The 288,358-nt window shown below is 42.4% G+C and overlaps 2 protein-coding genes across 9 annotated transcripts; both read right to left on the reverse strand.

Moving 5' to 3' along the window:
- Positions 1 to 7,269: 7,269 nt before the first annotated feature.
- TTC23L (tetratricopeptide repeat domain 23 like) lies at positions 7,270 to 56,958 on the reverse strand. Of its 3 annotated transcripts, none has more exons than XM_046671142.1 (12): positions 56,685 to 56,958; positions 54,854 to 54,928; positions 50,483 to 50,666; positions 47,044 to 47,167; positions 36,271 to 36,427; positions 34,526 to 34,651; positions 31,638 to 31,815; positions 29,587 to 29,695; positions 17,989 to 18,116; positions 14,911 to 15,060; positions 8,854 to 8,936; positions 7,270 to 7,483 (listed from the first exon to the last, which is right to left on the reverse strand). In XM_046671142.1, the coding sequence occupies exons 2-12, from the start codon at positions 54,919 to 54,921 to the stop codon at positions 7,384 to 7,386; spliced, it is 1,407 nt and encodes a 468-aa protein (XP_046527098.1). In that variant the 5' UTR covers positions 54,922 to 54,928; positions 56,685 to 56,958; the 3' UTR covers positions 7,270 to 7,383. The 3 variants fall into 3 exon arrangements, with proteins under 3 accessions (XP_046527098.1, XP_046527099.1, XP_046527100.1); XM_046671143.1 differs by lacking the exon at positions 56,685 to 56,958 and adding an exon at positions 56,514 to 56,668; XM_046671144.1 differs by lacking the exons at positions 7,270 to 7,483; positions 14,911 to 15,060 and having other exon boundaries at positions 8,848 to 8,936.
- A 5,959-nt stretch (positions 56,959 to 62,917) lies between these two features.
- Positions 62,918 to 201,207, reverse strand: RAI14 (retinoic acid induced 14). 6 transcript variants are annotated; one of them, XM_046671276.1, is made up of 19 exons: positions 200,988 to 201,207; positions 200,162 to 200,321; positions 176,273 to 176,356; positions 116,686 to 116,816; positions 96,230 to 96,318; positions 87,016 to 87,080; positions 83,325 to 83,382; positions 82,541 to 82,611; positions 80,899 to 81,005; positions 80,094 to 80,272; positions 79,806 to 79,834; positions 78,643 to 78,729; positions 77,650 to 77,736; positions 74,457 to 74,514; positions 71,939 to 72,057; positions 69,778 to 71,313; positions 68,432 to 68,581; positions 65,444 to 65,509; positions 62,918 to 64,835 (listed from the first exon to the last, which is right to left on the reverse strand). In XM_046671276.1, exons 3-19 carry the CDS (start codon positions 176,306 to 176,308, stop codon positions 64,758 to 64,760), a joined length of 2,946 nt encoding a protein of 981 aa, XP_046527232.1. In that variant the 5' UTR covers positions 176,309 to 176,356; positions 200,162 to 200,321; positions 200,988 to 201,207; the 3' UTR covers positions 62,918 to 64,757. The 6 variants fall into 6 exon arrangements, with proteins under 6 accessions (XP_046527232.1, XP_046527231.1, XP_046527235.1 ...); XM_046671275.1 differs by lacking the exon at positions 200,162 to 200,321; XM_046671279.1 differs by lacking the exons at positions 176,273 to 176,356; positions 200,162 to 200,321.
- Positions 201,208 to 288,358: the final 87,151 nt, after the last annotated feature.

The following is a 288,358-nucleotide window of genomic DNA, read 5'->3' on the forward strand; positions in this document are numbered from 1 at the left end:
GTGGTTTTCATAGCCCCCATTGGGCTGAAAAAAAAAAGTGTTTCCACAGAAATATGAGAGACAAAATTTTATGAGCAACTTGAGAGTTTTTTATTTGCAAATCCCACTAACGACTCTGATTCATTCTCATCTAATGATGACTGTGTAAACTACAGAAAGCTATCTGGCACTTTAACTTCCTTCTCAGTAAACCAAGAGAGAGGGTGATTCCAAATTTGGAGAAGAAATCGGCACAAATTAAGTCAGTTGCCCAGGGGTCTCATAAAATCAGAGGTGGGCAAAGATCTGCCAGGGATCTCTGCTGGGACAGCACCTGGACATCAGCCTCAGCCTTCAACTCTCCCACCACAAGGTGGCAGCGTTCCGCTTGCCTCAGCTCCTCAGTCACTGAAAGGACGCTGATGTCCAGGGTGTGTATATTCTCTTCTTGGGATGTAAGGAGTTGTGTCAGACTGTCTTGTCTATGATATTATCTATGTTTCCAGGGGCTGATAAGCTCTAGCTCACTTTTAAGATGTTAGCCAGCAAAATGTTTTCCACACCAGCTTGGTGGGAGCTTTTCACAGTTACTAACCCTTAATCTTCTTTTGCGTCATGCACCAATGGCGTAACTAGAGAGTATTAAGTCACGGCCTAGCTTTCAGTAAGAATAAAAATAGCTGTTAGTTGTTATTTATCACATGATTACTATGGGGTCAGGCACCCCAATAACTACTTTATATACATTATCTCATTTATTCTCACAGCAACACTGAGAAATGGGTACTATTCTCATCCCCCATTCTACAGATGAGGGAACCAAGATTACACATAGCCAGAAAGTGGTGGTTCTGGGGTTTGAGCCCAGGCTTGTCTGTCTCCAGAACTAGAGCTCATAACCACCATGAATCATAAAGAAAAATTAGTTCACAGGGATGAAGTTGAAGGATGTGCTGAAGTCATGTTTGTATGATCAGACAAAATAGTTTGTTGGTGAGATAGTCATTGTTCATAAAGACCTTATTATATCCTGAAGTGAGGCCCAAATCTTTACCAAACTACAAAAGCATTCCTGTACCTTCACTTCAAGCATGTGCTACACTCCTTGCTTTAAATAAAAACCAAACCGTAGACAGTTTTCTCATTTGATTTAAAGATAGTGTAAGGTTTTATTTGCTAAAACTTAAATCATTGACCATTTCAAAAAGAATTCAAGTATATATAAATACAGTGGCTTTTTAAAAATTAATTTGGTCCCAACGTGCCAGTAGGGAAGTTTAATATCTTAAAAGTTCAGAGAAGTCCTTCAGGAAATGAACTTGTGTCACTGTATAACCCAGTTTGGCTTTTTCCTGAACTGATTTCTGCCACAGAGGCTTTCTCCCTCCTCCATCCCTTGGAATCAGCATTCCTTGCAGTGCCCTTTAGGAAATGCTGTCTGGTACAACAGCCATAAAGCACTTACCATTCCTTCGATACACTGCCCTCGGTCATGCCTCTATACCTTTGCATATAGTGTTCCTTCTTCCTGGAACGGCTTTTCTCCTCCATCTGGATGAACTGTTACTCACCCTTCAAAAAACAGCTCAAATGTAACCCTCTTTATGAGGTCTTCCGGCCTGCTTAGATTGTCTCTCCTTTCTGCTTTCATTGCCCTGAGACTTCAACTACAGAACTTATACTTTTCTTTATTTCTCATTTATTTATGTTTATCTCTTCCACTCTTGTTGCTTCCTTATGAGTAATGATCATGTTTTATTTGTCTGTATTCCCACTGCAGCTCTAACTGCTCCTAGTGCTTAGTAGTGCTCATCAGATGTTTCTTGAAAGAATAAATACAGATGAGGAAACTGAGGCTCAGAATGTTTAAGTGACTTAAGGTCACTTAGCTATTTCAGAGCAGAGTTGGGACTCATACACAAGGTGCCTTGCTCTTTTTGCTAAGCCTAGATAGCAGATTCGTGGCAGAAGTTCAGCTATTGCCCCACCCATACCCCACGGCAGACAATACTAATAAATCAAGCTCCACCAGACCCAAACTTTTGCTCTGGAGCTTCAAGCATCACTCTAGGAAACCACTAACAGAGTGCGCCCATGAGAGGACATATATTTGCCCTCCTTGCCTGATTCCACGCTATACCCACCTATGTATTTTTGTGAGCATAGCAGAGTTGCTGTTGATTGTAAGTGCTCCCCCCACTGCCCTGCTAAAGACAAGGTACCCTGTGCTGGTTCTTGGTGGCTCAGTAGCCTCTGTTCCCCTTCAGGGAGTCCCTAAGGTAGGGAGCCAAATCTTCCTAAACTTTCATTTCTCTATCTGCCCCAAGGCCTCCAGCTATTCCTAGAATCCTGATTTGGAAAAGCTGCTGCCCTCTTGGCACCCGGATGCTAGAGCAGATGGTGCTTCCCACCCATTCATACACCAAGGTTGGCCCAAATATTTTCCCCCCTTAATTTTGTAGAGGCACCGTTGGAATAATTACTAGTAAATGATAGGAAACGAATACCAATACAGCAGCCTGGAAACAGTCCAGCTTATGGAGCAAGAATTTCATCACTAAAGTCTTGCCCAAGACTGTTTTGGCAAACACAAAACTTACTGAGCATATCACCTATTCTCCTACCTGCTGCAGTTATCTCCAGAGATAATCACCCCGAATCCTTGATTTCCACCCTACTTTTCTGGGGCTTTGCCTCCCCAGCCCCTCAGCCCAGAGGAGGCTGTTCCATTTGTTCACATGACCAAGAGGAAAGTAGGTCACTCCTAGATTAATGGGCACTGAAGCACCCGCCCTCTTGCCCCTCCTGTAAAGAAAAGATGGTTTTCCTTGCTCCTGTTGGCTTCTACAGCTCAGGAGCCATCAAAAGTTATACCAAAATAACTCTGTGGCATGCAGCTGTCCCAGAGCTGTCTAATGAGGACAAAGATGAAGTTGATGCCCCATGCTCTCACACTTGCAATAAGTTTGGATGACTAGCTAGAGTGGTAAAAATAGCTAATATTTGTTGAGCACTTACTATAGACTAGATGCCGTGTAAGGACTTTATGTGAATAGTCTCATTTACTCTTCATTATGTTTGATATTCTAGAGACTATTCTAATCCTCATTAGAGAAAACTGAGGCTTAGGATAATTTGCCCAATGATACACAGAAAGTGGCAGAGTCTGGATTCAAACACAGGTCTATCTGACTCTAAAGTCCATGACCTTGAGTACTATATTCTTCTAACAATTAGAACTGTCCAGTAATTGAAGGGGCCACTTTGATAGGTAATGAGTGAGGCCCTGGTTTGGGAGGTATTTCATCAGGTACTGGACAAACAGTAATCTCAAAAATCTGTTCCACCAATATAGCCCACTCTGATGTCAGTGGCAATTTTCGATTTGCCAATATAATGGCTTCTTATTAGTCATCATCCTCTTCACATCACCACCAGCATTTCTAATTAGCACATACCATGTGTCAGGCATCTTCTGAGCAGTTTTACTTACATTAACTCATTTACTCACAACAACCCTATGAAGTAGGTATTATCGCCATTTTATAGATGAGGAAACTGAGAAGTAAAGTGACTTGTCCAAGGAAACATAGCTAATAAATAACAGAGCTGGGACTATAATCCAGGCATCTGGCTTTAACCCATTCTCTTAACAATACATTGTACTGTCTCTTGATATTTGATACATATGCCATACTTTTTTAAAAAATGTATCTTTTATTATCACAGATATATGGGCATACCTCAGAGATATTGGGGCTTTGGTTCCAGGTCACCACCATAAAGCAAATGTCACAATAAAGAGAGTCACACAAATGTTTTGGTTTTTCCAGTGCATATAAAAGTTATGTTTACACTATACTGTAGTCTATTAAGTGTGCAATAGCATTATGTCTAAAAAAAAAACAACATATACCTTAATTAAAAAGTACAAGCTAAAAAATACTAACCATCATCTGAGCCTTAAGTGAGTAGTAATCTTTTTGCTGGTGGAGGGTCTTGTAAAAAACTCAATATCTGCAAAGTGCAATAAAGCAAAGGGCGATAAAACAAGGTATGCCTGTAATATATATTTGTTGTTTTAAAAAAGTCATATAATATAGAAATATATAAAAGTTGAAAGTTCCCCATAGTCCTATGAACCAGAGATAACCACTGTTACCTTAACTAACTACGTATTTACATATATTTATGGGTTAGACTATTTTTAATGCTCACTAATATGTACTTTTTCATGTTTTTACCCCTATCAATATATCTGTGATATTTTCCTGTGACTCTCCAAAGCTCTACTTTATGCTTTTGAATGACCATATTATATGGTCATAAACATGGACTAGTGTTTCTACTGGTGGACATTTAAGTGTTTTCTACTGCTTTGCTATTATAAGTAAATCTTCAAGTAAGATATGTGTGTGTGTGTGTGTATGCATTTGTGCAAGTATTTCAAAAGATTCCCAGAAATGCTATTTCAGAGTCAAAGGATACATGCATTTAAACATTCTATTAACTTTGCTAAATGTCCACCAAAAAGGTGGTACCAACCAACAGTCCATCGACAGAGCAGTGAGAGGGCTGATCTCCCCACCCCTCTGACAGAACTGGGTTTGTATTACTTGTATTTTTCATTACCACAAATAGGATGGGTTAAAAATGGCATTTCATGTTTTGAATTGGTTAATTCTGTGTAAGATTGGAAATTCTGTTTTGTGTTTATTGACCGTTTGCACTTCTTTTTTGAACTCCCCTGCGTGTCTTTTATGATAGTGACATTGACTCCTTCTGCTCTGAAACTTCCTCCTCCTATGAGTTCCTTTCTGTTCTTTCCTGACTCTCCTAATTCTCTAAAGACTCTTTCTGAGTCTCCCTCCCAGTTCCTTCTCCTGCATGACCCCCAGGTAATACGATAATAATAATTACAATAATTAACATTTCACAGAGGCTTACTATGTGCCATATGTTAAGTAAAGCACTGAAAATAGAGTGCTCTTATTATTCACATTTTTTTAGATGAAGAAAGGAAAACTTAGGAAGTCACACTTTAAGTGGGAAAGCTCAAATTCGAGCCCTATCTGTTTTGATTCCAAATCACCACATATATGCTCTCCAAAATAAGTATAAGTGTCCTCCAAAGTTCTGTTCTAAGCCTTCTCATTTCACATATACATATTCTATGGGTTTCTTATCCATTCCCTTAATTTCAGAATCTATCTCCCTTAGCTTCTGGTCCATAACTATTAGCCTATTAGACATTCCCAAGTGGATGTGTTGTGGGTACCTCAGACTTAACACATCCCAAATGGAAATCATTATCTTCCTCAGACTTCCTAGGCCTCATCTCCAGCATGTTCCTATTTATGTTCCTTAAATTACAACCACTCAAGCACTTGCTTTTCCTCAGAAATATCAAGTGTCTCCATGCCACTGTGCTTTTGTTCTTGCTACTTGAAACGCCCTCCTCTAGTTTCTTTCCTACCTGCTGATATTTTACTTTCCTTTGAAGACCCAGCACCTGCCCTCAGCATGCGCAGTTCTGCACGCACGTTTCCAGCCTCACAAGTTCTTACTTGTCCTCTATGTTTACATTTCTATTAGAGCTTTACTACAGACTAACTTGTAATCTGCTCATGTGTGTCTGTTTTCCTGAGAGGACTATATCTTATATTAGTATTTCTAGTCCTTAGAAGGAGCTTGATATGTAAATGATTAAAACTGAAGTACATTTGTGATTTAAGAAAAAGACTAAACAACCTCAAAGTTTACTTCCAAATCTGAGATTGTCTGTGCCTTTTCTATACACTAAAATCTTATTTGAGGCCCTTGCAACTATCATTTAACCTTGGAATTAACTCCTGTTTCAAAGGACCAGTTCTGCTTTCACTTCTTTGCAGAGGCTTCCAAAGCCAAGAATTTGGGCTCCTGGCAATGAAAGTCCAGTGAGTGTTGTCACTGGGTTTCCGGAGGAGGTGGGGTGAAAAGCACAAGAGCACACTGGAAAACTAGCAGAGTTCCAGGACATCTGGGATGGATTATTCCAGCGAGATGCTTGAGCAAAGAGAACAATTCTTGTCCTGGTTTTTTTTTTTAGATCTGGGCTTTGGCAGCTTCTCCTGTAGCTTTGCTCAGCAGTTCTTGCAGAATGAGATACAGGCTTGTTTCAGGGAAAGAAAAACCTTTATCAATGCAACTTCTGCTACAGGAAAGTCCGTCAAAAGACATTTCTTTTCCCCTTATATGGACTTTCTTGGTCTCTTTGTCATTCACAGAGAGAATTAGTCTCCAAGCACCTAAAGAAACTCAAACTACCTGGGGTCTGAATTAGGTTATACCAATGCCTCCTAATTTCTCCTCCTCCTACGATTCTTTTCAAATCGCAGACAAGGAACAAGGAACAGTAAAAGACTGGAAGGAAAAGCAACTTCAGGCTACTGAGGAAATAGATTCACTCCAGTTCTTCCGAAGTTTCTCTTGTTAAATACAAGCTGAGGAGAACTTTAGCTCCAGCTTTGAGGAAACATCACGCATTTTTTTTCTCTGAAATTACAGGTTTTGTCCTTTCAGTTTCATTGTTACTACTTTCAAAGCACAAAATGTACTTTAGATATGTTCAGAGATTCAAATTCTCAAATATATGACATATGTTAATACTGCTTAAGAGTTATCCCTGATTTCAGATATTCTGACCTGTTGCCCTGGAAGCAAAAGGCAGCATAGTGCAGAGAAGAGGGAGAGAAGGTTGCTTTGCTGACATTTATTGAACACATACTCTGCCAGGCACTTTTCCTATGCATGTTATATACATTATTTTATTTAAAACTCACAACAACTCTATGTGGTATACTATTATCTGCATTTTAGTGATGGAGAAACCAAAGCTCACGGAGGTTAAGTGATTTGCCCAAGGTCACGCACTCGGTAACTGATGGAGGCAGCTTGAGACGACAGGGCTGACTCCAGTAACGCCTGTTCTTTACCCATTACTCTTCATACAAAATAACAATAGTTGGAGTGATCTACGGAAGTTTCTTATTTAACATTCTGACATATCTCCAGCATCTCAGAAAGATGATTATTGTTATGATTTTATTATTATGCCAACATTCACTGAGTATTTAAGACCTGCCAGGCCCTGATCTAAGTGCTGCATTATATACGATCTTTTTAATTCTCAGAAAACCTACTTTTAAGGAAGGTACTTTTATTTCATTGATGAATAAATAGAGGATGAGAGAGGTTAAGTAACTTCAACTAGGTCAGAGAGCCAAGTGTTGGAGCCTGAGTGTTCAATCCAGACAGTGTGCCTTCAGACTGTAAGCTGCACTGCCTACAAAGAGCACATTCTGGAGTCAGACCTCGGTTCAAATCCCAGCTCTGCGTCTTCCTGGGTAAATTCACTTGAACATGTCAGTCCTCAGTTTCCCCATATGTAAAATGGTGCTCTGGAGACTTACCTGCTGACCGGGTGTGTCCAAATATATTCTCAAATTCATCCAAGTCAGAATCCCTATTACATAGTGAAAGGAAGTGCATTTTTGAAATATGGTAGATCTGGGTTCAAGTCTTACTACACTTACCAGCTAGGTGAATTTAAATAAGATACCCAAACTCTGAGTCTCAGTTTCATCACCTGAACATGAGAGAGAAAAATCCTTACCTAATAGGGTTATTTATGGATCAGAAATAGTATTTGTATTTTACAATGCCAGGGAATTAGAAAGAATTCAACATTATAGTTATTATTAATATTGTTATGGTTATTGATTAAGAAAATACTTTCATTTACACCAGCAGGCAGGGGGCAGAGTTCTCCCGTATACCCTCCTAACGTGGGCATTACTGAGAGAGGCTGGAGACCCTCCTCCCCTGGATAATGACAAGGTGAGGACAGTCTTCTGTTGGGCCTACTGCAGGTGTGGCTGTGAGGTGGGTGGGGATAGGAGGGTCTGAATGTATTCTCTATGCTCATCTTGTCCCCTACCTGTCCAGCCGGGTGAGAAAGGTACCGTTTGTGAGCCAGCTCCAGTGAACTGCGATCAGGGCCCTAACTCTCACCCCATAAGGATGCCCCTCTCTGTCAGAGGGCTCTAGGGGAAAGCACATGGCCCTTAGAGTCACACTTGCTTGGGGCCAAACCTCCAAGACTAAGTGAATTTAGGCAAGTTCCTTTACAGAACACTGGCCCTTCTGTCAAATAAGAACTATCATATTGAGTATTCGTAAGGATTAAATACTTTATGAATAGGACCTAGCTCAGTGTTAGGGATTTAGTATACACTCACCAAATTTTAATCCTCTTCTTTTTTAAAAGAGAATAGTTCAAGGCTAACATCATTCTGAGATGAAAACAAACAGCAAGGATAAAGAAGGGAGCAAGTCTGCACAAAACACTCTCCTTGGCTTAAATTCTAAACATTTTTTAAAAGAATCTGAAGAGGTTCTTTTATTACTAACACTATATCCCAAAAAAAACTTGCCTTATGTTTAGGGACCTAGATTTTGAATATTTAGGAAGAAAAATAACTCATTTAATGTATTTGTTTACTTTGTATAAATGCATGTTGTACCTATCACAGGCTGTCAGCTGAGACACTGTCTTGTAGGATTTGGTTATTATGCTGAGCATGGAAAGAAATATTATAAATATTAAATATTACTGCAGCAGACCCCTATAATATTAGGTTCTGAGAGACCACCAGAAATCGACTAGTTACCTCCTATATAGGATTTGTCCAAATCCATAGTACAGGTTGGCATTTTGCCTTACTGGCAAGAATAATAGAGCTGAAGCACCCCTAAGTGAATGAATCTGGGAGAGGCCATTCTATCCACATATCCACACTGACGACCTAGTTGATGGCCAGGGCCAGAACTCACCTCTGCAATAGAGTAAGGAGGTTTTTTGTGTCTCTGCTTTTACTATGCTCACTTCCATATAAAAGGATTTGAATCATCAGACACTGTAGGTGAATTGAGAAACATAAGAGGTTAAAGAGAATCAGGTAGTAAGCACCTTAATTATAAACCAGACACAGGAGAGCAGCAGTGGAACTGAGGTGTCACAAGTTTGCATTTCAAATGCCTGCACTACATTTCCTCCTGGTTTCCCACCAAAGAGGAAAAGGAGTCTGAATTGAAGGCTCTGTACCCCTCACACTGTATGTGTATATTATACTTCACTGCACCTACCACTGCCATATGTGGCTGTGGATAACCAAAGTCACAGGGCTGAAAGCTGACAGCATCCCTATTTAAAACATGGTGCAGTAGTGGTTTCCATCAGGATTTCCCAAATAGCTGTAACCAAATGGATGGATAGAAATGAAATCTGTGTATGTGTCCCAAATTTGCCTTGCATTCTCATGCTACATCATTTTATTAGGCAGTTTTCCATTTAAAATTTTATTGCTGACCTCTCTTTCCAATCAAGATGGAATTAGAGGGACCAGATTTACCCTCCCACTTGAAACAACCAAAAAAATTAAAAATAGACAAAATATATGAAATTATCTTCAAGACACTGAACATCAGGCAACAAAGGACAGTGATTCCCTGAGAGAGAGAAAATAAGTGAGATAAACCCTATGATTGCCCCAGAGTTACTCCTTTGAGAGTGTTTCCAGGCCATGATGCAGGGAAGGGGACAATATGGAGCTCAGCAGACTCCCTGAATTGAAGCTATGGAGCTGAGGAGATTCACAGGGCAGAGTAACAGGAGGCAGCTGCACAGGAATATCTGCAGTGCATCCCCCTCAAGTATTCAGCAGAGTACTGATTAAAACATACATGTGTGAAAAGTGCCCAAGGCTGGGGAGAGAATCATCTGAAGGATGGAGGGATACAGTGCCTGGCATTTACACAGGGCCAGGTATACTGCCTGTTCCCACCAGCCAAATGAGAAAGCCTCATTGTTCATGGAGCCTTGGGTGGGGTACTCAGAAGGCTTTTGCCTCAGTAATGGGGCATAATTAGCCCTTGACTAAATGATGCTCTAGTCCCATCTAACAAATCTTAAAAGCAAGACCTAAAAGGACCAAACTGTAATTTTGGAACTGAGTTCCAGAACAAAGTTCAAGAATACTTATAAGAATACAAAAATACTCAACACCAAACAAGGTATCCAAACAAAGATTATAAAGCATGCAAAGAAGCAGAAAAGTGTGGTCCATAAAGAGAAAAATCAGTCAATCAAAACAAATCCAGAATTGACACAGATGTTAGAATTAGCAGAGAAGTATGTTAAAACTGTTATTGTAATTTTATTCCATGTGTTACAAAAGTTAAATGGGGACACAGAAAATATAGTTTTTAAAAAGACCAAAATCAAACTTCTGGAGATGAAAATCACAATGTCTGATAGGAAAAATACACTGAATGAGATTAACAGCCAGTTTGACATTGAAGAAGAAAAAATGAATGAACTTGAAGACACAGTAATAGGAACTATCCATGAGGAAAAGTCACAGGTTATCTCACTAGGTACAGAAAAAGAATTTCATAATATCAAACATCCAATTTTTAAAAATCCAACATCCATTACTGATAAAATTTTTTTAAAAACTCTCAGAAAACCAGGGGTAGAAGATAACTTTATCAAGCTGATAAAGAGTATCTATGAAAAAGCCACAGCTAACATCAAACCTAATTATAAAAGACTAAATTCTTTTCCCCTGAAATCAGGAATTAGACAAGGATGGCTGTTCTCGTCACTTCTCGTCAACATCTTACTAGCTGTTCTAGTGAGTGCAACAAGGCAAAAAAAAGAAATAAAAGGTATCCAAATTGGAATGAAAGAAGCAAAACTGTTTATTCACAGATGACACGATAATCTATGTAGAAAATACAATGGGATCTACAAAACAGCTACTAGAACTAACAAGTGAGTTTAGCAAGGTCATGGGATACAAGATCAGTATATTAATAAATAAAGTTGTATTTCTATATACTAGCAACAATCAGTCAGAAATTGAAATTCAAAAATAATACATTCAAAATAGCATTAAAATATGAAAAATTTAAGGATAAATCTAAGAAAAGATGCACAAGACCTGTCCATTGAAAAGTACAAAATATCACTGGGATAAATTAAAGAAGATCTACACAAATAGAGTGACACAATGTGTTCATGAGTGAGAAGACTCAATATGGTTAAGACGTCAATTCTCCCCAAACTAATCTATCTATTCAATGCAACATCAATCAAAATCCCAGCAAATTTTTTTGTAGAAATTGATATAGTGATTCTAAATTCCTATGGAAATGCAAAGAACCTAGAATACTCAGAACAACTTTGAAAAAGAACAAAGTCTAAGGAGTCACACAACCTGATTTCAAGACTTGTTTTAAAGATATAATAGCCAAGACAGCATAGTATTGGCATAAAGATAGACAAACAGATCAATGGAACAGAAGAGAGTCCAGAAATAAATCCACATACACACACACACAAACTTATTTTTGACAAAGGTGCACAGATAATTCAGTAGAAAAACGAATGTTTTTTTCAATAAAAATGGTTCTGGAAAAACTGGATATCCATATGCAAAAATAATAAACTAAGATCCATTCCTCGTACCATATAGGAAAACTGACTCAATGGATCATATACCTAAATATGTTTTAAACCTAAAATTACAAAAAAATCTAGAAGAAAACATAAGAGAAAAATCTTTGCGACTTGGGTTAGGCAAAGATTTCTACGATAAAACACCAAAAGCACAATCCATAAACGAACAAATTGATAAATTGGACTTAATTAAATTTTAAAACTTCTGCTCTTCAAAAGACACTGTTAATAAAATGCAAGGACAACTTACAGACTGGGAGAAAATATTTGCAAATCATATATCTGATAAAGAACTTGTATCTAGATATAAAAAGAACTTTTAACAGTCCATCATAAGAAAACAAACAACTAATAATAAATGGGCATAAGATTTAGACAGACATTTCAACAAAGAAGACACACAGATGAAAAATAAGTACATGAAAAGATATCCAAGGAAAACACAAAACCACGATGAGATACCACTAGATACCTAAAATGAAAAACACTGACCATGCTAAATATTGGTAAGGAAGTGGAGGAACTGGAATTCTCAAACCTGCTGGTGGGATTCTATAACATAACACAACTATTTTGGAAAACTTTGGCAGTTTCTTATAAAGGTAAACATAAACCTATCATATGATTTCACTCCCAAGTATTCACCCAAGACAGAAAAAAGCATGTATCCATACAAAGACTTATGCATGAACATTCATAGCAGTTTTATCTGTGATGAACCTAAACTGGAAACAGCCAAACGTCCATCATCAGGTGAATGGATAAACAAATTGTTGTGTTCATACAATGTAATACTCAGCAACAAAAAGGAATGAACCACTGATACACAATAACATGGATGAATCTCGAAATAATTATGCTGAGTGAAAGAACCATTATAACCGTGTAACTATATGATTCTACTTATATAAAATTCTAGAAAATGCAAATTTATCTATAATGACAAAAGCAGATCAGTTTTGGCCTGGGGGTAAGGTTGGGGGAGGGGATGAAATTAATTAATTACAAAGGGGCACGAGGAAACTTTTGGGGGTGACTCATGTATTCATTATCTTGATTGTGGTAATGGTTTCACAGGTGAGTAGAGATGTCAAAACTGATCAAATTGTACACTTCAAAATGTGTGTAGTTTATGCCAATAAAAATTATTCCATCACAAGATTATCACTGTTTAATGTTTGTCTTTTCTATATCTTCTCACTCCCACCCCACTACATTTAACTTTGATTCTTTTTACGTGAAACCTGAACTGACCAAGAAGAAAAGCCAAAAGTGTCACTAGGGTTATGCATGCATGACCTTCTTTATGCTGTATTCTGTCTGCCAAAGGAGTTTCCTCTCAACATCAACTTTTTCTTAAGTCTATTACTTTCTTTTTAATTCCATGAGCAGTTTCCAACCCCTAGAACGGCATCCATTCACGTAGTCTATTTCAGAAACTTCATCATCAGCATCCCATTGCTGGTGGATATCCAGCATGAGGATGGTTTTCAAACCTCGAAACAACAGCCCTACTGTCAGAATGCCTTTCTACTCCTCTGCTCCTTTCTGGGCTGGGACACTGGAGTAGGGCAATGTCTGAAGCCCCAAGGATAAAAGCTTATTACAAAGATGCAGCCCTTCCCTACCCTTGCAGTGTCCTAAATCTCTAAGTTGAATCCCTATTCCAAACGGAGGATGTAGCCATGCCATCAAATGTTCATTGCTAGATAAAATCTAGATAGGGCTCTCCTTTCATTGATTTTGAGGAAACTCTTACAATGTATATGCTGGGGTCTTTTTTCATTTCAGAAAAGCTGTGTTCAATGATCTCTTTGATTACTGTTTCTACTCCAAGTATTATAGTTCCTCTTCAGAGATACACACAATTCTTTGGCTGAATCTCTACTCTGTCATCCAAGTCAACTACTTTCTCACTGTAACCCTCCTCTCTCCTTTTCCTTTGCATTCTAGGAGAGCTTTCCAAGTTTGCCATATAAATCATTGGTTCTTAAAACTGGCAGGATACTACACCTCTAGAAGTATTAAAAATTCAGATTCTGGACACAACTCATAGGACTTCTGATTTGATGATCTGGGGTAGGGCTCAGGAATCTATTTTGTTGGCTTTATTTTTGTTTTTTTACTGACTTGCAATTCTAGATTTGGGAAATATTGCTCAACCTCACTATGACATTTTTAAGCCTCTCCTCACTATTTTCAACGTGGATTTGAGTTTTATTAGATTTGTGGTTTCCCTGAAATTCCTTCTTATTTCACTCTTAGCATTTTAATCTCATCTTTTGATCTCAGATTGTCATCCTTTCCTTTTAAAGTTTTCTCTCCTTATAAGTTTCTGATCCTATTACACAGATACTGTGCATATGTTCATGCTTCCCTTTAAAAAGCTATTCTGATCCCTATCCAGTCGTGTACTGCATAACGACCTTTCAGTCAACAACAGACCACATATAAGATTAGTACCAGATAGCCTAGGTGTGTAGTAGGCTATACCATCTAGGTTTGTGTAAGTACACTATACGATGCTCACACAATGACAAAATCGCCTAACGACACATTTCTCAGAATGAATGCCCGTTGTTAAGTGACGCATGACTGTACCTTATTTTCATAAGATTTTCTTTTTCTCTGAATCTGCAAAATGAATCCCCTTTCTCCTGTTATTTACTATTTTCATACTTATTTTCTGATTACATTTAGCTAACCTGAAATGAGATAAAATCTCTTCTTAGACCTGATATTTGCCAATGCACATGTGTGGATTGCTTTTGACTCTGTTCACTTGAAGACTGGTTGATCTTTATGAACTTTGCCTCTGATATTGAGCAAACCTGGGTTTTACGCAGAGACATCACTACCGATCTTATCAAGTCTTTAGCTGTGGTCTGTCAGGATAGTGACTGGTTGAACAACTGTTCGGGCACACCTCTTGCCACATGCTGCTACTAGGAAATAAACTTCCAGGGTTCTCTGAGCTCCCTGGAAGGGGAATCAGTACTTGGGTAAGGATGGCTATATATGGTGTTCCTGATTCCATCCAACCTTAGGTGCTTTCACAAGATTCTGCCACTGCCATACCTAGATTCCAAGATGAAAGTGTTACTCTTTTAAGATACTAGTTCAGGCATGGACACAACAAAAGTTTCTATATCATGTTCTCCCTCAGCACATCTAAGAAAGCAAAGAATTTTCAAAACAGAACACTTTAAACAAAGAAAAGAAAAAGAGAAAGAAGGAAGGAAAGAGAGAGAAGGGAAGGGAAGGGAAAACACACACACACATACGTACTGTACATACATACATCCATCACTCCTCACATTGTGCTTATAGGCCCGGGAGAAAATGTAACAAAACCAGCCAGTATTCACCTTCCTTAGCAGCTGAATTGCCTTTCTGAGCTCTCCTTTGGCAAAGCAGATCCTGCCCATATTATAAAAAGTTTCAGCCATTCTTTCACTACAGTCACCATAGCTGATGACCTGAGACTTCAATGAAGCCTTTAGGAGTCTGTAAGCTTCCTAGGGAATTAAAAAAAAAAAATCATCTTGGCAATTCTGAAAGAGCATGCTGGTGTTATTCCATGAGCTCTATGTAGGAGGCACCCTACTGCACACTGACATAACCCACCAGGATCAGTCAGTTGTGATGGGTTGCCTAAGTAATTTGTTTCTATGAGGAGTCAAGTTCCAAGATTATAATTAATAGTAATAGTTAATTCATATGTATAATAGTACTTAACTTTATGGCTACCCCATGAGACAGGAACTATTATTATACTCTTTTTATAGATGAAGGGATGGAGACTAATAAAAACTAAGGATCTGGCCCAAGATCACACAGCCTATAGTTGGCAGTGACAGGATTCAAACCAGACAGTCTGAATTCCACAGCCCTTGCTCTTTTTTTTTTTTAACTACTTTTTATTTTTAAAAACTTCAAACTTTCAGAGAAACTCAAATAGAAGAGAGAATACCCCTATTTTCACCTAGATTCACCAATGGCTATCATTTTTCCACATTTGCATTGCTGCATTCTTCTCTTTAAAAAATTATATATATCTATCACTATATTATGTAAATAATATTTTATATATACCTACATGTAAATACATAGATATATATTTTTTAGTTGAAAATAAGTTATAAAGATACTTCATCCCTAAATAATTAAGCATATATCTTCTTAGAACAAGAACATTCTCCTACATAACTACAATAACATTAGCACTCTCAATAAATTTACAATGATATAACACTACTAACTAATAAATGTTCCACATTAAAATTTCCCAATTGTCCCAATAATGTTCTTTATAACTTTTAAAAATCTAATATCCAATCAAGGATCACATATTGCATTTAGTTTTGATGATTGTTTAGTCTTTAATCCGTAACAGTCCTGCCATTTCTTTCACAATACTGACATTTTTTATTTTATTTAATTTTTTGCTGAGCAAGATTCGCCCTGAGCTAACATCTGTTGCCAATCTCCCTCTTTTGTTGCTTGAGGAAGATTAGCCCTAAGCTAACATCTGTGCCAGTCTTCCTCTGTTTTGTATGTGGGTCACTGCCATGACATGGCTGACAAGCAGTGTCAGCTCGCTTCCAGGATCCGAACCCACGTACCTGGGCCACTGAAGCGGAGTTTGCCAAATTTAACCACTATGCCGTGGGGCTGGCCCCCAACACTGACATTTGTTAAAAGTCCAGGCTGCTTGTCTTTTAGCCCAGTTCTCACTCTTAACTACTTACTATACAGCATATGATTTAGACAAAAGTTAGGGATACATTGGAAGTTATCCATAGAACAACATTGCTTATAGTGATTTGACTTCCCAATGTGCTTTCTTTAGAGGGAGTGAATCAATGGAGTTATTGCTGGCATCATCAAGAACTGCACGTCACCTTCTGCCTGTATTATCTCTGTTGACATTTATAAACAGAGCATTTCTCTGGAACTGGGTTGAACATGTAACCATCATCCTTCACATGTGGCATGTCAGAACAAACAAAGATGTCAATTGCTGCTGCTTTTCAGGAAACATTGCCAATGATTCAGGAATCTCAAGGCTCTATATTATCTTTGGGTTTTTCAGAGTACGAAAATGTGCATATAATTAGATTACTTTCCTGTTTATTTTTTCAGTGCACAAGTCTTTTGCCTCCTTGGTTAAGTTTATTCTTAAGTATTTTACTCTTTTTGATGATATTATAAATGGAAGTGTTTTCTTAATTTCCTTTTCAGATTGTTCATTGTTAGTGTACACAAATGCAACTGCTTTTTGTATGTTGATTTGGTATCCCGCAATTTGGCTGAATTTGTTCATTAGTTCTAACAGATTTAGGGGGAATCTTGTAGGGTTTTCTACATGTTCATTAGTTCTAACAGATTTTTTGGGAACATGTAGGGTTTTCTACATGTAAGATCATGTAATCTGCAAACAGAAGCAATTTTACTTCTTCCTTTCCAATTTGGATGCCTTTTCTCTCTTGTTCTGGCCTAATTGCTCTGGCTAGTACTTCCAGTACTATGTTGAATAGAAGTGGCAAGAGTAGGCACCCTTGTCTTGTTCTTGATCTCAGAGAAAAAGCTTTCAGTTTGTCACCACTAAGTCTGATGCTAGCTGTGGGTTTTTCATATACAGCCTTTATTATTCTTAGTTTGTTAAGTGTTTTTATCATGAAAAGGTATTGAATTTTTTCAAATGCTTTTTCTGCATCTTTGCAATGATCATGTGATTTTTATCCTTCATTCTGTTAATATAGTGTATCACATTGATTGTTTTTCATAAGTTGAACCATTCTTGCATCCTAGGGATAAACCCCACTCGGTCATGGTGTATGATCCTTTTAATGCACTGTTGAATTCAGTTTGCTAATATTTTATTGAGAATTTTTGCATCTATATTCATCAGGGATATTGCTTTGTAGTTTCCTTGTAGTCTTTTTCTAGCTTTGGTGTCCAGGTAATGCTGGCCTCATGAAATGAGTTTGGAACTGTTTTTTCCTCTCCAATTTTTTGGAAGAATTTGAGGAGGATTAGAGCTAATTCTTCTTTAAATATTTGGCAGAGTTCACCAGTGAAGCCATTGATCCTGAGGTGTTCTTTTTTTTTTAAAAGATTGGTACCTGAGCTAACCACTGTTGCCAATCTTCTCTTTTTTTTTTTCTGCTTTTTCTCCCCAAGTCCCCCCAGTACATAGTTGTATATTTTAGTTGTGGGTTCTTCTAGTTCTGGCATGTGGGACGCCGCCTCAGCGTGGCCTGATGATCAGTGCCATGTTTGTGCCCAGGATCCGAACCAGCAAAATGCCGGATCGCCAAAGCGGAGCACGCAAACTTAACCACTCAACCACAGGGCTGGCCCGGCCCTGAGAGCGCCAAACTTTAACCATTAGGCCAGCAGGGCTGGCTCAACAATTATGTTTTTGAATTGATCATATTTACCCGTTTTTCCCCATTTTGGACAAGCCATTTGCAAAATTCTTCAATTGTCGTCAGTGTTTCACAATCCTCTGGGCCCAATGTTGTTTGATATGCACTGATACTTTTTATAAAATATATTTCAACAGCATCTACAAAAAGAGAGAAACAATTATTGAAGGCAAGCTATTAACCTTTACAAGCGTCTAATTTCAGCTTTGGCTCAATTAATTAGACATTTTCATGCTTAAAGTCCATGCCTGTCCTCATCTCAGGTCTCATAAGGAGCCTCAAAACGTCTGAGATATGGTTTGATGTGTTCTGATTTTATTCTCTTGAGGAAATGCATAGATTTTCTGTAGGAAAAGAAAGTTTATGCCTGAACAGTCTTATCCTAAGACTCAAAATAACCACCATATTAAACTCCCAGGTGCAGTGCAAGACTATATTTTTAGCTAAATCAAAATCTGATAGAGATTGCTGTTTACTGGGGTCCGTTTGGTGTATGTGTGTTGGGGGGGGGGGCGGTGCAGAGAGTGTGAGTTTTGGTTTTAAAACTATTTCAAATATTTAGTTGTTATTGTTTAAAAATTTCCTTTTAATGTTGTCTTTTATTCCAAACATGTAATCAATCTGCAAAATGCAGAGAAGCAAAAATAAAATGAAAATTGTTATCCATACACATCACTCAGGAACAGGCACTGTTCACATTTTTTTTTTTTTACCACCGTATTAAGGTATAATTTATTCACATTCACCCATTGTCATTGTACAACTTGGTGAAGTTTTAGCAAATTCATATGTAGTTATGTAATCATGATCAAAATCCAGTTAGAACATTTCCATCATCCCCACAATGTTTCTTCATGGCTGGTTGCAGTCAATGCCTGCTCTCATCCCCCATCTTAAGCAATCTCTGATCTGCTTTCTTTCTCTCTGTATTTGACTTTTCTAGAAATTTCACATAAACGGATTCATACAATATGTTATCTTTTGAGGCTAGATTCTTTCATGTAGCATACTGTTTTGGGGGTTCATCCATATTGTTTCATGAATCAGTACTTCACTCCTTTTTATTGCTGAGGAATTTGCTATTTTATGTATATACCACATTCTGTTCACCCATTCACAAGTGATGAATATCTGTGTATGTGTATATAGTCTATTATATTCATCCACATACTTATCAGTTCCACTTCTCTTCATTCCTTTCTGTGGATTTGAGTTACCATCTGCTGTCATTTTCTTTCAGCCTAAGGGCTTCCTTTAGTATTTCTTTAGGGTAAGAATGCTACCCACAAATCCTCTCTGGTTTTGTTTATCAGGAAATGTCTTTATCTCACCTTCATTTTTGAAGGATAGTTTTGCTGGATATATTATTCTTCATTGAATTTTTATTTCAATACTTTTTGAATATATTATTCCACCACCTTCTAGCTTCCATTATTCTGATGAAAAATCAGCCATTATTCATATTGTACAGAGTTGTTTTTCCACTGCTGCTTTTAAGATTTTCTCTTTGTCATTCAGCAGTTTGATTGTGTGTCTAGCTGTGGTTCTCTTTGTGCTTACCTTCCTTGGCATTATTTCGTGATCTGCAGATTTTCATCAAATTTAGGGAGTTTGGGCCATTATTTCTTTAGATAATTTTCTGTCTCATTCTGTCTCCTCTCCTGGAGCTCCCATTACATGAGCATTGGTAGACGTGCTATTGTCCCACAGATCTCTCATGCTCTGTTCATCTTTCTTCAGTATCTCTTCTCTCTGTTCTTTGGGTTGGATCATTTCTAGTGACCTACCTTTGAGCTATTTCATTCTCTTTTCTTTTTGGCCATCTCAAATCTGATGTTGAGATCATTAATAAGCTTTTCATTCAGTTACTATATTTTACAACTCTAAAATTCCCACTTAGCTGGTTTTTAATAATAGTTTATATTTTGCTATTGAGACTTCCTATTTGCTAAGTAATTTTCAACATATTTTAATTCTTTGAACAGTTTGCTTTAATTCTTTGAACATGTTTATGATAACTGCTTTGAAGTCTTGCTAAATACAACATCTAGCCCACTTAGAGTCAATTTCTATTGACTGCTCTTTTTTTTGAGTATAAGCCATAGGTTCTTGTTTCTTTGTATTTTTGTCTCTTTTTTGTTGAAAACTCTTTTTTGTTGAAAATGTTTTAGATAATATATAGGAGCAACCACAGATTCTGATATATTTTTGTGGGGTTTGGTTTTGTTTTTTCCAGTAAATTGCCTAGACTTAAACTGTAGAATCTACATCCCCCATGGTGTTTGGATGTTAATGTCTTTGCTCTGTTGTTGTTGTTTTTAATAGACTTTATTTTATTTTGAGGAAGATTAGCCCTGAGCTAACATCCACCACCAATCCTCCTCTTTTGCTGAGGAAGATTGGCCCTGAGCTAACATCCATGCCCATCTTCCTCTACTTTATATATGGGACACCGGCCACAGCATGGCTTGATAAGTGGTGCATAGGTCCATGCCCAGGATCCAAACCAGAGAATCCCGGGCTGCCAAAGTGGAGTGCATGATCTTAACCACTATGCCACTGGGCTGGCCCCAATAGACTTTATTTTTTAAGCAGTTTTACAATCACAGCCAAATTGAGTAGAAGGTACAGAGATTTTCCATATAACCCTGACCCCATATATACACTTGTGATGGTTAATTTTATTTGTCAACTTGACTGGGCTAAGGGATGCCCAGATAGCTGGTAAAACATAATTTCTGGGTGTGTCTGTGAAGGTGTTTCTGGAAGAGATTAGCATTTGAATCAGTAGACTGAGTAAAGAATGTCTGCTCTCACTAACATGGGCAGGAATCATCCAATTTGTCCAGGGCCTGAATAGAATGAAAAAAATGGTGAAGGAATGGTGAATCCTCTCTCTCTCTTCTTGAGCTTGGAAATTCATCTTCTCCCGCCCTCAGACAATGGAGCTCCTGGTAATTGGGCCTTATGACTCCGAGACTTAACACCAGTGGCCCCCTCATCCTCCAGTTCTCAGGCCTTTGGCCTTGGACTGGGACTTACACCATTGGTTCCCCTTGTTCTCAGGCCTTGGACTCAGACTAAATTATACCACCAGCTTTCATGGTTCTTCAGCTTGCAGATGGTAGATCATGGTCCTTCCCGTCCTCCATAACCACGTGAGCCAATTTCTATAATGAATCTCCTCTTATATCTATCTATCCATGTATCCTATTGGTTATGTTTCTCCAGGGAACACTGACTAATACAGATTTTGGTACCAGGAGTGAGCTCAACACCATGGACTGCTACTTACCAAGGCCAACCTGGTAATGGCCACCTCTGAGTGCCCAATCTGCCAGCAACAGAGATAAACACTGAGCTACCAATATGGCACCATTCCCTAGGGGATCAGCCATCTACCTGGTAGCAGGTTGATTACATCGGACCACTTCCATCATGGAAGGGCAGCATTTTGTCCTTACAGGAATAGATACCTACTCTGGACACAGATTTGCCTTCCCTGCACTCAATGCTTCTGTCAAAACTACCATCCATGGACTTACAGAATGCCTTATCCACCATCAGGGTATTCCATACAGCATTGCTTCTAATCAAGGAATTCACTTTGCAGCCAAAGAAGTGTGGCAATGGGCCCATGCTTATGAAATTCACTGGTCTTACATGTTCCCCACCACCCCAAAGCAACTGGATTGATACAACAGTGGAATGGCCTCTTGAAGACTCAGTTACAGTGCCAGTTAGGTGACAGCACTTTGCATGGCTGGGTCAAGGTTCTCTCGAAGGCTGAATATACTCTGAATCAGCACCCAGTATATGGTGCTGTTTCTCCAATAGTCAGGATTCATGGGTGTAGGAATCAAGGGATGGAAATGTGAGTAGCACCACTCATTATTACCTGTAGTGACCCACTAGCAAAATTTTTGCTTTCTGTTCCCACAACACTATATTCTGCTGGCCTAGAGGTCTTAGTTCCAGATGGAGGAATAGGAGACACAACAATAATTCCATTGAACTGGAAGTTAAGACTGTCACCTGGCCACTTTGGGCTCCTCATGCCTCTGAATCAACAGACAAGGAAAGGAGTTACTGTGCTAGCAGGGGGGACTGATCCTGACTACTAAGGGGAAATTGGACTACTACTCCACAGTGGAGGTAAGGAAGAGTATGTCTAGAACATAGGTTATCCTTTAGGGCTTCTCTTAGTATTACTATGTTCTGTGATTAAGGTCAATGGAAAACTACAACCCAATCCAGTCAAGATTAGTAATGGCCCAGAACCTTCAGGAATGAAGGTTTGGGTTAGCCCACCACGTAAAGAACAATTACCAGCTGAGGTGCTTATTGAAGGCAAAGGGAATACAGAATGGGTAGTAGAAGAAGGTAGTTATAAATACCAGCTGTGACCACTTATAGAAATGAGAACTGTAACTGTCATAAGTATTTCCTTCTTATTTTGTTAGGAATACATTTGTATATGTATATACACATATTAAGCAAATATCTTTGTTTTCTTTTCTCTTTTATTCCTTTACTATGTATCATAAGATGTATTGACTTTATATCAGTATTTAATTATCATTAACTTTACATCATAGTTTTCAAGTGATAGGATATCAGAAGAGTAAACATCATTGAAGGACTTTATCTCCTCTTCTGGGGAATGGATTAGTGCATTTTCAGTTGTACCTAGGATAGTTGCTTTATATTGGGCAGAATTATGACCTTGTTATTGTCTTTACTTGGAGATTAAGTATGTTTAAGGAGATGCATATAGGTATCAAGTTGACAAGGAGAAGATTTGTGGTAGTTAATTTTGTGTCATTAATTTAGTTAATTTGTGTCAGCTTGACTGGGCTAAGGGGTGTCCAGATATCTTGTAAAACATTATTTATGAGTGTGATTGTGAGGGAGTGTCTTCAGGAGAGATTAGCATCTGAATCAGTAGACTGAATAAAGAAGATCCACCCTCAATAATGTTGGTTGGCATCATTCACTCCATTGAGGGCCCAAATAGAACCCCAAAAAAGGCAGAAGAAGAGTGAATTCCCTCTCTTCTTGAGCTGGGAAATCCATCTCCTGCCACTGGATATCACATAGTTGTTTTAAATTCCCAGTCTGATAATTCCAACATCCCTGCCATATCTGAGGATGGTTCTGATGCTTGCTCCGTCTCTTCAAACTGTGATTTTGCCTTTTAGTATGCCCTGTAATTTTTTTCTTGATACTGGACATTATGTACTGGGTAAAAGGAACTGCTCTGCACAGGCCTTAGGTAACATGGTGGTAAGGTGTTGGGGGAAGGGAAGCATTCTACAGTTCTATGATTAGGTCTCAGCCTTTAGTGAGCCTGTGCCTCTAGGCTGTGAACTTCACAAGTGCTTCTCAGTCCCCCTCTGCCTTAGTTAGGACAGGATGGAGAGGGCTTGAGTTGGGTATTTCCCTATCCCACCCCAAGAGTTAGGGTCTGGTAAAATAGTTTCTCTTGAGGACAGGCCTTGTGAAGCAGAATGCTCTGGCATATTTTAAAAAGGTTACTTTTCCCTTCTCCCTGCTGGGAGCAAGGGGGAATTTTTCTCCAATATTCACTTTGAGAACCTGGTCAAGCTCCTGGAGGTGAAACTCATGAAAGTGTGGGCCCCCACCCCTACCCCCACCCTGACTGGGTACCCTTGGAATCTTTAACTCTCAGACTTGTCCACAATGAGCTTCCAGAAATTCATCAATTACAGTTCAGATTTTCCTACCCCAGTACTGGCTCCTGTGGAGACTGGTAAATTGTGATTCTCTGTATTCTCCTGTCTCTCCAATTTTGGGGGCATCAGTTTGCCCTGTGACCTCATTTCTCTGACAGATATAAGAAGAGCTGTTGATTTCTCAGTTTGTTCAGCTTTTTACTTGTTGTTAGAATGAAGTGATGACTTCCAAGCTCTTACATGCCAGAACAGAGACCAAAAGTCTTTGCTCGGGTTTTCATGCTTCTTTTTATTTTTAGTCTGGATTTCTGGGGGTGACCCCTGTGTTTCCATAGCTTAGTGTTGACCCACTGACTTGGGAAGAGGTTGTGCTCAAATACCTTTAGATTGTCCATCTTTCATCCTCTGTTGATTGATCTGTATGTAGATTGGGGAGTGCATTCTCAGCTCTGCCACATTTCAAGTCTCCTTTGGTCATTACTTCCCACTGGACTCTCCAATCTCCCCTGCATTGTGGATGCAGTTTCCCAGTTGGCCAGGGATGTTGGGAGAGCTTATCTAGCCTTTCTATGGCTCCCTCATTTCCAGGTCCTTTGGGTTAAAATCTCTGACTGGCCTGCCACTCAGACCAACCAAAACAGCAACTTCAGGCTAGAAAATATGCAGGCTTTCCCCAGTTCATTTCCTACTGAGTTCGCCACTTTCATCTGATAAATCAATGGGTTTTTGCTCCTTTCTCCAATCTGAGTCAGCATCCTCTGCCAGCAAAGCTAATGGTTCTCCTGGCTAGCCCCATGCTGATAATATTGCTATTCTCAGGGACGGAGCTGGGGCAGTGGATGGACGGCAGTAGCCCCAGGCAAGAAGCCCAAGAAGACTCTTTACCCAAAGTCTAACAGTTTTTTGAGAATAATTTGCAATTTGCTGTCTGCTTATCTATTTCCAGTGCCCTCACATGGTTGGTTTGACCATTTTACTTAGCGTGTGTGTGTGTGTATGTGTGTGTGTGTGTGTGTGTGTGTGAAGAGGACTCACAGACCTCTTCACAAAGCCATAGTCAGAAGGCTCTACCTTTGTTTACATTCTGATGTACATTTTGGTGCAATTTTACTTACTTTGCAGTTCATTCTTCATGTTTACATATATGACTATAAACGATAGTATTTTTTGTGTCTAAAAATGCAAATTATTTTTTCCTTAATACTGTTTTTTAAATTAACCTTTTTATTTATAAAATCTAGTCCTTTTAAAGACTATAGAATTCCATCTAGTTAATATACCAAATTTCCTTTTCATTTATTGATGACATTCAGGTTGTTTCCAATTTTTTACAAACAGTGCCACAGTGAACTTTCCTTATATGTGTATCCTTTCCAATTTTACTAGATATTATCAAATTGGTGTCCAAATTTCATATCAGTTTACACTGTCACTCTCACCAGCTATGAATAAGCAGACCTGTTTACCCACAATCTGGCAAACGCTAGATATTTTCACATTTTCAAAATTTTCATATAGATGAGTGAAAACTTATCTCACTGTAGTTTTAAAATATATATAGTTTCAAGATGTGTGACCTTCTGCCAAATTGCCCTTCAGAGAGTTTGTATCAAATTGCTTTCATCAATCCTACATGTTATCATTTTTTAAAATTTTGACAATTTGATAGGAGAAAACTGGTATCTTTGCTGTTTTATATTTCTTGGTTATTACTATGATTGAAACTTTTTTCCATATGATTTGGCCATTTGTATTCTCTATGCCATGCTTGGTTGTTTTTTTTGGCCTATTTTTCTATTGAAAAGTAAATGTAAATTTTAGCTCTTACGTTTAGGACAATGATCCATTTCGAGTTAATGTTTGTATACGGTATGGCAGTGCATTATTATTATTATTTCTTTGGCACATAGACACCATTTGTTCCAATTCCATTGGTTGAAAAGACTATTCTTTTCACATTGAATTGCTTTTGTACCTTTGTCAAAAATTCATTGTCAGGGGCCAGCCCGGTGGCACAGTGGTTAAGTTCGCACGTTCTGCTTTGGCGGCCTGGGGTTCGCCAGTTCGGATCCCGGGTGCGGACATGGCACTGCTTGGCAAGCCGTGTTGTGGTAGGTGTCCCACATATAAAGTAGAGGAAGATGGGCACGGATGTGAGCTCAGGGCCAGTCTTCCTCAGCCCAAAGAGGAGGATTGGCAGCAGTTAGCTCAGGGCTAATCTTCCTCAAAAAAAAAAATTCATTGGCCATATTTATATGGGTCTATTTCTGGACTCTCTATTGTGTTCCAATGATTCTGTTCTCTGTCTGTCCCTTCACCAACACCAAACTCTCTTGATTACTGTTGCTTTATAGTAAATCTTAAAATCAAGTAGTATGATTTCTCCAACTGTGCTATTTTTCAAAATTGTTTTAGCTATTCTAGTTTTTTTTGCTTTTCCATATAAACTTTAGAGTCAGCTTGCCTATATTTACAAGAATTCCTACTGGGATTTTGATGTAATTGTGTTAAATCCATGGATTGATTTTGGAAGAACTGACATCTTTATTATATTGAGGCTTCCAATCCATGAACACAGTATGTCTCCATTTATTTGGTCATCTCTGATGGCTTTGATCAGGGTTTTGTAGTTTTCAGAACACAGACCCTGTACATATGTTGTTAGATTTACACCTAAGTGTTTCATTTGGGACGAGGGGACTATTGTAAGTGGTATTTTTAAAAATTTCAGTTTCCAGTTGTGCATTGCTAACATATAGAAATATGCCTAGTTTTTGTGTGTTGACCTTGTATCCTGTGACCTTGCTAAGCTTAAACTCACTCAGTAGTTCTAGAGGTTTGTGGATTCCTTGGGGTTTTCTACAGAGACAGTCGTGTTGTCTGCAAATAGGGACCATTTTATTTCTTCTAACCTATGTGTCTTTTTCTCGCCTATTGCACCGACTAGGATTTCTAGTGCTATGGTGAATAAGAGAGTGAGAGTGAAAATCTTGCCCTGTTGTTGATCTTAAGAGGCAAGCATTCAGTCTTTCACCATTAAGCACGATGTTAGCTGTAGGGTTTTTGTTCACGCCTTTTGTCAAATTGAGGAAGCTCCCCGTCCATCATGAATGTATGTTGAATTTTGTCACATGCTTTTTTTCCATCAATTGATTAGATTATATGCTTTTCATCTTCGGATTGTTAATACGGTAGAGCACATTGATTCAGGTTTGAATACCGAATCAGCTTGACATCCTTTTTTCCCCTTAGCTTTATTGAGGTATACTTAATATACAAAAAAAATCATATTTGATGTATCCATTTTGATGAATTTGGACGTATACATATACTCATGATACCATCACCACAATCAAAGTAGTAACATATTTGTCACCTCCAAAGGATTTCTGGTGTCCCTTTGCTTTTTTTTTTTTTTTGGCAAGAGCACTTAACATGGTATCTACTCTCTTAACAGGTTTCTAAGTACACAATACTGTAATGTTTTGACTTTTTCACATCAGTTTTAGGGACAGTAAAATGTTTCAAGGTCACGTCTCTCTTTTTTTTCCCTTCTCCCTAAAACCCCTAGTCCATAGTTGTATATTCTAGTTGTGAGTGCTTCCGGTTGTGCTACGTGGGACACCACCTCAGCATGGCCTGATGAGCAGTGCCATGTCTGCACTCAGGATCCGAACCAGTGACACCCTGGGCCACTGAAGCAGAGCGCATGAACTTAACCACTCAGCCACGGGGCCAGCCCCAGCTCATGTCTCATTGTGGTTTTTTTTTTTAAATTGAGATCACGTTGGTTTATAATTTTACATAAATTTCAATTGTACATCATTATATTTTGACTTCTGTATAGACTGCATTGTGTTCACCACCAAAAATCTTGTTGCCCCAACCCGACATTCTCAAGAAAAAAACCCTCACTTGATCATGGTGTATTATTCTTTTTACATATTGCTATATATTTTGTTGGAGATTTTTTTATGTCTATGCACATGAAAGGTATTGGTCTATAGTTGTTTTGTTGTTTTGTTTTTTCTTGCAATGTCTTTGCCTGGTCAGGGTAATACTGGCCTCGTAAAATGAGTTGGGAAGTATTCTTTCCTCTTCAATTTCCTGGAAAAGATTATGTAGGATGGGTGTTGTTCCTTCTTAAAATGTTAAGTAGAATTACCCAGTGAAATCATCTGGGTTTGGAGATTTCTTTCTTAGAAGGTTAACTAAAAATTCTTTTTTTTAATACTTAGGATCTATTCAGGTTATCTGTTCATCTTTTGAGTTGTTTTTAATTTTACTTATGGTATTTTGTGGCAGCCACAAGTTTTAGATCTTTTTATAATTAAACCTATCAATCTCTTCTTTTCTGGTATATCTTTGTGTACTCAAAGAGTTCTTCTTTCTCCAGTTTTTAATTTTAGTACTTTCTATTCCCGTACTATGTTCTCTTTGGGGTAATTTATACTGTTCAGTTTTGATGTAAAAAAATGTTAATCCATTTGGAATTTGGTGAATGACAGGAGGTGAGGATCCAGATTCTTTTTAAGTTAAAAAATTAGTATGCAAGAAAAGAATAAGGCAGCTTGGGAATCTCCCAACTCAATAATCATAAACTTTTTCTCGCTTAAAAATATTTCCAGGGGATTGGCCGCATGACTGAGAGGTTAAAGTTCCACGCCATCTGCTTCAGCAGCCTGGGGTTCGCAGGTTCGGAGCCCAGGTGCAGACCTACTCCATTCGTCAGCCATGCTGTGGAGGCGTCCCACATACAACGTAGAGGAAGGATGGCACAGATGTTAGCTCAGGGGGAATCTTCGTCACACACACACAAAATTTACATATTCACAAATAGATTATATTTCTTAATAACTATGAAGACTACTTAAAAAACAACCAATATATAGATGGAGTACAAATACTGTGAGTATACATGAGGAAATTTTTTAAAGGAGCAGGATAATTAACTAGAAAACACAGAATAAAGAAGTGTTTTCAATGAACATTTATGCTAAAGAAAACAATAATTAAAATATCAAAATAGCTTTGAAAACTAAAAATGAATATTTATTCAATGACATGGGGAAATACAAGAATGGAAAAAAGTAGGATGCAAAACTTTCTCTACAACTCTTTCTCTCTCTCTCACTCTTTCTCACATATGACTGGAAAATAATGTATACCAAAATGGATTACTTTTATAAGCAGAGAAAAATCAACATTTTAAAAATATTTAAATTACATCTTCACAAATCCCAAATTCCTCCCGATGGGCCATTGAATTCCTTAGTGTCCATTAGTCTGATCAAGCCAGCTGAGCATGGGATACTGTCCTCCTTCACCAGTTCCTTGGTGTCTTTCCCAAATCCCCACTTGCAAAAGGACGACCTTCCCTGAGAAAGAACTACTGTTGAAGGATGAATTCATCACTTGGCTTTCCTCTAGACCCCAAGTACCTCACTTCTGAAAAGAGGTCAAGAAAATTCTAGCTGCTACAAACATTCCCTCTTATAAGCCAGAGGAAAAGTGTCAAGGAGACTGAGAGTGGAGGAGGATGAGAGGAGGAGCCAGCATTTTTCTCTTTTATCACTGGATTTCCTCATCAACAGATACATCACAGGCCACATTCATAGCGTGTATAATCTCCACTCTTTATGCAGGTGAATTTTGCTGAGACTCTAAGAGAATAAAGGAAATAGAAATCAGAAGCTCTTATTGGTTTTGATGTTCCAACTAATTTGGGAGGCTACTGTGCCTAAATTCATATGTAAATCCTTTTGTACAAAATGGTGTCTGGCCTTATCTTTCCATCACAGGCATGAACAGCTAATTATAATTTGTCTATATTGATAGATAGACCAATCCCCAGTGTTCTTCCCTCCCATGACTGGGAAATAATGATAAGTGCAAGGCCACCTCTTCCACCTACCCCTGTGTTGGATCTCTCCAGACATGGCATAAGCCTTGGCTAGTAATGCGCTCGCCTCTGCGGTTTGGGGGCTGACTTCAGTGAACAAAGAAACACAGATAGAATGGGCCTGGAATAGAGAAAAATCACAAGGTAAGTACTCAAATGATGGTGTTTCACTGTGGATTTTCTAGTAGTTTTCATGGAATTGCTAGTTGATTGCGAGCTGATATATATCTAATCGTGGAGTTACAGGAGAGATGAATTTGAGTTCTGGCTCTGCTACTTCCTAGCTGTGAGTCTTGAGCAAGTAATTTCACCTTCATATGTAGAAAGAATATATTGTTCCCATTGATTAGGGTTTGGGAAAGAGTAAATGAGATGATGCATGCAAAGCACTGGGCTTAGTACCCATCATATGGTAAGTTCTCAATAATGTTAGCTATTATTATTTTTTATTAGGTTTCATGGCAAAAATAAAATCATAACTTTAGCTCAGCCTCTCAAAGTATCAAAGGAAGTCTAATAAATCTTGGATCCTAGAGCCATACTGCCTGAGTTCCTGTCCTTGCTCAGCGACTTACTGTGACATAAGGCAAGCCACTGACCTCTTCAAATACAAAACAGGGATGACAAAAGTAGTATTTGTCACAGACGGCTGTTGTAAAGATTAAATGAATTAATAGATGTAAAGTATTTAGAATACCACCTGGAATATAGTAAGCATCAGAGGAGTGTAGATTTTACTATTGTTATTATTTGTATTAAAATGGAAGGAGTAACACTTTGGAAAGAGAAAGAAGAGAGAAGACATCCAGTCCACACCCACCAGCAAGAAAAGAACCACCTGTGCTTCATATTTCACAGGTCAAACACGGTGAGGTCTTTCAAGAAGCTCCAGAGATCATCAGCCAGACTCTGGAGCTAAGACACAGGGCAGAGTTGTTATGAGTACAGGTCTGAGGTCGAGTTTTCTGAGTTTGATCAAATCCCTGCTCCCCCACGGGTTAGCTACACAACTTCAGCTGAATTCGCTGTAACTCTCTGGGCTTCAGTTTCCTCATCCTTAAAATGAGATAAAGTAATAATGGTGCCAACTTCCTAGGGTTGTTGCATAGATTATATGAATTAATATATCCTCAAGGGCACACAGTAGAAGTGCTCCATAAATTTGAACTATTGTTTTTCATTGTTGTTGGGAAACACTGATTATTTGCTGTTTTATCCATTTTGATCTGACCACTGCTTTAAAAATGTCTTGGACACAAATGCCAGATTGGCTTTCTCTGTAAGCAGTGGGCTCCCTGCATTCCCTAACATCTCTCCGTTGCATGATGTGAGTAACCTGGATTTTCGGATTGTCTGCAATGCCTTTTCTCCAGTATCAGTTTTCACAGATACTGCTGGATTACATTGCCCCTTTTCTATGATACAGGAAATCCAATATTTGATCCACTTTTGGCTATGGGAGATATGTGAAGCCACAAGCAGGGTTCTCATTTGAAGAGAGAAAAGGTGAATTTAAGTAGCAGTTTCAAGAGAACTTTCAAGGGCACTGTTTTCATTATGGCAGACTCAACATTCCTTCTTATGTTTTGGTTTCCCCTGGACATTTGTCAAATTAGTTACCTCCAAGTGAAATACTCTTTGTTAGTTTAACCTTAGACTTGCAAATACAACCAGCTAGACTAGCTTAAAGGACAAATGACAACATTACACGAAAACATCACGATTTTTCACTTAAAAAGCCTTTGAGTTTGCTGAAGACTTCAGTTCAGCTGCCGCTGTGGCTTTTTTCCTTGGAGTAGACTCACTCAGCTGCCTCTTCCTAGCACCCACAGAGATGAGGGGAAGCCTGGGAGGGGAAATGCTGTCCTCCAATCAGGTCGCACAGCAGATACACCTGCCCTGAGTCAGGGTTCTCTGTCCAGGTTATTTAAGGTTGAGGAAGGGCTCTTGCGTGGATGTGGAGAGAAATCAATCCCACCCCTTGTTCTTCTAAGAAGCCCAAGTTTCCCTGGGTCTGGGGCCAAACAAGGCTATCCTGGTGGGGTTCCAGTCAACCCACCAACCTGTTGCAAGTACTGGATGGCCTGGTCGTGGTTCCTCCGCAGCTGCTCCATCTGAGCAATTTCCTGGTACAGACTGACCAGATCCAACGTCCTATCCCCCTTAGCAGCAATAACGTTGCCAATTGCCTTTTCAAAGTATGCCAGAGCTAGGTTCAACCTATGGATGGCCAAGGAAGCTCTACAAGAAAAGGGACAAAGACGGAAAGTCACAGAGAGGCCACTTACTTTGCAGACACAAAAGGAACTGATTCTAAGAACTAAAGAATTTGGCCTTCACAGACCAATCATCTGAGTGGTTGGCTCAAAATCCAGCCTTGCTGTAAACAAATTCCTACCAAGCTGCATTTTACCTACCAGATTCCATGGACTACCATTCATCAAACGCATTAATATATCATGCTACCGTCTAATTTTATAAAAAAGCAAATGGAAAAAATGGCTTCCCGCATCATTTACCCATAAACATAGACTTTCTAAAATGAAAATCAAACTTTAGCACCTCTGGCTCCCTCTCTTTCAGGCCAAAGCAAAGTTTTGCTTTGTTTTGTTTGACTTATTTTTGTTTATTCCTCCTCAGTTAAAAATGACAGAGGATAGAGAAAACAATGTAAAGATTCCCCTAAAAGGAGGTTAAATAAATTATGGCACATCATACAATACTTCAGACATTAAAAATTATGTTTTCTTTTTAGACTAACTACATGGGGAGAAATTCAAAATGTCCTAAGTTAGAAAAAAGTTATAAAATCGTACTTAAAATATGATCCTGACATACATAGATAAACAGGTAGATAGATATAACTAAAATGTTCAGAGCAATTATGTGTGGGTGGTGATATTACAATTTCATTTTCTTCTTCATATCTATCTGTATTTTCAAATTTTCCAAAACAAAATGGGGAATATAATTTTTTTAAATGATAATAAAACAGTATTTCCTTAAGGTTTATCTTTCTAGAGATAGCAAGACACAAAGAGAAGGAGACGGGTAGTTCAAAGCTGGTGCCCACAGTTATTAGCTGTATGGTCAAACTCCAGGCACTCATATTTCCTTCCAAGTAAAACAAGGTTAAGAGTACCTAAGTTACAAGGTTGTTGTGAAGATTAGATCAAAAATTATATGTAAAAACGCCTAACATATAGTAGATACACAATCAACATGACTTCCGCCTCATCCCTTGCCCCCATCTTTGTATTCCCAAGTTGAATGAAAAATATATGTGTATGTATAAAATTATTTTATATAAGGCATTCTGCAACAGTTACAATTTATTTTAAGATGGAAGTTTTATCCTTCCTTTAAAGATTAGGATTAATGATCAAAAGAGCACTGGCATGTTATCTGATAATTCTTTACAAAAAAATTGTTTTGATCAATCAGACCACTATTTCCCTCGACCACAAGAACAGAAGTTATAGAATGATAATGCCCCTCATCAAGAGCTTGTAGGGAGACATTAGCCAAGCTGTCTCGCCTGAACAACCTTGCCTTATTTTCCCCACCTTTAAAATGGGAAAAGGGATTTGCCGTTCTAGATATTTGGTCAATATCAAACACAACTCAGTGTGGTATAGGCAATGAGCTATGGATTCAGATGATCCAGTTGACCACGTGATCCAGTGACAATGCTGGCTCTTCTACCTGTTAGCTCTGTCACCTAGATTCACTTAATCTTTCTGTGCCTTAATTTTCTTATCTGTAAAATGAAAATAAAAATACCTACCTCATAGTCCTGTGGTAGAGGACTGAATGAAATAAATTATGTAAAGCACTTAGAGCAGCGTCTAGGGTGTAGTTATTCTTAGTAAACTTGCCAACACTTAGAACAGCGCATGCACAATAAATATTGTACTCAATAAATATTGTGGAATAAATGAATGAAATGTGCATTAGAATTTATTATGAAAAAGGAACAAGGCTATCTTTCCTATAAGGCACAAAAACCTTTGCCACTACCCCATGTGACAGCAGTAAACATTCCCTAGACTCTAATTTATGGCCCTGTGGACTTAATAGTCTGATTTAGCTCTGGACATTCGGACATCTCCCCAACATTTCCCAATGACTTCTAGACTCATCTTGTTTAGAGGATGCAGGCATGACTCATGTATTTCACTTACTTACCACTCAGTCATCTGCCCTCCTGTACCGAATGCTTAGAGTTTTGGAAACAGATTGTTTTCAAGGACATGAAGATATTTGAAAAATCTAGGGAACAGTAAACTTTTTATTATTCTCTTTTTCTTGTGATAATCTGATGGGCCCACTCTCATATCTAAATATTCTGATTCTCAGAGGATCCCTAACTCAACAGCAAAACAGTTCAGGCTTGTTCAGGCTTGAACAAATTCCATGAACTTTGTTTCTATACAGAAGAGAACTTTCCTTAAAATGCACGTGTTGTGCATAGCTTTCATGGGCCTCCAACAAATTATCTTCATTAAGTGTTCCTTCCTCATCTTTTAAGATGTCATACTTAATGACAAAAGTAGGTGGCAATTCGGAAAAAAAGGTAATTTTAGAATAAGTGTGAGAGGCAGTGTCAGGATGGGCTAAGAGTCTGTGGGGTCAGATCAAAGATCCAACTCTTAAAGCTCGTCACCTTGGACAGTCTGTTTCACCTCAGTCCGTCTCCTTGCCCTCTCTCTAATGACATAATAATTGCACCAACTACCCCAGTGGTGGCTGTGAGGGTTAGATGGACACTGCTCATCAAGCTCGGACCATGGTGTATGTATTTGGTAAATACAAGCCTCTTTTATTATCATTTGAGGCTCTGAGAGTTTTGCTCTGAATATTTTCCTCCCTTTATAGAGACAGTACAGAATAATCATGTGATTCCAGGCCTCAGTCATAAAGCCTAGGCTTCTCTAAGCTCAGATCTTACCTGCCCAAAGCAATTGTTAGGTCTTTCTCTGAGACTTGTAATCCACAAACGCCTCTCCGATATAATTCTTTCAGCTCCATCATGTTTCTCTCTGCCTTCTGCAGGTTGAAATAGGCCTCTCTGCCAGTGAAACAGTCAAGGAAAATGCCAGGCACACAAAGTGCCCCCACTGCCCAGGGACCACAGTTAATAAGCAAACAAAAGGCCCCTTGGGGGACCAGCCCCATGGCTGAGTGGTTGGGTTTGCGCGCTCTGCTTTGGCGGCCCAGGGTTTTGACAGTTTGAATCCTGGGCATGGACATGGCGCCGCTCATCAAGCCATGCTGAGGCGGCATCCTATGTGCCACAACTAGAGGGACCCACAACTAAAAATACACAACTATGTACCGGGGGGCTTTGGAGAGAAAAAGGAAAAATAAAATCTTTAAAAAGAAAAAAAAAAAAGGGTCCCTTGGGAAAACAAAGGCATATTTGAAAATGGGCACTTCACTATGCTCTCTATTTTCCGTATGTATATGTCATCAAGGGAGAATTCTTTAGAAAAGGAACAGGGCCTTGGGTTTCCTGTGGTGGGTGCCTGAAGCCAGGGCTGGGGTGGGTAGTGAGCATTTGGAGGAATGAACAGAAACCGTCAATTACACTAGATTTCCTTTAGCAGCATCCACTGTGTGACAACAGTTACTCATTTTTCCCAAATTGCTTCCTGTGAATGGTAAAAGAGAGGAATTAATTTTGCTGAAAGGGACTTTCTGGGTCATTTAGAAAGTCCAAGCAAAGCAGGTTTTTGGCGAGAGGCAAATAGCAGGAAAGAAAATCCCCTTAATTCCCAAATATCCTTCTATTTCCCACATTTTCAATAACCCCCTGTTAAGGGCATAACAGAGGAAGGCCACATATCAGATTCTGCAAGTTGAGTATCAAGACCAACAAAGTAGAGAGGGGGTCGTGTAGAGAGGAGAGGCTGGGGACACACGGGCTCAAAGTAGGCTCATGATTACTCATAAGCATGAAATACCCTTCACAGTTTTCACATGGGGATGGCACCCAAAAGGCTGTCAACATCACAAGCTTTTTGAGGAGAGGCCTATATAAAAGTTCCCCTCTGGGGATGCAGAGAACTATTTCTTTTGTTTATTTTGGTTGGCCTCCAGCTTCATGGGCAGTATTCTTAATAGCATTTCCGAAAAACTAAAATGATCAGGAGTCCATTAAATCAGAGGTTTTTGGCTACATGTTACAATCACCTGGGGCGCTTTGAAAACTCTCAGATGCACCCCAGACCCACTAAATCAAAACCTCTAGGGGGACCCAAACAGCAGTAATTCTTAAAGCTCCCCAGGGGATTACAACGTGCAGCCTGGTTTGACAAACAGTGCCTTAAATCACCACCCATTCTCCTCCTTCTACACCACCACCACCACTACCACCCATGTCCTCATTGCTAATACTGATTTTCTTGAGCACTCAATGAAGAGCAGGACAAACTCCAAAGACTTTCAACGGGCTGAGGGATATATCCCCAGTGAGATCCCTCCCATGGCTCCACTCAGAGCTTATATGAATAGACAACAGGAGGAGCATTCATACCGTACTAGATGGAGATAAGAGGCTGGTGGAGGGCCTGGATGTTGGAATAGAGCTACAAGGCCTTGGTTCCATCTCCCACCCTCCTGTGCGAGAGGATCCATCTGGCACGTGTGGCACTTGGCCCTGACCACCAGACCCAGCTGGGAAGAGAAGGATATTGGTTCTGCAGGAGCCAGGCCACCCCCAGGGTGTAGTAGAGCATGACCAGAGCTTCCAGGATTTCCTTTCTTTCCTTGTCTGAGGTCGTTTTTCCCTTCCAGGTCAGCAGTGTGTTCTTGGCAGACTCAGCATGTTTCTTGGCCTGAGCTGGGAGGCCTGGGGGGTTTCAGGGTAGGTGGCAAGAAGAAAAACATTAAAAAGGTGTGTTCAGTCAAAGATATTCCTGAGAGGGGAGAGGTGGGCAGTGTGGTTGTTGTATGGTCTATAGTATTGGTTCCCAAAACTGGTGGGGCATCAGAGTTATCTGGAATGCTTGTAAAGAATACAGAGTCCTGGGGCTGGCCTTGTGGCATAGTGGTTAAGTTGACACATTTCACTTTGGTGGCCTGGGGTTCATGGGTTCAGATCACAGGTGCAGACCTATGCACTGCTCGTCAAGCCATGCTGTGGTGGCATCCCAAATACAAAATAGAGGAAGATTGGCACAGATGTTAGCACAGGGACAATCTTCCTCAAGCAAAATGAGGAAGATTGGCAATAGATGTTAGCTCAGGGCCAGTCTTCCTCACCAAAAAAAAAAAAGAAAGAAAAAAGAATACAGTTTCCTGGGCCCTAAGACCTACTGAGTAGAGTCTCTAGAGGAATGGGGTCCAGGAATCTATATTTTTAATTAACTCCATAAGTGCATCTTATGTAGCCACCCTGGTGTTAGTCTGTGGACCTCTGTTTGGAAATCACTGATGGAGAGAGGAGTGGAAGCTGAGGATCCCATTCCCAATTCTGCTGCTAATGCCACGTGACCTCTTCAACCCACAAAGCTTCTCCATCATCCTCCAAATGCAGAATGACAACAATAATTATAGAAGCTGCCCCTTTACCAAACACATGGAGATGGGCCAGGAACAAACTAGGTTATGCCACAGAGTGCTATGCTTTGAGCTTTCTGGCAGAGGCATTCTATAAATAAAAGGACCTATAAATACAATTACTTCCATCTGGGGATTTTTCCAACCCAGGATGAAGCTGGTGATATTAATTGGTCACACACAGACACGCACAAAGAATCAAATTTCTAAACACAGTGAGGCTCCTCACCAAGAACCTAGATAGGACCTGGTGTGTCTCCCCTTGTCTTCTAATTAAAGGCTAGTGCTCCAGGGCACGCACTTGAACTGCTGTTCATTCAGTTAACAGAGGCAGACTTGGGAAGATTCAGTTACAGAACTATTTCCTCATCTTCCAGCCTGGCTCACGTCGAGTGATCCCTGATGGGAAAGGGGAAGCCCTGGAGAAAAGAGAAAGGCCAGCAGAAAACATTATCCTAGTCCTCCACTCTGACGAAGACAGTCATGGCCGGCGTTCACTTTCAGCTCTCCTCTCTGAAGCATCTAGGGTCTGGGGAACACATTCGCCCCTGCCCAGTAGGCCCGCTGTGCCTCTCATTCTCACTTCACATTCCCAGTCCTCAGCGTGCTGTCCCTTTGGCCCCGAGAGCCTGGTTTCACAGTGTGCGTGTAGTCAACAGCATTGGGATGGTTTGAAAGGACTTGCAATTGATGCCTGCAGCCCTCCTATGGGCCAGATGTGCAGGACCTCCTCCGTGAGTTGCAACAATGAGAACAAAGCTTCTCTGGAAGAGCCCTAACAGTGAGCCTAAAGCTGAGAAGTCTTTGCAGAGCACTCAGAAGATGCCTGTTCTATAGGTTTCAACCGAAGAGAAAAATGGACTCTGTGGTGGGCTGTGTCTTAAGTTACCAGATAACAGTGGTCCTCAAACTGCACTGTGCACCGTAAGCACCCTGTTAAAATGCAGATTCCTGGGCCTTACTGCCAGTAGTTATGGTTCACAAGTTCTAAGGTGAGAACCAGGGATTCACATTTATAACAACCATCCTAGGAGATACTGACACAGGCGATCTGAGGACCACACTTGGAGAAACACTGAGTTAATAAAATCTTTATAGAGGAAGTGGGACTCATCTCCTTTTTGAAGAGTAGGTAGGATTTTGACTGATGAAGAATGAGAAGAGGTTTCTACTTGGAGTAAGCAGCCTGAGGCCAAAAAGAAAGAATAAGCCAGTGTGTGTGTGTATTTGTGCATGCACACACGGATGGGGTGGATGTGGGGGCATGTAGGAGTGTCAGAGAAGGCAGAAAGTTGACCAGTCTGACCGAAGGGGAGGTTTAAATTTAAAAACATATAAGGCGTGAATTGGACAGGTAACGTGGAGTCTTGGATGCCAAGATGAGGAGGCTGGATTTGATCTGTTAGTAACAGGGAATCTTTCTGTGTATTGAAGAAGATAGCGGCAACAGAAAACTGTTGGGGACATCAGACCAAGACACTAAAGTAGGAAACTGAGAGAGTCTTTCTATCAAACAGGTTCTTTTCCACAGCCAGGTGAGCCCTTGGGCATGTGTCAATAAGGAATGCAGGAGCCAAATTTAGAAGCTCTCCTGGGTTTGTAGGAAGGAGAAAAGTGAAACTGGATGAGCTATTGAAAACCACCCCCAAGTCAGCACAATACTCCTTCTGGGCTCCTGAACAGAAAACAAATAAGACAGCTGCTCCGAGGCTTTGCCAGTCTGCGCCTTCCCGCCCCAGAGTGCCCAGCGCTGGTCGTGAAATCTCCCGAGGACTGCTTTTCTTCTAAGCTCAGCAGCTGATTAATTATAGAGTTCCTTGTCTCCACTTGACCATGCTCCACACTGTGGTCCTTCTGATGAAAAAGCTGAGCTGGTGACCAACGGGGCTTAAGCAAACTGAACTAGGATCCTGATTTAAAACAGCCCATTAAACTTTAAGCCCTAAAGGGGAAAATCACTCCTTTCACCCTCCCAGAATCCACTCGGGTCTCCACAGTGGGGTGCGTGTACCCCTACAGGTGTGCAAGATGCCACAAGGGTGGAGGGGAGAAACCAAAACTCCTCTGCTACGTTTTCATCTTATCTTTTTTGTTTTCTACTTTGATGAATATTTATAACATTACATAATATATTAGTACCATTGTATGTAATTTATAATAAACACACATATACAGAGAGTGTTTGCTCAAATTTTTTCTAGTAATAAGGGAGCTAATTCTCAAGAGTTTGGAAACCACTGCTTCAGACAAATATTTTCCAACCTTTTCAAGTATGAAAAAACTCTTTTTTTATGTTTACAAAAAAATCTCACTTGGTGATATTTTTATAGCATTTCCTACATGAGAAAATTCATGATGACAAAAGTACCATGAATCAGCATCAGTAAAACTTTGAAATGAATAGGCTTTTTATTAATTTCAAGAACACCTTCTTTTATGTAAAAATAACACTCTGCATATATGTATATGTATAAGACGTATTTTCTCTCTCTGGGGAGGACGCTCACAGATTCATGCTCTCATTCCCTAACTCCAAGCCCCATCTCCTCAATTCCAATATCCGCTCTGAGATGGAATCATTTTCCTTTACTTGCCCTCCCAAGCCAAGGACACCACCCCTCTCCCTGCACCAAGAGTGCAGTAATTACAGAAGTAAAAGTCAGCATGGCAGCAAGATCTGCTCCTGGCATCGAATTCAGAAATTACAAGGACATATTGATGAACTGGAAAAGAGGTCCAGAGATTGTCCACTAGACAGGTCAATCGCTTGCTTTCGTTTGGGATGAGACTCCACCACTGACGTCTGTTACTATGACTCAGGCCAGAGAGAATCTGCTCAGAGCTACCCAGTCTGGGGAGGTTGCTGTTGTCACCTTACATCATCATCTGTATTTAAGTTAGCGTGGCTCAGTGATTAAGAGAGCAGGGTCTAGAGGCAGCCTTCCCAGGGACAGATCCTGGCTTAGCCACTTCCTACTATCCATGTGGCCTTGAACAAGTTACTCAATCTATCTGTGCCTAAGTTTATTGACCTATAAAATGGTAAAGAAAATACCTTCTACCTTGTAGGGTTGTTGCAAGGATTAATTTAATTAATTCATGAAAAAGGATTAAATAGTGCCTGGCACATAAGAATGAAATGAGTTTGAATAAATATTAGCCATTATTTATTATTACCAGGGTCCGTTCCTCTTAAGCAGTTTATTATTTGTCCTTTGGACACTTTTCATAGAGCTGCTTATAGAATCTTTATAAAAGGCTGCATTCTCAAATGCGAGCTCCCTTCAGTCAGGTACTAGGCTGCCTGCAGGTCAGATCACCTGGCTTTTATCATTCCCTGTTGTTCCTGGACCAGTTTTGTTTTGTTTTGTTTTTTACCAACTAGGCAGAGAAGGTAGCGCTCAAGACTTACGCTTCTTTTTCTGCAGTTTGCAACAATTATAATAGAGCCCCAGATACCTGGAAGGTTTCCAGTAAGAACAGGCTATTTGTTTATTATTAATAATTAATTAATAATCAATTAATTGCTTCATTGATAAGCAAAATATCAGGACACTGCTTGTCCACGTTACTGTATTCTCCTTCCTGAACTCTTGAAAACAGTTCACCACTAGGTGACCCACCACGCTGTTCTCTGATGCCCTTTTCTCAGCCGCTGAAACACTAGGCCCATTAGGATTACCACCAGGTCAGCTGGCAAGGGACTTCCACTTCCACTGTGCCTCACTCTATTTCACCAACCAACAGCCTTTTATACTCTCTGCTTTGCAAAGACCCCTCACTGTCCCATGTTATTGAGTCCTGAACCCCATTCCATCAACTGCTCCATCTTTTAAAACCTGAATACTCTCTCTAACGGGCTCCTTTCTCACTGCCTAAAATCTTCCTGGGTCTCCTTCTAAAATGATCTTCACGGGATTTTTCCGCCTTCTCTAGTTACCTCCTACTTTCCCTCATTCTTTTCAATATGTAGTATGTAGCATACATAGCCTAGTCTGCTGGCCCTGGTTTCTTCCCCTCATCCCTGGGATCTGACTTCTGCTCCACCCATTCTGTGGAAGATGTTCTCGTGAGGCCCCCAAAGACCTCCTACTAAATAAATCCAGTCACATTTCTCAGTCCCCATCTTGCAGCAGCCTCAGACACCCTTGGTGACTTGGCTTCTCCTCCTGGCTCCCAAAGCACTAAACCAACCTGGTTTTCCTTTATAAACCTTCTCTAACTGGTTCTTTGCTAACTCTTTACGAGGATCCTTTATTCCTTCCACTAATGTGTCCATTCTCCAAGGGTGTGTCCTTCAGTTTCTTCCTTTTCTCCTCTCTTTCTCTCTCTGAAGTTTTATCAACTCCTATAACTTCAACTTTGGCCTCTATGCTTATAATTTTCCGTTTCCCCTCCCTAGTTCTGGTCTCAAACATTCCTCCATGTTTATGATCCTCCTTCTCTCCTCCCAAGTTCTGGTCCCAAATTTCCAGCATCAAGTAAAAATGTAATAGTGGATTCCTCTATTGCAATTCAAAATCAATACATCAAAAATTGAACTCACCATTCCTCTCCCTCCATCCACTTCCCTTTCTGACCTATTTATCTCTGTAAACAGCACCTTCAGGGGCCTGAAACTTCATGGTCATCTGTGGGTCTCAATTTTCCTCAACCCCAAATGGAACACCAATTCTTCCTTCACAGTCTCCTTTTTTTAATGATAATTTTTGAATAAGTGATACATTTCCGTGGTTTAAAAGTTAAAATTATATAAAAAAGTAAATCTTGAGAGTTCTCACATCCAACCCTGTTCACAGCAAGCACCCTCTAAGTAACTTGTTTTTGTTTCTTTCTTGCGTATCCTTCAGTGTTTCTTTACGTAAATATAAGCATACGTTCTCATATCTCTCCCTCTCTCTGCCACACAGAACCAGCATACTGCATTGTGCATCCTCCTTTGCCTAATAATGTATCCAGGAGCTCTTTCTCTGGTAGTATACAGAGCTTCCTCATGCGCTTTTAAAAGGAGCATATATCCCATCATGTGTATTGGTCCTCTGGCAGTGGGTACACATAGTTTCCAACCTTCTACCTTCATAAACAATGCTGCAAAGAATAATCTCATCCATATGGTATTTTCTAAGTGTGTATTTAGGAAAGAGTCCCAGAAGTGGGATTTCTGGTTTAAAAGGTAAATGCATCTGCCCTTCATAGACTCTTAAATCCTTACCCTCTCACTCACTCCCCCTGTCACCAGCCTGGTTTTACACCTAGATGACTGAGATGGCTTCCATTCTAGCTATCAGTGCTGGATTGACCTGTCCAAAAGCACGCTTTGATTTATTCATCCCCCTGCTGGAAAATCTCCAGTAGTCCTCCTGGCCTACCAAATAAATTACAAATTCCTTAGTCTGTATTTAAAACCCACCACGGTCTGCCCGACGTCCCCTCCTTTCCAGGTTCACCTTCCCGTCCTGACCTCACCTGGACAGGGCTGTGACTGCTCTCTAAGCACCTACGCTTTCCTACCTCCAGGCCTTTGCCCAGGCCTTGTTCTTCATCAGAAATGCCCACCTCTTCTTCTGCCTACCCAAACCCCACTCATTTTTTAAGGGCTTTCTTAAATGGCACCTCCTCCTCAATCTATCACTTGCCACCCTCAGCCGGAAATGATTTCACCCAACTTCCCCAACATCCTGTACTTAAGTCAATGACATGGCATTTGCCTTTTGGCGCCTTCTATCGTAGTTACGTCTGTCTGGAGCTCACCTTTCGCATGAGGTTGTACATTCTTTCAAAGCAAAGACTGTGCCTTCTGTACCTTAGATTTCCCAAAGTGCTCATCACGGGATTTCGCACACACGAGTCCCTCACTAAATACTCACTAGTAGATGGTTTATTGAGAGAAATCAGCCTTTTGGCTTGACCCCCCTTCCCCAAGCCTGGAAAAGGCTCACAGGGAAATGAGGCAAGCAGGGCTGATGGCTATAAAACACGCACGTGTGCAGTGAGGCATGAACGCAGATGCAGACACCCCGCCCACATGGAAGGCTGGCTCATAAATTCTGTCCATTTTAGAGCAGTTGTAGGATTAATGACAACAAAATTAAGTGGAACTCAGCAAGCCCTCCATCCCTCTTGAAGGTTTGCTATTTTTCAAGCTGTTTTAGTCCATGGACCACAAACTTTAAAAAAAGTTACAGCAAAGGGACTTGGTAAGGACTACAACTGAAATAAGAGGCACTGGGCTCTTCTCAAGAAAAGGTCAAGATCATAATCTATTCTAGAAAAACTCCAGACTAGGCTTCAGAAAGTGTGGGTTCAAGGCTGAGTCCTCTTATATTATGTGGGTACTTCATCTAATCAGGAAGCTGTTTTTCCCATCTAGAAAAAACAAACACATAAAAAAACCTTCCTTTACAGGAAAACTATTTTTGTTAGTTTTTTGAGGAAGATCAGCCCTGAGCTAACATCTAGCAGCCAATCCTCCTCTTTTTGCTGAGGAAGACTGGCCCTGAGCTCACATCCATGCCCATCTTCCTCTACTTCATATGCGGGACACCTGCCACAGCATGGCGTGCCAAGCGGTGCCACGTCTGCACCCGGGATCCGAACCGGTGGACCCCAGGCCCCCGAAGCAGAACATGCGCACTTAACCACTGCACCACCAGGCCGGCTCCTACAGGAAAACTTTTTTCCCCTCCAACCTACTATCCAAATGTGGTTCTCCATTCACGTGGCAGGAAGAACTGTGAATCAGGGAAAAAACGATGGTGTTCCCACCATCTTTTGCGATATGACCTGTTTACCTACCTTGACTCAGCCTGGAAGCTAACTGGGAAAGTAAAACTCAGTCAGTTTGTGGCTATTCATGGAAACGGTTAATTTCAGAAGATGAGGGCCAACCTCCTTCCACAGATGTACCATAGTTATCTCCCCAAAGGGAGGTAGCATCTGGCCTGCTCCAGGTTCAGACAAATGTCCCCCTCAAACGCTTCTGGTACCTTCCGCTCTGGTTCAAGCTGCCATCATCTCAAGTCTGAATTTCAGCAAAAGTCTCCTAGACAGTGTTCCTGAATCTGGGCTCTCCCAGGGCCAAGGAGTGTACTTGTCCATACCAAACCAAGTGCCAATGACTTGCCAATTGCCGATTCCATGGGTCTCTCTTCAGCCTTCACCTCACTTCTACATTTGACCTCTCTTCTACCATTTGAAACTGTTGTAAGCACACTGTAATTCTTTTTGAGACCCTTTCTCCTCCCTTGGCTTCCATGACATGGACCCTCCTGATTCTTCTATTTCCTTTCCTGGCTCTGCTTCCGCTACCCATTCCTAATGCCCTCATACTGCAATCTGTCATCTGCCCTCTTTCCCTCTTTTTCCACATACTTTTTCTGATCAAGCTCATCCACTCCTACAGCCTCAACTTGCTCCTATGTGCTAATCCCTCCAAAACTGATATCTTTCCCAAGCTCTAGATCCACTTCTCAACTGTTTACTGAACATCTCTCCATGGATGTTCCACAGGTACCTCACCTCGGCCGTGATCCAGCCTGTCTGAAACCCAACTCAGCAGCTTCTTCCCCCTTCCCCTATCAACCTGTGCTTCCTCTTTAGTTCTCTATTTCAGCTAATTGTCCAGGTCATGCCCTATTCAACTTCAGCTCTTTCCTCAGCTTCTGACCCCATATGTAACTGTCCGCTAAATGTCACCAGTCCCACATACTATTTCTTCTGCATTCCGATTGCCATGGCCAATGCCTTCATTGACTCTCAGCTGGGCAGGATAATGGCCTTCTTCTTTGTTTTCTCTATCAGTTCAACCCATCCTCCAGAGTTTCTCACTCCACAATATAAGTTTGATTATGTCACCACCTCACTTAAAACCTTTTAATAACTTCCCAAACTCCTTAATACCTGGGCCCAAATTAACTTTCCAGTCCCATTACTAGTCATGACCTGTCTGTCCTAAGATGTCTTCTGTTCTTCCCTCTTAGGTCCAGAGAGAAACTACAATGTTCTGTATAAGGAGTTTCATAGAGAATGCCCTCACCTCACCTCCCACTCCTCAGATCAACACATATGGAAGGCCAACTTTGTGCTCTCTACCTCTCTCCTCAAAATCTCCATAGTAAATCTGTACTCATCCTTCAAAGGCAAGACAAATGTCACCTTCTCTCTGTAGCCTTCCTTGACCTCCTGTCCCAGTGGCAGAACCACTGATTTCCCTCATTTGTGTCCCCCAGAATTTTGTTCCTGCCTTTATTATGGTGCCTATCATAAGACCCCTGTATGCTCCCAGAAGGCAGGAACCACTAGTAGTCATTTATGTATCCCCAGTGCCTAGTACGGTGCCACCAGGCTTATAACAGAAACTCTGTAAGTGTTAAAGTAGCACGTTGCTAAATTTGCCTCTTATCATGAAGGCGGCAAGTTTCTGAGGAGATCAGCCTGACTGGAGTAGAGAGATCCCACATGAGAGATGACGTAGCTCCGTTAGGGGAAGAGTTTGTTTTGCTGAGGGCCTTCCTATGTCCCTTGAACATCACAGACAGGTGGCTGCCTGCTCTGCTGGTAAGGAAGGACTCCCGCCTCTACTTAGCCATGTCACGTCAGCCTTCTCTCAGAACACAACAGATGTGGCCTTAAGTCCTGAAAGGGCCTCCCTGTGACCTCACTGTGACTCACAGCATCACTGTCCCCAATGTCAACCACTCATAGTGTTGCCACATCAACAGTCCACAAATCTAAAGTTACATTCAAAACAAGCTCAAAAGGGCCCAAGGAGCCCTAAGAAGGAATATACTTAAGTTCTAAGCTTAATAAGTGAGGATTGAATTCAATTTTAACTTTTTCAAAAGTTCTGATTTCTGATATCTAGACTCATTATGACCCAGGTACATTGGTTCCCTTCCCCCATAGCCCTCAAATCTCCTAAGCCCTTAAATCATTTCTCTCGTACTGTAAGTTAGGCCCCGCCTCAGGACTCAGGTCCAAGGGGCACTTAAAAAAGCCCCAGGCCAGTGGCTTAGTTCTATCAAGCAGCAACTTGGCTGATCCATACTGTGTACCAGGGACCGTGCCAGGTCAAAGGAGACCTTGTCTCTGCCCTTAGAGAGCTTCTACTTCAGAGGCAGAGGCATTAAAACAAAGCCCCTGTGAGTCTAATAAGTACAATGAGTTCCATGGTAGAAGTGTATGCAGTCCATGCAGGCGTACATGGTTGGATGATGGCCAGAGAGCCTTGAGGTGGCTGTGTCTTTGGTTCCAGAAATGTGTTGTTGCCTCCTTCAGTCTGTCAACAAACATTTATTGAGCCTCTACTGCCAAGTTCCTGCCCTTGTGGAACTTACACTTGGGTTTCAGTTTTAGCAAATGGATTCCTATCTTCTTCTGTACCAGAGTACCTTCCAGAAGCACCAGTTCTCTAGAATGAGAGCTCTGCCTTTCCCTCAGCCAGACCTTCCCGGAACTTGAGTTCTGATCTTGGAATTCAAGTCATATTACTGAGTCTGCCTCCCCAGTGCTGAGTGTACATACCTGTCCATCTTCCCCGTTTTGGCCTGTAGCTGGAACCTCTGATACTGTCCTGTGCCCACCGCGCCTCAGTGTTCTCATCTGTAAACTATGGATAACAATAGTATCTCCCTCCAAGGGATATTATGAGGACTAAATGAGACTAGCTTGGCAAATGCTACGTACTTAATAAATTAACTATCATGACCATGGTTATCATCTTTACTTCTAAGATCCCTGCCACACTGCCTGCCTCATCAATGGACCTTCCCTCCTCTTGACGAGGTGTGAGTTGGGGACAGGAAGAGCCCTCCCCCCAGTCATCCCCACCCCCACCATGGTTGTGCGTGGGCTCAGTTTGGCCGTCACAGGCTGGCCCACCCAGACCCAGCCGGGGAAACTGAGTACCTCTCAGTGTCAGATAGCCATAAGCCAGGCAGGCCAAAGCCTGTGCACATTTCCAGTGTTCTTCCCCAAAAATAATCCGAGAAAGGATAGCGCAGCGAATCAGCTCCTTGTTTGCTTGGGTATTCTGCAGAGAGCAAAGAAGTCATTATGCTTTTTGGAAAGGAGTGAAAGTTCCCGCCCACGCTCTTAGCACTGGAAGGTGGGACTGAATTCACCTGTCACCTTTTTCTCTTCTCTTTCCCTCCATCCCACATCTAATCCATCAAGTCCTGTTGGCTCCACTTTTTCCTAAGTCCTAAAACTAAGCTCTTCTCCTCATTTCTGCCATGACTACCTAGTTCAAGCCATGCTCATCTCTCACCTGGCTGACCACCAGCCCGTCCTGGGCTGTTCCACTCCTGCCTCCCATGGTCTACTTTCTACATCATGGCCAGGTGACTTCTTTTAACCTTGTATTGTGAAAAACTTTAATGATATACACAAATAGAGTGGAGAACAACTCACTCAACTTCATCAGGTATCTCCTCCTGCTCTATCTTTTTCACATCTATGCTCCTCATCCACCTACCCTCTCCCTCTATTATTTTGAAGCAAATCAAGATATTAAGTCATTTCCTATTTCATAAGTATTTCCAAAAGATATGAACTTAGAAATATAATCACAAAATTATCTCACTAAAATATTAACAATAATTCCTTAATATCAAATATCTAGTCTTATAAATCTAAAAGTCACCTTATAAATCTAATATTTCTTTTACAGTTTGACTGTCCCTACATTGACATGTCTCCTGAGTCTCTTTTCATCTACAGGTTCCACCTCCATCTCTGATTCTTTTTATTGCAAGTCATTTGTTGAAGAACTGGGTCATTTGGTCTAAAGTGTTTCCCAAAGATGTAAAGTTTGTTGATTGCATGCTTATGGTGTCATTCGATATGTCCCTCCATTCTGCTGACTGCCTAATTCTATCATTCCTTCTGCATATGTTAGCTGGAATAATTCTACAAAGAGAAATCTCCACTCATCTACTTTCTGGCTACCAAGAGTAAAGTTCAGATCAGAAGGACAGGATACGTGATTTATTCTCTTTATTTATCAGCTTGCAAAATAATGAGTTTGTTCACTAGCATCCACCAATGGTGACCAAATAGCTTGTTTTTTATTTTATTATAATAATATTATAATATTTTTATATTATTATATTTTATTATTATATTTATTATGGATTTTTTAAACATATTTGATGTTCCTGAAGATAGCAAACTAATTTCTAAATCAGTGTTTCTGCTCCCACCATTCCCTCTGCTGGGGACACTTTTCTATGTCGTTCAGTCTCTCGTTTCATTTTCATTTTGTTCGCCTCAGAGAGGCCTTGCCTGCCCACTCACCCCATCACTGTCTATGGATTTACCTGTTTTATTTTTTTCTTCCTGACACTTACCTCTCTCTGATATAACACTATTATTTTTTTGTTTGCTTGTCTATTATCTGTCTCCCCAAATAGAAGATAAGTTCCTCGAGGACAGAAGTTTGTCCCTCACGGTCACTACTGTATGCCCAGTGCACAGAGAATATACTCACTCAACACTTGCTGCATGATCCTCTCTCTATTAGCAAGGATAAGGATGGGGTGAGGAGAGAGCCCCCTGCCCCTGTAGAACTGAGGGGCAGAGCTCTCTAAGAAATCACGGAATTGCACCTTCAAGTTAAAGATTTCAGCGACTTTACAAACACAGTCACCTATTAGCTGCACTAATTGACAAAGTCAGGCATTTATTTCCTGGTGAGGTGAAAACAGCACTTCAAGGACTCAGAAGACCCTGGAGTTTCCCTGGTTCTGATGTTTACCGATTGTGATGTGTTTGTTAGGCAAGATCACCCCGAGGCCCAGCTTCCTTTTCTACTTGGAAACCTATACCACCTACCTCATGGGGTTATTGTCAGGAAAATGAGTCAGCATCCAAGTGATCCAGCTTTGTTAAGAGCTATCTAAATGTAACCCACTACAGTAAGACACAGGTACGGGAGTCCACCGACTGCTCCCTCCTGACCCAGCTCCTCCCTAGCCCATTGCTTCACCTGCTCCCAGCTCACATACACGCATGCAAACACTGTCAGACGGACATTGCTCTCGTGCTTTGAAAACATCCATTCAGTCAGAATTTTTGCGAGTTCTCCATGGGCTGACCACAGTAAATACTAAGTTCTATTTTGAGGAAAAGCGTGATAGCATGAAAAGCCACTGGGATGGGAGTCCAAACCCTTGAGGTCTGTCCTGCACCGGACATTCTGTATTCATCCATCCCCAGACTCTGCCCTGGAGAAACCGAGACAAGCAATACGGGCTCTGGAGGCCAGCCCTGCCCTGCTGCAGCTGCTGCCCATCCTCCTGCCCATCAGGGCTGTGAGCACCAGCTGGGCTAGACTGAACCCCTAAATCTAAATCTTTGTCATGATTCACACTGGTCAAGGAGTTGTCAGGCCTTCAAAGCCCACACCTGCACTCCATGGCAGATGCTACTTGTCTGTGTCTAGAGGTGACTGTGAAATACCAATGAGCCCAGGCTAGGATGACTGTCCTTTGCAAGTTCTCTGGGTGATGGACAGAGGTAAATTTACAGATCTATCCTTCTAGGGGGGTGTCAGCTTCTATCATCCGCCTCTGAGGTGCCTCTCAGCCTTTCCTGAGACTCTGCAGACCTTTTTTTCACACATGTCCTTTAAGTTCATTTTTTCCTTGGCCAGGAATGGCCACAAAGTCAGTGTGTGAACTCCCCTGTGGATAAATGATGCTCTGGGAGCAGGCCAGTGCCTGCGTTCTAATAATGAGGGTCACTGTCATCCTATCTCAGGTTCCTGGATTTTGACTCTCGCTAAATATTTGCTCTGAGCTCCTAGTTCCCAAGTCCTTGCCTCGCTCTTAGAAACGTCCACCTGGCCTCTCCGACCTCTGCTGCTACCTCCCGTCTCTGGGGTTTGGGTTTGCTTATGATTCCACTGGGACCACTAGCACCTTTCCCAGATCCTTGCCAGGCCTGAGCCTAGACCTCTGCCCCGCTACCCTTGTTCTCAGCCTCCTGCCTCACTATCCTGGCCTTCTTGTTACCCCACAGATATCATCCTGAAACCTTTCAGGAGAAATCAAAACAATGTTTTTTAATTAAAGGTAATCAAACAGCAACAGGAAGAACCAAATATTAATTTTAGTTTAAAGCTCGGGGCACAAATATTCCAAGGAGGAATGCACAGCAGCCCAGGTGTGGAACCCAAAGCGAGGCTGGCTACCCAACTATGCTCTGCTTCGTTCTCCCCCACTTACAAAGAAATAAGATACCCTCCTCTGCTTCGTGTGCTCCACTGTGCAGTTAAGTCAGAGCTTCTGTAATCATGGACATACTATTAAATGGAAGGTAACGCCTAGCAAGTTTTTTGTTTTACCATTTTTCCTTTAATCAGCTGAGCGATTTTCTTCTGCGACTGGGCCAGTTTCTCTTTGGGAAGAGACATGCAGTCTGTGGTCTTCTCCTCCTTGGCTTTAGTGTCTTCTTCACTCTCTCCAGACCCAGTCGCCGGATACAACTCATCCGTCTGCTGGTGTGCTAGGATCCTGGTTTGCTGTGAGCTGTGGATACCAGAGAGGGACATGGAGTCATATCTCAAACAAGGTAAAACTGAAGGATAGAGCCCTCCCAACTGGGGACTAGAGGTATGCTTTCTAACATAAACTGGAAGGAATAAAGGTGATAAACTCATGTCACCCTCAAAGCCCAGCACAGAGACAGCAATGTAGGGGTTCAAATGAAACAGATTTGGTAAACCACCGACCTACATCAGAGTTGTAGTTCTGCTGCTTACTAACCATATGACACTAAGCAAGTTAGGACTTAATTTACTTCTCTGTAAAGGGAGGTCAATATGCATACATATCTGATGAGGTTATTGGATTAAATGAGATAATATGCATACGTCATGTATCATAGTGCCTGTTCTTTAGTAAGTGCTCTTTTAACCTTAGCTATTATTATTTTTAATAGCTCCATGACTCAGTTTCTTCATTTACAAAATGAGAGTGTTGTATTGGAAGATTTCAAAGATCCTTCATGTTCTAAAATTCTGATCCAAACCAGGAAAGAAAATGGATACAATGAAATAATGGAAAGGGAACTAACAGTTTGAGGCTAGACCTCACCTGTCCTCTTTCATATTTCTTAAAAGCTTCAACATGTAGTGGCCAACTAACTATAGACGATGTGGGCCCAGCAAGGAGAGAGGAGGGAACCTCACGCTGGGTCAGGAGCAGATTCAGAGGAGAAATGGCCTTCTCAGTTGCGTTAGAAGTAAACGTGTTGAGAAAGAACTGAGTAGGTTGAAAATATGCCCCCTTTCCCTCACCTGCCTCTCTCTCTCACACACACACAATGTACATCTCTGACTTCAACGCTGAACATAATTATGAATGGGTAATTAGAATGGTAAAGATAAAAGTCAAAGAGTTAATCTCACGTTACAAAAGAGATAAGTATATCCTAACATCACCAGAAAAATCAATAAAGTGATCCAGAAGAAACAGAATTCTGAGATCTTGAGAACAAGAACCATTTATAATTAATTATAAATAAGTCCCCCAAAGGAATCACCTTTATATTTGCAATAGTTTTTAAAAGTTCAACCATTGCATAGTTTGTTTTTTTTTTAAAGATTTTATTTTTCCTTTTTCTCTCCAAAGCCTCCTGGTACACAGTTGTATATTTTTAGTTGTGGGTCCTTCTAGTTGTAGTATGTGGGATGCCGCCTCAGCATGGCTTGATGAGCAGTGCCATGTCTGCGCCCAGGATCTGAACTGGCAAAACCCTGGGCCGCTGAAGCAGAGCGCATGAACTTAACCACTGGGCCATGAGGCCAGCCCCCTTGCATAGTTTTTAATACAAAATTTATCTTCCTTTCCCACTGATTAGATAAGTAATGAATGTTCACTGTACAAAAAAAAGGAGGGGACGGCGGCCAGCCCCATGGTGTAATGAAGTTTGGCGTGCTCCACTTCGGTGACATGGGTTCGTGGGTTCTGATCCTGGGTACAGACCTACACCACTTGTCAGCAATGCTGTGGCGGCAACCCACATACAAAATAAGAGGAAGACTGGCATGGATGTTAGCTCAAGGCTAATCTTCCTCAAGCAAAAAAACGAGGACGATTGGCAATAGATGTTAGCTCAGGGCAAATCTTCCTCAAGCAAAAGAAAAAAGGGAAGATTCAGAAAGGAAAATAAATGTCAAGTATAATTTTTTATGCCAGGTTTGAAAAATGACATGTTAATATCCATACAGAGTCCTGTTCTCAATAACCTATCCAGAAGCATGTGGGCAAACCAGGTCATGTGGATAGGAGAGCAACGTTTCTTCAGGATCGTCTACTGCCCACATCAGAAGTGTGCTTTCAGAAGACATGCAAACTCATTTAAAAAGCCAGGGAAGGCTAGCACTGCAATCTGATCAGAAGACGGTTGCTAAATTTGCCTCTTCCTTGCCTGGTGAATTCTGTATTCCTCCTTCAAGACCCAACTCAGATGTCACCTCAGCTAGAATTCTCGCACTAGAGTAGCAGTGGATACCCCCTCAGGGCTTGCGAAAATTTCCTCCAAACCTCTTCTATGGTGTGAATCACATTATAGTCTCATTTTCAAATTTTATTTGCTTTGTGTCTGAGTCTTCTGTGCTTTCTAGCAAGTAAACTCCAATAGGGCCAGGGCTGAGTTTCATTTGTTCCTGAAACCCTGATACCTGGCTCAGGTAAAACAAATGATGGCTTGTTACATGACGAACAAAGGAGTGAAAAAAAGAAAGTGCAAAGTCTTTAGGATGCTTCAAAAATACTGCGGGTAGGCAAAATCTGTGGCAAGAGATCATAACTGAAAAAAACGAACAGAAAGAAAATTTAGTCCCTCAATAGAAGATTTTGCTTAGGCTGCATATTTCACAGACCTGGAGCGGAAGTTAAATCTACTGGGGTCCCCGAAGAGATAGCTAATTACGGAGATTAAAAATGATTAAGTCCTAAATATTTTAAATTCAGCCTTGAATGAAATTAAGCTGAGACCAAGGCAGCAAGCTTCAGCGGCAGGGACCTCAAAGGAAGAAGAACCATCAAAGTCTTGAGAAATGACTTCACAACGTAGAACCCTGAACTAGCTTTGAACATCTTGTTATGAAACAGAAGAAAGATAAATGGAGACTATTGACCTGTCAGATATCGCAAAGGACAGTCAGAATAAAGAGAACAGGCAGGTTGAATGAGAGGCCTGCCTTGCCAGGTTTCTAACTTATTGTATATGTTGCCATCATAACTATAAATTCTGACTAGTAATATTAAATATGAATTATCTGACTATTTCCAAGACACTCTACTGTGAACTCCACATTTATAACTTCAACTTTTATAGTTATAACCCTTAACCTCAAGATTTTTTACAAGGTAGTACAGAATTAAATTATCCAGTACAGGAACCACTAGCCACATGTGGCTATTAAATACACACAATGGGGCCAGTGTGAATTGAGATGTGCTGTAAGTGTAAAATACAAACTGAATTTTGAAGACTTAGCATGAAGAAAAAATACAAAATGTTTCGTTAATTATTTTATATAACATTTGGATATATTGACATAAATATACTATTAAAATTATATTCACCCGTTTCTTTTTATGTTTTAATATGGCTACTAGAAAATTTCACATGACACATGTGGTTCGCATTTGTGGCTTGCATTATGGTCCTATTCGATAGCATTGGTACAGAGCAATGGTTCTCAACTACGGGTGAGTTTGCCCGGGGGACATTTGGCAGTGTTTGGAGACATTTTTGCTTGTCACAGTTGGAGCACTGCTACTGGCATCTAGTGGGTAGAGATCCGGGATGCTGATAAACATCCTGTGATGCACAGAACAGTGCCCTACAACAGAATTATCCAACCCAAAATGTCAAGAATGCTCAGCTTGACAAACCCTGGGATAGAGGAATGGTTAAAGAATGGACTCCAGTCAGACTCCTCCATCTGAATACCACTTATGAGCTGTGTGACTTTGGGCAAATTGCCTGATCTCTCTTTGATTCATATTTCTTATCTATAACAAAGGGTAATAACAGTGCCTCCTTCACAGGGTTGCTGAGGGAATCAAACGAGTCAATAGGTGTAAAGTGCTTAGAACAGGGCCTGGCACATAGTATTTGCTCAATAAGTATTAGCTATTATATTGTGAAATTTTTTATTTATTGTCTCTTCTTGACTTTTTATTTCATGCAACAATTTTAACTTACTCACTTTGTTATATTTAATTCCCTATGACTTCACCAATCTTGTTATAATTAACCTATCTTCATAAAAAAAATTAAAATTCCCCTTAAGTTTGGAAAAAACAATTATTTCCCATCTTGCACAAGTACAAGTGGATATTACAGCAGAATTGTTATTAAAACACATCACAGGGCCAGCTATGGTGGCCTAGTGGTTAAGTTTGGCAGCCCGGGTTCGGTTCCCAGGCATGGACCTATAGTACTGTGTTAGCGGCCATGCTGTGGCAGCCCACATACTAGAAAATAGAGGAAGATTGGCATGATGTTAGCTCAGGGTGAATCTCCCTCAGCAAAAAAAAAAAAAAAAAGCACTAACAACAAAAAAACACATCACAGAAGCTCAACCTTTTCTTCTGTGTAATATGCATGCAAAGCTCCTCACCCAGATTTGCCTTAAGTGGGAGATCCCAGTGTTTCAGGTCAGTGAGTGAGTGTAACGTCAAGTTTCCGTGGTACTTACAGATGGAAGCAGAAGTCCCAGTCGGTGTCATTGCTGACAGTTGGGATGCGGATGGGGCTGGCTTGCATCTTCTTCCTTCAAGAATGACATGTGAGGTCAGCTTTCGAAGAAAAGGCTTAGAAGGCTGTTCTATTTTCCCTCTGATAGACGCTATTAACATGAAACTGAAACTGCCCAAAGATATAACCCATCCTAATTCCACAAACCACCTATGCACACTCATGAATGGAGACCCCCGGAAAGCAGAAATTAAAGACATTTGCTAATTAAATCCCTGAATTAACTTTCTTTCCTCTAATTTGTATGCCATATTACCTCCAAAATCCCTGCCTCTTTTTCACTCCTTAAGCCAGCAGATTTACAGCTCCTGAATCATGAAACTATGGTCTCCTACTCAAGTCAGATATTGTTTTTGCAGGTAGGACAGCAAGATGGATCCAGGCAAAGCAACCAGCCCTCAATACTAAATGAAATATGGCCAATGTATTAGTTAATGCTCTTTGTCCCTAACGCCATCCTACTATTTAATAGGTGGTCCTAGTTAAGGAGCTAAAACATATGTGTCTATTTTGGTTGCTATTGTAGGGGAGGAAGACTTTTCCTCTACCTAATGTGGGTTCATCTGGCCAGAGAACGAATTAAATTCACATGAGACAGAATAGCAAGAGAAAATTAAACAAAGCTTTATGAGGACCATGGCCCAGGGCCTTTCTTCCCGAAGGAAGAAAGGGCACTGAAGAAGTGGAGTGCACAGAGTGGTTATATACCCCCAAACAGGTGCTTCACATATGATTAAAATGTCCCTCCCACAATAGTCACAAGATTGCCCTGTCGGCACAGCACTTGATGGACACGGCAGGAGGCAAGTCTATTGTCTTGAGCTGGGTGGTCACAGGTGAGAGCAGCAATCACTTCCTAGCCTAAGGAAAGATGCTTAATTCTTAAGGAAATGCCAACATTGGGAGGGGGAGTTGATCATAGGAGATTACCACACAAGTACAGTAAACAAAATGCAGATTTAAGTCCTTGCCTTTGGCATTGATTAAGACTTTCTAGAGAGAAGGTCATCCCGTTTCTTCTTCCTGGCACAGAGGGGGATATCTATACAGATGGAGCTTTCCTTTACAATGTAAATGTCTCCTAACAAAGGGCAAGCAAGTTCCACTCCTCAGAGCCTCCTTCCCTGTCCCAGTTTATCAAAAGCAATCAGCCTCAAATAATCCTCATGCCAAAGAGACATATCTTGGGGTGGACAATTCCAGTCCCTACACTATCATTAGCTGAGGGAGGAAATGGTTGAAACTCAGGGCAAAAAATTTGATTTATAATTATTTGTAAAATTCAACCCTCATAGCTATCCCTATCACTTAAAACCAAATCGAATGCATTTATCTCTTGAACATTAATACCCACCAAGTCGCTCCTCATCTCACCCTGCAGAATGTCACTCCTTCCCACCTGAGCCCTGACTAGCTCTCTCTAACTCAGGCTCCAAAACATCCACAATCCAAAACCCAGAAGGGAAGATTCACTAATTTCTCTTTCTAATCTCTACTACCAAAACTATGGCCAGGGAGAGGGGTTTCGACTTCTCAAACTCCTAAACTCTGCTCCTGTGAAGTTCCACACGGCCCTGAACGCTAATACCACACTTCGGAACCTCTCTCAAGTGCAAATCGCTTCCTTCTTTTCGGCAGTGGTTTCTGCGGAGCGTCGTAAACCCTGAACCCGACATCCCGAGCATCGTCTGAGCTTCCCAGGCTTCTTTCCTGCGGGCGGCGCCCGGCCGCAGAGGCTCTGGCCGGAGAAGCGGGAGAGGGCGGCCGCGTACCTGGCCGCGGGCAGAGAAGCCACGCCCCGGAATAGCCTCCCCGGCTCCCTCGGCCGGCAGCTCGGCTTCCTCGGGCGGCGTCAGCGCCTTGGCCTCGGCGGACCTCGTGCAGGGCGCCGCAAGGGTGTCTTGCGGAAGCGAGGCGCTCGGCGAGGTCTGCCTTTCCCGCCGCCGCCAGGGCTCTGGCTCGGGAAACAATGGGGTTGCCATGGGAACGGGACGCTGCAGGCCGAGCCCCGAGCGGCGGCGCCTGTAGCCATGGTGACGCGGAGCACTTCCGGACCTGCGGAATCCCGGGCGGCTCAGGCCAACCACGGCTCAGGCCAACCACAGCTCCCGCCGCGCCCTCTGCTTCCCGGTTCCCGCGGGCGTGACGCCCGGGGCCTGAGGCTCGTCCCCAAACTTCCCTCTGCTGCGGCGGAATCCTCCACTACTGTTCTTAAAGGGACTTCACCTCTCGGAGTTGAAAACGCAAGAAGAGGAGATAAATCCCATCAAGGGGTGGAAAAGAGCGCCGGGCTCCACGTCTCTCCCTATTTAAAGCTACGACTTAGCGGGCTGTATCTGGCGACACCCAGCGCCTTCCGCGCGCCTCTTCGCGTACCCTGCACCCCTCAGCTCCCTGTGTGTTCTGGCTCTGCGGCCAGGGAGGAAAGGCTCAGTTATAAGTATTGACAGTGCTGGCACTGTCTGTGTTTCCTCTCCCGGTGTGATGTGAGCTATGCATGGTTAGGAAAGTGGAGTGCAGGAAGGGGAGTAGCTTAAGAAATGGACCACTAGTTCTACCAATGGTTAGCAGTTCAGAGAATATTTTCGAGCGGGGTGGGCACATTTGGCAAACACCACATAGCTAAGTTGTGCAGCCCTATGTTATTTTACTACCCCTCTTCAGTGGCCCGAAATACATACAGTGGTGACGATAACTCAGATCTGACTGGAGCCAGGGCAATTGTGGCCAATACCCAAATGAACAGCACCGGCTCCGGCAGCCTCTTGTTTGAGAGTGTTATCATGAACCCTACAATGAACTGAGGGCCTGTCAAGTCAGACCTGGGATGTCCCTCTCGTTTTCAAAAAAGAGCAGGCTCGGTAGAGAAAGGAGGAAAATATTTACTAAGAACTTGAAAGCTGGTGTTTACATTTAGTGTTCTTTTCAGTTCTGAGGTTGAAGTTTAATTGCTATTGATCCAAGACTGCCAAGATAGCCTTTCTGGATTTAGGTTGGAGGAGCTATTTAAATGAGTTTGCTTAAAAATCTCTTTAGTAAAACCTGGTAGGCCTGTTAGCTCAAGGTTTAAATCTGTACCCTCAAGCTCCTAAGGCAAAACTTTAGAAAGATCCCACTCCTTTTATGCTCTGTTTTCTAAGGAAACTCTCAGAAGGAAACAATGACGAGAGCAATGAGCTTAGCTTCAAGAAGTTGAGGTTCTTGGGGCCGACTGGTGGCGCAGCGGTTAAGTGCGCACCTTCCGCTTCCACCGCCCAGGTTTGCTGGTTCGGATCCAGGGTACAGTCATGGCACCGCTTGGCAAGCCATGCTGTGGTAGGCGTCCAACATGTAAAATAAAGGAAGATGGGCACGCATGTTAGCTCAGGGCCAGGCTTCCTAAGCGAAAAGAGGAAGATTGGCAGCAGTTAGCTCAGGGCTAATCTTCCTCTAATTAATTAAAATATAAAAGTCAAGGTTCTGGTTTTGACTCTGTGTGGCCCAGGGCAAGTCACAGTCCAGAGGACCAAATTTTTTTGCCTATGCACGGACAGTATTTGTACCACTTACTTTCTAAAACCCTGTTCAGTTTCGAGATTCCATGAGGGTAAACTGCAGATTTTTGTGACTCTATGAACAATAATTAACATGTATGGTGATGAAAAGGAAGAACCAGTTTCCTGTCCTCCAACACTTATTTCCCTTACCCGTGTTAAGTTGATCATCAAGCTGAAAAGTTGTAGTTTTCTCTCATTCTAGGAGATGGCGATGAGGTTGTTTCTAAGCATGTTAAACATGGCTTCTCTTTCCTCAACACTAGCTTTTGCTGATCACTGTAAAGGGAAGTATGGGACCAGAACAGGCGCTGAAGTCCGGTTCCCAAAGCCAACACACTGCTTCCACCAACGTCTAATTAGCTCCGGCCAGAAGCATGTTGCTCTGATCTGTAAAGATTAGAAATCAAATTGAAGGAACTTTAAAGACTCTTAGCATTCCAAACCCCTGTGCTGTTTTTTCCTTCCCTCGCCATCTTAACCTGGCCTCAAAAGTAAGCTTGGTTAGAGTTGATGTGCATGAGGTTCGTTCAGACTCTGGGTTAGAATCCTCGTAATCTAGGTGGATGGTGCTTTCACGACGTGCTCACTCACATTCCCTCCCTTGATCCTGAGATTGAAGACGCCAGCATTACTGTTGCAGAAATCTCACAGAGGAAGCACGTGGAGAGGTACTTCTAGACTCTTCCAATCCAGGTCAAATGTGATTATCGCCAGATTATTCCAACTCCAGGAACTGTGAAACTTAAAAACAAGGAAAGCCAAGTAACCTTTCTCTTGGACTGTGTAATTTCTTGAAACAGATTTTCTGGCCTCTCAAGACAGGGTTATATGCCTTCATTCTGAGCTCCCACGGTATCCTGTCTACAGTGTCATCATGACACTTTCCACACTATATTGGTCCTCTCTGTTTACTTTCAAGTTCTCACTCCATGCATCTTTCCATCCACCCAGACAGAAATGCCTATTGAATACCTACTATGTGCCTGATACTGTTCTAAACATTTGGGAAGCAATGGTTGACAAGTAGATAAAGATTTTGCTCTCCTGGAGCTTCTCTTCTACTGGGTGAAGAAAAACAGAGGGCTGCTAGTAAACAATATGACATCTCTGCAAGTTAGAAAAAGGCACATGGCTTAGTGAATAGGCAGCAATGTCGTGTGAATTAGGAAAAAGTGTCTTCTCCTAGCCAGACTCGGGCCCCTGCCAAGGGTGAAAGCTTTGGGAACAGAGGACGGGCTGGATTTCAAGACTCACTCTCTCCCTCCTTCAGCTGGATGAACCACCTTACATGGAAGTGATAAATGATATGGAGAAAAATAAAGCCAAGAAAGGGATCTAGAAAGTGATGTGAACCTGTGGGGAGGCTGTGCTAGGTTATATAGTGTAGTTAAGGAGGGCCTCTGAAAAAGGTGGCATTGCGCAGAGAACTCAAGGAAATAAGGGAGCAAATCATGCAAATGTCCAGAAGAGCATTCTAAGATGCTAACAGCTAGTGCAAAGGCCCTGAGGCAGGAGCAAGTTTAATGGATTCAAGGAAGAGCAAAAGGGCAATTAAGAATGAGAGACAGGAGAATGGGTCAGTGGAAGAGCAGGGCATCAGGTCATGCAGGGCCTTATCAGCAATCTATACATGTAAATATCCATCCACCCACACACCAGTGAATATTGAATACCTACTAGGTGGCAGGCCCTGTTTGATGAGCTGTGAGTTCCTTGTGTGCAGGAGCTATGTTCACCATGGAGCCCTTAGCATTCAGCACAGTTCCTGGCATATTATCAATGTTCAGTAACATTTCATAAACTGAGTCATCTTCATGAACTTCCCGTTAGTAGAGATTCTGGCCTCTCAATGTGAATGTTTCCTACTGCTGCTGTTAACAAGTCACCGCAAACTTAGTGGCTTAAAATGACACAAATTTATCTCATAGTTCTGGAGGTCAGAAATCTGCAGTGGGCCACAGATAAGGTACCAGCAAGGCTGGTCTTTTCTAGGGGTTCTCCGGGAGAATTGTTTTTTTTCTTCTCAGTTTCTAGAGACCACCTGCATTCTGTGGTGTGTGGCCTCTTCCTCTATCTTCAGAGCCAGCAGTGTAGCATCTTTAAATCTCTGACTCTGACTCCTGCTTCCACATTCAAAGACCCTTTGGATTATATTGGACCCAGCCAGACAACCCAGGATAATCTCCTTATTTTAAGGTCAGCTGATAAGCAAACTTAATTCGATCTGCAAACTTAATTCCCCTTTGCCATAGAACAGAAAATGTTCACAGATTCTGGGGAGTAGGACGTGGACCTTTTGGGGTGGGTGGGGCATTATCCTGCCTACCAGAGTGTGTTTAACCTGACTTAAACGCATTGGTTTAAAAACATCGGGAGGTGACCCATAGGCAACACTTAGTACCTACCTCTCCTCCTGTTAAAAACTTACATTATTTGATTGTGTCCTGCTCCTTTTTCTCCTCTACACGTCCTCCATTTATGATCTGGCAGATCCAGTCACAGTTCTTGAATATCCCGTTTCTTCCCATTTTAGGGCCTGGTTTATAATGAATGTGCAGGAATGTCTCTTTTCTTCTCTTCCACTCACCTCCATCTCTTGAGGATTTACTCCTTAGGGGAGCCTTTCCATCTGCTGGAACCCACACTTACTGCTCCCTCAACCAGCTCCTACGGCCCACTTATGGCGACCATCATAGATGAGCTCTTATCCTTTGTTTCACTAATATGCCACACATCCCCATAATGCTTGACAGTGCTCTGCCCTGAGCCGGTGGACCGAAATTGCAACTCTGTGAACGCCTTGGTTTGTTGCTTTTTCCAGCTCACCCTTTGCCTTGCAGTCTGCCTTTAACTTTGCTCAAAACATCACCCCCATCTTTGCTGGATAGTGTTTCTGCTGCTGTCAGCACCCAGCATCCCACAGTTATGCCACATTGCAAAAGGCTGTGCTTCAACACGTTCTGGGAGCATTTCCCCGCCACAGCATATCATGTGTTTATCTTAAGATGGGTGGGTTTAATTATTAAAGGCTTTGGAGTCTGAAAGTTTATGCAAGGAAAACAAATTGATGACTCTTATTCAACCAATGTGAAGAAAAGGTCATTCTTGCTCACTCACTCTGATGAAGCATACAATATTCTACTCTTTTCTCTACATTCCTGTATAACACGATGGAAGCTAGTGTGAAAATGGGCAATTTGAAAACTATCCAAACAATTCTCACACATAGGCATAGACATTTAAATAGGATAGCCATGGGATCATTTTTAGGGCTATAAAATCCTGGAAGCAGATTAAATGCCCATTGATGAGGAGGGAGTTAAATATAGCACAGTCATCCTAGGAAATATGACACAGTTGAAAAGAATGAGATGCGTGTGCTGGCAGAGAACTATCTCTCTGATATTTTAAGTGGAAAAAGTATGGTCCGGAAGAGTGCATACAGTATACCTCTGTATTTAAAGGGGAAAGTAAAAAGGCCTACATGTACCTACAGACATAGAATGTCTCAGGGCATCCAAGAAACGTATTGCCTTTGGGGAGTTGAACTAAGGATTGGGGGCAAGATCAGATTATTTCATTTGTCCTCCAGTTATAGCCCAATATCTAATCATTGAGGTATGAATTTCTTTCATCCATAGACTTTGACATGTGAGGCTTTTCTTTCCATCTAAGGTGACTGGTTTGCATTTTTCTAGTTTTCATGCCCAGCTGAGTCCCCATGAAATCATCTTCTGAGCTTCTGGTTGGCCTCTGTTGACCTTCTCCTCTCACAGTGCATGCACTTGATAATTTAAAATAGCAATAACCTCATACACCATTTGCATTATTTTCAGTGATGTCTTTTGTCCTTTTTTGGGGGGGAGATGACATTAAAGTCACTGTCGTAAGTATGTGTGGTATGTCATGGCAACGAGAGCTGAAGTTGAGGCAGAATTGTGTTGTGAGTGAAGAGAGGTGGCCTTGTTATGTTGCATTATGATAAATAACATTAGCTACTTAAATAATTGCACCCATTTCATTGTCATCTGTTTTAATTATGATTTCAACCTGCAAGAATTTACCCTACATTTTTCTCAGGAATGAATTATCTTTGTAACATGATAGGAGAATGTACTTTTTTTTTTTTTAACCATGTGTATGAATTACCTTTTCAAAAAAGAAAAGAGAAAAAAATCTCATAGGCTTTTAAATAGTTAAAAAGACTACAGATCAACTGAGAGGCAATTTGAATGAAAGAACTGTGACGCAACAGCCCAAAAGTGGCTGATCCTGGGGGCAGAATTCAAGATCAACCCAGGACCTAGGAGATGGAAATGATGTGACACATCGTGTGAGAGACTGCGGGCCACTGCTGCCCGTGGAACATAATGCAGGGTGTAAAAACCATCAGGCCCAAATGCTATTGACCTGATCTTCGAAAGCCATACAGCTATGCTGATAAATGCACCAAAAATCAACAACAGAGATGCAAAATGAAACAAAACTTTATTTTTTGCAATACCTTCTGTAAATTACAAAGGCAAAATGCTAAACTACAGCATATAACTTTTCAATATTTAACCAGAGTACTTGTAATAAATATGCATCCTGAAACAAGATAAAAGGCTACACTTCGTCAGGGAGCCTACAAAATGTCTCAAGTCTTATACTCGGCAGCATTTCTGTGCGGGGCCGGCAAGGGGGTTGTTTTGTGTTTTCTTAAGAGCTGTGACAAAAAGTCCTTTCACATTTCTTTGGAGCATTTTCAAAATTGCTTAACTATGAACAACTTAAGAAAAGTAACACCAAGCATGAGGGTCATTTTCGCTTTGCTGTCGTTGGTCCTCATCCAGTACACATGAACACGTCATCCAACACAGCCAGGCGCCCTCTGAGCCCAGGCAGCCCTGTGGTACGTGGGCCCTGTTAGAGCAGGACGTCACTTTTAGCGATCTACTTTGGAGATTTCTGTATTCAGTTTGCATCCCTCAGTAAGATTGCTGTAAGGGAGGCTGCAAGCAAGTTAGAAACATTTTTAACCTGAAAGTAAAGTGAACAGAGATATCTTCCCCCAAGACCTCGGCTATGCACCATAATGTTTACCATATCAGGATTTTGAGTTTCAAAGTTGAAAAAACCAATTAGTACTAACAGTCCTTCCAGAGATAATTCATGGGTGCTGGTGGAGCTGGGACATTCAAAATATTCAACGGGTAACAAAAAGTATTTACTATATTGAGAAATGTGCTACAGTTCTGAGGACACAAAGGCAGAAAGTCTAGGGGTACTGGTGGCAGCTCATATTGAGTTTGGAATACATAACTACCCTTTGCTATAGCTGAAAACTTTGAGGAAAAAGTTGTATTTTTAAAAAGTCTTAAGCATGGTTACCTACAAAATATTTTGTTAATATAGTCTAATGTGAATTTCACTTATTTAGGGGTTTAGATATGAAAACATCTTTAAGAGCCAATAAAAATACTGTAGAGAAAAAAACACTTTTAAAAAACTGAGGTTAAGAACGATGAGGCATTTCTTTTGGCTGTAAACACCCAGTTTACTGTCCCTTGTTTGAAAAACAAATGTTTGGAATTCCTGAGCTTCGTGAATAACAGCAGGAGGCAAGTTTGCATAGAAAATTTGCAATACGAACAATTTACCTAAAAAGGACTTTTAAGGACAATTTGCTTTTGTTTTTAAGCTTCATATTTTAGTTAATGGTACTCATCAAACTGTGAGACTGACGAGCAGAGTGATGAGATACATAAGGCAGATGGGGAAAAAAGATGGAATTCGAGTTTTTAAATCCACAGGATATCATGATAAAGGGTCCTAGCATGCACCACATAGCTGGTGCCGTACTAATTTGGTTAGAAATTAAATCATGTTTTGAGATTGGAAACCAAAGGCAAAAAGAGCCCCCTGTGCTGGAAAGCATGGCCTGAGCGCAGGAGCTGAGGCAGCATTCACTGCGTGGAGGCATCAACATATCACTCAATGAGGATGAAGCCACTTGGCTGGTCAGGTACCGAGGAGGGTGCCCACCCGCCAGCACCAGGACCAGACTCCTGCGCATGGCTGATCCCAGCTCTTGGATCCGAAGGGATGACAGGGCCTTTCACGTCCGCTGCTTCAAAGTCTCTAAGCAGTTCTGAGGAGGACAGTCTTCTGGGACCAGCCCTCACAAAGAAGCCTTTGGAAAGGGAAGAAGCTAAGCTAGGTCATGGTGCATACCATGATCGAGAACAATGGCAGTGGCCGCCACCAACTCTGGATCTAACACACAGATGGACAGGAAGGGGGCAGTGTCCTGCCAAGGAATCCACTTTACTTCTTCTGAGACTGGTTTTTGCACATGGTAAGGATTTGCTTCAGTACTTTCTGGACATCTTCATCCATCTGACCCTAGGAAATTCAAACAAAAGACACTCACTAGAACCTAGGTTCAGTCCTGGCACTGTCTCCTCTAGGGAATGAGATGGCTGGCTGGGATGAAGCCCTTGGCTTTTTCCCTCTGATCTTCCAAAGGAAGATTAGCCCGATCAATTCCCACATTTCTATGAGGAATTGAGTCAAAGGGGGGCCCTGCTTCTCCTCGGGAGGATGATGAGGCTGGGTCTGCCAGAGCCCCCAGCAAAGGGTTTCTGGGGTCTCAGTGGCACAGGTGAGCCCAGCTAGCCCAACCACCAACAGTCACAGGGGCGAGACAGTGCTGCTGGCTCCGAGAATATGGGCATGCCTGGAAAATAAAGCCCGGGCTCCTCCTTCTGATGGGGGGTAGCAACCACATCCTCCTTCATTTCTCAACAAATGATGAGGCTGCTCTGGGGATCAGGGCACGGGGCTCCTGACACAGAACCCAAAGCAAAGCAAAAGGCATTTTAAAGCTTTCCAATGTAAAGGATTCTCCTCGAATTCTTGTTTGTTCTACCAGTTTATGATCTACTAGTTTTGGGGCAACCTCTGCTGCAGTATTTTAGGATACCCAGATACTTTGGGGGCTCTTACCATACCTGTACAGCATACAGAAGATGCATTCTGTAAACCGATATGACCTCCTGGTGTTGCTTCTTGCATTCCTAGGAAGAGACAGTCTGACATTGTTAAAGAGCTTAGGAGACCTTTAAAAAACAAAAACAAAACCTATAAGAAAGCTGTGGTCAAACACTACTCAAGTGATTCCCTCCACCTTATGCTAGCATATGAGGCTTTCAATATTGTAGGTTCACTGGGTTGTATGTTTCTGAACACAGTATTCTTAAGGAAAAAAAAATCTGCCCATTTCCTGTCTTGGTATGTCAACTCTAGAAGAAAATTCATGTAAAAAGTAGTTATTATAATCCCAAATTTGTTGCAAAAAAATATATGTACACATTCTTATACAAATACATGGAGACATTCACACAAAGTAAATAGTGCAAGGAAATATATCCAATGAAAAAAGTGATTGTCTCTGAGTGGTTGAATTACAGATAATTTTTATTTATAGGAAATTTTTCAGGGTTTTCTGTATTTTCCAACTTTTCTACAATCACCAAATATTTATGAATTTAATTAAAAGTATACTCTTGCAAAGAGAGTTATTGATCACCCACTATACAGACAGTGTTGTATAATCCCCAGGGAGTTCAATTATTCAGCTGTCAGTGTAGCAAGCAGCGAACACAATGCTGGCACCAATTTCAAATGGTTCCTCAGTACAGCTGTTGATGCTTCTATTTCTCCTTGTTGAACTATCATTCTAATTCTTCTCGGAGACTATGTCAAGATCTTAACTCGGCCCTGAACTCTTCCAAGAGGAGGACTTCCCTCCTACTTCATGAAGAAAATTGAGACTATCGTATACGGATCACTTCAAAAGCCCCTCAATACCCATTCTCACCTCCTTCCTCTCAGTATCACAATATGAGGTGTCTTTCCTATCAAGGACAACCTTTGCAACCTCAGTCCTTTGGAGTTCACACATTAGAAGGTGTGCTTGCTACTTCTCTCTGTGTTGCTGCCTCTCACCTTTTGGTTACCCTCACTCACTCATTTATCTTTATCTCCTGATTGCTGTCTTCCTTTCCGTCCCTGCTTCTGTCATCATTTGGTTGACTTCAATATCCAAGTAGATGAGCCACCTAACACCCTGGCCATTTGGTTCAACCTCAGCTTCAATGATTTGCTCCTCTTTCTAGCCACTCACTCTCATGGTCATTGCCCTGCCTCTGTCATTATTCTGAAATCTCAACTGAAGGGCTCCCAGCCTCTGCTATCCCACCGTCTCCTATCTTTCCAGCAAACCTGCTTTAGGCATCTGCCTCAGCTGTGATTCTTCAGTCCCATCAGATACTTAGCTACTTATTCACTTCTCTAGCAATCAGCCTACTGCAGTCCAGATTCCACCCTGCCATTCCACTGGGATTGTTCTCACCAAGGATACCAAGGGCCATCTAAATGCCACATCCCAGTCCGTGCTGCTTCCTACTCATCCCTTCGAGACTCAGCACAAGCATCACCTCCTGCAGGAAGCCTTTCAAGACTCACCCAGATTGGGTAATCACATTTCCCCTGTACACCCACAGCATGCTGGACATCTATCAACGGACACTTACCACACTGAGTAGCTGGTAAGCCATCATATTGAGCATAAATTCCATGAGGGCAAGGACTGTGTCTCATTCATTTTTATCCCATCAACACCTTGTATAGTACTGATACATAAGAGCTTATTAAATGCATGTTGAATAGCTGTAAGAATGACTATATAAACTATTGGCACTTTAAGTCGGTAATAACCATTTTTTCAGAAAAATGATCTGCATAACACAGTAAGGAGCATCTTCTCCTCCTGATTATTCCAACCGTGCTAGAGCTGGTAACACAGAGGAACTGGTATTGCTTTGTGGCCAGCAAGGCTAAGAACTGCAGAAACCTGCATTCACCAATATCAAGTCTGTACTGAAGAAATCAAAAGATCCAGGTCCTGTTTGTAAATGGAAGCTAGAGACAGTCCAGGACACATGGACCCTTGATTTCACATGGAAAATGTAACATCCCCTTGTCAACCAAAACCTTAACAGATATTGTGGTAGGCTAAGCAATGGCCCTCCAAAGATGTCCACATCCTATCCCCAGAGCCTGTGAATGTTACCTATACAGCAAAAGCGACCTTGCAGATGTGATGAAGTTAAGGATCTTAAGATGGAGAGAAAGATTATCCTGATAACATGAGTGGGCCATAAAGGCAACACAAGGGTCCTTATAAGAGGGAGGCAAGAAGGTCATAGGGGAGGAGGAGACAGAAGGACAGAACCAGAGGTCAGAGTATGTGTACTGAAGATGGAGGTAGGGGCCATGCGCCAAGGAATTTAGGGGCCTCCAAAAGCTAGCCAAGGCAAGGGAATGGATTCTCCCCTAGGGCGTCAAGAGGGAACCAGCCCTGCTGACACCTTGACCTTAGTCTAGTGAAACTGACTTTAGATTTATGATCTCCAGAACTGTGGATGATAAATTTTTGTTGTTTTAAACCAAGTTTGTGTTGATCTGTTACAATAGCCAAAGGAAACTCATACAGATATGAGCGGACTTATCTGGGTGAAATAAGGAGAAGGCAGCTTCAGATATGTCAATACGCAACTACCAGCGATCCTGGTGCCTAATAAGAAAAAGCTCTTGCCACTGCCAGAGACGGTAATGACTATCGCAAAAAAAATGGAGAAGGGGTGAAAAGTCAGAGTGGATGAGTGAACAAGAAGCTCACTCCCCTGTCCTGCCAATTCCTCCTTTCTCAGAGATACACCTGACTGACTTCATTGCAGATAACCACTGGAAATTCCACCAGTTCCTTCCTTTGCTCTCACCAAGGAAGTATGCAGTCAGTTGCTCACTGAAGTACAACACTCCTTTCGGCTGGGAATCTTTTTGTTCACTCCAACCTGCCTAACAGCTGAGTTCGTACGTGACCTGCCTCCCCCTCCATCCCCAACCAGGCCCGGGAAACAAACAAGCCCACTCACAGCCAGCTGGTTCTGGAGCTGTTTGACCTGCTGCTGCAGAGCGTCCAGCTGCTGACTCTGCCTCTTGGAGGAGCTCGCTGAGTAGGAGAGCTGCGAGAGGCTGTTCAGGGCCTCCTTCAACTTGGCGACTTCCTTCGACATCTCATTTATCTAGTGAGAAAGGAAAACTGTATCAATAGTCAACAACGTGCCTGCAGAAGCAAAATTTCAGATATTTCCAAGCCTCGACTATAGCTTTTATTAGCCTCTGGGACTTGAGACTTTGGAATAATTCCTTTATTTTTTAAAGAAAACTCATAAAGTGAAACAGATAACAATAACAACATGAGGCAAACCAACAAAGCCGTTGAAGGCCATCACATTCAAACAAGGGCCCTGGATTAAATATTGTGTTTCGGTGCATGACGATAACAGAAGATAGGACGGTGACTTCCTTCTTTTACCTTTAAGAGGAGTACTGTTGAAAAAATAAATCAGAAGCAGGGTTTCAGGTGTCTTTATTTGGAGACCGCTTTGTTTTGTTCAACATTGCTGACATGAGCAATCAGGAATAAGTTCTAGAACCCCTGATACCCCGGACATCTTACTTTAAAGTGAATGTAACTCGCCCTCCACCTCCCAACTCCCGGCCCCCATGGCTTGGAAGCTCTTTCTGAAACACTCACTACACAATAATAGAAGAGAAATAGTGCTCTAATGAACGCCATTCAGAGCATCTGTCTCAGGGCACTAGGGGTGTAGAGCAGATTCAGGCGTGGAACCATCCTCCACTTCTCTCTCTGCTTTCCTCCTTCCTCTAAAGCAATTCCAGCACCATCTCTAATTGCCTGCCCCCCACATTCCTCCCTTCCTCTCCTATTCCTCTCAGAAGGGGAGGGCCCAGGAAGACAGCTTCTGTACTGACTCAAGGGAAAGCCCATGGAGCTTCGGGAAGCAGGATCAAGTCTGGGAGTATTTGGGTTTCTGTATGATGGAGGAATCTGTCTGGATTCCAAAAGAGTTGAAGTTCAAGATGGGTCACAAATGCTTTTCAGTTTGTGGGTTCACTTCTGATCCCTGACATTTGGCAGAGCTTCTGTAAAATCATTTTTAAAGGGAAAACATGCATCACATATGTGAAAACGCTTTAGTCTAAGGGAAGTGGTAGAAGATCAGTGTTTTTAAAAAATAAATGTCCAACATACTATTCTTAATGTGGCTTTGGGGACAGATAGAGACATGTGCGGAGCTCCTGAGCGTTCACAACAGGTTACTGCTGACAAATGCTAAAAATGTTAACTATAGTAAAAGGCTGAAGGCCCCAGGGCTTACTAGCAAGAACCCAACAGCAATAGAATCTCACCGACCTTCTTATCTTTATCCTCCTCCAGTTTTGAAGAGCTCTCAGAATATCTCTTCATTTCTGCAAGCTCTTCCTGGGCATGCTGGAATTTTTGCAGAAGTTCATTTACTTCCTGCTCTTTGGATTTCAAGACAGTCTGAATATTTTCCTTTTCCCTTTTCATTTGTGAGACCTCACTTCTAACCTGGGTAACCTCTGAATGGGCCTTCTCTTTCTCCTTTACTGAATCCTTTAATTTCGATGCCAACACACTCATTTCACTTTCTAAAGACGACTGGAGCTTTTCATAGGCAGACCTGGGCACCATGGCATCCGTCATCACAGCCTTCTCGTCTAGGAGCTGTTTCTCCAGTTTTGCCACCTCCGCTTCCTTGCTGGCAAGGTGCTCTTTAAGACCGCTTATTTTTTCCTCCATCTCTTTTGCAGTAGTCCGCAGCGTGGTGATCACTTGCAAATGTTCTGTGATGGAGACAGAGTTCTCTTTTTGCGCATCGACCAGCTGTTTGAGCTGGGTCAACTCATTTAACACTTTTGAATACTGAGACTTCATTTCGGACAGTGCCTCTTCCGCCTTAGCCCTGGATACGGTCGTCACTTGCATCAGTTTCTCGTGCTCCGCTTTATGGATATATTCAGCTGTTATGTCTTCTAGAGATTTCCTCTTCCTGTAATCCTCCAGCTCGGCCTGGGCTTCTTTGTACAGCTGTGACAGCTCACTCACCTGTTTGTTGAGTTCATCTATCATCCTGTTCATGGCCTCCTTCATGTCCCCAGCCTCATCACTGGCTTCCTGTGTCATCTGACTTTTCAGTGTATCTTTTAATTTCATGATTTCTTCTTGGGCCTCTTGGTATTTCTCAAACAAAAATGCTTTCTCTTTATTCATATTCTCAATAACAGAGCAATATGAACTTTTCATTTCTTCGAACTCTTCCACAGGCTGCTGAACCACTACACCTTTCTCCCTCTCTACGAGTTTCTCCTCTAACTCTCTCACTTTCTCTTTATTTCTTTCACTTTCTTCTAACGCCTTCTGGAGATCCTGCTTTAGCACCTCTATCTCCTCCTCGGTGATGCTGAGCTCACGGAGATGCGAGTAACTATCCGCGCTCTCAGGTGAGACGAGGCCCAGTTTCATCTGCTTCTGCACACGAAGGACTTCTTTCATAGCCTCCTCGTACTTGCTCTGAGTTTCTTTAAGTTTCTGGCTGAGGTCGGAGCCGTTCTCTGAAATCTCTGCATTATTCAAGCGCATCAGTTCTGTCCTTCTGGACTGGAGCTCGGCCTGCAGCTGTTTCCTCTCGGCTTCAGAGCTCTCCAACCTCTTCTGCAAGTCTTGCAAAATCTCTTGTAGTTGCTGAATCCTGGCATCGCTGTCAACAGTGGATTTACTCGAGGAATGTGCTAAGACAGATGGAGAGGAGTTGGAGTCTGGGGGAGAGCTTTCATTAGCTTTGCCCAGGGCTGGGGCCAAGTCAGTTTGAGTGGAATGGTAAGAGTCAAAACTGAGGTCTGCTTCTGCCTCCTTGGGAATTTTGGCCTGGGAAAAAGGCAAGAAGGAAATGGCAGCAAAGGTGTGGTTAGGTGAGCAAGAATGAGAGGACAATCCAGAACTTACACAGGGGAGAGCAGCATGAGCATCCTGCTTGGGTCCTCTCGACCCATAAAAAATACGATCTGGGACATGAGAGTCGGATTAATGACTCTAAGCTTATTCTGTGCTCTGTTAAGACAGATTATTGGTGCCACTTTAAAAACACTGGAAGTGTTTTGGCTGTAAAGCCTCTGACTCAAATTTTTCTTTGTTTCTCATATTATTCCAGTCGCCAGGAGGGTTAAAGGACTTAGTGTAGCTATTTCTTCTCAAGTTCTTAAATCTGCTAAGTGATCCACTAAATGAACGGCTAATCATATATATAATTTTTCATATTATAAATATCATACTATGTATAGAATTACATATAATTTAGCAATTTACAGAAATAGAGTTAACAAATAACTCAAGAAGCAAATAATTTGGAACTATAAGATGATTAAGGCTAACTATTAAAAAAGAAGAAGAAACTTAATGTAGATGTTTAAAACAAAATATCATCTGACTAACCCTGAAAAACCCAATAGCTTGACCCTACACAATAGTCGGTGGTAGCAATCTGTTTACCTACCTGTAATTTATCTTGTAATTCCTTATTGTGTAAGGTAAGAGAGGCAACTTTTGCTTGCAAAAGGACAAGAAGATCTTGTTGGTCAGCTTCAGAACTTATATCCAATAAGCTATCAGCACCTGGAAAAGAGAAAAGCAATTTAAAATAATATTTAAAAAATTAAATGGTTATTTCTCTGACCTCTAACAGACTCACTTTCTACCCAATCAAGTTCTTCTTCCTCATCCTATGAACCGCCCCCTGCCCACCAGCAGGATAGAGGAACAATTCTTAGGTACCAAAGTTTCCTTACTGGGGTGTTCCTAGCACAGTACTAGATGCCTGGCTGCATACATGCTGATCTGAAAACTGATGGATTTGGTCATACATTTTCCATTCACTGGATTAAGTGTTATACCTTGGTTGTTTATTGTTCCTCCCACACCTAACAAGTTCCATTTCTGTGAATCCTTTTAGAAATAGCTCTGGAATCTGGTTCACTTTTTATCCCCACCACCATTACTCTAGTTCAAACTTTATCACCAAACTTGGAAACTCTGCCAACAGCTTCCTACCAAATCTCTCTCTCCTCTTCCTAGTAAAAATGTAGCCTGCACAACACTGTTTGACTAATCTTCCTAAAACACACTGTGGGAGGGTCATTTCTTTGGTTCAAGTGCTTTAATTGCTCTTTCTCCAAAAATAATTTCCAAATTCCTTTATCTGGATTAAAGCCTCTGAGATTTGGCCTCAATCTACTCTGTCAGGTTTATGACTCATGACTTCTTTCTCTAGATTTTCATTTTCCTCAGATTCAAGGTTTCCATCATACCTTCTATATTCTCAACACGGCTGACTCTTGCATTATTTATCCATACGACTGCCCTTGCAGCCTATCTCTGGCCAGATGACTTAGGCATCCTTCAAGACTTATGTCAGGCTGTGCCTCCTCCTTAAAAGCATTCACTGACCACCCTAGCATGAAATGGTTTTCTCTTCTCTGAATCCCACAGCAAACACGGTTGCTAAACCACCACTTTTTGACATCCTACTGGTTACCAAGCTGAATTAGCCCCTAAAGCAATGCTACTCAAAGTGCTCACTGAGGCACGACAGGAGCTTGCTCCAGAATTTTATTCAATGTTCCGCTTCCTTCATCCAAAAAGTCTTCCTATGAAAAACAAAAGGTCAGCTGGACAAAACAGTGCGCTTAGTGATGTAGCTGGATGACTCTCTGGTGCAAACTCCTTATTTACTGTAGACTGGCAACAGTTTACAGACCATACTCTGAATAGCACAGATCTAATGTTTTTACTGTTACGTTTTTTATTTTGTCACAGCCATTTAACGCAAAGATGAAAACATTAATCTGAACTTGGAATGATGCAAAATGACATTTCTTCATAGAAAAGCTTACTTCTGACGTCTGGTGCCTAGCCACAGCTTCATGAGTCCCCTGATAGGAAGGCTGGTGAGTTCGGAATGAACCGGGGGTTGGGGGGCGTGACTATAATTCTAAGCCATAGGAATTATTTCTAAGACACAGTGGATGGTTTTTAAAGTATCCAATCTAACAATTGTTCAGTTATGTTAACACTGCTCTCCGCCAGGAATTAGAAAATTTAATATTTCTAAATTCTGTAAGTTGAAAGCTCGAAACACATATGAAATGCATAACAGACTAAGAAACTGGATGCTGGAACAAAAAGGGGCCTTTGAAATAATCTACCCTACATTATAAATTGATTCTGAAGGTACCGTACTACATTCTTAGAGGGTAAGCCACAGGATAGACTCATCAGACAAGGAATTAAACCCTGTTTTGATGAAGACAATGTGACGTGTATGATTTCATCAACGCTCTATCTTTGCAGGTGTCTACTTAAAATCCAAAGTAGAAATGTTACATTGTGGCAGCCCTTGAGATCCTCAGTTGACTCTCCCATCAGGAAATAACCTGCAGCTCAGCTGAAAGGAGTGCTGCCTGCTGACAGCCTGCAGCCGGCGGAGCTCATCCCCAGATAATGTTTTCAAATGTGTAAAACAGAATGCACAGGCTACAGTAATTTAAGAGCTTATTTTGTAATATACCAAATAACAAGATCCGGCAGCAGGTCTAATAACTGCCATAATTTTTAGTAGAAATACTGTAAATGACATTTCAAGATATCTGCAGTAACATTAAGGTGACCTGACATTCTCCGTGAATTCTCTTGGTGTCAAAGTCACTGGTCTGCTAATACTACCGGGGGTTATTGCCTGTATTCATAACTGAAGGAAGTGCTAACATTTGGTTAGGGACAAATGAACACAGAGATACATTATTTCACACCCCAGCTCGGAGACTCCTGAAAATCCTGGGGAAGCTTCCGTGAAGCACAGAGAGCTTCAGCCTGTGCAGTATCAGCAGGCCTGGGGTGACACGCCAGGGTTCTTGACCTCCCTACACAGAGGAGCCCCCCTTGGCCTTTGCTGTCATTAAATGGACATGTAATAGAGACCGGTCAAAGGAACAAAAACAGATGCTCCTTCATCTTACCTGTAGTGCTGTCACTTAGTCTGTCTTTGTTTTCCCGTATAGAACTGATCTCAGCCTGCTGGGACACAAAAATGACTGAAAAGAATGTTCCTCAAGGTAACATTCCACAAAAGAATCAAGCAAATTTTCCTCCTTGAGTTTACATAGAACAGAGTTGGTGTTATCCTACTAGAAAAAGAGCTAGAAAATCTCAAGGAAAGAAGATGATACTTGGGGCTGGCCCCATGGCCAAGTCGTTAAAGTTCCAAGTGCTCCGCTTTGGCGGCCTGGGTTTGCAGGTTTGGATCCTGGGTGTGGACCTACTCCGCTCGCTGGCCATGCTGTGGAGGCATCCCACATACAAAAAATAGAGCACAGATGTTAGCGCAGGCTAATCTTCCTCAAGGAAAAACAGAGGAAGATTGGCAACAGATGTTAGCGCAGGGCAAATCTTCCTTGCCAAAAAAAAAAAAAAAAATTAAAATATAAGTAAATTAAAATGACAATTATTTACTAAAATATAATTTCTAAAACATTAGATGCTCCAGAGGGTACATTATCAAAATATTTTTCAGAAATTTTATCTAGTAAGTACAATACAAATATTGTTTAAGATTATAATAATTTTATGTAATAGCTACCTTAGAGGGCTATGTCGTAAAACTTGAGATGGTAAATACTACTTTCATAATTAAGTCCAAAGAAATTTTATCTATCTGGGTAATACATTGATTAAAATACATTAAAAGTACTTTCTAGCTTTATCATTTTATAAATTATCTGCTATTATCATGTTGTTATTAATATTTCTAAGAGAAATGGTAGTAAATGAGAACTGCCAGGGAAAAGTAATTTTATAAGGGAATAAAAATTTTTTATAATCTTGGATTGACAATTGATCCTCTCAAGATTTCCTCTAAACCTTTGTCCCTGAATATCTGTTAATATATTGCAAAAATTCTTATAACTTCAAAGCCAGACTCTCATTTCAAAACAAAATACACTGCCTTGCCAGAAATTACTATGTTTCATCTAGGTGAGCCACAGACCACGATAAGAGAGAATTTTTCAGCAAAGGAACTTTCGTAAAGGCCCACATGCTAAAAATAAAGTGGCTTACTTTTGGCAAGTGCTTATCTTTATGAAAAGCTTTTTTTCCACTTAAAAAATATATACTTATTTTTATTTTTTCAATTATATTAAGGTACAATGCATCCATTTAAAGTTTACAATTTGAGGAGTTTTGACAGATATAGACCCATGGAACCACCCAGCTATACAAGCATCATCAAGATACAGAATATTTCTATCACCTCGAACAGTTTCCTCAGGCGTCATCAGAGCCAGTCTTGCCCACCCCATTCTCAGGCAACCGCTACTCTCCTTTTGGCATGTTCAAGACCTTCTATAAATGGAATGTCATAGGATATTAATTTCTTTGTGTCTGGCTTCTTTGACTCAGCATGATGATTTTCAGACCCATCTATGATGCTGCTTATACAGAACTTCCTTCTTTTTTATGGCTGAGTAATATTCCATTGTATGGATATATCTCATTATCTTTATCCATTCACTTGTTGATGGACATGTGGATTGTTTCCAGTTTGGGGATATTGTAAATAAAGCTGCTATAAATATTTCTGTGTAAGTTTTTTTGAGACATATGTTTTAATTTCTCTTGGGTAAACACCTATGAGCGGATATCTAGATCATAAGTTAGGTGTATGTTTAACAAACTATCAAACGGTTTTCCACAGTAGTTGTGCCATTTTACATTCCTAGTAACAGAATATCAGAGTTCTAGTTCCTCCACATCCTCACAGACAATTGGTATTTTGAATCTTTTGAAACCTTAGCCATTCCAAATGGTGTCACTTTTTATCTTTTAACGTTTTTATTTTTGTTTCTTAAGAAATGAAAATCTTTTTTTTTTTTTTTTTTGAGGAAGATTAGCTCTGAGCTAACTGCTGCCAATCCTCCTCTTTTTGCTGAGGAAGCCTGGCCCTGAGCTAACATCCATGTGCCCATCTTCCTCTACTTTATATGGGGGATGACTACCACAGCATGGCTTGCCAAGTGGTGCCATGTCCGCACCCGGAATCCGAACCAGCAAACCCTGGGCCACCGAAGCAGAACGTGTGCACTTAACCACTTTGCCACCAGGCCGGCCCCTGAAAGCCTCTTTATAATCTATTTCTGAAAATCATAATTTCTGATATTATTCTTAGAAGATTTTAGGGTACTAACTCTAAGAACATAACTTCCTTCCCCTGCCTTGCCTTGAATAGATATTCATCCTAAGAGTTGACTAATAAAATCTGGTGAAAGTGAGAGAAACGATAGGTTGATAGAATCTTCGCAGATCAATGTGCATCCAAGTTAAAAGAAAATTTGTCTTTAGTAATTCTTATATGGGGGAAATAAATATATAATATACCACTGGAATTTCATTTTAATAATTATAAATTTTACTTTCTTTCCAAATATAATTTCCTAGTGATTGTTAGGTAAACAGATATTGAATTGAAATATGCCCCTATTCCTTAAAATACTTTCCAACCACAAATCTACAGAATCAGGCGGAATAAGACCTAATGGATTTTCTAAAATTTCTAAAATAAATACATATTACCTTTATAATCAGGAAAAACTTTAATTAAAAAAATACAATTACTTCTCAGTAAAACATCAGAGAATAACAAAAATTTCTTTCTTTTTAAATGAAGGAAATGAATTATTACTTAATGAATATAGTTTATTCATCCTACCGTTTTTCATTTTTTAAATTTTTTTGTGAGGAAGATTCACCCTGAGCTAACATCTGTTGCCAATCCTCCTCTTTTTTTTTGCTTGAGGAAGATTAGTCCTGAGCTAACAGCCGTGCCATTCTTCCTCTACTTCATATGTGGGGTGCCTCCACAGCACGGCCAGTGAGTGAAGTAGGCCTGCACCCAGGATCCAAAACTGAAAACCCCAGCTGGCGAAACAGAGTGTGCACAGCCTTAACCGCTCAGCTACGGGGCCAGCCCCTCCTCCTACTCTTCTTTGTATGGAGTCCATGCCAGGAAAAATAATCAAGAGGTGCTTCATGATGAGAAGGTTGTGAACCTATCACTGAGAAGTATATTCTGTTTCACCCAGTGTTATAGCACTTAAATCAAGTCTATTATGTATCATAAAATTCAATAGCAAAATTGAACACAAAAGGAAATACCTTGAAGGGTGCTTCTGCAAAAAATATTGATTCCTTTCCCGAAAGTGGTGTTGAAGTTATTGATCTTGGGGAAGACATATCACTCAACTAAAAAAACAAAATGAAAACCAGTGATAAAGAATGTTTCCTCAAAGTCTTTTCTTCTCCAGTGCTGAAGAATTAACCTATCTATCTAACCAATGCAAATTAAGTCAAGGGTAATCTATTTTCAAAGTAATTCAGCTACCTCAAATACTTTTTCCAAGTTTGCAGACTATAACTGAGTAACTTCACTCCTATATTTACTAGAATCAATTTCATAAATCCATGAAACGTTTATTGTAGGTTACAAATATTCTTAATGAATATGCTAACATATTTAAAATTACTCATCAGATGAGATATTCCTGTTAACTTTTTGAATATGGATTATTCTTTTTATGGCCTATGATTCTTTTAATAACAAGCCCCAGCCTGTTTTTATTGCCATTTCATAGATATCCATGCTTCCTCCACTATGCTGTAGTCACTGTAAGTTCAGATATGAAAGCTGCTTTTAATATTAGCCAAACTTAAATGTAATTAGAAAGGCAAATATATTTTAACAATGTTTTTAAAAACCAAGTAAACTTCATTTTCAACCAACTGCCTCACCAGCTATCCATTCTCCCCTGCTTTACGAGAACTGTTAATATGAAGAACTAAAAATAGATTGAGCTTATTATCTTAAGGAAAAAGCATCTGTCATAAGATTTTGAGACATTTTTCTTTGAGGCTTTCTAAAAAGATACTGTTCCATTCTTCAGTTTTGAAATAAATAAGAACCAACATTATTTCCACACTAATAATCAAAATCCTTCATACCACAAATTGAAATTTAAAACCACTGAAGACAATTGTAAATCTGCATTTAAGGGTCAGTTCTAAACCATTTCTTTTTGGCCTAAACACAAAAAGACAAAATTATGGCTTGGTTGTTGTATGCTTGCTCATTGTTGGTTTGCTCATTTTTACCTGGGTAGGACTGACAGGAGGTGGTGGAGCTTTGCGTTTTTTTGGAGTTCCACTTCTTTCTGAGCTTATTTTAGAGACTTGATCATGCTGAAAGTTATCACAGTCCAAAGAATGGAGGTGGGTTAGTTAGGTTAGTAAAGTCTGGGCAAACAGCTTCACCAAACAATGAGAAAAACCTCAACAGTTCATGCGTTTCTTACTTTATCCAGATCTGAAATCTGCTACCAACATAAAAATAAGTAATATGCATGCTCCAAGTTTTCTTCCAGCAGCCCATGCTTTAATAGCAAGAAAATAAAAAACACAAGACAAAACCAAATTAAGTTGGTGTGGAGAACTGGGAAAGTAGAGGATGAGGAGTTGTGTACCACAATTTAGAACTCAGAATACATTCATAGTCTAGCTTTCATCTTAATGCAAAGCAGTGATATTTCCCCCATCTTGGCATTACTTCCATTCCTTTTCTTAAAGAGTGTAAGTATGCGGGGGAGGGGGGAATGTCATCTCTGACAAATAAGTAACCCAGTTAGTACATAATAAATTCAGTATTGAGTATTTGCTGTGTATAACTTTTTCAAGAACCTTGATGTATAAACAAATAAAACAGCCAAACATACATCTTGTTAATAAAGTAAACAATAGCGACTATGTTTTTAGAAAAAACTCCAAAATAACAGGGCAAACTTCTCAATTTCTATCTGTGTAACACTAATGACATTTTAGAAAAGCCCCAATCAAAATAAAAAGAAAAGCTAAATCTCTTATTTTCATTAAATATGTAACATTGCCATGGATGTAGTTCTCCAATCCATGAGCTATTACATGCACTTGAAATATTACAAGTATTTAAAAGACTGTTATTCATTCTCAGAGTTTAAACCACAAACATTTTCACACCAATTGGAAATATTAGTACACTTCAGAAAAAGATGAATCTATAAGTAGCAAGTTTAAAGTTACATGCTTTAGAAAAAGGGTAAACCATTTAGTAAATATTTACCACTTTATAACAAGGAATCATTTATTCTAAAGATATTTCACTCAAGTGTTTTCAACATAGTCTTTGTCACTTTTCTAGTGGACCACAGAGTGGTTTAATCAGAACATTTTCAAATTCCCACAAGGAGAGATGAAAAAAAATCACCTCCCCCAAAGATAAATACCTGCTTTGGTTTTGTTGGTGTCTTTAAATCTATAGAAGGAAAAGTGAAAAAAAGAAAACTATAAGAATCATAATGACTCATATCCACTTTGGGTGGCAGGATTCACTCACACTCACTCACACACACACTCACCCACCCACCCCATACACAACATTTAACACTTCATTTTTCTTCAAGAATATGTTTAAAAGAATAATAAAACATATCATACTGTACAAATTCCTTTATCCTTTAGGGAAAATGGAGGGGATGAACTTAAAACAACACTGGTTATTTTCTTTCACATACCAGCATCCTGAGAGATTTTTGATAACAGAAGGCTTTGAATTCCTGCCTTTTCTGAGAGTTTGGAATAATGTAAGGCATTGTGTCCAAGAGAATCTGCAAGATTTAGGTCTGCACCCTTTTTAATTAAGGCTTCCACGATGTTAGAGCTGCCGATCTCACAAGCCAGCATGAGAGCAGTTCTAGAGAAAAAAAGAGGCACTAAATTAGTACTAACAAATGTGAAAACTCTTTCCTGGGAAATCATTTCATCTTACAAACAGGGACAAGAAGATTAAGTGCCTTTAAACCTGTACTATACTTAATCTTCTAGGGAATTCAAAATGGAATGCTATCAAGGTGAAATTAAGTAGTTTCTTTAAAAACTTCAGATTAAATCAAAACATTAAACCATATTAGGTCCAATAACACAGACATAATCTTCTGAATATGATGGAATTTAATATTGGCACAAATCTTGTCTTCTCACCTCAAGCATTTGAAAGTACCCATACATTTTATTAGGACTACTTTTAAAAAGCAACCGATATGTTTACTTTTATTCAATTTTGCATGAAAAGTCATAGGAAATGGCCCATTCACTTTAGTATTTAATAATCTCATAACTGATTCAATGATGTTCTCAGAGGTCTGGGGAAAAAATTTTAAGTGGAAACAGATCCTTGATTATCAAAAAAGGCAGAAAATAAAAAAGTAAAGAAGTTAAAACCACTTTATAACAAATGATCTAAAATACAGCTGTGATATTTTGAAAGACTCTCCAGATGTGGGTATTACTGAAATCAGATGATTTCTAATTCTACGGTACCTTCCATTTTTGTCCCGGGAATTTACATCCGCTCCATGATCCAGGAGAAAGTGGCAGACCTCACTGTGGCCATTTTGTACTGCAAGAAGCAGTGGTATATTCCCATCCTAGGAGACAAATTCAGATTAAGACTTGAACTCAGACACCAAATGCCAGAATGGCAAAGGTCTTCGTTGTTTCTACATTCATTCCTGAATTGTCCTGCTGGTCTTATATTTGACTCACCATGAGAGGCTGTGCCCCAATAGGGCTGCCATTACATCTTAGCACAACTCTTTCTGTGGAATTCCACTGACTGTTAGCTTTTCCTCAGGAGCCTCAGCCATCGGGCTGCTTGCTCCCTTGGCTATCACTCAGTCTGGTGATGATGTGAGTGAGAGTGGAACACAAAGTATGTAAAGGCTCAAGGCATGTGTACCACATCTACTGAGGGATGGTTTTGGAGAAATGCAGGACTGGTTTCATACGGCATCGGTCATTCCCACTGTCCCCTAAGCAGCTTCTTCTGAGTGAACTACAGGTATCCCACCATGCCACTACTGTCTTCTCGGAAAGCATACCCTTTCATAATCTTACTAGGTATCAAAACAGAACACAAATTAGTTTGTCTTTTACTGACACATGACTAGATAAAGAGATCGATGGAAAGAATGATTTGTTTAATGTGTTACAATATGACAACTGGCAATTCCTTTGGAACAAAAGAATACTAGAGCCCCATCTCATATACCAACTACATAAGGTGGATTAAGAATCAAAATATTACAATATAAAACAAATGAAAAAATACTAGAGGAATACAGAGGTGACTATTTCCATAATCCTAGGGTGAAGGGGCCTAGCTCAAATGACACAAACCATAAAGAGAAGCTTTTATTCTGCTCTTTCCTTGAACAAACTCTACAAATGGGGTCAACAGTAATTTTTAAGGTAGATGTATTCAAAAGGCAAAGGAAAAAAGTAAGCCATTATTTTAATATACAATTGCTGCTTAAGGATTATTAAGGCTCCTCTTAAAGTAGAATTTCAGACATTAAAACCTTATCTCTGTAAAGTTATCCTTTTTGGTTATAAAGTGCTGACATTCAGGAAGTGTGAATTTATTTACAGATTCATATGCTCACTTCACAATATCTCCATCAGGTATAAGTGTATGCTTAGCAATTCCCACATTACAGCAAGAAATTTAACCCTGGAACTAGGAGGAACAAGCATGTAAATTTATACTCACAATAGCCCAGCAAGGTTAAAACAGGCTAGAAGCGGTCTTCAAAGCTGGGAAACCCTAACCAGGAGTACCCAAGGAGGTACACACAGTGCAGGATGAAAACAATAGAACTTCCACTTAGATTTTTTAGTTTAAAAAATCAAGAAATTAAGCCTAATTAATCTTTAAGTTGATGGTAGACTACATATATATCCTTAGATACAAATACACATATAAAGAATTTGCATGGGGCAAAATGTTTTATTAACAACTTAGGGACCAAAGATGGATAATACTTAATTCCATTTTGCAGAAGAGGATGTAGGTTGAAAAGCAATAGAATTGTGCCACATACTTAGGTCTCTAAAGTCTTAAGCACACAGTGCTCGAAAAACCAGTGTTCATCTCCACCTCTAGTGGCCACCTGGTACTTACCAAATCCTTGAGGTTTATGGGGCTTTTGTGCTCACAAAGAACCTGCACAGCTTGAAGGCAGCCCTGTGCCGCTGAGGGGAGGAAAATACAATACCACAGCTGATCACAAAGCTACTCTCACAACGGGGTCATCAAACACTTCCGGGATGGAAAATGTCGTGTTCTACCCAGTTTGCACGCATTCCCTCCAGTTGCATTGGAGAGAGATGCTGTCAGGAAGGTTAAGTAAGAGGTGTTTCAAATTACTGTTTAATTTTAGTGTTATTCGGCAACTGCCTGTTGCCTTTAGGCAAACGTTTGACCCCGCTTTTCATAGGACTTACCTTCTCCAAAACTAGCACTAAAAGAAATTTGTAAATCTAATCATCCCAGAGTTCAGTTGTCAACGTTTTATCACTTGAAGCTGTGTGACAGTTAGTAAGACAAAACGAGAAATAAAATTGATTGATGTTCTTTATGATCCTCAAGTCAAAAAATCTGTACCACACATTACTGGAAATCTACAAAGGTTTATGAATATCTCCTATATAAGAACCTTAAATTAATTAAAATATAATAGCCATGACAATTTTTACTACTTGTTTGGTGGGCAATCGATGAATTCTAGATGTATTCCTTGGAAAAACTCTAGACACTTTGCAAACTGAGTAAAATAAGAATGTGTAGGAATGATGACAGATAGTAGCAGCAGGAGTAATGTGGTAAGCTTAGCGGCTTGAATAAGGAAAATGAAAAGTTAGTGTTTCTTATGGCAGGAGAAGACAAGTAAAAGAATGAAAGTTACCTGCATAATGTAAAGCTGTTTTCCCAGAGCTGTCAATACTTTCAGCGGGGCATTTAGACTACAAGACAAAAATAAACAAATACATGCAATAAAATTCAGTTCATCTTTTTCCTTCAAGGTGTGATGCGACTTATTAGGAAGAGTAGAAACATGAATAAGTCTCAGTTACCACATTCCAGGGGCCTACAGTCCCTGATGGAGAGGGAGACCCATCTCCAAGTAATCATGACACAGGCAAACTGTCACCCTTTGTTGCTTTGACGGTCCCTCCTCTCACTTACGTCGTCACTACATCACCACTGTGTCATCCCCACCAGCTAACAAACACGCTCTAGGATTTCTCAGTTTGATCCCACCTTTGATTCTCCCCTTTCACAGAGCCAACTGCTTGTTAAGAATTGCCCACACACGGTCCATCCTTCCTCACCTCCCATTCATTCCTGAACCCACTGCAGTTGGGCGTCTGCCTTCAAGACTCCACAGAGATGGCCTTAGCCAAAGTCACCAACAATCTTCATGTTTCCAATGACAACAAACACATTTATCCTCCCCTTACAACCCCTCACCTGTCATCCACTCCTCCCCCTTTCCAGTACCCCATCCTCAGCTCCCAAAGCACTGCCTGGCCCATCCTATCTTGGCTTTCCTCCCACTGCTCTGGCCACTCCTTCTCCTTTAGCCAAACATAACACTTTGGGGTTCCTCGGTGCCCTCTCTCTAAACTCTCTTCCTTGGTAATCTCACCTACACCCATAGCTTGAAATACTATCTAGAAGCTAATGACTCCCAAATGTATATCTTAACAATAATAACAAAAATATTGCATAAGTATTAACTATTATGTGCCAGACGCTGTTCAAAGAATTGTTTTCAGGCTCCTAAAACCCTAGTTAGATACTATTATTTAGCCCAATTTTCAGATGAGAAAACTCAGGTACAAAGAAGTTAATAATTTTCTCAGGTCACATTAAGTGGCAGAGCCAGGATTCGAACGCAGACAGGCTGGGCTAGAGCCTGTGTTCTTATCTGTAGACGACAGGGCTTATCTCGGAGCACCAGGCTGGATAACCCACTGCCTACTTCACATTTCCGTTCTGAGTCTCACGAGCACCTCAGATGCAGCACAGCCAGAACTTGTGCCTGCCCTCCCCAACGCCCGGCCTGATGCTCCGAGACCCCTCCCCGTCTCTGTCAACAGCACCACATCCATCTAGTCAATTAGCCAGAAACCAGAGTCGGTCATCTTTGATTTCTTCTCCTCCTCCTCCCACATCTAATTTACTATGTCCTGTCAGTTCTGTCTCCAAACACAGCCCGGGTCTACTCTCTTCTGTTTCTCCACTACCAGGACCTGGTCTAGCCAGCACCTTCTCACCTAGACAGCTACGAGAGCCTCCCAGTGGGTCTCCACAGTTCCGCCTTTTCACCCTTTAATCAATTCTCTGTACAACCAGAGTGATCTTTTAAAACTGTGAACGTCACTGTTTACTTACAAGCTCTTTTTGCAGTTCCACACTGTACGTAGAAGAATTGCAGTCTGCCCATCATGACACACGAGGCCTCTACCCTCTACCCTTCTTTCTCTTCCTCACTGCCTTTGCCCTAGGCCCACTCATTGGCTTTCTTTCTTCCATGACTAGTGCCTTTCCTACCTTAGGCCTTTTGGACTTGCTGTTCTGTCTACTTGGAATGCTTTTCCTTTGGCTCTTTTCATTGTTGAGTTCTCAGCTTAAATAGCACCTCCTCCGGGAGGCCTTCCCTGAACATCCACCTCTCCCTTCTCTCTCACGGTACACTGTTAATTTTTTCTTAGTGTTGTGCAATTTGTAACATGTATTTGTATAATTGTTTACCAGATTGCAAGCTCCACCAAGACAGGCGCTGCTCAGTTCATGCCTGACACAGTGCCCACGCCCAGGGAACACTTGCTAGAAGAAAGAGTGAGGGGAATAGTGGGTTCTCAGGGGAGGGAGAGAGTTCATTTGATTTTAAAGGCTCTCAGGAGGCTCTGTGTGCCTTGTCTTGAGGAGACAGAACTTTGAGAAGTATCTCCTGCAGACACATAGTAAGAGCAAAGGCCTAGAGAGGCCAGAGAGAGGAGAAAATGCAGAGGGTGCAGTGGTGAGGTGGCAGGAGATAACAGGGGTCCCCTCACAGAGGGCACAGGTTGCCAAGATGAGAGATGGAGAACTGATGAGAGAGACAGAGGACATGGAAGCCCCAGGTTTAAACAACTATCGCGAAAGAAGAACAGCATTCAGACAACTTGGAAGCGAAGGGAGGCAAGAACAGGCCACACTGGAGTGGAATGTCTGTGCGCCCTTCAGTGGTGAGAAGAATGGAGATCAAGTTACGACTCACCACGCTGTGGCCTAATTTTAGAACAGCACGAGGAACAGTTTAAAGGCTTCAAAGATTCCAGAGAAAAACCAATCCATTTGCATAACCAGATATAAAATTACATGAGAGGCTAGAATATCTGGTCCTTGCCCATGAGGATTTCCAGCTCATCAAGTTCATTCTTCCTTAAAATCAGAGCCAGATGCAAAGTCTGGATGGCCAAGCCAGGATGGGAATGGAGATTTAAAACACGAGTAAGTTTAAAAAATGGAGGTAAGACCAAGAGTGTGGAGGCAGGGCACTTGGGCCAGCCAACGACTGTCATTTACCCAGAGTGCCCAGTCCCAGAGGAGGCAGATAAGAAAAGTTCTATTTTCATTGGTTTCAGGAAGAAGCCTCATAATAAAAATAATAATCAGAGATGTTGATCTATTTTTCTTGAATTTCGCTTCAGACCTGTTAAGGTTAAGCATTCCCGGCATTGGCGGTAGCTTGCATCATGTAACACAAGACAAGAAGCCGTGTGATCGACAGAGCAGGACCAGTTGAAGAATGTGACCACATTTCTGTATTAGAATTGCAAAGCCAAACTAAAGCAAGACACCGGGTCGTAGCCAGTGCTCCGAAGGCCGAGACAACAGCTCGACAGAACAGACAGTACTCCAAACAGATATTTTATTGCTCTCTGCTGTTCTTGAAAACAGCCAGCTTGCATTTTGACTGGAAACAGCTGGATGTTACTGAACAGACTGCTATTGGGATTTCATTAAATATTCATCTTTAAAGATGAACGGAAGTCATCACCCGAAGTAATCATTATAAACTTCCTGGCAAGGTTATCAAACCAGGGAGTTGGCTTAAAATTATAAAGAAGAGTAAAACCAAGAACTTAAAAACCAAGAGCTAAAAGCTCATCAAGTTATATTCAAGGCAATAATGGTTGAAATTCTGCTTCTCAAGGAGAGTTGCATTCTACTAATGATTGAAAGAATACCAGGATATTGGAGAGCCTATATTGTAAGGATCTCCAACAGCCCGGAAAAAATTAAGAACTATTTGAAGGGCATACGTCCTTCTGAAAAGAAAAGGGGCTGAAGAAAGGGGAGAAAAAGGCTGGATCCAAGGAAGACACTCCAAATTTTGACTAGGATGCTCTTCCCTACCAGTGTAATTGCTATGGAAATAATCTTCTCCTTGGCTATCATTTCAATAATGAAGTGCTTCACAGGAAACCCAGCTTCTGAGATAGTGTTTAAGGAGTGTGTGAGTGTGTGTTTGTCCTTTCACAGATAAGGTTGTTTTTAAATTTTAAAAGTGACACATTTCTAATTTTAAGCTGTTGCCATTTTACCTGAAGAAGCTTCTTGATGCATTCATGGTGGCTGTTCTTGGCTGCGAGATGCAAAGCACTGTGTCCTAAATGGATTTAAAAAAGAAAATTGGAAAAAGAGGCCACACATTTTAAATCTTTCTTATCTCTGTAATGAAGTCAACTACGAGGAAACAAATTGTTCTCCAACAAAGACAGAATTGTTCTTCTTGCGAGTAAGGCCTCAACTGCTTATCTGTAAAGTTCATTGTGACACAGGTGGGGAGAACACAGAGCATCCTGCCCACTGGGTAACATTCAGGGTCCACTCCAACTGCCGTTCTCTTGGGGTACAATTAAGCTCCAGGCTAGAAGCTTGCGGTGGACTCAGGACATGCAGCTTGAAAGCTCTGCCTTCAGCTGTCAATATGGATGCCAAATACCCTGCGTCCACAACAGTCAGACCAGGCTACGACAACCACAGGCCTAGGACCCCAGTAAAGGCAGCCTGCAAGCCAGCAGAGAACACACCAAACACCCACACACCTCAGTCCCCACTGTGACCTCTCATTCCTCTCTCCTCCAAAGACACTCCAGCCATGAATGGAGATTACCTGGAGTTCTCAGATGGTCAAAGTTCTTATGGAGAAGAAGGAAAAGAGTTATAAAAACACCACCATCCTATTAAAGTAGCATTTACTTTACGTCCCCTTCATAGAACAGGACTCCAACATGAGGCTCTCTGATGTTTCTGCAGTCAAATAACATTAGGAAATCCTAATGCTATACCCAACTCCCTCCACCGCTTAATGGGCCTATACAATTCCTCTGGAAGAGGGCTTAGGGGCAGGCTTGGTATGGCTACCAGACCAGCAGGCTCCCACCCTAGGGCCTGTCCAAATTGTTCTTTGCTTAGCCTAGATTCTCTTCCTCAAAACTACCCAGCTGGCTCTCTCCCTTCTCCCGGATGCCACCGCTGAAATCCCGCCTTCCGAATAAGGCCTTTCCTGACCTCCCCATTTAAATTCCCATTCCCCCTCAACCCTTTTTATCTCTACACTCTGCTTCATTCTTCATCTTCATAGCACCAAGCACCTTCCAACACTCCCTTCCCACCGCCCCCCACTTCTCTCTCTCTCTCTCTCTCTCTCTCTAGACACACACACACACATTTACGTAGTTAATTGTTCTTCTTTCCCCACTAAAATATAAACTCAGTGAGGACAGGAATTTTTGTCTGTCTTATTCCCTGCTATATCCCTAGTGCCTACAACACTGCTAGCACACAGTAGGCCCTCAGTATATACGTGTCCATTTGAATTAGAGGGTATATTCATTACAAATGTCTGGGGAGGGGATTTGGGGGAGGCAACCAAAGTTACCACTGCCAGCCAACCCAATATACCTAGTAAACTCTTAAATCCTGCGATTCCTGAAGTATTTATCCAAGATACCCTCAATGTAACACCTGTAAACAATCCACACTTTGGAACATGCTTAAAGCTTGGTTTCTCAGCCTCAGCGCTACTGACACTTTAAGCTGTGAGGGCTTGTCTTGTGCATTGTAGCATTTTAAGCAGCATCTATGGCCTCTACCCACAAGACGTCCAGTTGGGACAGTCAGAAATGTCTCGAGACATGGCCAAATATCCCCCGAGGGGCAAAATCACCCCTCACTGAGCACCACTGGCTTAGAGGAACAATTTCTTTTATTTGGTGGTCCAGTTTCCAAATACCATTTCTCCTTTCTGACTTAGTCTTCACTCTCTTAACACTGACCGGAAATCCACTAAGTATTAGAGAATCCTATGACTAGGAATTACCCGTATTTAAAAATTAGAGGGTTTTAGGACCACAGTGAGCTGCACAAAAGCATGTACAAGGTCAAAAGGTCGGATTCTTTGTTTTCTGAGATCGGCTGTACTGAGAGGTTTTAAGGGCATGTGAAGGGGGCAGTTTTTTAGTGGGGGTGGGACGCTGAGAGGCAGGAATCCCTCCGCCCTCTCCCAACCGGATGAGCAACATTAGGAAATGAGGAAAACGAGACCCTTGGAAGTAAGAAGACAAAGATCTTTTCTTCCCCTTCCTCCTCCAACTGCATGAGACCCCTCCTCTCAGGATACACAATGCATAATAGTGTGAGTTCACTTACATTATGCATTACAGAGGCTTTGGGGGGTTAGCCTGGCCCCCAAACATCACTTACACCAGTGTTTCTAAGGACAAGCATATTCAAAGTTTTAAACAAATGCCTTACAGATGAACTTTTGGAACCTATCCTGATTGTAAGTAGAAGACTGTTTATGTCGTGTACGCGATGCATTAACTTTTGTCTACACCGTGGACAAAAGCTGTTCTACATAAACAGTGCCCACTGGAGAAAGGCACGGCTCTCCAAAGACAAGATGGCAGGGAGATTTAAACAACCCATCATAAAATAAATTACAGATTTTCATTTCATACCTGGAAGTAAGTACTGTGTTTCTAGAGAAACAAAATTCTTTTATTCCCTGGCCCGGTGATGTGTTTTCCTAATCAGGAGCACAGAAGTATTTTTCACTTAAAAATCTGAACGAGGCCTCATTCCCTGGACGACGTTACACTGACGGGAGATGCCTCTCACCACTACCATTAAAACACAATTCTCTTTCCAAATGCAAAATTTCCTGGAGGGAATATATCGTATTAGTGACAGAATGTCACTATAACGAGACAGTGCATAAGTCTGGCCCCCATTCCACTGCAGATCTGTCTGGAATATCAGGAAGCAATTTCCCTACAAGCAAGGAACAGGGCGGCCCTAATTCAAGTGCACTCCAGCAGAACTTTGCCTGTAAGTAAAAAGACCAGCGCTATTTGTAAGTCAAGAGTCATGGGCTAGTGCAGGTGGTTTCAGAAGCCTATTATTAAAGACAGACCAAGAAGTCTAAGCCATTCTAGCCACACACCACCTTCCCCCAAACTACCTCAGACCATAACCATTTATTCGGTTATTTAAGATCACTGGAGAAAACAGAGAAGAATTAACTAACATAAGAGAGGAATTTCTGATGGGACTGAAAACATACCCTTCGAGAGCACATGAAAAATTTTAAAACCAATGAAGTCATAGGATACAAAGATACGGCTAACAAATACCAGAAGACCAAAGTTTGAGAAACCATAATTTCAGATCATAATACAGAAACATTTAGAAAAACAAAGACAATTAAGTGACTCAACTAGGTAAGAAGGTTTAAAATATTTTCTTAAAAACCAGAGTTTCAGAATGCTGAATATATTTAAACAATAAAAATATACATTTATTGGGGCCAGCCTGGTGGCGCAGCAGTTAAGTGCACACATTTCACTTCCGCGGCCCAGGATTCGCCAGTTCAGATCCCAGGTGCGGACATGGCACCGCTTGGAAAGCCATGCTGTGGTAGGCGTGCCACATATAAAGTAGAGGAAGATGGGCACAGATGTTAGCTCAGGGCTAATCCTCCTCAAAAAATAAATAAATATGTTTATTTGATTCTTATGTATAATTTTAAATATATTTAAACATTATTCTTAGAAATCCTCAGCTTTACATCAAATTTTTATCCCTGAAGCACAAGTCCATTCACCTTGTTATATTCCCAGGAGAAAGACGATCAGAGCATAAAAGATTTATTTACAATAACCGTTCTTACTATTAAATAGAGATATGAAATTATCCCTTAGTCTCCCCAATACAGACTTGCATAATGTTTTATATAGAATCAAAAGATTTTTTCACGTGTGCATGTATATCCTTTGAAACATTTTCATGGGCAGGTTATGCTGATGGTTGTAAAGGGATGGCCCTTCTGACCTCCTATACATGTGAGTTAACTGCAAGTACTATCAATCATACGACCGTTTTTGGTTTTCCATTATTGAAAATTAAAATATGAGATACACTTATGGGCTATAATTTGCAGTTACATTTTAAATGGCCCATTCTCTAACGTGCCTGAGTTTCAAGATGAATATTATTTTTTGTGTTTTCGCATGGTGTCAAATTTGAGTGGGATTAGGGATATAATGGAATAGAAGGCCACCCAGAAATCAAAACAAAAGCTAACCTGCACCCAGAGACCCTAGGGAAGAGCAGGGGTTCTCAAGCTCTCCCCCTTCTGAGGACTCTGTGCATTATGGTACTGCCATACCTCACCTCCCTCTCTCCGAAGTCTCTCTTCTATGAGAAAAAAAAGTTTACTATGAAAGTCATATGTGCAAAGGGATCAGAGAAAATTTAAGATATGGAGAGTGACAGAAACTTTCCATCATCCTTCAAACTCTGTGTCTACCTCTTTCTAAAGCAAAACCTTGCCTATTTTTAACTGGAGGAATTGCTGCCCGGAATTTACCAGCTTCCCATAAAGCCGGGTGTGGCCACATGAGATCTGTCCAGTGAGACTTGACTGTGTGCCTCTTGTGGGCTCTGCTTGCCCTTCCGCTTGCTGCTGCTAGGTTGCAGACTCAGGGGGAGCCATCTTGGGCCATTAGAACAATCATGACACCCTGAAGGGTGGGGCAACAGGAGGAATCTTGGTCCCTCACGGTGCGGAGCTGAGCTCCCTTACCAATTTGGGACTTTGAACTCAGAGAGAGAAAACTCTATCTTGTTTAAGCCACCTTGTCACATTGCATGAAATGTACACACTCGCTAATACAGGGAGTCTGAAAGCTGATGCTTCAGAGAAGCATCGAAAACAAACAGAAGATTCTGTGGTCTTCAATCTTCTGTTAATGTTTCTGTTTAATCCTATCTCACACCCACGGTGCTAAATGCAGTCATCTAGGGAGTCAATGTTACTATTTGTCCAGGAGAAGTGTTCTTTCTCTAAGGAAACAGACAGAAATGTCAGTTCTTAACTCAGTGAAGAACAAGGGCAGACAAATCAATGACAGGGGCTGGACAATCACGTAGGTGCAGTCCAGAGACGGCGTGGTGAGCCTAGGAGCTGACTTTCCCGCCGACCGCTACGTGCCTGTGGTGCCGTTTGGTGACTAGGCAATTATGAAATGGAGGAAAAACCCTCAAACCAAAAACATAAGTCATGAGCTTCTGCAAGTCTTTGCGTTTTCTTTTTCTCATTTATACAATGAGAGCAGTCGGCATGATGATTGTCAAAACTTTTTTTTTTTTCCTTAAAGATGTGAAACCTTTTCAAAAGCCTCACATGTAAAAGAGAAGAAAGATGATCTGGAGGCAGTAGCAATAATTATGATAATAGAGGACCCAGATGCAGTGAGCCTCACTGTGTGCTGGGCGCTGCTAACACACCCACACTATCATCTCATCTAAGCCTCGAAGGCCATCTAAAATGATAAGATTGTGGATAGTGCATTGTAACTACACCCAAGGCATTATCTTCTGACAAGCTCCTAAGATTGTAAAGGATCCACGAAAATTCTCTGCTCAGACTTCCAAGCATTTCAAATGGAAGGACAGCGGTTAAAAAATAGACGCTAAAAACTCTTTGCTTCTCCAACTTAAATCCAGTCACCAGTTTAAAAAGAAACGGAACCAGTTTGACCATCTCATAGACTTTGTGGATACAAAGAATAAAAAGGGTCAGTGTGATATATCGTGAAAGCAAGCTTTTTCCGAAGCTGTACGGAGCAGTAGGATTTATGGTAACAGATTTTTGGACCAGTTCTCAGAGGGTGTTGGGGTTGAAGATGACTGTATCTCAGTAACAATATGGCAATTCTTAAGGTAGTTTTACTGAAAAGATACCACCTTTAAGAGCTGAGCCATTTAATTCATCCCTTAACCACCATAAAAAGTGTTTTGGACCAATGATGACTACTAAGGCCCGGTGACTAATGTCTTTGTCCTTCCCTTGGCTTCTGACACGCTTTCTTGAGAGGAGAGATAAGGGGTGGGTGTTACAGCCAACAGGAAGGACATAGGCACGGGCAGTAAAAGCCCTCACATTTATCTTGTTTGTTGTGACAGAAAAAAGTTTGAGAAGTGTTGTTCCAGATAACAGAACAGACATTTCCATACAGCTTTTTCCTTCTCTTGCTCCTGTGATCTCTTGACGTGTTCTGAAGAAATCGGGAGAAGTTAGTGCCTCATTCAGACCAAAGTGCCGACCTCATGACTGAAAATGGTAGGTGAGGGGGAAGTGACTGGCAGCTCTGAGACAGTTTTGACTCATGGAATGCCTGGACAATGTTCTGGGGCCATAAAGTGCGGTGGATTCCACCCATTTCAATCAGAGTTGGAAAAAAAACGGACTGTGGCAGTTCCCACTGACCAGCCCAGAGAAGCATCGTGGATGGGTGCGCAGTGTCCCCTCTCCTGTTGCTTCTTGGAAGGCAGTGTCATCCGGTCAGCAAGGAAGTGGGCACCGTGCTGGGAAGTCCAGGTCTCACTGCCAAACACGTCACCAGGCTCTTCAAAACTGAATGAGGGATCTGGTAGCAAACACAAACTCTACCCACACAGTGTTATATAGCCACAAAAACTACGCTGCTTAAGAGCTTTTAGTGTGGGAAATGATACTGGTAGAACAGTTAAGGAAAAAGAAAAAAGGCAGGATGTAGAGTTTATTATACAATGTGATTTCAACTATGAAAAAATATACCAGGGAAAATCTAGAAGGAAATATAGCAACATAGTAAATATTTTTTCTTGGTAGGAGTAGAAGCTTTGGTTATCTTCCTTATAGTTTTCTCTATTTCCCCAATTTTCTACAATGAGCATGTATTAGAGAAACATATTTTTCACTATAATAAAATGATAAGGGAGAAGAGATGCTTGGTTATGACGGAAATAACTAGATTCCTGTCTAAAATCTATTTCTTTTCTTTCTTTTTTTTTTTTTTTGAGGAAGATTAGCCCTGAGCTAACTGCTGCCAATCCTCCTCTTTTCACGGAGGAAGAGTGGCCCTGAGCTAACATCCATGCCCGTCTTCCTCTACTTTATATGTGGGATGCCTGCCACAGCATGTGCCAAGCAGTGCCATGTCCACACCCGAGATCTGAACCAGCAAACCCCAGGCCACCAAAGCAGAACGTGCGAACTTAACCACTGCGCCACCAGGCCAGCCCCTAAAATCTATTTCTTAATATCAAGTGCAGTGAAACAAAACTATATTTCTCCAATTTATTCATTCCAAGCTAATCCGTTTACATTATGATTTTCTTAGGAAATTCTATCTTCTTAAGAGGACACACATCTCATCAAGGGTACTTTAGCCAACCATACTGCTCTATGTGTATGTGGTATGACTGTAAAAGCACTAAAAATAAACTTTAAAAACAAAGAAAATAACTGGGTCTTGGGATTAACGACGACTTTAATTAGTGCAACATAAATTAGCATTTCCCTCAAGGTAGTCACTTAGGGAAACCATTCATTCTTCTACTGGTATTGCCATTTCTCAAAATATTTTTGGAGCTCCTTGTGGCACTACTCAAGAAAAAATTTCTGTTACTTCAATCATTCCCTATTTTTAACCAAAAATCGTTCTACCAGTTTGACGCCTCATTCACCTGATTTGACTTCAAGTGGCTGTTGCCCTGTCCTAAAAAAAAATCTATTCTCAAAGAATAAAGATTCCCAACCACTGAGAATATTAAATTTTTATTTATTTATTTTTTTTGGTGAGGAAGATTGGCCTTGAGCTAACATCTATTGCCAATCTTTCTCTTTTTTATTTCTTTTTTTTTTTTCCTCCCCAAAGGACATAGTTGTATATCCTAGTTGTAAGTCCTTCTAGTTCTTCTGTGTGGGACGCCGCCACAGCATGGCTTGATGAGCAGTGCTAGGTCTGCGCCCAGGATCTGAACCAGAGAACCCTGGGCCACCGAAGTGGGGCACGTGAACTTAACCACTACATCACCAACAGGCCCCTGAGAATATTTAAATTAAAAAAAAAAAGTGTGGGGCCAGCCCGGTGGCACAGCAGTTAAGTTCGCACGCTCCGCTTTGGCAGCGTGGGGTTCGCCAGTTTGGATCCCAGGTGTGGACTGCTTGTCCAGCCATGCTGTGGCAGGCGTGCCACATATAAAGTAGAGGAAGATGGGCACGGATGTTAGCTCAGGGCCAGTCTTCCTCAGCAAAAAGAGGAGGATTGGTAGCAGATGTTAGCTCAGGGCTAATCTTCTTCAGAAAAAGGAGAAAAAAACAGTGCTAGACTTTTTGAAAACAATTCTGAAACACAAGTTTTCCAATTATATTTTGAGTAATAAGAGCATTCTTGCAATACCTGATTGACAACCCTCCGCCCCCCCCCCCCCCCCCCAAGATGACTACTCTGAGGCGGCCAGTGTTTTTTGGGGGAGGGAAAGAGATCTGTCATGAATTAATGAAAAGCCTAGATAAAGACTACAGAGTTAGGCTGATTTCATATTCTAATCAAAACTAACAAAAGCCTATTAGGAGGCAAAGATTTTCAAGTGCACTAGAGAAATAAAAAGCCATCTGTAGTTGCTTTGGTCCATCGGTGTGGCCAGCAGGAGGAGAACCCCAGGCTGGAGATCCCTGGGGCTTCTTCCCACAGACAATGTTCATAAAAGATGAAATTACACTACCTTTTCTCTCTACTTTCCTTGTTCATCATTTGTCAACACTGGCTTCACATAAGAATCACCTGGGGAGCTTTATAAAAATACTAGCTGCTGGCAACCTCCGGACAATGGAATTTGAATCCCAGAGCATAGAGACTGAGTATATATATATATGTATGTGTGTGTATGTGTACACTGTTTATTCTTTTTTCCCCTTCTTTCCCCCTTTTCCTCTTTCCCTTCTTCCTCTCTTCCTCCCTTCCAGTTCCCAGGTAATTTCCATACACTGAAACACAGGATGGAGTGGGAACCATGGCAACTGGTCCAGATGAGGATCATGGCTTCGGTCCACAGAGCTCATCTCAGCTAGCTGACAAAATGAGCTCCTAAACAACTCACTCCATTTACCACTTCAAACCACGATTCATAAAAACAAAAACAGGGAATACTGCCCAGTCCATACACATAGTCTTAGAAAATAATATTTTTAAAAAGGGAGAATAAGAAGCATACAGTCTCCAGCTGACTAAGCACATATGAGATGAAAACACATTTGTAAAGGCACAAACGATGAGACCACGTCAGAGCCTAGTTACTGGAGGTGAGGCTATGCTCTTCTTTTGGCTCATCTGTAGACTGTAAAATTTCCACAATGAATATGCATCACCTTTTGACACCTACTCTTGTGCTGGTCTGTTGACTTAAGAAATAAAGACCACATACCGGCAGTATCTTGGGCTGTCACATCCACGCCATGTGTAACCATGACCCTGAGGCATTCCACGTGTCCTTTCGTGGCAGCAAGATGAAAACTGGAAAAAAGATAACACAACCTCCTTAAGATTTCCTCCTTAGAGTTCCTCTCTGACAACGTTTTTTGCCTCTTCATGTACACTGACTTTCTCTCACTTGAGCTCTACAACTACCCAGAGAGTGGGTATTACTATCAACCTCATTTTACAGATGAGGAAACTGAGGCTCAAAGGGGTCCGATAATTCACTCACTGATACTTTTTATTAAGTAATGGAGCAGGAGCTGGATCTTAGGTCTTCTAACCTAAATACTAGGCCTGAAAAAAGTAAGATTCAACTACATTGTCTCTTTAAGAAACAACAGTCAGAGTCCCTACAAGATTCAATTCCTAAATAAGGACTTTATCAACATTTTCTGTTGTCTAGTGCCTTCATCAAAGCTGGGTTTTTTTTTTTTTTTTTTTTTGAGGAAGACTAGCCCTGAGCTAACATACGTGCCCATCTTCCTCTACTTTATACGTGGGATGCCTACCACAGCATGGCATGCCAAGCGGTGCCATGTCTGCACCCGGGATCCGAACCGGCGCACCCTGGGCCACTTAAGCAGACCGTGCAAACTTAACCGCTGCACCACCGGGCCGGCCCCAAAGCTGTTACTTTTAAGTAATATACTCTGTAAAGAGAAACCTAAGTCAAATAATAGTCAAGGTTCTTGGACAACATCAATGTCAAATCCACAGCCGTGACGTAGCTGAATAACAATAGTTACATACAACTTTCGTTAAGTGGCTAATGTGTGCCAAGCATCTTACTACTCACTGTTATGCATTCTCTCTCTCTCCATTCTCATAACAGCCTTTTGAGGTGAGTCCCATTACTAGCTCCACAGGTGGCCAGGTGTCTACACTGCATCAGGGGCAAACAGCATTAAAGAAGGCCCACAGTTACGCTCCAGAACTCAGTGCCACTTGGGAGTCCGAACCATGCTCAGCATGTTTAGACTTGCCATTGAAAGAAGGCATAACATCCAAATGCCATGCCAATCATCCTCGCAGGTCCCAAGGGTGAAGGGCACTCCTACAGGCAGAAGGAAAGCACAGTTCCACTGGGCATTCGGGCCCAGAGGCTGAGAAGGCCAAAACCCTTGGGAAGGTCCCCACCTGGAGGGCTTCCCTCTTCTCAGTCTCCCCCTATAGTGAGAAGTTATGGAGCCCTCTGCTCCTTCCGCTGCCTCAGTTCTGTTTAGGGAATTACCTTCTCAGGATACGTGCCGTGCAGCACCTTAGTGTCTGTACCTCCGAATTAACACCTAGGCGATATGTTTTCACAGGACAGGACCTGTCACTGGGGCCCAGGTCATACCCGACTAGCAAATCTAAGAACAAAACCAATTCAAACCTAAGCCCGCTTGTCTCCACACCTCTGCTCCAGAGAACTAGGCTGAGGGAGGGTGCGCAGATCAGCGATGGGGAGACTTCAGTTCTGACTCAAAGCAGCCCTCGTCAGCTAGGAAGCTTTGGGAAGTCAGTTTCACCTCTCTGAGCCTCGATTTCCTCCACTGTATAGTTTGGGGATTGAATCAGATGATTTCCTCTGTTCCGTCCAGCTCTAACATTCTGTTATTTTAGCAGCCCTGGCTCTGATCACACTAACTCTTTCTGCATTTGTCAGCAATTTATGTGTAATGTTTCTTTACAGTCAAAATCCACTTTGTAGGTGACCTCACTTACTGTGCAACTTTGATCCTCTAGAATGACTTGGGAACACGGTGACTTGTTTCAATGGAATTCCTGATTAAATTCAGCTTAACCAAAAGAACCTCCCCAAAGCCAGTCCAATACTACCTCTGTTTTCAGCATTGTTGGGGTAGCTTAATTTCACAATAAGTGAAGTTCACTTTTACGCAGCTAATCATTTATTTTATAACTCATCTTGGTGGAAGGTTTCTAAAATTTCTCCAGCCTTAGTTACATAATTTAATTGCTCTTGAAGACTTAAGTCACCACTAAAAACCTTAACCATTGAACTATGCTTTCCAGGCTATTAATCTAAATGTCCCAGATCATTAAACCCTGATATTTATTAATATTTATCTTCTTTTCTTAATGTCTGTGCGTTTGCTTCTAAGCTGTTCACTCTGCTATCTCCTATGACCAGGGGAGAAATCAAAACTCTCTGGACAAGAGGGTAGCCACATTCTCTGCTAAGGCTAAGAGTACTAGGATGAATGATAAGCACGTATATACACACACACACACACAGCATGTGTGTAGATATAACTTTTTTTGGATATATAACTTTTGACGGAAGGATAACGTATGTAAAGAAAAGTACACGTATCACAACTGTACAGCCTGCTAAATTTTCACAAATGGAACATGCCCATTTTACTCCCATACTAATAGAGAAACAGAACGTGGCCAGAGATCCAAAAGCCCTCTTCCTATCTCTGGCTAGCACCCCACAAGCTCTCCATGTGCCCCTTCTCATTACTAACGCCCTTCCCCATATGATATTTATATTTTTTCTAGTCTGAGGCTTCTGGGATGACCTCTGGATTGTACCCTATATTTATAAGGGGTTGGAATTGCAGACACATGTGACAATGAAGCATTATTGACACCACTTCTGTACATTGATAAATGTCTGATGAATGTGATGTGCTATTCGATGACGATTTGGGAGTTGTAGGGCATTAGGATCATTATCTGGAAGGTCCATAATCATTACAAAGCAGAAGTGAGATGTTAGGAAGCTGGGCTCAATATCGAATCCTATGAAGACACTGTCTTAGACGTTGCTTTTTATTCTTTTTATATTTATTTATTTAGTTAAGATTTTATTTTTCCTTTTTCTCACAAAGCCACCCAGTACATAGTTGCATATTTTCAGTTGTGGGTCCTTCCAGCTGTGGCATGTGGGACGCTGCCTCAGCATGGTCTGTGCCCAGGATTTGAACCGGCAAAACCCTGGGCTGCCGAAGCAGAGCGCGTGAACCTAACCACTCGGCCATAGGGCCTGCCCCTATTTTTTCTTTTTTTTAGATTTTATTTTTCCTTATTCTCCCCAAAGCCCCCTGTACATAGTTGTATATATTTTCAGTTGTGGGTCCTTCTAGTTGCAGTATGTGGGACGCCGCCTCAGCATGGCCTGATGAGCGGTGCTAGGTCTGCGCCCAGGATCCGAACCTGGAAACCGTGGGCTGCCGAAGCAGAGAGCAAGAACTCAACCACTCGGCCATGGGGCCAGCCCCCAAGACATTGCTTTTTAAAATGAAATCCCTGATATCAACCTAAATCAACCCACCTTTGATGGCTGTAACATATTTTATTGAGGGATCCAGTTAATTAAGGTTTCACTGCATATGATTAAGTAAATTGTGTGTGTGTACGTTTTGCTTTGCTCTGCCTCTCACATTAGAGTTTAGATTAGAAAGTGACTTTTTCCTCTATTCTGGGAATTCTCCAACTATACTCCTACAGAATATTGCATCCTGCTGAGAAAACACGATAATGAAAGTCTTTTTCAAATTCATAATTTTCTCCTCATATATTTTACCTAAAACTTCAGCTGTCACTGGTCTTACAGATAAAACGAACAAAGTACAAACAAATATAATTAGAAATAGCTAATTATATAAGGCTCTCTGTATTTGTAATTTTACACCATATAATCTAATGTATTTTTAGCTAGTAAAATCATTCTCAGTTGATGTGATTCAATTAAATATATCATTATTTCAGGTGTCTCTCAGAGAAGACATTTCCAGATGTTTATTGTGTTCTGACATCACATAAACGTTGCTGCTCTACTTTCTAAGATACACAGGCATGGGGATAAGCATGAAAGGGAAGACTTGAGCATTTTAGCCAGAAGTTTCTGATGCATTTTCGAGACAGACAAGGAACTCTACTATATATCATCATTCCTTCTCGCTGATTGGCATTTCTGGGAAATGGGAGCAAAGCCAGGAAACACTATGTCTAAGCCTGGTCTTGGGGAATATTCGCTAATGCTGTGCATCCTCTGTTTGTCCCTCCAGATCTGCCCGCCACCTTCAACCCCTGGGCCTGTGGCCCAGGAAGCAGACCTCTAATGAACTACATCCAATGGGCTGCGTTGCCCTTTGGCTTTTGGTTGGGTTCGACCAATGGAAGACACTTACAAGAGCCAGGAGGATGAGAGAATGGAGTTCAGGGTCCTATCCCCTCCACTCCCTCCCTGCCAGGCCGTGCATTGGCAGTGGCTATCTTCCTCTATGGAGTTCACTGCTCTGCGGGCCAGCTCTCCCAAAGCGACAGCTGCAGCTCCCTCTGGATTTTGGCAACTGCTGTCTCTCCCTGCCTCCCTCTTCAGGTCAGGAGCACAGACGGATTCCCACTGTTAGCAGCCCAGGGCTACCTTCCCAACCTCACTGGTGTAATCAATCCAGTCACAAATTTGTAAATAGTTCCTTTCTTAAACTTCCATCAATTATCCTATTTGAGGGTGCTACCCGTTTCCTGTGGAGGCCTTGAATGACACCAACGTTGGGTATTTTGTGTGTGATCATCCACAGGATGAACTCTTAGGTTCCTGTGGATATTATTTGACTAAATATTTAAAAGGGCAAATGCAGGCTTTAAAAAGAAAAAGTTTCAACTCTGCATATAATTGAGTTGACTATTTAAGATACTTGGGCATTTTGGCTAAAATGATTTGAGAGAAGAATGTGCCATATGACTTTAATTGTACAGAATATGACAACCGACTTTAAGAGTCTTCTCATATAGTCTTAGGGGAAAGCAGGAACTAGTTTAAAAGATTCAAGAATACACCTCTCCAAGGATAAGAAAAACAACTGACTTTAGTAAGAGCCAGTATTCAGTCTAGAATGCCCCATAGGCAATAAAGAAAAGCTAAAATTCAGATTTTGAACTGTGGATTCGGTTTTGAAAGAATAACCAATACCCTATCCACAACACCTTTGGGCACACACAGTTGTACACGCTACAACTGTGTTCTTCAATTGGGAAAGTGTTTCTAAGTTCCACGGGCATGTCCTGTGCAATAACAAGAGTTGTTCAGTAATGAATTAGAAGTAAAAGAAGGTTTAGTAAAATCTTCAGTACCATATACTATAGTCTGTACTCTTTCTCTCTATATAGACACATATCTATATAGATACATATATAGATATTGTACATACTATATACTACTCTATACAATATATACTATATATGCTACTCTACACTATATTCTACTATTAAAAAAAGTCTGTGGGAGCCAGCCCTGATGACTTAGTGGTTAAAGTTCAGTGCTCTCACTGCTTCAGAAGCCCAAGTTCGGTTCACAGAACCACACCACTATCTGTCAATTGCCATGCTATGGCAGCAGCTCACACAGAAGACTAGAAAGGACTTACAACTACAATATACGACAATGCACTGGGGGTCCTTGGGGAGGGAAAAAAAAAGAGGAAGATTGGCAACAGATGTTAGCTCAGGACAAATCTTCTTCTGCAAAAAAAAAAAAAAAAAGGAAAGGGTGAGCATGGGGCTCACTCATGCTTTTAAAAAAAAAACACCGCTAAAAGAAAATCTGAGGGCCAGACTTCAAAAGAGAAAATATAAAAACAGGAAAGAATAACTATCAAAACATATAGTTGTTTTGGTATCTATTGATTATTAATTCCTTAAAAATATCCTATCTTTTTATCTAATAATATATCATTGCCATAGAATTTTAGTCAGGCAATCATTCTACTACCTAACTTAGGACATAGTGTCTATAACCTGAGTTTGCTAAATCAATTACCACATAAAAGAAAACCAAAATGGTCGGTGTACTGATGGAGTTTCGTCTTGTTTTCATGAAAGGTGTGCAAATACAAAAGAAATAAGGCACAAATTCAACAACGAAATGACTCTGTCAGCAACTCCCTAAGAACCCCTCGTCCTTTATGTTACAGTAGCATTTATACGTTCAATCTAGACATCTTCCATTTGAACAGCAACCAACTACCAACAAACAGAGCTGGGCCGTTCTGTTAATTCTCCTCAGAGAGAATCCTGCTGGACGACAGCAGCTGCTGTCTTCTTTCTCGTTCATCCCCCAACCCCTGTGCCTAGAAGCAGCTCTTCACCAGGAGTGGTATACATTGTACTGTAAATGCCATTGCACAGAAGGACAACACGGGAAAATTAAATTATTTCTTTTGTGTATTTAATTTGGATATCTAGTCATTTTAAGGTTTTAACTTCAGGAAATCTGGTCCTTATTCCTAATATCCATGATTTTGAAAAATTAAAACTTCCAACATAGCTTTGTTAAAGCTTAGAGGAAGGACATACACATATAATCAGATGAGGGTGCATACTGGGGAGGTAATACATGTAATCTGGAAGGGCTCAGACAAGCTGGGGGGTTCTGCACTTTGCCACTTATAAGGGTGTGATCTTAGACAAGAGCTTTCTGTATCTTGGTTTCCACATCTGTAAAATGGGCTGTGAGGAATGAATGAGTCATATGTAAAAGCAATTAGCAAAACGTGAAGCATGTAGTGAACACTCAAAACAATGCCACCAATTATTACAGCCTCACCAACACAAGGCAAGACACAGAGTCGGGGACATGTTGCACTTTTTCCCAATGTTCAGAAAAAACAGGCTAGCAGAAGTTAAATCACAACCACCATTGCTTAAGAAATGAAGAAAGAAGGAAGAGAGAAAGAAAGGAAAGAAAAGTAGGAGGCAGAAAGAGGAGAGAGAGAGAATGACAACAAGAAAGCTATGTGCATTTCCACCGAACGGAAACTCAGGAACAAAGCTGTAGACAGTCGCGGATGACAAAAAACCATCCAAGCCTGTGTCAAGCTCACACTTGAGCTGCTCACATTCTGGCACCTTTCACAGAAGTGATAATCCCCAAAGCAGGGTTTGGCAGCAGCAAGTCATTAGCATTCAAGCTCTGAATGTGAACAAGAACACAGCCAACTTTTACTAAGACGCTCCAGTGGAACGTGGGGCTTGGTTGGGTGGAAAAACGTAATTAGCCAGTGACAGAACCTGGATTCATAGATGACAGTGCATAGGCTTCCTTTCTTAGGCAGTGACTGATAAAGGGAGGCATCCTTTGTGGTGGCAGTCCAGGTGACTGATAGGTTGGGGGCCACCCCCTATCTGGATGGCAGGAGGGCATCTGCGGGGTTACCTCAGGCTCAGGGAGCAGATGGTGCCCCAGGTCAACACACGACTAATTTAAGAGCACGGTGGGTGCTCTCTAACGGCCTGTGTCCTGGATAGCTGGTAAAAGAGCACACCTCTAGATAAAGAGTTTGCAGACTTCAGGGAGGTGGGAGAAAGTCAACAGTAGGTTGATTACACCCCCACCCCCGCACCCAATATAGACCATATTCTTGACAATGTTAATTCTAGGGCATTGGAATAATCCAAGTATGGGATAGTTTTGATATTTCTATAGTTGTATATTTTTATAAGTGCTGCTACTGCAATAGCCAAATATATTCATTCACTCAGATATTCACTATCATACTAGAGTGTTTATGTGCCAGACACTGTTCTAAGCACTCAGAAAGGTGGTGAATGAAACAAAGTTGCTGCCTTCACAGACCTCAGCTTTTAGCAGGAAAACTAAAGATAAGCTAGTGCTTCTTAACTGGGGGTGATTTTGTACCACCCAGGGGACATGTGGCAATGTCTGGAGATATTTTTGATTCTTGATGGGGGCGGAGGGAGCAGAGTCTACTGACATTTAATGTGTACAGGCCAGAGATACTGCTAAACATCCTACAACGCACAAGACAGCTCCCCACAACGCACAAGCATCCATCTAGTCCACAATGTCAACAGTGCCCAGGTTCACAAACTCTGTGATTATCCATAAAACAAATGGACAATGCTGAAATACACTTCTGTTCAAACAAATTAAACAAAGACTGAGGAAACAACATGATATTTTAACCTTTTCATTGAGAGATAATTCACACACCATAAAATTTACCATTTTAAAATGTCCAATTCAGTTGTTTGTAGTATATTCCAAGTTGTGCAACCAAAATCACTATCTAATTCCAGAACATTTTCATCGACCTAAAAAAAATCCCTGTACCCATTAGCAGTCACTCCCTATTCCCATGCCCCACCAGCCCCAAACACTCATCTCCTTTCTTTCTCTGTGGATTTGCTTATTCTAGACATTTCATAAAGATGGAATCATACAATGGGTGGTCTTTTGTGTCTGGCTTCTTTCATTTGGAATGTTTTCAAGGTTCATCCATGTTGTAACATGGATCACTACTCCCTTAAAAATATTCCATTGTAGGGGGCTGGCCCCGTGGCCGAGCGGTTAAGTTGGCGCGCTCCGCTGCAGGCGGCCCAGTGTTTCGTTGGTTCGAATCCTGGGCGCGGACGTGGCACTGCTCGTCAAACCACACTGAGGCAGCGTCCCACATGCCACAACTAGAAGGACCCACAACCAAGAATATACAACTATGTACTGGGGGGCTTTGGGAGAAAAAGGAAAAAAATAATAAAATCTTTAAAAAAAAAAAAAATTCCATTGTATGACCAAATGTAATATTACATTTTATTTATCTACTCATTGGTTATGGACATTTGGGTTGTTCTCTACTTTTTGATTATTATGAATAACACCGCTAAAACATTCATGTACGAGTGTTTGTGTGGAGATGTTTTCAATTCTAGTGGGTATACACTAGGAGTGGAATCGCTGACCTATACGGTAACCATGTTGAACTCTGAGGAACCACTAAACTGTTTCCTAAAGTCGCCGTGCCATTTTACATCCCCAGCCACAACATATGAGGTTCCAATTTCCCCACATCCCCACCAAGACTTTCTATCATCTGGCAAATTTTAGTTTAAGAGATGAGAATTTTAATTACAACCTAAAATTTCCAGAGGAGAAACAATTAAGTCTTTCTTAATGAACCCTTTGAAGTAGTTATTTCAGTTAATTATCAGCTGAAATTTCCCCCTAAAGGAATATAAAAGAGTAAAATGCAAAACAAATTAGGAACATGGCTTGGCTTTTGTCTCTATCTAGGCTTTTACTTCTTATTAAAAAATGTGGCCTTCCTTTTTAAAGACAAGAAATGCCACTCAAGAGTCTCTACAGTAATAGATTTTATGAGAGATTTTGTTGGTTTGTTTTTCTCTTCCTTTGATAAGTCAAGAATTCAGTGGAGGAGGGAGGGGTATAGAAACCTTTTATCCACTCTACTAACGCCATGCTCAGTGACAGGGACACTTGTCACTGCCTAGGGATAGCAGGGCAGCTTCTCCAGATTCTAGTGTAGCTGAAGTGACAGCACTTCAATAGCCTACGTCTTGGCTGCCGGAAGAGCGGTCTGTGGACCAGGAGCCTGTTAGAAACGCAGGCTCTCAGTTCCCATCCCACATCTACTGAATGAAAAGCTGCACTTGACAAGTTCCCCGGCTGATTCACGCGCATATTAACGTTTGAGAAGCCCTGCTCTAAGTGGGGAACAAGAACCTCAAACCGTCATTTTTACCAAGGCACCCATTGTTTCGAAGTTCTTTTGAAAACATAATCCCCTTCGGCTTAAAAGCATTCTCATGGGTATGTTCAACAAAAACACAAAAAATCTATGCTGTTTTAAGTTTCATTATAATAGGGAATGTTGAGCTTTGCTTATAAAAGCTCAGATGGGCCCTTCCACAGAGATGTAACTAAAAGGCAGAAATAGAGCAGCCTGAAGATTTACATACTAAGACTTTGATCCTTTGCTGTTTATTGATATTTGGAATTTCTCTGCTTTTGTCACTTGGAAAGTTCCCAAGGTTTCTGTGCTTCAGAGTTTTGTGACTCCCCATCTCTCCCCCTCCCTATCTCCCTCTGCCCCCAAGAGAAGGTCAACCCACTGTGTCCCCAGGAACCTCAGACGGCAGCTGGATGGCAGCCTGAAGGTGCAGTGGAAGCAGCAGGAGGGGCAGAGAGAGTGGCCTAGGAGGCCAGGGTACCACGGCTGGGTTTGCCGCCTTATTGCCGTGCCATCCTGACCGAGGTACTTAACTTCAGTTCCCTCACCTCTACACCAAGTTTAAGGCAATTAAATAACAACATCATCAACAATAATAGCAGCTTATCTATTGAACCACAATGTACCAGCTACGTTTAACTATTAGATCCCCCAACAAGCCTAGGGGAAGGGTAACTATTATCCTCATTTTACGGAGGCACAGAGAAATTTAGTAACTTGCCCAGAGTCCCAGAATGACTAAGTAGAGGCTGGATACTAACCTGGGCATCCTGCCTTCAAAGTCGGCCCTTCACTCCACGCTGAGAAAGGGCAATGTTGGTTAAATCACTCTGTACACTGTGAAACGCTATATAATATAAGTTATGGGCTGTGCTGCTCTTTAAAAAACAAAATTTAAACTAAAAAAATGGAAGTACTTGGCCAAAAAGCAAACGCGGGCTTTTCACTGGGGCAGATTAGGGTTGCTAGGTGCTCTCAAAAAGACGGGAATGTACCCCAAGTGCTGCAGCAAACAGGGTCTGCAACAGGGGTTTTGTTTCCTACAAAACCACTCAGCACGTTGTGCAAACCTTCCAGAAATAAATACCTCAGGACGAGGCTGGGCTATTTCTCAAGGCTATAACCCAAAGGGAATTTGACCTGTTGCTATTCAAAAGCCCATGAGGGATGGCCTAGAAAGTTCCTTCTATCGTTCAGAGTAATAAACACAATTCTTCTGGTTTCTGAGCGCCAGCTGAGACATAGATTTGGAGGAGATATAAACTCACAAGGCTACTTTTAGAAGACTTTGATTTTTTTAGGCATATTCATTCACAGAAAATTTCACTCAAACCAAACTCTTTCTTGTCTCCTTCAATACTACACCAGCTCCTGACACCAAGAGAGCTAGCAGAATGAGGTCAAGGATGTGACAGGCTGGCTACCATGATTGGGTCTCCAATTTCTCCTCTGCCTCTGCAACTGATTTTCACCGCCCGAATCAAGCAAACCAACACCCACACAGAGAAATGAGCATCCACCAAACACTACCAGCCCTGGCCAAGCCTAGAATTTCCAGTGTCTTAGAAGGTTCTAGAAGGATAAACTGGTCCAACATCCTCATTTCATAGATGAAGACACTGAGGCTCAGAGAAGTTAGGAAATGCTTCAGGACTTGAATTCACTGGCCTGACTTTAAGAGCAATTTCTTCCGAATATAAGCCCATCTCCCTCCTTTCCTTTTAAAGTCCTTTCTTTTTTTTTTCTTTGAGGAAGATTAGCCCTGAGCTACCATCTGCCGCCAATCCTCTTTTTGCTGAGGAAGACTGGTCCTGAGCCAACATCTGTGCCCATCTTCCTCTACTTTATACGTGGGTTGCCTGCCACAGCATGGCTTTTGCCAAGCGGTGCCACGTCTGCACCCGGGATTGAAGGGACGAACCCTGGATTGCTGAGAAGCGGAACGTGCGGACTTAACTGCTGCGCCACGGGGCCGGCCCCTAAAGCCCTTTATTTCTAAGAGAGGGGCCACCACTGTCAGCGAGACTCAGGAATACTTCAAGATAAAAACCAGCTTTCCATAATCCTTGAGAGTTTCAGCATTTCCCTACCACCTAAAATCGCCTGTATTTTTATTGCATTCCTTTTATAAGACATCCTTCTGGAGAGAAAAAAAAAATATTAAATCACATTAAAACAAAGCAGGGAAATTATTTAGATTTAGTATTTAATCCAAAGTCCTTTCCATGGCTCACCAGGCTCTACATGAGGAGGTCCGGGCTCCCTCTTTGACCTCAGTTTCTAGCTCTCTCCATTCACTTGGCACATCAAGCACCCTCCCACCTCAGGGACTTTGCCTTGTTGTTCCCTCCAGCAGGAGAACAGTTCCAGAAAAGTGCATGGCTTGGTCCTTCATTCCATTCAGGGATCTGCTCAAATGAAGATGTCTGCTCTGAGAGGCCTTCCTTTCCCAGGTTTATTGAAAGTGGCCCCTGGCCCCTTCATTTTCTTCAATGCACCTGACGTTACATCAAAGAGGCATATGTTATTGTCTGTCTGCATGAGGGCGAAGACTTTGTATTGCCTATTGCAATTGTCCTAGCACAGAGAAGCAATTTTTTTTTTAGGTAATGCAAATCTTTAGTTTTGAATTTGCTTCTTAAGCGTGAAGTTTCTATTTTGAGTTTCCTTAAACTAAAGCACACCCAATAAACTAGCATAACCATTATTCTCAGGTTGTAATGTAAGCTTTTAAGAGAGAAGCTGTGTCCTTTATGGTATGTTATTATAAGCTTGATTTTGCTTCCCAACATCATATTGAACAGTGATTCTTAAAGTGTGATCCCCAGGCCAGTAACATCACTATTAACAGGAAACTTGTTAGAAATGCAAATTCTTAGGATCCTGCCCAGACCTGAGGGTGGAGTCCAGCAATGTTTTAATAAGCACCCCCAGGTGATTCTGATGCATGTTTAATTTTTCAGATCACTCACATAGTTGAAAGTAGTATGAACGAAAAGTCAGTATTCGGTTTAGGTCTCAGCTCTGCCATCCCCAAGTATGGGACAATAAAGTCACTCAAATTCACCAGCCTCAGTTTACACATCTGGTCCATATGATCACTGAAGCTCTTTTTAGCTTTAAAAGTCTATGATTCCAACCCAGCACTTATTTTGCTGCAACATCTAAATTCTAACGAGGTCACTGAGCTCAAATGAGGCTTAGCCCACACCAAATATTTCAGTGGGACAATCCTAACAATAGGATTAAAAGATCTGGATTCCCATTTCAGATTATAACCTGAAGGTAAGGAAAGCAGTACTGTCTAATAGCTTCTAGTTATGAAAGCCTTGAAAAACTAAAATTCTCCTCTGCCAGTGGGCATCAACCCTGTCAGCCCAGAGAGAAACGCCCTGGCTTTCAGCTATTGCAAAGGCAGTGCCAACAGGGACTCTGATCACTGCTTCCGGTAGGAACCACATGGCAGAAAGTTTGAGAAATGGAAACATTGGCTGCCTTTTCCTGTTAAATGTGTCAGATAGATATAATAAAAGATGACTGGCATTAAAAAAATAAAGGCTGTAAAAATAGGATTACTGTCTTTGAAAGGCCCATGATGTGCTAATACAATCAGCAGTGCTACTTCTGGGGACAGGAGGCAGGAGACACTGAGAGGAAAGACCACACTTAAGCCGAGCATCAGCTCTATTTCTTCAGGATTGTTTCGTTTCATAAATGCGGTCTGGAAATTGCACTTGGGGCATTATGAAATCTCCATAGGGCAAATGACTTGTTTCTTGTATTTATGATAGACCCTCAGACTCTAGTATCGAGAGCCTAGAGTGGGGGATTCACACTAATTCCAGAAGAGATGTCACCCACTTTGGAAATCAGAAAAGGTTTCATGAAAGAGATGGCAAATTGGGCCTTGAATGATACGCAAGACTCGGTGGGACGGGGTGGTGGTGGTGGCATTTTGGAAGATGTGAATTTCAGGGATCCAGTGGGGAGGCAAGAGAGTCTCTAAATGAGAAGCACGTGCTAAGTGATCCTGCGTGCCTCCACCCGGGAAGCGTCTGGTCGCTGTCAGCGTGAGAGCCTCTGCTCCAGGTGCCCTATCTCATGGGGTTAGACTGAGGGGAGGTCGCTGCTGTGTGGGCCGAGATCCACGCCCGTCTGCCCCTGTTCTGCTCTCTATCACAGCGAGCTCCATTTCCCAGGCTCTCCTGACCTCTGCATGCAGCGGTAGGTCCAGCCACTGGAGGGCACGGCCCACAGACAGGAGGGAGGAGCAAAGCCAGACGGCTTCCACCCTGAGCAACAATGACATATCCGAGTGTCTAAGAGCCTTCGTTCTCAACATACTAATCCAGCTTTGAAAAGAGTTTCAAAATGAAAAATCCTGTGATCCCATCAATATTTTATCAATGTACTTCTTAATTTCAAGATCTATTCTCATCAATTTGCACCACTTCTGTGGTACAAGTCTTCCTTTTGCAACAAGATCTGTTCAGCTTTAATATATAACACTATTTCCCTTTAAAAACCTTATGAATCATACTACTTTAATATAACTCACTTTAAGCCAAAAATTACCTTTCATTTTATTTTGTGCACTATATATATATATATGCACATATCTGTATGTATGTGTATGCTAGAAAAAATTTCTCCTGGACTCCCTGGGCCTTCCTCAGGCCACCTGTACCCTATGGGCTTGGGGCACCTGGGGTCTCACGTGGAGTGTCTAGCGCAGTGGTTCCCAGTTTAGACTGATCATTCAAATCACCTGTGGTGCTTTAAAACCCCCATGCCCAGACTGCACCCCACACCAATTAAATAGGAATTTCTGGGGGTGGCGCCCAGCATTTTTTCCAAAGCTGCCCAGGTAATTCTAATGGGAGCCAAGTTAACCGCTGATCTAGTTAGTGTCAAGTGGAGTCCTGAACTTGAACTGCTTTGATAAGCCCTTGAAGGGAAAGAAGCAATAGCCATGGTGTCACTGTTTGTCTTTCCCATTTGGGATGGCCTCTATTCATGCTGTTACCAACACCTACACTGTCCTCTTCCCCTGTGCCCGCCCAAATCGTCCTGATCCATTCTTCAAGGCACACCTCACATCACACCTCAGGCAGGAAGCATTTCTTAGCTACCCCAGTGTGTGATCACCCCCCCTTAAATCCTTTAGAGTTGGTATTTTACCGCTTAGCACTTAATTATTCTCCAGGACTTTTGTTGGTCTTGTCTTCTCAGCTAGATGCTGTGCATCTTGTATGCAAGAATCATATTTTCTCCTTCTTATGGATGTGCTTACAACAGAGTTTTGAACATTTTAGACTCAGGGAGTACCTGTGCCTGTCGATTAATGAAACAAACATTTGGGCCTATTTGCAAGGGATGAACAGAGGTTGTATCACCTTCAAAAATCTATGTGACCAAAAGCAGAGAGGATATGCTAAAGAGCAATTATATCCTTCAGTTTATCCCACCGTCAATATCAACAGGTCTTAGGAAAGGCAGAGCGTGATTTTGCCTGGAAGGTGATTTCGTAGGGAAGGAGGCTACAATTACACACAAAATACGTAGTGTAGTGTTTTTAGGGAAATTAGTTTCACAGCTGTATGTGAGAAGAACTGGAGAAGGCTGACGAGTGGTATGACTTGATTTCCAAGACTGAACTGCTGGTATGAAATATCTAATACATCTCAACTCTGAGAAAACGCAGGGACAAAAGTGTAGCAAGCCACCAGCCAGAGAAGTCCCTTAACACACTGATTTGCAGAACTCAAGGACTACTTTCCCTATTTTATATTTAAGCTCCACAGAGGTATCTAAAAATACTTGCACAAGTTCTTGCTTTCAAAGTGAAAAAAAATCAGGTTTCTGAAATGTGGGATATATGTACATATCCTGATATATATATATATATATATATATATATATGTGTGTGTGTGTGTGTGTGTGTGTGTGTGTATATACATATATATATATGTTAGGTCTATACACACATGCCTGGGTGGTATTTCTTCAAACACTATAGTCCCAGCAGTGATTTTATTTAGTCTGGTTGTTCCTAAGACAAACACACACAACTTTAATTAAATGCACATCCAAATATAGGGGAAACCATCTTGAAACAATTAGACCGTTCTACGGTAAGGTTTTCCGGCAATGGCAGCCTCCCACTTCCTTACCTCCACGTGGAGAGAGAACAGATGGGCTGAGGGAAGCCAAGCCTGACTCCATAAACACAGCCTGCGGCTATAACTCTGCCCTGTTCTGTTTTGTTCTCTTCTGACCCAAGACACCACCCTTCTTTTACTCTTTCCTAAATGAATTCCAGTCATACAATTGCTTTCACTTTTTTTAACCCCTCTTTGATCAGTTTGAGAGAGAGAAAATTTTCAGGCAAGGTTTCTTATCTATCCTAAAGGAAATATTCCAGTATGAAACTGAAAAGTCTCAAGAATTACCAAATCACCCATCTGGTTATTGACCTGGGGTTATGGAGGCTTCTGGAGAATGTCTGCCGACATGGCTGCCTCCACTGCCTCATTCTTGGGACTTTCTGGGTCATCTGGTTCTCTAGGTAGGAAAGGCTGAGTATTTAAATTGCTCTGGAAGCTGGGAGAGTAGAAGTGTCACATTGTGATGTTCACCAGGACAGCTCTTTTCCTCTTGAACCCCAAGTTAATTCCCTCCTAATTAATTTATCCATGAGATTTTTAACAGCAAAGAGAGAATGTTTTCTCCTTAAGAACCGTGCTCAAAATTCACTTCCCACAAATACCAACTGAATGCTTCTTCTGTGCCTGGAACAGTGGAAAAGACCAACACAACACCACCAATCATAGAATCCTTGTCCTCAGGGGGCTTACGGTGTTGTAAGGGATGCAAGTCTTTCAGAAAACAAAGATCTTTCTTAAGCCATAGAGATGTTTCTGTTGTTCTTGTTCTTTCAATGCAATAAAATACATCAAGTTCTAAATCAAGATTCCAGTATTTCAAAGAGAAGAAAAATCAAAAAAGGACTGAGGAGATGAGGGAGGAAGTCATTCTGGACTGGACATAGAAGCTGGGCCAACATCTGGACACTCCCACACGAGGGGAGGGCAGACAGCAGACAGCCTCCCCTCCAGTAGAAGGCAAGCTTGAGAGAATGTTTAGCTAAGGGTGGGGCCAGTGGGAGGACAGTGAAAGCCACCATCAGGACTCTAGGCTGTCAGGCAACCGGGAAACATTGCATATTACTGAGCAAAATGACAAAATGGGTTATCACAAAGCCTAGCTAGAAAACAGGCCTCCAGCTTGATTTTGACATGGAGGTGTATAAATTGAAGGGCGAATCCTCATGAGCAGGCACAGAATGAGGCCAAGTACTGCCAAGGACCTAACTTTCAAGCGGATGATCCAGTCTCGCCCTTTAGAGACAAATGCAAAACATTCCTTACATGCCCACAAACACACGCTGGCCCTGCAAGCTCCATGCGGCTGGTGGAGCCAAGAGGGTCAGCAGAGGTGACACACCATGTTGGTCTGTCATGAAATCAGAACCACTCCTAGGAAGTTACCAGTCCACATGCTACCAAACCAAATGCATATGGCAAGAACAGGAACTACAATGAAAAAGTCTCCATAACTTGAGAAACATTTTCAAGTGTGAGGGAGACACCTGTGTGCTCAGGCAAGAATGCTGAGATTAGACCAACGCAAATACAGCAGAGCAGGCTTCCAAAAGTAAGACAGCTGAAGCCGAGAGAACAATGCTGCTTGGGGCTCACTGTTAAAACAGAACTCTTGGCCTTGCGTTGTTACCTGACACCAAAGACATATGAGATATTTTCCAGCCCCACAGCTCTTTCCCCTCCAATTCTGAATACTAAGACCATTAGATTTGAATGAAAATACGAAGCCAGATGGATTTAATTCCACAGTGCCTTTGAAAATTAAACTCTTATAGTTATCAGTTAATAACTTTAATCATCAAAAGGAATATTCCAAGCAGAAAAATTAAATGTTAACACATGATTACTTATGGAAAATCTTGCACTGAAAAAAATCATTTCTTCCTCTTCCTTTTTCATATAGTTCCTCTAACTTTCTAGGTAATAAGTGCCATTGAAGAAAAAAATGGTGGACTTGCAAGTGCAAAGGTAGAGCTGTTAGAACGGGTTCTAGAGTTAATTCAGGGATTGCTGTATTATCCGAGCCTTAGTTTTATCATCTGCAAAACAGGGGTAGTGATTTTTGTATGATTGCTGTGTGCATTTCTACTGTTAAAAGAGAATAGAATCAAGTACTGATTCACGCTTCAAGGATGAACCTTAAAAACACTATGTTAAGTGAAAGAAGCCAGACACAAAGGGCACCATATAGTATGATTCCACTTATATAAAATATCCAAAATAGGCAAATTCACAGAGATAGAAAGCAGACTAATGGTGTCACCACTTAATGGGTACAAGGTTTCCTTTTGGGGTGATGAAAAATTTCTGGAACTAGATAATGATGGTTGCACCACATTGTGAATACACTTAATGCCACTGAAATGTAAACTTCAAAGCAGTTGAAATGATAAATTTTATGTATATTATACCACAATTAAAAACAAGAGAGAAAGAATAGAAAACAACATTCTGGCCATCTCCTCTTTACATAATAAATATCTCATCGACAAAAAGTCTAAATTTATTACTGTGGTTACAGTTGTGGCTAAGCTGCTAATCTAAATTTGCTGTCTTCTTTTCAGTGAGTACTGTCCTGGACAAAACTACCAGGAACAGTTATCTGCCCTTTCTCCGGGATGGCTATGGAAGGATGTCTTGTGCAGATACCTGCAAAGCTGAACTGGGAGGAGCAGGAGGCAGGAAAGCTGACTCTATCAAGGAAATTACAAGCTGGAGGGTAAGAGGTTTAAGAACTAAAACTTACATAAGGTTGAGTAAGCAAGTGACTCAACAAAATATTAGCCAACAACCAAAGCCCGCCTACTACCAGGAGTCCTGACTACCAAGTCAGAGTCCACCAGGACATGGCCCTGTGCCCCAGACCTGAGAGACAGGCCTCTACAAAGGTGGAAGGTCAAACCAAAACTGAGGGGGAGCTCAACCTGGGGCTTTGGCAGAGAGGACAAGCCCAGCTCTTAGAGGACGCAATACCGATCTAAACAAGAACACTTCCCTCTTCCCTTTCTGTACCAACTAGCCTGGTCCCCAGATAAAACTCAGACCCTTAGGCTATCTTGTGGCTCCCCAAACATTAGGGTTGGTGTCTTTGCTATGGGTGAAATCCAGTGGGTGCTAGGAAGAGGGTTTAATTGGCAAAATTTGCTAACATGTGATGCTCAATCTTCTCCTCACATTCTGCCTTTTATTCTCACGATCTATCCCTCCATCTAGAGTCAACCTAGTTTCTAGATGATGATTCTCTCTGCTTGAACCTACATGGGACACTTTAAAAGCTATTGAGTCCTGGGCCTCTCCACAGAACAAGTGATTCAGAACATGGGGTGGGCACTTTTTTAAAAGCTCCCCAGGTGATTCTAATGCAGGAGCTGCCAGCATTGAGGACCGCTCATCTAGGGGAGGAAGGGAAGGGAGGTGGCTTTATGAAGTGCCTACTGTGGACTGGGGACTGTGCTAGTTCCTTACGTATAGTATCTACAGCTGTAGGTGCTCCTCCTATATCCTCTTGGACTTGTTCTGGCCATGAGCATTATGGCCCCCCTGGAGGGAGAGATCATCAGCGATAGATGCCCTAGTTTCCTTACCCCTTGGGTGGGATAATCCTGAGGCATACTTTAAACCTGGGATAAGCAAACCAGTTCCATAAGAAGCCACACAGTTAGTGTGTTAGGCTCTGTGGGCCATAGAATCTTTGTCTTGACTACTCAAACCTACCATTGCAGTGCAGAAGCAGCCATGGACAATGCTAAATGAATGGATTAGGCTGCATTCCAATAAAACTTTATTCACAAAGATAAATAGTGGGCTATAGTTGCCCAACCCCTGCTCTAAGTCTAAACAGATTTCCAGAGGTCCCCAGCAGGAATGGGTTCCAGTTGTCTAAAGCAGTAACCTGCCAATAACATGCTACATGGGCTTCATTCTCTTACCATGCACTTCCTGGGATCACTGGCTATAGAAACTACTTGCACTCAAATCCTTGTCTCAGAGCCCACTTTTGGGGGCATCCAACCAAGGTCAGCATCTTGTTTTACACTCATAACCACGCTAGTGGTTGAATACTATCATCTCCATTAGACAGTGAATAAATTAAGATTTAAGGACTGCACAACTCCTAAGTGATAGAGTCCAGATTAGAAGTGTATTTAGCTCCAAAGTCAATGATCTCTCTACAATATGACAGAGTGAGGATGAATACAACAAATAAATACACAGACATACATACACAAATACTTAATCAAATACCATATGGTTTAATTATGGTGGGCAAGAGCACCACATATGGCAAATCATAAAGCAAAATTCATGCCACTCATGTAATTACTGATCTATGTTAAGGAAGGGGTTTTAAAAGAAATAATATGAATAGTAGGGTTTGAAGGTTACGGAAAAAAATCACTCTTTTATGCTGTTTCTAATCTAGGATAGAATTCATTTCCCACCTACCAGTTGGTTGCAATCCTGGTGCTGCTACTTCTCTGATGAAAGCTGTGATTATACCTGGGAACAATATAGCCGTTCCACATAAAGCCTAATGTATAATTTGGAACTTGAAGAGAAAAGAACTGCGCAGATTAAAAAATACTCTTACACATTCGAACATGGGGGGCTGGGGGACAGCAGTTTCACAAAGTCCTCTGAAAGGCACTTGTGAAGTTCCCCTACGGATCCTAAGGATTCCAGAGAACAGTTTGAGAACCCAGAACTGGCACAGTGAGAAACCAATCTTTTCAGCTTACGCGGTCTTGCCCTCGCTGTCATGTTTGGTGGCGCTGGCCCCCTTCTTGCCCAGCAGGGAAGCCACCTTCTCCGCGTCTCCATTCTCCACAGCCTGCAGCAGCCGGTCATCATTCTTGTTCCACTCATTGGTCTGTGGAGCAAAGGGGAGATGCAGAGCTGGTGAACAACGACAGTGGCCACAGTCGTACTGACCAGCAGCACCTCGGTCCTCCCCGTCGCCCACCCTCCTGTCACTCAAATCACAAACTGCCCCCAAATGGGCAACTTAGAAAATACCTTCCCCTTCACCATGGAGACACCCAAGAAGGCTGGTTTCCCAAAAGAAAACATCAACAGTTCAATGAAATAGCGGCCAGTCAGCAAACTCTGAAATAAAGTAACTGCTTTTAACTGACGTTGGGAAGATGAGGCAACTTAAAAAGACCTCATGGCCAGTTTACACATTAGCTTATTTCTAGCTAAACTTGACAGCTGACTCCTCAGAACACTGCCCTTTGACCTGGTCCACCGCTCACTGGGCCCGCGGTGTTACAGAACCAAACCGGCCAACAGCTCGGGGTTACCTCAGAGTTCATAGACACGCCATTTTTCATCTGCTTTTATTGCCACTCTTTCTGGCTTGCTTACTGGGCCCTGATTTTTGAGTTGCATATTGCTTTTAAATAGTTGTCAAAGCTACCAACTCAACAAAGTGTCACCAGAAATGAAACTTCTTCCTGATCAAGCTATAAACATCAAATAGCTTTGAGGAAAGCCTTTACACCCCTTAACGCCCAACCCCAACAATAATATAACTATGCAATACCACAGTAACAGTAAAGCTTTCATGTGCACAAAAACTAGGTTTTACTCTTAAGAAGGAAAGAAAAGATCTCTCTATAAGAGCAATGGACCTTGAGTATAAGACTATGAAGTTTCAAACAAGAAATGGCAGCAACGGGGCCGGCCCCATGGCCGAGTGGTTAAGTTCATGCACTCTGCTTCAGTGGCCCGGGGCCTCACTGGTTTGGATCCTGGGCGCAGACATGGCATCACTCATCAAGCCACGCTGAGGTGGCATGCCACATGCCACAACTAGAAGAACCTTCAGCTAGAATACACAACTATGTACCGGGGGCTTTGGGGAGAAGAAGAAGAAGAAAAAAAGAAGATCGGCAACAGATGTTAGCTCAGGTGCCAATCTTAAGGAAAAAAAAAAAGAAAGAAATGGCAGCAGTGAGCCATTGAAGGTTTTGGAGCAGAGGAGTGAGAGACTAAAATCAGTGACTGAAGAAGAGTCATTGGGAGGTTTATGAGGAGTATAGGATTACTAATGGGAGAAAAGATCCCGGGGGCACATTAAAACCCCTGGCTCACTTTGCAGGCTCAGCCTGCCCACCAGACATTCCCCAGCTAGGCCCACTTTCTGGCCCCTCCAGCTGTGGATACCAACACCCTGGGAGAGACAACAACTCCCTCCCCAAAACTTTCTACAGACAGGTCTCCAGGGCTCTCTGCTTCCTTGTGACCTCTGAAGATAAGAACCTCCTGGCATGTCATATTAAAGGCTTTGCCATAGACCACAGGGAAGTACACCAAGGAGACGCTGGAGATTTAAAAGCTAACAGGAGGGAATTTTACAGGACCACAGTCTTCCGTGGTCCCAGTGTGTTCCCAATCTCTCTGCCCTGATGGAACTGGGAAGCCCAATAGGACTCTGCCTTCTCATAGAGCAAGGGAGGGCCCAGCAGACATCCCAGCGCCCCTCCAACCCCAGCCTAGAGCCAGGGCCTTTAGAGAAAGCCACAGGCCATGGAGGAGTAACATAGGTGGACCAGTCCCATTTCTTGGGACTCCCTCTTCCCCCGTGGCCATCGCTGAGTGCAAGAACACAGGGAGGATGAGGTAGGTTGGAATGAAAATCAGAAGTTGGTCCCCTAGGCTGCACGAACTTGAAGTCCAGAAATCCAGATTGGTACTTACACGCTATACACCTTAAGTCACCCAAAGCATCTCTGTGCCTCAGTTTCCCAAGGCTTTAGACCAGAAGACCATTGTGATTCCTCTGACGCTCAAAAGGCTTAATCTATAAAATGCCCCAAACCAAACTTTGCTAGGAACTATCCTAGAGCAGTCCTGCCTGTGGTAATGGAAATGTTCTATACCTGAACTGTCCAAATCTGTAGCCACTAGGCCAGGAATTCTCGCCCAGGGGATTTTGCCCCTCAGGGGACATCTGGCAATCTCTGCAGACCATTTTTGATTGTCATGACTAGGAAATGCTAATGGCATCTAGCAGTTGGAGGCCCAAGGTGCTGCTAAGCATGCTAAAATGTACAAGCCAGCCGCCTCCCCCCAACAAAGAATGATCTGGCCCCAAATATCAATACTGCATTAGTCACCTGTGGCTACTGAGCACTGGATATGTGGCTAGTGCAACTGAGGAGCTGAATTTTTCACTTTAATGTTAGACTTCAAGTGCCAGCGGTTGGTGGCTACCATACAGAACAGTGCTGCTTTACACGACGGCTCTCTAAATATTTTTAACGTAGTAAGAATGTGTTTGGGCCAATGTCATCCACACTTCTCCTACAACAATCAATTTACCCACAAAAATGACATCAAGTTTTATCTTTAATTACAAATCAGGTTTCCTATTGGAGGAACGCAATAAATCTACTGCCCCAGGCACAGGCATTTGTTAGCAGAATGGGAAGCTTTACTTAACAACAAAATGGAGCAAACACCAAGAAACAGATTGCAGCTTATTTCCCCTAGACTGCATTTTACAAGCCAAAACAAAGCAAAAAAGGTTTATGGAAGTACATTTAGGATCACTGATTCCTACCTTCATCATTCCGATGCTACATTATTAGTGTTGTCTTTTAAAATCCTCCCCAAACTTAAACTGATCAAATTAAAACTGGATTTGGAAGATCAAAAGGATATTAAATCTCAGACAACATGACTGAAAGTACTGATGCAAAGAAAGACCACATGAAAGGATTCTCCTTCTCAGCGTCACTAAGGCATTCAACTCTCGAGTAGAGAAAAATCTGATTACAGGGGTTCCCTAAAATTAGTTACAGGTGGATCTTTAGGGAGTTCAATTTCTATAGGACACAATAAGAAAGATCCACCCTCCCCTACTCTGGGGAAGACAAGGTCAATGGCACATCCCTTGAGGTCTGAAGTTCTTTTCTCTAGAGTCTCTCCCCACTGCAGGCCAGAAGTTACTTTTCTCTCAGAGCAGATGAGGCAAAGAGAACATGGCTACCCACACACAAATATTTAATAAATTTAATTGAATTATAAATTAACTTCTTAATCCTAAACCTGTCCATGGAGCTATTCTCTACATCTTCTCCTATATAACTATTCCATCCGGTGCCATATCCTGTACCAAACATTCTGAAACCGGGGGCCAACTTGCTATAACTACACTCAGTTAGTTGTCTGTTTGCAAAAGTAGTTAGACATGCAGTACTAAAGCCCACCCTATGGACAACATCTCTGACGCTTGGGTCACCATGGCAACAGATGCTTAAGCTGTTTTTCAGTAACTCAGAGTCAACTCCTTGTTCAGTCCAGGCTGGTTAAGACCAAAAACTCATCAACTGGGCCTGCGTGAATGCCGATAGATGACCCTTTGACCTCATGGCCAAAAACTCCACCTTCAGATCATGCTAATGCCATTATTTTGGGAACATGCATCCTATGAAGAGCCATGAAGCTTGACTACACTTGCGCAGATCATCTATTACCGCACTTATCCTTACCTCCAATCATCTATTCCCACGCTTCAGACCACTCTGCCCCTTTATCCCATAAATATCCCTAATCCCCATTTTCAGGGAGGCAGATTTGAGACTTGTTCTCCCCTTTCTTCGCTTGTCTGCCTTGTGAATAAACTCTTTCTCTGCTGCAAACTCGTCATCTCGGTGATCAGCACACAGCGTGTCTGGCAAAACGCGCCGGGTTCCGTAACAATTCCATGGCCAAACACAAAATGAGACAAAATATGTGTTTAATGTATACTTTTAATGTCAGTGCTCCTGGGAATCCTGAAGTAAATTCCTCCCCCATCTCCATTCCTCTGCTCAGTGGTACCAAACTGAAATCAAGCATGAAAATGAATCTTAAAAAGTAATCTTAGTCAATCCACTGTCCAAAAGTAGAGTTGGTCAGATAAATAGGTTGTGATATAATAAAAAATATATATTTGGTCTTTGTCCCGGTTCCTAGCACTAGAGCTTCTAAAACCAATGGAATTTTCTGAGTGATAGGGGTGAGAGGAACATCTTTTGTTATTCCTTATGAGGCCCTTTCAGCCTTACCTGAGTTTACATTAATGAGATGACTGGTGGGGAGAAGCCCTTAGAGAGCTTCAGGATTTGGGCTGGTTGCCAAAGGAGCCAACCAAGTAATTAGAGGGTTAGAACTTTTAGCTCCCCACCCCCCACCTCCAGGGAGTGAGTCAATCACCAACGGCCAATGATTTAATCAAGCATGCCTGCATAATGGAACCTCCAAAACAACCCTAACCATGAGGTCTGGAGAGCTTCCAGGTTGGTGAACACATAAAGGTGCTGGGAGAGTGGAGCTAGGAAGGCACGGAAGCTTTGGGCACACACATGTCCATACCTTGCCCTGTGCATTTCTTCCACTTGGCTGTTCCTGAATTGTATCCTTTATAATAAACTGGTAATAGTAATGAAAATGCCTTCCTGATCTGTGAGCCATTCTAGCAAATTACCGAACCTGAGGGGAGGGTTGTGGGAACCCCTCGACTTTATAGCTGGTTGGTCAGAACTGCAGTTGGCCCAGGATTTGTGATTGGCATCTGAAGCAGGGGCAGTCTTGTGGGACTGAGCCTTAACCTGTGGGGTCTGACGCTAACTCCAGGTTGTGTCGGAACCGTATCAAATTATTGGACATCCAGTTAGTGTCAGGAGAGTTGGAGAATCAGTTGTTGATGTGAAGAAAAATCCCACACATTTGGTGTCAGAAGTGTTTTGTGAAAGAAGCAGATTTTAGGAGAGGTGAAGTTTGAAATTTTGCTATAACACCCCAAAGTAATTCACTCATACTCTGGAAACAGGGAAGGCCTGTGGAGACCACCATCATATCTGCAATATCCCCTCACCACCTGCCATGGAAATCCCCTCCTGTAGTTGGCATTCCCTCACAGGGCAGGCAAAGCTCTGCCTCCACACTGGGCTCCTAGTTCCCTCAGAATGGTGTTTTCAACCTATTAGTGGGTTAATCCAACATTAAAAAAAAATTAAATAGAAAAAAATTAAAAGCATCATAGATGTATGTACCATATTTAATAAGGTTAAACGCTTTACAAAACCTTTGCTTCTTATGTATGTGTGTCCTGGTGGTGATATAAAATATATTTCTTTTACTGAGGAATGACAATCAAAAACTTTGCACGCCACTGCTTTAGAAAGGTCTGTCATCCCATCCGTCTAGGGAAAGGCTTCCTTCCGAAGCCTAGCTCACACCCTGCAGGCACTTCAAAAGCCTTTCCTGGTGAGCTCGCTCTGCTTCTCTCCTCCATCATGTCTCGGGGGACCGGCCTACTCATCTCCACTGAAGCCCAGAGTCTAGACTTGATGAAATATTGCGTCCTGGCTTTTGTGTGCTCCTTTTGTCTCCCTGTCTTGAGCTCCCTCAAGGCACTGACAGCAGCCTTTATTTCTTACCCCCGTGGTGCCTAGCAATTGCTCAGTATCTGTTGCTGATTTTAGCAGGAATTTCTTCCCCTTGCTTAACCTAAATCTCTCCTGGCTTAGCAAACATTTGTTTTTTCATTTCTAAAACTCTTTCATTCTTTTGCAAACAACTATTTAATTATGTTATAGGTTTTATTTTTAATTTTACAGGCTCAATAAATCCAACTTAGCTTTTCTAAGACCCATTTCCCAACATTTTAATCATAGGTACACTTTCTCCGAATCTCTTCCCAACTAAGCAACCAAGCCTTATCAGTTCATCAGGGAGAAGCCCCTGTCTCCCAGGTGTGAAAACCACCGGGCTATTTGTTAAATATTCAGACTCCCAGGCCCTGGAGCATCTGATTCAGGTGATCTGGGGTGGGGTCCTGGACTCACTCAGGTTCAGCAAGTGCTCTCTGATTCTTACTGCAAGTTTGGGGGAATCAGAACCTATGCTAAGGCTAATCAGAGAATTTACTTGAAAGGATTTTCTTCCTCCGTGAAGCGTATTAAGGGACAGGGTGGGAGAAGGGAAGAATTCTTCACTTTTCCTTGCAGAACTAGGTATTTTGTCCCCCACAAAAGCTGAATACATATAGGCTTTCCCTAGGAGTTGCATGTGCAACCTGTGTACAAGACATATATAAAAATGTTAATGAAAGCATTGCTCATAATAGGCAAAAATGACAAATAATCATATGTCCAATAACAGAAAATGGATAAATTATAATCAAGCACCAAATTACCACATGGCAATAAAAATGAACAAACAACTACAAGCAACAATATGGATGGATGCTAACAACAATATTGGCGAAAGAAGCAAGAGGCAAGAGTACACAATAGTTTGATTGCATGTGTATAAAGATGAAGACAGGAAAAATGGATCCATATTGTTTAGGGATGTATACGCAGATGGCAAAATTATAAAGAAAAGCAAGGACAAGGTTACAAACAATCGAGGATAGTGGTTAGGGGTGAGGGTGTGGCATTTGATCAGGAAGGGACACCTGGGAGCATTCTGGGGTCTGTGTTCTATTTCATGACCTGGTTAGTGGCCCTACAGAGGTTTACTTGTTAAACGCTACATTCTTGTTTCGTGCACTTTTCTCTCTATGTGATTTATTTCACCCAGAATTTAGAAAGAAGTCTTGTGGTTCACTTTCTGGTCAAATCAATACCGCACCACGTGCCCTTGGGCCGTTTGTATTCTCACTTGCTGTTTCCTCATCTCTAAAATGCAGGCAGCCTCGTACGAAATCTGTCTCTTAGGAGGCCTACCAACCCAGGTGAGAATCTGATAAAAGTTACGATCCTTCCTCAGAATAATGCACATACACACAGAAGCTTGTGTACAATTGCAGAGGATTCTCTATCTTAAACCCAAACCCCCAGCCCATCCATAAACCCAAGTTAAGAATGCCTGATGTAGAAAAAAGAGGCAGGCTTCAAGTTTAGTGCTTTGGAGTTGAAATCCCAGCTCTACCACCTCCCATTTAGGTGGTCTCAAGCAGGTCATCAATGTCTGAGTCTCCATTTCCTTATCTGTAAAAGGCGGGGGAGGATCACACCTACTTACAAATTATCCCGAGAATTAAATGTAATGTACATGACGGGCCTGGCACATATTAGGCACTCAAAAAAGAGTGATTATCATTATGACTGAGTTACATGATCTGTACTCTTCCTTCATGATTCATGCTCTATGAATCTTTTAATATTTACAATTTAGGACCGATAGTCCACTACCCTTTCAGAGGCAGATAACGCCCTAATGCAAATTTAGATTCACAAATTTTCTACTATGCTCCTTAAAAATCACCTTTTAAAGGGCTCTAGAGAAAGCATTCACAGACACAAAATTAACCATTTTATTGAATAGGGCTCACTTTTCCAGCAGACTGTTTAAACAGACGCTATTTCAACAGAGCACATTAAGCCACATTTGCAAGTTCAGGAAGCCATATGTTACGTGCCGGAGACATGTGTAACGTGTCAGCTATGAAGGGCAGCATGTGGGAAAGGCGGACCTTACCTTCAATGTGGGCTCCAACAGTCCTGCTAATACATCACCAGTGAGATTTTCAATGGCTGGCCTGTAAGTTTCCTATTCATCAAATCATTTCCAAATGACACCCACTTGCTTTTAAGAGTTTTCCCTGCCTTTTGAAAACCCTGCCTGCCTGCCTTCCTCAAGGGTAGCAGACACCATGTCAACCGTGTGATGAACGCCAGGGCTTTGGCAACTGACAACGTCTGCCCTTGGCCAGACATGGCATCACCTTCTTTTATTTTGGTTTAATCACTGGCAACTGAAAAACCAGTGGAAACTCAGTGGTCACAGACATCTGGCTAGTGGGCAGGTTTGACTTTTGGAATCTATCAACCCAACCAAAATAATCCAGTGGCACAGAGCAATCTAAGAAGAGAAAGAGTTTCTTTGACTTTCTTTAGGAAAGATGTTAAAACCCTAACCACCACAAATTAGGAGAGCTCCCGTTGTCTGGATCTGCTGGAGCAGCCGCTGGGAGGAGTGTATTTGAGAGATTATTTTTGGAAACGCCACATTTCTCCCTCTAGTTTACGGAGAGCAGACTATTTTGCCAATATAATCAGTAAGGCTAAGATGAAAGTTAGACAAAGTAGACAGTGTTTTCCCTGGGAAGATTTCAGATTCATACCATCCAGAAAAAAGAGCACACACCTCATATTTTAAGACAGAGGACAAGACACAGGCAAGCTTCTGGACCAGATGATATTTTCCCCTGTGTACTGTACCAGACAGTACTTATTAGATGTCCATCTACTAGGGACAAAAGTAATATAGAAAATTCTATAGATGCTGCATTCATTCATTCATTCAACAAATATTTACTCAGTACCTTCTATATAGCCGGCATTCACTTATTCAACAAATATTTACTTAGTACCTTTTATACAGCCGGCATAGTCTTTATTGAATTTTCTATATAGTTGTGGAGATAAAATACAGCCAAATGAGAAATATGCCAACAATACAAAACAGGGTATTAGAGTGGTAAAGTGAGCAAAATGGTGAATTGACTCGAAGGGAGGGACAACTTTTAGCTGGCAGGCAGGGAAGCTTTTTTGACTAGATTATGAACTAGACCTTGCAATGAGTAATATTTAGATTAATGGAAAGAAGACGAGACACAATGACTGAAAAATGCAAGATGCTTTTAGTAAATAGTGAGTTGATCCAAGTGAGGCCTTACAAGACTGCCCTCCTTAGTGTCTACGGAAAACCCAGAAAATTACCAATACATCATGACATAAACATTTGACAATTCTCCCAGTTTTAACAAGCCCAGCAGTTTCATACAGACCTTTCCATTTAATGTTAGTTACTTCAGACCAATATATGATAAGCTCATCCAAAATGAGTTTCCTCTCTCCTACGTTTTTATTTCAGATTACTCACACATGTAGGTTACTGTGTCCCTGCTATTCACCCTGAAATCCACCACCCTCCCTTTAGTAGACTATGTTGGTGATTCCATATAAATGCAGAATTGTGTGTCATGGACATAATACATAAATACCTCCATTCCAAAACAGACTGGACACTCTACCCCACCCCCTTCACCAAGCTACCCTACTCATTGCCTGCCTCCCCAGTCAGCCGGACCAGTTACTTCCCCTAGTTTGGCTCTCTCGTGCTTCTCTTCCACAGCTTTTGGCACAATTGTAACTCAATAGTATTTCTAAAGTATCTTTAAAGGTCTGTCAACCTCCCACTGGACTTGGAATTCCAGGGCGTGGCCAATGGCCAGCATCTGTCTTGTTCACCACTAAACCCCTGGCCGCTCGCCTACTGCCTGCCAGATGGTAAGGGCTCAGCTCAATTCAGCGCTGCTCATTGAACAGCTTCGTTTTTCTTCCTTCTACCTTGGGAGCCACTACTGATTAACTCCTTCTCCGCTGATGCCTTTGTGTCAGGCTACAAATGTACTTAAAGTCTCCAAAATCCTACCAAATTCTCTCCTTGACTCTGTTGACCAATATTAAAACATTACTCTATATTTTAAAACCATGTCACATGACGTAAAAGCAGTCTCATGGAGAGAGAGATAAGTCTTGGAATGGGTCAAGCCAACTTTTACCCTCCAGGGAGAAAAATGGTTCTACCCAATTCAAATGGCTTCAAGCACTCATTTATTTAGTATCTCTATATATCAGGTACTGTGCAATGTCCTAGGGATAAAAAGATGTATATGACATAATCTTGGTCCTTCAGGAGTTCACAGACTTCTAAGAATAGAAACATACCCAATAATTACTTACAATATTGTTTGTTTTTTTTTTTTTTTTGAGGAAGACTAGCCCTGAGCTAACTACTGCCAATCCTCCGCTTTTTGCTGAGGAAGACCAGCCCTGAACTAACATCCATACCCATCTTCCTCTGAAAGATACAGTTTTAAGGTTTTGTTTTGTTTTGTTTTTTGTTTTTTATTTTACTTACAATATTGTTTGTTGTGCTAGGCCAGTGCTGTGAATGAAGTACGTCCTATCAAAGCCCCGAGTGGACACTTTAAAGAGTAGAAAGCTAAAGCAGTTCAACTTAAAGGAAAATGAAGGCATTCTTTAGGATGAGCAAGATTTAAGTGTGTTTATAGACTGAGGAGAGCAAAGGAGTCAGTGGAGAAAGACAGAATGAAAAATATAAGGGGGGAAGATGGCATTGAGGCTTCAACCCAGGCGGAAGGCTGATCTTTGTAAATTAGAGTCATGTTCTGCCTCTGAGAGAGTAAAGAGGGAGAGGAGGGTGAGCAGAGATGCGGTAGTAGAGAGGAAGTCAGTTTGTGTTTTATAGCTTCTGTTTTCTTAGGGAAGCAGGAGGCAAAGTACGTAAGGTCAGTGGTGGGCTAAGAAGCTTGATAAATGTTCCAATAGCTAATGTTCCCAATAGCTCCTGGGGGAAATGAGAAAGGAAACCCACTTAAAATGAGTAAAGGGGTTTTCAAGCAGCCCTGAAGGTCCAGCTGAGAGTAGGAATTATAACTCCATAAAGAAACCATTTGGTAATGTCATGTGATTTTTCACTGGAAGCACCGGGTAGGATGGGAGCAAAGGGTGGTTAGCTTGATCCATGACTGGAGACTAGAAAGACAGGTAAAGCAGAGATTTCAGGGTCAAAAGAATAGGAGATGCCAGCAAGCGGGTATTTGAAATGATCATGGGATCAGGGACGGATAAGGATAAGGTCTAGAGCATAGTCCTCTAGATCAGAGGCAGATTGTTGGATAGGTCACTTATAAAAATGTTAAGAGTTCCCAGGATAGCAGAAAGGAAAAATGGGAGTTGGGAGCCAAAATCCTGGAGAAATATCAAGCAACATACAAGTCCCAAAAAGATAATGAAGAAAGCGAGATGAGAGTGGCCCAGCATAACCAAAGAGCAGTGACTGACAACTGAGAAAGGAGTGATGACATTGTAGGGCAAGTAGGTGAAGCCCTCCTATGAAGGAGTGGCTTCTTGTGCTCTGCTGAGCTTCTACTATGTCCTAGTCCCTTCTGGGTGTCCTAAAGAACTGATTTCATTTAAGTCACCATAACCACCTGTACTGGGATGAATAGTGTCTCCACAAAATTCACGGCTTCCCTGAATTTCAGAATGTGACTTTATTTTGGAATAGGGTCTTTGCACATGTAATCAAGTTAAGATGAGGTCACACTGGATTAGAGTGGGCCCCAAGTCCAATGACTGGTGTTCTTGTAAGGAAAGAGGGAAGACACCGAAGAGACAGAGAAGAAGGCCATGTGAGACAGAGGCAGACAGTGGGGTTACGCTCCCATTAACCAAGGAATGCCAAGGATGGCTGGCAAACACCAGAAGCTATGAGAGGCAAAGAATGATTCTTCCCTAATGCCTTTGGAGGGAGTATGGTCCTGCGACACCCTGATTTTGGCTTTTGGCTGCCAAATCTGTGAGAATACAGTTCTCACAATTATATTAAGCCACACAGTTTGTGGTAATTTGTTACAATAGCCCTAGGAAATTAATACACCACCCTACGAAGTAGGTATTATTATCCTTATTTAACTGATGAGGAAACTGAGGCTCAGAACACATGAGTACCTTGTTCAAAGTTACAAGACCAGAAAATGGAAGAGTGGGGATTCAAACCCCAGACCTTCGGTGCCCTTTGCACTGCACAGTCCCGCCCCCTACATAGGCCCATCACACTGAGAAAACCAGGCTGAACACACATCTTGGTGTGGTGGGCCATGTGAGGCGGAGGGAGAGACCTCAGTCTGGTGGTAGTGAGACTGGAAACTCAGAGTTCTAAGTCCCTCTTAAATGCAGGAACCACACCTAAAGCAAACTCAATTGTCATTAGACAAAAGCATTTAAAGCCTGATTATCTACTTTACAAGCATGTTCGCAGTAAGGCCTTTGAATAGTAAGCTTAGATATACATTTATGTAAATGGGATTTGATTTACTCAAAGAAATACTCATTGCTTAAAAGGAGGTACAAGTGTAACAGTAAATAACTTAAGGCCTGAGCGAGGCTTTCCTTGCACACAGACAGATACTTGGAGACACGTCTGGCTATAATCCAAGCACACACTAAAAGTATTTTTGGCATGTATTTGAGCATAATAAGCAGCTACAACCCCTGAGCTTTGCTCTTTACCCAAGTGGCACAATAGAGGTTTCACATGAAATATCCAGACAAAATGATTTCATCCACAAAGTCTTAAGTCAAATGCTTAAGTGCACTTTAAGCATCTAAATGGTCAGAGTGGAGGATCAGGGTGGTCTCTTATTCTGATCATGCTTGGGCATCATGCCCAGGCATCATGCCCTTTATAGATGTTAAATGATTACCCAGGGACAAAATGATACCTAAAGAAATTTACAAGCAAAGGAAACAGTCCTTGAAGACATAAAGTCTATGTGAGATCTGATTGCTCTGTATTTTCTACTACACCACTCCTTCCTGCACCCAAACCTACACCACACACACACACACACAAACACACCCTCTTCTGGAACCAGTTAATTCAACAGGTGAAAGCTAGGATCTTCAATGGGGTAGGGGTCGACCCCAGGCCCAGGGCATCTCAATTGCCTATGACTTGTTTTCTTGTTTGAGGACTAAAAGAACATTTGAGGACCACAAGGTTAGGGTAGGAGGTCAAGGCAGCTCCCCATATTTGACGTCCCCTAACCCTAGCCAAGTATAAGTCATTAGCGACTACAGTCGGTTGAATGGTGTCCCCCAATCATTCACGTCCACCTGGAACCTTAGAATGTGACTTTAACTGGAAACAGGATCTTAAGACGAAATTATCCTGGACTTAGGATGAGCCCCAAATCCAACAACTGGTATCCTTATAAGAAGTGAGAACAGAGATGGGGGAAGAAATCAGCATGAAGATAGAGGCAGAGATTAGAGTGATGTGTCTACAAGCCTGGAATCACTGGCAGCCACCAGCAGTTATGAAAGAGGAATGGGACAGCTTCTCCTTCAGAAACTCCAGAATGAACCAACCCTGCTTATGCCTTGACTTTGGACTTCTGGCCTCCTACTCTGTGAGAGAGAAATTTCTGTTGTTTTACGCCACCCAGTTTGTGGTAGCCCTCGGAATCTAATCCAGTGACACGTGGAAAGAGGGTTGCTCAACCAGCACAGAATGCCACACACACACACACCAGCCCATACTCCATCCCCACTGACTGCAGGTCGACAGCAAACTTCTGCAGGAACCACAGATGACACTGATTTGTTTCTTGCTTGTTCACAGACAGTCACCAGGCAGTGTCTTGGGCACAGACACTGAAATGGTGAACCTGGCATAAGGTGGCTGTGTCTAGCATTTATCTCAAGGCTGGTGGGACTGCCAAACTTTTAAAAATTTAATTCTCTATGTTTTTCAAATTTTTTTAAAGGAAAAAAAAATTATGCTAAAAAAATCAAGTGACTGTTGAACATAGTGTTTCTCAAAGAGCATGGCTACACGGCTGCCCGTTAGAATCACCTAAGTCTTTCTGAAAAAATACAGATGCTAAATTTTAAACATTCTGTATGCGATTCTATTGTCAGCCAGAATTATTCTTCCCCTGACAACAATGAAGATGGCAAGTTAGCCTGAAATTAACCACATTTGTATCTGTTAAAACGCTGAACTAGACAAGAGGGTGAATCTCAGCATCCATGCCTTTTGGCACATAAAGATGGAAGCAGCAGCAGCAGCAGCCCATCAAGACGCCCGTCAGAGAGAAGAGTCTGAACCAAGCTCACTGCACCTTCCTTCAGAGAAGCCCCTCATCTTGATGTCCCTACCTTGGTTAGTGGTGCAGTCACCCAAGACAGAGACCCCAGCTCTGTTCCTCTCCCGCCACGTCCCCAGCCAATTACTCACCAACGACTGTCTATCAATGCTGCCTCCCCAGTTCCTTCCTTCGGCCAATGTCTTTGTTTAATCCAGTTTAGTTCAACAAACACCTTTATGGTCCTTACTTTTGCCAGGCATCATGCTAGACCCTTTAGATGGGGTCTTCCTCTTTGCTAAGTTCCTGGGGCACAGTGACAGGTATAGATACTTAGAGAACCAGGGAAGAGGTTCTGGCACAGATAACTGTTTATCTGGGACATTTTGATAGCCTCTTAACTGGGCTTTCCACTTCCAGCTTCCCCCTTCCTTCCTCCAGGCCACCTTCCATGGTGGTTAATATTCTTGCCTACTGTTCTGGCTCACTTTCCTATACAAAATCATCCATGGCTATCTATGGCCAAGAGATCTCATACTCTTTAGCACCTGTCCACACACACAACTGAAGGCTTTTCTTAATCCAGTTTTAAACCTTAAATTCCACTCTGCTCTCCCTCTGGTCCAAGCCCCCCGCCCCACCCCCACCCCATCCGGAGCTTGGCTCCAAGATCCAAGTTATTCTTTCCTCTTCCTCATTGTAACTACTCAAGTAACTTTCCCATTTCTCATTTTTATCTTGTCATCTCTCTGCCAACAAGGCACAAAGTTGTTCCCTGCCTTCCATTTTAACAAATTTTTACACTAGCATTCGAATTAAATGGTTTTCCCATTTCACATCTTCTTACAGAGAGACAACATAGTGTAGGGCTAAGAGCTTGGATTCTGGGTTCCAAATCCTTGCTCTACAACTCACTAGCTGTGTGACCCGGAAAAGTCATTTAATTTTGTATGTCTCAGTTTCCTCATTTGTAAAACAGGAGATAACAGCACATTTAAAAATATTTGACTTCCCAAACAGATTGCACTTGATGGTAGAAACCTTCCTATCCTTCCATAGTGACCCTCCTACCATAGATAACTTGATATTTTCTAACAAATCAATACATTAAAAATAAGTTTTCTCCAGGGCCAGCCCAGTGGCATAGTGGTTAAGTTCACGTGCTCCACTTTGGTGGCCCAGGGTTCACAGGTTCGGATTCTGGGCACAGACCTACACACTGTTCATCAAGCCATGCTGTGGCAGTGTCCCACACATAAAATAGAGGAAGACTGGCACAGATGTTAGCTCAGGGCCAATCTTCTTCACAAAAAACCCCCAAAAAACAAAAACAAAAAAACCACCTTTCTCCAGCTTGGAAGAAACATTCCAGTATTCCAACTCATCACTACCATTCCAAATGTCCATCTACGCTACAACTGAATTTGGAAGCCTCAAAAAAACCGGAAAGTGACTTAAATATCAAAATACTACATACATATAACCACAATGTTTAATGTTATCAGAGGTTAATTTTAAATAGTCTAAATTTTTAATATATTTGAGGAAAGAGATACCACTGATTTATTTATAACAAATCTCTTATCATTCTCTAGAAAGGGCATATCTATTATAGCCTTTCCACACTCCAATAATAGCAAACCCAAAATAAACTCCAATATCCACCCACAAGGGAAAAAATCTGGTTCCAAGAAATTATTTCTGCCTGACATCTAAAGGCAGAGGGGCAGCGTTTTTAAGAGCACAAGACAGGGGCCATGATCTTTATCAGTCTGATCTTTCTGAGGCTTCCCATGAGCCTGCGCACAGATAGCCCTTTTGCAGTCCTCTCCTCAGTCCCCAACAAAAGCCCAAGAAGGCTTAACCCTGTAACTGCACATTTCTTAACAAAAGAACAGAGACACTGGCAGATATGGAGAACTTTGGAAAACTCATCGAGGATCCCATATGTGAGGCCTCATTCATTATCCTTTTAGAGCCCACAAGGGATTCCAAAAAATGTTGTCTTAGAGTTTTATGATTCTGCTAGACACCGAGTGCCAAGTAAACACACAGAAAAATCACCAAAAGGGGTAAAATTCTAGTCAAGCAATGTTGGAACTCTAATGTGTGGTCTTGGGCTATGGATTTTGACCTTAATCTAATATAGATGTCAGGAATCTGCAGACTGAACACATACACTGCAAATGAATGAGTCTATTTATTGTTAAAATGGTGAAATAATAACAAAAACACGGATGCTTTTGAAATTCTGAAACTCCGTTTTCCAGGGCATGCTACACACAAGTTATTATCTCGTAGAGACAATTTATACTCAAAGTCACTTGATGTACAGCTAGTGGTGTCCCACAGACTGTAAGTTCAAGGGCAGGGGCTATGGCTTTTACATCTGTACCCAGGCACCTGGAACAAGGGCTGACACATGACCAGTGATGAATAAGTGTTTGTTAAGTGAACAAATGTTTGCCTGAGTAAAAGATTCAGCAAAGTGCTGGGCTTTTTTAAAGATAATGTTGCTCCTAAAAATCCCAAGATAGTCTTTCCTCTTCTCCTCTGCAACTATTTGAATATTATTATCCCAACATTCTCATCTTGACACCTCCCTGCGCTATTTGGGCATCAACTGACTCCTTCTGTCTATTCTAACAAATGCAAACTCTTTACATGATCAGGTCCGCAATCTCATTCCCTCTTATTGAAACACAGTATAATAGAGTGCTTTAAAGTGTGGACTCAGAAGCCAGACTGCCTGGGTTCAGAGCCCAGTTCCACCACTCTGACCTTGGGCAAGTTACTCACCTCCTGTGCGCCTCAATTGTAAAATAAGAGATAATGAGAGTAACCTCTACCGTAGAGTTGTAAGAATTAAATGAATCAAATATTTGCAAAACATTTAGAGCAGTGTCTGCACATAGTAAGCATTCGGTACATGTTAACTAACATGGTTATTATGCACACTCTTAAGGGAATGCCTATTCTGTTATTTTGAATGACGGTTCTTTTCCTCTAGGATTGACTGATGTTCACATTCACAATACAATCCCTTGGCCAAACCCAGATTTACTGACTTGCTATAGCATAGATGAGATACACCATAGACTATGTGCAAGTCCAGAAGCTCCAGCTGCAACCATACTCTAAGCTAAGCTACTAAAGTGATTTGGACCGCAGGAGAATTCATCAATGTCTTAAACATCTTGAACGATTTATCACTGTCCCATTCAAATGAAATGCAAAATATAAAATTACAGGAAAACTTGGATCTGCATAAGAAACTATGGAAAGATGATATCCACAAGTCAGAAACTTCAGGGAATTTCTTACAGTTTTAGGTCAGATGGGACAAGTTTGAAGAAAGGCCAGTTGGACCAACGACGATGTCAAGCTGCCCTCTTGACTGCCAGGAAAATGCCCGAAACAGATCCCAACAAAACTCCTTTCATGGTGCCTAATTCAGACGGATAAAGGGTGATGGTCAGTGTGGGTCACGTCCACCTGGCTCCCACTCGATGTCACCATGAAGTGTACCACATGTCAAGAGGACACTGAAAAAACACGGAAGACCAATAATACAGGCATGTGTGGCCAGTGCCTATGGAAGTAGACTGTGCCTGGACAAGAAGGGGGCACTGCCCCAAGGAATTCCAGGCTGTCACTGACACCAAATTCTGGCATAGACAGGAGCTTCTTGCTATATTAGGCCTTCCGGCTGCTGGACTTCTGAAATGGCAAAGTGCAGGAAAACAACTATAGATTTCCCTTCTTCTTTTTTGGGGGGGCTGGGGGGGGGCTGAAATATTTGAACAGGAATTTTATAATATCTGATAGAACCCACCTCTTTCCTCAATTCCAGATAAGCATAGCCCTCCCTCTATAAATATCAGCTGACAGAAACAGCACAGGTCCTAAGAAAAGCTTCAGCAGTCCAAAGAAGAGAATTTCTTTGAGGAATCAGAGCACATTTGTTCCTATGAAACAGAATTACCCTTTAAGAAACAAGAGAAGTTTCTTAATGTGTGCTTTCAACTAGATTCAGGAGAAAAATATGTCTATGAAACTGCTCTATAGAACAATCTGGAATCAAAGCAGACAGCATGGAGACACCAAATTTAAAACGTGCTGGAAACAGTGAAGAGCAGACTGAGGAATCTAGGGAATTTGGAGTTAAAGACAAGTTTAACTCAAAGGAAAAGAAAAAAAAAACCAGTAAAACGGAAAGGAACAAAAAGAATCCAGACAATATAATTTATGATGTAGGAATCTAAGCAAAATTAAAAAATAAAACTATCCTGAGCTTAAAAAACGTTTGTCTATAAAATTAAATGACTCTCCAAGAAGTAGCTAGAATTAGTGAGAGGGGAAGGCAGAGAAGAAGTGACCAGTATCTTGAGACATATTTTGCTGAAATTTTTGAAATTTGAAGGATAAATTAAACTCTGTTGGTATCCAGGTACGAAACAGGTTATTTTCAAAGGCTCCCCAAATCGGGCAAGGTCAGATTTCTCCAAAACGGTCAACCCCAGAAGACAGTGGACCATCACCAACAGAGTTTTGAGAGGAATCAGGCATCATGCAGTAATTCTATCTGAAAAATAGTCCTTCAGGTGCACAGAAAACAGAAACGTTCTCAGACACGCAGAGACTGAGAAGGCGCTTACCTAAATGCTTCTTTACAAACTTTCAAAGGCATGGCCAAGAAATGAATCAAACTAAGAGCCCCTAAATCTAGAAATTTTGGTTAATATAGATGTTGTATGGCAAAAGAAGGAAAATTGTCATTAATATGGCTATAAACCAATGAAGATGTAAAATAAACTTGGAACTTGAAAACAAGGATGCAGTGTTGACGGCCATCACTCTGTACTAAACAGTTAGACTTGATTCGAAATTTAAGACACCATATTTTCCTCCAAAACACCATCCTTGCATAAAGAGCATCCTGCTGGAAGGTGGTGATCTTCTTGGAATGTATGACAGGTACTAACTCAGATAACCCCATGATCCCCATAGGATTTTTGAAAATCAAACCATTCTCAAGATCTGCTTCCAAAGTTTTATGCTAGTATGACTTTCCTTAAGTTGTCAAAAATCCTTCAAGCTCAGCTTAAATGCCACCCCTTTACTGCCAGCGCATCGTGTACCATATTAGAATTATTTGTGTGCTTATCTCACTTATCTCTGAATCGTTCTATTTAATACCCTGATTGTACCAATTACAGTATCCAGAACATAAAAGGGATTCTACAGATTTTAGACAATAAAGTAAAATGTGGCAAACATTAAAAAGATCATTCTTTTAGCAAAAGTTTTTCATGTAACACTAAGGAATTTTTGTGCCTTCTCTCACTATCATCTCAATTTATTCAAACCCACATTGTACACAGACTTTTATGAAAATGCTTCAATTTAACCTGAATTCCAATCTACTTAATCAAAAGCCTTTCCAAAATGTGTCCATAACTATAGAATTTTAGGTCGAGTTGGCACAAAAAATACTTGCATTTTTCTCGTACACTAGTATACATATTTCAGCTCTGCCCCTTCCTTCACAAAAGGTTAAAAACCACCTAGCTCGGGAGCTGTTGGGAAGATTAAACAAGATAATGCATGAAAACCACACAGGAATGTGCCTTGCATATGTGAAGTGCCGAGTAAATGTTGGCTATGATACAGACCAGCTGTATCACGTACCTTGCATTGTGTGATGCCTCGGGACGCCACAGGAAATGAGCCCTATGGCCAGGTTTCTACCCCTCAGGGCCTACAGGCTGATATTCAACTCGTATCCTCGAAGAGATGCAGACCTCTGGTACCACCATTTCCCTGCATGCTATACTCCATCCTGATTTATTAAGCTCTGGGCACTTAAATAATCCCTGTAGAATTAATTTTCCTAAAACACTTCAGTGATTCCAATAAATTACAAAATAGTCAGGATATAAGACAAATAGCCTTTGGAGGCTCTTTCTAAAGTTCACATTTTCTAGTCTTCAAAATGAAGGCTACAATATGATTTTTAAAGTTACTTGGAAGATTTATATTGTAATAAAGGCATTTTTCCAAATTACCACATGCATTTACAAATGCCAAATGATATTCAGGATATCCAGTTGTTGAAATATAAGCCAGATTGTGGGATGAAGTCATAGTTATTAGGCCAAGTAAGAGAAAAAACTGACTAAAAGCCTTAATGTTCAGAGATTATGAGAAACGTAAAAAATATTCAGTAATTGAGGATGTAGGACACACAGAAGACAAAAGAGTTATACAAGTAAATACTCTAGCTTTTCATTAAGTTAACAGTATAATTCTTTAAAAATATATTTACATAAGAAAACAAGATTCATTGTACAAAAGTTCAAAAACTACAGAGAATTAAAAAGACTAAAATTAATAGAATCACTTTCAATCCTATCATTCAAGAAGAATAATAACCCTGTTAATTCTTTTGTACCAGTTCCTATTTTTTCTATGCATAAAGCGAATATTTTCTTTTCTACCTGCTATCCTCACCAGGTAATATACGCTAAACATTTTCCCATATCAAGAAAGAGCTACATCCAAAGTTCTTACTGCTAAAATGGTAATGAACATCTAGGTGGCTGCCAGGTTTTCACGATCAGAAACAGCTCTGCCTTGAACATCTCTGAACATCATGTCCGTATAGCACAGTGTGCTTTCAGGAATAAATGAGATACGGTACAAGTGCTGCTGGAATCTTCCCAGTCTGCCAGTTAATGCTTCAATTCATAAGTTTACAATATTTTTAACCTTTCAGACCCCTAGTGACATCACTCAACATAAATGCTTTTCCTTCTACCAAAACACCTTTGGCGCCTAGAGTCTATGATGGAATATCAGTATGATTTTTCCTTTTGCATCAGCATTAGAGACAAAGCCCACTGCCAAGGACAGAAAACTACTAAGTGACTCAACTTCTAAAAAAAACTGGGGTTGGGGGCTGGCCTGGTGGTGCAGCAGTTAAGTTCACACGTTCCCCTTCGATGGCCTGGGGTTATCTGGTTTGGATTCCAGGTGTGGACATGGCACTAATTGGCAAGCCATGCTGTGGTAGGCATCTCACATATAAACTAGAGGAAGATGGGCACAGATATTAGCTCAGGGCCAGTCTTCCTCAGGAAAATGAGGAGGATTGGCGGCAGATGTCAGAGCTCAGGGCTAATCTTCCTCAAAACAAACAAACAAACAAACAAACAAAAAATCCTTCCTCCAGAAGTTACTAAAAGGTAACACAGCCAGCCCTGTTAATATTAGCTTCTTAGTCTCTACCAGAATACTGAGGAGAAGGGAGAGTAAGAGTCCCTTAAGGAGAGGGCGTGCTCAAGCTTCCAGGTACCCCACCTCACTCCCTGCCCCCCACCAAGTGGTGGGCATACAACAGAATCACGCAGAGATTGGGGGTGCCTGCAAGAAAGAAAAACCAACTTCCCTTTCACTGGTTGCCAATCTACTTAGGCAGTGGATTGGCTGATTTCCCTGTGTCCTTCTGAGCAGGAGAGAACTGAAGAGAAGGGGCTCCGGGGGGGAAAAGGAGGGAGGCAGCACCAAGGAAGCAGCTGACACACCCACAGTTTGGAGAGGCAAGGACCAGTGAGTTTCCTGGGACTCAAATGGACACCATGGAATGAAGCCTGACTTGAGCCATCTTGCTCGTACCCTAACCAAGATGGCTGCCCCAGGGTAAGAGGACCCCGGCAGTGAGGGGCGTTAGAAAAAGTCTAGCTGGAGGCAGACCCCCTGAATCAGGGAGCTGAGACCTGGGATGTACACTGAGCCAGCTGTTGGCCAGAGAAACAGCCTTGACCAGCCAGAAAAGGACAGCACCTGCACCCAGCTAAGCGTAGACATGTCCACCTTCCCTGCTCACCTCCATGCTTCCTCTGTCCCCAACCTCTGGGGGGGCCAGATCCCAAATGAGCACAGGGCAGAAGGAGTGACAGGGCAGAAGGAGTGACAGGGCAGAATATCCCAGGTCTCCCTCAATTCAAGTCCTTTGAGACAGATTCAAGCTGCACTGGAGGAAAGAGAGATTTAAATCAAGTTTGAGATGGATTTTTCAAACTGGATTCATCTCTGGAAGCTTATGGAAGTTGACTGGTGTGAAGGGACAGGAAAGGAAGATCCTGTTTGGTGTGGTTGAAGGCAACGACTGAAGAGAGATAAAGACCCTTTCAAAATTACCCCTATAACATCGGGACAGTTCAATAGAACAATACATCCTGAATATGGTTAAATACACGTGTTCAATAGGGGCATTGCAGCACTGACCTAGACCTGGGCTCAGATCCTGGCTGGGCCTATTCATTCCTTCATTTACTCATTCAGCAGATATTTACTGAGCCCTTCTGTGCACCAGACAGAGCTCTGAAGACCAACAAAGGCCCTGGGCTGTGGAAGGTTAAATTCCGGAGCATGTGTGATTCCGGGGAACTTCCTTAAACTTCCTGGGCCTCGGATTCCTTCGAGAATCTTGTTCTCATGTATCCTCCCTAATTAAGAATCCTGGAAATTAAGTATAATAAAATAACCTGGGAACTGAGATGAACAGCTTGTGTTTCAGAAACACAAGCCACATGGAGGCTTCTAAACATAGAGAAGTTACTCCAGGCTCTCAGAATAGAGCAGGGGCAAGTGGCTGCGAGAGGAAGGCGGTAATGGTTTGCTTTGTGTGTCAATTACAGCCTCATTATCATTGTTTCTAGATAGAAGGGGGGAAAATCCTCTAAGTATCAAAAAAAAATCTATATTAGTGACTTTAAATATCAAGCAGGATGAATATTTTAAAAATTAAGGTAAGTGCTAGTCCTTTGTAAGGTAAGAGAGACTCAGAGGAACTGTCTTGGTAAAATTAGTGAGGGTAATTCAACACACCCAATACTACTGCTATATCAATATACACTATCAAATCCATGGGCCACATTTTTCCGGTACTTGTAGAGAGTAAGGCCCTCCCGGGCCCTGGTCCATGGACTGCAGCTCAGTATCAGTGCAGAGTAGAAATGCCACACGCCTCAAACACCACCTTCCCTGGCAGCAGGGAAGCCCCAGTGAGCTGACCTCAAGGCCACAGCCCTCTTGGGCAATCTCTAGAAGGCTGCTGTCCCTGAACACAGCCATGCTGGACCTGTGCCTCTGCTTTTTCTTACTAAGCCATCTCCAGAGGTCACTCCACTTCAGGCCCTGTGATTCTTGCCTTGCCATGGCTTTAGGAGACGGAAAGCAGACAGCAGGAGGGGAAGGCCATCGCTTCCCCCTCCCTCCACCTTCGCTCCCTTAGGACAACATGCCACCCTGGCCATGTCTGGACTTCCCGAGGGTCAGGACATTCGTCACTCGGGTTAATCCTCAACTTCCCTGCTTTGAATCTGTGTGAACTTCCCCCCGCTGCTGCAGTCTCAGCATTTTCAACTGTCTTCTATCAAAACAGGAGCTGAGATGGCAAAGTTTACCAAAAAACTTGACCAGAGGATCAGCCTCTTAACTAGTTGTGTCCTTAAGTTATTCTTTCCCAAACTATTTATAAGAAGCCACTTGCTATTTCTTTTTTTTTTCTTTCCTTTTTCTTTTTGCTTCTGCAAAAGGGAAGCACTTAGGTAGCTGAGGGCCAAGAAACTGGAAAATGGAAAAGCGATATGTAAGACAACTCTGCCAACAGCCTCCACGTGTCCAGGTCCGAAAATGCAAAACCCCCCACAGGTCAAAAGTACTAAAGCTATTCTCTTGCTTATTCTAAAATAAATAAGTAAATGTATAAATATACAAATTAATAAATGTCTTATAGATGAGTTTATCTAGGGTATATAAGTGCAAAAGAATTTCCCATTTACTTAAAATATAAACACCCAAGATGTACTTTGTTAAATAAAGTATCTCCGTTCTAGGTAAAGATAAATAATGTAGTTTAAATATATGTATGTGAGCATATTTTCTCAATTCACAACATTGCACATTTTTATCTGTTTATCTTAAGGTTTTAAAAACAAAATATAACCACATAACAGAAAATTATAAAAAGAGAGACAAGAGGAACATCCACACCCATAATTTGATACTCTGCTAAAAACAAAGTTCAACATTTAGCTTTCATTCCTTTTAGTCAATCTTCCTTAGTGTCTCTTTTCTAGCACAACTGACTTTTGTCTTGCTGTCTGTCACTCTAATATATTAAAAGCAACCTTATAGGGCAATAAATTGTTATTTTATAGGATACACAAAATTCCATAAATTATTTTTAAAAACTTAATTAGCACTCCTCTGTTGTTCAGTATTTAGGTTATTTTCAGAATGTGATACAAAGAACACAGACAGAAACATATCTGCACATACAGTTTTCAAAAATATCTTAGATAAAATTGCTTTCCATACAGAAGACCAGCAAAGTATGAGGGTACTGGGTATCATCATTGTAGAAAATATTTACAATGACACAACAATGGGCAAAACTTGATAATTGTTTTATTATGGAAATATTTAAACATATCCAAGAGTAAAGAAGATAACTTAGCATCTTCTTCGATGACTGTCAACTGGCCTCTGTCTCATTTCTGTTATACTCCCATTGTAAATACTTCCCTCGCCAGATCATCGGAAGTAAACCCCAGACTACAGAGCATAGCATCAATAAATATTTCAGTATGTGTCTTGAAACGATAAGAACTCATTTTTTAAAAACACAACCACAATACCATATCGCATCTTAAAAAAAAATCACACTAATGCCTTCAATACAGCAAATATCCAGTCAGTATCCAAATTTTCCCAATTGTCTCATAAATTTTTCCTGGTTTGTTGCAATCAGGATACAAATAAAGGTCCTTACATTGTAAATGGCAGTTCCATCTCTTCAGCCTCCTTAATCCATAGGGCCCCTCCCTTCCCACTCGTCTTTTTCTTTAATTTACTTGAAGAAATAAGGTTAATTGTCCTATAGAGTTTAAATCCACTGCATCTCATAAAGACATTTAACATGTTCCTCTATCTACTTACTTCCTATAAATTGGTAGTAGGATCTAAAGGCTTGATCAGATTCAAGTTCAATTTTTTTGGCAACAATAAGTACTTCATAGGAGGTGCTGTGTAACTCCACCAGAAGGTACAAAAGGTCTGGTTGCCTTTTTTTTTTAAGTAGGGTCTTTGGGTTCAAAATTAATTTTTTTCTCTTTTTTTTTGGTGAGGAAGATTGGCCTAAAGCCAACATCTGTTGCCGATCCTCCTCTTTTTGCTTGAGTTAGATTGTCTCTGAGCTAAAATCCGCACCAGCCTTCCTCTATTTTGTATGTGGGACGCTGCTACAGTACGGCTTGATGAGCAGTGTGTAGGTCTGTGCCCAGGATACGAACCTGCAAACCCAAAGCCGCCGAAGCAGAGCATGCAAAGTTAACCACTACACAACCAGGCCAGCCTTGAGTTTAATATTTTTAACATTTTATTATAAAAAATGCCAAGAGTTTTATTATAAAAAAAATTCAAACAAGAGGAGAGAAAAGAATATAATGAATCGCCATGTATCCATCACCCAGCTTTAACAAATGTCAACTCACTTCCTTCACATTTCATCCATGCCCTCATTCACTTCTCTCTTCCTAACCTAGACTATTTTGAAGCACATCCCAGACATCATATAATTTCATCTCTCACTATTTCAGTGTATATCTCTAAGAGACAGGGATTTTTTTTTAATAGCATTATAACGTCTAAGACTTTTAAGAATAATTCCTTAATATCATCAAATCTCTGATTAGTATTCATATTTCCTCAATTGTAGTGTAAGATATTTTTGGAATTTGATTTTAATTTGCAGTGTCTGATTAATGGTGAGGGAGAACATGTTCAGTTTCTGGCAGTGAATTATCTTCTGGTGTCCTCTGCTTGTTTTGAATTGAGTTGATGGGCTGACAATAATAAAGACTGATGACCACTTTTGCTACAAATATTTTCTCAGTCCGTTATCTGCCTGATGGGAGGTGTACCGAGGCAGTCTGCCCTCATGTCTATGTACTACCTGGGGAATGTAAGCTTTCTAATTCAAATGCACTTTGTGATTCCTTCTACTGCTTCTAAGCTCAGAATGCCTTCCTTCCTTCAAAGATACAATAAGTATTCAGTCCTGGTTTTTTCTAGTTTCTCTAACTAATCTGCATTAAGTACATTCAGGTCTTACATACTTAGAAAGCTATTTGGGTTGCATAAACCTCAGAATTTATTTCCATGACCCCTAAGTCACAGACATTGAAAGAAAACCAAGTGTTTCTAATAGTGGTCTATTTCTAACTGATTTGAATCCTTTTGCAGACTACCCATAAATATAGTTCCCCTTGCTCTCAAGAAAAATTCCAGTCCCTTCTAGAGAAAGGGGGCCCTGTCCCCTGGTTTAAAGCACTCTAAATAATGAGGATGTTAATTAGTTCTATGCAAGAGTGAAACGTAGGGATTAATTTAAATCACAATAAAGTTGGTGGTGGGGGGTTGAATGGTTTCTTCTTTAACAGTTACCAACACATTTTAAATAGACCCAGGCCCTTTTAAAAGGCGGGCATTTATGCTGCACAACCTTGGTTACCTAGGAGACCCCACCTCTCCATTCCACCAGAGCCTGTCACCTCAGAAAAGCGGCTTCAGTTTAATAGACGGCTACTTTTCTAAGCCTCAATCAAATGGACAGTAGGAGTAACAGAAGAAAAGTAAAATTCAAATATTACCTCAGCTACAGCCCTAGTATTTTTTTTAAGCAGGAATTCCCACGGTAGCAAAGCAGGATTCTCGTGGAAAGTCACAAGGAAAACTATGCTACAGCTCTCATCAGTTTTCTATATTCTGCTTCAGACACCAAGGCAAAAAAGCATAGACCAAATGACTTATGAAATAAGTGTAGCAAGAGTGTTGAAATTTTGAAGCATTGTGTAAATACCAGTCCACGGTCTACATCACACTTAATGCTTGGATCATCAACAGAAATTTAGCAGTGAGTACATTATGATTGAATGTGTGGTCAACTCATTCATGGATTAAAACAAAAGGTCCGTTGACAGGATCAAATGAGGGAATACATGTAAAAGCACATCATTATTAATAATACCACCGGAAAGTTAGCTTTTATTAACTCAGCTTCTGAAATCCCACTTTTCTTATAAAGTGAGCCGAGACTACCACTTCCGCATTTCCACCACGTGATGGCTAATTTTATGTGTCAGCCCCACCAGGCCACGGTGCCCAGTGGTTTGGTGAAACACTGGTCTAGAAAAATACTGCGAAGGTATTTTTTAGATGTGATCGACACTGAAATCAGTAGACTTTGAACAAGGCAGATCATCTCCATGACGTAAGTGGGCCTCATCCAAACAGTTGAAGATCATAAAAGACAAGACTGAGATCCCCAAAAACTAAATGCTGTCTCAGATTTAGAACTACAGTATCAATTCTTCTCTGGGTCTCCAGCCTGCCCTGCAGATTTCGGACTTGCCTGCCCCACAACGGTGTGAGCCAATTCCTTAGAATATCTAGATAGGCAGGCAGGTAGGTAGACAGATAGATAGATAATGGATAGATAGACAGGCAGACAGACAGATCGATCTATCTATAGAGAGACAGATATAGATATATAAATCTATATATCTATATTCTGGTTCTGGTTCTTTGGAGAACCCTGACTAATACACATATCGCCATCACTCTATAGCTGATCTATAAAAGTTAAATTAAGTTTGTAGTTATCTGGTTGTTTCCACATTAACAAGCTTTATAAGTTTCCACTAAAATTAGAGTACATGTTGGTCTGCTAGGGCTGCCATAACAGAATACGATAGACTGGGGGCTTAAACAACGGTGAAACCTTTTCGCACAGTTCTGGAGGCTGGAAGACAAGGTCAAGGTGTAGGCAGATTTGGTTTCTCCTGAGACTTCTCTCCTTGGCTTGCAGATGGCCAGCTTCTCTCCATGTCCTCACAGTCTCTCCTCTGTGCACGGGGCTCCCCAGTGTCTCTAAATTTCTGACACCAGTTAGATTGGGTTAGGGCCCACCCTAATGGCCTCATTTTAATTTAGTCACCTGTTTAAAGGCCCTTTCTTCAAATAGGTTGACATTCCTAGGCACTGGGGGTTAGGGCTTCAACATATAAATGGGGGAAGGGGATGGCAGACAATTTAGCCCACACCATAGGGTGTATTTGGAAAAGTCTGACTTAAAACATAGGCTGCACGGCATACACGAAACTCACTTTTGGGGGGACGCACCTAAGGGATAACTTTCCTCTAGACGAGTCAAAAGTGTCCAAATATGCAAATACATTTAGACATTGGTTGGCAGAGAAAACAAGAGATGATTTTAAATAAGAGCCTCAAAGCCACGGCATCAAGGCAGACACTCTGGATTTGAGGCACTGACTTGTCACACAGACAATATTTCATGCCTTGCTCAGGTGTAGAAAGAAGCAGGGACTTACTCATTTGAGTCTTGCTGTGATTCTCCCCACAGGCTAGATGGCAATAATAGAATCAGTTGCCAAATCCCTCTTAACCCTGGGGCTGGGTATGATAGGAAATCCTTGTAAATATATATTAAAGACATAGTTTCGACCACAAGCTGTTCAGTGCCTGATCTGACAGGCAATATCTGTAGGCATCAACGGGAGACTGGAGGCCTTAGAGAAGGCCAGAGAGAGGAAAACGACAGTAGGAAGAGAAAAAAGGAAACAGAAGAGAGTTAAGAGAGGGGATGGAAGATGAAAGCGGAAAAAGCCAAGGAATAGGAAGGGAAAAGCCTGGGAAGGCAGGTCTTTGTCCCTCCTTTCTGTCATTGCACTTTCCGGAGTCCCACCTCTGACTGTTAACAAAAAAACGCCAGAACTTCACAGGCGAAAAGCATATGTACATTTCCAAAGATTTTCCACCTCTGTGATCCCTCCTGTACCCCAAACAGCCCAGTGAGACCTCATGCAAGTACTAGTATTTTATCTGACAGATTAAAAACAAACTGAAACAGTCATTACAGTGACTTGTAGAGTCTGGAAGCAACTGAACGTTCTACAGACGAACTCTACTCCACAGAAAACATAAACTACAATATTTTTTTCACCCCATCGTCCTTCCCTTAAACATTTTGGTTAATACATAATCAAGCTGTGTGATATATGCATTTTTAAAATGCTGTGTTCACTCCTTCTCTACAAAATTTCTTTTTGGCTCAATACCCTTAAGAATTTAGATTTGTTTAGCTTTAAAGATACCTCACTCGCAAACAAGCTCTGAGAGAAAAGTGATAGAAAAATGATTATTTACTAAGGAAAATGAGAGTGATTATATTAGAAGGAAGAACTCTTATCCAAGAGTAGAATTCTCCTCCAGAGGTGACCTTCCAAACATTACAACTTTTCTAGAACAGTCTAAGTGAGTTAAAAATAAACCTCAGGAAAAAATACAATTGATGAACTTTTATTAATGGGGGCATGGTAACACGGCTCTTGTCATGAAGTAAAATAAGGTTACGGCACCCGAAGAAGGAAGGAGTCAGTCCTTGGCTTCCCATGTGTGTCTTATACCTCGGAGTTTGGTTGACAACCAGACTTTTCAGTGGCATTTAGATGAAAACCCAGGCTCAAATTCAAAGCTGGAAGGTGATACTTGTCCTGGGACAGAGTTCAAAGTCCTGTATTCCAGGCCCTTCTGTTAAGGTCTTGGCTTTTGGTAAATGCACCTGCTGGTGTGCTACTGCATTACCCCAAGGAACACCAGTGCCAGAACATTCTGGGAGCTCCTCTGCCTATAAACTTATAAACTGCTCATATACTGTGGCAGATTATAGTTTCCAAAAATGGCACAGCAAGATTTCTGATCCTATATGCTCTTCCAGAACCTTGCCGCCTGCACCAAGAGGCAGAGTCTATTTCTCCTCCCCTTGAACCTGGGCAGGACTTTGTGGTATTTTCAACTAAAAGAATGTGGCAGAAGTGGTACCACGTAACTTCAGGGCTAAGTCATAAAGGGTGATGTGGTTTCTGTCTGGTTCTCTCTCAGGATGCTTTTTTGGAACCCGGCTACCACACTGTGAGGAAGTCCAGGTGACATGGAAGGGACATAAATGTTTTGGTCAAAAGCCTCAGCTAAGGTCTTAGGTGAGAGCCAGATCAACCACCAGACAATGAGTGAATGAGTCACCAGGTGATTCTCACCCCCAGCCCTTGAGTTTCCCCAGCTGAGGTCCCATATCATGGATCAGAGACAAGTTGTCCCCATTGTACTCTGCCCAGAGAATCTGTGAGTGTCATGTTTGTTTTATGCCACTAAATTTAGTAGTCATTTGTTAAAACAGCCCTAGAAGATGAGACATACATTACAGCTCAAGCTAATAGCCAGAGGCAGAAAGAATCAACTGATTAATTTTGATTTTATACATTTCTGACCTTGGGTCTGTCTTGGAAGTAGGGAAGAGTAGGCAGGAAGCAGAAACACAAACACTTAAGTGCCACCTTCCCTGTGCCAGGCACCATGTGAGGTATGAGAAGGCTTCCAAAATCCCTATGAGGTTTCAGTGCACTCTCCATTTAAAGATGATGAAGCAGAAGCACAAGAAGGTTTTGTACCCTACCCAGGATCACACAGCAAGTGGTAGAGTTGAAGTCAGATCCTATATCTACCCAAGTCTAAAATTCACAATCTTTTTACTCTCCCAGTAGAGACCAACCTGGGAGCTTTAGCCCTAGCTTGGGATGGAGGAATACAGGAAGGGTCTCAATTTGATGGGGAGCGAGAAAATTCCATTAATCCATGAGCACTAGTCATTGTGTATAATAAGCCCCCTGCCACACACACAAAACTTCAAATACAATAAATTCCATAATAATTACAATTCAAATTCATTTCATACCTTATTAATCTTGGTTTTGATTATGTATCTTCTCAACCAACAGATGATAATAGAATACCTACATTAAGTTAAAGACCCATGAATTTTCTAGAAGTGTATTAGAATAGGGTTTTCATGCTGAAAGACATTGGGAACCACCAACTATCCTCCTCGTGTGTAATTAAGATTTATGCCTGGTAAGTTGGACAAGTGTGCTGCCACACCAAAACACAAGTTGCAAATGACCAACATTCCGTCTGTGTTTATTTAATAAAGGTGGTTACCAAGGGATCGCTCTTAAATGGCGGACTCTGAGAGGCACCCTGAGCCACAATGCATTAATTTGCTAATTTTCTTCCCATTGAGCACTGGCCAGCATTCTGTCTTTAGCTAACGGTGACATAGGTGCCTTCCCACTTTCCACAAACGGCAGCAAGCGACAGGGATGGCAGGCAGAGAAGAATGAGCCTTTCTCTGTCCTCTCCTCGCCTTCCCTGGTCCGTCAGGATACCCTGCGGAGTGGGTTAGGAGGAGGTGGTGGTGGTGATAGATTGGGAAACAACTTCATTACCCATCAGGAATGTAGAGCAAGTTCACTGCCTTTCGAGAAATGGGAGCAGGCTCTGTTCAGATCTGTGCTAAAGAGCAAGAATGCTGGGACTTAATGGCCGCCTTTCAAAAGAATGACAACTTCACCAGAGTCCTTTGCTTTCACATGCACATGGGATGCTGAGTAAAATGCACAGGGCCGCCTCCAGCCTGCAACAAGTGGGCATGCCTGGGGTGGGAAGGTACACTCTCTCTTCCCAGGGCTCTTTTCTTTAGCTGCAGTAATCAGCATTCATACCCTTAAGAACCAAGGCAAGTCCTACCATGTGACCACCCCTAGGCTACTCTCGCTGCTGCTGGTAAGCTCTTAAATCACTGCATTCCACAAGGATTTTTTCTTCCCAAATGGGGGAGAGAAAGGAGGGAATTACAATATCTAAGGAAGTTGGTTTGTGCCAAAACAACTAAGAAATTCCAATTCATAAAACCAGATTTTATTAAAATTGTACAGTGATTACTTTAAAAGTCTATGTGGCTATATACCAAAACCCATAATTTCTACTTGCGAGCTGTTCAGCTCTGGTTAAATGGAGAAAGAAGAAAATGAGAAAATGTGCTTTCAAAGATCTTGAGTCCTATCATCATTAACTGTAGGCATGTGAACAATTTAAAGATATTTCTTGTGGTAACTCTTTAAAATAAACAGCCTTAAAAATGAACCACCAAGACCAGCCAGGTGGCGCAGCAGTTAGGTTTGCATGTTCCACTTCAGCGGTCCAGGGTTCCCCGGTTCAGACCCTGGGTGCAGACCTATGCACTGCTTGTCAAGCCATGCTGTGGAGGAAAACGGGCACGGATGTTAGCTCAGGGCCAGTCTTCCACAGCAAAAAGAGGAGGATTGGCAGCAGATGTTAGCTCAGGGCTAATCTTGCTAAAAAAAAAAGAGAAGTTTAATTCACAAATGAAGGAAGTGCACATCCTTCATCTTATTAAGTGCACAACTGGGATCAATCACATTCTCTCTCTCTCTCTCTCTAAATGTACAACTTGAAGATTCACACATTGGCCACTAGCAGTCAGAGAACATTTCTCCCAACCATGCAGAGGAAGTGTTTCACCCATTACAAAAAAATACATGGCTGGCACGGGAGCAGGATGAAGCTTTAGCTTGAAGGGTCCTCCATTCTTCCCCAGAACCCCACCAATCTGGCAACCATGGTTGGAAGGCAGAAGAGGACAATTCTCATGGAGAGATACAAGAAACAGAAACTGGAAAGCAGGAGGAGGAAGTGGAAGGGTGGAAGAAGTGGGAGAGAAGATATTTTAAAAATTAACCCCAAATTCATAATTAGCTAGCCACAAGACAAAAGCAATGACCTTCCTGACCTCCGCCAGTGTATTCTCTGAATGGAGACAGAACTACTGACCCAGGAGGTACACGGAAATGGCCTCAATGGAACTGGGCATATCCCAGGAACCTCTGCCTCACCTGGACTGTCATATCTCAATTCCCACTTATCTCAAAAGATGGGGGCATGCAAACCCACCCACACTTATCCTTTAAAACCTAAGCCTTTCCTATGACACAGAATATTTGCCTATTTGCCTCATCGTTTGCCACAAACAACTCCAGATGTATTTTATCAGGCATTTCCAACGTCAGAGATCCTTACAGACTTCAAATTCCTAGAGTACAGGAAATATGGTTGTTTTTCTTGCTGTCTACTGCAATTACCCAAATACTGCACACAAATACATAACTGTCTGCCAGAAAATCCTTTTTCGTAAAAGCCTCATTTCCTTTAAAGTGTCTGGCCTTATAAGGATTCTGGGAAGACTGATGATAACATCCTTAATTTATAACTGAGGTAACCGTGACTCTCTCATCCATCTCTATTCCTTCATCCAACAAAGATTTAGCGAGGACCTCTTCTGTCCTGGGCTGGGGATTCAGCAGGGAACTAGCCAAAGCCTACGTCCCCACAGGGCTGCTGCTCTAGGGGACAAAACAGGTCGTAGCCAAAGAAATACATCACAAATAAAGAAGTATTATGTCAAGGGTGATAAAAATTTAAAAAGTTGAAGTGAGGACAGGAGTGTAGGATTTTATATGGGGTGGGGGGCATCAGGGAAGACCTCTCTAGATGATATTTGAGCAGAGACTTGAAGGAAGGTACCCAGAGACGAGTTCTTAAAGGCCCTGAGGCTTAGGTGGGTTGGGGAGGGGTGGGCGTCCAGGAACTCCGAGTGAGCCTGGAGCAGAGGACTGTGAGGTCAGAGAGGGGCTGTGCACACGGGGCTTATAGACCCGATAAGGACTTTGCTTTTACTGAGTGGGATGGGAAGCCACTAAAGGACTCTGAGCACAAGAGTGCCAAAAGGATCACTCTAGCTGCCGGGGAGTAAGAGCAGAAGCAAGAAGACCAATTCTGATAAGACATGGCTGCTGCCTGGACCAAGTGGTGGCAGTCAGGACAATGACAGAAAGTCAATCTGAGGACCTATTCTGAACATAAAACTATTATGCTTTGCTGATGTGACACAGAGATTAGGGCATCTGAATTAGACAGGCTTGGAGTCAAATTCCAGTTCTGCCACCCTACTGACCTTGGTATCAAGTTTAGACTTCTCTGAGCCTGATTCTTCCGTAAAATGGGGATAATACCACCTTCACTGCAAAAGTAGAAATACTATATACAAGTGCTCATTACAATACCTGGATGCTACTTTTTAAAAAAAAATCTTCTTTCATCTTTGGTTAACCCAAATACTCCTGACCCCTAACAAAACAACATTCTTGTAGGGAGGTGTCAGGAGAATTTTCATGGTGCTAAGGTCCTGTTCTCTGACCCATCCTTTCTTTGATGGCTGGAGTTGACTTTCATCACAGGTTTATCCTCTCAGCATAGCTGCTGTTTTCAAGGTTGGGTTATTGCAGCTCTAATCTTAATAGAATCAACAAATGCTATCCACGCTCCTTATCAGAGAGATGGACACAAACAGTAAATGAAAAACAGAATCCTGGGGCTAAGAATTTCTGACAATGCCAGGAGGATATTTGGACATAGTATTTCTAATTGTATATTAAACACTCCTGCTCTTATACTCAACAAAAGAGGGTTAATTATTGTATGTTACTAGATTTTTAAACCTGGGAGTTCTTGCCTCCTTTCCTGTCCAATAATTACAGTTAGGCCAATATTTCTTTCTTATGGCAATGTATGATCAAGATCATATGACCTTGAATCCAGCAAGAAGTGAAACCGCTCAGCCCTGAAGATCAAATAGAAAATCACTCTCTGTCTTCTTGGCTGGAATGCTCAGCAGAAGATACATGAACTTAATTGTGGTTCTTTCACTTCCCCATCCCCATTAACCCAATGCCACATTTACATGGTCTCCTCTCTAAAAATTTGAAATTATTTTACAAAATCTCATTTGTGTTTAATATGACTTTTAAAAGCTATTCTAAAGAACAATGGGTTGAGGAATAGAAACTATCAAAGTAGAGGTCTAAAATGACCTTTTTTTTTTCCTTTCTTTTTTTTCCTCCATGAAGCCCCAGTACATAGCTGTATATTCTAGTTGTAAGTCCTTCTAGTTCTTCTATGTGAGCCACAGCCACAGCATGGCTACTGACAGATGAGTGGCATGGTTCCAAGCCAGAAACTGAACCTGGGCCGCCAAAGCGGGCATGCCAAACTTTAATCACTAGGCCATCAGGGCTGGCTCTAAAGTGACTTATTAATGGACACTTACAAGTGATAGAGAAATCTAGCAATAGAGGCTTTAGAGTTGAAACTTAGAAATCTACTTGAAGGATATAAACACAGTTTTAATAGAACTATAACTCATTATGCAAAAAGAAAATAAAATTCAAACAGAGCAATAGATCAGCATAGTAGGATTATCTCAGGAAATTACACCCAGAGAAGATGAAAACATCTAAAATTTCCAATTAAACAGCTCCTCAGTGAAAAGAAGAGTCAAGCCTGAGGGTCTTCCTTTTGAAAAGTTTTGTTTTTTTAACTCCAGTATTAGAAAGTATTTCTTTGCAGTATCTTTGCATATGTTTTTGTTATTTTCAAAATATAACACATTCTCACTATTATTAACAGAAACAGTAGCAGCAGCAGTAGTCCAGAGTTCATAAGCACCAAAATCCATGCATCATCTCCGTTAACTCTCCTGACGACCCACGAATCAGACACAGCTGTTAAGTCACAAAGCCAAGTTTACTGCAGAGCTAGTAGCCAAAACCCGTGAGCCCCAACTGCTATACTTCACTGCCCCTTCCTTAAGGCATGAACCACGGCCAAACCCTATTTTGCCATCTCTTACTAACCAAAGGAATCAATTGTTCCTCCTCCTGACTCTTAGTATCATTTGTCCCCATCTCCTGGAATGGAATTATCAGTTATCTTTTCTCTCTTCCTCTCTCACCTGCGCATCCAAAGAGTTTTCAAGTCTACTTCCAACATGCCACTTGAATCTACACCCTCCTTTTTGTCCATGCTTGACCTCTTTTTCCTTGGGCCCTTTATCCCTTCTCACCTCAATAACCACCTGCTTAACCCATTCTCCCTACTGCCAGACCTAATACCTTCCAAGTCACCCTACGTACAGCCCTTCCACATTCAATTTCCTAAAGTGAAGCACTCGGGCAGGTTTCTTACTCGAAAGCCTTTAATGACTCCCCAGTGCTTCAGAAATTAAGCACGATCACTTCATCCCAGGAGTCATGGACCTAAATGCCCCAAATCAGTTTTCTCCCCTTCAATTTTCCCAAAAGTCCACCTCACTACAGTGGAGTGGACCACATGGAAACACCTATGCATTCCACCTCCACAACCTCGTGAAGTCCAGAGCTGACTCTGTCAAGAATGCTGTCTCTTGGAATTCTACTCATCTTTCAAGATCCTTCCTTTACTGAGTCTTCCCTTCCACTCCCTAACCCTCCTTTGGGCATGACAGCTTTCTTCTCTGAACCTCCTCACCACTGACCTTTTCCAATTTCACTCCATGTTATCATTTCCCTCATCCTGACCTACCACCATCATCACAGGCTCTGAAAAGTCAGGGATCGGGTCCTGCTCACTTTAGCATCTTCTGGAGCACTCACTGAAGGTGCTCAGAAAATGCTTATTCAATTTATCTTAAAATCCACTCTGTAGAGATTGTACTTTCTTCTGAACCTTTAAAGCATGTATTTTACATCATTTATGCAGCAGTCGGATTCTGTCCTGAATACTAACTCTTCCACATGCAAATGTCCTGCCCCCACCCCCCAATGACAAGTGCGGATTCTCTCAAGGCAAGGACCATGTCTCCTATGTCATGGATGGATCCAGGACCTTGTATAGTAGGTACTAATTATGCATTCTTACGTATTTACATGATTTCCCTTATAAAGCTGCATTTCTCCAAGTTTGTTCTGTTCCTTAAGATGGATACCCAAAGGTTGTGTAATAAAAAATATTACCATGTGGCACTACCTCCCCGCAACAGACAACCTTTCCCTTTCTTAGATATCTACAATGAATATTAACATCTTAAAAGCACTGAGCAGTCCTGTAACAAAGAAATCTATTTATTTTGCTGAACAGTACATTTTCCAAACTTATTTGTCAACAAGCAAACTTCTTGTGTGTAATACCCGTTAATATCCAGCAGTGCCACTTGGGGAAACTGTCCTAAAGTGTCCAAAACAACATCCTATATATGACTAAGTGCTTGGTAAATAACACATATAAGACATTTTACAGTTCACAAACACTTTCAACACATTATTACAACTGAACTCCCTTAACAGACAGACTTGTAAAGTAGGAAATTAGAAAGAAGGGAAAAATCTCACTGTCTTGCTTCCTCCCACACCTCTACTTCTCAGTCAACTTTCCTTCCTTCACGTGTCCATCAACTGAAAACTCCTTGAGCCACTGTGAGACATTAAGGATACTATGTGAATCAACTCGTTCTTCCCATCAAGGGACTTGTTCCAGCCTCATGGAACTGAAAGAGTCTCCAGATATAAACTCTAAACTGTTCCCTTGACTCTTGGGGAAAAGGTGGTAGGTTTTAGGTTCAGGAAATCTACCTTGAAGTCACACAGAAATTAGGTACTTGATGAGTAATAGGACTTTAGCTTGAAGGAAACTCATGAAGTTCCAAATTTAGAGATATATCAATAAAGATTAGGTTCAACTGTCTATAAAAGGAAATGCAAAATAACAGTGGCTTAAACAAGATAGAAGTCTCTACACATTAAGAGAGTCTGAGAGTAATCAGTAGAGAGCTGACACGATAGCCCCAAAGACATTTGAGATTGGGGCTGTCTCTATCCGTTCCACCAACTTAATATATAGCCTGCATCTTTTTTTCTTTCCTGCTTTATCTCCCCAAACCCCCATGTACACAGTTGTATATCTTAGTTGCAGGTTGTTCTAGTTGTGGGATGTGGGACGCCGCCTCAACGTGGCCTGATGAGTAGTGCCATGTCCACGCCCGGGATCCGAACCCTGGGCCGCCTCAGCGGAGCGCGCGAACATAACCACTCGGCCACGGAGCCGGCCCCCTGCAGCCTCCATCTTTAACATCACCTCAGGGCCCAAAATGGCAGTTGGAATGCTAACCATCTAGTTCTCATCCCAGTCTTTTTTTTTTTTTGAAAAATAAAAAAAAAAAGATGATGATGAAATAGGCAAAAAATATGTAGTTTTCAACAGAGTGATAAGGTTCCTTTATGGACCCTTTCCCCAGTCCCCCATGTCACTTCTCATGGACTAGGACCTGGTCACAAAGCCAAACCAGCTCAAAGAAGGCTGGGAAATATGGTCTTGTAGCTGAGTACACTGCACCCCAAATTTCAAAAACAGAGTTGTATTACTAAGAAAGAATGGATACTGCGTAGTCTACTTAGCAATCTCTGCCACCAGGAAAAAGATGGTAGAATCCTACTATCTTGGAAAGCTGGTCAAAAGTCATTTAGTCCGCTGTTTCTCAAGCTCATTCACTAATAAGAATCCCCTGCACCGGGAGGGTGGCGGAGGGAGGGGAGACGGGATCCTCATTGAAATATGGATTCCCAGGCTCCACCCAGACCTAGTGAACCAGAATCTCCAGGGAGAGGAGCCGGGGATCCCTGCTTTTAACAAGCACTCTACATGATTCTTATCATCAAGCAAGTTAGGGAAACACTGAAATCTATTCTTCTACCCAACTTGGCAGCCTCAGTAAATTCCTGAGCCTTGGGGCCTCAGAGGTAGTCAATCCCCCCTGAACAGCAAGAGATCCATTCTTTCTCATACTGAGGCAACCTCTGTCGGAGAGCCTACCCCACGGGAAGAGACCAAGGGGGGCTCACCATAAAGGAATTACGAGAGTAACTATGAGTCGAGCAACTAAGTGCTTTAACCAGCCAGCTCTGTGACATGAACAAATATGATCATAGAAAAGTCCATTTCCTTATGGAAAACTTTAGAAGGATTGTCTGCTAACTTTTTCAATCTTACTTTACCAACCAGGACATAAGTTTGACAAGTGTCGAGTCTGCTCCTTAGCCCCCTTTGGTGAGTCAGGGAGCACCTCAGTAAGGTTGCCTGAAGTTGGCTGAAGGCCTTAGCCTGTGGGTGGATGGGTTTCTCTTTGAGAATTAAAGTAAAGCAACGGATGGGAAGATGGAGAGCACTCTGGAACATTTAGAAGCCGGCTGTTACGGATTTGTACTCCTGTTTCCCTGTCCACTGCAACATTTATTTCCTACCATCTTAGCAGTTCTAGAACAAAGGGGGTCCTAAGGTCAAGCTTGTGATAAATGAACTCTAGGACCAATGGGGGATTCAGATTTCATTTGCTTTCTCACCCAAGCTAAAACTGAGAAAATCTAGTGATGTTGATGGTACAGGGGGAGCCTCAATTATATAATAGTCCCCCATTATATGAGGGGGCTATGTTCCAAGACCCCCAGTAGATGCCTGAAACCACAGATAGTACTGAGCCCTAATATACCCTATGATTTTTTGTATACATTCATACCTATTATAAAATTTAATTTATAAATTAGGCTTAGTAAAAGAGTAACAACAATAATAATAAAATAGAACAATTATAGCAATATAATGTAATAAAAATTATGTGAATGTGGTCTCTCTCTCTCTCAAAATATGTTGTTGTATTGTACTCACCCTTCTTCTTGTGATGATGTGAGATGATAAAATGCCTATGTGATGAGGTGAGGTGAGGTGAGGCGAATGACGTAGGCATTGCGACATAGTCTGACTACATCAGGAGGATCATCTGCTTCTGGACCCTGGTTGACCGTGAGTAACCGAAACCTTGGAGAGTGAAAGCGTGGATAAAGGGGGACTACTGCACCAGAAACTGCTTATATCTGGCATGACCTTTCCACAGAGCAAAATGATTCCAACTTATATTTAGTTTGATGTTTCTTCATATATGAAGAATCAAACCCTCAGAATGTAATGAATAAAAGAATGAAATAAACACATTAAGGGGAATTCTTTTTCATGTATTGGTGTTACCTAATTCCAATGGACTGGTGTCCTTATAAAAAAGGAAAATTTGGACACACACAGAGGGAAGACAGCCATATGAAGACAGAAGATTGGAGTGTTGTATCTACAAGCTAAAGACTGCTGAAGATTGCCAATGAACCACCAGAAGCTAGGAAGAAGCAAGGAAGAGAGGTTTCAGAGGGAACGTGGCCCTGCCAACACCTTGATCTCAGACTCCTAGCCTCCTGAACCGTGAGACAGTAAGTTTCTGTTGTTCTAAGTCACTCAGTTGATGGTGCTTTGTGATGGCAGCCCTAGCAAATGAATACAACTGGTTAGTGAGGATGTATTTCCTCACCAAGGTCAAATTCAATGTCCCTGGTCTAAGACTGAAGTTATTTGCCTGCATAACTCAGTTGAGTGCAGAACAAAGAAACTGCAAAAGACTGCCTGAAAATCATTTAGGCCAAAAGTTGCATTTGCTTTCTCCAGGATGGTTTGAAAACCAGGTTTTTCTACTTGTTATCAATGCAGGGGTGGGGAGGGGAGGCGTAAAAATGGGGAGACTCACTCTGACGCCTCTCAGATCAGGCATATCTACAACTCTGCTTCCTTGCTACATGACCCCTTATTATCATGGATCAGTGGTTCTAAACACCTTCTGCTCAGGACAATCCCCAAGGAGCCTTAAAAACAGCCCGAGCAGGCTCCTCTCCAGAAATTTCTATTCAGTTGGTTATGGGGGAGGGTGGAGTAAGGAGCAGAAGCAGTTTTGTTTTCTTTTAAGCTCCCCAGGTAATTGTAATGTGCTGTGGGAGTAAACAACAACTCCCAAGATTATATGGGTGATGATTTTTTTTTTCAAACATCAATAGGGAGAGGGAAAAAACCTCCAAAACTCAGAAATCCTAGGAAAACCCATCCTGTGTGAAATTGACACTAAATACCCATAGATTCTGAAAGTTGACTTTAGAAACCAAAATCCCATATGAATAATCGTATTTTCACTAAATGGCTCCAGAAAGACTCTGAGGCACCTCATTTTGTCTGCGGCATAATGGTCGTTTATATTCATTCAATCCCACCCTCCATAGCTTTAATAGAAAGTAAAATTTTATCTTAGCTTAAAAAAAACAGCTACTGGAGCCGGCCCGGTGGCACAGCTGTTAAGTTCGCACATTCCGCTTTGGTGGCCTGGTGTTCACCGATTCGGATCCCGAGTGCAGACATGGCACCACTTGGCACACCATGCTGTGGTAGGCATCTCACATATAAAGTGGAGGAAGATGGGCACGGATGTTAGCTCAGGGCCAGTCTTCCTCAGCAAAAAGAGGAGGATTGGCAGAAGTTAGCTCAGGGGTAATCTTCCTCAAAAAAAAAAAAAAAAGCTACTGATATTTTCACTATTGCAACTTGGCAAAATACCCAAATATCTAAATCCAAAGATACCCACCAAGGAAATATGTTCTAAATAAATTTAAGAAAAGTTTTTCGTTTTGTTTTGGTGAAACAGCAAGGTACTTACTTGACAACTGTTTAACAGCTGATACGTGACTACAGCCAGAACTCTGCAGACTTCTTAAAAACATTTAAATTTCCTTCTGCTTAGCTGTTTTATTACTTTGAATACGGTTCTAAAGATTATACTAAATTATATCTTCAATGATATGTAGATAGAACTCAGGGGCAGCTTAGCTTTTATATCACCTAATTTCTTGACAAGATAACCTTTCCTTCCTCCACTTTAGACAAAACAAATTCATAACTACAGTAGACGTATAAGATATAAAGAGCCTTTTTCTCCCTTCCTTTCTTTCTCTCTCTCTTCCTGCCCCATCTCAATCTCTCCTCTTTTGCCATTTTTTCAAAGCTCTGATTTTCCCTTTGGAGAGAAGGTCAGAGACTCAGAGATTTCCTGTCCACAGTTCTGCTTTGTGGTTAAGGAAACAGGAAGAAAGACCTGCATATTTCAAAGGAAGGTCAGTCATTATAATCACTATATACAATAAGATCACAGTCTTTCCTCTGCGTTTGTTCTTAATTAGTAAAGATTACAAGAAATATCATGGGCAAGAGGAAGAGGAGGATGCATTCTGACCAGGTACTGGAGGGTGGGGGGACCTCAAGGCACTTCAATTAAGATGTGTATTCTTTTCTCCAGATGCCCATGGGACTTTGGACAACTTCAGCAACAATAAATGTACTGCTTTCAGACTCTCTTACAGAGGCAATGACCAGCGGACGCAGAGATGGATGGGAACAGAGGGGGTTGGAAAGAGACCTGAATGGGAACTACAGAACTTTAAAGCTTAACAAGGCTTCCGAGAGCATCTTATTTTACCCAAGTGGAAAGCCAGGGAGGTGAGCTGACTTGCAGGAGTCACACACAGAATTGGCAGAGCTAAGAGCAGTAGATGCAGCCCGCCGTTCTGTCCAGAAAATTGTCTGCCAAGTCTTGACGCCATCCAGAAGAAACAGTAAAACACTGAGCCAGCCACTTTGCCTCTCCGGCCTCATGTTTTACATACTTATCATCTCTTAATATGCTATAATTGATGGAGGGGTGAGAGCTGGAGGTCTTGATTGAGTTACTGCCTCTTGTACAGAGGATGAAAAGGTGTTCTGGAGTGGAAAGAAGATTTTTCTTCTTTCTTTGTTTTTTAAGGAAGATTAGCCCTGAGCTAACATCTGCTGCCAATCCCCCTCTTTTTGCTGAGGAAGACCAGCCCTGAGCTAACATCCGTGCCCATCCTCCTCTACTTTCTATGTGGGACGCCTACCACAGCTTGACTTGGCAAGCGGTTGCCATGTCTGCATCCGGGATCCGAACCAGCGAATCCCAGGCCACCGAAGCAGAACATGCGCACGTAACCACTGAGCCACCAGGCTGGCCCCATAAAGAAGATATTTCTCATGAAATGCAATCACAGTACAAAGTTCAAGATAAAGAACTACATGTGGCATATCCAGGGGGACACAAGCATTACTTCCGCGCCCATAAGATGGCACGGATAACCTGGCCTTCCAAGCTGAGAAAAACACTCCTGCTGTAACAGGAGCCAGCGACAGACAACCCCCAACAGATCAGGAACAAAAAGCCTGCAGCACGCTGTGATACAGCATAATCATACAGGACGCCCAGCACCGCCGCAATGACGTTCTGAAATAAAAATTTCGGCCCCAAGTCCAGAACTCCACGCCTCAAGTACCATCTTTAAAATGTCAACATAAATGTCTAAATATCAGCCTTAAATCCATTACTCAGCCTAAGATATTTTGAGTAAGAGCCCACCAAATTCGGGAAAAAACCATATAAAGGCAGAAAATAATCCTTAAGTGACATTATATTTATGTTTACCTTATCAGAAATCTTCATTGTGCTCAGTTTAATGAGTACCTTTGAATATGAGATGACATACACATTCCATGGGTCATACAAAGCCGAGGTTGCTGAAGTGGGCGATTTAACATTTCAAGGAAAAGTATGAATTATGTGAAGGTCAAGTCCCTTTTTTAAAGTATATTAGGAGGCATTACGAAAATAAGGAAGTGGTTATAAATCTGAATTCCAAGAATGGTAACTCCCTTGTATGGACAGAGAAAAACAGTGGGGCAGAACAATTACATTCCTATGCTACGAGAACACTTAAGAGAAAAAAAACACACAAGGCCAAAATCACAGCATTAAAAAATGCATTTCACTGAGATGCTCACATTGAAATTAGTATTGTTAAACCAGCAGCTACGGCTCAAATTCCCCTTAAGTTCAGAGGGCAAAAGGTAGGATACCACTTACTCAAATACAAAGGTGGTTTGCATACATCAAAAGAAAAAAGGGCAGTGGCTACAAATTGGTCCCACAAAGGTGAACTGAAGTGGGTTGCCAGCTCCCAAGCATGACGACTCAGACCTGACAGCGCTAATGTAAGAGATAACTTAGGTGACCACTTCAGTATCTTTCCACTTTCAGACATGCAGGGGTGAGGTTTGCTTTTTCATTTTTTTTTTTGTTTTCTTGTTAGGGTCTAACAGTGCTATCCAGGAAAAATATCATGAAAGCCACATTTTATACTTTTTGATAGCCACATTAAAAAAAAAACAAAGGAAACACAGGGGCCACCCCCATGGCTGAGTTGTTAAGTTTGCGTGCTCCGCTTCAGCAGCCCAGGGTTTCACCAGTTTGGATCCTGGGCGCAGACACTGCACCGCTCTCAGGCCATGCTGAGGCGGCGTCCCACATGCCACCACCAGAGGCACTCACAACTAGAAGATACAACTATGGACTGGGGGGCTTGAGGAGAAGAATAAGGAAAAAAAAAAAAGATTGACAACAGATGTTAGCTCAGATGACAATCTTTAAAAAAAAAAGTAATTTATTATCCAAAACCTTTATGAAATTCAGCTTATGGAATACAGAAATGGAAGAAATATTGTTTTTTCAAAAAACTAGATTTGATAGATGAGGTCTGTAACAGGTGATAGAATTAGAAAGTATTTGGAAAAGGGGTGTGAATATCTTCAGCATTTTTATCTTATTTAATCTTCAGAATATCCTAGGAGGGAGGTACTTTTCTAAAATTCCTATTTTACCAAATAGGAAACAAGAAGCTCAGAGTAACGGTTAGAGACAGTAAGCAAAGCACACGGAACTTGCGCTTAACTACCGCATGAAACCAACTTTTAAGAGACACTTTCTGGATTCTGTGCACAAAACAATGCCCAGCCAGTCAAGTGATTATGGACACTGATTCCCTCATAGAGTTTAAGAGAGCCAGAAAAGACAAGACACACTGACGGAAGCGTTCGTCTGTACAGCTCTCCATTTTTTTTTTTTTTTTTGATTTTCACACCTGAGCTAACAACTGTTGCCAATCTTTTTTTTTTTTTTGCTTTATCTCTCCAAATGCCCCCTGTACATAGTTGTATATCTTAGTTGTGAGTCCTTCTAGTTGTGGCATGTGGGACGCTGCCTCAACGTGGCCTGACGAGCGATGCCATGTCTGCGCCCAGGATCAGAACCGGCGAAACCCTGGGCCACCGCAGCGGAGCGCACGAACTTAACCACTCGGCCACGGGGCCAGCCCCCAGCTCTCCATTTTTATTGAAAGCGCCATATGCTACAAATCCTTCTTTCGAAGTGGACGCAACATTCTCTCTCACCAGACAAAAAATCTCTGGGGGTGGACCCTAGTAATCAGCAAAAGCTTTCCCGGTGATTATCATGCATAGTGAGGGTTGACAACTATGGAGCCAGATTAGACCTCAAACTTCAATTTGCACCAGAAAATTGCCTAGGGTAGGAGGCTGGCTGGGCCCCACTCCCAGAATTTCCAGTTAGGTGGATCTGGGGTGGGCCCAAGAATCTGCATTTCTAACAAGTTCCCAGGGACACTGATGCTAATGATCCAGGCATCACCTTTGGAGAACGACTGAACCAGAAGAAAGATAAACATAGTTAAATGAGGTAAAGAAAAGAACCACAAAAAATTCTCCTAAGAACCTTGTTTGTTAGGGCAATTGACTAGACTTGGCATTGCACCAGTGGAGGGCCGGTAGGTAACTCCTGGGATCTGAGATGTGCTGGGTGCCAAGCTTGGAGCCTTCTACTTTCAGGCCAGAAGATGCAGAAATGCAGATCCAGACCTCAGAGGCCATTTACCCAGAAGCTACCGAAGCTTAAACCTCAGGGCCCCCTCACTTGCGTGCGTCCCTGCCAGGACCTAGCAATATGCTCACATAGTATATGTTTTGTTTTATTTTCTGTAAAATTTGTAAAGTAAAATCTGGTGGTATTTTTTAAAAGAAGAACTCCCATATATCTTTGTATAAACCTCAGGCTCCACAAAACTTGGACCTGCCCCTGGAGACCGCTTATCCCGTTCATAACTTCGAGATTTTTTTCTAAGAAGAGAAAAAACACTAAAAATTTTTAAGCATCACAAGTATGTTTAGAACTTGCTTTTATCTCTTAATAATGATATACGAAGCAGCTTTCTTTAATCGATTCCTGCAACATTTTTAATGGCTTTGTAATATGCACTTAAATATACTCAGCCAATTTTTTTTTACTATAATACCTAAGTGGTTTCTAGTTTTTATATACTTAAAAGTATCACCATGGTGAATATCCTTAAAGCTAAATATTTTTCCATCCTTATTTCCTCAGTATTCCTCTAAGAAGTGTTGATATGTACCATATGCATTTGTTTTTCATTTGCTGTAATTATAATGTAATAGAATTTTGTAACTTGAATCTCTTTCCACTTAATTTATCATATGCACTTTCCCAGTTGCATAATTTTTTAAGCTTAACATTTTTAATGACTCTTGAACATTCCTCTCTATGGATGTAACATAATTTATTTGCCTAATCCTCCAAAATACGGGTTACTCTCCACTTTTCATTAATATAAATGCCACAAAAAACTCCATTTTTAGATTATTTCCTTCACATAACTTCCCTTAAGTGGGCCAAAAAAATTATACAGTGGCTAACCCGATAGTACTGTTCATAAAACAAAGCTTTGTGGTAGACAAATGAAATGCATGAGCTGGGTTCCCAATGGACCTGAAAGTGTCAGAGCCTTGAAGATAAGGAACCTTCACTACATTACACCCGGGGCCATGAACTGAGACTTGTGTCTGTCTTGAGGGCTTCCTTGACCATTCTGGAGAATTCTTCCCCAGCTAGGAGCAAGTTACCAAGAATCTTTTTGATAAACTGGCTAAATGACTCACCTATGTATAAATATTGAATAATAATAATTATTACAGCATCTTTAAATGAGATTGAAACAGCTGCCCCACCACAACCAGGACCTAAGCACTGTTTTGTTTCCAGTAATAGGCGGCCATGTTCTTAATCAATAACACTTAGGCTCTCTTGTGACCAAAGAGACACAGATGTCAGTTAGTAAACTGGGTCTAAGCGTAGGTCACCTCTGCCTGTGGAACATTGGCTAATTAGCTACACCAGGTCTAAGTTCATGACTGGTCTCATTAGTGCCATTCTCCAAACAAGCTAATGAGCTATAGATACAAAACAATTTCACAGTCTCAGTACAAAGCAAGTACGCAGGTGGGTTGTACATAACAAGCCTTTAATGACACTCGTTAACATCACATAATGCAAACAAAAGTGGCCAAGAGGACATTCAGGCTATCCTAAAGGGAACCACCCAGAAACCCCTCTGCCCTTTTGTTTCCACTCAAGATATGAGCAGAGTAGCAAATATCAACAAAGAGAGGCCAGAGGAATGAGGGGGCCATAAGGAACGATGATGAGCTGTCAGGACTTTCCTGTTGCTCTTAGTCATTCATTCATTCAACACAGCCTGGTGCCTGGAGCTGGGCTGGATGCTGCAGATAGAACGGGGACAATGATCTCATCCTACCTACCATGAGCCAGCTGCCACCTGAATCCACATGTTCACTGCGGGGGCAGGGCCCAGGTGGCTTGCCAAACACACTTGAAAAGGCAGGAATCTACAGTACCAGACTCCCACGACTGGGGGACTTATTCTCTGAATGCTCACCAGAGCTTTCAGAACTGCCCACCTCCAGCTATTCACGGGGCATGGCCAGTGCCCCAAGACCTGTCCCCGAGCCAGGGGACAACTGTGCCCCAAACCTTCACAAGCACAACTGACCTAGTCCAAGTGGCACCCTTTGTTATTTTAAAAACAGAAAGCAATACAAACATTCCTTAAGTCTCAGGTCCCAATTTGCATTTTAGGTCCTCCTCTCCAGCGCCCGAGCCCTCCCCAACCCTCCCGAAAACAGGTCTAACCACTTTTCTTTCCAGAGTCTCCACCCCACTCTTATCTCTGGCACCAAAGGCTTTCAACCCCATCACTGGGGCTCTGGCTGGAAGGCTTCACTGAAGCACATATTGGCCAAAGTTTACCCATGATTATCATCTGTCAGTTGCCACTGGAAATTGGAAAGGAGAATTTTGAAATAGAATTCCAGACCTTTCCTTGGTTGGCTGGAATCATATTTTGTATCTCTGACAGCAAATACCTGTGCACATCAGCCATCAAAGGCATTGTGAAGGTGTGGCTTCTGGAGCCAGAGTCCCCAGGCACAGGTCCTGGTTCTTACTGCACCTTTGTGATGGCAACAAGTATTATGGGTTGAATCGTGTCCTCCCATAATTCATATGTTGAAATCCTAACCGCCAGTACCTCAGATTGGGACCTTATTTAGAAACAGGCTTGTAGCACATACAATTAGTTAAGATGAAGTCATTCTAGAAAAAGATGGACCCCTAATCCAGTAGGACTGGAGTCCTTATAAAAAGGGGAAACTCAGACAGAGAGATCTAGATAGGGAGAACGCCATGCAAAGATGAAGGCAGAGGTGGGGCAGATGAACCTATAAGCCAAGAAATGAACGCCAAAGATTGCCAGCACCCACCAGAAGCAAGGAGAGGGGCACGGAGCAGAGGCTTCCTCACAGCCCTCAGACCTGCTCACCCCTCAGTCTCGGACTTCTATCCTCCGGAACTGTGAAACAATACATTTCTGTTGTTTAAGCCGCCCCATTGGTACCACTTTGTAAAGGCAGTGCTGGTAAGCTAACACAGCAAGTTATGATGTTGCCTTTTTCTCATCTGTAACACAGGGATAAGAATGGTCCTCCTCTAATAGAAAGGGACAAATACATTACGATTTGTTAAGCTGTTTAGAATAATGCCTGGCACAGAAGTGCATTTGAATGATAAATAGTCTCCACACATTCTTTTGGCATCAAATAGATTGTCACTTTTTGTTTTTTCTCTTAAGTTTCCTAACGTTTGTTCCCACCAAGCTGCTTCGTGAAAGGTATGTGCAGGAATAAGCCCACATCAGATTTCCCAGGAGATGAGGAGCACTTAGACTTGCCTGGCATGCCCAGAGCAGGGTGTGGCCTCTGTGTAGCAACAGGAATCTAGATTTCCTCCCGGCTCTTCATCCCACACCCACTCAAAGCCCCACATCCCTTCCCTTCCCACAGCAGCCACCATCCCAGCCTCAGCCCTAGTCCTGGTTAGTTTCTCAAAACCCCCGAATCATCCTACTACTGACCCAACTGCAATCATCTTTTAACCTCATTCTTCAGTGTCACCCACCCCACCACACCCGGATTTCAATGCTGTGCAGAAGTCCATCCATCCCTCTTGTCTGACTTTATTTTCTATGACTCATCCCTGTGCATCTCCCTCTTCACGTATAGTCTCCTCCCCACCTCTACTCCCGACATTCCCTCACCAGGACGGAGTTCCTGTTAACCCTCACCTACCCAGTCAAGAAGGCCCAGCCCCAACGCCACCTTTTCTGTGAAGCCCTCTCTATGCCCGTACAGTATCTATCACCTGCACTCCAGATTCCATTTTAAACGCCACCAGCCTTGGACTGCTGTAACCGCTTCATGCACATCAATCACAGTATCTCAACCAGACAGCAAACTTTTGAGACCATTCATTCATCACACACTACTGACGACCTACTAACGCTAGGCACCGTGTGAGGCGACAGGTAACAGATATCATTAGCTGGCATTTACTGAGCACTTACTGTGTGCCAGATTTTATCCTAATCCTCGTGATGAGGCTCCAAGGGAGGTGCTGGCATCCCTCTGGTTCACAGATGAGAAAACCAAAGATGAGAGAGATTATGGAACTTGGCCAATATCACATAGATAGTGAGGGATAAAACAAGACAAGATAGAAACAAGGGCTGACAAACAGTATAATGGGCCAGCTATAACCAGAATGTGGATAAAGGCATTGTCTATTTGGAAGGACGTCAATAATTATCATACATATGACATGATATATATATATATGACAATGCCATATATAAAAATATATATTTTTTATTTATATATATAAAACATATATATAAAATAACATTGATATCCTTCCAAACGGGCAATGCCTTAATCCACATCCTTTGGGTCTGTTTATATATATATATCTGAAGGCAGAGCTGTTCAATACATTCATTAATGACTTAGGTTAAACAGGCATGCCTACCAAGTTTGTGGATGACTCAACGTGAGTCTCTTATAAGACTCAGAATTTAAAATGATGCAAAAACCAGAGTAAAGCCAACCCTGGTTGGCCTACTGGTTAAATTCAGTGTGCTCCACTTTGGTGGCCCGGGTTAGGTTCCTGCGCACGGACCGACACCACTCGTCTGTCAGTAGCTATGCTGTTGTGGCGGCTCACATACAAAAAGAGGAAGATTGGCAACAGATGTTAGCGCAGGACAAATCTTCCTCAGCAAAAAAAGAAGGAAAAAAAACCCCAGAGCACTAGATTTATTGAACAAAATGAAATTTGACAAGTTCAACAAAATAAAATTTAACTGGGATAAATATAGTGTCCTGCATTTGGGTTTAAACATCCTACAGCACAAGCACATGCAAAGAAAGACAGGGCTTTGCAAGCAATAGTGGTAGAAAAGAATCAACAATAAACCCAATACGAATCAAGAGGGGAATGCAGCTACAGAAAAAATTAGTTTGATCTTAGGTTATAGTAATAAAGCTACATGTCAGGGAAGTGGAAATGCCACTATTTTAAGTTCTTTTGCAACAAATCTAATGTTTTAGTCAGAATTCTAAGTCCTGCAATTTGAGAGTCAAACTGGCATATATGTTCAAATGAAATTAACTGATATAATCAAGAAGCCTAATATTTCACAATTTCGTAAATTACATGCTGACTGAATACATGCACTTGGTATAATCTAAAACTAAATTTATAATGTATAATTGCAGGCTGACATCATTCTAAAACTTTCCTATGAAGGTGTGGGATCAGGTCATGACAGTTCTTATTTGTGTAACAATCCCAAAATGATGACTGTAAATGGTGTACTTAACACAGGCCCTGTTAATCCCACATCTTATCAAATCAGGTCACCCAACATATTTCTGAACTAGAAGGAAATGCCTGATTGATAACCTAATGTCACTGGCTGGTGACACCCAGGAGCAGTTTCCATTTCTAACATGGAAAAGGCATTTAACCTCACCTGAAACAGCACACTGCAACAAGCTTCCACCAAGAGAACAATGCAGAATTGGACAAATAGCAACCCATATTCACTTGTGAGGTAAAAGTAAACAAAACTAAAAACATTTGGCACAGCTTTGTCATCCAACTCTCAGATGAGACTCACTGTAGAAATTGCCTGTGGCTGAGGATACTCATTTCTTAGGACTGCTGCAAAAAGGACCAATAACTGAGGGGCTTAAACAACAGAACTTTATCGTCTCATAGTTTCGGAGCTGGAAGCTCAAGATCAAGGTGTCAGCAGGGTTGGCTCCTTCTGAGGGCTGTGAGGGAGAATCTGCTCCATGCCTCTCACCTCACTTCTGGTGGTTGGCTGACAATCTTTGGCATTCCTTGGTTTAATAGAGGCATCATCCAGATCTCTGCCTTCATCTTCACATGGCATTCTCCCTGTGTCTCTTCATGGTGTTTTCCCTCTGTGCATGTCTTTCTGTGTGTCCAAATTTCCCCTTCTTACAAGGATACCAGTATATTAGATTAGAGCCCACCCTAATGACCTCATTTTAACTTGATTATCTTTGTAAAGACCCTATTTCCAAATAAGGTCACATTCTGAGGTACTAGGGGTCGGAATTTCAATCTATCTTTTGTGTGGGGGAGGGGACGGCAATTCAACCCATAACTGAGTTAATCTTCTCTGGTGTCCATTCTTCCTGCCCCTTGAGATTTAGCTGGTTTCATGGGTGCCAGCTAGAGAAAATGCTTTCCCACCTCCCTGCCTCCCTTGCAGCTAGGCAGGGGCATGTGACCAAGCTCCTCCAGTCAGTTCCACGTGAGGACAATAATCTGTGCACCTTCCAGGTCACATCCTTTAAAAAGGAAGATGCTTGTGTTTCATTTTTCTGGCTCCTTAAGACTTGAATGCCAAACATGCAACATGAACAACCCCTAGACCAGTGTATCAAAAAGAATTATAATGCAAGACTTAAGTCATTTGAAAGTTTCCAGTAGCCACATTAAAATAAAAAGAAACAGGTGAAATGAATTTTAATATATTTAGTTAATCCAATATATCCAGAATATTAGCACTTCAATGTGTAATTATAAGATATTGTACGTTCTTTTTTTAGTACTAACTCTTTGAAATCTGGTGTGTATTTCACACTCACAGAACATCTTAATTTGGACTGGCCACATTTTAAGCGCTCCAGAGGCGACTGGCTACTACAATTCACAGCACAGCTCTGGATGGCTGCAGGACATCACAGAAAGATCTGGATCCCTGGGTTGATCTATGGGGCAGAGCTGTCCTGCTGGCCCTGGAAGCCTTGAAATTTCTACTTGAGAAGAAAACAACTTCTGTCTTATTTGATTTCAGGGTATTTTGTTACAACAGCTTATCCTAAATGACAATAAATATATCTATTAGGACCTCACAGAAGGACCCTGTGGCTTCTCAATTATGAAACAACCCTTCAAAGAGTGAGCAGCTTCATGAATTCACTCTGACTGCCATGAAAAAACCCTCCAAAAGCATAGACCAAGTTTGAAAAATTGCCATAGAAACATTCGCAGCAGTGGGAAATACATCTCAGAATGAACTCATCCAAGGAGAACATGCGGTTCCTCTGACTTTTTCTTGTTCTATTCCCACATTATAAATCTCTACACGTCCAAGCCAGCTAGCCCACTGGACAGCCCAGGAGGATGGAGGGAGGTAGAGACTATCAAGCATTTTCCCTCTTGAGAAAATAAAAAATGAAATCTTTTCAGGCAGTGCTTCACCAAAATGAACATATTTTTCACTAATGTGATAAAAATGAATAATTGGAGGCCCAGCTCCAGTGGCCTAGTGGTTTAATTTCAGCACATTTTACTTCGGTGGCCCAGATCGAATTCCAGGCACAGATCTACACCACTCTGTCAGCAGCCATGCTGTGCTGGTGACCCACATACTAAAAAAGAGAGGAAGATTGGCACAGATGTTAGCTCTGGGCAAATCTTCCTAAGCAACAACAAACAAACAAAAAACCTAATAACTGGATAATCAAATTGATCAGAACACACTGACTTTCCTTGTTTAAAAGGAGGTAGGGATTCAAACAAAAGGAAAGTCAAGGCTAGTCACTAACGTCATCTTTATAGACATACTGGACCTTTGGCTAATGGTGCTATCTTTTGCCATTTAAATGAAAATAATCACTTCTATACAGCAAAGATCTTTGGGTGCAAACTCAACTGAAAATCTCTACAGAATGAATTTAGAAGCAATTCCTATTTCACTCCCCAAAGAGAAGTTACATACAAGAATTTGTCAAACAAAAAACATGGAGGTCAGTGATAGTTCAAAATGATTAGGTAATTAATTCAGAATAAAGAGATAAGAGGTAATAACCCAGATGCTTCACTGCCTGTGTAAACTATCAGATTTCCCAGGTTCTGAGTTTCATATTGGTCTTCCGCTACAGCTGGAATGATATCAGGTTTAACCAAGAATTCCTGGAATTGCGGTCAGGGGTAACTAGAATGAAGCTGTGATCCTGTTAGCCAGAAAGGAGGCTCCATTTAGAAATAGACATTTTATCAGCTCCAGTGGAAGAGCAGAAGTAGCATCTGTTCTCTCTTGCTGTAAAAGTTATGTGTGAAGTGCATTTGCCTCTCAAAAAACAAACCACCCAGGATTTCCCCAGATCTTCCCCTAGCATGGGGAATGACACTAATATTGGTGAGCTTTGCCACTATGGGTAGCACTCACAATGATGCAAAATCATTGTATGGGTCTTTATGCTCAGGGCAATAGAGCAGAATTTATCTCATGCAATTTGAAGCCTTGGAATTTAGGGGTCTGAATGCCCTGTGTCAGCAAGTGTGTGCAGCAGTCGACAGTGCAAGCTCTGGTGTCAAGAATAACTAGGGTTCAGATCGCTCTGACATTCATCAAGTGTGTGACTTTGGCCAATTTACTTAACTTCCCTCAACCTTAATTTCTTCCTCTGTAAAATGCTTTTATAACAATGGTCTTTACTGGATAGAATTCTGTAAACACTACATGATAAAGAGCACATAAAGGAGTTGGTACAATGCCTGGCAGAGAGTAAGCATTCAATAAATGAGAACTCTTCCTCTTATTTCTGTTGTAGTAGGTCAGCGATCAATACATGTGGACCCTTGCTATTAATATTACACATTAGGCAGTGACATCCACCAAAAAATTGTGATACTCTGGCCTCACTCTATTGGACACTGAAAAGAGTCCAAAAGATGCAGGAACTGTGGAGCTAAGGTCTCTGAGTGAGCAGGTACGCTCAATGAGGGGGTGCCAGGGCTTTGGAGAAATGGTTCTAGGATGGAAAGGCACGGAGGTATGTTTTGGGTTGAATTGAGTACCTCCTCAAAATTGATAAGTTGAAGTCTTAAGTGCCTCAGCATACGACCTGATCCAGAGATAGGATTGCCTTTACAAAGGTAACCAAGTTAAAATGAGGCCATTTGTGTGCGCCCTAAACCAATACGACTGGTTTCCTTATAAAAAGGGGGAAATTTGAAGACAGACGTGCAGAGAGGGAGAACACCATGTGAAGATGAAGGCAGAGATCGGGGTGATGCAACTCCAAGCCAATGACTGCCAACAAACCATCAGAAGCTAGGAGACCCACGGAACAGATTCTCCTCCACAGCCCTCACAGCGAACCAATCGCGCCAACACCTTCATCTCAGACCTCCAGCTTCCAGAACTGACACTGTAAATTTCTGCTGTCTAAGCCACCCAGTTTTTGTTTACAGCAGTCCTAGGAAACTAAGACAAGGTGAACACAGGCAGCAAACAGATTTCTCACTTAGGAAGGCTGACAAGACCTGGAAAATATGTAGCAAACCTGGCTGCGTTTCTCTCCAGAAGTTTACAAGTCTCATACCTCCACCCAAAAAGGGCATCTCCGATGTATTTTAAAATTATGTCCAGGAACAAAAGAGCCTTAGTTTACAATAGATTTGGAGAAGAGTCCTTTCAACCGAGAGACTTGGATTTTAAATATTCCCATTTTTGTGTGTGGTGGGGGAGGGAGGCCTGGGCATCTGTAAAAACTTAACTATAAACGACTAAAAACGCCTTAAAAAAATACCTTGGCTGAGATACCAATTATTGATCTTCATGAGAGCTATTCTCAAGAGGCCACAAATTCAAACTCCTGTCTGAGCAGGATGTGTCTGGTTCTTCAAGATTCAGGGGGTGCATGCACTTCTTTGGCTGAAAGCTACAATTGTTAGTAGCTGCTACATAAAGAAACACCATCAATTTAATCTCTCGTGGAGCCAGCCATTTTGAATTGGCCGCTTTGATTTTTTTTATGGAATATCCGCTGCTTCTCTATTACAATGAAAACATAATTGGGAACAAATCTTTCATAAAATTTGACACACCCACAAAGTAAACTCTGAAGGGCTCAATCATGTTTGAGAGGCATTTCTCACAATTTGTTACAAAGATCTTTCAATCCCATTTCCCATCCCTCAGCCTCCACCCATTCCACTCAAGGCACTAAAAATTGGCATTTACAAAGAAATTCCAGAAGCCTGAGCATTTTATTAGCAAAGGGAAATCCCAACCTTCTTGGCCTCATTTCTCATGATGACAGCTCATTTTTCCATGTGGAACCACGTACTAGTTGCTGCAAATATTTAAAGAGGTAACGAAGCCATTTCAAACTATAGTCATAAAAGACATAAATAAAGATGATTTAGAACTCTGTGCTCATTTTATAAGCATAAAAGTTAAAGAATATCCGTTTTTAAAACTAGAATGAAAAATTTACAGTGTTCTTATTAAAAGCCTCAGAGTGATGGCAAGGGTACTCTCCAGGGCTCTTGAAGTATTACTACGTTGCATGTCAAAGGCAATTTTTTGAGACAGAGACGACCTACTGTGCTACACGGCTGGCTCCTCTGCATTACCCTCTCCTCCTCTCCCAACCATCCCTCCAAATTCTACCCCTCCTGAAGGCCTGGAAGAAGCACCATCTCTGTAAAGCTCCCCCAAATTCTCCCTCTTCCAGGGATTCATCCCTGTCTGAATATCTATAGCATTTATCATCCAGACCCCACACTTCAACAACTGGTTAGACCATCTCAAACGTCCCCTTATTATCTATAATCTATACTATTTGTATTTTGCCTTAGTTATTTCCCGCGTGTAATTTTTCTCCTCCCACCTCAGTTTATGAGCTTCTTAAAGACAAGAACCATACTTCATATTTCTTCCGTATCTTCTCTAGTACCCAACTCAAGCTCAAGGACGCCCAAAATAAAGCTATAAATTTGAACTGAAAAATGTCATCCACCATAGAAGGAAAAGTGTTTAGCTCCACAGCTGTCTTTGGCCTCTGCGGGTTATCTGCAGGGTCTCAAATATGTTCAGGGGTGAAAGCAACTAGACAATGACATTATCTAACCACAGCACACAGAACTGGGCTCATTCCCCTTTTCCACACACATAAACCTGCCTTGACTTGGTAGCCATCTGAGTCAAGTGTTCTAGAAAAGACACTCAGATTAAATCTACCCGCATGATGGTCCCGGAGTAGCAATGGGGCCTTAAGGCCAACCACGGGGGGCTCCTTTGGGCCACTCTTGTCCTTTTTCACTCCTGGGTTTTGCTCTGAACTGCCACAAACTGATCTGGCTGCAGACCTCCCAGAAACAGGCTGGCTGAAATGCGATCGCACCAACGGGTCACCTGCCTTCTCTTTATGAAAGCGCGAACATGATCTGCGGTCCCTCATCTTCCTACCCCCCAGAAACACAAAGAACCCTTTCTTCCCCCTTCTCCTTTCAGCCTCACACAAAGACAAGCAGGAAAATTTGGTGGCGGATGGTTTAGGATCATTCTTTGAGAGAGACCCCTCACTTTAAGTAAGGAAGATTTAGTATGGCTCATTTAACTGAATGTAAATAGTTTAAAACTTGTTTTTCTTGTAACAAGTGATGCATGTCTGTGCATATACACACACACAAAAATTCAAACCGAAAGGCATGCACTGAAAATCAAGCTTCCAGAAGCAGCAGCTGTTCCCAGATTATTCTGCCCTCCAGACCATAGACGCTTTCAAACCACTTTTTATCATGGGTTTCTGATTAAGAGAAAGGAGTAAATATTTACCAACTATCTCCAGGGCGCTAGGCTCTAAGATGTGTTACATACATTAGCACGTTTAACCTTCATGACAAATTTATACGGTTAATATTATCTTCCCCACTTTTCAGGTGAGAAAGCTGAGGTTCACAAAAGGTAAAAGACTTGCCCAAGGCCACAACCCTAGGTCCAAAGTCACTTTTCCAAGCAACCCCCTAGATTATACAGTTTCATAAAATCAAAGCTCCATCCAAAATTCCTCTTTCAGGAAACCTGGGCTCTGGAATTGGGCTACTTTGGCACAACTGGTTGTACGACTTAAGAGTTCTAAGAACCCAGAGAAGTTACTGTACCTCCCTGGGTCTCAGTTTCTTCATCTGTAAAATGAGCCCAACAATAATACCTACCACATAAGGTTGGTGGTGAGATTGAACGATTTCACATAAAGAGCTGGGCAGCACCTGACATATAGTAAATACTCCATACCGGTTCGTTATTATTATCACATGGCTGATGAACAAACTGGAGTTTGAACTTGTTTTCTTTCTCTTCCTTTTTAAAGATTGGCACCTGAGCTAACAACTTTTGCCAATCTTCTTTTTTTTTTTTCCTGGTTTTCTCCCCACATCCCCCAAGTCCATAGTTGTGTAGTTTTTAGTTGTGGGTCCTTCCAGTTGTGGCATGTGGGACACTGCCTCAGCGTGGCCTGATGAGCAGTGCAATGTCCAGGATTTGAACCGGTGAAACCCTGGGCCACAGAAGTAGAGGGCGCGAACTTAACCACTCGGCCACGGGGCCAGCCCCTCTTTTTTGTTTTTATTCCCTCCATTTGGCTATAGACTGGTGTGACTCTGGGAAGCAATTTGGGACAAATTTGGGGAGCCATTTGATATCGTTTGGTCCCGTTATACCAATTTCCTTTGCTCCCCTCCTCCAAGCTTTCTCCTCTAACATTTCGTCTCTTAGCACTGCCAAAATCACAGCCTTTCTGCTGCCAAATCTCAGAAGCTTTTAATAGCATTATTACTGTGATTTTTTTTATCATGGAAATATTTGTTTTTATTTAAAAACTAGACTCCGGCAACACCCTTTTTAATGCCACCAGTTCTTAATTTTTAAACCAAAAGTTTATGTGCCTATCACTTCCCCCTGCCCCCATGATAGCTGATGGAATTCTAGACTGATTAAACTTTGTTAAAACAATCTCAACTTGTATAAACGGAAGCTACCCAAATTCCCTTGGAATGGAAAAGACATTTGTTAACCTGGTCACACAATTTACAAACCCATATCTGCTCAACTGGGCAACATTTTCCATTTAATTGCCTTTTCCTTCTTAACTGAAAGCTAAATGAGATCTGTAGGCCGGAGCATCACACGGTGGCAGACAGAGGAGGAAGCTGAATGGGGTTTCCCAGAGGAATGGCAGGGACAAGGGGCTAAGGAAGTCAGATGACCAAGCCTCTCGCTGGCTCAGGCTAGTTGGATGACTTTGGCCAAGTGACGTCGCGTTCTCTGAGTTCCAGTTAACTAACCTGAAGAATGAGAAGGTGAGACCAACTTTTTCCTAAAAACCCTTTCTTGTTCTAACCATCTTTAAGCAAGACAACATTTTTAAATCATCCCACAAGCATCTCGCCTGGTCTGGGCCTTATCAGGGCAGTAACTTACATGTCACGATGCAGCCTCAGGAGATAAGCTTCAGCCAAAAGGAGGTATGCGTGTGACATGTTAGCCATAAAAGATGCAGCCTCCATTTATTGCAAAAAATGCAATTGTGCCAAGCTGTCATATAATTCATGGCAAAGCAATAAAATCCAGGTTCACCTTTAATTATCTAATTTTAAATGAGAACCGAGCAAGCCCATTATGAGGGTGACATATCTCAGCTTCCATCTAATACTCTTCCGTGAATTTCGCCCCTTCAATAATTCTGCTCCAAGCATCTGGATCACAGCTAGTACAAGGCTGGAATCCCAGCAGGGTTTATGAGGTGACCTTTTGTTAAAATAGCGTTGTGTATAATCCCGCTGCTATGTTATTTTTCTCCACTGGGAGACTTTGTTTCATAATTCTGACATCATAGCTTGTTCCTCCAATCCAATCTTTTATGATGGATAACGAGTAAGAACCCCAGGAATTCAAGGGGTGTAAAGGTCCGGGGAGCAATAGATATTGTTGTTTTACCACAAAAGCCTTAACAGAGAGCTAAAAAGTTTCCAAAAGCCAAAGACAAACCGTGTGAATACACTCCTGAGACCAGCTTCCTCTAAAAATGACATTCTGAGTCAGACTGGGGGGACTTTAGAAATGCTGAGGTTTTTACCGATTATTTTCTTTAAGATGTTTAATTTGACTGTTTCTCTACAAGGCACAGACCCCAGGTATTAAGAAATGTCATTTTTGAAGGCTAGACAATAGAAACAGCAAGGAACCTGGAGCACGCCATTCACAAAAGCCACCTTAAGCACCCAGAGCACGTCTGGCTTCCATGGTTGATTAACCCAGCGCCTTATCAAGGCAGGGGTAGAGGACTCTCCAGCTCCAGGAGCACGGGTGGAGCAGCCAGACCATGAGTCACGGGGTACTTACGTCGCTCTTCCTGAACTTCGCTTTCAAGCTCTTCATGTTGAGATCATTCAGCCTTCCAAAGCTCTAGAGGAGACTTTTCAACACCTAAGCAGAGAAAGAAAGAAACTAACTACTAGGTTTCCAAATAAACACTACAGATATTCCTTCCTGATTGGATTATAACTTTGGGCCATGGGCGGGAGGTTGGTGTGGGGTTAGGAAGGTGGTCACAGTTAAGAGCTAAGACGTGGTAAAGAATAGGTTCTTTCCACCCATGACACACTTCCTAGAACCTTCTGACTTTTCAAGTTAACCAAAACTTTACATTGTATCCCAACTTCCCAAACATTAAAAGTAGAACAAGTTTAAGTAAGTGCTTAGCTGTCATTGTACAAAATACAGTATCTGTATGCTGAACTAATTCCTCTGTACATCCTTCACGTTACAATTATTCCATCTGCCTCCTTTGGAAGGGCCACAATAGCGAAGTATGATAAGGAAAGCAATTCATATTCCAGATGCCATTCATTCCCTATTTACTTTTCTCAGTGTGGTTTTTTTTTCCCCCTCCTAAATGCCCAGGGCAGTTAGTGAAAAATGCCAGGAACAACAAACCTCCCTCATCAGATACCTCATTCTTCAAGAGGCCACTTTAAACAGTGAAAGACTCCTCAGGTCCTTGGGGGACCCAGCAATCCTGAGTTGGAGGTGGAAAAGCCGTCAGAAATAACCTTATTTAGGAGGAGTCTATGGTCCCCTGGAAAGTGAATGTAATTTTCTTAAGTATGTGTACTTTTTTAAGGGAAGAAAGTTCCTACATTTCATCAGATTCTGCAAGGGGGGGAGGGGGAGTGTCACTCTTCAAAAGTTAACACTATTAATCCCGTCTAAACCCCTCATTTTCCCCGAGGTAGAAATGGAGCCCCTCAGTTAGGAAACTGGCCTGCAGTCACAAATCCTCTTTATGATAGAATTCAGAACCAGACCCCAAAGTCTAACTGGGAGCTGAATGCTTTTCCCACTGCCCTACAGCTTTAAAACTAAAACCAGAAAGTGGAATCCTGTGCTAAAATACGGGACAAACTTTATCTTTTTCTTGCTTAAACCTGGAAAATGTACAAAGTGTGCAACTTCTGCATTTATGACAAAAAGGCAAGAAAAGCTACATGCACGTTCCCATTATATATGATCATAAGTGCTCAATAAATATAACTTTAAGCCTCACCTGACAGAAAGTGACAACAGGTGAAATTTAACCATACTACCCACTTGAGCACTAAGAAATAGTGGTCAGATGGTTACCATATTTTTCAGAAGCCTTTCAAGGTCATCTCATGTTTTGCCATTATCCTTATCACTCTGGACTTAATTGATCTGAGCAACTAGAGGAGGAAAAGGGGCAAGCAACTGAATGGCTGTGCTCATCCCTCCTGATGTCCTTGTCACCGCCTCCAGAAGTTGTCCAGTGACTCTCTGACTTCTAATGTGTTTACTTTCATTATTGCTGCTGCCATTAAGCAGGACCCCTGGATGAATGGCATTAAAACCCGGTCATCATAAAGCACTTTGATGACCCTAACCTGGAGTCTGCAGTAGCATTGTGCACCCAGCCTAGGCAGGAGTGACAGAATGTGTAATTACAGTGTGTCGTTAATTGCCAAGGATTTAACCACAGAGAAAGCTGGACTGGTACCTGAACAGCAAAGTACAAACTCTGGGACAGTGTTTCTCAAAGTCGACCCCTAGTTAATCTGCATCAGAAGGACTTGTGGACAATTTGTCAAATGCAAAATCCTAGTGTACACCCCATGAAAATTGAATCTCAGGGGACAGGACCCAGGAATCTCCCTGGTGGAATCTTTTGCAAACTGAAGTTTGAGAACCTAGAATTGAGGTGGATGGAATAAGGGAATACACTTGCCAAAGTTGGGCTGGTACATAAAACAGTCCTTTTTCATGTCAAAACAAACTACCTTTTGATGAATCCAAGTAGAAATAATGATAATCAGACATTCCCAACTGCCATAGGCTCATGGTTCTCCACCAACTGTAGCTAGAAAATGGAAATCATCCTTTGAGTTCAATTCCTTCCACCCTCTGGGGGAAGTGCTAATAACCAAGAAAAGAGGCCAAACCCATGCAACAGGAAAGGGAGAAGAGAGAAGTCAAAGCTTGGATAATACACAAACTGTGGAGCCCACCAAGATGTAAACATGCAAAGCATTCCTTCCGTCAGAGAACATGTCTTAGGTGAGGTGAGTAAGATTTTTATTTGAGGTCATGAGCATTGTACTAGTTCTTTCTGTTTGTCTTTGCCTTTTTTTGTGTGTGATGAAGATTGGCCCTGAGTTAACATCTGTGCCAATCTTCCTCTATTTAATGTGAGATGCCACCACAGCGTGGCTTGATGAGTGTTGTGTAGGTCTGCACGTGAGATCCGAACCTGTGAACCCCAGGCTATGGAAGTGGAGCACACAAACTTAACCACTACACCACTGAGCTGGCCCCTCTTTTTTCTTTTAATTACGGCAATGAGAAGTATGCAACCTCCTGTCTGAAGAGGATTAAATAAACAAAGCAATGAATTCCAAAAATTCCCAGGGGAAGGTATTAGCTGTGAAATGAAGGTCTTCCTGGAGTCACGGCTCTGGGTGTGTCATAGCTGGGTGGTCCATGGGTGTGACTCCAGGAGGACAGAGATAGAGGTCAAGGGTAAAGAAGTTCTGGAAACCTTCAGAATAGTAACTTCAGAAAGAAGAACTACAGCTGGGGGTAATCAAAATTAGTAACAGAGCACTGCTTTCCTGTATTTGTCAAAGGATCTAAAACCTGGAAACCATGACCTGTGCTAAGTAACTGGCCCCTGAGATGATACTGGGCTCCCCGTGTCCCAGCATCTCCTCTTCCCCAAGGTGAGCCACAAGTAAATCAGGGACTTGCCCTCCTTGGGTCAGCTGGAATCTTACAGCTCCAATTTCCAAACCCAAACTTTCAACGCCCAGACTGGACTACAGGTTATCTTGAGTAAAGTGACATCTATCAACATAGCGAGGTTACACTAATAGCAATCCTTGGAAAAGTCACTTAATCAAGATACTTAAGTCAAAAGAGCTGCAGCGTAGCTCAATTAACTGCACAGTAGCCTCATCTGGATAGTACAATAAGAAGATGAAACGTTACACATTGATGGGAAAAGTTGTTTGAACTAAGTTCTCCCATTTCAAGCAGAATAAAGTGTATTTACCCCTGGAGCAGAAATATTAGTCAGTGTACTCCCTGCTCAATCCAAAAGAAGTCACTGAACCATGGCTTCCATCACTGGTCACCAAGCATCATGTGACATCAAGTCAATCAGTGAGGATGAGAAGGTGCAGAGATGCACAGCCCTGCTGCCCGCTCACCTGAAAGACCAGACCCAACAAACAGGGTTTATGGATCCAGTTTCCCTTTAAAAAAAATATAACTCTGAATCAAACCTTAACATACGATACTCTTATCTGACATAATTCTAGCCAGAATCAAAAAACCTTGATATTAGCCTATAGAGCTTTATTATGAATAAGTTAGATTTCTTTGAGTATTAAAAATAACCTATAATGGATATAAGGTTTCCTTTCAGAGTGATAAAAATGTTCTATATTTATTGTCATGATGGCTGCACAACCTGTGAACATTCAAAAAACCATTCAAGTGTATGCTTCAAGTGGGAGAATTGAATAGGATGGGAATTATATCTCGACAAAGCTGTTTTATTTTTAAAAACAGATTATTAAATCTCCATTACCTTCTCCAATTCTTAGTTGGGAAAATTCCAGATTAGAAACCTCTGGACTGATGGAAAAAGAACTTCAAAGGTTAACAAAGGTTAACAAGCAATGCCCTTAATGCTAAAATATTGTTGCTCCTAGATTTTCTTTATTTAGCTATTTCTCTACCACAACCCACCCCCGATTGAAGTGGTTAGAAAAAAAATCCCTCTCTTCTTCTCTCCTGTTTTCAAACTACTCCTACGCCTACCCACTCCCATCCCCTCCTACGGCCCAAGGATTATTTCATACGGCAGTGGTGCCAATTATGTCAGCACATGAGGGTCCCCTTGGAGCCCCAGCCAGGTATTCTGATTCTGTAATCAGAAAAGAGGCTCAGAAACCTGTAATTTTTTTCTTTGACTCCTCAGGTTATTTGGACGCTCTACCAGATTGGGGAACCACAATTCTAGACTCAATGATACCATACCTATAATTGACACTTTCATTAAAAATAATCTAGAGACAAGGGAAACAATAGAAAGAATAAACAAATGGGACTTCATCAGACTAAAGAGCTCTTTCAAGGCAAGGGAAAACAGGATTGAAACAAAAAAACAACCCACTAATTGGTAAAAAATATTTACAAGTTATTTATCTGACAAAGGATTAATCTCCATAATATATAAAGAACACACACAGCTTAACAACAAAAAATCAAACAACCTGATCAAAAAATGGACAGGGGACATGAACAGACATTTCTCCAAAGATGATATACAGATGGCCAATAGACACATGAAAAGATGCTCACCATCACTAATCATCAGGGAAATGCAAATCAAAACTGCACTAAGATATCACCTTACACCTGTTAGAAAGGCAAAAATATCCAAAACAAAAAATGACAAATGTTGGAGAGGTTGTGGAGAAAAAGGAACCCTCATACCCTGTTGGTGGGAATGCAAACTGGTGCAGCCACTACGGAAAACAGTATGGAGATTTCTCAAAAAATTAAAAATAGAAATACCTTATGACCCAGCCATCCCACTACTGGGTATCTATCCAAAGAACCTGAAATCAGCAATTCCAAAAGTCCCATGCACCCCTACGTTCATTGCACCATTATTTACAATAGCCAAAATGTGGAAGCAACCTAAGTGCCCATCAACCGATGATTGGATAAAGAAGATATGGTATATATATACAATGGAATACTACTAGGCCATAAAAAACTATAAAATCGTCCTATTCACAACAACATGGATGGACCTTGAAGGTACTATGTTAAGTGAAATAAGCCAGACAGAGAAAGACGAACTCTGTATGACTCCACTCATAGGTGGAAGTTAAACATACAGACAAAGACAACTGATTGGTGGTTGCCAGGGGAAAGGGGGGGGGGGGGGGGGAGGACACAAAGGCTGAAGTGGTGTACCTACAACACGACTAATAATAATGTACAACCGAAATTTCACAAGGTTGTAAACTATCATAATCTTAATAAAAAATTAAAAAAAATAATCTAGAGATGTTGTACAGTAGATATGATTGATCAACATTTTTGAGCACTGACTATGTTTGAATCTTTCAAAATATTGTGGAGGGTGAGAAGGCAACCCTCTACACTCTAAATCCTAGGAGAGCAACTAGCTGGTTACTTACGACCACTAAGGAACATTAACTTGCAAAGACACATGGTAGCTGTACACACAGGCACATTTGCCTGAATCACAAGAATACATCAGCATCTAAGACAGCATACCACAGGATTCAAGGGCAGTGGTTTAAAATAATTCCATCTGAATCACCACAGCATTAGAGGAGCAGTGTAAACAATGTCCTCTCGCTCACTAATCCTTCCATCACTGAACGTGGAAATACTTCTATGGAATCCTCAGGAACACCAGAGCACTGACGCACGCCCCAGTTAGGCTTCAGAATTTCTTCTTCCAAGTCAAAAAGAGTATCAGACGTAAAATCCAGAACACTGAAGAAGGCATTGAACAAATGTGAGCAACTAAAAATACTTCTTGCCAGTATCTACCTCTTGTCCCTGAAGTACTTGATCGTTTCCTCCGAGAATAATGGCTCTGCAACAAATATGGAATTTTAACCAAAAGCTGTGTAAACACTCAGTTCTCTCAATCTGGCAAAACAAATACACTCTGTAAAAGGTCTCTCCAGATCAACCTTCCCAATAAAGGTTCCCTGACAACACAGCACCTCGCGCCATCTGAACTCCTCCCAGGGGAGGAAGCTGGTCCAAGTCTGTCCCTCTCGGATAGGGCTGCGCCTACGACTTACGTCACTGCTTCTGGAATAAAGAATAGAAAATTGGGAAGCAGAAGCCAGGGAGTACCATTCCCCCTCACCCAAATTACTTTATCCACAGAAGATTTGTTCTCGTCTTAGTAAGACAGAATTTTAAACACATACAGACGTTTAGGTTATGGGAACTCTGGGCAGGCACTACGGAGGATCGAAACTGACCTAGGGTGGGAGTAGAGAATGATCTCAAACCACCTAATAATTAGGTGTCAAATACTGTAGGAATTCAAAGAATGGGAATCTTTGAGGGCTGAGAAAAATCAGAGAAGTCTTCATAATAGGGGTAAGGGTCTAACTGGCCTTTAAGGAAACTCATGATTTGGGCAAGCTGAAAAGGAAAGGCATCTTGTCAGTGTTCTCCCACAAGACGGGACATGCCCATCTTAGATTTTCCAGGCAAGGGTCAGATGCCTATCCAATCTTTTTTTTTTTAAGGAAGATTAGCCCTGAGCTAACTACTTCCAGTCTTCCTCTTTTTGCTGAGGAAGCCTGGCCCTGAGCTAACATCCGCGCCCATCTTCCTCTACTTTCTATGTGGGACGCCTACCACAGCATGGCATGCCAAGCGGTGCCATGTCTGTACTCAAGATCCGAACCGGCGAACCCGGGGCCACTGAGAAGCGGCACGTGCGCACTTAACTGCTGTACCACCAGGCTGGCCCCTGTCCAATCTCTTTAAGTGGTTCTATAAGCCTCTCTCGTGAGGTTGAGTAGACACGGTGGGAATCATTGCCTAGTTCTCTCTCCAAAGAAAGATCCTCCCCCCCCAGTCCCCACACACTCTGACCCTTTCAGACCCTGAATGCGAGGGAGGGGAGTTCAAGAATCCTGTTACCAGTTTTCAGCAAATTTGAAAATGTGCACCTCAGACTGCCTGCTTACTTTGGAATGGCAGACTTTCAGGGTAGGATTTTCATCTTGCATATACTTGGGCATTGGCATATAATCAATAAATGTTTCATGAATGAATCTGTAGCACAAAGATATGGGTTAGGCACCGGGATAGCCTTTACACTTCACCTTTGACCTCAGTATGGTTCTCCCTGGTCCCAAATGCACTGAGGAAGGTGAGCACCCTGACATGGTTAGCTGCACTGGGATTTCAGTAAATGCAGCACAATGATTAGGTTTCACCATGTACATATGAAAGCACTAAGTTCTTAAAGAAAAAAACAAAACCCAACACATTCGGCCTACGAAGTCTTAACAGGTTGCCCCTCCTTTTTCCCCTCCTGCCTGCCCTCTTCTCTCATTGCTATGCTCCTCATGCAGCATCTCCCCAGGAACATGCTGAGCTTAGCCAAGGGAGCTGACCATTTTGAATAATGGAATGCCAGAGTCAACAGAGAGCAAAGATCATCAAATAGAACCCTGGGGGCAGGTTCACAGGATAGTTATCAGCCTGATACTGGAGAGGGCTGTGGGGCAGGCCAAGCATTCCCCCAAATCAACATGCCTGTTCCGTGATTTTGCATGAGATTCTGGGAGCTTCTTTGTTTCCTTCTTTTTTTTCTTCTTTTCCCCAAAGCCCCCCAGCACAGAGCTGTATATTCTAGTTGTAGGTCCTTCTAGCTCTGCTGTGGGGCGCCACCTGAGCATGGCTTGATGAGCAGTGCTGAGTCCACGCCCAGGATCCAAACCAACGAAACCCTGGGCCACCAACGCGGAGCACACGAGCTTAACCACTTGGCTACGGGGCCTGTCCCCTGGGAGCTTCTTAATAAGGAAAAAGTCCATCCTAATGGGCCCAAGGCTTCACCTCTAACCTCAGCAAAACTCTCTCCATAGTCAACACTCAGTGAAAGTTCACTACAGCAGAATAAATGAATGCATGAGCACTAAGTGTTAAATTGGAAGCACAAAGATACAACAGATATTTCATTACAAAGGAAGTGGCCAGTCCAAGATGCAAATCTTCACAAGATTTAGTTGAAAACTTATAACAAGATTCTTGAACCCCTCACTCACATCCAGGGTTTAAAGGGTCAGAGTGTGTGGAGACCAGGAGAGGATCTTTCTTTGGAGAGAAAGATGCAATGATTCCCACGTGTACTCAACCTCATGAGAGGCTTCCAGGACCACTTGGAGAGAGTGGAACAGGTGTCTGATCCTCGCCTGGAAAATCTAACAGGTGGGAGAGAAAGCGGCCTATGCTGTGAGGATGGGAATGAAGGAGAGGTTGCTGCTGGGTTACGATTAGCTCGCATGCTGGAGTTTGAGCATAGACGTATGTTTTCTGTAGACAACTCACAACAGAGGGTAGTAAGTTGTCTCAGATCCTGTCTAATAGAGTAGATTAGAAGGACGAAGAGGGCTGAGAGAAGCTGAGTCCCAGATGAAGAAGCAACAAACCAGAGGTGAGTACATCACCTGCATCAAGGGAATTGCAGGGGAGAGGCCCCCAGTGATGGTCCAGGAGTGGAGCGAGGAGGGGAGAGGGCTCTCCAAAGGCCCCTTGTACTAGTTTGCTGGGGCTGCCATAACACGTATCACAGACTGGTGGCTTACATGACAGAAACGTATATCCTTCACTGTTCTGGAGGCTAGAAGTCCAGATCAGGGTGATAGCAGGGTGGATCTTATTCTGAGGCCTCTTTCCGTGGCTGTGGATGGCTGTCTTCTCCCTTTTTTCACATGGCCTTCCTCTGTGTGTGACCTAATCTCTCTTAGAAGGACACCAGTCACACTGGACTAGGGCCCATCCACATGACCTTGTTTTACCTTAATTACCTCTTTAATGGCCCTATCTCCCAACTAGGGATGAGGACTTCAATATTTGAATTTTAGGAACACACAATTCAGGCCATAACACCCCATGAAAGAGCCCAAGAGCAAGAGTCAACTCAAAACACCTGTCAGGCTCAGAGAGCACAGCACTACCTCCCAAAGTACCAGCCAGGCGAGAACTTCCTTATCTGTCTTCTCTCTCATCTCGCCCATCCCACCCCTAGTCTTACCACTGCAACCCTGGAGGGAACATAAACCCTGACAGCTAGATGGAGGCAGCAGGACAGCATGGGAAAGACTGGAAAAGAAAGACATTCTATCTTATATCAAATTTTAACTTTTTATTGTTATCTGAAATTGGACATTCTAAGTTCTAAATTAAGAGTATGTAGCTGGGAGAGGGCAGGGGGGGTGAAATGGGTGAAGGGAGTCAAAAGGTACTAACTTCCAGTTATAAAATAAATCGTCCTGGGATATAATGTACAGCCTGGTGACTATAGTTAATAATACTGTATTGCATATTTGAAAGCTGCTGAGAGTAGATCTTCAAAGTTCTCATCACAAGAAAAATAATTTTGTAACTCTGTATGGTGATGGATGTTAACTAGACTCATCATGGTGATTATTTCTCAATACGTATAAATATCAAATCGTTATGCTGTACACTTGAAACTAATGTTACATGTCTATTGTACTTCAATTAAAAAGAGTATTTAGCAATTGAAGTTGATTGTAGAATTTTTTTTTAATTGAACAATAATCAGAAAAGTCAGATTTCATCTGGAGGCAAGGGATATACTAACTTGACTGAATAAATTTTCAAGATACCGTGGGACATAAAACAAAGCCGCTTTATGATTTCATCCTGGTGAGGCTTATTTATTCAGCAAACCAGATACATATGAACGAATTAATGAATGAGTAAACAAACAAGCAAATTTACGGGGCATTCATTATGGGCTGGGTGCTTTCATACATGTCATCGTTTTTATGAATTAACTACGGTGCAGGTTGGTTAAAAGATGGCCCAGATGATAAAGAAGGGAAAAGTTTAGGGAGGAAAAAAGACATAAGCAATAGTTTCATTTTGGCAATGAATCCTTTCTAAAATGCTCCAATATCTCACTTTTTTCTTCCAAAGAAAATAAATGACCACATTCTTTTTAAACCGTAAATGTCATTCAGATATGGTATCATAATAATCATGCAGTAAAACTCTCTTGAGAACATTAATCTCCTTCCCTATATTCACAACTTGCCTTTATCCAGGGATGACATTTCTCTTGAGAAACAAGTACATCATTCTTCTTTAAAATAAAACCTGCCATCAACCGGGACCGATCTTGGTCCATGAATCAGTCAGAGCCAGCAGCACTGATACAAAATTGGCCAGAGCTCTGGCAACATCACTGTCTGGTCTGTCAAATCTGCTCCTCACATGCTCCAATGAGCCTACCAGAGTAAAGCCCCAAGGTTACCTCATGTCCTAAATCTATCCAATTTAAAAAGCACGGGCTTAATCAAAACAAGCTACCTTTGGAACACAGAAGTCATTCTAGAAGTAAGAAACTCCATGAGATTCTCTCTCGCGTTGAGGTTATATTTAAGATACCTCTAAAATGCTCTTCCTATTCTATGTGTCCAAATCCTGCATGATGATGTCAACAGCACCGTCTAAACAACCCACTGTGTTCATCTCTTTAAAAAGAGCTGCCCTGCACATCTAGTAATCAACTCCAATGGCAACACATATGTGCCATGCACCTTAGTGGCTTCTTCCCAAGTCCATTCCTCAGGTTTCATCCATCTTGAAATCCAAGAGAATCAACCGCATTTAACAACACAGGTCTAATCCTCAAACATCACTGGTGACAACATAAAATGTGGAAAGCAAAAAGTCACTGTGGAAAGAAAGCAGTTTGGCAGTTTCTTACAAAGTTAAATATAAATTTACCATACAACCTGTAATTCCACTCCTAGGTATCTTGCCAAGAGAAACAAAAACATGTCCACATGTTTATGGCAGCAGGATTCATAATTGAGAAAAAGTGGAAACTACTGAAACATCCATCAACTAGGTTAACAAGATGTGGCATTCCCACACAATGGAATACTATCCAGCACTAAAAAGGAACGAAATACTGACGCATGCTGCAACAGGGGTGAAGCTCAAAACCATCGTGCTAAGTGAAGGTTGACATAAAAGACCTTATACCGTAAGATTCCATGTGTGTGACAGGTCTGGAATAGGCACATTTACAGGCAGAAAGCAGATTAGTGATTGCCTAGGGCTGGGAATGGTAAGAAAGCGTGATTGCAAATGGACATGAGGGATCTTTTTGGGGTAACGGAAATATTCTAAAACTGGATGTGGTAATGATGACACAGTTCTATACATTTACTAAAAATTATTGAAGAGTATACTAAAATTGGTGAAGTTTATGGAACGTAAATCATATCTCAGAGAAGCTGTTTTTAAAAAGATCAAATAACAAAAAGTGAACAGGGAGATACATACACAAAGCTGTTAGGTAGTGAAAAATATCTTTAGAGGGAGGGAGAGTGTAGGCTCCATGTATGGTTGTATTTAATTCTTGTTTTTACTCTAGGAAGATTTAATTGCCAAATGTTGGCTTACTGCATATTTCATCAGTTCTTTGACTCAGTTTCAAAATGGGAATAACTTGGACTCGCCAAATTCTAGAATGTTGGAAATGTCATTTACATTGATCACAATAGTTGTGTCTGGCCTACTGAATCTCTGCCCAGTCATCTAGTGTCTCAAATACATTTCAGAATAAGGAGGAAATTAAGTTAATAAAACAGATTCTGTGAACTCTGATGCCCTAGCAGCAGAAGTGAAGGAGTGGATGGAGAGCACAGAAATTATTTCTGCTGCCCCGACAGCAGAATACATGTCATTTGAACACCATATATTCAAAACAGCATGTTTCTCATCCCCAGTCCAACAGAGAGGGGATGCTTGCTCACTTGAAGGCAGGTTGCTTCATTTCCTTTAGCATAACAATGTGACCCTGCATGCTCTAGCGGACCTACCATGTCTGGTTTGGTCCTCAGTGCCAGACCTTCTCCTGCTAATGGCTCTCGTCTTCTTTTAGAAAAACTGTCTCTCCCACGGCCACCCCCACACCAACCGCATTGTATGCTGGCTGTAGCTGTTCCCCAGAGACGGGAGTGTGTCCTCAGCAAGGCTATTCAGACTCCCTGGGATTTCCAGAGTTGGAATGAGGGAAGGCACAGGTGGAGGGAAGCAAAGGAAGAGGGGAAGGGAAGACAAGACCTTCCTCTCTGGTGGAGAAGCTAGAACAGTATGGACCCGGCAGCTTGAACCAAGACCCGATTCTAGCCCTGGGCAGAAAGCTGGTTTGAGAGAGGGAACTAGGGGGGGCCCTGAGTCCAGGGATCCCAGGCCCTGCTATAGCCACGTCCTTTTAGCACAGGATTTGGGGTCACATAAGCCAAGACACTCCCCTTCTGCCCTAAGCTAATTCAAGTTGGGTTTCTGTCACTTGCAACCTAACAGTACTGACAAATCCTTTGGTGCCTTCTCATCTACTCGATCTTGCTCAAGCTGTCATCTCACACCCATAGCAAAAGATGGGCCTAGAAGTTCAACAGCACGGTTGCAGTTTGCATTTCTGACTGTTGAGTACATTTCTGCAGTCAGTAGCTAAATTCACTTCATGAACCTACAGAAGTGAAATAAATACTCTCTGGAGTTTAATTGGGCTAAATATATCAGGATGACCTACAGTGACCCCTTTGAACTTGCAGGTCAGGGAGGGCATACTTGTCCCTCATTTCTTTGGCTATTAGCTGCTCCCTGATAACACACACCCTTTCCCAGCCCTACACCAACCACTGCATTCACTATTTACCGCTATCATTCCAGTCACTGCAGAAGACCTGCCAGCAAGCCCAGTGTGGGTCTTCTGGCCTATTTCCATTCTGAACGTATGTACTGCTCGTTGGCTCTCCTACAGGAACCAGCCAACAATAAAAACAATTGCAATTAACTGGAAATGAATAGCATTAGACTATTTTAAAACACTCATGTAATAAAAAACCACTGTAACAGCTGGGTCCAGGCTGCCCACGGGGTGGACCTTACCTCCTCTGCTCCCCAAGCAACTTGGCTCCACAGAGCTGAGGGGTACAAGGGAGGGACACAAGGAAGCTGCTCGTGGAGCTGAAACTAAGGATGAATAAGGAAAACCCTCAGGATAGGAAAGCACTAGGAGAGAGGGTCAGACAGTGGGGAAGCTGCCCTGGGGTGTGTGGTGGGGTGCTGGGGTTCAGCTGGACCAGGAGGCCACAAGGCCCAGGGATGATCCTTGAGTAGTGCTGAAGACATGAAATGCAAAGACACTGTCACCCCCGCTAATTTATTCCAAACAAGAGAACTGGAAGAGGAGCATGACACGGCGGCTCAATCAAGGCCTCACTTCCTGGGGGCTATGCCAGCCTAGATCTGCTACACTGGTGCCCTGGCAGCGCAAATGGAAAAGCCTTTCAGATCTTTTTCCATTAGAAGCTCGAGGCTGCCCCGTGTCTGTGCTATATGGGGCGCCTACAACTGTCTGCCCAGTGAGAACAAACTCCTGTTAACTGAATTTCATACCCTGGACCTACCATCTTTCAATTTGCAACCACTTTCCACATTTAGGGATAAGAAGCAAACAGCATTAACACAAAGGCTTGAGAATGTTCCAATAACAATAACAAAGATTTAATACACCACCCCCCTACCGTGCCCCACACACGTCCACAAATCCACACACCTTGCACCTGAGGCCAGTAGGGTTTACAGATTAAAAAGAGCATGGCTACTTAAGAACTTGCAATTTAAGAGACAACATAAGAAACCCATACTGTTTCATTTACTCATACACACTGAATACCACTATGGGCCAAGTACACGGGGGATGTAGAAATGTCGACCACCCACAACCCCTGCCTACAAAAATCAGTCTTAGTGTTTAAAAAAAAAAAGAAAGTCCATGTAGATTAATGCACCTGTACAAAAGCAGAGAGACAGAGATTTGTAAACCAAAAGTACAAATGTCCACTATATCAGGTGTACTCAGTTTGTGATGAAGCTACTTCATTTCTCTAAAAGAATGCTTAAAGCTAAGGGCAAAATCCCAGATAACGGGGCAAAGACACAGGGAAGCTTAATCAAACATGCATTTACTGAGGGTATTCTAGGTGTCAGGTGGTGCTGAGATTCCAGGACCTTCACGATGACATATTACTTAGATCAGTGCTGTCCAATACCGTAGCCATTAGCCACATGTGGCTACTGAGCATTTGAAATGCGACTAGTGCAAATCGACATGCACTGTAAGTGGAAAATACACAATGGATTTCAAAGACTTACTATGAAAAAATAATGTCAACTATATCATTAATAAGTTTTATATTGAATACATGATAATACTTTGGATATACTAGGTAAAATAAAATATATTACAATTAATTTATTTTTCCTTTTTTTATGGTTACTAGAAAATTTAAAATGACCTATGTGGCTTGTATTTGTGGCTTGCTTCTATTTCCATTAGATCGTGATGATTTAGATTTTCCCTTCAAAGACTGTGATGATAGCATCCATTTACCAATAACAGTATCTTATTATTACCAACAAAGCAGGCAGAAAAAATGTTATCATGTTACCATGTTTAAAAATCACTTACTCTCATAAAATCATAAAACTCAGATCTAGTAAATACCGCAAGTTAATGACAATGAAAGTTAAATTTTAAAAGATTCACTCTGCCACATGCAGAAGAAGGAATGATTAGCCAACAATTTTATTTCACTCAAGACTGATGAACTTGTAGGCAAACTCAACTATTACTCTGTTGTGTATGGTTCAAAAAACATGTCTATATTATTCTCTGTTGACAATTGGACAATTCCAAAGGACTCAATAGGGAATTTACGTCCCTTCTCACATCATTCTAAGTACCACCATCTTCATCTTAACCACGATTCACTGTTCTGTGCCTAGATTAAGAATGAAACAAGTCTGGCGAGACTGAGGAAGTTGGGAACGCAATTTGGAATAAGACTGTCACTACTAAAGGAAATATGTCTTTACACTGTCCACATTACCTAATGCTATAAAGATAGAAAGATCAAAGAGAGGAGTGAGAATACAGGGAAAATAGTCGTGAACTGCACAGAAGACACAAGGCGGATGCGTTGCAATGACATATGGGGGGCAATCCCTCTTTACTGCTCTGGATTATAACGGCAAGCATAATCATTGGCTAATATATCAGTTCTTTAAGGTAGATTGATAAAGAACATGATAACATTGGTAATAATAACAGCCACAATAACCATCATTTACTTAAATCATGACTTTGCAAAAGTTTTACTTTGCAAAACTTTATTTTTTAAATATTTTGTTATAAATAAGTATTATCGCATTTAGTGCTCACACTACTTCGGAATTAGATGCTATTGCTATTATTCCTAGTTTTCAGATTGGGAAAGTGGAAGTTTATTGGGCCAAAGCGGCACAGTTTATAAAGGGAAGAGGCTGGATTTCACTCAGCTTCAGTTCCGGAGACCAAAACACAACAATAGGCTACATATTAGAAAATATTAATAATAATAAAGTCTGGCCAGCAGACCAACATTTTTACTACTTAAAAGAAAAAAATTAGTTGCTTTTAATGATGGAACAGTCCTCAGATCTGCTGCTGGCACATAACAGAGCTCCTCTAGGAAGTCTGAATGGACCAACTTGGAAGAGACATTCCTTCTGGCTGTTCGCCCTCACTCACACACTCCTGCCTCATTCCAGGGAGGGTAGCATTTTTATTTCTTTGTCCTTTTCAAATGCCGAGCATATGCTTAATGAATAAATATATTGAACTCACAAGTCAAAAAATCCTTTTCCATATTGCTCGCTAAGGATACCAAATCAATAACGGAGAAAATGTAAAGACAATTACAAACAAGCGAAGTGGCTATTTATATTCAGCGGAGCTGGTAAACTACAGATTGGGGTGGAGGCGTCCATGTTTTGGCAACAATTTGGAAAAGCAGAACTTCTAGATACTTAGATGTTTCTCTGTCATCAGGACATTTCTGTTCCTTAGGAAATTATTCTAATATCCTGTATAACAACCCTTTCCAAGCTGTAAAAAAGGAAATACTGCAATTCTTCAGGACAATTAAAAGCACTGATATTATAATGAAAGTGGAATTGTAAAACACATCACCCAATGAGGAGGAATGGGGCAAGGGAGTGCAGGTGACTTTGTTCCAGAAGCCACACACAGAAGCACCCACGGCCAGCAGGCTGCCACCTAACCCTGTGGCAGATCTCAACAGGATAGAGGGAGCAGCTCTGTTTCTTTTGCCACCCTGAATATAAACATCCACTTGCAATGTAGTGAGAATCAAACGTGCTTTGTTCCAAGGGGTATGCACTTAAAATAATGAGCAGTTGTTTCAGAGAAGAAGCAAGTGAGCCTGGTGCCAAACAGTAACACAGCCCTCAACAGATTGGCCAGGAGACAGGCTGGGATGGGAGGCATTTTGAGGAAATCTCTTTCTGGCTTATAGAGACTCTAGAGGAAAAGCAATAGAACAAATAAACAAACAGCACACCTGACATGGTTTAAAGGGCCGCACAGAAAGAATCCAATTACCGAGGAGCTGATCAAGATTGCTGACCGGATGTACACACACAGTTGGTGGCAGAAATGAATTCTTCCTTTAAAAAAACTCCTAGGAAACCCCAGATGGAATACAGATATTGGTTATAGCTTCTAGGCCTATATTTTGAATAGTTTTTTCCAATTTAAAAAAAAAGCTCATAGGAAAGAAACGTGAAAAACGTTTTTCTCAAAAGAGAGAAATGATACAGCACCCCCACCCACCAAAAAATGTAAGGTTTTTTGTTTCAAAAACAAAGAGCCAAGAAGGTTCTGAGAGAATTCGAGTCACTTGCACCCATGAGGAAAGTGGATTGGGCCTGAAACGAGACTGACCTGGAGAGAGGATGGATGGCAAACTACTGAGCATCCATCCCCGGGTGAGGACCCCTTGATGTGGTTCCATGCAGGACCTCAGGGCCACAGATATGTTTGTGGCTGGGTCCTAGCTTGTATTTTCCTTCTGGCCGCCTTTTGTAAGAAAGCAAAATGCAACCCACTGTCCACGAGCCTTTTGGACAGCTTCACCCAGCAGTGAAATGACTGTGGGTCATAATTGTCCACAAGTTAGTACCCCCTTTCATTCATGAAAAACGATTAATCACCAACGTGTCGACTTTCATAGGAGATTTTCTAATTATGTGCGCATTCTTGTCAAATTAAGAGAATCAGCACAGAAGTTTTTTTTTTTTTTTTTTTGAGGAAGATTAGCCCTGCGCTAACTACTGCCAATCCTCCTCTTTTTGCTGAGGAAGCCTGGCCCTGAGCTAACACCTGCGCCCATCTTCCTCTACTTTATACGTGGGATGCCTGCCACAGCATGGCTTGACAAGAGGTCCCATGTCCGCACCGGGGATCCGAACTGGCAAACCCCGGGCCACCAAAGCAGAACGTGTGAACTTAACCGCTGTGCCACCAGGCAGGAGGCCCCAACACAGAAGTTCTTAGCTGACCAAACTTGACCAATAGTCTTATCTGGTTCTCGCTCAGCAGGATGCTAAGGGCCTGGGTTCCAGATCCTTTTCCGGACCTTCATGTGGCTGCTCAATGCCTTCTGCCTCACCTGGGACTCCCCACTAGTCTCGAGGCAGCTTGTCCAAGTCTCTCCAGCCTTCTTCACTGATAACTACTGTAACCAGCTACATCTAGGACTCCCAAGGTGACTGTCTACATCTGAGAGAAAGAGAAAAGTACATTTAGGGGTTGTACGCTAGGAGCAGCCAGAACTAAGGGGCATGTCTAGCTCTGCCTCCTACTGAGGGTGTCACTTTCCAAGGGGTCATTTCACTTCCCTAGGCCTGGATCTCAGCTGTAAAATGAGTTCCCACCCCACCCCATTCCAACCACTAATAGTCCGCCTTGCGCTATAGTGGAATGGGAACATGCTAACTTGGCTAAAACTCTAAACTCCACGAAAGGCAGGCATTGCCATTCATCCATGGATCATCTAACACTCAATGACTGCATCAACATGTATTGTTCATAGGAAATCCGACAATAAGTAAGAGCAGCCTGGACCTCCCAAAGCTGACAGTCCAGCAGCAAAATGCCTGGTGCAAAGAAGGTGTTCAATTCAAATAAAATGACTTGTTGAAAGAGCTTACATCATTCACCCTCCATTACAAGCAGGTCTGCATCCCTTTCTGCCCAATTTTTTTTTTTTTTTTTGAGCAAGATTAGCCCTGAGCTAACATCTGCTGCCAATCCTCCTCCTTTTGCTCAGGAAGACTGGCCCTGAGCTAACATCCATGCCCATCTTCCTCTACTTTCTATGTGGGACGCCTACCACAGCATGACTTGCCAAGCGGTGCCATGTCCGCACCCGGGATCCGAACCAGCAAACCCCGGGCCGCTGAGAAGCAGGACATGTGCACTTAACCACTGCACCACCAGGCCGACCCCTTTGCCCAATTTTTGACTGAAGAGACAAGATGTCGCCCAAGGTGGACCAATAGACAAGCTCCCTGAGCGTGGCTAACAATGGCAGTATCTTTTGCTAGTGTTGGCTGCTTCCCATGGAAGAATGATTTCCCCTGGAGGAGCAGACTTCCAGCTGAGGGTGAGCTCCCCAACCAGGAAATGTGGCCTGGTCTTCCTCAGGTCCCCAGGGAGGCAGCCCCATCAGGCTGGGAAGCCACAATGGGAAGGGCAGAACAGAGAGCCATGATGGGAAGGGCAGAACAGAGAGAAGTTGGGGATATTTCTCCCACGGGGGGAGAAGTCAAAGATCTACCCCATTCGCTTAGGGGTGTTGTTAGGTGGGGCCCAGGGACATCTCAGTTCCCTCCGGCAACAGCAAAGCGAGAAAACTACTGCCACGTGGAAAGCAGAAGACAGTGCGAGCCCTACGGTACACCAAGAAATACGCTGCCCTGGTGGTGGGCAACTCCAGCCCCATCAGCATCATCAGATCTCTGTGAAGTAACTATACTACAGATCCACTTTTTATTACTTCTAAATAGCATTTTATTGCATCCAATAAAAGTAGTTGCTAAAAATGGTCAGTGGTTTGTAGACTGGTTGACATAGCAACCAGTGACTGGTTTTCCAATTGAGGGTATAAAACCCACAATTATTTTTGACTCATGTATGACAGGGTATCAGGTCTGAGGCACATAATAGAAAATAGACCCCTTCCGACTACACTCTTGACCCTTAAGAGGTGGCTGTTAAAGGTAAACAGGAGATAGGCAATGAGTTTTTCTAGGTCATTCAACAGACCTTGGATTTTGAACCTGGGGATTCCAAAGCTAACATCCGTGCCTATCTTCCTCCACTTTATATGTAGGACGCCTACCACAGCATGGCTTGCCAAGCAGTGCCATGTCCACACCTGGGATCCCAACCGGTGAACCCCGGGCCCCCAAAGTGGAACATGCGAACTTAACCGATGTGCCATGGGGCCGGCCCCGAAAAGGTGTTTCTTAACTATAAGTAAGAAAAATGAGGCTTAGTGAGGTGAAGCAACTTGTCTAAGGAGAAGAGAACTACATCTTCTGAACCTCAACCTGCATTTTGCTGCTAACTACCTCCACACCTCTGTCTTATGATCATTGTTTAAATTCTCCTCCAGACTAGTCAGCTCAACATCAGGTGACTATCATAAGGGGCTTTATGACCCCTGAGTATGTGTGTGTTGGCGGTATAGTTCAATAAATATTGGTCACCTACTATGTGACAGATACTCTACTGGACACACAGGACATCAAATTGAAGAATGAGGCATACTTCCCTCAATCAAACAGAAGACTGTTTTGTTTTAAAACACATGGTTAAATCACTCAGAAAAGTTACTTATTAAAATATTGACTAAATTCACCGATACCCATCAGTGAGTCTGATGTCAAGGACTAGACTAGTTTTTTGTTCACTGTAAATGGCTGGAGTTGGGAAAGTGACGTTTGATTAACAATCTTTTTTATTAAACCACCTGTACTTTTCAGCTCCTGGGTAGCAATAAACCAAAAAGAAGAAATCTCTTTAAATCATGCAGCATCTTAACACGAATCATATAATTCTATGCTTATGGTTTTCAGCTTGAAGTTTAATCTGATCTGGATCCATAATAAACTGATTTCTTTCTATCATTTTATTACAGAGGATACAATGGTTGTACTTCAATACACTAGTGACTTTTTTTAAAGGATACCATCAGTATCATATACCTATATAAATAGTTAACTGGAAAAATATCTAGACTCCTTTTCCACGTCGCATATTTAAAATATACCCAAGAGGCCTTTGATGGGTTTAGCTTTGCTTTGTCAACTCCTATATTCATCATGCAAGGTAGAGAAAATTCAGTTGGCTTCTAGCGAAATAATGCACAGCACCATAACAGTGAACGTTTTCAGTACCACGAGTTAAGGATTTTACGATGTGACAGTTTTTAAAGTATTTCTAGATACTCTACTACATACTGGCTGCTCCTGGATCTTCACATTAACGTCATCATCCCCTGTCCCCTCCGGAAAAAAAAAAAGGAGGGGCTGGCCCGTGGCCTAGTGGTTAAGTTCCCACGCTCCACTTCAGCGGCCAGGGTTTCCCAGGGTTTCGCCGGTTCGGATCCTGGGTGAGGACATGACACTGCTCATCAGGCCACAATGAGGCGGCATCCCACATGCCACAACTAGAAGGACCCACAACTAGAAATATACAACTATGTACTGGGGGGATTTGGGGAGAAAAAAAAAAAGATTGGCAACAGTTAGCTCAGGTGCCAACCTTTAAATAAAACCAACATGAATGCAAAGTCAGAGGAATAAGGCTATACCCTCTGCAACAACTCAGAGAAATACACTTTCTATTCTTAGAAATTCAGTGTGGTTGACAGACCATTGCTGGCCTGTCTGTAGGGATGGTGTGTGAAAGAGAAAGTCAGCTTCCTTGGTGGTCATGCCTCTTCCACATTTAAAATGTTGGAAAGCTAAGTTATCAAAGAAAGATGGGTGTGCTTCCTAGCACCATGTTACTTATGGATTCCTCTGAATTCACGTTTAGGCAAATGTTGGCAGCAAAAATCCGAAGACACTAGAGCTTTGTGGAATGAATCACACAGATTTAAATAGAATGCTTTCTTTATAAGATGTATGTTTTTATCCTGATGGAACCTGTAAATATGACATCTGGGGCACTCCATTACAGCTGTGGCAACAACCGGCACCACTTAGCATATCTAATATGTGCTAATGGAGAAATTCTAAGTAGAAAACCACAAGAAAAAGCATTATATTCATTAATTCAACAAAGATGTCAGTACCTACTGTAGGTCAACACTGTTCTAGGCACTAAACTCCCATCTTCAAGGAGTTTATATTCTACTGTGGAAAGACAGGCTACTAATATACATTGAAACACACAGCAAGTTAGAAGGTGACAAATGCCATGGAAGAAAATAAAGCAGAGAAGGGGGGCAGGGCGTGCTGGAGGCGGGTGGCCAGGGAAGGTGTGCTGTGAAGGTGACGTCTGAGGAAAGACCTGAGGGGTTGCGGGGCTCAGCCAGGGAGACACCTAGGGAAAGAGCGGTCCAGAGTTCAGACAGCGAGAACAAGCTCTGAGGCAGGAATGCGCCTGGCAATTTGAAGGACTAATGAGGAAGCCAATGTATTTAAATGTCTTAAACTGATTCCAGATGAAGGGGCTACAATTAGGGGCAAAACATCATTAACAGCCATATTTTCATAAACGCTTAGAGCAAGAACGTGCCTTTGTAAACGCTTAATAAATCCCTTCATCCTACCAGGCTTGAAGAAATGAGGAAGAGAGGGGTGAGGGAGTAACTGAAGGTCACACCAGCAGTGACAGCCAAGAAAAGGCTTGAGCACAAGTCTCCCAAACTCAGCACCGCGGTTTTGTCTCATGCTCCAACTTTATAAGAGGCACTTTCATTTAAGGGGGAAAAAAATTGAAAAAACAAAAGAATCCAGCCAACTAGCGATCTTCTTAGAGCTAAAAATTGATTAATTTCACTTTTTCATTCAACAAATAACCAAGAGAGACCCTACAGGCACCCTAAATATTTGTTTTGGAATGAAAGAGATAATAAAGGCAGCCTTACCTAGACTCCGCTACCCAGCAATTAATTGTATAGGTGTGTAACAGAAACTTGTACACAAGGAAACACAATTCGGATGTTTATTGTAGCACTATTTGCTATAGTAAAAAAGTGGAAACAGATCAACTGTCCTTGGCAAAAAAAGTGTCTGTAATAACAGTGAAAAACTGGAAACACTCTAATTTTCTCTTGGCAAGGGAATGAGTACAATTTATTCATACCCTGAAATTCTCTGTAGCAGGGAAAGTTAGACCAACATGTACCTCAAAAACAACAAATTTAAAAATGCAAGTCGTACGTATATAGAACTATGCCATTTATGTAAAATGTTAAACACACAAGCTTACAGATATTGTTTGTAGATACATAATATACAGAAGTACCAAAACATGTTGGGGAACTCTGCAGACTAACTTCACATTAGTGGTGACCTAAGGATGGAGGCGGAGGAGGGGGGATGGGTAAAATATTTCCATTGCAGTTTATTTTCAACAGGAAGATAAGAAGCAAATATGGAAAGATTAGCAACTCTTAAACATAGGTAGTGGAAAAATGGAAGCCTTACTCTATCCTCTTTTCATGTATGTCTGAAAGATTTCATGCTTATTTTTATTTTGAAAGAAAGAAAGGGAGAGAGAAAACTCCTCCAAAACATTCCATTAACTCCAATGCACAGTTGCCCTTAACCTCCAAACCTCGGTTTCCTCACCTTTAAAACATGGGTGAAAATTTCACAAGATTGTAACCTATCATTAACTCAATAAAAAATAAATAAATAAAATAAAACGTGGGTGATACTAGGTGTACCTGTCTCAAAGATGTTTCGAGAAGTGGCAGTCTGGAGAAATTCATTGTCAGGTGGGCAGGGACACTGTATCATTCCCCTAATTCAATCTCCAGGGCCCAGCATGCATTCTTTTTATTCAATTTCACTGATAAGAGTAATGAGATTTTTCAACAGGGTTATAACCACCCCCCCCCCCCCCCCCCCCCCCCCGCCAAAAAAAGCCAAAAAACAAATCTAAGTGGTATAAATGATACAATAAATGAAGCATCTCAATAAATAGATGAAAAACCTGCAACAGCCCAACATGGGACCACCTCTCCCAATCCATGTTAGGCAAGCACTGGTTAAAAATTATAAAAACTGGATAAATTTCCTCACATAAAATCTATCTTCCAAAACCCAAGAGAAGAAAAAGGAGACACTGGTAGGTATCATTAGGAAAAGATGATCAGATTACATCTATCAGTAACAAAACTCCCAGCCACACCTGGAACCGGGCGGCCCTACACGCTGGGGACAGAGAATCAAAACACAGTCTCTATGAGGCACTCTCGCTTCTCCAACTTTTTCAGACCTCAAGGAGGTGAGGCTCTCCTCTCTGGAAAACCAGTTCCTCCCTCTGCCGGGCCCTTGCTGTCTTGAGATCACATTCTCCAGAGAACTGGCTACGTTTCCCCATTCCAGGGCGCTTGCTATTGTCCTATCCTGTAAGGAAAACGGAGACCCAGCCAAATCACCTGTGAGCCTGCGGCCAAAGGAAGCCTCCTCTGGTCCAGGTGAGCAGCGTTGAGTCAGCAGATTTGCCCCAATGTTTGCAAATAAAGTTGCGCTGGGCTGGGCTCCCTGGAGAAGCGCAAGCTTGGATATATTGGCCAGGCCCAGTCCCTAGGGGGTTACTTGTAACTCTTCCACTTACACTAGGCTCCATCTGCCCAGTCTGCCGCCTCTCCAGGCTCTGAGGCCCCATTCACATTAGGCGGGTGAGAGGTCCAAACGCAAAGGAGAAAGTGAGCCAAGGGTTCACAGATGAACCCTGCCAACTGCTGAAACTAAACCGCAGACACAAACCTGCTCAAGCCCACAGCGAAGGAAACGTGGATTAGAGAGGGTACCCAGCCTCCTGGGCGGAGGCTGGGATAAATGGCGGGCGGGAGCCCTCTCTTGCGGCTTCACATCCTCCCTGCTCCCGAGGTCCCGTCTGCCCCAACTCGAGCATCCCTCCTGGGAGCTACGGCGGAGAAGAGGACAAGAAGGGCGGGAGTCAGTCGCAGGCCCGGAGTGGCCTCGCCTGCACCCTCGGGCGAGCCGAAGGGCTCCTGGAGTCAGAAAGCAAACAATAGCGGACCCTCGGTTGCCCGAGCCATCCGGAGTCTCCCGCTCGCGCCTTCTTCCCCAGCTTCTCCAAGTTCAGCGCCGAGACGGGTCGAGCCCAGATGCGGGGACCTGGGGGGAGCGGGACGCCGGGCGGACCAGGCAGGTGGGACAGGATGCTGACTCGGCACACCCAGAACGCCCTGCCGGGGTCTGGTCATTCATTCCCACCTGCGCCTCCTCCACAGCAACCCCGCGCCCTGCCCCAGCCGGCCTGGGAGTCGCGAGGGACCGGGAAGAAGCCCCGCTCCTAACTTGGCCAGGTCCTCCCCCTCTAATCTAATCCCCACCATCCTCCTCTTCCTCGGACCCCAAATCTGTCCTCTGCAGACAGTTGGCGGCCGGCGGCGGACAAGGGCGCGCTAGCGGGACCCTCGCGGCCACCCCGCGAAGCAGCTCCGCCTGGCTCGCGGTCCCCGGCTCCTCGCAGCCTCCCTCGCCCGAGCCCCAGACACAAAGGCGGGGGCGCGAGCCAGGGACCCCGCTCCGGGGAGCCTCCCAACTCTCGGCGCCGCGCACTCACCCCATCGAGGCGGCAGCGGCTCCCCGGGCCCCGCTGGCTGCGCCACCCCGCCCGCCGCTTCCCCAGGAAAACGCGGCCGCCGGGCTCGCTTCCTGCTCGGCTTCCTGCGCCTCGGTCCCTCCTCCTCCCCCGCTGCGGGGGTCAGTGGGCGCCGCCGCTCCCGGGCTGGGCCGGCGGGGCGGGGGCAGCGGCAGCACCACCACGTGGCCGCCCGGCGCCGGCCCCCGCCGACCCGGATCCCGCGGGAGCGGGAAGGGAGGTGCTAACCATTCCCCTCCCCTCTACCCCGCGCGGGCCCAAATTCCGCGAGTCAGGTGACCCGGCCCCGCGCTCCGCCGCCCGGGACCTGCGGGAGGTGCTCCCGGCCCGGCAGCTGCCCATCCCGCGGGCCCGTGCGCCCTGGGCGTCCACGGCTTGCTTTAGGGTTTTCCACGGATCGTGGGACCCTTCCCCGCGGATCTGTTTCATCATCATCACCTGAAGTTCGTGGAAACCACCGGTACTCTGACCCCTGGGTTTAGGTCGCGTGAGATACCGAATACTGTTCATTTCTGGTCAACTTCCAAAGTCGTTTGTGGTCGTGGGGGTGTTTTCAAAGTCACTGATCCAAGCGCCTTCTAACCAGAATCAAATCGGTTATATTTTCCAAATTATTGAACAGAAAGTAAACGAGAACGTGCACATAGTCTCTGGAATGAACCAATTGGAGTGACTGTTTCTTAACACTCATCAGGTGGCAGGAGAAAACTAGCAGCGTTAAGTGTCTAACTCTGCTCAGGAGTCAGAAAGGAGAAATCTACAGCCTGAACTGGGAGGCAGGAATGGGGAACACCCTCAAAGCAGTGTCTGGGCTGCCAAGGGGGCCACCCTCGCTCCGCAGGACCCCTACGGTTTCCCTCCCTTCCCCAGCCCCCTAAGACCAGCGTTTGAATCATAATAGACTCCTCCTTTAATTCCAAGGGTTTCAAAGCTCTCCACCTACTCGTTTCATTTGGGACGCGTTTTCCATTCATTCTAGTCACGCTAACCAGCTAGGGCTTAGAAAGTTTTATTCACCAAAGCTGCTCTGTTCTCCGGTTTAGCTCTGCGTCCTTTGCGCAGGGCAGGAAGCTTTCTAGAATAAATTAGTGGGATGAGTGCTTTTTGTTGGAATCCACTCCAAATCGATTGAACTTAAAAAAAAAAAAATCCAACCAGTGAAATTCATCCTAAGAGAGTTAAATTTGTAACGTCTTGGCCAGATCTTGACGTCTACACGGCAGACTTTATCTGTGTCTCTACCCACCCCACCCGCAAGCCAAGTGTACAATCTGTCTTAGGTTTAACAGGTGCCATCAAACAGGGAGCAAAAGCTGTGTACCTAGCTGCGTGGTCTTCACTTCCTAAGTCCTACATCAGAGATTCCTTTAAGAAGTGGTGAACAGCCAGTTCAAAGCAAGATGTGTACACTCCTCTTCCTGTCCTTTATCCCCTCAAATAAAATCATGGTCTAAAAGAAATGCGAACTGGCAGACTTCTTTCTGGTTGAGTGCTGGCGATTTCTACAATACAGTTTCATTGCGGTGTGCTGTAGGGTATTTAGGGGGAACAATACCACCGCATGAGTTTTCTGTTCTGCTCTTAGCACGTCCATCTCCTTCAAGCAGGAGTAGCTGGGAAGGTGAGGTTTTGCCTTGGAAAGTTAACATTTACATGTTTGGTTGCTGAAGGAGTTGAAATACCAAACGTTAAACAATCATTGTGTAAGGCAGGGTCATCAGCCTTTTATTCACAGAAGCCCTGTCTCTCTTCCTTTTTTGCTTTTACACTGTGGCACGCCGTCCAAGCCACCTGCTTATGAGCCTACCTGCCTTTGTCAGCTCGGTGGCTATCATAGGTGGCTTATATGCTTACTCTCCTTCGTTTCTAATCCCACCCTCTAACGTCAGCAAGTCCAATTCTGGTTGAAGGACTGTAGTGGAGGGAGGAACTCTTATAGTTAGTCCCATGTGCCAAGGTCCTTTTCTAGATCCGTTCTCCCCTGAAACTGAAGCCAACTGCCTCAGACCATAGCTGAAGTTCTGCCACCTGCAGGAGGATTGTGGTCAAGTATGGGATTGAAGAGTGTCTTCTCATTGGGTTTTTTTTGCCCAGGCCTTTTAGAAATGCTAGGTGGGTTCAGGATACATCAACCACCACCCTTCCATGGACACCACGCCCAGGTGAAAGAGTTTGAGAGAAGGAAGCAAGGATAAAATGACCATCTAAGCTGCATAAAATTAGTAGCAGGTTTTGGGAGGACCCGCGTGTTGTATGTCAATAGGGGAATTGCCCCAAATTCAAGGTAACTGTAGTGTGATAGGTAGTACTAGGAGTAATAAGAGCAAGGGGACCAGGTTTCTGGGCCCCAGCTGAACTTCACCAAGTGTTTGAACCTCTCCTGGTCCTACTTTCCTAATCAGTAAAAGACAAGATCGAACTACATGGCCTCTGAGAACTTTTTCAGCTCTAACATCCTAAGCCCATTCTGCTAGTTCGAAGAGCCTTCACAAGGAATATTGTCCTTACATGTTATGGCAAAGCATCATCCTCTAATTGTTTCAGCACGTCAGTCCTGTCATACCGTCAAGACTGTATAAACTCCTAAGATATTGCTATCCAGGACTTAGCAGGATCCATAAATGAAATTTATTGATTGGTAGGGCTCAGTTTTCATTTTTGAAATTAAATGATATCCCTTCCTTCTTGCCCCATCTCTCACCAACATCGGTTCTCCCCAGATTAGGAACTTCTTAAGTCTGAAGAACCAAAGCTAAGACTTGTTGGGGTAACAAGAAACCGTCCCTGAAGGAGGAAATAGAGATCAGTATCACGGAGCCAAAAAGTAACCCTCCGCTTTGTTTGGTGTTTCGTCAGGATCTGACTGCACTTCTGGGTCTGGTTAGAGGCAGCGTGATTGAGAGGAATGCAGTGATCTTGGACCCCGTCCAGAGAGTGGAACAAAAACACAGTCAGAAGGTTGGAGGGAGATCGTCTAAAGAAAAAAGCCCAAATATTCACAGAAAAGCCACTTTCTGTATTTTCTTGGGGATGTTTCCAAATTGGAAGAAACTGTGACATGGGAGAAATTAATAACATAACTTTAGCGTTGCTTTTCAGAGTTAATAAGACCATAATCATAAAGTAGCCTGCAAACACTGACTGGCCCACGGTTGTTCCCCTTGCCAGGAAGCCAGCCGAGATTTCTCCAAGGGTAGGTTACTACCCTTTCCTTCTCAGTGACCTTGGGCACCTGCTTGGGAGGCAAGGCTAAGATGCTTGGTAATCCTACATTCCAAAGCCCTGCATTGAGCCAGCTTGTAGGGGTGTGGCAGAGAAGGTACGCATCTCACCCTTGACCTTACAGACCTGAGAAGGTCTGGAGACTGGCCCATCACCTCATATGAGGAATGGAAAGTCAGCAGAACTTTGCTGTCCAGTACGGTGGCCACTAGCCATGCATGAGCACTTGAAATGTCGCTAGTCCAAACTGAGATGTGCTGTAAATGCGAAATAGATGCCAGATTTCAAAGACTTAGGTTGAAAAAAAAGAATGAAAAGTATCTCACTAATAATTTTATATTGGTTCCATATTGAAAAGCTAACATTTTAGATATATTAGGTTAAATGTATCAACACTAATTTCATTTATTTCTTTTTACTTTTTTTTTTTTTGAGGAAGATTAGCCCTGAGCTAACTTCTACTGCCAATCCTCCTCTTTTTGCTGAGGAAGGCTGGCCCTGAGCTAACATCCGTGCCCATCTTCCTCTACTTTATATGTGGGACGCCTACCACAGCATGGCTTGCCAAGCAGTCCCATGTTCGCATCCAGGATCCGAGCCCGTGAACCATGGGCTGCCGAAGCAGAAAGTGCGAACTTAACCGCTGCACCACTGGGCCGGCCCCATCTTTTTACTTTTTAAAATATGGTTAAATAGAAAATTAAACATTGTAACTATGTGGCTTACATTTTGTTCCTATTGGGTACCTCTGCTATAGGGGTTAATATTAGCAACTAACACACATTTCGCATCTACTCTATACCAGGCATTTTTCTAAGTGATATATTCATTAACTACAGTGGCCATATACTTAATTATCCAATCTAGGACACCTTTGATGCTTTTGAAAGTGAAACAGGGCAGGCAAATTCTAGACCAGTCACGATACTAGGACAAAAGACATAAACTGGAATTGTCCTGAGCAAACTGAGATGTCAGGCCACCCTACTGTTAAGTCATTTAATCCTTACATCAACCCTATAAGTACCGTTATTATCACCTTTGGGCTCATGAGGGAACTGGAGCACAGAGAGATTAAGAAACTGGCCTAAAGTCACACAGCTAGGAAGTGGCAATGTTGGGATTCAAACTATGGCAATCTGGCCCTAGAGGCTTCGCTCTTAACTGCTGTGCAAGATTGTCTGCTTAAGAGCTCATATGGATTGAGAATTTAATACATGCCAGGTTTTTCTTAATCTGCACAGGAACTTGGATGGAATATTATCCTGTTTTTACAGATGCAGAAGCTGAATTTCAAATAGATGCAGCAACTTGCCCAAATCACAGAGCCAGAAAGAGTGGAGCCAAAAATCCACGCTTAGGATGCCCGACTCGAGGGGTCCTCTTAACCACTATTCCCCGTTGCCTCAGGCCACTCTTGTATTGATCTTATTACTTCTCCCAGTTCTGGCAGAGGCCTGGGTAACAGAGGACTAGAACCAGGTGGCACCAATCTTGCAACAGGCAACCAGCACCAAAAGTTCAATCTTGATAGCTTCTTCTTTGTCAGAAGGAGCATTTTAAGATAATTCAAATCACCGTCCGTTGTGCTACGTTGCTTGTTCCACTGCGCATGTCAGAAATTTCAGAAAATATTCTCCCCACTGAGACCGTGGAGGAGGGGCCTATGAGGAGCTCACAAACGTCAAGAAGGCAGTGACCTGACTATAGGAAGGCTAAGAGAAGAGGTTTTCCCAGAGCTCCACAGTCAGAAGCAATAACATGGCTTGGAGATCCATGAGTGTGCCGGTGGCAGCTTTTCGTGGCTTCTCTGCAGTGGGTCACAATCTTGGCAACCCATGAGAATCACCCGCCTTTAAAAGTTGCCGATTGCCTCAGCTCCATACCCTTTACTGATTAAAGTGGGCTCATGTGGGGTCCAGGCTTCGGTATTTTATATTCTTTCCCTAGATTATCTTAAAGTGGCACCACACTTTTTTGGCTGTCCCAGCCATGCCTGGAGTACCTGGTTTTTGACTTATTGCAAGCAAAACAAGATTAGGTGAGGAGGGTGGATGGTCCCTTACAACGGGCCTTACAATGGTCGATGCCGTAGAACGATTTCTTGATAGAGTGATTCTAAACCAAGCCACTATTTTTGTTGGCCTGGTACACTTATTTTCTCTTACGGCGTTAAACCTGAGCTCCCAGATTCTTGTCTTCTTCATTGAGATCAACTTCTGCCTATGAGACATTTTAATTTGTGGTCCTTCCTTCTCCGAATAATTCCCCCGTAATACATCTGTGTCCTACTCTTGCTGATGAGTTATTCCACATCTGTTATGTCTCCTTGCTAATATTTTTCAAAGGTTTTGTAGCCATGTAGTTTCTGTTATTCATTTTCACTTTTCTAGTTTTATTTGCTCTCTTTAAAATCCTTAGTAGACTGCATGAAGCAGATTGCTTGTTGTTTTCAAAATTGGTCTTTCAACGATGTGAGTGAACACATTTTTAAGAGACATTTTCCCCAGCAGACTGTTAGTGCTGAAGATTTATGACTGCACTACTGTGAAGATGTTTAACAAAATTCCACAAGTCCTTTGTTTGTTTTGCCTTAAAACAAATTCCTCAACCATGCAACTATGAGCCGTAAGCAGGTTTCTCACATTAGGGATGGAGGTTCTCCTGAGGTGAAGTTACCTTTCTTCCTTTGCTTTCTCTTTAAAAGACAGTTCTGTAATTTATTGTTCTAGACTTCCTGTTTGAATTTCAGAATAAGATGAAGCCCGTGAAGATGTTTCTGACACTCCCGTGACATGCCAGAAGAGACGAGAGGGACAGAATCGGGGGAGCCAGAAAGATCACTGTGGGAATATTCCTTCAACAGAGCCGAAGTGGGACAGAGAAGGCCCACAGAAGCCAGTAGAAGCAGGAAGAGAGGCTGATGACTTCCTCCCATGGGTTCCTAGAACCCTTAGAACACAGATGCCAAGAAGACAAATTGGCTTCACAATAATAGACCAATAAAAGGGAAGAGGGCAGGGTTCTGGTGTTAAGGATATTGAGGTCACTGTGGCCAACCAGAGGGGAGTTTGTCCTTTGGAATTATGTAACAGGGAAGGGAATTTGGGAAGCCATTTGAGAGAACCAGAAAACTTAGTTGGCACTGAGTTTCTGGGAAATTTGACACCAGAAGACCCAGGGCTCAGGGACAAAGAGAGGGAGGTGGAGGTCTGAGTGGGTCTCATATTTGCTTTGTGGGCTTCTGGGAAGTATTTTAAAATGTTTTTATTTAAACTGTGTGCCTTAAGTGGACTCTCCATTTACATCCAACATAACATGCATATACTGAGAAATACACATTATGAGAAAATTCAGAGTGTTCCTTTTCCTGATGCTCCCTCCCTGACTGCGCTGCCTTCTGCTCCAGGTCCGGGCATTCTCACTTGTATGTTCAGTTCAAAGGGATGGGAAATGACTCAAGGTTAGAGGAGCATCTTGGAGAAATTTGAGAAAAGTGCGTGAGAGGCTGGGTCTGCAGAAGACCAGTGGGAACAGAGAGGCTATATCCAAGCTGGGGTCCGCCCAGCGTGACCTGGAAAGCGGGCCTCTCCAGCCGAAGCCGGTGTCAGCTGTGGGGCTGCAATCATGATTGAACTCTCTTTTATTTTCTCTTTGTTTTTGAACATGGAGTAAAGATGAGAAATGAAAGAATTTTGAAAAACAGAGAAAAAATACTCTGTCAAGTAGTGGGTTTGAACCCTGGCTTCTCCACTAACTAGTTGTGCAATTTGGGGAAGATCAGTTAACTTCACTTGGCCTCAGTTTCTTCATCTGCAAAATGAAATTAATATTAATACCTGCCTCTTGGGTTATTTTTGAGATTAAATAATTAATATGTATGAAGCATGTACAATAGTGCCTGGCACCGAGTAAGAGCTAAATAAATAAGATATATTTATTTAACTATATCTATTTATATAATTATATATCTATTTAATTAAATAAATAATTTAATTAAATAAATACAAGTATTTATTGAAATAAAATGTGTCTAATTAAAATATATCTAGTTAAATAAATGTATCTCTTTAACATCTATTTAGCTATAATTACTAGAATTATTACTACTACGGAGAAGCATAAGGGATTCATAGCATCTGGAGTAAAATAAAATAGTGGTATATGTCAAAATCAATTCAACTGTTATTATGTCATAGGCTATAAGTTTAAACATTTCTAGGGTACTGTTTACTGAGTCTTACCTGAGAGCTATATCAACTAATATATAAAGGACAGCATTGAACACACATAGAAACAAGAAATATGAGGTGTTCGTGACCTTCAAGGAGCTTCCAACCTATTTGGAGAGAGAACCTACAGACACACATGGACAAAGAGTCATCAAAAGAAGACAGCAATGACTTCAGGTTGCTTTCGAGTTCTTTACCTCTATTCCGTGGCTTTGCCAAGACACGTTGCCTGACAAGCTGTGCCCTTGAAAATGTGAGGCATACTATTCTGTTGAAATATTTTGAAGCCGTGTGCTGTGGGAACCAAAATATAAGTAAACTCATCCCCGCCCACAGAGATTCCTGCCCCAGTGTGCAGCCTGGCTCGAGAATGACTGTACCATGCAGCTTCCATGCTAGTAAATAGTGTGCTCGAAACATCATCGGTGTCGGGATCAGCTGCTTGTTGCAATGATAACAGTGGCTGTTAAGACATAACAATGGTTTTGACAAAATAGGAGCTTTTGTCCTCTTGTTTTGAAAAGTTGCTTGCTTTGGATCAGTGGCTTAAGGTTATCAGGTCTGAGGTCATTGTGATTCTCTACATTTTTCCCTCATTGTTAGAAGACAGCTCACCCACCTACAGCATCAATTCTTTATTCCAGGCAAGAAGAAGGGAGAAAGTGGGTAGCCAGGGTAGTCTGCCCCCTTAAGGAGATTTTCTGCAAGCCCCACCCAACATCTTAATTTTATTGATCAAAGTTTTGTTACTTGGGCATCCCCATCTGAAAGGAAGAGAAGGAAATATAGATTTTTAGCTGGGTACATGGTACACCAAATAAAATTGAGGTTCTATTAATAGGAAACTGGGGAGAATGGATATTGAATTTATCTGTTGCTGTAAAACAACCAAGCTCAAAACTTAGTGGCATAAAATAACAACAAAATAATATAATTTATTATTCTCAAGATTGTGTGTATTGACCAGGTGGTTTCTCTGTTTCCTGTGGTGTATGCTGGGATACTGGGATGGCCAAAAGATCTGAAATGGCCTCACTCCTAGAGCCGATAGTTAGTGTGGTCCCTGGCTGGAGTTCAGCTAGGGATTGTTGGCTGAGATCTCACTTTTCCTTCACACAGTTTCTCGGGCTTCCTCAAGGACTGGTGACTGGGTTCTAAGAAGGAGTGTTCCAAGAGGATGAGCCTCAATGCACAAGTTCTTATCAAGCCTCCACTTACATAGTGCTCACCATGGCCCCATTGGCCAAAGCCAGTCACATGGCCAAGTGCAGAGTCAAAGTGGGAAGGAACTAGACAAAGCCATGAGTGCCAGGACCACCAAAGTACCAGTCCACCATAGGTAGGCATCTAGCCATCTCTGCCAAAGCGTCCCAATAATATGTTAAAACTTATCAACTCGTATTTTGCAGCAAAAGTAGAGTGGAATACTTTGCAAGTGTGAACTCTGAAAATCCTCACAACAACCTTATGGGATAGATACTCTTATTATTTCCATTTAGAGATGAGGAAATAGATTAGAAAAGGTTAAGAAACGTGCCTAAGTTCACATAGTAAGAAAATACCAGGGCTAGAACTTGAACCCAACCTGAATCAGCTTGGGCAGAGTTTGTGAGCACATTCTGGTTGCAGGGAGATAGGAGGAAATCAATTCACAGGGATCCAAGAAAAAAACCATTTAAAAAAGTCTTGCTCCATGTTTTTAATACCATTCTCTTTCTTCCTTCAGCTGGTATATAGAGAAAAATGATATTCCTGTCTGTCAGCATCATGGCAGAAGGACTATATTGAGAGGGTGCTCATTCGCTTCCTTGTCAGGTGATCTAATGCACGCTGGGACCATCTTCACAAAGTGTACACAGCCAAAAGGCAGAGGTTAAGAACGCATTAGGCAGTTATAGTTGGGATGGGTACCATTGCCCTTGGGCAAACCTGAGGAAGAAGTTTGAACATCTAGGAGCCTTGTCTAAGGAGTCCTTTGAGGGGGTTTCTGAAAGGGAAAAAAATGAAATTTATTGAACTTATTCTCTGACAAGTGTGTGGAAAGTGAATCTCCCTAACATGCTAAAAACGCCTTCAATTTATGTATAGTTCAGTGATGACATTATACTTTTTCTGTTTAAAAGTATGTTTCTCAAGTGTGTCTACAGAAATACTGACATGGGATCTCCAGTGGGTGGGTCAGAATATCTGCACGTTTAAGGGACATCCAAGTGTCTCTTATACACAATAAATGTGCAAATTACTGGTTTAAAAATGTCCTTTTAGTATGATGATTTTTAAAACAGTGCTTTTCAAACTTTAATGTGCATATGAATCCTCCGGGATCCTTGAAAAAGCAGATTCTGATTCAGTAGGTCTGAAGAAAGGCTTGAGATTCTGCATTTGTAGCAAGTTCCCAGGGATGCTGCTGGTCTGAGGAGCCACGTGAGTAGCAAAGCTTTAAAACGTTGGAGGAAAAAACAAACTCTTTTGGGTTGTAAAATACAGTTGCAGACATAAACAACGGGAGTGGAGGGGGGGTGGCCACTGCACATCCACACAAGAAGACAGAATGTCACTGCCCTTTCCAAAGGGACAGGCCCCTCATAGAAGACACAGACCTAGCAGCAAAGGCGGGAGCTTCAAGATGTTCAGAGTGGGCTCCCCTGGTCAAGGTGAGATAGATGGGCAGGTGCAACAGGAAACAGTCATGAGGGTGTTTTTCTAATGAATCTGGCCTGAGGAGCTCAGATGGTGTAAAAAGGGCTTAAGAAACTCAAAGAGTGAGATAGGGCAAAATAAATGAAACTGAATGAACACGAATCTTTAGATAGGCTGAAGTCCTGAGGTGTAAGAATACACAATTTGTATTTAAGAGTTTGTTTTCTTCCAATCCTTGCTTTTTGCTGTAGTGTTGTGTTGTTTATAAGCAGAAGGAAGATACTGGTACTATACACTATACACGAGTTTACTAAAAGAATATATTTTTAATCTTTGCAAATCAATCTGGACACCCTAATTAGGCAGATGCCACCCCAGGAGCAGGCGTATTAGAGCCCAGTGTGTCCTTCTTCAGAATGTGAGTTTGATACTGTCCTTTAGTTCAGTCACAGAGTGGCTTGCATTCCTATCTCTCTTTAGAGTTCACAGAGGACTTTTATACCCACTTGTCACATTTGACCCTCCCAATTGTAAAAAATAAATAAAGCAATAATTTCTATCCCATTTTGCAGATTAAAAAAAAACAACAACTAGGTTATAGAGACTTTTAGGGATTTGAATAAGGGGGCAGAGTCAAAACTAGTGCCCCAGCTTTCTGAGTCCCGGCCCTGGTATCTGTTTACTACAATTGTTTGTAGCAAATGAGGCAATATTTCCATGGATTATTGGAATCTCGCTCAGAGACACACAAAGGAAAGAAGGCACTCTGTCCCACTAAATGGAAGCAAGAGCACTATTGGTTCAGACACAGCTGAAGAAGGACTAAGTGGTTGCAGAAGCTCCAGCCTTGAGAGCCTGGGGGGACTTCTGCCCCCAGGAACGTACCTGGATGGATTCTGAAAAAATTTCCCTCACAAACACATAAAAACACTGGATAATAAAAGCCAAACATTTGGTTAAAAGCACAGGTAAATTTATAAGAAAGCAAGTGAAATTCACAGGAGGCAAGAAAAAAACTTGAAACCAGAGTGGTCAGCTTTGGGCTCATCTGCCCGTCCTGGGAGCTGGGTTCTCTGTGGAGGAACCAGAGTGAAGGCCTGTGGGAATGAGAACTGAGATTCTGGAAAAAGCTAGGGTCTCAAACACCTATACTCTCAAGTCAAAAGTTGAGTTAGGAAAAAATAATCCATCCTCTGGCAATAAGAAACCAACAAGAAAATGTGTTTCTCTCAGGCCTTGGTCAAAGGAATGAAAAACAAAAACCAAAAAGAGTGTTTCCCGAGAATTGATAATCCCCCCCTGTCCTCTTGAAGGTCCAGTGTTTACTTGCATGGTCTGGGAAACTCCAGGTGGAAAAATTATTTTAAAGGTACTTCTAGTTCATAACATCCCAAGGCACCTGGTATATGGAGGGAGGCACCTTCAACCTAAACTCATCAGGATTCCTACATTTAAGAGGAGCCTTATAGGAACCAAAAATAAAAAATTAGAGACACATGAGAAAATAAGCCACCATAAATTGGGCTCAGCACAAATGATACAGGACAGAATAAGACTGCAAGAACTTTGGGTATAGTATTATCTAATACAGAATATAAAATAAGTATGTTTAAAATACTTATGAAAAAACAGAGGGAATTGTAAACATAAGAAATGAACAAAAGACCATTAAGAGAAATAGGCAGTTTTGAAAAGAACAATAAATAGAATTTCTAGAAATGTAAAATATAAGAATTGAGATTTAAAATGTAATGGATGGATTAAGTGGCAGGTAAACCACAGCGAAAGAGAGAATTAGTGAATAGGAAGAAAGGGCTGAAGAAACACCTCATGATGCTGTACAGAGAGATGAAGATATGAAAACTATGAAATTGCGGCTAAGAGACATGGAGGAAAAGATAGACATTCAAAATATATCTAATTGGATTTCCAGAAGGAGAGAATGGACAGAAGGAAGTTAAGGCAATATTCAAAGCAAAAATAAAAAACATAAATTGGTGAAAGACATGACTTCTTAGATTGAAGAAGTACATCAAGTCTCAAGCAAGATAAATAAAAATAAGTCCATTACTTCAAACATTATAATGAAACTTCAGAAAACTAGTGACAAAAAGATCATTAAAAACCAGAGAGAAAGGAGAGAACCTATCCTAAAAAGGAACAGCAATTATATACTAGTCTTCTCAACAGCAATGAGAGAATCCAGAGAAATAATTCAAAGTGTGGAAAGAAAATAAGTCACCTTGGAATTGTATACCCTGCTAAACTATCATCCAAGACGAGGGACAAAATAAAGGCATTTTCAGAAGAATGTTGGAGGATATCCTCATTCTGTGGGAACTCCTAAGCCTCTTCAGGGGATCCTCTGTGTCTCTGTCTATATCACACAAGTCTCTGTGGTCAAAAATATTGCCTACACTGCTGCGCCTATATTTTATCACATTGGTAGCTTTTTTTGTTTTTTGCTGAGAAAGATTCACCCTGAGCTAACATCCATTGCCAATCCTTCTTTCTTTTTTTTTTTTTTTCTTTTGGTGAGGAAGATTGGTCCTGAGCTAACATCTGTTGCCAATTTTCTTCTATTTTGTATGTGGGATGCCATCACAACATGGCTTGATGAGCAGTGCATAGGTCTGTGCCCAGGATCTGAACACGCAAACCCTGGGCCATTGAAGCAGAGCCCACATACTTAACAACTATGCTACTGGGCCATCCTCAATACTCCTATTTTTTTGCCTGAGCTAACATTCGTGCCAATCCACCTCTATTTTTTTGTATGTGGGACACCTCCACAACGTGGCTGGTGAGCAGTGTGTAGGGCCACGCCCAGGATCCGAACCTGCAAACCCAGGCTGCCGAAGTGGATCATGTGGAACTCTAACCACTCGACCACCGGACCGGGGCCTCACATTGGTAGCATTTTAAAAATTATTCATGGTGGGCCAGCCTGGTGGTGCAGTGGTTAAGTTTGCACGTTCCACTTCTCGGCAGCCCGGGGTTCACCAGTTCGGATCCCGGGTGTGGACATGGCACCACTTGGCAAAAGCCATGCTGTGGTAGGTGTCCCACATATAAAGTAGAGGAAGATGGCCACGGATGTTAGCTCAGGGCCAGCCTTCCTCAGCAAAAAGAGGAAGATTGGCAGCAGTTAGTTCAGGGCGAATCTTCCTCAAAAAAAAAAAAAAATTATTCATGGTGATGGGTCCCCAAAAAGGAAAAGCTGAGTTAGATGACACTGTGTGCTTATCTCTAGATTCTAGCCATGCATGTTGTGCTCCCCTCTTTTTTTGACAATATATCAAAGCTGCACGTGTGCACAGACACACACACACACACACACACACACAGTGTTGGAGAGGGTCTGAGATGAGATTTTGCGAAGGGCAGGAAGTTCAGAGCAGTCATACTCAATAACCATTGTTGATGTGAGCACAGTGAGGATTTCAGGTATTTTTAATATGTGCTAAGAGTCCATGTTATGGGTTGAATTGTGTCTCCCCTAAATTCATATATCGAAGCCCTAAGCTCCTAGTACCTCAAAATATGACTGGTTTTGGAGATAGGAACTTCAAAGAGGTAATTAAGTTAAAATGAGGCCATTAGGGTGGGCCTTAAGTCCAATATGCCTGGTGTCCTTATAAGAAGAAGAGATTAGGACACAGAGAAACGCCAGGGGTGTGCATATACAGATGGACACGCATGTGAAGAGGCACCGAGAAGGCAACTATCTGCGTGCTAAGGAGAGAGACCTCAGGAAACCAATCCTGCCAACACCTTGATCTTGGACTTCCAGCCTCCAGAACTGCAAGAAAGTAAATTTCTTTCTTTAAGCCGCCCAGTCTGTGGTATTTTGTTATGACAGCCCTAGTAAAGAAAAGACAGCCCACTTTTCTTCTTTCACTTTTCCAGGTCAAAATTCATCTTCTGGATAACTGGCATAAAATGGTCCAAACAGGCTGATGTACTCCGTTCTGATCCTCTAGGATGCCCGTGTGCTGCTTTGCACCAGCAACTGGTCAATCACATTGGCTGGCTGACCATAACCAAGTTCAGTCCTGGGCCTGAGTGAGATCATTAAAGAAGGTCTTCCCCTCTCTTTCCCTAGCATTCCTCCTTGTGCTCTTTTTCTCACCCAGGACTCCCTAAGAGCAGAAGATTGATTTTTCCCAGCTGTGCCATGACCCCAGCTCCCTGCACCATCCATTCCCCAGATGCTCACTTTTTTTGGCTCTAGAGCTTGCGTTGATTCCTAGGAGTGAGATGAACAAGATGTTGAAAGCCCAGGCTAGACAGTTCTCCACCCCAGATATGGGAACTTTGTGAGACAAACATTTCTTAGGCTGTGCACCGGGGGCCTGCTGCAGTGTGTGAAGGAATGCAAAGCACTCCCATGCAGCTAGACATGGGGAGAGCTTTTTCAGCCTTGAGAGCTACAGACATATATAAAGCAACTCAAAAAGTTCTAAATTCCTGAGTATTGTTTTGATATTATTTGCTAGACTATTTGGGTCTCAGTAGAGTTTTAAATGTTACAGTTTGTAACATATCTAATAGAATATGGCAGCTTATCTCCAATTCCAGTGTTTTTCTTGAACATGGTACTTGGAGCCTGTGGTTTCTCAAGGTACCTCAGGGGGCGGGACTCAGGAGAGGGGCCCTTCATTCTGACTTTAATTGCCATGGATCCAATTCTACCTAGGTTTAGAATACAAGGTTCTGATTCTAGTCCACTGCTTTTCTTCCTAACTCAGGCACTTAGAGAATAACTACAGATAATCATAAAATCCCCACAAACATTCAGTGCCTGCTCCTGTGGGATGATTATACGTCTTTACCCTGACGAACTGAGATGTGTCCATAAGTCTTGCTTTGGGTAATGAAATGTGAACGGAATGGACATGTGTCACTTTCAGGTAGAAACTTTGAAATCTTGTGATTCACTATGGTCTCCCCCCATTTTGGAAATGGTAGAAGGAGAGTGGAGACGGGCCTCCGTTAACCTTCCGTTTCTGAGTGACAACAACGCGAAGCGCCCTGGCCAACCCACATGGGAAATAATAATGTGAGCCAGACATGAACTTGGCTCTTTTAAGCTGTCGAGATTCTCAGGTGGTTGTTACTACAGCACAGCGTAGGCTATCTCGATACAATAAATAGGTTGTCTTTAAGTCATTAAACTTTTAAAACATTTAAGTAAAAAAGATTTTTGATTCAAAATTGTATTCTGAAAGATAGTATGTATTAATGAAGGGGGACAAATATTTTTTAATGAGGAAGAGGCAACATCTTCCAACATCTCCAAGAGGCAACACCTCCAACAGCTCACACATTGGGCCTATAAGGGTTTCGGTTCAACTCTCGTGGGGCTGGTCTGGGTAAGTGTCTGCAAACGTTTTCTAAAAGGGCCAGGTTGTACGTATTTTTAGATTGCAGACCATATGATAGCTGTTGCAACTACTCAACTCTCCCATTGGAGCTCAAAACTGGCCGTAGGTAATGAGTAAACTCACGGATGTGGCTGTGTTTCAATAAAACTTTATTTATTGAAACAGTAGGCTGACCTATCATTTTCTTATTTCTGGTCTAGGGCATCAAGACCAACATGTGACCCTTCAGATTGCCAAACTCTTGCCAACCACTCTTTTTTTTTTTTCTTCCAGGGTTATTGAGATATAATTGACATACAGCATTGTGTAAGCATAAGCTGTGGAACATGTTGATTTGATACACTTATATATTGCAAACTGATTACCACTGTAGCATCAGCTAAAACCTCCATCACGTCACGTAATTACCATTTCCTTTTTGTGGTGAGAACATTTAACACCTACTGTCTTAGCAACTTTCAAATATATAACACAGTTTTGTTAACCATAATCACCATGCTGTACATTAGTGCCCCAGAATTTATTCATCTTGTAACTTGTGTCCCTTGACCAACACCTTCTCTTTTCCCCCACCCCTCAGCCCCTAGAAGCGCCCATTCCACTCTGTTCCTCTGAGTTTGAGTTTTTTAGATTCTACATATAAGTGAGATTATACAATATTTGTCTTTCCCTGTCTGGATCATCTTGGTTAGCATAATGCCTTCAAGCTTCATCTGTGTTGTAGCAAATGGTGAGATTTCCTTCTTTCTCATGCCTGAACAATATTCCACTGTACACACCATATCTCCTTTATCCATTCATCTGTTGATGGACACTTAGGTTGTTTCCATATCTTGGCTATTGTAAATAATGATACAATGAACATTGGAGTGCAGACATCTTTTCCAGATGCTGTTTTCATTTCTTTTGGATATATACCCAGAAGTGGGGTTGCTGGATCACATGGTGGTTCTATTTTTAATCAATTAATTGATTAATTATTTTGTTGAGGTAACTGGTTTATAACATTACATAAATTTTAGGTGTACATCATTGTATTTCAATTTCCGGGCATTTTTAATTTTTTGAGATATCACCAGACTGTTTTCCATAGTGGCTGCACCAATTTACATTCCTACCAACCGTGCACAAGGATTTCCTTTTCTCCACATCCTCGCCAACGCTTATTATCTCTTATCTTTTTGATAATAGCCATTCTAACAAATGTGAGGTGATATCTCATTGTGGCTTTGATTTGCGTTTCTCTGATGATTAATGATGTTGAGCACTTTTTTATACACCTGTTGGCCATTTGTACGTCTTCTTTTTTTTTTAATTGTGGTATAATTGACATATAATGGTAAATTAGTTTCAGGAGTGCAACATAATGATTTGATATTTGTATATTGTATGTCTGTATGTCTTCTTTGGAAAATGTCTATTCGGTTCCCCTGCCCATTTTTAAATCAGATTGTTTGCTTTTTTGCTATAGAGTTGTATGAGTTCTTTATGTATTTTGGATATTAACCCCTTATCAGATATGTGGTTTGCAAATATTTTCTCCCATTTGGTAGGTTGTCTTTTAGTTTTGTTGATTGTTTCTTTTGCCATGCAGAAGTTTTTAATTTTTATCCATTTATTTTTAAAACAATTCTTTTATTGCGGTCATATTGGCTTATAACATCGTGTAAATTTCAGGTGTACATTATTATATACCAGTTTCTGTATAGACTGCACCATGTTCACCACCAATAGTCTAGTTTTTATGTGTCACCATACATATGTGCCCCTTTACCCCTTTCACACTGCCCCTGCCCTCTTCCCCTCTGGTAACCACTAACCTGCTCTCCTTATCCATGTGTTTATCTATCTTCCACATATGAGTGAAATCATAAGGTGTGTGTCTTTCTCTGTCTGGCTTATTTTACTTAGCATAATACCTTGAAGGTCCATCCATGTTGTCACAAATGGCAAAATTTTGTCTTTTTTTTTCTTAATTTTTTTTTTTAAGATTTTATTTTATTTTCCTTTTTCTCCCCAAAGCCCCCTCGTACATAGTTGTATATTCTTTATCATGGATCCTTCTAGTTGTGGCATGTGGGATGCTGCCTCAGCGTGGTTTGATGAGCAGTGCCATGTCCGCACCCAGGATTCGAACCAACGAAACACTGGGCCTCCTGCAGCGGAGCACGTGAACTTAACCACTCGGCCACGGGGCCAGCCCCAAAATTTTGTCTTTTTTATGACTGAGTAGTATTCCATCATATATATACACACACACCCCAAATCTTCTTTATCCATTCATCCATTGATGGGCATCTGAGTTGCTTCCACATCTTGGCTATTGTGACTAATACTGCAATGAACATAGGGAGGTGTAAATCTCTGAATTGTTAATTTAACGTTCTTTGGATAAATACCCAGTAGTGGGATAACTGGATCATATGGTATTTCTATTTTTAATTTTTTGAGAAATGTCCATACTGTTTTCCCTAGTGGCTGCACCAGTTTGCATTCCCACCAGCCATGTACGAGAGTTCCCTTTTCTCCACATCCTCGCCAATATTTGTTGTTTCTTCTCTTGTTAATTATAGCCAGTCTGATGGGTACAAAGTGACATCTCTGTAGTCTTGATTTGCATTTCCCTAATAATTAGTGATGTTGAGCATCTTTTCATGTGCCTGTTGGCCATCTGTATATCTTCTTTGGGAAAATATCTGTGCATATCCTCTGCCCATTTTTTGATCAGGTTGTTTGTTTTTTTGTTGTTGAGTTGTGTGAATTCTTTATATATTTTGGAAATTAACCCCTTGTCAGATATATGATTTGCAAATATTTTCTCCCAGTTGGTGGGTTGTCTTTTCATTTTGTTCATAGTTTCCTTTGTCTTGCAGAAGCTTTTTAGTCTGATGCATTCCCATTTGTTTATTTTTTCTTTTGTTTCCCTTGCCTGAGTGGACATGGTGTTGAAAAACATATTGGTAAGACTAACGTCAAACAGTGTACTGCCTATGTTTTGTTCTAGGAGTTTCATGGTTTCAGGTCTTACATTCAAGTCTTTAATCCATTTTGAGTTAATTTTTGTGTATGGTGTAAGATAATGGTCTACGTTCATTCTTTTGCATGTGGCTGTCCAGTGTTTTCCCAACACCATTTATTGAAGAGACTTTCCTTTCTCCATTGTATGTTCTTGGCTACTTTGTGGAAGATTAGCTGTCCATAGATGTGTGAGTTTATTTCTGCGCTCTCGATTCTGTTCCATTGATCCGTGTGTCTGTTTTTGTACTAGTACCATGCTGTTTATTTTTTTTAATTTTAATTTTTTTTTTTTTTGAGGAAGATTAGCCCTGAGCTAACTACTGCCAGTCCTCCTCTTTTGGCTGAGGAAGCCTGGCCCTGAGCTAACATCTTGCCCATCTTCTTCTACTTTATATGTGGGACGCCTAACACAGCATGGCGTGCCAAGCAGTGCCATGTCCGCACCCGGGATCTGAACGGGCGAACCCCGGGCCAACGAGAAGTGGATCATGCGAACTTAAGCGTTGCGCCACTAGGCCGGCCCCTAGTATGCTGTTTAGATTACTATAGCTTTGTAGTATACTCTGAAGTCAGAGATTGTGATACCTCCAGCTTTGTTCTTTTTTCTCAAGATTGCTTTGTCTATTTGGGTCTTTTGTTGTTCCATATAAATTTTAGGATGCTTTGTTCTGTTTCTGTGAAGAATGTCATTGGGATTCTGACTGGGACTGCGTTGAATCTGTAGATTGCTTTAGATAATATTGACATTTTAACTATGTTTATTCTTCCAATCCACGAACATGGAATATCTTTCCATTTCTTTATGTCTTCTTCGATTTCTTCCAATAATGGCCTTTAGTTTTCAGTGTATAGGTCTTTCACCTCCTTGGTTAAATTTATTCCTAGACATTTTATTCTTTTTGTTGTGATTGTAAATGGGACTGTATTCTTGACTTTTCTTTCTGCTAGTTCACTGTTAGTTTATACAAATGCAACTGACATGCAGAAGCTTTTTAGCATGATGTAGTCCTACTTATTGATTTTTGCTTTTGACTTTTGTTTGTGCTTTTGGTACCATATCCAAAAAATTGTTACCGAGACCAATATCAAGGAGTTTTTTCTCTATGTTTTCTTTTAGGCATTTTACAGTTTCAGGTCTTACATTTAAGTCTTTAATCTATTTCAGTTAATTTTTGTGTGTGGTATAAGATACGGATCCAATTTCATTCTTCTTCATGTGCTTATCCAGTTTTCCTTGCTTTTATTTAATTGAGGAAACTATCCTTTCTTCATTGAGTATTCTTGGCTCCCTTGTCAAAGATTAGTTAACTGAATTTGTCCTACCAACCACTCTTGAGGAGCTAAATTAGGTGGTCAGATATTTTCACTCACTCACTCATTCACTCACTCAACAATGATACTATGATAACCTTCTATGTTCTGGCCAGTGGGTTAGACCCTGGGGACAGAGTAGAAAACAAAACTGACACCATCTCTGCTCCCACAGTGCTCAGAGAAAAGTGCCCGGGAACATACAATCAAGAAATAAACAAGATAATTTATGATAACTATTAAGTGCTATGAATAAAATAAAACAGCCTAGTGTAATGGGGGACCAACACTGTGTCCAGTGTCACAGAAGGGCTCTCTGAAGAGGTGACATTTGAGCTGACTTTCAGGGCCAGCTGGATAAGTGAGCCTGAAGTGATTCTAGGCTCCCCTTCTTCCTCCTCAAATCTGCTCGTGGTATCTGAAACTCCTTTTCCACCAACAAAAGAAAAAGACTTAAAATGCAAAAGCATGGTAGCAGTCACATCTTAATGTGAATGAGCTTTGTTTGAACTGTAATTGGCCAATCCGTTCATCCGCGTGAATGACTAGTTACCAAGCTCTGTTTTGACTAGGGAGGTGGGGGGAGGAGGAGCGTGATAGGACTTGGGCAAATACTCCGTAGCTTGTTAGTGGGGTCTGGTTCCTCTTTGCAGTCCCTGCTCCTAGCCAGGGAGCAGGGAGCAAATAGTCTGTTGAGTGAAGGAGAAAGTGGAGAGAATTTGAGAGAGGGTATTTCTGTCTTGAGGAGGAAAGGACCCCCGAAGACTTGGCAAGAGAGGAACAGCATCACAATTCTCTGTCTCTTTAATGTTTTTTCCTGTCCTGAAGCAACTTTGCTTGCACAGTTTATAGAGAAATTTTGTTTGCTTCTTTGTTTTTACAATGTCTAGTTCCCAGGGATCTGTTAATTAAGATCTTTCTGCTCTTACTCTCTATCCCACGCACCTAGGCACTTAGTAAATACTCTGCTCTTGATCGCTCTCCTGGGTAATTACGTTCTAGAAATAGAATTATTTTACTGAGCTGCATTATTATTTTTCTCCCCACATTGAGCTTTTGTGCCTCACAAACGTTTATGCTTAACCAAGGAAAAGAAGAATCGAATGTAATTTTTGCTTTTCTCTAAGGGTATTTTTTAAAATCTGTTTAAATGCGCGTGAAAAAGATATTTGATGGAAGGATTTTGCTTGGAAAATGAGGAAAGAATCTTTTCTGTGGCGTCTCATTCATTTTCCACGAGATTTACTACTCTGAACTACGGAAAGAGCGAGCTACAGTGGTGGCTTCAGGCAAGTGCTAGGAAGAGGCCAGATTTTAGATGGAAAATTCCTGCCTTCTCTCCAAATCCTCACCAGCTAAGATAAGAAGGCCTACTATGTATTTATGGGACAAAAGGCATTTTGAAAGTCTGAGCCTTTCCTGAGACCTGATGCCTCTGGTGTTTTAGGCTGGCCACGTCTGAAAACATGGGCCGTTTGTATGTGCTGAGAAGGACGTTGAACATACAACCCATTCTTAACTGCTGTAAATCAGGTATCACTGGGCCTCTATTTCTAATGAGATCTTTTCCCAACCACCCCTCAATACATGTCATGAGGTTATCTTTCCCTATGGAAAAGCTGTTTTTAGGAAATCATGGTATGTAGTTAGAGGCAAGTTAGCACAGGCGATAACAAGGATGAAGTCTGGAATCAGGCTCTGTGGCTTTGAATCCAAGCGCCACTACTTGCTGGCTGTGGGACCCTGAGTAAGTCCACTAGCCTCCCTGAGCCTTGGTTTCTCATCCATATAATGGGACCAACAAGAGTGCCTGCCTTATTAGAGATTTTGTGAGGATTAAATGAGAAGATGAAAATAAAGTGCTCAGTCCAGTACCTGACACATAGGGAGGCATCTGTGAGTGTCAGGAATGGTTCCAATCTATTATTGGTCATTAACTACACCGCCTTTCATGATATATTTCTAGGAAGAGGATTATGTTTCCTCTTTCCTTTCTAAAACACAAGAGAATTACTAAACAACACTGTGGCTGAAGGACAATTTAGGAATGAAAATATCTAGTTAGACCTCATCATTCTAAACCTCTAGTTTATCCACAGTTTTCTATAACCACTGTTAAACCATTTGGCATTTCGGCTGTAGCATGATACACAAATTTTTAAAAGCAGAGAGGTTACATGTGGGATTAGGCTACATATTTACATGTAATATACAGAAAGAAACTCTATTCTTTTTCGGGGTTTGGTTCTATTCCTGGTTTATAAGTCAATTTCCCCTTCCTATTCAAACCCAAACAATTCACATTCCTACGTAACTTTATGGTTATTGGTGTTTCTGTGGACACAACCACCTAGGAAGTGGTATTTCCCAGGCTAAGAGCTTCACATTAAGTGCTCTTGGCAAGATGAGAGAAGGCTGTTTCAGGTCCATTAAACCCATAATTCTAGCATGATCGTCAGATAATAAAGATAATAATAGAGTTGTAGAACTTTAGAACTAGAAGACTATCAGATCCCATCTAGGCAAACCCCCTCATTTTGCAGATGAGTAAATACCTTATGCTTGAACCATGTTTTGTAGTCCTAAAAGGGTTTTCACATAGATTATGTCATTCGCCTTCCCAACAACGCTTTGAGATAGTCAGAGGGTAGATATTATTTATCTCCACTTTGTAGATGAAGAAACTGAGGCTTTGGGAGGATAAGGGATTTGCCCAAACTACGGAAGGAGTCAGTCAATGGACCACGTATCACTCAAGCTTCCACCTGCCTTGTCAGCACTGTTCCCACTGCAGCCTGGTGCCTCCCAGGACTTTCTATGCCTACGGGAACCATCTAGACTTCAGTTCTTCCAGGCTTGACACTTTGGGCCTTTGAAACCCTATCATGTGCAAATCGAAATCCAAGCCCCGGAATGTGGTACATGAGGCCCTCCTCCCAGGCCTTTGTGCATCTCTTCAGTCTCATCTCCTACCATGCCTGGTTTCTACTTTTTCTCTAGCAACTCTAAATACAGTTACCTGTGCTTGGAACACCCTTCCATCTTACAGTTGGTTTTTTACCCAGCCAACTTCTTTAAGGATGAGCCTGAGATGCTCTTCATTTTTCTCCTCCTCCTACATCTCCTTCTTGAGAAACTCCTTTAGCCATAGTTCTAGAAAAGGCAGGGCTAGGGCCAGCCTGATGGCACAGCGGTTAAGTTCGCACGTTCCACTTATCTGCAGCCGGGGTTCACTGGTTTGGATCCCGGGTGTGGACATGGCACCGCTTGGCATGCCATGCTGTGGTAGGCATCCCATGTATAAAGTAGAGGAAGATGGGCATGGATGTTAGCTCAGGGCCAGTCTTCCTCAGCAAAAAGAGGAGGAGTGGCAGTAGTTAGCTCAGGGCTAATCTTCCTCAAAAGAAAAGGCAGGTCTACACCCTATATGGCTTTATCTGAACCTGATTGTACCAGAGGTAGCCATGTAGTCCGGAGAGAGAGAATGAAGAGATGTGTAGACCTAAGAAAAGATAAGAGGGCTCGTGGCTCTGGAGAGACTGAGGAAGACACGGAGAGATGTTGTCTTTGTTCTTGATAACTTTGCATTACCTGGTTCCAAACCCTTGCAGGGCTTCCACGAGATACTCCTGGTTAATCCACAAATTCCCCCTTTGGCAGTGGTGGGCTGCTAAGCCAGCTCTTAAAAAACAAAGAACAAAGCCTGATTTGTAGTGTTTGCCAATTTCCAAGGTGTAAATACTCCCATCATGGCCTATTTCAGGCTACCCCGATGTCCCTGAATGCAGAGCGAGGGAGATCTGCACATACTTCTGCCTTTCGTGAGCTTGTATGAACTAGCTCTAGCTCCCTGCTGCCCTGGGCTTAGAGTGGGTTCTGGTTTCTTACAGCCAAATACTGTATTATATCAAATTAAGACACCATTGATTGGCTAGCATATTTATCATCAATAAGGAAAAACACACTCTGCTTTTTATTTTTTTCTGGGGGGGGCCCTGAGCTAACATCTGTTGCCAATCTTCTCTTTTCTTCTTCTCCACAAAGCCCCCCAGTACATAGTTGTCTATTCTAGTTGTAGGTCATTCTGGTTCTGCTATGCGGGACACTGCCTCAGCATGGCATGATGAGCAGTGCTAGGTCCACGCCCAGAATCCAAACTGGCGAAACACCAGGCCAGCAAAATCCAAGGCCAGCGATGCAGAGTGCGTGAACTTAACCACTCAGCCAGGGGCTGGCCCCCTCTGCTTTTTAAACCATGCCATCATGCTTTAAGGACAGTCTGTGCCACGCACGAATCTGTACCACTACTCTTTGTTCCTCTGACACTTTCTTGTGTCTGTTCCTCTGGGTTTACAACTTATCCTGCCTTCAGCCATGTTGCTAAGTGTGTGATAGGCAATTCTTGTTTTGGTATCTTAGTAACACAGCTTCATTTACTTGCTGGTATCTTCTTTTCTTTAGTCTGGTAAAACATTGTCATTTCGTGAGAAAATACAGAACTGTGGTCATTCCTCAGATGATAAATATCTGCTTTCTTAATGTCCGGTGTATGATCTTTCATTCTGTTCCCACGCTTTTCTATGTAGACAATAACCTTTTTGCTTTAACACCAAATAGTGTAATTTCTTGAAGATATTTTAAATGGCAATTAAACTTAACACTCAACATTGCAAATAACTCAAATGAACTGATGACAAAATGACCAAGTTTGCTCCTGTGCAGGTAATGACAATTATGTCCTGACAGCTTGCCTGGCTCATAGCTACTGTCTCCATCAATTATAAGACAAATCCCAGTTTTAGAGCTGTTGCAATGTGGAAAAGAGTACATCTTAGAATTGGTGAAATATGGTAATCTCTACTACAGGGAGTAACTTGGCTCGGCTATCACCACCTCCAGGAAGACTTTCTTCCCCATCTTCCACCTCTCCCTTCGAGCTGGGCTAAGTGCCTCTCCCTGTGTTCCCATAGCACCTTGTGCATCTCTCTGTTCTCACACTTACCTGGCTATCAGGATGTCACTGAATATAGTGTTGGGAAGACGTGCGGTGTCCTAATTATCTGTCTACCTGAGGAATGTATCTTTGATAACCCTTTGGATCCACAGTACCTAGTACTGTGTCTGGCACATAGTAGGTCCTCAGTAAATGCTTAATGATTGATTTTTAAATCCTAGGAGAGAGGGCTTGTCTTTCAAACCAGCAGTTTGCAAAGTTCTGAGTAGGACAGTCTCTGTCTCTCCCAGGTCCTCTCCTACAGCAAACCACTCTCTGACTATCCCTACTAGTCAGATCAAAATGTCACCATCCTTCTTGTTTAACCTCTCCCCCATGCCCTTGATGTGTGAAACTAAGTCATACTAAAATTTTAATTTTATTAAAATTTTGTTTTGTTAAATTTTAAATTTACTATAAAGTTCGTTTTGTATTGTGTTTACTCCTCTGATAGTTCACGACCTATCGTAAGGAAGTTAGAATGAGCTAACTCACAGAAGAGCGTCTTGGTAAGAATTTCAGGCTGATGTGAGGAGATTTTTGAGCCAGATTGCTTATCAGAGTCCCTAATATCATATCACTTAAATGCTTGCCTGAGTTCACTTTACCCCCCTAATTTTGGGCCATGATGTACTCATTCAAATTATGAGGAAAGCCTGTATCATTTTTGGGTTCCAATCTCTCCTGCTGAGACTCTTTTCTCCTATTTTATGAGATTGGGCTGGGCAAAGGACCAGCACGGCTGATCCACCCTAACCTGTAAGTGAGGCCGTGGGTGGAAGCCAAGTTTTCTTTTCTCAGCAGCACGACATACTTGCTCTGTAATAACCCAACAGTGCTTTATGATCTCTCAGCCAAGAGTCATGAATCCCAACTCCAGTCATGATGATACCTTGTTTCCTTGAGAATAGTCTTTTCTAGATCTTAATTCTTCCTCCTTCTTAAGCGTATCTCATTTCTGTCCTCTATTTATTTTCAAAACTCCCCAAATTAAAAGTTACTTCTGGTATTCGGTTTGCTCACAAGGCTCTTTCCTACACACATTTCTTTACCTTCCATGGTCAAACGTAAACTAGGAAAGTTGAAGAAGGAAATGCTAGTTACAGGAATCAATTAAATAAACAAAGAGCAGGAATTCAGTAAATTGCAACCCAGTTTTCCCGGTTTTGGTGTCTTGCGCACTGGAACATTGGAAGGACTATTAAAGGTTTGGAAAGTGGGGCCCAGTCCAACTTCTAGGGCCTATGATTTAATGTGCAGACAGGTGGGCGGAGGGGGCCGCTCCCCTGCTTTGCAAAGTCAGAAAGAAGCCTCTGGTAACTCTGCTCGCACAGCGAGGCTCTGAGAATAAGATACCTCAAGAATGAAACACTTATAACCAAACATGGAGCGAACAAAGGAACGAGGCCCACGTTAGACTGCTTTGTGTGAATCCTGCGTACGAAGGGAGCCAGCTTCTTCCAAATTTTGTAAGACATCAGTGACAAGCTGGAACTTTTCATCTCTGGGCACAGTGAGAAGTTGAATTTAAAAAACCATCCTTATTTACGTTTGAAAAGAAAATAGGTTCCGACTCACCACCCTGTTGAGCTCTGAGGCTGCTGAATGTTCTTGGAGCTTTTGGACAGACATAATTTCATGACTGGGGAAAAATATTTCAGTCGTTTCCCTAATCCTAATAGTTTCCATCCATAACCTCAAAAAGGAAGATAAAACATAATGAATGGGTGTATGAGAGTGTTGCTCCTGAGTCTTTGTCAGCATCGAGGAATGCCAAAGCCAGGGAGATGGGGAAGGGTTCCTGTCCACTCATCCTCTCTCACCCGGAATCTCTCTTGTGTAACTGCGTGTGTATATCAAGACTTGATACAATCTGCAGATATAGAAAAGAGGTTTCTTTTCTTCTTTCTAATAGGCTATCTATTTCATGTGAGAAAGAAACTGTGTCCTTGGCCCTATAATTATAACACTGATATTTATCAAGTGTCTAGCAGGAGCCAGACACTTTACAACTATTATTCATAATCCTTTCCACCCCCATGACATGGATGTGGACACTGAGACTAAGGGAGTTCAAATGACTTGACCAAGACAATAGAAAGAGAATACGGCTGAGCCAGTCTTTGAACAAATTCTTCTCTGGCTCAAAAACTTGCATTCTTTCCATTATATTATGCTGCCAAGTAAACTCGCCAGCTTATGTTGGAATAAGGCCTTAGAAAAGTATATGCAAAATACAGAAAGGAATGAGAATTTTATCAGGCAAAATTTACTATAGTGTCTCTGGAGAGTCTACAAACCACTAAAAATACATTTGAGTTAATAATAAAAGAAAACTGAAGGTATCATTAGTGGTGTGGTCACTTCCAAATGCATTCAAATCACCTCTCTCTATAGATCCTGCCATTGTCCCCACCCACCTACCCACCCAACACTGACCCCCTACCTCAGAATACTGTGCAGAGGCCCGTCATGTTGACTCTGGCCTACACGTTGACCTCAGAACCCCATAATGTGAATCTCCAGTCAGGGGACCCCGCCATGCTCCACTCTGTGACCGCTTGGGCTTCTAGAATTTTCCAGCTTGGAGAGGTGCTCACACTGTAGCTGCACCTTGTCCATTATTCCCATTAATGGCTTCTCTTAACAATCACCAGTCAGCCTCTTCCAGGTGCATGTTGCCAACATGATACAATTTGGGGGAAATTATCGGAAAAAGGTTGAGCATTTCTGCAGAGGAGTCTTTGGGTCACAGACTGGGAAGCCAGTAGAGAGAGCACGGTACGTTCAAAGAGGTTAACAGCTTCAGCCCAGAGCAGATTTCAATGGCCATGTGGCTGGCTCCTAAAGAAGTCTACTCCTCATTCCCATTCTCATTTGGGCTAAGGCAATAACTTTCCACCAATCTCTTTGCTTCTCCTCTTCCCTGGGCTCACCTCTCCAGTCCAACCACCAAAGCCAAAGTAATCTTCGAATGCCATATATCAATTTCCTGCTTCAAATATTTCAGGGGCTTCCCGTTATGCTCAGAATCAAACCCAAACTCTTTATCTCAGCCTGCAAGGCCCTGTGAGATCTGGCTGCTCACTGCCCCTTCCACCTTATCTCACACACGTCTCTTCTTTGTTCCAGCCAGAGTTATCTTCTCTCTCTTCCCTGAACATGCCAAGCTCTTCCCTTCTCAGGGCCTTGGCACATGCTGTTCTCTCTGCCTGGAATGGCATTCCACAGGTCTTCATTATTTTCATCCTTCAGGTCTCAGCCCTCCTCAGGTACCCCTTCCCAGGCACCCCCATTGGATGTGGCAAACCCCTCCGCAATTGCTTTCTACCATGTTTCCTGATCATTTCCTTGTAGCACTTACCACTAATGGCGATCCTCTCATTTATTTATTTATCTATCCTGGTTTATTGTTCTATCTCCTTCAATAGAATGTAAGGTCGTGAGCATGGGGACTTTATTTTGATCAGAACTGTGTCCTTAGCAATAAATATTGGTTGAGCAACTGAGTCTCTTAAATTGTTGGTCCCGTTGTTGTTGGGGACTTAGAAAAGCCTGCTCCCTCTCCTTTAGGACCTCACTCTAAATCTGTGCTTCCGGGAAAGCCCTCCCACTTCCAGCCCCATTATTCATAAATCCTTTCTGTGAATTTGCACCAGCTTTCTTGAGAAGAGTGTGTTCTAAACAGGGTCTAATACATTATGAGAACCTCCAGGTGTCAAAGGATGAATGTGAAACTCTGGAAAATTTTATTGCTAGGGAGGGTTGCCTTTTTGTAAGTCCAATTGTGACATCCATATGTGACTGTTCAGCCAGGTCACCAGCAGCAACACATATTTTGGATCTCCCTTCAAAATTTTTTTGTGTTTTTTTTTAGATGACTGACTCCAAGAGTGGCTCAAGTTCACTGTTCTTTCTCTGGCTTCTCTTTTGCTTCTTAAGACAGGATGTTACATAAACCTAGAATTCCAAAATATGTCCCTCTGATATTTATTGCTAGAAACACTAAGTTTTAAAACTATAGTTCAGCGGAATTAAATTCCTTACGAGGAATTTACATTGCTTTTACTCAGATGATGCTATTTCAGTCATCACATATGAGACTCTTTTCTTTCCTCCTCTGCTCTACATACCTATATTTACAGTTTACAAAATGCATCTGCATTACTGATCTCATTTAATCTTCACAACCTGAGGATCTGTCAAAGAAGAAATGGCCCCTATTTTGCAGAGGAGGAAAGAAGCTCAGAGTGGTTGGGAATCCAGAACTGTGTTCCAATTGACCATCCTCAGGTCTTTGGGATGAATCCTTACCTCATCACTCTTATGAAGTGGTTTTCATAGTGAAATTGAGTACCCCTTTAAAACGATCATCAATAGGGCTGATTAAATCCAGTGACGTATATATGAGTACAGTTCACAAGCTCCTGAAGAGTTGAGTTCTTTTCATCTAGAACAGTGGTTTCTGAGGTTTCCCTGACAAAGATCCCTCTTTTATTTTTTTCCGGTGCAGATTCTCCAGACACAGAGGGTCCAACAGCCAATCAGTTTTTGATCTTCTTTAGATAACTAGCATTTTCTGTGGAGTTCATGAGATTCGAGGCGAAAGCAGCGGATCATCATGTTCCGCGCCGTCTGTGTAGCCTCATCACAGTCAGATTTAGTTGTTTCCCCCCACAAATTTCAAAATGTTGGCAATAGCACAAAGCTCCTCCCTTAATCCCACCTCAGAGGACCCTCAATGACTCAGGGATAATTTGTGAATAGGGTCTGAGTGTGTGATATCAAGGTCCACACTTGGGAAATGCACCTGTGAAAATCGGGTGAAAGATAAGTTAAGTCATATTTCAAGGTCTGTCTGAAGTCTTCAGTTGCAATGCAGCTTGAAGTACAGAACATTCCTTGAAATACATGACCTACAACTACTGGCAAGCACTCTTTCCCCAATCCAAGCTTTATTGTAATGATCCTTAAAGTGGAAGGGTTATTTGGCTTGTCCAATTTCCAGAACAAAAGTCAGCCATCTACCTTTGGCTCAAGGACACCAGGGATGATATTTTCCTTTTTTAAGAAACATTTTGTACAGAGGTATGCTGTGAACCTAGATGTAGGAAAGCAAACTATTTCCTTCTAAAACAAAATAGGATATGTGTTTAGTACCTGATCATTTCCCTTTTGTTGCATATCCCAATGGATATCATTTAGGTCAATAACTCACTAATAATTGTGATATATGTATAGGCTTTTTTTTTGGAGGAAGATTAGCTCTGAGCTAACATCTTTGCTGAGGAAGACTGGCCCTGACCTAGCGTCCATGCCCACCTTCCTCTATTTTATATGTGGGATGCCTACCACAGCATGGCTTGCCAAGCAGTGCCAGGTCCACAGCTGGGATCCAGGTCGGCCCCTGTATGAGCTTTTGAAAAAAAGTTTACAAAGTTCTTTATATTATTTTATTCTCCCAACTGTATGAGTATAGTTGTCTTTGCTTACAATGGAGGAGAGCTAGACACGGAACAATTAAGTGGCTTGTCCTAGACCACGCAGCGCATTCGTAATGGAGGAAGAACTCAAACTGTGCTTCCAGACTGGCAACGGCTGCTTCCCACCACTGCCTCACACTGGCAGCAGCTGGAGCTTTCTGTGTAGGCTGGGCCACGTGTCGTGAGATCCCTTTGGTAGAGTTTTCTGAACCATTCAAGATGGAGAGAGAGAAAGTGCTAATCACATAATACCACTTTGAACCTTAAGCACCGCAAACTTCCTGGTAACAGATGTCTAATTGCCCTGGTGTTAATGAATTGGCTAAGATAATCCTATTGGATGATAAGCTGCTAAATAATTAGAAGTTAGTTGCTTTTATGTTAAGTGTGTGTGAAACCTATGCCTGGCCATTCTAGCGGGAGAAGGAAGGTGACATGATAATTGTGAGTTTTCCTTGCCCCTGCTCCCCTTCCATTTGGACACAGACCACTCTGGAACAGTGTGGCCATTATTACAACGTGATGATACCGAATCTGGTCCTTGGATGTTAGAAGATAAATCAGGTTAGCTTCACAGTTGTCCTGGCCCTGTTTAAACTGCCTCTCTTTCTGGGGTCACATTTGCAGGGTCAAGAACAAACTAACTTGCCCACACTTTACAGTTGAACAGACTTGACAGGAAATAAGGAGGCCGGTGCCAGGGCAGCTTCATGGGTGTGCAGTCACACAGCATCCCGGTGTTCAGCAGGCCTAATATGCTCAAGGCTCTGCTGTCTCCATCTTGAAATTCTTAAGTTTTGGACAAGGAGACCTTCATTTTCATTTTATATTGAGTCCTGCAAATTATGCAGCCGGTCCTGCTTGGTGTCTCAGGAGTTTAGCCTCAGAGACAGTGATCTGGCCAGGTCAGAGCACTGCTAAGATTTTAAATCTCCCCAAAAAGCTTAAGGATAGGCCAACATACTGAGGACAGATGCAAAAGTGTGTGCGGTCCAGACTGCCAGGGGCACAGAGACCTCAGTTTCTCAGCGAGGACAGAGGGCACTGGCAGAAGGTTTCAGCTTGTTGAAGCCAATGAGATGGAGGCCTGGTGCCCCACTCCAAATGCCAGGAAGATATAGAGTGCCCCCAAGGATAATACTAGTCTCTTGTCTGGGGCTCTTTTCCCACATACCTACTTAACCTACTGAACAGAGTGTCAGGCACGGGCAGATGGGAAATATATCCAAAAGGCTACAAGCTTTTGGATTTTTTTTACCCTTTTATTTTAGAAAGCATTATTATTTTTTTAAATTTTAACCTTTTTACTTACTATAGAGTAATATTCACTGAGAAACAGAACATTTCATTACTGATGAGCAGAAAAAATTTAAAAAATCACCCATAGTCTCACTCCTTAGAGATGATCATTATTAGCACATGTATAAATATACACGTAGTATATATACAGTATAATCCCATTATGGTTTTTAAAAGTATATATATATATAAATCTACCACATGATTTTAATCAAATTTATAGTTTATTGAACTAAACTCTATGATTTGGTATTTAAATTGATTCTCATTTCTTGCTATTTTAAACAGTACTGTGGTGAACAGGTATGTAGCTAAATTTTTGCAATCATCCATGCTACTGCTTTAGAATAATTTTCTAGAAGTGAATTTTCTTTTTTTTAGAAGAATGACCCTGAGCTAACATCTGTTGCCCATTTTCTTCTCTTTTTTTTTTTCTCCCCAAAGCCCCAGTACATAGTTGTATATTCTAGTTGTAAGTCCTTCTAGTTCTTCTATGTGGGACGCCACCACAGCATGGCTTGATGAGCGGTATGTAGGTCCTTGCCCAGGATCCGAACTGGCAAACCCCAGACTGCCGAAGTAGAGCCCACGAGCTTAACCGCTACACCACTGGGCTGGCTCCTGAAAGTGAGTTTTCTAAGTGAAAGACGTGAACATCCTGAGAGATGCTTGTCCAGTTGCCTCACAGAACAGCAGAACCAATCTCCGTTCCCATCAGCACCGCATATGAGTCTGGGAAGTGTTCTTCGAGTCCTACAGAGACTGTTTTGTGGGCGGGTAGGAGGTTGTGATTCACACCTAGAAGGGGCTCCTTCGGGACTCTCATGGAATTTCTAGAGTTGCAAGGGGTCAATAGGTTAGGGGTGTAAATGGCGGTAGTTTTTGTGATTTGTAGTCTAGGCAACTAGTGTGGAGCGAAAATTATACTAAAGAGATTACTGCCAAGGGGTTGCCCAAATATTCTATTTGCCTATAATTGCAAGTCCTAGTTACACATCACAATGTGATCACATGGTGCTGAGTCAAGGATTTATAAAACTTACCCTAAACGCATGTCCTGTAGTTTGAAAAAACACAACAAAACAAGCCTTCGGGTTTTTTTGCTCCTTATCCAGTCAATAGTCATTGTAAGTTGTTTGGATTCCCAGCCCCTCTCCCCTTCCAGCTGCCCTAAAGATTTTTTTTGTCACCCAGAGAAGCAGAGGTCGTATACTGTGACCTTTCAGAAGTGATTTCCTTAAACTTTAGCTTCCTTTGAAAATAAAAATTTCGGCTCAAATCTTTTCCATGTTTATAAACACCAAGCCTTGTAATCCGTGAGTCCCATTTCATATCTGATTTCTCTTTAGGGGATCCATACATAATCCTTTTCACAAGGCAGGCCTGCATCTGGGCTTCTGGAAAAAATCAATAAGAGGGAAACAAGAGTAAATCTGCCAGAAGCGCTGAAGGAATTTAGAGGCTCAGTCGATCACAGGGGCCTTCACGCTTACTTTTTTAATCAACAAAAATTTTACTATGGTACCATAATGGTGATAGATATAGGATAGAATCAGAATTCTTAAAAATTACTGTAGATCACGCAGAGGTTTTCTAGTAAGTGGATGTGTGATGTACAACATCCTTTGAAGACAAATCTCCCCCGTGGGTTACGGATGCTACTCCAGAACTGCACTCTAATATCACGAAGACCCATTACCCCTCAATATGCGGGCAGTCATTTTCAGTGATTAGTGGTTTGGGTCTGTGGTTTGTTTATTTTCCTACACAAAAATGCAATGGATTATGCAACCTCTGCAGTGGGCAGTCTTAGAATTCCCATGGTACAATGGTGTATTCTTTTAAAAATGCATTAAATATGAATTAACCACTTATCATTACTAATGGTCTACATTATTTCCTTGCTCCCGTCTCTTCTGTTTCTCTTCCACATGTTCCTGTTTGCTGTTTCCAGCTTCTTGCCTACATTAATTTTCTTTGCTTTTAGAGCTTACTCACACATCTCTTTTTAGTTTCCTTTGTAACGGCTCCAACACATTTCCTCTTACATTTGTGATTTTTGCTTAGCTTTTCTCCCTTGCTTTTTCCACCAAACTTTGTTTATTTTCGTTTTTCTCCCAATGGTCTAATTTTTCTCCATGCCTGTCACATTTAATTGAGGTTTGCTGCATGATTAAGATGAAGAAAGTCTTTTTTTCTCATGCTTAAAAAGGAAACTGCTGCCCTACAGTTTCAGCTTATCCTAGATTACTGCCTTTCTGGAATAGGATCCCCAGCTCTTTCTTTTATAAACCCAATCAAAGAACAGCTTTATGTTCTGTATAGAACGCACCAGGCACACATGGGTTCAAGGTTTGCTCTTCTGAATTCTCAATGTTGCTTTCTTAAGCATTGTGTAGCATCTGTGTCTTGAGTTTCACCCCTTTCTCTCGCTGCTTCTGCTATTTATGGATGTTTCAGGCTGGATTCACCCTTCTTGTCAAAGGGGAAATTGGGAACCCTAAGCTTACTAATCGGAACCTAAAAGATGTTTAATGAGAGGTTTAAACTCAAATTATCACCCTGAGAGGCTCTCTCATTTGTAGAACAGGAAGAACTTGAAGGGTCCTTGAAAAAGAATTCTGGAACAGTGAGTGAATAGTCATGAGATGTGGTTTGCGTGGGGAAGAATTCACACTGCCCTGTGCGTCTTTATCACCGGACATGTTTCTTTGTTTTGGAGACTCTCTGGAACATAGATACTGCACATAAGAGGAACATCTTATACATTTTTGAGGTCTTGCTCAAGTCCTTTCTTAAATGAGTGTGGGGGGGGGGGGGGGGGGGGGGGGCAGATAACATGAATCCTAAAATGTAGAGTATCTCAGACTCTCCACTGAGTCATTTCCTTATTTTTATTAATTGGCTTAGACCCAACTACAGAATGGAAGGCTATTTTTATGCATTTGCTCACAACTGAGAGATCTAACACAAGATTTAAGCAACACAATCTGTCAGTTTCAAAAAGAGAAAAAATGCCTTACTCTATTCCATTAAATTAGGCTGACCATATATTTCACATTCTGAAATCATCTTTGCCTTCTAGAACATGCATAGATAGTTAAGAATAACCTTTGGGGAATATAGCAGTGCTTGGAGATCAAGTTGCTAGCCTATGATTTTCCCTCTATTGTGGATTCCATGGGATATTTTTTCTTTGTGCCCGGCTTCTTCATGGTCTGATGGGTTGAAGCTCTATCAGACACAAGAGCTCTGTAATATAATGTGACTCATCCCTCCTCTCCGCTGTAAAAGTCATAAAGGCAGTAACTCAAGTGTGTGGTTGACTCAGTAATTGCCCAGCATCATTTTTATTGAAATTATCCTGCAATCTAGAAATTAGAAGTGAAATAACCCATGAAGTCATCCTGACCCAGCTATTCTGGGCCAAGATAAAAGTCTTTTCTGGGGTATTTTTCTATTACTATTTCAATTTGGTTTTATAATCATCAGTCAGGCAAGAACTCTAATCATTAGTTTGGCAAATTTCTATCCTCTTTCTCTCTCTCTCTTTTTTTTTTTTTTTGAGGAAGAATAGCCCTGAGCTAACATCTGCCACAAATCCTCCTTTTTTTTGCTGAGGAAGACTGGCCCTGAGCTAACTAACATCTGTGCCCATCTTCCTCTACTTTATATGAGGGACACCTGCCACAGCATGGCTTGACAAGCGATGCGTAGGTCCACACCCAGGATCTGAACTGGCAAACCCCAGGTCACCGAAGTGGAACATCCAAACTTAATCGCTGTGCCACTGGGCTGGCTCCAAATTTCTATCCTAACTAGCTGCAAAACTATGGAACACATCACTAAGACGCATAGCACATCTCCTGAGATGAAGTAACATTTACCTTTCAAAGAAATGACAGATTGGAGGCCAGTTCATAAAACTCAGGAAAACCTACAGGAAGGTTAAGGAGGTTATTAATGAAGTCTGAACTTATCAGTGTTGAGGCAGTGGAGTTACAAGGTTTATCAAGTGTTGGAATTTGTTCAGACCTGGGGCAGTGGAGAAAGGTCTCTATGTCTGAGGGAAAGGACTGCCTACTGAGCTATCTTCTCCGTTCTAGCTGTTAGTGCTGGGCAGAGGAGTTCTGGAAGCAGACACGAAAAGGATCCTGGTTAGGTGAATTGAGTAGAGCAGACAGTGCAGTGGATTCAAGTGGGCATCAGTTGTAAAAATGCAGGTCTGATGGCGGCTCCCCATCCCCTACAGATAATCCCCAAAGCTCTTAGTATAGAAAAAAATATGGCCATCAAGGTTCCACTCAACCTCAGTGTTTGTTTCATTCCTCATTACTTGACCATTCCGTTCCCTGTCTCTGGAATACCCTACTCCTATGTCTACCTGGAATATTTGGATTTTTTTTTTTTTGAGGAAGATTAACCCTGCACTATATCTGCTGCAAATCCTCCTCTTTTTGCTGAGGAAGACTGGCCCTGAGCTAACATCCATGCTCATCTTCCTCTACTTCATATGTGGGATGCCTGCCACAGCATGGCTTGACAAACAGTGCCATGTCCGCACCTGGGATCCGAAGCAGCGAACCCTGGGCCACCGAAGCGGAACGTGCGAACTTAACTGCTGCACCACAGGGCCGGCCCCTGGATTTGTTTTTATAAAACTCAGTTTAGCTCTCATTTTCTTTAGGAAGTTTCACTGACCCCAGAGGTAGAGTCCATAACTTTCTCTCTACCAAATGCACACTTCTATTGTTCTACTTATCCAAAGCAGTGTAATTTATTTATGTACTCGATTTTTTTGTCTGCTTCCTCTAATGGACTATGAGCTCCCCAAGGGCAAACCTGTGTCATTATTCATGTTTGTGTCTGCTGTGCCTAGCACAAAACTAGCACATAGTAGGAGCTCACCATACTTATGTAGAGTGAATGAATGAATGACTGACTGAATGAAAGAAGAGCTTCATTTTTGCTATTATGAATCCAGGAAGCAGAGCATCCAGAGATGCCACAAAGAGTGTATCTATATCAGAGGGGAGCTTGGATTAAATATTTTCTAAGAAAATGCCATGAATCAAATAGCTTTCCTGGTTTTTAAGGGATCATGGATTCAGCATGAAGGAAAATTAGACATCTTCCAGTCCAACATCCCACTTCAAGAGAGAAGCACTTTCTAGGGTGTTACTGACAGATGAGCAGCTGGCTTGTATTTGAATACCCCAGAGGCAGTAACTGACCAGGGGGCCCATCCTGGTCCCAGATGGCTATGTTTGTCTTTCATGATGAGGTATAATTTGCCTTTTTGAAGCTTTCATCTGAGTAATCTCTTAGTAAAATTTAGCTATTATTATTGTTATTGTCTTTTTTTCGTCATGAAAAATATCTAAAGGTACTTGCAAAGCTTCCTATCTCTTTTCAAGGCTAATTTCCCTGACTGCTTAAACCCATGACTTGTTCCCAGAGCCCTGACCGTCCTGGCCCCTCTCCTCTCACTTGCCACGTGGCTCACCAGCCACCAGAGCAGGGACCAGTGCTTCTTGTGATCCACTCTCTTTGACATTTCCTGGCTCAATTCATCCCAGAGAAAGGCCCCTTTCATCCCTCTGCTCTGTGCTTGTCAGAGACAAATGCCCAAAGCAGAAGGCTAAAGTTGTGATTGTTTGATATGGGTGAAGAGTATACACGGGCACGTACATAAGAATCAAATCGAGTGTACCGTTCATTTGCAGATGGAGAGCTGGAGGAAGGAGAGTGAGATTAAATAGCCGATCGGAAACACAGCAAGCTCATATTTAGAAAAAGAATTTGGTAATATTTAACAGAAATTATAGAGGAAAGAAAGCTTTCTGTATTATTTTTTCACACATCGCTGCTTGCTCATCAAAAAGCAAAACAAATTGACCTTTATTTCTTGGAAGCAAAGCTATTTCCAGTTCAAATAAATAAATTGAATTGTAAGAGAATAAGAGACTCACGGAAGATAAAAAATAGACTGTGGGTTTTTCATTGCATATATTAGATTCTTAAGTTCTTCTTGGAACATTTTGGGGGAAAAACAGAGCAGAGGAATCTTCTTTTAAAAAAATTACATGAAATTATGATATTTTTTAATATTAGCCACCATAAATAAACACATTTTCAATATCACAAATATTTATAGATATAGTAATAACCTATTTTAATGTTTAATAAAATACAATGTTTTATTTCTTTTTATTTTTTTTACAATTTTGAATTTTTTATTGACCTGTATTTGATAAATAACATTGTATAAATTTAACATGTACAACATGTTAATTTGATCCGTTTGCATATTGTAGTATGATTCCCATTATAGCAATAATTAGCACCTCTACTACATTACATAATTATTATTTTTTTTAGTGGTCGGAATAAGTAAGTTCTAGTCTCTTAGCAAGTTTGATGATTATAACACAGATTAGACGGACAGATGGAGAGATGCACGTGCAAATAGAAGGTGGCCATGTGCAAGCCATGCAGAGCGGCCTCAGGAGAAACCAAACCTCTGACACCTTGATTGCAGACTTCCAGCCTCCAGAACTCAGAGAAAATCAATTTCTGTTGTTTAAGCTCTCCATCTGTGTACTCTGTTACAACAGCTCTTGCAAACTAATGCACTGCCCTAACTTCAGCCTTCTTGATATATAAAGACATAAAACTTTTAGTTTGTTTGTTTAAGTCACTTGGGTGGGATTTTCTGTTCTATGTTAATAGAGCTGTTAAAGACACAAACAAGTTATTGTCACAACATTATTCTATTACAAGTGGAAGCAAGTCTAAGGATAGGAGATGTAGCTATAACATCTAGCACTGAAGGCCAGAACACCATAAAGGACCCTCCTGAGTAATACTGTCATAAACACAGGGAGTAGCAGGTCACCTAGTGACCAGGAGGAAGCTGAAGATGGAGGAGGAGTGGTAGCATTTTATTTTTTTTCCAAAGAGCATAGGGCTTTGGTCTCGGCTCTCCCAACCCTCCCATAGCTGGACCTGATGATGAAGCCTCATGAGGATATGGTTTCTGGCTGTGGGACAGAGAGAAGCTGACTGTCCCATGTGTGGGCTCAAACCAATGACTATGACCTCAGCTAACCAATCGAATCAACTAGCAACAGATGAAGAACAAATTTTGACTAGCTTCAGGGAATGAGAATCTGTAGTCCTAGGTAGTAGTTAGAGTAGGACAGCATGGAACCTACTTCACTTTATGGGTTTCCCCCTGCTAATTTAGGTTATCTCAAGTTCTAATTTCAAAGCACGATGTTGGGCAACCACTGTATGCAGTGAGATCAAGTGCCAAAGTTTAAGTAGCATATATATATTATCAAATAACTCAGGCTTCGCCATGAGATATGAAATAAGAAATGTTCTTTCATGACTAAACACAAAGTTATATTTGGTGAACCAAGTATATTTTTCCAGAGACTAATGGTCAGGTTGACTATAGCCACATTATTTCAGGCTTTCAATGTTTAGATTCAAATAGCTCCTCTTTGGTCTTCCTGCCTCCAGAATCTTCCCTTTTAACCCATTCTACTCCCCAGTGAGTAAAGCTCCCTAAGGTTACTTCTGCTATTTCTTCCCCTACCTCCAAAATATTTGTTTGGCTTTAAAACTAGGGAAGACATCTTTTAGCACATCTGCCCAGGCTGCAGTCCCATATTCCTTCTCTGAGGACTAAATCGTCCTGGAGGTGGGTCCCAGAAGCTGTGTTTATTCAATATAACATCACTTCTATTATTGCACTAGGAATAGACAATCAGATTCTCTTTCATGCAAATCTGAATTGGAAGATGCTGGTAGCCTCTGTTGGTCATTTGAACTGAGAAGACGTAAACACGTGAATTGTGAAATGGATTGTCTTATGTCTTGTTCATGGAGAAGGGAAAAATTTATGTGCAGAGTGGAAAGGATGAGGCAGAAAAAAGCTGAAGTGAGTAAGTATGTGACTGGGAGCGGAGTTGAGGGATCAAGTTAGGGAACTTGCTGTACCAGCTCTTGACAGCTTTTCATTTCTGGTTGGAGGCCTTGCCGAGACTCAGCTGCCCATTCTGCCCTTGAGTTCCTCCAAATCCCTTTCTTTTTAAGTTACCTCACTCCCTTTGGCTTATACTGGTTTGAATGGCTTTCTCTTATTTGTATCCAAAACCACCTTGGCCAAGACAAAGGTGAAGTTCAAACCCTTGGCTTGGTATTCAACACCATCCCCAGTTTGGCCATCACATATTGTTCTCATCTTCATATCCCTCTGCTATTCTATATGGAGCTTCATTCATATCAGTCCACTTTCTTTTCTCCTCTCACGATTTATACGTTTCTGGCTTATTCCTTGTCTCACATAGTTTTCTCTACCTGAAATGCTCTCTCTCCTCTTCTTGCCCTACTTGAACCCTATGAGTTTTTTAAGGTCATCTCAAGTTTGCCCTTGTATGTAAAGTCTTCTACAAGCTTCCCAGCCCACAACAATTTCTCCTGCTTCTAAACTTCTATAGTGCTTGTTGTTTCTGTTAACAACTGTTTTAATTAGCAATAGCTTAAACTAATGGAGAGCAATAAGTTGGTTTCAGAGAAACACCTTGATGACAGAAACTCTAATACCAAGAGTTTGGAAATAATATGAGACACTAAGGAATGTATCCCAGGATGTCAGAACAGGAGGGTGGTGGCAAAAATATATTCAAATATTACCATTAATAAAATAATATCCAATCTGTTGGAAAAAGTGAAATGTGCGTATTTATATGACTTTTATTATTTAGCTTAATCAACAGCACCTACATTGAGTTTGATAAAACAATTAGATGAGAAGACATAGAGATGGAAAAACAGAGGATATAAAGGAGAAGATGGACACTGAGTGATACTGAGCCTCTTAATCTCCAGTTTGTGTCCCCATAAGCAGTAAGCCAAACACTGAAACATCGGTGCTTGGACATGGAGAAAGGATTAGTCAATTGGCTAAGATGAGGAGGTGGGAGCATGGGTGCTCTCAAATCTGCCTTAACAAGAGAAGAAAGCAGGGGGTTTTATAGAGCTAAGGGGTGTGGCAGGAGAAATAAAGCGGTAATTGTGTTTCTTTCATTCCCGATAAGCCCCTGGGCGATCTGACTTCTGGGCATCAGTGGCAGCTGGGGGCTGGTTATCTGGTGATCCTTGAAGGCATTCTTTTTTTTCTGTAAAACAAGGTCATATATCCTTGTGACCCTTGAGTTACCCCTCAGGTTAAAGAGGAAAACAGCAAATTGACAACACTAACTTCTTTCCATAGCAAGGTGGAAAGGTAATCTTATTGAATATTTATAGTAACCCTCAGGCACCCGGCTTCATGAGGTGTTAGAGAAGATGGAGATTGTGGGGATGGAAGTTGACAGGACAAAGAGGATGAAAAAGAGATGAAGAGAAGGTGGTGGGTCCTTCTTCCTTCTCTTCACCTTTCAGGTAAAATAAACTTTAATGCTGAGTCTCTGGCACTACTTCTTCTCCCAGGGAGAGGAAGGGATAGGAGAAGTCATGGGGGTAAAATAAATAAAGAATAGTAGAGTGAGAACGAGGACAAGGACAGCTGCTTCTCCCCGGCAAAGTAGACTTAGAATCTCTAGCCTCTGACCCAGAGTGGGCTACTCTGGTCTCTATGACAAGAATTAACCTGTAGTGCAAAGTAATATTTTTAATAATGAACATTTGAATCTTTTATAGCCCTGTGTATGCAACAACATTCACTCAACAAGTATTTATTGCCATCTCTATTATCAGATGGTTGATTAACATACGAAGTAGTCACACCCATCTCTCTTTGTTTATTACAGAAACTCACAAACAAAGTCTGGCAATACTAGCAGTGAACTTCACTCCATATGCATTTTGATGAGGCTGCCTCTTGACTCACCATTGACCTTTGATTTATGAGAGCTTCCCACCCCTGTCTGCCTCTGGGGTTTTCCAAGGCTGACGCTCCATGATTTGTAGCTGGGCTTGGGTCTTTTTTTTTTTCAGTAGCTGCTCCAAAAAGTTGTTTAAGATAACCAAGAGCATCAGCTTACTTAGGCATATCCCATGGTTGCCATCTAGAGACAACACACCAAAGAGTGCGAAGCCCAGAATATATCACACTTTGTGTTTATTTCCTCTCCTCAAACATCTTAATTCAGTTGCATCAGACTATCAAAGACAATCTGAAGGGGAAAAGAAGTTATATACTAGTTTCAGCCCTATTGATGGGAAGTCAAAAGTTGAAAAGATCATTGCATTTCATTTGTCCTTTCTTTCAGTCTAAACCCGTATGAAGACCAACTGTATACCAGGCCTTGACCTTGAGTAGCCCACAGCCTAATGGGAAAACAACCTGGGGAACTTATAAATCATATAAGTGAACACTAGTCTCTTCGTTCTTAGCCCACTTATACAAATAAAGAGCTACCTGCTCTATAAGATCCCTATTTCCCACCACCCATATCTATTCTAATTCTCTTACTTCATTGTATCTTAGAGATGGCATTAACCAGTGTTGTAAAGGTGGGAATATTGGCTCTGTGTGTGTGTATATGTCTGTCTGTCTGTTAATATGTAAAGAAGAGAGAAGGGCTCTGATTTAATGGTTTGTTTTTAAGAAAGCCTATTTCTTACCACAAAGGTAAGCTCCTAGATTTTGCTCTATTTAATTCATTTAGATTCCAGCCAAACATAAGATCTACTTCTTCACCTTTCCTCTTCCGTCTGAGAAATTAGCACGTGCTGACTGATACCTTCGCTGCCTGCTGTTTGGAAGGCATCTTTCATTCAGGATGTACCTCTGCGTGTGGAATGAGCAAGAAGCTTCTCCAAGGATTGCACATATTATTAGGCTACTGTCAGGATGTGTTGGAAGCAGACCTGCTCTCCAGAGGCCTGGCAGAGTCATTTTTTCCTTAAATGGACAAATCTATGTTCTGTTTTTGCTCCTTCACCTTCCATCAAGGTCACAGCACACCTAGTGGGTATAAGCTGTTACACTGAGGAGGTGATACTTCTGGGTGCTTCTTTGTATTTTCGATTTTGTAAATTTGGGATCCTGGAAAAGCTAAGCATCATCCTTCAAGTCATACCAAATTTGGTATGGTGTTCCTGGACTTTAAAAGCCTTTAATTGGAGGATTTTGGCTGCCAGTTCATCTAATTGAGTTTATATGATTCATCGTCCAAATCCAAGTCTCAGTTGTCTGATGAAACAAGAAACTAATTTTTTCCCAAGATTTCAGATACCACAGATAGGCCTGAAAGGTTCACAGCGAGGTCAGCTGGAATCCTGTCACATGTTGATCAAATCAGCCAGGAACTGCAAAGCAGGAAATTTTAGGTTCAAAGAGATATTGGCACAGTAATTAACATATACCAGCTCTTTGGCAGATATTGGTTAATTAATTAATACAGTCTTAATACCAGATGCCATCTTTTAAGAGTCTCATTTTCCTTTAGATAGATGTTGATGAACCGACGTTTGATACAAAAAGAAATTGTCAATTACAGAATAACACCAGTAATTTGAATAAAAAAAAAAGGTGAACCCCCTCTGCTGGACTGGCTACCCAAATTGTAGAGCTCAGGACAAAATGAAGATGCAGGACTCCTTGTTCAAAAATTATTAAGAATTTCAAGGTGGCAATTGCAGAGCATTAAACCAAGGGTGGGGCCCCTACTAAGTATAGATCACACATCTGTGAAGCTGGCCCTAGGCCCCCCCCATTTGATTAACATGCATGAGTGCCTACAACTTATCAGGCATTGTGCCTGTCTTTGTCATATACAGCATCTTCTATCATTCTCACAACAACTATATGAGTCCGGGAGAGTTCTTAACTTACTCAAGATCATACAGGAAAGACTATACAGTACACAATGCCAGTTTTTTCCCACTAGACAGAATGTATGTCAATTCTGAACAATGCATTTTAGCGTATGCTGGTCTTATACAATTTTTCCTCATCTAGTTACGTAGATAGTAATCATTAACATGAATTGAGAACTGACAAGGTGTCAGGCAATGTTCTAATTACTTTACATGTATTCACTCATTTAATGTCCATGGTGTATTTATGCTGCTTTGGTCAGGATTTGGCAAAAAGCAGAAAGCACAATGCAGAGAATTAAGTGAAGAGACTTTGGTGAAGAGACTACTTTCAGAGGTGTGGATAGGATTAAGGTGCTCTTTAAGGAATATGGATATATCTGGAACTAACAAGAACAGGAAACTGTTAGCATTCCAGGCTGGAAGGAGCAAGGGAAGGGGACAGGGTTACCAGATGGGGCGACATCTTTAGCCATAGCAGACAGGCTGCTTGTTAGATGCTGTGGTCATGGTCAAGGAAGACAGCCACTGCCAAAATCCTGGCAAAGAGGGAGGGCATGGAAGACAAATGCTCTAACTTCCTTTTTTGTTGTCCTTGGATCTGCCCAGGGTCTCCCTGTGGCCCAATCTAAGGGCGCCCAGGGCTGCAGTCTCTGGAGCTCAGCTTCCCGGAACACAGAGCAGAGATTGTCAAAGGCAACTGGAGAAAAAACCAAAATAATTGTTATCCCCGTTTTACAGATGATGAAATGGAGACACTGAGAGGCTAAGCAACTTGCTCCAAATTGCACAGGTAACAAGTAGCAAAGCCAGGATTCCACCTCAAGAAGTCTCAGCAGAAATGGAGCCTCAACACTATATTCTAAGACACGTCCTTAAATGGTTCAGAAGCCGCCATGTGGAAATAGATTATCGGCTACCAAATTCATTGGTGTGGAATGTTGTAATCAGGGAAAGCCATCCTGAACAAATAAAATGGAATCTTAATTATTATAAATGTGTGCAATTGGTGCACCCCTCTTCAAGATGAAGAAGAGATGGGACTAGGATTGCAAAGCGTTGCCTAGGAGACGGTTTACAGGCAGTTGGTTTTAAGAAAGGAGTGGTTTGCAGTTGGCTTCATTAATTTCGAAGCAAATGAGTGAATCTGAAACAGTGTCAAGAGCACTTGAAAAGTTTAATTTTTTAAATAGAGTACGTATTCTTCTCAGATTTATCTTTTTGGTAGCTTGTTTAGATCACGCATTAATTCCGTGTCTATGTGTTAAGAGCCTCCTACTTTGTCCAGTATTGCTCTAGGTGCTGGGGTATAGCTGTAGACACAGCAGATAAAATCTCTCCTCTTGATGCACTTAAACCCTAGTGGCAGGAGATGGGCAATGAACAAGTAATGAATAAATACATGGTAGCACTATGAAGAAAAATAAAGAGGACAGAGAGTGACGAAGGGAGGAAGAGAGATGTTTTTAAACAAGAATTATGAAGAAAGCTCTCTTTGAGGAGACATCTGAGCAGAGAACTGAAGGAAACTTCTGTTCACTGATGATGCAAAGTGAACCATAGCCCAGTTACGTTGAAGAGGCTTTTCGAACTAGAAGGGACCACAGAGATGCTCGCATTCTCTACATGAAGAAACTGAAGCCTGGGAGTTAAGTCCTTTAGCTGGAACCATATTGTGAATAGTAATCAATGAAGCTTAAGATAAAAATCACGTATTGGGACACTTATTTTTGTCATTCAACAAATGTTATTGGGTCCCCATTATTTGCCAGGCACCATCATGCTTTTTACCCTGGATCCTATTGTTGACTGATTCAGAATCAATTTCAAATTAATGAGTTTTCACTGTGATTTAAGTTTGAGCACCCTGAGGTGTGGGTTCCCTTTGTGTGGTGTGTCAAGATGTGTGGTGTGGAAGATAAATGAAGCCCAGCAGTGGCTGACGGAATGTGACTTACAAACTATGCCCTACCCCTTCTTTCAATTGAATTATTTTCTTTTTTGTAACTTGGAAATTAGACTCTGGTGGTTCACGTGAACTGGTTAAAAATCGTATTCTCTCCCTCAGATCTTTGATTTATGTTTATAAAAAATATATAACAGCAGAGTTATTGTCCTAATGTGGGAGGTGGGGCAGAGGGGAGAAGAATTCAGGCAGGAACAGAGCCAGGACACTCAAGCTCAAATCAGATGGCAAAGTTGGACCCGAGAGAGAGAGAGCGAGAGAGTGGCGGAACATGACTGAAGATATTCCCAGGGTGTTACACCAAATGCAGGGTACAAACATAGGATGGGGTCAGTGGCCAGAGTAAGGGGATAGAGATCTGGACAGAGCCTGCGGAGAGAGCTGAGAGTGAGAAGGAAGACAAGAGGTTGGCCAGGCCAGGTGTCAGGGATCAGAGTAAAAGCGAGAGGCTAGAGCCAGAGACGATTCTTGCAGAAGCATTTCTCCAAAAGCTGCATTCAAAGGCCCAGATTCCACCTCTTGCAGGGTTGACAATTGTTTTTAATATAAACTCATTTTAAATAACATTTTTTTACTGAAAAAACCCTCATACATACACACCATCTTATTTAATCAGTAAGGTAATGGATGAGGTATTTTATCCATATTTTATGGACGACAGAATTGAGATCTAGAGAGGTTGAGAAATGGACCTAATATCTGGTGATGAGTTGATGACAAAGCAGGGACTAGAACTTAAGTTGTGTGACCTCCAGCTCTCATACAGCTTTGACCCAGTCTACACGGCGGTGTGATGAGAAGACGGGAAGGAACTAACATCAGTGGCAAGACTGGAAACTTTACACAAAAGTCATGGCACCTGTCCCACATGAGAATTCATATGTCTTGACAAACAGTAATCAGCTTATGTAATTTTCTCTTCTTTTCTGCGAGGCCAGTCACCTTAGTTGCAAAGGAAGACAACCTCTTGGTGTTGGTCCTTAACTTGAAGCATTCAACCCAGTTGAACTTGAAAAGTGCCAAGGGTTGTCTTACTCTGGGCTCCATCATGTGAAATCCCCCATTAGTTTTTATGGTCTGAATGTAGATCCTAAAGGAGAACATTACCAACACCAACAACAATAACAGCTCTCACTTATTGACTGCTCACTGTGTTAGGTGCTATTCTATACACTTTAGAACTTGCCACTTAGTCTTCAATATGACCCTATGTAGTAGATACTATTATTATCCTTAGATAAGGGAACTGAGGCACTGGGATGATAAGTAATCTGACAAAAGTCAGACATATCATTGCTGCCCCAGCCTTAGACCGTCAGCTCTCACAGTTCCCATACGTGACAGCAGCTTCCCACTGGAAGCTCCTGGGACTCTCTACCTGAGGGCTTTCTCTGGCCACAGGAGGATGTCCTGTCCAAGCACAGGGAAGGTTGGAAGTTCCAGGAATTAATGCCCCTGGGTACAGACCTGAACCAATGAAACTGGTGGATAAATACGCCAGCATCCTTTTCCCTTGAGTGGGACATTTCTGTAGCATGTTCTATATGGTCTCCCAGAAGTCCCCACTGGGACTCAGCCCCATTTGCCCACAATGTTAAAATGCTCCTTAACACACCTTGTATTTGCTGCCTTTCATTCCATTTATTACTCTCTAACTAATGCTTCCTGGTGTTGTCTCCCAAATAAAACATATTTCCACCCAAATCCTTGTCTCAGGATCTGTTTCTGGAGACTCAAACCAAAGACAGTTGGATGAACTGGAAGTATTTCTAGAAAACAGACCCATAAGTGGGATTTGGATCTGGATAGTTCACTGGCCAGAAGGTAACAAGCATCAATTTGTTGGAAGTGAGGGAGGTAGTGAAAACCCCGGGTGTCCTGGAGCATTACAGTTACTAAGACTTTCATCTATGGAGGACTGGGATGGAGTATGGCTAGAAAGGGATGCCCCAGCTTGTGCGATAGCTCTAGCGCTTGAAAGATTTGGGGACAATGGTAACTACAAAGATTGGGGACTTGGTAGTCTGTTGTTAACTGCAGTAGTAACTCTGAAGAAAGAAAATAACAGGTTCACGTCAATGAAGAAGGAGAAGGTAAAGAGTCCTCGATGCCACCATATAAAGAGGCTCATATCTTCTGCAGCTGGAGGGCAGACTGCTGAAAACAAGGCTTATAATTTGATGGTAAGAGTGACAGAGATGGAGGCAACAGCATGGGATCCCTCTTATAAAGGCTGATCTAGCTACTAATGCATCTAAATGCTTGACCTGTTAACAATGGAGAGTGATGCTGAGTTCTTAGTTTGACTGTCCCTCAAGGAGCCAACCCACCGCTTGGAGGAAAGTTGATTATATTGGACCCTTTCCACTTTGAAGGAGATTCATGCTTTCTGGGGTTGATAAACTTTCTGGCGATGGATTTACCTTCTCTGCCCCTAGTGCCTCTGCCAGCACCTTTATTTAAGGAGCATGCAACCACTCTTTATCTAAGAGTGTCTAGTTTGCCAACATTGGAATCCGTATAACATCACCTTAGAACAAAGGAGCCACTTCACAGTGAAGAAGTCAAGACAATGATCATGTGACCACAGGATCTACTGATCCTACTACACACCACACCATCTGAAAGCTGCTGGCTTGGTAGAATTTTGGAATGGCCTGGTGAAGGCTTAGCTAAGATGCCAGCTGGGGATGATACACCACGGGATTGGGACGCCAGTCTTCAAAATGCAGTATATGCATCAAATCACTTCCCATGCTTGTGTCCCTGGTAGGTAGAATACACAGATCCAGGAAATAAAGTCACAATCATTCCTAGTGACCTACTTGGGGAATTCATGTTCCCTGTTTCTGCAACTTTGGTTTCTACTAAAGATCCAGGTTCCTGAAGTGAATGGGGGGTGGGGGAAGGGTGCGAGGAATGTCTATACAAAGGAACATAGTCAGGATCTCAGTAAATCTAAAGTTACGTCTGTTACTGGGTCATTTTAAACTCCCTGGCTCAGTAGTCTAGCAAGCCAAGGAAAAGAGTTTCGATACTGGCAGGGATAACTGACCCTGATTGTCCCAAGGAAGCAGGCTTCCTTCTACAGATTGGGAACAGGAAGAAGTATGTCTGGCACTCAGGGGACATCTTGGGTCCCCTCTTGATGAATCTAGATGTGAATGGACAATTGCAGCAACCACAGCCTGATGAGGACATGGAAACGAAAGGTTCAGATTCCTAAGGGATGAAGATCTAGCTTATCCCACTGGGCATATAACCTAGACCAGCAGAGCGACTGGCTGAGGGTCAGGAGAATCTAGGGTGGTGGGTAGAGGAGCCAGAGGATGAATAGCGGAGTTACAGCCTCAGGACTAACGGCAGTGGAAGGGAACACAGCTTCTCTCACTAACATGCCTGTTACAAAGTTTTTTCCCCCCTTGGAAATTGTGACCAGCCACCTTGAAAACTCAATGACAAGAAAGATGCTTGAGAGGATCTGAGTGATAACAAGGGTGAAGTGTAGAAGATGCGGTTGGTCCTCCACTCACATATTCTTGGCTCTCACTGGTCCCATGCAGGCAAGTAGGTCCCCGCTCTTAGCCCAGGGCTTCTCTGTCCACTGGAGCAAGCCTGGCTTGCAAAGAGACAGGCCAGAAATCCCAGGGAGTTCACATCCTGGGGGTAGCCCTCAACCACTGAAAGATGGGAGTTGGTTAATAAATGCCCAGCTTCCTCACTCCTTGGGTGGAATGTCTCTGAAGAATGTTCTCTACAGTTTCCAAGAGAATGTGCATAGGATAGAACCCCAGACACCTCTGGGTTGCTTGCTCCTTAATCACTCTGTGTTGTCCATCTTCCCTTTCTGGCATCACTCCCTCACTTCCTTACTGGTGCTTCCTGGAGTTACCTCTCAAATAAGCCACTTGCACCCAAATCCTTATCTCAGGTTCAGCTTCTGGGTGAACCCAAACTCAGAGAGTGGCTGAGCCAGGACATGAGCCCAGGTAGTTTGGTCTCAGAGTGCATGCCTTTAACCACTACATGTGAATTAAAGAATTATCCCATAAATATAAAGGATGCCAAATATGAGAAAAAGGATCCAAATATCTTCAAAGACAGTCTCAAAATGAAATTATTCCAACTTTACAAGCCCTTATGGCCAAGTGTTAATTTTTTACAGAATAGTACTTCATTTGGTATCAATCTCTGTAGGAGAGTTATTGGACACTCAACTGGATGTCTCTTTTCTTTTCTTTTCCAGTACAATGTGAATCCATCCATTTAATATCTTATTTATTTTTTTCACATTTGAGAAAAATGTGATTATGTGATAATTAAAGAGGAGCTTCCTACCCCTCAAAGAGAAAAAGATGGCAGGCATGGGATGCAAAATCATGTATGTTCTTTCCAAGTTAAACATTGCTCCAGACACAGAGCAAAGGCCTTGGCTTCCTCCACATCCAAAGCTTCATTAAGATCTTGTGAATTATCCTGATCCTCAGAGGGAGGAAAGGAGATTATGGAGCAGCAGGAAAGGATTGCATTCCATATCTCTTTCAATAGGCCTGGAGAGGCCACGGCATTCTTCCTCTCTGGTTACCCTCTGTCCTCTGTCCACCTCTTTCTGAAGCCTTGCAGTCCAATTCGGAGTCTGAACTGGGGTAAACAAAAACCACTCTGAATAGAAAATGGCCTAGGAAGGGGTTTACACTTTTCTCGGAAGGAGGCATTCTCCATCCAGAATCTGAGCCTAGTGGCCTGGGCTGATGAGACCTAGCCAGACTGATTTGTGGAGGTAGCCTGGTAGGGTATAAAAGCACAAAGCTACAATCATGAGTCTTTCTCTGGGTGACATCTTGATTATCCCCACAAGCTACGTTGGCAGTAAAATGTAGAACCCAGCTCTGGAATCAGGTTGCCTGGGTGCCTGATTTGAGACCCAGCTCCACCACTTACTTGGTATTACTTAACCTCTCTGGGGTTCAGTGCCATTATCTGTAAAAGAGGGACAATAGTTATATCAGTCGGGTGCCAGCAAGAGACAAATATAATTCTCAAATTGAGAAGAGTTTAATATAGAGACTACTTACCAAAATGGGCAGGATTGGGGAAATCAACAAGGGGGAGTGAAGCACACCAGAGCTGGCAACATCGGGGAGCCAATACTGGCCCTAGACCATGAGGTGTTACCAGAGTGGAGAGTAACTACAGATTCACCTGTAGGAGGGGGCTGTGAACATGAGCTTTCAGTGGAGGGATATTGCCACTACCATCACACAGCCTGATGTTATTATTCCCATTCCTGGATGTTGGTACCTCCTGCTGGAGCCCCGAGTGGCTGACCCTAACTGGAATCCAGAAGGCAAGGGAGCCAGGCTGAGGCCATCCATAAAAGCTAGCCTCTCAGGGACAGAGTGGAGTGCAGAAGGGCAGAGAATAGATCTGGAGGGGTAGACAGAGAATATCCAGCTCAACAATAGTAGCTATCTCAGGGTTATTGTGAGGATTAGATAAATTACTGCACATAAATTCTTAGAGCAGTGCAGGCACATCGTAAGCACTCTACAAGAGTCCGTTACTGTTGTTATATCCCTCATATTTCTCTGTGACGGTCAGCATGTGGGTTGCTGCAGGGTTGATTGAGCCGTTCCTTACATGTCTAGCACCAGCCTAGCTCCTGTTGCCTGGAGAATCTCTCTGCCAAGGCCAAATGTCTGCTTCTCATCCCTGGGATGAGATGCTCTTGCATGACAGTGTTGATCTCTACAGCTGGGCTCTGCATTATCTCCGAGACAAGGAGCTTTTGAGTTGGGCTCAGGGAATGAGCCTCTGGTATGCTGGTCCCATCTTGATGGCCTTTTCTTCTCACCTTATAAAGTAAACCTCCTCCAGACAGTTAAACACAAGTTGACTGCATCTGGACTGAGCAGAGAGGAAAGCTGCACTTGCTTCCTCTCTCCCTATCACTTGGAGATTAAGGGTCTCTACAGTGAGTGCCACTCACTTCCAGAACAGAATCTTGCCACCTACCTCCTCCAGAGTTCAATAAAGAGAAATTGCTACCATCTATTGGGCATCTAACTATGGGCCAAAGAGTATGTGAGAAGCTTTACATATTTTATGACATTTCATACTTACAGCAACACTGCCAAATATTAGTGTCCCCACTTTACAGGTGAGGAAACTGAGACTCAGAAGTTTCACCTACAAAGCAAGAGGTGGCAGAGTTGAGATTAGTCTGTCTGCCTTTCCACCACACAATGATGTCAATGGATCCAACTTGAATCATGCATTCTCTTCTAAACTTTTTCTCCAGTCACAAAATACACGTCAGCAGAAGAAATGGACTTTTTGTCCTTGAAAAGCTTGTCATATTGGTGAAAGACAAGATTCACACAAGTGGAGCAGTCTGAAAATGATCTATAAATGTCTTGGGTCAGGTGCTCAACTGAGCACCACAAGCTTTCCTTGTTGGAGGAGCTTTGAGAAAAGGGAAGAACATGAGGAAAAGTAATTGAGGGAGGCTGCATGAGAAGCTGACTTTGATGGGGAGGCATGCTCTGCAGAGAGAGGTAAGGAACACCCATGTAAGGAAAATCGATGGAGAAAGAGAAGGAAGACAGAAACAAGCCCAGTCAGTGGAAAAGGAAACTCTAACTATAGGAGGGAGGGCTAGGGATTGGCAGCTAATGAGGAGGTTGAGGAAGAAGGAAGAAATCCTTGAAAACTGTGAAGAAGAATTTAGACTCAATGTGGAAGCAAAAGGAATTCAGGGTAGTTGTGGAGGGGTAGTGTCAAATGAAAGAAGAGTGTTAGAAAGATTTAGACTTTAGGAATAAAGAAAGGGACTGAGGGGAGAGAAATAAGAGAGAGAAAGTTGGAGCCACCCTTCAGAAGAAGAACAGACTGGACTTGGTAAGTAAATAGAGCAGACGAGACAAGGATGACTCCATTTGTTTCCATTATGCTCAATAACGGGGACAGGGGAACGGATAGACGGCCATCGATGAATCCAGTCCACTTAAACAGCTTGATCGGAGGCTTCCCCAAAAGGAAATGCAAACTACCTCTCTGATCAGAGAAGCAAAATTTATCTTTTTTTGTTTTCTGGGGAAAAAGTATACCTAGTTTTACTAAAAGCTACTTGATCTCCCCTTCTGATAGTTTAGAGAAGGCTTTGAATAAATACCTCTCAACTTAGAGGCCCCCTCTGTCTGTCCTGAGCTGTGTATGACTTCAGGGTTGCAGGGCTCAGAGCCTGGGAACGGGCAGAAGGAGGGTCCGTTCCCCTCCTCCCAGCTGGGGAGGTGTGTCAAAGTGTTCTTGCTGGTCCAAAGGGGAAATCTAAACAAGTTCAATTTGTTGTCTTGTTAAATCTCGAGGAATTCAAAATACGTCCTTATTAACCAACAAGTCACAGACTATTTACTTATCGAGCAAAATCCTGATTTCCTTGGACTCTGAAAAGTTTTTATACTTACGGCTTCCCTTGGCCCAGGTTCATTAAAATACACACTTTTATTTTTGTTACGATGTCTAAGGAATTGTTTCCAATAAACTGTTGTCACCAGTAAATTGTGAACTCCGTTTTCTTTCCATGAAGATCTTGTATTTCCTTGACATCTAGCCTTTTGTGTAAATTGAGGTGTTTCTCTGCAAAATTAATTAATTAATTAATAAAATTAAAAAGTAAACTTGGCTTCTCTAATTAGAGGAGCCGTTTTCATTTCCTTTTGGGGAAGCCACAATTCAAGTTGTTAAATGCACTTGATTTGTAGATGGCTCTTCTCCCTACCTGGCCCCCTCTTCCCCATTTATTGAGCAACAAACAAGGGCTAGATTTATTTATCCTTATTAGCCTTTTAAATACTTCTATTTCATATAAATTAAGGGGAACTGTTATTTTGAATGTTTGTGTGTTTGTGTGTGTTGGAGGTGTGGGTGGGGGAGTAGGAGTGGGCCAGGGGAAGAGAAGGCAGATGGAAAGTTTTCTCAGAACTCAATGGTGGTGGATGTGCTCTTTGAGGGGATAAGAAGTGCTCACTTTAAAATGATTGCTCCCATCTAGCCTCTATCAAACTTTTGAAGAGGCTTTATGAGACCAGACATAAAAAGGCATTTCCTGGTAAGCTGTCAGGAATACTATGTGTCTACAGACATGAATCACATCCCGTTTGTACATTCCATTTCACAACAGGAACATGAGACATACCCGCCCAGTCCTTACCAGCTTCGTGAATAAGGGGGATGTTGGCCTCCTGTGGGATGCTGGCCTGAACACTGTGCTCATATGGACTGGGACAGAGCCCAGCACCAAAGCAAGCGAAGACTAGTATCTGATTGGTTTCATGGTGTAGATAGCCCAGTCAAGAAACTCAGCTCCATTGTGAAAGAGGAAATAAAAGAGAGAGCTGTGGGTGGATTTTCCCCATGGACTAGGGCTTTTGAAAGCCATTGAGTCATTTGACTCTAGGAAAGTGCCCAGTACTCTAACTTTTCTGTCAGAACTAGCCATCTCTACTTCCCTTCACTCTTTTTCCAACCAGATGCCACTATTTGCTTTTCTTACTTTGCACGATGGGCAGTAGAGCAGCTTCCTGTTTCAGCAGGAAATGAATAAAGAGCTCCTAGCAGAACTGGAAACTTACCTCAGTTTCATGTTCACTTAATGCTTCCTTCATTTGTATAGCCTTGCACTGTGTTCCATCCAGATTTCTGATCCTTTGCTTCCTAGCAACAAGTAGCTATTGTGTATGCCTTTACCCCTGACTTACTGATTGGGATTCCTGACCCATCATTTTGGGAGGGTCTCTGGGACGCGTGCCTCCTACTACCACTTGCCGATCCATCCCTCTTTCCTCTCCTCCCTCTTTCCTCTCAGGCCTTTTATTCCTTCCTTTCTTCTTCACATATATTTTTATCGAGCATGTAGCAGGTACATGCTGTGAACAAGTGCTGGGAACCCACAGCCTTAGCAAAGAAGATGGACAGAGAAAAGCAGTTATAATAAAGTAAAATTTATCATAGCAGAAACTGAGGATGAAGAAGTTAAAATTTCCCTGGATTAGGGTGAAACTATGCCTTGTACCCAGAAGGTTAATGTGGGAAACAAAATAACCAAAGTTTCTGAGCCTGCCTTGCAGAACAGCAGGAGGACCATTGATAAGAGAGGAACTTACTGACAGCGCCCTTGTACCTAAGCATCTTGCAGGAACATTAAGAAGCTAAAATGACTGATTATAAACCTAAGACATCAAAGACTAAAAGTCCACCATGTGCAACGCATAGAACAGACAGTCACGCCTGTGCAGAGGACTGTTAGAACTTCCACCTTCAAGGCCACATGCTTCCCCTCCTCTACCTGAAACCTCCAATAAAAACCCTTGCTTGTAGCTTTTCAGGGAGTTTGGGATTGCGATGTTAGCTGCCCGTTCTCCTTGCTCAGCCCTTTGCAATAAAATTCCTAATTCTTCCACTACACCCAGTGTCAGAGATTGGCTTGCAGCTCAACAGGTGAGCGAATTCACTTCAGGTTCGATATCATAGGGAGTAATGAAAGACTTTAACTGAAAGTTCTTTAGGGCTGGGGTGTCTGTGTGAGACAGAGAGAGGGAGGGATGAGGCTGGGAAGGAAGACGGGGCCAGATTTTGAAGTCGTTTTACAGAGGATGATCTTTATCCCAAAGACCACCAAAAACTCTGAGGAGACAAATAATGGTTAGTATCTTTTGAGCAGTTACTACATACACTACATGCATGTTTCATAATTAATATTCTCACAATATCCTTTGGTGATAAATATTATTTATTACCTTTGTTCTACAGATGAGGAAACTGAGGCTTAGAGAATGTATCAGTCAGGGTCCAAACAGGACAACAGAATCTCTCTACGTATTTGAAACAAAGGAAATTTAATCCAGGGAATTGGTTACACAGGTGACAGAAGAGGCGAGAACCCAAGCAGCAATGGTGAACAACTAAGAGATCAGCAGCAGCAAGAAGCAAAAGGGAAAAGGTGGTGTTGAAGCTCAGAGGCCAGTCCCTGGGAAGAAGCTGGAACCACAGGGGGCATCCTTGAAAGCAGAGAAGGACATACACTGGCAAGTCCCTGCCCTCCACCCTCCAATATTCCCCAGTGTCCTTGTTGGCGGAAACCGCTGGGAAGCCGGAGGGCCCCAGGGAACGCAGTCTTCTGTGATACAGAGAAAAACAGGAGAAGTACATTGCATTAGTGTGGGTCCCACAGGAATCAGATGACACGTGAAAAGTAGGATAATTTGAGGAGGGCTTAGTTACTAAGGGCTTAATTACAAAAGTATGTATGTGGAATGGGAGACCCATGAGGGGTGGTGCCAAGGATCCTGGGGCTAGCAGCAGCAGAGCTGTGAGCATCCCTTGGACCAAAGGGACAGAAGAAGGAGAAGTTACTGGAACCTGAAAGGACAGGGAGTATTGTAGAGCAGGCCACCTAGAGAAGAGTAGTGATGTTTTGTTGGGGGACGCAGCCACAACCCCACAAGGTGGGAAGAGACCTTATTCTCTTCCCTTCTTCTCATGAACTGGTGCTCCCATTGGCCAAACCCAATTTGGCTTGAGGGCACAGGATCCCTGTCAAGGTAGTAGTGTTTACAATTTCCATTTTAGAGACAAGAAACCAAAGCTCGGACTCTTCAAGTGACTTTTTCAAGGTCATACACCCAACTTACAAAGCTGGAAGTTGAATCTAGATACATGTGACTCCAAACCTATATTTGGTAACCACTATACGAGACTCTTTGTCTATGAGATAGTTTCTTGTTTTAACCTTCAAGTCTGGTATTTTAACTTTTCCCACCTACTTCATTACAGAGTCCAATTTGCATAGAACCTCAGAACCTTCTACATCCATGACTACTTCCCATTGTCTGGATCCTGCCCCCAATATTCCCTTAGTTCTGCTTGTCTTAGTAACTGAACATCTGTTCACCATTTAACACCACTTGTGTTACTAACATTTCCTGTGGAAACTGGGCAATTCTTTTTGGAATCAAGGGTGTGGTACACACAAGTCATAGTGTTCCCAAGTGTCCAACAAAATGCCATAATATAAAAGTGTTGTCCTGCCAGATGCTACATGTATGCTGGCTAAAACAACAAGTAGAAGGATTAACCTTAAAGAGGAATTCCAAAGATGAAAACTTCATATTTGAAGATGCTGGTTGTTGTATTTTTTATAATGGTGAATTATTAGAAGAAGTGCAAGTGTCCAACGACAGGGGAATTGCTAGCATGAAGGACATTCATCAAATACTGGATGAGGAGAGCTTTAAGCTTACCCTTGCCCATTTCTGCATCTGATAGAAGTTTAGGGCATATTCTGGATGCATTTTTGGTAAGAGGGAATAAAGAGTTAAAAACTCTTGCTCATACTTTTGGCCTTGGGTAGGTGCGAATCAGGCAAGCTGGAGATGTCCTCTCTTTGGAGGATTCCTGTCCTGGGAAAGCCTAGCCAGACCCAAGGACAGCCTGGGGGAAAGAGTAAGTGGTTTGGGGCAACTCTGCTGCGGGTCTAAAGGACAAGGTCTTTTTGGGTTGTCTTTAGATGTTTCTTTTCACCACAAAATTGGTAAGGCCTGGAGGATTGAGAAAAAGGATGTGACCTAGGAAAAAGTGGCCAAGGACCCTTGGTTTTCTTTTAGTATAGCCTAAGAACTCAAAAGGCTCCAAAGAGTCCTTACTACTTACACACGTCCAGCTCAGCTCACCCCAGGTAGGGGTCTGAGGCCAAAACCACAGTAATAAGTATTCCTTAGCCCAGAGTGGCTCATCTCCGTACTTTCCTAGAGCAGCAGTTCTCAGGGTGTGGTCCACAGACCCCTGGTGGGCTTTGGGATCTTTCAGAAGGTTTGCCAGGTCAAACCTTCTTTGTCAGAATACTAAGGCATTATTTGCATTTTATACTGAATGGTACAAAAGCAATAGTGAATTAGGTGGCTGGCGCCATAACGTGAATTAAAGCACGGGCTTCAGAAGGCTTAATACAATTTGGTATTAAAACTACATTTTGTATTTTTTTACCCCTGCACATCACAAATAAAAAAAAGAGTCCATCACATAAGAACGTCTTTTTAATATTCTGTGTGATGAATGGCAAGTATACATAGAGCATTTCTGCACAAACCTGATTAGGCTGGTTGTCATAAGGAAAAGCACTCGTGCAATTATTTGAGTTACAGGCTGAACCAACTGCATCTTTCATGGAACACCTTGTTTCTTGACAGAATGACTGACAAACTGTGGCTATTCAAATTCAAGTATCTGGCAGACATTTTTTCAAAAGTGAATAAAGTAAGTCTGTTAGTTCAAGGAAAACAACTGATACCATATGTTGCTAATGATAAAATTCAACCTTTTAAGCAAAAAACATAGATTTGTGGAAAACTTGTGTTTGCACAATGAGCTTGAGAGCTTCGCAATACTTAGAGACTTTTCTGATGAGCTCTGTGGTGATATGAACAAATGTGAATTTTTAATACTTTGTAATAAAATGTGTAAACATTAGGAAGCTCTGTATAACTCAGTAAACTGATATCTTCCCGATGAACAATGCATGATGTTTCAAAATCATGCATTTGTAAAAGATCCATTCCAAGTTCAAGAGAGACAATAAATTTTAATGTTACAGATATGAAAAGTTCATTGATATTGTTTCAGATTCCACATTAAAACTAATCTTTAATAAATTTCCACTTAAGTTTTGGATAGTAAGAAAGAAGAATATCCACAATTATTTGAAAAAGCTATTAAAATATTCCTCCCTTTTCCAATCACACATCTGTATGAGGCTGGATTTTCTTCATATACTTCAACCAAAACAGTGTATCATAACAGATAGAATGTGGAAGCAGTTAAGAGAGTCCAGACGTCTTCTATGAAACTAGACTTTAAAGAAATTTGCAAAAATGCAAAACAAGGCCAGTTTTGTCATTAAGATTTTCCTTTGCTGTGGAAAGTGTAATTACTTTTTCATAAAAATATGTTCTTTATGGTAACAGGTAGTGGAATTAGTATTTTTAATGAATATGTAAATAAGTAATTTTTGTTTCACAGTTTTAATTTCTACTCCAGTAAATATTGATACATGTAACCCACACAAATATAAGTGCTTTGAGGTCCTCAATAATTTTTGAGAGCGTGAAGACATCATGAAACCAAAGGTTTGAGAGCTGCTGAGCTAGAGCACGTGGTGAGCGCAGGGTGGTGACGGCAGCAAGGGATGGCTGGTTGACATTTTAGGATTCCCTCCTGTCCTCTCTCACTCCTTACTTTTTCAAGAGTATAATACAGGCGTTAATAACTAGCCTTTGAAGATTTAAAAATTATTCCTTCATAAAGAATAAATATTCAAATATAGAAGGCAAACCCGTGTGTAGAATATGAGTGTAATGGTGTGATAATATGCGTCCGTGCGGGCAAGGGTTAGAGGAGACGGAAAATGAGAGCTATGTAAGGACGTGTGATTATGACTGATGAAGTTTCTTTGATGTTTTTGTAATAATATTTTAATAAAATAAATAAAAGTCAAATTAAAACACTCATATACACAACGCCACCACTTTTCTAGGAGATTCAAAAGTAAGAATTCTCTAGGATTTCCCCTAGTTGGTTGTAAAATCAAACTGTCTGTTAACTTGATCGGGCCAGGAAAGTCCCCAAGTTGTTTTGCAAGAAGGAAATTTTCAGCTCTTGGATTGTCCTGAGCGCGATGGCTACGGGGACTGTATTTCTCTCCCACGTCTCTTGAAGGAGCTGTACGGATCGCACAGCAAACTCTTGGGGCTGAGGGTTGAACTAAGTCTCTGAACACAGCTACTGGGCAGGAAGCAGTTAGCACCTGGCTTTGTTTACAGTTCCCCGACCCGCTGTTCCACCATGGCCAGGAGGAGAGCTCGACCACTTCCACCAATGGCAGTGAGCAAAGTTACCCGAAGCTGGCTGCGAGTGACATTTCCAGGGGCTGCAGGCCTCTGTACACACAAGAGTAAAGAACAGGAAGAGCAGATAACACCACAGGCCCCCAAGCAAATGGCTGCCCTCTGGCAGTAATACCCTCTGGGGACACGGCTGTGAGATAGCGAAAACACCTTTTCCCAAGCTGGTAGGAACACCCGAACCACAGGAGTGTCAGCATCCAGTCTGGGTTAGGATAAGCATTTGGCTATGATGTATGCTTATAAAAATGACATACCTTTTCTTTCAGTTCAACTATATCATTCCTTCATTCAACAAATTGAGTGCTTACTATCAGTTGTCTGTTCTAGGGTCTAGGAAAATAGGAGTGAACAAAACAGAATAATCTTGCCCTCATGGAGTTTGCATTCTAGAGGAGAGACACAAAATCACTAACATAGCTGAGTAGAATGCATAGTACATTGGATGGTGATAAGTGCTATGGAGAAAGAGAAAGCAGCGGTGGGAGAGGGTGAGTGTGTGAGGGTCCCAGCGCAGCCTCACTGAGAAGGTGAAATCAGAGCAAAGACCTCTTTCAGGTTACTGTAGAAACTTAAGAAAAAAATTGATATAAACTCAAGAAAAACTTACAACAGAAGGCACTCATTTTCCCATTTAATACTAGTGTTTCATTGGTATCCTTTACCCCATTTTTTACACATGTATAAACACATACCATTTTTTCAAAGGTAGATGTGTACTTACACATAACTGCTTGGAGGTCTTATTTCTCACTTTGCAGTGCATCCTGAGCAGCTTTCCATGTTTGTTACTAGATCTGCACCATTGCTCAACTGGCCCCAAAGCGTGGGGAAGGGGTATACCATAATGCAGCCTGGGGTCTCCCCCCAACTCAGCTACTTACGTAAGCTCTCTGGGTCCCAATTTCTTCATCAGTAAGATAAAGATATAGGATTTAACTCCTAGGGTCGTTTGGGAGGAATGAGATGATATAAAACACACAAAGCACTTGGAAGAATGCCTGGCACATAGTAAATGCCTGATAGAAATGGGTACACTCATGCCATTCAGGGGTAGCATTCGTGTTCCGTGGGATACCACCAAGTACGGAGCAAGACTGGGCAGGTCAAGGAGGGTCTGTGGCCCTGGGAAAGAGTCTGGATCACATTCGGATGCTGAAGGAAGCCACCAGAGGGCTTTAAGATGGGAAGTGGCTGGTTATGATTCATGCAGCTGTGTGGAGAACCGATGAGGTGAGAATGCTCGTAGGGAGGACATCAAGAGGCTATTTTCATAACCCGGACAAGAGATGGCAGCTTAAACTAGAAGGGTGGCAGAGAATGTATTCAGGATAGATTTTGAAAATGGAGCTGGCGGTGTCTAACTACAGGGCTCTCAGCAAAAGAGAGAAGAATGAGGGCGACTCTAGGGTATGGGGATGGTGGGACCGTTATTTGGATGGGGAAGGCCAGGAGCACACATTGAGGGTGGTGGGTGGATGGATCACTGTCTTTTGGCCATGTTGACTCTGTTATCCTTGCCCGTTATTCTTGTTGCCATCACCTCAGTTTAGGTCTCATCTCTTCAGGACCAGACTATGGCAATAATGTGGGCTCCGCAGATCTCCCTGATTCCCGTCCCTTCCTTTCAGCGCACGGGCCTTCTTGCTAATTCTCTCCTGTGGCTTTCCCCCTTCTTCCTTGAATCCTCCCATCCCCCACCCCATCCTCTGTTTGCCTAAGTCTGGCTCATCTTTCAAGGCCAAATCCAAGTGCTACCTCTCTCACAAAGCTCTTTCCCTTCTGAAATTTGACACGAATTGGGTCCATCAGCTCATTTGATTTTTAGTCTGTCATTCACTAAAAAAAAAAAAAAATTGTTAATTCTCCTCCACTATGCCCTGAACCCTGCCTGACAGGACCCTAAAGATGGGGACCACATAGGGCACAGCAGGCTGTGTGTTTGGGGGGTTGAATGGGGCAGAGTGGCGCTTGGGAAGGGCTCTTAGGGGACACGAAGTTCCAAGAGAAAAACTCCTCACGGGAGCTCAGGGCTGGCTCTGCACAGCACCTGCCTTATGCCAAATTCCACTGAGAGTGCCAGGCCTGTTTCCAAGGGACTAACATCATCTGGGATTTTTATTGCTGGTGAATAATTTGAGACCATTGTCTCTGGTACGTAAACTATCCCAGTTGGAGACGGCCAGGCAGCAGGCCTGGGATAATAGCCACCTGTCCTCATTTCCCACCTGCCCTGTTCTGTCCTCTGTTACAGCCCGTGGCTGAACAGAAGCAGACCCATCTCTGCCATCCCTCTGCTCTCTTTAATTGCTTCTGGTGGCTTGTCCCTGCTTATTGGTAAATTGATATTGATTACCCTCCAGGGCCTAACCAAAGTTGTCCTCCTCATGGGCCTCTCCAGAGCCTGAAATTATTGTATTTGGGTCAAACTAAGTATTAAGATTATGTATACTGGGGCTGGCCCTGCGGCCAAGTGGTTAAGTTTGCATGTTCTGCTTCAGTGGCCTGGGGTTTGCCGGTTCAGATCCTGGGCACGGACCTACGCACCACTCATCAAGCCATGCTGTGGTGGTGTCCCACATAGAGAAACTAGAATGACCTACAACTAGGATATACAACTATGTACTGGGGATTTGGGGAGGAGAAAAAGGAAGATCGGCAACAGATGTTAACTCAGGGCTAATCTTACACACACACACACAGACACAAAAAGACTATGCATACCGTCATTATAGGTGATTGACGTCTCCACTCAAATCAATTTATCATATTAACCAGCTTCGCACAGAGCAAGGTCCTGGGGGCCCTCTCCCCTCCCTCCTCTTTCCCTTCTCTAAATGTCCGTTTACAGGTCCATCTTGCTGGAGGTGGGAAGGGCTGCCTCAGAGGTGTGGGTCGGCTGCCAGGCCCTCTGGAATTCAGCGGGGAGCTGCAGGGAGGGAGGCCCTAGGGCAGCCTGGGGCATTAGGAAGAGCCCTGGCTTCTGGCAGAGGACCCGCTTTCACAATAGCCCTGTGATAGCCTGACTACTGGCTCCCAGACAGCCACGTTTGAATCCCCGGACTTGTGAATGTTACTTTATATGGCAAAAGGGACTTTGCAGATGTGATTAAACTCAGGATCTTGAGATGGAGAGATTATTCTGGATTCTCCAGGTGGGCCCTAAACGTAATCATTAGTGTCTTTGTAAGAGGGAGGTAGAGGGAAATTTAATACAGAAGAGAGGGAGACAGTGTGACCACAGAGACAGAGTGGGGGTCACTGAGGCCACAGGGTGAGCCAGGGGTCACCAGTAGACACCAGGAGTTGGGAGAGGCGACAATCAAATCCTCTCCTGGGGCCTCCAGAGACCTTGATGTTAGCCCCGTAAGCCTGAGGTCAGACTCCTGGGATCCAGAACTGTAGGAGAACAAATTTATGTTGTTTTAAGCTCCCCCTTCGATTTGTGGTGAGTTGTCATAGCAGCTAGAGGAAATGAATACAACTAACTCTTCAGCCCATCCTAATTCTGTCTTCTAAGGAGACTCCTGTTACCCAGGGTTCCAAAGTCATTCGAGATGTGGCCTGGGGAGTGCTTGGACTCAGCATGGACACCCCAGGCCCGACAATGACCTTTGCTCCAGGACAGATTTCCTCTTCCGGAGGAGGCCCAGCCAGTTCAAAATGGAAACTGGAGGGTGAGACTGGAGCCTGATTTGCCCCAGGCAGGCTTTGGCTTGTGGCCTGACATCTGAGATGGCCAAATTCTCCCCAGAGCTCCTTCCTTGTTCTCTGAGAACGCAAGGAGGAACTTCTCAGAAAATCACCAGCTGGCCAGAGCCAGCTGCATAGTTTGTGGGGTCCAGTACCAAGTGATAATGCAGAGCCCCTTCTTCCAAACTCATTAAGAATTTCAAGATGGTGACAGTAGAGCATTAACCAAGCTGGAGGCCTTCTGAGCGTGGCCCTGTGTGGCCCATGAAGGGGCCTCCTGCCTTTGGCCTCTGTTCTAGGCTTAGGTGAACTTCCACCTCCAACGCCATTTTTCTTTCGGAAGTACATGCAACTTGTTTAGAAAAGCTGTTTCTTTTAGGCTCCTTCTTTCTTTCATGGAATAGGTTCTGTTCTCCAAGTTGCCAGGCCAGAAAGAGGACCTGCTTAAAGAGTGAAATGCATCTCTTCCAGGATCCTGCTGATAACTCCAATGTTTTCAAAACAAACGAGGACAGCTATAAAGATAGTTTATGGGCTCATTAAAAATCCCCAACCACAGCATAAGCCATGGGACAGAGAGCGTCATTTTGGAGAAATTTTGTAATGCACAAGGGTGAACCTACCCTCTGCAGCTCCATGGTGGCCCCGGGGCCTCAGACAGGGCTGGGATGCTTCCCAGAGTGAGCAAGCGAACGGGTGATCCCCAAAGCTTCTTATGGACAAAGGGGACTCGTTGGGTCCTGTGTAAGCACAGGACATATAATTTTAAATGGGTTTTGAGGGAAAAATAATTCTGTAATGGCTGGTCTTGAGCCTACCTCCCAGCCCTTCCTCCCCAAATCTTATGCTGCCTCACTGGTAGATGGAGAGAAAAGCAAAGCAGGCCCCAGCCTGAGACACTGTTCTTCAGGAGAACTTTCCAGATCAAAGTGACTTGTATCTTTCTAGTCCTCTGTGTCCTGATGCCTGAGCCCCCATGGGCTCAGGACTCTATTACATAGCACTTGCCTTTAGATAAGTTTTTCTACATCCCTGATTCCGGCATCCCAAACAGACAGTGAATGCCTGATGGGCTGGAAGGTGAACTTTTGGTTCTTTTTTGGTAAAATTCACCTGTCAGTAGAGGAGCCACTCAAAATCTGTTAACCAATTGGCTGATCAATAGCCCCACATGGGACAACTGCTTAGAAGTAACAGCTTAATTGGCCAATTTTCCTTTTAGCTGTGATGGGAGGTGACCTGCAATGACCCAGAGATTGTAAGGTAAGCCTAACTAGCTTACCTTAAGAAAGTCAATGGTTCCTAGAATATTATAGTGGAAAGGGCCTCTTTTTCTGATGAGCAAAGGGTTCTAGATGGCAGCAAGGTTTTTCCTGGACCGGGGAGGTTGTTCCACCTGATGGCCTCTCCTCTGGACTTTATCCCTCTGTGAGGCTGTGAAGTCAGCCCCAGAGCCCACACTCACCTGTGCCAGGCCCAGAAATGCCTTTTCTAAGAAAGCCCAGTTTCCATTACAGCAAACGGGGCACCAGTCTTCTCTGAGTTACGGGCTGTCCCTACTCTGAACGTATGAGCTGTTAGAGAAGCCAGAAATTCTGGGAGAGAAAGGGAAGAAGTGATGACAGGCAGGATGAGGTCAGGGGCAGCACCTTGTGGAGGAAGGCCCAGGCCAGGAAGCCTGCCAAGAACACGCTCCCCTGTGACTCAGTGAGGTCATGCAGCATGAGATTTCATCAATTGCAGATCCATTGTGCAAACCTGGATTCTCTTTTGAAAGTACAAAGTCTTCCGGGAGGAGGTAAATGTCTCCATCAGTCCTAGGTGGGAGGCAAGGGGATTGAGCTCATTTTCCTCTGTTGGGATGAGCTGCTCCTGGAGAAGGGGAGTTCTGAAGCGGGGTAGGGAGCAAGTTTGTACCTGGGAATCTTTTACGGGGTAGGACTCATGTGGATGGGTGTCTCATTGAAGGTCTTAGGATGGCAGGAGTGTGCTCGATACCCTGAGGCTCAGAGGCTGGGAGATGAATGGGTACAAAATAAAAATATTCATCTACTTCAAAAGTTTATCTTTGCTGGCTGAGCTCTCAGGCAAGGAAGAGGAACTCCTTGTAGCTGGAGTATTGTGGTCACTATTTAACCACTCAGACTGCAATTTCTTGTCCCTTCAATTCAGCTTGGTCAATCCTGCCAATTTTACTCTCTTAAATGGTACTTCAAGTCACTCCCTTGCTCAAGAACATACCATGGCTCCCTTTTACCAGTTGGACCAAGTTCATAATCCTGCCTAGGTTTTAAAATAGTCTGACTCTGACTTACCTTAATTTTGAAACTCTATTGGTAGAATCTAAAAGTCAAGGTAAATTTCATCTAACAATTTCTTTCCACATTATAAGGGTGGCAACCCTGAGGAGGGATTCACGTTCCTAAGAAATGTATCATAATCTTTGTGTGCCTTAAAACCTTTACTGCTTATAGGTGAATCATTTAAAAATCCTGCAGACCACTGGTTTTTAGAATGAGTTTGCCAAACATGAAGAATGTATTTTTCAAAATATAATAAAAAGGTAGTCCATTTGAGCAGAAAAATTCTACTTTTCTGGGTATTTTCTTTTTGACCTCCATTGTTTCTTTACAGCCTCAGAGTAACCTGGATAGTCTCCTGTTTTGTAAATGAGGCTGAGGCTTGCTGAGGCCTCCCAGTGTACAGGGACAGGGAGCGGAGGGGATCCAATTCTCTACACAGTCATGCGCTGCTTAACGATGGGGACACATTCTGAGAAATGGGTCGTTAGGCGATTTCCTCATTGTGTGAATGTCATAGAGTGCACTCACACAAACCTCGTGGTATAGCCTACTACACCCCTAGGCTCTAGGGGACTAATCTTATGGGAACACGGTGGTATATGCAGTCTGTTGTTGACCAAAATGTCTTTATATGGTGCATGACCACACTCTGATCAATGTTCTTTCCACGCTTTATACAAGCACACAACAGTTGACAGTTTCTGACCAGCACTGTCTGTCTGTCCCTACAAAGTCCTGTTCTGTCATGAAAATGTGAGATGAAGAACTCAGATCTGCCGGTCGTCAGGCAACAGCTCACTTCTGCCAAAGGCAACACCTCTCTGGGGCACAGAAGGATCCCACCATGCAGGGTCTCACCCTCATAAATGGTTTAGAGGGCCAGTATCAGCCCTAAGCACTACCAGACACGTCGCCTCAAAGCCCCCAGAGCACAGGATTGCTTTTGTTGCATTTTACGTCCCTGGGCTTTTTGTCAAATTGTTCCTGTTCACCAACCCACAAAGTCCAGGCCTTGACCTGCCCGCTAAACTCATTTTTTAAATGAAACAGAGAATGAACCCCATTGAAGGCAACTCTTTCAAGGAAGTCCCTAAACCGTAACCTTAGAGAGACCCAGTGAAGGATGTGGGGAAAAGGGAGAGAGAGTAGGAAAAGAGAAAGGCAAATCGGGAAGCAAAGTCTTGGAACTTAATTCTAACGCCAAGGAGTCTCTTAAAGAATTATAGCCCTATGAGCAGTGACATCTTTTTGTTGAGTCAGCCATTCTTTGACAACAAAGGCAATATATTTTTGTGCGTTAACTTTTTTAATTTGCTAAGGTGTCATTTACAAAATCAATGGTCCAGTGAACGCATGCTGAAAGTTAATTGAAAGGCCTCCCCCAAGTGCTTAATTCCAGGATGGTACATCTGTGTGGCAATTAAGGCGCGCCGCTTGCTGAGGAACTCTGTGGCTGACTTAAGTAGACGTAGGCCTCCTGGGTTGGTGAGGGAGCTATGGAGGAGCATACAAAGGAGTAGCTGGCCACTGCCCTCAAATGAAGCTCACCGGCTGCTATTCCACCAGCACACCTTCATTCTTTTGTACATAGAACGCATGTCTGGTACTTTAGAGCTACAAATTAACATTCTTGCAACTCTATGAGGGCCCGCATTTTACATGCATATTAAGCAATGCCTATAGTTGTAGTTTATATTTTAGGAAGGGTGATTAGGTATGGAGCCCAAGGTAGTGCATGGGGGTGGGGAAGAAGTCAGGGCAAAGAAGAGAAGGATAAAAAGAAGCTGCTGAGCCAGGCCTGGTTGCCTAGTGATTAAAGTTCAGCATGCTCCTCTTTGGCAGCCTGGGTTTGGTTACTGGGCACAGAACCACACCACTCATCTGTCAGTAGCCATGCTGTGGCGGTGGCTCACATAGAAGAACTAGAAGAATTTACAACTATACACAACTACGTGCTGGGGCTTTGGGGGGAAAAAGGAAGAAAAAGGAGGAATATTGGCAACAGATGATAGCTTAGGGCAAATCTTCCCCTGCAAAAAAAAAAGACAATATTTTAAAAAAAAAAGAAGTTTCACATAAGGATGAGAGAAGAAAGGTGTGTTATTGACAGACAGGAGGACCAGGAACGAGGCCTCACTGAGCGGTCCTGCTATGGGGTCCTTAACTTTATTTGTGCCATGGAACCCTTGGCAACCTAGTGAAGCCTATGGACTCTTTCTCAAAATAATATTTTTAAATGCATAAAATAAAATTCATAGCATTACAAAGCAGACCACAATTATGTTGAAATACAGCTATCAAAGTACTTAAAAGATAAATTTGTGATATAATAATATATGTGCTTTTTTGCTAATGCATTAAATAAGATCTAGTGACAGGTCTGTTAATTATCTTATTTCAGAGGTAGTGATGTTAGTAAATGCCATTTCAAGATCTGTAACAACTATCGCTTGATATGAAAATATCTTTGATTTTTTCTGTAAAAAACTTGCAGGGACTTCTATGAGTACTGTGGTTTGTTACCAACTTTTATAATTGAAGGAAATGTTAAATATCCATCTGAAGTTAGTGAAAATAAAGTTGTGATTTTTTCCACCCAACTTCACGAGTATGCTGAATTCTAACTATGGGACATGTGTGGTTCTGTCGGCCCCCAGGTGAAGAAACTCTGCAGAGGTTCAAAATTGCTTGGGCAAACCCAGGTGGGAGAGAAAGGATTAGCTCTTTAGACCATGTAAATCACCCAGGAACTGAGCCACTATTTGCTAAGTGCTGTAGATGAAAAGCTGCGGCAGAGGTTCCTCATTGAATTTCTTACGCTGGTTTTATAAAAATCACTATTTAAAGTTCATTAAAATGTGCCCGTGAATTGCACACAGCTGAATTCACTAAAAGGATGGTTCGCTAAGAAGCTGCCAAAGAAGAGGAGTGAGGGTGGTCGGTGGAACTTCTGCACGAGGTTCAGGAGAAGAGCTCCTTGAGTGGGTCTCAGCCAGGTCACCTCCAGCCACCCTGGAGAAGGATGTTTGGATGTGTGGATGTTGGCAGCCTTCCGAGGATGCTTCATCAAGATGTTGCTTCCCTGTGGATGCGGAGGGAGGTTGAAGCCAAACAACCTTAGAAGGCAAAAGTCTTGTCTTGGGGCAGTTTTCTTCTCAGTTTGCTTTTGCTCCCTTGTTTTGGGTTCTTCCAATGCTTTAAATAAGTAATTCCTCAAGTCAGCCCTGCAAACCGCCTGACTCCACATGCCTCTAAGTGGAACCCGGGAGGGTACGGAGCCAGGCAGAGTTCTGCTGGGTGCAGAAGTCCCCAAGTTGACAACCAATGCTCCAAAGTTGCCTAGGTGACTTCCTCCTGCCGACAACACCGGTGGCAGCGAAGGGAATGGAGAGAGGAGATACATTGCCTCCCTTTAAGAAACTCCAGAAGCTCTTGAGTTGTATGATTTCCTTATAGATTTTGGATATTAACCCCTTGTTGGATATGTGGTTTGCAAATATTTTCTCCCATTCCATAGATTGCCTTTTCATTTTGTTGATCAGTCCCTTTGCTGTGCGCAAGCTTGTTAGTTTGATGTGGTCCCACTTCACGATTTTTGCTTTTGCTGCTTGGGCTTTAGTTGTCATATCCAAAAAATCATTGTTAAGACCAAGGTCAAGAAGCTTTTTCACTGGGCGCTGGATTTGAGGCCTGGATCTGCTGAGTGCCTTGGGGAAATCACTTAGCAATGTTTTCTTCTAGGAATTTTATGGTTTCAAGTCTGACATTAAGTCTTTAAACCATTTCGAGCTAACTTTTGTGAGTGCTGTGAGATGGGGGTCTAGTTTCATTCTCGTGCATCTGGCTGTCTAGTTTTCCCAGCACCAATTGTTGAAGAGACTATCTTTCCTCCATTGAGTATTCTTGGCTCCCTCATCAAGTGTTAGTTGACCATGTCTGCCAGGATTTATTTCCGGGCTCTCAATCCTGTTCCACTAATCTATTTGCCTGTTTTTATGGCAGTACCAAACTGTTTCAATCACTGTGGCTTTGTAATACAGTTTGAAATCAGGACGTGTGATGCCTCCAGCTTTGTTTTTTCCCAGGATTGCTTTGACTGTTTGGAGGCTTTTGTGGTTCCATGACTACCGTTTCCATGACCTATAATAAAATCTAACATTTGATTGACCACTCATAAAAGGTCAAGCAGTGTTCTAAGTCTTTATATATTACCTTATTTAATCCTTTATTTAATATCTAACAACTAGATATTGTTATTCCTAATTTATAGATAAAGGAAAATGTGCATAATTGCCAATGAGAAGGAGATGGAACTTGAACCTAGGTAGGCTGGGTTAGTGTGTTATGGAAGGATTCTTATATTTATACAACAATCCTCCCTTCTTTACGTAAAGAGCAGTGTCCCTTGTACTCTTTTTTTGTTTTTTGTTTTTTGTTTTTTTTGAGGAAGACTGGCCCTGAGCTAACATCCGTGCCCATCTTCCTCTATTTTATGTGGGATGCCTAGCACAGCACGGCTTGATAAGCAGTGTGCAGGTCTGTGCCCGGGATCTGAACTGGTGAACCCAGGGCCGCTGAAGCGGAGTATGTGAACCCAACCACTATGCCACTGGCTGGCTCGAAAGTTAAAATTTTAAGAAGAATTGATCCTCAAACCTGAAGGAAGTTTCTTGAGAAGGCAATGTGATGTTTAAACTCATTTGCATTTGACTTTTCAAGCAAAACCCCATTAAATTTACCCCAGGTAAAGTGGTTAACAATCCCTTCTCCCACTGCCAAGATGAAAGGAGCATTAAACGCTTTATTTAATAAAACAGCCACTTTTTATTCAATAACAGGATGAGCAGCCGAGTTCACTTTGAAACCTGTTAAGTTTTCTCAGCGATTCTTTTTTGTGTGTGTGGAAGATTAGCCCTGAACTAACTACTGCCAATCCTCCTCTTTTTGCTGAGGAGGACTGGCCCTGAGCTAACATCCATGCCTATCTTCCTCTACTTTATACGTGGGATGCCTACCACAGCATGGCTTGCCATGCTGTGCCATGTCCATACCAGGGATTGGAACCAGCTAACCCCGAGCCACTGAGAAGCAGAACGTGCGCACTTAACTTCTTCGCCACTGGGCCAGCCCCCTTCTCAGTGATTCTTAAACCACTTTTAAAAATCCCAGAGCAGACAAACTGAGGCACAACATCATCTTTGTCATCTTTGTACTCATTGTCATTATCGAGAGATGCAATGTTCCTGAAGTTCCATGACATCCCCTTCTTCTCTGTGGCTGTTTGGTTACTTGGCCCAGGGCTTGACCAACTAGGTGGTCTGTTGCATCTGGCAAAGAGCTCTGGATTTGAGACCTGGATCTGCTAAGCGACCTTGGGGTAGCCACTTAGCAACCTCTTTGACTCTCATTTTTCTCCAGTTGTAAAGTGAAACCAGCACCTCCTGTGTCACAAGGTCTTTGTGAAGATGGCTTGAGACGATCAGTGGGGAAGCACTTGTCTTTGCACGAATGTCCTATTTTATTGAATATCCTGGTGAGGCCTTCAGAGCTTGGCTCCTTGTAGAAAGAGCTTCCGTGAATTCTGTCCCCAGAGGGGGCACACCACAGGCTGCCAAGACACGGGCTGTCTTCTTTCTCTTACCAGCAGAGCCACTCAGCACTCAGCATTAGCATATAGAGATTCGTATTATTTATCCTGTTAAAATCTCCACTATTAGATGGCAAGTACCTTTGGGGGCAGAAGCTTGGCCTAAGTCATTTTTTGTCCCTAGTGCCTCCAATGCTCCTGTAAGCAAAAAGCACTCAGAAAATATAGGCAGCTGGTAACATTTATTGAGCACAGACCGTGTGCCAGGAACCATTCCAAGCCCTCCACACTGATCATGATCTTCACAACAAACCTTTGTAGTAAGGACTATTATTCTCCCCATTTTATAGATGAGGAGACAGAAGCAAAGAAATGGAAGAATCTCTCAGAAGGTGAGGGCAGGGCTGACCTGAGCACACAGATGCTGTGACTGAGAGCCTGGAGTCTGAACCACGCTGCTGTGTTGCTTTTTAAAGGTACGTTTGAGATGAGTACCAGCAGGTGAGAAAGAGAAGGCTTCTGCAGTCCCCAAGCATGCCCACACCCTCTTCCCTTCTGGACTGGGTTGAAAAGTATCCCCCTGCACCCCTCAGCCAGATTCACATCCACCCAGAACCTCAGGATGGAAGAGGGGTCTATTTGCAAATAGGGTCTTTGCAGACATAATTAGTTAAGGTGAGGTCATACTGGGTTAGGTTGGGCCCAAATCCAGTACGACTTGTGTCCTCATAAGAAGAGAGCAATCTTGGACATAGGCACAGGGAGAGGAGGCCACAGGTAGACAGGGACAGAGATTGGAGTGAAGCCCTACAAGTCCAGGAATGCCAGGGATTGCCAGCAAATCCCCAGGAGCTGGGAGAGAGGCGTGGACCAGATTCTCCCTCACAGCCCGCAGAAGGAGTCAACCTTGCTGATATCTTGATTTTGCACTTCCGGCCTCTGGAACTGGAAGAATAAATTTCTGGGTTTTTTGGGGGGTTTTCTTCAGGAAAATTAGCCCTGAGCTAATTACTGCTAATCCTCTTTTTGCTGAGGAAGACTGGCCCTGAGCTAACATCCATGCCCATCTTCCTCCATTTTATATGTGGGACGCCTACCAGAGCATGGGTTTTTTTTTTTTTTGCCAGGCAGTGCCATGTCTGCACCCGGGATCCGAACCAGCGAACCCCGGGCTGCAGAGAAGCAGAACAGGCCAACTTGTCCGCTGCGCCATCGGGCCAGCCCCTAAATTTTTGTTGTTTTAAACCACCCAGTCTGTGGTACTTTGTTACTGCAGCCCTAGGGAACCAACACACCTTCTCTCTCCCTGTTCTCTGCTTTCCAGTGAGGTGAAGGAAAGTATTGCACAGATGACTCAAAAACCTAAGAATCTGAGGCTTTGGGGGGTTTGGTTTTGCATTAGCTCATTTCCTTTTTCTCTGATTAAACCTCATAGAAAAACCAGCCCACTCAGATTAAGAAAGAACGAGATTGTCCCCTGGGCCATTATCTGTTGGTAATGTAAAACCAGTCCCCACAGGTAGGCTGCTTGAACAGCACGTCCTCATTAATCAGCCAGTAATGCCGAAAAGTGCAAAGGTCACTTCCTTCAGCCTCTTTTTTCGGGGAGGAGGGGGCCTGGTCATCCCAGCCTAAGAACTTGAATTGGACTGTGAAAAATAGAGACCTGTAATTTCAAACGTCTGCTCTGAAGCTTAGGGGTGGAGTCCTGGATCAGATGGCCTGTTCAGCAAAGCGATTGAATGACTGTTAGCAAAGTTACGTGCTGGAGTCCAGGCTTAGGAAGAGGCTGGAGGTTGCTCCATTTCGTTGCACGACTGAGAATAAGAAATTTTGCTTAGAGGCTGCCGAGGGGCAGGTAAAGAGCAGTGCCGTGAGGTGGGGAGATCCAGACTCTACCCTGAGAGGCCACCCTGCAGAAGGCTTTGGTTGGTGGGCTTGACCAAGGGTCTTTTAAGAAGGGGTGTGGTTGATACTCAGGTTTAAGTTGTGCTGTGTGAGATTATGATGTAACTGCTCACTCTGGTTGCATCAAACTTTCAGAAAAAGTTTCCCAAATACACAGCCCTGTATTAATTGTCCTTTGGGGGAAAGAAGGAAGTGTCCTCAGAGATACAATGGGAGATTTTATACAGAAAAGAGATGCGCAGGAGGGGAAACACGGAAGAGAGAACAGCATTCAGAGGAACCAGAAACCGCAAGCCTTTCCTACCACCCACATACCTCCATGTGTTCCCACTGTTTGTGAGCTTGGGGTTTAAGTTCATCTTAAATAAATCCTAAAGGGCACTGAAGCCAGCAAGCTAGGGGACTTGGAAAACCACCATCAGGCTGCTGACATCTGGGTCTCAGCTGTCCTGAGGGCCAACTATGGAAAAGATGTCCCAGCATCACAAAGCCTTATAGGACCTAACCCTGTCCTTAAAGAGCTTGTAATACTGGAAGTCAAAACCAAGACCAACTATAATAGGAACGCCTTCAAAGGAGAACAAACAAGGAGCTTCATAGTTTCAGAAAGAGGAAAGAAAAAGGAAGAGAAGCAAAAGAGTGCTTCTGGCCAGAGTGATCAAGGAAGCAAAGTGAGATACATAAGCCAAAATTCCAACGGGTAGAATAGAGGGGTGTGTGTGTGTGTGTGTGTGTGTGTGTGTGTGTGTGTGTGTGGTGTTTCCCAGGCATGCCACTGTTCACACAGGCTGTAATGTGAATGGTACCCCATGGAGCTATGACATGGGCCACTTTCTGCCAGGTATAGCTCATAGTACTAATCAAAAGGTGTGGAGCCCCCTGGTAGCTCACGTCTTACTCCCTCGGTAAAGCCGTGAAGGAGTAGTGAAGTCGTGAGCAGGTAACTTGAAGAGCATGGGAAGTATTTGTGAGACAAAGATGGGGACGGGAAAACCAAAAGCCAATATAAAGCAACCCGGAATGTGGGGGATGCAGGAGGACCTCTGACAGACCTGCAGTGGAGAATAAAGGATTAGGACTTGAGCGTTACCTAGAGGAGTCCTTAGGGTCTGTACTAACTTCCCATGACTGCTCTAACAAACTACCACAAACTTAGTGGCTTAAGCCACCGAAATTTATTCTTTCACTGTTCTGGAGGCCAGAAGTCCAAAATCCATTTCACTGGGCCAAAATCAATGTATCGGCAAGGTCATGCTCCCTCCAGAAGCTTTAAGAGGGAATCCACTCCTTGCCTCTTATGACTTCTGGTGGATGCCAGCATTCCTTGGCTTGGGGCCACATCGCTTCCGTCTCCGCCTCCATGGTCACATTGCCTCCTCCTCTTCTGTCTGTGTGTGGTAAAATCTCCCTCGGTGTCCCTCCTGGAAGGATACTTGTGATTGCATTTAAGGCCCACGCATTCAATCCAGAATAACGTCCCCAGCTCAACATCCTTAACTTAATCACATCTGTGAAGATTCTTTGTTTGTCATGTATGTTAACACTCACAGGTTCCAGGGATTGGGACCTGATATCTTTGGGGGCCATTATTAAGGTAATTACAGGTCTTTTAAGGCAGGGAAAAGAGGAAAGTGAAAGCTACAGAAAGGAGCTAGTAAGGGCTCTTGGACTTGGGAGCTGGGCGGATAGGAATCCACTGAAAACAAAACCATCACAAAGAGGGCAGGTAGGCGACGCTGCACAGATCAGCCTCCTGGGCACCTGGAATTGTGGTCCTCCTACCTTTTCCAAATTCCTAGAAGAGCCATTTTCTTTAAATTCCTTGTCAGTTTCACAAGGTACGCTTACACAAAATGCAGAGGAAGATGCAGAAAAGGCAGCCCTCTTTGGTCTTGAATTTGAAAGGCTTAGCCACAAATGTAGTGTGAAATTGTCTGAAATTCCTGGCAGCAGCCATGACTCACATATTACTGTCTGACATTTACAGAACATTCTGCACAGCAGTTTCTAGACTTTGTTAAGAGAGATACGGAATTTGTTGGATGACAGAATCGGCATCCAAAGACCTTTTTGTTAGAGCAATGGGTCAAATCCAAGAAGAGGAAATGTTATAGGCATAAATTAAAGGCCTTCTACTTGGCCTACAGAGTCAACTGAACAAATTCTACGAGAAGGGGGAGACTTGGTTGAGTAGCAGCACACAAAAACACTTGTTGTTTGTCATAAGCTCATACTGAACCAAGAAAATGTGGTGAGGGGACATTAAAAAATGTGGTGTCGAAAAAGCCAATGTGAGCTTGAGCTGCGTTAATAGAAAAATAGAATCTAAAACCAAGAAGGTAATTCCAAAATTGCCAAAGGGAGAACAAATTAATTGAGTAAACAAATCCATGCTTTTGGAGAATGTTCCCAAATCTGAGGTGAACACTGTTTCTGGAAACAAATATGCAATCTTATATTGGCTTAAGGCAGCTGGCTTTGAAGAGGAATAATATTGGCGGGAAGCTGAGAATGAAGTGGAAGAGATGGGTAGATTCAGGGTGGACTGGGGAAGAAGATAGTTTACTATCTTATAGTGATCTTTGAAACTCACCGGAATTGTTAAAATATTTTTACAGTAAATTTATACTACTTTTGTAGCTAAAACTAGATTAACTTAAATTAAAACAAAAGAGTCAATAGTTGGGTTCTATGCTACACTGGTCAAACCGTACTGGAAACATCAATTTAGTGCGTGCCAAGCAGAAAAACTGGAGGACATTTGTAGACGAATGGCTAACGTTGTGCATATTTTCAAAACCATATGATGAAGACTGGAAAGGATGGGGTATGTTTAACTTGGGGGAAGAAAGCTTTTCTATTAGTGGAATGGCCACTTTTTGGAAGAGAAAGTTCATTTATTCTGGATTACCCAAGCAACACGGAGAACTTTAGAATTAAATTATAAAGAATAATTTAAAGAGTAAACTTTCTAATACTCTCTTGGAAAATAGCGTCCCCATTTATTTAAGTAGAGCATTGAAACTTTGATCATTGGAAAGGTGGTTAGGTTACATTAATTTTAAACTGACTCTGTATTCTAAGGGACTGCAGCAAATACTGTTGAGTGTCTACCCATGGCCATACTCCCTTCTTCTTTAGACAGCTTATTCATGGAAGAAAGGCCCTTCTCCCAACTCAGGGCGTGGGGGATGGGAGGAGGATACATCGTAATTGGTCTCAGTGAAGTATGTAATCCTAATTCTCTTTACCAGTGATTGGTTTAGTGTCGGGTGACTAGTTGTGGCCAATAAGACCTATGGGGAAGTCAGCTGGAGTAATTTCTGAGAAGGATTTTGCTCCCTGATAAAGAGAGGGTGGATAAGGAAGCTTGCCTCTTTTGGATGCCTGTAATGTGATTATGCAAAAAGAGACCACTTAGGAGTACAACAGCTGTCTCAACACCACACAAACCAAGGCCAGCATCTGTGACGAACATTGCTGAGCCCCTCATCAAACCCAAATCACCATTCTCTGATGATTTTGTGAGATAATGAAAGATCTTTATTTCTTAAGCCACTGTCAGTTGGGCATTCTGTCCTGGCAGCCAGATGCTAACCCAAGCAAACCCTATGAGTCTAAGAAAACCACTGAATTTGGGGTGGCATGATAAATTTAAGATAACAAACATCTTCCTGAAAAGATAGATGTAAATTAGGTTGCTGTAAGTCGAATATTGTTTTAAATGTGCAAACGGAATTATTACTCAGACAGCATCTTCAGTATTGAATTCCATTCTAGGCCCTACATTTAAAGAGGAAGCTGGAAGTTTCCAGGAGGAAAACAACCAGGATGCTGGGGAATCTGGAACCTACATCAAAAAAGGACTAGGAAAGCTTAGCCTGAAAGAGAAACCTGGTGCTTGGTGGTTGGTGGGGGAAAGGGTGTGATATTTGAAGGTTTTTCTTATAGAGCAAAGCTTAAATGTATTTAAGCACCTAAGGTAGAAGTAGGTCCAGTGGTAGAAAGTACAGGGAGGCAAATTCCAGTCTGTTATAAGGAAGAACTTTCTAAGAACTAGAGCACCCATCAATAAACTGGGAGGACTTGTGAAATGGTAGGGTCCCAGGGAGTGGTCAAGCAGAAGCCGGCCGCCATGTTGTTCAAGGGGAATTCCTGCCTTCAGTAGGCATTGAACTAGAAGATTCTGAAAAGTGCTTAGGAATAGAGTGTTCTTCATTAGAACTATTCTACGAATGAGGAAACTAAGCCTTAGTGAGGAGAGGTGTCCAGGCTCTCACAGCCAGTCAGAAGCCAAAATGGGGCTGGGAGGTGGGTGAGGTGCAGGGTGGAATGATGTCATAAACCTTTGTGGATGCAGGCCAGGCTCTTTGAGTACACCAGGGACTTTGGAGTTTGGACTTTGCAGGACTTTGCAATTTGTTTCAGAAACCAGAGATAGCCAGACTCCTGAACTCTGTAGACTTGTGACGGGAATTCAGGAAGATGCCCCCAAAAGGCTTCAGGCAGTCATACAGAAAGATACTTAAGGGGCCAGCCTGGTGGTGTAGTGGTTAAGTTTGCGCACTCCACTTCACCGGCCTGGAGTTCATGGGTTGGGATCCCAGGTGTGGACCTATACACTACTCGTCAAGCCATGCCGTGGTGGCGTCCCACATACAAAACAGAGGAGGATAGACACAGATGTTAGCTCAGTCACAATCTTCCTCAAGCAAAAAGAGGAAAATTGGCAACAGATGTTAGCTCAGGGGAAATCTTCCTCATAAAAAAAAAAGAGAGAGAAGAAGAAAGATACTTAAGCATTAAGAAATGGGGTGATGTCAAAACATGACACCAGTGACATTGATCAATGAGAAGGAACTCTGGCCTGTACATTACCCTGAATGGGGGGCAGGTGGGGAGGCCCAGCGCCTGAATCAGCCCTGCCAATGTATTCTGGACCCAGAAGTAGAGAAAGGTCCTTCTGGTGCCTCTCATAGGACACTACCTCCCCCTCACTTGAGTCAAGCCTAGCTGAAGAGGGGGTTCAGAGAGGCTCCGGGCAACCATGCTGGTGCGGGTCAGAGTCTCCAAGAAATGGATCCTGAGCATCTGAACTTTGCCCGCGGGTGTATTGGAGAGTGCTTCGGGAACAGCTTCTGCTGGGGGGTGAGGGGAACCAGATTGGGCAAAGGGAGACGTTGAGCTGTGATGCAGTCACAACAGAGGCCTCAGCTGGTCCTACAGGGTGCTCTGGAGCTGGCGTGGCCCTGCAGAGCTGTCCCAGCTGAGGCTGGGGATTGAGGCTTCACATCCCATATCGAACAGTCAGTGGATGCAGGCTGTCCCCAGAGGAGAGACCGCATCCTTTGGCAGAAGGCAATTCCTGAAAAGGGTCTTGGCCGTGAGCTGTCAGGAACCGACACTCCCTGTGGCTGGGGCATTAAGTGCACGGGTGCTGAAGGAGGCAGCTGGGTGGCACATGGTGATGTTGCCAAAGAGAACCACTTCTCTCTTCCAGCTGAATGCTATGGCAGGCTGCCATGCAAAACACTACTATTTCCTCTGGGGGGAACACTTCTGGCATATAATGAGGTCCCTAAATTAATGCTCCAAAGCACGAAGTCTATCCGGGGAAGGAAGAGGAGATACAAGCGAGCATCTGGCAGGACTAGTTTCTTTCCCCACACTCTGAACGTCTCTGCTGGTGCTCAGGCAGATTCCCGCCAAGGAGGTGAATGCAAATACTTTGTCCAAGCTATCCACCATGGGACCTCAAAGGAGCACCAGGCCAGCGGTCGCGGCTGTGAGAGGGGGACACTGTCAAAAGGAAACACCCATGTGTTATCAAAGCTGGTCAAGATTTGAGTCATGGATTTTGAAAATTTGGTGATCCCCAGCCAAAAGATGTGCGTCAGATCTAGTGACCCGACACACCCAGGATCACCGTCCTCTGGGAAAGAAGGAACTCGAATTAGGATGTTCTTCATTTCCTTGACTAGGTGGGATGCGTCAGGGCCAGGATATGGCCTCAAGGCTGCTTCAGGCTTCGTGGAGCCTCTCTCTCAGCCGACTCCAGTTGGCCTGACGCAATTTAGCACTGATGGCACATGGCCCTGTATTGTCTCTTAACTGTATCGTTGGAATTGTGTGCATTCTCATCTGTAAACTCCAAGCTACCCAAGGTGAACCTCCCGCTTCTTCGCATCTTCCCAGCACCTAACACCACCTAGAGGACTGATTTCAAACTCTATTAGGATACTCTCTGTTTTCATATCCCCTCCCTCCCACACACAGCGGCTATTATTAGTTGTAACGAAACAGATTTTGTTTTCTTTAAGTAGAGTGATGGGAAAATAAGCACAAGATTCCCCCAAATCTTTTCTGAGGACAAGCTGCTAGAACCGAGGGGAAATGGAGGGTCCTGTCATCGAGGCCTATGACTTTTTTACAGAGGGAGAGGCTGGGCTTTGTCAGCATTTCACATTCCCCTGGGCCTTGGGGACCAGGGCAGGGTAAGGACCAGAGGCACTCACCTGGCTACATAAACCCAGGTGTTTCTTGGTGTTTGTTGTGGCACCACTCAGCTCTGTGAGGCAGGGACTATCGGTATGTTCATTTTTTGGATGAATAAAGTAAGAGGCACAGAGAACTTGAGGTTATGCAGGTGGTGAGGCTGGAGCTGGGGTTGGCACATGGCCCCCAACCCGTGCCCAGAGCCACTGCCCTGTGCTGCGGGTCGGGACAACTTGCAAGTGACCTGATGGGGTAAGGGGTGGAGTTGCTCGGCTGTTGGCAGAACTACCAGCAGAGAGGCAGCAAGGGCAGTGGGAAAGAAGGCACCGGACAGCCACAGGACTTATTCCTTGGAGTAAGTGAAACCAGTCTATGAAATGAGCACAATTTGAAAGGGAACAAGGAAAAGCAACTTAATTCTTTCTTACCCTCTTCAGGAAACTTGAGTAGTGTTCCCTACCCCTGGAGGAAATTGCAGGCAGCACTCATTGCTTTTCCAGAAAATTTTAGGTAAACAAAAAGTGAAATCCAGTGTGGTATCTAAACGACAAATTTCACCTACTTTGGAATGCCCTGTCTTCCCCCGATGCATCAGTGTCCCATGGCTGCTGTAAGAAACCGCCACAAATTTGGTGGCTTAAAACAACTGAAATGTATTTTCTCACAGTTCTGGAGGCAAGAAGCCTGAGGTCAAGCCGTCAGCACGGTCACGCTCTCTTTGAAGGCTCTAGGGAGGCTCTTCCCTTCCCTCTTCCAGCTTCCTGTGGCTCCAGACGTTCCTTGGCTTGTGGCTCCATGGCTCCAATCTCTGTCTCCATCTTCATGTGGCCTTCTCTTCTCCTCCCTGTGTCTCTCCTCTGTGTGCCTCTTATAAGGGCACTTATCATTGGATTTAGAGCCCACTCAGTTGATCCAGGAGCCTAATTCCATCTGCAAAGATGCCTTTTCCAAGTAAGGTCACATACATGGGTTCTGGGGGTCAAGATGTGGACATGTAGATCTGGGGGCCACCATTCAACCCATTACACCCAGCTCGGGCCTACTTTTAGTCTGGGAAGGCTGTTGTAGAAGGGATCTGCATGTGTGTGTGTGTTTGGAGTGAATTTCATCTTTCTTTATGCTCCCCGCCTCTCTGCTATTTGTCAGTCCCAGCTCACAGCTCCTGCACAGATTAGCACTGGAGGAGGGTGGAGAGAAAGGGAGCGGGCAGGCTGAGATGGACCTGACCAGGGCCTGTGCCTTTTGAGGCCTCTGCCTTGGCACACGGCAGTTGTTGGAGGTTGACTTTTCTTGCACAGAGCATTTTGGGGATTATTACCCTCTCTACCCAACTCCACAGGTTCAACAGCTGGCCTGTGGGAAATACACACGCATCCTTGGTCCACATCATTCTGGAAGTGCTGGTATTCCCAGTGTAGCCACCAGCTGTGCCCACTGGCAGGAATGCCACCATACGCAACTTGTAGATGATTCTCCAGGTCACAATCAGATTTCGGTGCCCATGCCCTTCAAACACCAAGGGACAGCTGACAAGGCTCCATGAAGGGTTCTCCCGGAGCTCTGGAGAACCTGGCTTCAGGTATGCTGGCGTATTCGTCTCCTCCTCCACGGGGGAGGGAAACATATGGCTTACCAACAGCTTCGGTCAAAGTCCCCTCTACCGGCTCCTCATCTTCTGAGGGAAGTCTTTGCTGTCTCTCTTATGGCCTGGAAATGGCTGTGGGGTGTCATGATGCTGGCCGATTTGGCCTCATATTTGTTCAATGTGTCCTGCATAGACCGTCCAACAGCTCCCTTTGAGATGTGGGCATACTTGGTACCTGGTTTATTGTTCTCAGCTTTTGGAACCACTGTCCTGAAATCTCAGGCATCAGAAAGATCTTATTTCCACATTATGTTCTATAAGTTAGTGGGGGCTATTTCCAATTTTCTCATATTGAATTTACACAAAGGATAAAGAGTACGATAAATCATTTAGATACAACAGAGAGGCACATTTATTTCTGCCTTGGCAACTATATTAATCAGCTTGGGCTTCTAGAACAAATACCATAGGCTGGGTGGCTTAAACCACAGACATTTATTTCTTACCATTCTGGAGGCTAGAAATCCCAGCTCAAGGTGCCAGCAGATTCTGCTCCTGGTGAGGCCCTCTTTCTGGCTTACAGACCTTCTTACCGTGTCTCACATGGCAGAGAGAAAGAGAGCGAGCTCTGGCCTCTCTTCCTCTTCCTTTAAAAGGCACTAATCCCATCCTGGGAGTCCCAACCTCATGACTTGATCCGAACCTAATCACCTCCCAAGGGTCCCATCTCCAAATACCATCACATTGGGGGTTAAGGCTTCAGCATACGAGTTTGGATGGACGCAAACATTCAGTCCATAACAGTAACCTTATATTATAAGATCGTTACTGACAAATGTGAGAACAACAGCAACACTAGGAATGGAGATTTATTCAACAAACATCTAGGGGCCGGCCCGGTGGCACAGCAGTTAAGTGTGCACGTTCTGCTTTGGCTGCCCGGGTTTCGCCAGTTCGGATCCCGGGTGCCGACATGACACTGCTTGGCATGCCATGCTGTGGTAGGCATCCCACATATAAAAAAAATGTAGAGGAAGATGGGCATGGATGTTCGCTCAGGGCCAGTCTTCTTCAGCAAAAAGAGGAGGATTGGCAACAGTTAGCTCTGGGCTAGTCTTCCTCAAAAAAAGAAACAAAACAAACATCTATTGTCTGCCTGCAGGTGCAGAGGATGGGAGGCTGGTGGTGGACTTGAGGAGAAAGGATACAATGATGAATGAGATGCTGTTGCTGTATCCAAGGCTTTCCTGCCCCTCTTCCGTCATTTCTGAAAACCCCCTGTTAGAGGTTTGCTCTGACATCAAAGCTTTGTTGTGGCCCATGATAAGAGCCCATATCCCAGGAGAGGTCCCTTACTGAGGCCTGATTAGCACGGCTTGGTTTCTCAGGTTAGCGAACCCTCCAACAGGGCTCCACAGGAAGGTACATTTAAACGTCAGCTCCATGCCCATCCCTCTCCCTCTGCGAGCTGAGTTTCGTGCCTTCATCATCTTCAGCAGGGATGACTGAAAAAAAGACCTAACCAACCCTCCCAATTGCCATCTCACACCCTGGCAACCTTAGCTTTGCAGCCGGAACAATCTGTTGGTATCTGTGAGGGTCCCAGCAGAAAGCAGAATTCCACTCCACTGGTTCAATGGAAGGTCTTTTGTTGTTGTTGTTGTTGTTGCTTCTGAGGAAGATTAGCCCTGAGCTAACTACTGCCAGTCCTCCTCTTTTTTGCTGAGGAAGCCTGGCCCTGAGCTAATATCCATGTGCCCATCTTCCTCTACTTTATATGTGGGATGCCTACCACAGCATGGCGTGCCAAGTGGTGCCACATCTGCACTGGGATCTGAACTGGCGAACCCTGGGTCGCCAAGAAGTAGCACGTGCGAACTTAACCTCTACGCCACCGGGCCGGCCCCCAATGAAAGGTCTTTAATGAAGGAAATATTTACGGAAGTGGAGTCAGGGCCCAGGGCATGGACAGCGGTTGTGGGCACAGAGATTAGCAAGGGAAGGAAATGTCTTCCAGGCCTAAAGGGAAAAAACCGAAGAAGGGAGGCCCTGAACTGTAGAGAAGAGCAGCCCAGCAGGAACTGTGTCTGACGTGTATAGCGAATGCTTTTGTGTCCCTGTCACCTCCCCCCAGCCTCCCTGGGATTTCAGCTGTAGATGCTGCCTCACTTTGACAGCTTTCCACTGGAAGGGAGGCAAGTGTCCTTCTCAGTTATTTCTAAGGGCCTTCTCTGAAGCTGCATCTGCTTGGCTTGCTTGAAAATGCAGCTGGAAAGCATGGAGGAGCTGATGCCCTGGGGGCACCCAGTAACCCTGTGGGGCACAGGAGCTGGTGGCTAAAAGCCTCTGCCTCTGCCTCTGACAGAAGTCCCTAGAGGGCTCTGTACCCTTCTCAGAGGTCCCTGCGGAGGCAGACGGCAGTTACTCACAGCGATGATCTCAGTCACACTCTCAGTTCTTCCCCTCTCCTGTCTGACCCTCCCTGCTCCTTCAGTCCTGGAATCACCTTCCAGATAAATCTCCAGAACCCAAGTCTTTGTCTCAGCCTCTGCTCGCAGAGGCGCCCATCCAAGATGTGGAGAGTCACAGCCGAGGCCAGAACAGCTGCCCTGGACCAGGGAGAGCTGCGGGAAGAAATACCCCAACCTCTCTGTTCTCTAGCTCTGCAAACTCCTCCATGTGCCTCCTGTTGGCTCAATCAGCAAGAAGCCGGGGGAAGGGAGCCTGGGGGTGCAGTCTTTGGGGGTTATCTCCCCAGGACAGAGCAGGGCAGGGAAAGTAAGAGAATGGATCTGGTGGGGCAAGTGGGAATAACCAGAAGATTTTCTAAAACACAAAGCCTACCAAGTCACTCCTTTAATAATAATAACAATAATGCTAATGAATGGCATTGCTTAAGCCCTCATGTGCTATAGACTTTGCGTTGATGGTCTCATTCAATCTACACAACTACCCTATGAGGTAGATATATCATAGTTCTCATTTCACAATGGGGAAATTGATGCATGGTGAAGTTAAGCTGTTCGTCTAAGGCCATGTCCCTGGGATGGGGCAGTCTGATTTGACTCTACGACCTTCACAGTTAGGTTTAAATTCCTTAGTGTTGTACTTGGGGCTCTGCCTTTAGCCTTACAACTTATCTTCTCCCAGACTCCTACATTCAGACCAATCCTTTGCCACCCCAAATGACTTGACATTTCCTAAGTGTGACCTGGATCACCTGTCTCCCTCATTAGCCTGCTTCCGTGGGCCTTCAAGTCTCAGCACAAGTACCACTTCCTGCTGGATGCTTCCGACCCCTGCCCCACCCCATCCTCTGATCTCTGCATCCATCAGCCTTCTCTGTGCTTCCATAGCTTTCAAGACCTGGCCCAGGCAGCATTCGTGGGACTGAACAGAGATATGATTTGCTGGTTTGTTTCTCTTACCACTGTGAACTCTTGAAACCATTGCATCTGGATTTGTCCTTATTTCTATCCTCAGTGCCTAGCATAGTGCCTGGCATGTTGTAAGTATTCAGTAAACATTGGTAAAGAGGGCAAAGAAGAGGGCCAGGCCTGGAACATGGAGCACGGCCATCAAGACAGCCTGATTCGGCAATCCAAATTTTGGGTAGTCGGGAGCAGCATCGGGGAAAGCCAAGGTGGCTACAAGCACTAAAGTCCCATTTCCTTTTCACAGAATGTCAGGGTCTTGACCCACATGCTGTGTTCATACACTGGGATCGTGTCCTGCAGGGCAGTGAGGTTGTAGTGGACACAGGGCTCGGGTTTGGTTTCTGATCTGGACAGTAGTGTAGGCTGTAAAGCCTCTCTTGGAGGGTCGACATGAAGGTCAATGAAGACAGGCGGGTGACCATTTTCCTGGCAGTCTAAAGCACTCACGGCTTTCAAGCTGTGAGTACTGTGGAGGGAGGGTGTGCAGGGTGCATCTCCTTCCTAGGAGCCATATAGGAATTTAAATATATATACGATTCAAGACTTCATAGGGATTCCCTTGAAGATGCAGTTCCCTATCACAGTTTCTTTGCTTTCATCACCCCGTACTTGCTTATTTTTAGTTTAAAGTTAAAGGTGAATTAGCATTCATTTTCTTACAAATACTTAAAAGTGCTCCATGCCCTACGTCATTCTTGAGACGCCCCCGGGTGTGTAAAATCAGATCTTGCACACTTGGTTGCAGTCCTTGTTGACTGTCGTTGGGCATTCACGTAAAGCGTTGTGCTAACTTTCCTCTGGTGTTCGTTTGGAAGAAATGAGGAACCGGTTTCCCACGGTACCTTTGAGTGAGGTGCAAACCCCTCCTTCAGGTCACCAAGAAATCAAAGTAGTGTGTTATTGCTCCTGCCTCTCCTTGGATTACTATCCAGCTGTGACAAATTGATGGATTTGCCGACTACCTCAAGAATCATCTGGTGCATTTTTCTCTCTCTTCATTTGACTTTGAAAGATCAGATAGCCAGAGAGGGTAAGAAAGTTGCCCAAGGTCCTATAACGAGTAAATAACCATGATAGGGCTGGAATGCAGCTCTTTTTTCTTTTTTTTAAGGTATGCTTTTGTTTTTTTGGTGAGGAAGATTGGCCCCAAGCTAACATTTGTTGCCAATCTTCCTCTTTTTTTTTTTTCTCCCCGAAGCCTCAGTACATAGTTGCTTGTCCTAGTTATAGATCCTTCTAGATGAGTGGTGCTAGGTCCATGCCCAGGATCCAAACTGGCCAACCTCAGGCCACCGAAGCGGTCTGTGTGAACTTAGCCACTATGCCACTGGGCTGGCCCCAAGCTACCTCTCATAATGCCTCATCTAGTTGCTTCTGCCATTCCTCACTTAATTTCTCATTCCATTATGCTGTCACCCGCAAGACCTCCAATGACCAATGATTCCTATTATGAGCTGAATTGTGTTCCCCTAAAATTCATATGTTGACATTCTAATCGTTAATACCTCGGAGTATGACTGTATTTGGAGGCAGAGTCTTGAAAGAGGTAATTCCGTTAAAATAAGGTCATTATAATGGGCCCTAATACAAGATGACTGATGTCCTTACGAGGAAATTAGGACACAGACACATACACAGAGGGAAGACCACATGAAGACACAGGGAGAAGATGGCCATCTGCATCTCAGGAGAAATGAACCCTGCTGATAACTTGATCTTGGACTTCTAGCTTCCAGAACTGTGAGAAAATAGTTTCCCTGGAGATTAAGCCAGCCAACCTGTGGTACTTCGTTAAGGCATCTCTAGCAAACTAATACAATTCTTTGTAAAAATTGAGGAAAAACAAAAACAAAGGAAAAAATCTTCAACTCTTCCAGCTTACATTATTAGGGCCACCCATTGAGCTAACAAAGAAGTGAAATAAAAATGATACATTTCTTTGATTTCAAAGCAAAGTTCTTCCATGTGTGAAACAGGTATATCCGGATGTGGAAAGGGAATGGAAATTTGGTACAGTGAATACTTGTTTTTAATTTGCAGTGGGGAGGGAGGAAATGAACAGCTAATCATTCTCAGCATTCCTAACTTTAGAAATTTTTTGATTAGTGTCGGCATCTGACTTACTTCTCTAGTGAGAAATACCCTTTTATTAACTACCGTGTAGGAAACTGCCTTGTTATCCCAGAAACACTCACTCCCTGCCTCTTAAAAATGTGAGCTTCAGGCACACTGATAATTTTCCAAAATCTTTTCTAACTGTCCTCGCCCTGACTTCTTTGGAAGAAAACCCAAAAGATTCTTCTCAAAAGAACCAGAAAAGAAAAGCATGCTGTTGTTGTTAACGCAAAAAGGAAGATGAAGTTTATTGGGAAATCTTTCCTCCCAGGGATGGGAAGTTTCTGGGCGAGCACCCAAGCACAGCAGTGCCTCTAGCCAGTATTGTTTTATGTTCAAAGCTATCACAAGTCAGAATTTCCATATTTGCAATGCATTCTTTGTCTTCATTACCTTTATTACACTTTATTCCAACAGGTGAGAGGGCTCCAGTGACTGCTAAGGAGAGAAGGGCAATTTAAGATCAATGACAACCAATTCACATAAAGCATTTGGAGTGGAAGATGACATCACTGAGCTGTCAGCGTGACAAGTTTACAAAATCCTGAAAATGCCCTTGAGCCCAAAAGAAAAAAAAGAGTGCAATCCGCAAGTAATTGCTACTTCTCTTTTTCCACCTTCTCCTTTTTTCCTTCTCTCTCTTCTCCTCCTCCTCTCTTGACTTCTAGGAAAAGCGCGGGTGACCCAGAAAAGGACACCTAACATTTGAATGAGAGACACTGGGTCTGAAGTACTGGATTCACTGGCCAAGGCCGATGGGAGGCTGGGCAACTCTGAAGGAAGGAGGGAAGAGGCTGGGATGGTTTGGAGCTCACTGAGCACTAGAAGTTCCCTGTCACTGGCAGGCCAGGAGCTGGGATAGTGT

The sequence above is a fragment of the Equus quagga genome, chromosome 9 (genome assembly GCF_021613505.1).
Source record: "Equus quagga isolate Etosha38 chromosome 9, UCLA_HA_Equagga_1.0, whole genome shotgun sequence".
NCBI lineage: Eukaryota > Metazoa > Chordata > Mammalia > Perissodactyla > Equidae > Equus > Equus quagga.

What these genes read in the sequence shown, in the direction of transcription:
- RAI14 (XM_046671274.1), bottom strand. Translation starts at nt 117,016, where the DNA reads ATGTTTTCTTTTGGGAAACCAGCCTTCTTGGGTGTCTCCATGGTGAAG. An exon ending in GACAGCGAGGGCAAGACCGC is followed by an intron (nt 96,319 to 116,685) that starts GTAAGCTGAAAA and finishes TCTTTTTTCCAG; the next exon opens with TTTTCATCTTGCTGCCACGA. An exon ending in TCCCGGGACAAAAATGGAAG is followed by an intron (nt 80,273 to 80,898) that starts GTACCGTAGAAT and finishes TTTTTTCTCTAG; the next exon opens with AACTGCTCTCATGCTGGCTT.
- TTC23L (XM_046671142.1), bottom strand. Translation starts at nt 54,921, where the DNA reads ATGCAAGCCAGCCCCATCCGCATCCCAACTGTCAGCAATGACACCGAC. An exon ending in TGGCTATCTGACACTGAGAG is followed by an intron (nt 36,428 to 47,043) that starts GTACTCAGTTTC and finishes GAAACCCCCCAG; the next exon opens with GCCTCCCAGCTCAGGCCAAG. An exon ending in TGGAGAGATCCAACACAGGG is followed by an intron (nt 18,117 to 29,586) that starts GTAGGTGGAAGA and finishes CTCTTTTTGTAG; the next exon opens with ATGCTGTTGAAATATATTTT.